This window comes from Pseudonaja textilis, chromosome 8, assembly GCF_049901715.1.
Source record: "Pseudonaja textilis isolate UNSWEBS1 chromosome 8, rPseTex1.2, whole genome shotgun sequence".
Classification (NCBI taxonomy): Eukaryota; Metazoa; Chordata; class Lepidosauria; order Squamata; family Elapidae; genus Pseudonaja; species Pseudonaja textilis.
In genome coordinates, this window is record NC_141997.1 from 27,629,959 (window position 1) to 27,914,504 (window position 284,546).

General features: G+C 36.7%; 1 long non-coding RNA gene across 4 annotated transcripts; it reads left to right on the plus strand.

Annotated features, from left to right (window-relative positions):
• The first annotated feature begins 54,212 nt into the window (after window positions 1-54,212).
• Window positions 54,213-238,803, plus strand: LOC148125158 (uncharacterized). 4 transcript variants are annotated; one of them, XR_015744504.1, is made up of 6 exons: window positions 54,213-54,381; window positions 55,710-55,738; window positions 62,074-62,207; window positions 100,844-100,926; window positions 136,684-136,779; window positions 152,499-153,023. It is a non-coding gene; the product is annotated as an uncharacterized LOC148125158 (long non-coding RNA). The 4 variants fall into 4 exon arrangements; XR_015744502.1 differs by lacking the exon at window positions 152,499-153,023 and adding an exon at window positions 149,699-149,844; XR_015744505.1 differs by lacking the exons at window positions 100,844-100,926; window positions 136,684-136,779; window positions 152,499-153,023 and adding exons at window positions 190,242-190,312; window positions 238,740-238,803.
• Window positions 238,804-284,546: the final 45,743 nt, after the last annotated feature.

Sequence of the window (284,546 nt, forward strand, 5' to 3'; positions counted from 1 at the left end):
TTGAAATGTAGATGTAATAGAAAAGTGAATGGCCGGTGTGGAAGAAGAAGTTGAGATGGCTTGGTTGTGAAGAAAGAATGAATGAGGATCACATTTCAGAGTACAAAGAATGAATGGTTTGAGAGAAATGGAAAGACCAAGAAAGTTGTGGTTGGAAGGAGTTGATAAGACCCACAAAAAGAGAGAGGTGAGAAGTTTAATGAAGATAATGCAATGCCTGAATTTGCAAGTGGGTGTGTTTAGAAGTGAAAATTGTTTGCAAAGAGGAAAAAAATAGAGAAGCATAGTGGATGCTGCTGCTATAAAGTACTTTTAGTTAGATTCTTGTTCTTTCCTCTAATCATCTTCCTTGACTTTTTTTTTCTCTCTTTACACTTTTCATAATACTGTCTCAACAGAGTTGATGATGGGCATGCATGTGCCTATGTGGCAAATCACTTGGTGAAATTAAAGGCGTATAAATATATAAATACTGATAACACGCCTTAACATAAAATGAGAGATAGAGTGAGAGACTTTCAAATTTCTAGGGATATTGAAAATTGGACGACTGACTTTCTACAAATATCCTGAGATATCTGGGTAAATATCACATACTGTATCTTCATGGGTTCATTGTTGAAAGTGTTTATTACTTGTTGCTCTCTTGATAGACAAAGGCAAATGATGTTCATGTGAATAGATTTAGCTATTGATGGAAAGACCTCCTGGGACGGGGTCATAGGGCAATGACCAACAAAAATTTCAAAAATTTCTTTTTCTCCCACTCAGGTGGTAACATGTCCAGGCAGAACAAGCAATCTGTCAAAACTTGCCAATGCTGATCATTGAGTGCAGTGGTGGGATTCAAATTTTTTTTACTACCGGTTCTGTGGGTGTGGCTTGGTGGGCGTAGCAGGGGAAGGATACCATAAAATCTCCAGTCAGTGGTGGTATTTGCCAGTTCTCCAAACTACTCAAAATTTCTACTACCAGTTCTCCAGAACTGGTCAGAACCTGCTGAATACCACCTCTGATTGAGTGGCAGAACCACCAAATGCCAATTGGTGGTGACTAAAGGGAACAGAGATTCCTGCTCATACTTTTGCGATCCAGAAGCTGGCAATGAAGGCCTGAAGCTACATCATACAACCAGAATTGCTATTGATTGTGTTTCCCATACCTTCCTCAACAGCCCATGGCTATACCCAGGAGTGGGCTTCAACATTTTTAGCAAAGGCTTCTCTGCCCAGTTGCTGGGTGGGCGTGGCCTAGTCAGCCTTCTGCACCACGGTGGGGTGACTTTTTGCCCGCCCCGGACTCCGGAGGTTTTCCTCCGGCCTCAGGGAGGGTGAAAACAGCCTCCTCAGGCTCTGGAGGCTCTCTGGAAGCCAGAAATGGGCCCATTTCCGGCCTTCCTGAACTTCCAGGAGGCCCATTTTTCACCCTCTGTGAGCCTCTGCCTGCACCCTGCACTTACCTACATCCAAAATAGGCTGTGTAGGGACTCCTGGGAAGGGTGGGGTTGGCGGGGTGGGGCCAGCCAGGAGTGGGATTTGGGGGTTCTTGGAACGGCACAGAATCTTAGCTAGGGGCTCTTCCAAACCCCTGCAAACCCCCAGCAGCCCACCCCTGCATATACCAGGTACAACTATCCAGATATTGCCATTCTCTTTGCAAGATGTTATCTGCAGAGGCCTTGTGAATCACATTAATGGTTTCCACTGGAGACTTCAAATAAATACGCCTAAGTGAACCAGCCCCACATCACATGCTTTTATTTAACTACTATATACAAAATATATTTGATTGAATTTGTGCAAGAAAGAAACAAATGTAACTCAAATACAGATGACAAAAGACAACACCAAAACTCACAAGAAACCCAGCAGGAAATTGCTGTGCAGCAGAAGGCTGGTACAGTAGCAACAATTCCCAATGAATCCTAGAACTCCAAAGCTGAAATTAATTAATTGAGAGGCCAGGCATCTCAGATAACACCCTCCCCTGCTCTGAGCGCTACTACTCAATGATCTCGGTTGATAATGCACTCAAATCCCAGCTGGGCATTTCTCAGAAAAGAGCTCGCTGCTCCTCGTGTAGAACACTCATTGCCTCCAACTAGCCAAGGATACCTCCTACATACATACGCTTCCATATATGATCACACAATGTCTTCAGCCACTCCTTTCTTACTGGACTGGTTAAGCACCCATACATTCACAATCTTAGTGAACTTCCCCCTTCAGTTCTCAACCATGGAAAGATAAGCAGAAACACCACCCACAATTCCCAGTCTTTTCTTACTTGATGACTAGTCCAATTACGAACACAAATTATCTTAGGTCACAATGACTTTCACCTGAGAGAAGCCCACATTAAAATGGCTGTTACAAGGTCCCTACAAGTTCACAGCCAGGAAGGAGTCATGATGGCTGCTCACTTGCATGGGGGCCTAGAAATGCAGGCACAGTGGCCAGGTAGGCACAACTGCTCTGATCAAGCTCTGGTTCTGCTACAACAACACCCCCACCTCCCGGCATCCATGATGAAAGAAAATGACAGCTCCCATGTGCTCTTTCACAGAGCCTTCATCCTACATCAGACCATACATCCCCTCTGTAAGTCAATAGAGGGTCCTCTCTTTTGTCAGCCACATAGTCTATCTACTTCTTACTGCAGTGTCAGTGTACACTGCAAAACACATTGTACCCAGCCACAGATAATCTGATCTGCACCCTTAATGATCCAACAATCTGGCTGTCATTACCAACTCCAATTCCAAAACTGGTTCGCCAAGCCACAAGCCAGGCAAGGGAGTAAGCACTGGGAACTACACACAATTCTGTCCCAAACTTCCTAAAAACTTTGCAAGGATACAAATTGTGTGAGTCAGAAAGAAGGCCAGTTAGGTCCATTTTGCTAGGGAAATAGCAATAGCACTGAGGCTTATTTATTTATTTATTTATTTTGTCAAGCATGTTTTAGATCAGGGGTCACCAACCTTTTGGACCTCAGGGACCACCAAACTCATAATTTTACATCCCAAGGACCACTAACTAGTTCTGTGGGCATGGCCTAATTTGTGGGTGTGGCTTGGTGGTCATGTGACTGGTTGGGCATGGCTTGTATGTAAATATTATAAATATTTATATAAATATTGATTTTTTTATAAAAAAGAGCAACTTTTACCCAAAATCAGGCAAAGCAGGCAGGCAGATTGAGTTGCTCACTGAATCACAGATTCATTCAGAGATCTATCTATCTGCCATTGGCTAGCTCAGTCTGTCACATAAAATTTGCTTCCAAGCAAACTCACAAAATTAACTCACAACACACCATGCATGTAAATATTGAATTTTTTATAAAAAAGAGCAACTTTTACCCAAAATCAGGCAAAGAAGGCTGACTGAGTTGCTCACAGAATCATTCAGTGATCTATCTATCTGCCATTGGCTAGCTCAGTCTCTCAAATTTGCTTGCTGTGAGTCTGCACTGAATTTGCTAGCAAGCAAACCTTCAATCCTAAGGGAGGTTCGGTTGTGCTGAGCCGAAGATGTAAAGACTAGCTAGCCAGCAAGAAATCCAACCATTTCCTGCTTCCTAGCTAATCTAAATCTCCCAGCATAGCAGAACAGATGATGGTTGGAAAAAGGAAAAATAGTAATTTAGCAGGCAAGATTACTGGGTAAGGAGTGAGTGGGCGGGGAGGGTTCCCGCAGGCCGTGTGGGTGGTGCAGCCTTGTGTTTCTGCGCAGCCTGGATTAATTGCTTTGAGGAGGTGCTCTGGGAGTGAGATTTTTCTGTGGCCCACCAAAATTTTCTAACAGCCCACCAGTGGGCCACGGCCCACTGGTTGGCGACCACTGTTTTAGATAACTGATATAATTGGAAACATGATTAGGAGCACGTGAAATGGGTACGAATAACAGGGAACATTAAAACAGGGGCGGTAGGCACATATACTGCTTCACAGTGCTTTACAGCCCTTTCTAAGCAGTTTACCCCCAACATCTGGGTCCTCATTTTATTGACTTTGGAAGGATGGAAGGATGAGTCAACCTTGAGCTGGTGAGAATCAAACTACTGGCAGTTGGCAGAATTAGCCTACAATACTGCATCTCTAACCACTCTGCCACTATGGCTCATAAAGACCCCAGTGAACTCCTCCATCATCCAATCCAAAAGATAGTACCTCTAATCACCCACAACATACTAACATCCTCCAAGGAGCAGCAACAGCAGCAGTAGTAATAGTTTCATACAAACATACAAACTCAGCACTATTCAATGTTCATCTATCCAATGTTTGTTGGTTTCCTTTCTGTTAATTCTCCATAAAACTAATACTGTATGCTTAAACTGGAACATATGGTTATGTCATTGTCATTCATTACTCATATGTACAAGTAACTCATATACAATTAACATGTATCAGAAAAAAATTAAACATTTTCCCTTACAAATATGCTAAGCCACCAATAGCCTTGTGAAGGAAGTAATCCAAGATTAACTATTTCCTGCAGTGTTAAATTTGTTTACAAAAATGTGCTTATGCCAGCATTAGTATTATTACTTATTTCATTATAATTTTTAAAGATTGGAAATGTCACATCGAAATTATAATAAAGCTCTTTCCTTCAGCAGATGACTTTCATCTGCTGCATGAAGATGGCACCTGGGGAAGAGAGATTATCTTTTATTTTTGTGAAAACTCCAGCTGTGGCATCACTTCACTGCAAACTGCAAGGCCTTGGTGAAACTCAGTCTTCTGAAAGAAGGTCCTTGGAATGGATCTCAAAGGCATCATAGGGGGATAAAGGGAAATCTGGGTTAGCATTGTTCTTTATCATGGCTTTAGCACATTTAATAGTATCCTCCAATGCACTGGTGTCAAACTCGATCACATCACGTGATGTATCATGATGTATTATGATGTTTTTTGCCTTTGTGGAGCCGGGGTGGGCGTGGCCTTCATGCGATGCATTCGGCCCATGGGCTGCCAGTTTGACAGGCCTGCTTTAATGTATTTAAAATATGCACCAGATAAATAGGTGAAGATAGATGGATAGATGAATGATGATAGATGATAGATAGATAGATGATACATAGATGATACACAGATGATAAATAGATGATAGGTAGGTAGGTAGATAGATAAGTAGATAGGTAGGTAGATAGAAAGGAAGGAAGGAAGGAAGGAAGGAAGGAAGGAAGGAAGAAAGAAAGAAAGAAAGAAAGAAAGAAAGAAAGAAAGAAAGAAAGAAAGAAAGAAAGAAAGAAAGAAAGAAAGAAAGAAAGAAAGAAAGAAAGAAAGAAATGGCACTCACCTCCCACTTGGAACATTGAGAGTTCAATCCTAGATAGCAGCAGATGTTTCTGTCTCCCAGGATGCAAAAAAAAAAAAAATCTGCTACAAACTCTGCATGGCAACAAAAAAGGCATCTGGTCAGTAAACCCTTAGCTTCATTCACCTAACTCTACCCTGAATTAAAGAATTGCAGGGTTATAAAAAGGGATGGTGATGATGGTGGTGGTGGATGGGTAGGCAGGCAGGCAGGCCTGCAGGCAAACTTTTGTTTAACAAATGTAGGATTACACTATTTGGCTTGGATGGATGATATTTATTAAACGATATTCCTGTAATTCTACCAGTTTTCCCTGTGTAAACAACACATACATATAAACATCTGGATTTATTATTCTTCTTAGAATCCAAATATGTAAGGAACTGATTTACAGTACCCGAGGGATGCATCTGTAGATGAGAATCGTTAGGCAGGTAAACACCAACAGCAACATTAAACAATTATAGAATTGAGAACCTCATCAGCACCCTGTAACAAATAATTCTATACAACGTGGCATTTAAATAAAGTAAGCAATATGTGTGAATAGGGTGTAAGAGTGATTTGTATTTACCATATTTAAATGTTAAGTGTCATGCTATGTATTTTATTACACATAAAATACTTTGAAAATAATAATATACATATACAATAATAAAATACTAAATACAATTATTGAGTTTGGCAAAGCCATCTTTGGTTCCCAGATGCCAAGGTGAATTAGAAACATTTTAGCAGGTCCCTGTATCGCAGTAGGTTGCATATGAATGAGTATTTGTGTGGGTGTGTATGTATGTAAAGATGAGAATGAGATATAGAATCCATTAATAAACAAAACATTGATTCACTAAAGCTTCTCAAATCATATTTTTCCCAGTGATATCTGAGTCTCTGTGACTAGTTCAGTATAATTTAATCAGAATTGTCTGTCAATAATTACTCTTCAAGTTCTTCTAAGTTCATGTTTATATTGTCAGTGAAATTATCTCAACAAAGTGGACTCTTTTTAATGTTTTTTTTATTTTTCTGAGCACCAAGACTTTCTCCAGCTTCACTATTAGTGCTTTCAGTGATAGTCTAGATTTATTTTATATAATACTGAATGTTTTGTTCATCATGCAGTCAAGAACATTCCCAATTTTTCTCTAACACTGCAATATAAATGTATCATTTTAACTTCTTTACCTTTTCTAATTATCCATTTCTCACAGCTGTATAGTACAATTGGAAAAACCACAACCACCACTGTTGTCAGTCTGATGTTTCTGCATTTTATTTCATCTAGATTTCACATTTTTGTTCTCCCCAAAGCCAGGCATGAATCCTCCCAGCTATCATCAGCATATTTAAGGCATTTCACCCAGTTGATATTTCACCCAGTTTTTTATTGCATTTTTTCCTCGTTAGCATTTCCCACACATTAAATAAGGTTATGGTAGACCCACTTTGGCACAGTGCAGGCTTTAGGCTACAAACTGTTAGACCTTAGCCACTCACTCTGTTTCAGAATTAAGAAGAGATGCAGAGATTCTGACATCTTGCCAAGATAACTGCAGAGATTATTCTAGGCAGCTGCAGGAGTCAAGATGGACTCAAAACACCGAATAAATAAATAAAAATGATGGGCATATGTACTATTATTGCTATTTTCTTAGAACTATATCAATTTACCCATTGCTCTTTTCTTCCTACACCAAAGTCAATTTTTCCCACTATTCCACATGTTATTGGATTGCCATCTGTAGCATATGAGAATACGTTTTGGGAGATTTTATGTCAACAAATTGTTGTAGGTTACTTGTTCAACTTTCACTTCTTCTGCATTTTTATGGGAGCATCAGTGGTGGTATTTAGCAGGTTCTGACTAGTTCTGGAGAACCAGTAGCAAAAATTTTGAATAGTCCAGAGAACCGGCAAATACCAGCTCTGACTGGAGATTTTACAATATCTATCCCCTGCCATGCCCACCAAGCCACACCCACAGAATCGGTAGTAAACAAAAACTTGAATCCTATCATTGGGGAGCATATATATGGATTGCTATAATATTTAGTAGCTTGTTTTGGATTCAAGTTATCTTATCATTTGGGGATTGAAAGATGAATTCTCCAATTTTTCTGTAATTTTTCTTATTCTCAGTAGAAACTGTGTGATTTTTGTTATTGATGACTGTCTGATTGATTGATTGGCTGGTTTGACTATTTGAAGGGGCTACCTGACTCCTGGCATCTTTCATTTCAAAGATAGGAAACAATAAAATGAAAGTTTAAAAAAAGTACTCAGTTCCAATTCATTTCATTTCACTGATTCCCAGAATGTCAACATTCAGTCTTTATATTTCTGTTCTGACAATATCAAGTCTGCTTTGGTTCATGATTCTGACATCATACATAAAAATAATACACATATCTTTGCAACATCTAAATTTTCTTTTTAACCTTGACACAGCTGGACATCCTTTTGGTTTTATTCCAGCCACATGACAGACACTAGCACTACTCACACTTGTCCTGATTCTCCAAGTAGTAGGATACTTTCTCACCTAGCAGGCTCATCTTTCAGCATCTTGTTCACATTTGACTTGTTTTGAATGGGCATTCATTTTCTTGCAGAATACTGGAATGGATTGCCATTTCATTTTCCAGTGCATTGCATTTATATGAATCCTTCATCTATGACCTATTTTCTTTTTTTAAAAAAAATAAATTTTATTAAGTTTTCACATTTTAAAAACATAAAATAAAACTTTATACATTGTTATCAACATCAAGACATCTTTTGCATCTCCTCACATTTTTCAGTGTATGTATTTACTTATTCCTATACTATTACATCTTACTCTTGCTATAAATCAATATATTTTATCCTTACAAATCAATCTTCTCTGTGTATATTTACATATTCCCTCATTCTTTTCCTAATTGTCATTTTATTTTATTTTTATTTCTAACATACCAGGCATCCCAGGCCCTATAGTAAATTGAATCTTCTCTGTCTTTTATTTTCATTGTTTGCATGAATCTGAATCTATACAATCTATTATTATTTTTATAACCATGCCTTCTGGTGGAACTCTTTTTTTCCTTCCAGAGTTGTGTGTACAAAGTCCTTGCAGCTGTTAATATGTGTAACATGATATATCTATCTGTTTTATTGAATTTTTGTGTTATTATACCTAATAAAAAAGTTTCCGAATTAAGTTCAATTTTGTGATTCGTGATTTCTTCTATCCATTGTCTAATTGTGTTCCAATATTTTTTTCACTTCTTGGCATGTCCACCAGGTATGAAAATAAGTGCCTTATCTATGACCTACCTTCATTTTTTGAAAAAAAAAATATTGGTTTTTAAGACAAACATAGACAAACAAAACATAAAAACATCAAGCCATCTTCCATACATATATACATACAGTGTGCCTGTTGGTTTACAAATTGTTTTGTGCTTCCATTTCATAGTCTTCAATTATAATTACATTGTATATATTCTCATATTGTCAATCAAATATTAAACACATTAATATCATTGTTAATCAGTCATTTGACTATACTTTTATTCATTCATGTTTTACAAAATAATCCATATTTTACTTAATTTGTTTTATGACAGTTCATATTATCATCTCAAATCTATTCTAGAATCATTTTGTAGATATAATAGGAAAAGAATGCATCTTTATATATTGATTATTTTCTAAGAATCTACATATTTCATTACCATGTTTTATTGTCTGATTGATAGAATAGATCCCAAATTTTATAAAATTGTTTATCATCTTGTTCTCTGATTTCAAATGTCAGTCTACTCATTTCAGCACATTCCAATATTTTCTTAATGATTTCCTCTTGTAATGGTATTTTCTCATTTTTCCAGTTTTTGGCAAATACTAGCCACTGTTAATACATTTACAATCAGGTATTTCAATTCTTTACTATATATTTCAGGTAAAATTCCCAATAAAAATATCTCTGGTTTCAAGTCTATATGCTTTTTTGTCATTTTTTTCCAACCACGTGTGGATTTTACTCCAATATTTTTTGGCATCTGCACAAGTCCACCACATATGAGCCAGGTGTCTGATGACATTTCCAACATCTTTTGATTTGTTCTTGAACATTGTTGCTATTCTTGTCGGGGGGAAATTCCACCTGTAAAACATCTTATACAAATTTTCTTTATATGCTGTTGACATTGTCATTTTATAATTTTGAGACCACAATTTTTGCCATTTCTCTAGATCAATCCCATATCCAAAATTCTTCCCCCAGGCAATCATAGTTTCTTTAACTTATTCTTCTTGTAATTTAATTTCTAATAAATATTCATACAATTTTTTAATCACCTTTTCATCAGTACCTGTCAAAATGTTATCTAAGTCAGTCAGTTTATCATAGAAACCTTCTATTTTAGAATCTTTATCATACCTTGAGTGTATTTGCACATATGAAAACCAATTCATCTTTATACCTTGTTCCTCTAGTTTTTGCATAGATTTAAGTTCACCCTTTTCATTCAATATTTCACCATATCTAACTGTTTGTTCCTTTTTATATATTATAGGATAAGAAAATGCTTCAATAGTCGATACCCAGACTGGAATTTTCAAATAACATTGCCTTTTAGTCTTCTCCCAGTTTAACCACAGAGAACGTCTTCTAAAATACCACTGTGTTTTAGTTCCTTTATACCACAGAAAAGCATGCCACCCCAACAACAGATCATGTCCTTCTAATGTCAACAATCTAGTTTTTCTTAATGTTATTCATTCTTTAACCCACATCATATTTGTAGCTTGATTGTTGATATTCTCCCTATTAATGACAGTTGTAAATTTTCCCATTTCGCCAAATCTAGCGCTATCTGCTGCTTAAGTCTGATATAATTATTCTCTTTTAGTGTATTACATCTTGCTGTCAAATGTATCCCCAAATACTTGATCTTATTTGTGACCTGAATTTTCAATATATCTGCCAGTTCTTCCTTTTGTCCTGATAGCATATTCTTTGTCAAGATCTTTGTTTTATCTTTATTTATTTTCAAACCAGCCACCTTTCCATATACCTCTTTCTATCAGTTTTGATGCTGTTTCTAGTGGGTCTTCTAAAATGAAAACCGGATCATCTGCGAATGCTTGCAACTTAAATTCTTCCTTTTATCTATGACCTACTTTCATGGGTCTATCATCCAGAGTGTCACTGGAATGTGTCACTCCAGGTCCCTTCCCTGAAATGTAGCCATCCTTTAGAATCTAGAAAGTGTGCCTTTTCGATGATTCCCCTACATTATAGAATACTTACCCTCACAAACAATTCAGCAGGCTGACAACTTCAGAAAGGCCATAAGCACTTGGCTCATCATCCGGACACTGGGTTATACAGAATAACAGAGTTGTTGTTATTGTTATTCCTCTAGGCATTTGAAAGAAGCACATTTTTATGGCTCTCATATCTTTCCACTGTTTGCTTTTTAGCTGGCAGTACTGTGATGCCACATGTTGCATTTTTATTGTTATTATTCTCGCCTATTCCCATTTTTATAGACAGAGTGGTCTTCTAGTCCAATCCTTAGCTTGAGCAGGAGATGGCTGTCCAATCTCTTCTTAAAAATCTCCAGTGATGCAGCACTCACAACTTCTGGGGGCAAGTCATTCCATTGATTAATTGTTCTTTACTGGCAGAAATTTCTCTTTAATTCTATATTGGATCTCTGCTTGATAATCTTCCATCCATTATTTCTTGTCCCATTCTCAGCTGCTTTGGAGAATAGATTGACCCACTTTGTCCAAGCCCCTCAGATATTGGAAGAATGCTATCATCACCTTTGTTAGACAGACATAACTAGATCCCACAACCATTCAGGTAGAATAGGGTGAGGAGAACCTGACAACGGTTTCTAAAGTATCCTAGGAGGATGATTGAAGTGCCAGTTTTTTAGTTTCTGTTTTTATAATATTTATGCTTAAAGTTATGGTATGTGTGGTTTTATTGTCACTCTGAGCCACCCAGAATTATTCTCAAAGATGGCAAATATTTTAAAATAATAAATAAAATCAAAATCCTATATCAGTTATCAAGAGCCTGGTAAGCTGCTTTTGATTTATTACAACACAATAAACTTTGAAAATGGTTCAGAGATTGCAATTAATCTAAGAGTCTGACTCTTGAAGTTTAGCTAGGACTGATTGATGGAATGCTAATTCTTTGCCATTTTCTTGTCTATAATTTGAACCTAATTTAAAATGCTTCTTTTTGATCTTTGGAGATAGATATTTGAAACAATATTTCTTCCCTTATTTGTATGCATGAATCTTAAGGTTATCATAAATTGACTTCTCTTGGTGCCCATAAAGTGATACAGAAGGAGGGAGTTGATTCAGTTCTAGACTCCAGTCTGAAAAACAGCCTCCCCTGAGACATAAAGGTTAAGACCCCTGATTTCCCCAAGGCATTTGAAAGAAGCACATTTTTATGGCTCTCATAGCTTTGCGCTGTTTGCTCTTTAACTGGTTGCACTGTGATTCTACATGTTGCATTTTTATTATTATTCTTGGCAACAATTCCCATTTTTATTTTATTATATCACTTTTCACTGGAGTTTTACTTTAAAGTATATTGATTTGCAAACCATCCAGATCATCTTGTTTATTGAAGAATTTAAAAGATATAATAAGACCTGTGGGGTGAAGTATTTCCTTTTAGGTGGCTTAAAAATGTGACCTGTCAATAGAAAATTTTAAGAGTCGGATTTTGTAAAGTGTTTGATGCTTGTGTATATGCCTCCTCCCCTTCTTGCACTGTCTTTCTATACATAATATTAGCATTTTTCAGTACACAAAACAAACAAACAAAACAAACATTTTTCAGTATACAAAACAAACCCCAAAGATTGAAAAGTAGAAAAATGGACTAAATAAAAAGGGAAATAATACACAGTTATGCCTTTTATTCTATTTGTTTGTCTGTCTGTCTGTCTGTCTGTCTGTCTGTCTGTCTGTCTGTCTGTCTATCTATCTATCTATCTATCTATCTAATCTATCCATCCATCCATCCATCCATCCATCCATCCATCCAATAGTGGGATTCAAATTATTTTTGCTACTGGTTCTGTGGGTGTGGCTTGGTTGGCATGGCTTAGTGGGTGTGGCAGGGGAAGAAACTGTAAAATTTCCATTCCTACCCCACTCCAGGGGAAGGATGTTGCAAAAATCTGCATTCCTTCCCCACTCCTGGGGAAAGGTTACTGCAAAATCCCATTTCCTCCCCACCCCACTAACCTGCTTCCCAGCTCTGTTCTTCTGTGCAGAGCAGCAAAAGAAGACCCAGCCAATCAGCTCTCAGGAGGCAGAGAATAGACGGGGTGAGGCCAGTCAGAGGCGGTATTTTCCAGTTTTCCAAACTACTCAAAATTTCCGCTACTGATTCTCCAGAACTGGTCAGAACTTGTTGAATACTACCTCTGATCTATCATCTATCTATCTATCTATCTATCTATCTATCTATCTATCTATCTATCCATCTATCTCATTCATAGTTAAGGACTGCCCATTCCCTCCCAAAGGGAATCTGGGAAGTGTGCAATAAAAAAAATTAAAGCATAAAAAGAATTACCAGTATGTAAAATTTAAAAGATACAAGGAATGTTAAACATAGGAGAGAGGACTTTCAGCCTGCTAATCAACCCCAAGGCTGTATGCTCATCTGGATGGCCCAAGCATGTTTTTGTGACTTTATGAAAGGCCAGGAGAGTGGATGACTGCCTCATCTCAGGGTTGGGGGGCTGGGCAGGAATACCAGACATAGTGGGGCAATGGCAGGGAAAGCTTTGTTCCTGGAGCCCAATAGGGGTTGCTACATCTTTGGAATATGACTTTGGATTTTTCCATCCATCACCCCTACTATCTATCTATCTATCTATCTATCTATCTATCTATCTATCTATCTATCTATCTATATCTATATCTATATCTATATCTATATCTATATCTATACACACACACACACACACACACACACACACACACACACATATATCATTCACCTTTGTTCGGGTATTTTCCCACGTCATTGTAGTTGATGATGAACACTATACAGAAGCCTGATGATGGCAGATGAGATTCTGCCAAATGTTGCTACAACTTTAAAAGCACAACTACAATGACGTGGGAAAATACCCGAACAAAGCTGAATGCCATACATGTAAGTACCCGCGTATATTGTTGTTGTTCTTCAGTTCTATTTTCTTACAATTCCTTGCTAAAATTGTGCCTGCTATGGAGGTCATTAATCAATTTCTGGATTGTTGATGTTTTTTCCGCACTTATTCTCTTGATGAGTTTTTCTGAACTACTAACATAAAAACCTTTACACCACATTATACTCTATTATGTTCTTCAACACATCTGAGGCCTTCAGTACTCATCAAAATAATATCTCTTTTAAAAAAAAGTGTATGTGGGGGTGAGGGGGAATGACCATCTCTATAACACATCTAGTTCCTGATATTTTAACTATCAAAGGAAGCAGGAATTATGAAAAGTTTGAATTAAGCGCTTTATTTTCAACTTCTTTCCCTTTCTGCCAAAGACACGGTCAATTTAAGCTGTATCTAATTTAACTACAATGAAATTCCCCAAATTTATATGCTGAGATGTCTTTTGAGATGCCTTCCAAGGCTGATATTAGAGGCACATCTAGGAATCTGACTTCATGGCTGCTGGACTTCAGCCAGCTTTATAATGCTTATGCTTCATGCTACCCATTAGTAACATCATCACTCATGTTCTTTTGCTGACCTTTACTTGAGAATAAGGAATTTGACAGAAATATGCTGATCCTGGGTATTTTTAGGAATTTTTATTCTCAATTTGTCACTGGATATCATTGCTAATTGTTATTTTTCTCAGTTGTTGTTTTTAATCTTAATTTATAAACCACCTAGAGAAGCTTTCAGATTTAAGGTGGGATGAAACTTGAATGTGAGATAAAACAATATTATTAAAAATAAGAATGACAAATAATTAAAAAATAAAACAAATTTTAAATACATGGTCTCTTTCAAAATGGATACCTTTTGCATCTAACTGTTGCAAATGATTTAAATATCCAGGGTATCTAACATTTGTTTTTATTTCACCTGATAGTTGTCATGAGAGTTTAAAACATACAATTATATGTCATTTTGTATATATATATGCAAACACCGGTTTATTACTTTTTATAAAGTAGGACTTGGTTAATGGGTTAAGTAATCAGCTGGATATAGGTCTCCAGTTTAACTTATTTACAGAGAAGTTAGTATTATTTAAATAAACTGCTAGTTCTTCAAAATAATCCCCAAAACCTCAACAATAAAATTGTAACAATAGCAAAAAAATCAGAACTTTAGCAGTCTTATTGATGACATCATAATTTAGCATAAAATAATCCAAGGAAGAATAAGGCCAGATTGCGAAGAATTTATCCAAAAGAGCTCTACCAGAAGATTTTTTTTTTTTACCTAACATCTTCAAATAGTTCATGTTGGAGCTAGGAAGGGCTCTAAAAAAAGCATTCACAAGACTATAGCTAGAAACAACCAAGAACTATGTGTTTCTGATGGATGGCCAACAACTTGGCTATTGTATAAATCTAAAGTAGAGCTTTAGGTGACATGCGCACCATTGAACGTACAGGAAAAGTATTTGTACTTACAGTAGGTTTGGGGCTTTACTAACTGAATCACAAGATTTATTGCATAGTTTTGACCTCTAAAATGGGAAGTAACATTTAGCAATCTGTTACCATCTGAGTTGCTCTAAAGATATATTGCCCAAGGTATCAATATCTTAAATATTGTATAATTATTATTCATTTGAAGTAGTTCTAAAATTTATTAGATTAAAAAAAGATGTTATCAATACTATTGGTTCTTGATCATCATAAAGTAACATTGTTCTGCTGTTATTCTGGTACTTATAGTATATACAGGGTATGTAATGGCTCGGTGGTTAAAGACACTGATTTTGATACCCGAATACTGCAACCCTTACTTGCCCCAGCTCCTGCTCACCTAGCAGTTTGAAAGCATGCAAATGTGAGTAGATAAATAAGCCCCACTTAGTGGGAAGGTAACAGTGTTCTGTGCACCTCAGTTTATATTCATGCTGGTCACATCTCCACAGAAATGTCTTTAGGCAATGCTGGCTCCCTCAGCTAAGAAAATGAAGATGAGCACCACCCCCTAGAGTTTGAGTTGAATGGACAGGGGAAACCTTCACCTTTACCAGTTATGATAGATACAAACCTGGATATAGAAAACCAACTTCTTTTTACTTTAGGAAATTTTGTTTTCTCATTCTTCCAACAAATGCTGGATAAAGCATTTGGGAGAGTTTGACAGAGAACACTTATGGATTTGTTACTCCTGATTTTAAAATTTTGCAATAGCATCAAGGGTGGGTTTCAAAAAATTTTAGCAAAGGGTTCTCTGCCCAGTTGCTGGGTGGGTGTGGCCATGGTAGGTGTGGTCTAGTCGGCCTCTTGCAGCACAGTGAGGGCTGTTTTTGTCCTCCCCAGGCTCCGGAGGCTTTCCTCGAGCCTCCGGGAGAGTGAAAAAGGCCTCCCCAGGCTCCGGAGGCTCTCTGGAAGCCAGAAACTGGCCCATTTCCAGCCTTCCCAAACTTCCGGGAAGCCCCTTTTTTGCCCCTCCTTGAGCCTCCACTTGTGCCCTCCACTTACCTGCATCCAAAACACACTGCATGGTGACTCCTGGGAGGGGAGGGGGGATGGGCAGGGCCAGCCAGGAGTGGGAATTGGGGGTTCTCTGAACTGCACAGAATCTTAACTAGGGACTCTCCCAAACCCCTGCAAGCCCCCAGCAGCCCACCCCTGAATAGCATCCAGAATATTACATTAGAAGGGTTCACTTTGCTGAAAAAGATATACTTGCATATGTGCTATGCAATTTCAGAAGTTAAAAGGTTCTCTCTACTTGATGTATATTTGATTGTTTGAGCTGTTTGACAAAGCAGCATAAAGGAATTGGATTGGGGCTCTTGATTCATTGCACATGGGCATTCTATTGAGACAAAATAGTGAAATTATTAGTTTATACTACTAATAGTTGAACATTTGAGTTACAATTGACCTTGGCCAAATCTGACATGGTGACCTCGAGCTGCAGAGCTCTCATATCCCATTACAAATGCCTTGAGCTATTAAGAACCCCATGACAATAATATCATTAAAGCCCTCTAAATTTGCTGATGCATGAGTTTCTTTTCCTGAATCTTTATTTATGCTCTCTAATCAAATTAGGCGTTCATGGTGATAATTCAAAACATTTTCACATCCCCTTTCTTCTTGTTTACTTACTAACCTGAAGTTGAACCAAAAGATTATTACTTGGAAGGGATTTTCTCTTCCCTAACTATACTCTTTTCTTCTTAATATTTGACTTTTTCTATCAATAATTCTCTCTTGCACACATAGACTCCATCTTGAAGCAATCTTATTAATGTCTTGGATGGATATCAGGATTTTTAAAATGCTTGTTTTATTATAAAATGATGAACTTATATTTATATAAAATATTTAATAAAATATGTATTTTATAAAATTTGTATCACATTGCTCTTTAAACTGTTATTCCTTTCAATGACTTAAAAATGTGCATGTATTGTAGATGCAGATGTAGCAAAAGAGAGAGAGATAAAATATTATATAAGAAACTTTTTTAAACGGTGTAGCTTTGGGCACCATATTTTTCAGTTTAAAGTAACTATTACACATGCATCATTTTTGGTTATTATAGAGACAGAAGAATCATTTGAAATGGAGTAGACACTTTTGAGATTATAGCAATAAGCAAATTTTGCTTAATAGCTTGGCCATTTTGTTATGTGCATAAAACTAGTTTCATATTGGGAAACAATGGTATCCCTTGCTAAGGTTTTTTTGTGCACTTACCCTACACATATACCTAAATACCTTTCTTTTGGGTCTACTCTGGGCCTTGGGGGATCATTAAAAGGTTTTTCTAACAGAGTTAGGAAATCTGATTATTTGCAAAGAGGAAGCAAGAGTAGGAACAATCAATTATTTCTTCTATAGAACTTGGAGGGTTCAGGATATCAGAGATAATAGGGCCCCTATTTTCATTATTTAATCTAGAGCTGTTATCTATGAAGCAAAACTCCAGACAATAGTATTTACAACAAAAAGAGTCAGAAAATGATCCAGTGGTCATCTGGAAAGTTGCAAGCTAGAATTAATAGATTCACTCTTATCAACTCAGCGGGCCATTACAACTTAATTCCTGGGTTGGGCCTGGCAATGAACCCATTATCATATTATCATATTTCTTTTAAACCATAGTCTTGGAGCTCTGCCTCCCACATAGATGCCTTATGCTTAAGAACAGCAAATTCTCTTCATTCCCGGTAATAAATTGTTATTGTTAAATTTGTACTTAGTTGGAACATTATAGTTGTGCTGAGATGGATAATAATTACTTTGGAGAACCAAGTAAGAAAGACAGAAAGGGGTAAACAATGGAGCTGTGTTTAAACAATAAATATCCTGGGCTATTAACATTAGCAAAATAGCGAAGGAAATTCTTTCTCTCTCTCTGAATATACTCCTTTATTTAAATATCTTGATATCTTTTAAAGAAAAATCACAGTTATTCGTTTCTTACATAATTCTCAGCAGAAGGAACTGGCTTGTCTATCTTTCTCCTGGAACTTCTTTTTATCTTCAGCAGGGAGTGCATACCAGAGAAAAACAGGTGTTTTCATTTGCTCATTGCCACTTGTATGCTTCTCAATTTCATTAAAGTTTTTTTAAAAAAATATTAAAAACCTTTTTTTTTTAAAAAAAAGTGAAATTTCACCTGTTTATATAAAAATACTAAAATACTTTTTCTACCAAACTTCTGGTGGAACTTTCTATTCTGTTCTTTTCTCTCTTTATTCTATCTCCAATGCTTCTCAGCAAATATTTTCTGAGATTGATGGGTATAATTTTAGTCTTCCTCATAAAACTCCTATGTCTACATTATTATGATCCTTTCCTGAAATAGGGGAATAACATAGAAAAGATTTAGGGTAGCAACTATACTGTCAGATTAGTACAGTTTTCTCCTGAACAATTTGGAAAAAAAAGTATATATACGAAAGGCTGGGGGAACTATGAGCTGTTTCTCAGTTGTTTATCACTCACTAAGGTTCTGTCTTTGGCGTTACCAAATAAACTGGGATGAAGAAGAGAATAGCCTGCATTTTTTTCTAAAAACTTGCTTTCAATCAAATTAGTTTATGCTAATTTGGGCTAGGTGAATCAGTGTCCCAATTTGATATTAATCAGCTTCACTTGAGACCCTTAGATTTTTCCTTTTCCTTTTGTGACTAAGCCAAACTGGTCTCAAATTTTGCGAGACCATGAAAAACCTAATATGATAAATGAATTTCTATTACTTCCTCTATTAATAGAATTATTACGGCTCTTGCTTTCAGATAGAATAGTTCATTCCCTTTACTTACTTCTGAAGCCAGAGCTTTCTTACTTTGTGTTCACAGGAATAGGTCTTGTAACAGCCCATAACAGTTCTTGAACATCAACCAAGGTGACCTAGTTGGGAATCAAAGGTGGCGTTCTTGTTAGGTTCAACTTTTCCCTCTTCCAAAGATGATACCAAGAAGTTGAGATGGAGAAAAGTTCATACTTCTTGTTTGTTCATAAATCCCCTATTTCTCTCATCTTCCATTTTGTTTCTCCTAATTTCTCCAATGAAATGTTGGCTTTTGTTCCTTTTATTATATTAAATCTGTATGTGTTTTCTGCTTCTCTTTCTTCTATTTTTCTTATAATTTGCAAGAAAAAAAACTTTAATATTGACACAAATAGAAGTTTAAATGAATATAGATTTTTTAAAAGAAGCTTGCACTATGAAATATGTACTTGCAAATTTAGATAGACACATCTTGTCCCTTTTTGTAATCTCAACCAGTCCAATTTATTTTATTGTTTGTTTGTTTGTTGGAAAAAAAGCGAACAGGAGACTCAGTTTCATGTAATGTTTAAGCCATCAGACTAGAAACCAGGAGACTGAGAGTTCTAGCCCTATTTTAGGCATAATGCTAGCTGAGTAACTTTGAGTCAGTCACTCTTCCTCAGCCCTAAGAAAGAGAAGGCAATGGCAAACCACTTCCAAAATCTTACTAAATAAACTGCATGGACAAATTCAGTCAGTCATCAAGATTATCTTGAAGGTGAAAACTCACAGACACACAGAGCAAACTAACAATACCTGACTCTGTGGTTTCTTCCCCAAACCCCAAAAACTTTAATCTTAGACTTTCTACTATTGACCTCACCCCTTTCCTAAGAGGTCTGTAAGGGCATGCATAAGCGCACCAATGTGCGTACCGTCCCTGTCCTATTGTTTCTTTTATTTTTCTTATATGTATCCATGTATTCATAACTATGTTTTTACTTATACCTATTATCTTGTAAGCAATTGACAAACCAAATAAATAAAAAACAATAACTCAAAGGCATAAAAAAATACTACTCCCAATTGTCAGGCTGATTCCAGTGGAGAAATGTAGTTTTGTAGGTAACCTGGAGCCAAACTATAAAGGGCTTTATTAGGTTAAGACTAGTACTTTATATTTAAAGCAGTACTGGTGTCACAATGTTCCCAATTGCAATTGCTGGAAAACACCCAAGTATCTATGTTCTTTATCAGATGAAGTTTTTAGGGTTTTTTTTGAGGCAACCCAATGTACAGCATGCTTCAGGGGTTTACTGTAGATTAGGAGTTAAGTGATTGTAAGCAAGGTCTTCCTGCCCTTGATAAGGATGTATTTGGGCAGGAACTACAATCCCAGAAAATCCTACTCTTTCAGAAACAGAGCTTCTCTATTTAGAATCCCCACTGGAACTGAACAAGAACTTGGTTATTTAAACAACAACTCCATCTTATGACAGTTCAATTCTCCATTCAATCTATGTCTTTACTTATAGAAACAAAACTATGAGAGCCTCTTACATTGTAATGCTGAATGTCATCAGCAGACTGACAATACCAACCCCAAACTGCCAAATGCTTCTTAAGAAAGCTACCAGCAGGTTGATATTTATCCCATACCACCAGTGGTGGGATTCATTTTTTTTTTTTTACTACTGGTTCTGTGGGCATGGCTTGGAGGGCGTTTGCAAAATCTCCAGTCAGAGATGGTATTTGTCAGTTCTCTGAACTACTCAAAATTTCTGCTACCGGTTCTCCAGAACTGGTCAGAACCTGCTGAATGCCACCTCTGCCTACCACCATTAAAAGAGGCCACCAGCAGAGGAAAAAACTGAACCAATGTGAAACAGAAGTTCCAACTCCCCACCCATGCAATACCTAACAATAACATGGTAAATGGTAAAAACAAACAAACAAACACTGAGGGGCCCAGCAAGACCAGGCCCATATCTTCAATAAACATCATCTACAAGAATGAGAAAGGTATTCTCTCTCCCATGCCTAGACCTGAATCTTAGATTATTTGGACCCATATCAGTATTTACTCTGGAAGTGAAGGGAAAACAAATCTCCCACAGAAGCTAACAGAGTTAAGGATGCAATTTATACATTGATGATATTTCATTATAAGTTCCAAACAGATCATTTCAGTGGGATTCTGCCCTCCACCACTTCTGCTGCATTCCACAGTAGAATAAGAAAGTAAAGCTCTCTAATTATTGCCTGTGTCGATAACAACAACAACATCAACAACAACAACAATAATAATAATAATTGTCATTATTGCCAGCAGCAGCAGCATCAATTGGCTGTTCAGTTACATTATTTAATTAGATTTCATATTGCCTAATTAGATGCAACATTGATGCAATTGACCATATTATTCTACCGTAGAAAATTTATGCTCGGCGATACTTAAACTATAGTACATATTAGTCCTGTTCGGGATTTGGGTGATATTTGAATGAGCAATTGACTCATCATGTTAGAGCAAAATGAAGGATATGCAAATGAGACATTGAATATACCTTGTGACTTAACAAGCTAATAAGAGTTAATCTCAAGCCATCTTTAAAGTGAAATATTCTACATGTAATTTTACATTTCAGGACTCAGAATAAGGATATTAATATAAATTGGACCTTAGTTATTCCTTAACAACATTTAGTCTTGACATTTATACCTTACTGTTATTATTCTATAATATTGTAGTCAATTATTAGATAGAATAATTTAAGTACTATTGCAATATTTTTATCAAACGTGGAATTTTTATTTGTCAAATTTAGAAATGAATGAAACATTTGCCTATTAATCAGATCAGAAGTATTTGACACCTCTTGGTTACTGAAAGTTTTAATTGGAAACATGCTTTTTGAAATAAATAAATAGTCTATGTAGTTTTTAAAAGCCGACACAATACAATTTACAGTTTTCTATTCCATCTGCTTCACTGTATGGAAAATAAATTGTAAGGCAAATTGCAGTAATCACATATTGCAATACTAAGTCTCATTTCAGAATTCCTCATTATTAATTCTTCTTCGAAATAGCTGAGAGGATTTTTATCATTCTTTAACCTGTTACATGCTATCCAGGTGTTGAGTAAACAAGGAAATGATTTTAAAAGATTTGTTATTATTTCTCCTAAATATCTTAATGTATGAATTTGTTGACCATATATGTTTTGTACAAAATCCCGAGAAGACCTTGATCCAGAAATAGAAACAATACTTTAATTTAAATATTGAAAATATTACCTTCCTTAACTTTGCTTAGACTTATATATATATATATATATATATATATATATATATATATATATATATATATATATATATATATATATATATATATGCTTACACCAGCATTTAGAGATATAACTAGCAAGCTGCTTTCAGGATTAGTGCTATGTAGGAAAAATAAATACCTTGTATGTTTTCCTGACTTTTTCATTCAGTTGGAGAAAAGAGAATGCCCACTTAAATTCATTTTAAAACAGAAAATGAGTTTGCAAAGTTCTTATGGGCACAGTATAGAAATTTCTTGCCAAGAATTACATGTATATGGCACACTTTCATTGTGCTAGCCCACAACAACAACAACAACAACAACAACAACAACAACAACAACAACAATAATAATAATAATAATAATAATAATAATAATAATAATAATAATAATAATAATAATAATCCAAAACTACTGTGGGACTTCTGAATACAGACTGACCCAGATATCACAATTGTGGAGAAGTAAAAAGTGTGGATCATCGACATTGCCATACTTGGTGACAGCAGAAACAACGAGAAACAACTTGAAAAATTCACGAGATATCAGGACTTGAGAATTGAACTGTAGAGACTCTGGCATAAACCAGTGCAGGTGGTTCCAGTGGTACTCAGCACACTGGGTGCTGTGCCTAAAGACCCAAGCACTTAAAAACAATTGGCGCTGACAAGATCACCATTGGTCAGCTGCAGAAGGTCACCTTACTGGGATCTGCTCGCATAATCCACCGATACATCACGCAGTCCTGAACGCTTGGGAAGTGTTTGACTAGTGATTTGTGGTACGAAACCTAGCATAGTTATCTCATTTGCTGTGTACTCTGTTGTTTTTGTGTATAATGATGATGCTGATGCTGATGATGCTGATGATGAATAATTATATAGTAATTATATTAATATTTAACCTTTAACACCATCAAACAACAACATCTGCCTATCCTGGGTCCTTGGGGAGAACTCTATATGTCCATGATGGCAAACTTATGGTATGAGTGCCAGATGTGGCATGCAGAGCTTTCTCTGTGGACTTGCACGCTGTCACCCCAGCCCAGCTCCAATCATATTTCTCCATCATGTTTCTCCATCACATTTCACTCAATCAATTCCAACTTCTTGCGAAAGAAAAAGCTCTTGTGAAGTTGGAATTGATTGAGTGAACTTTTTCACTCGCGTGCTTCCCAATGGGCGAGGTGGGGCCCCATCCTCTCACGAAGCCCATTAGGATGTGGAGCCACAATAGAACCAAAGTGCCTCATTCACTCCTCTGCTGTGGATCCCTGTGGTCCTGTCAGGGCAGAGGGATGAAAGAAATGTTGCCCTGTTACGGCGGAGACTTAGTATGGGAGCAAAGCATCTCTCTACTTGCTTTGCGCAGCAACAGGATTCCACCTTCATTGTGGAATTTGCAAAGAGGACTAGGAGAGAACAGCAGGGGCGGATCTTGTGGGGTGAGGGCCATTTCCCAAGCTTGGCCTTCCTCCTCCCTTATCGGAGGGGCCAAAGTCCAAAAACAGGGATGAGGTGTGTTTGTCAGAGGATCAGAGAGGAAATCAGTTAAAATCTGGGCAGGAGGCTATTCAGAGAGGGATCTGCCTGCATCTCTTCTTCCCTCGCCCTTAGATTCCTCCCTCCTGGCTTTCTTCCCTAGCCTCATTTTAAGGGAAGGGGGAAGCAAGGTGGGACAATAGTAGCTAAAAGGCTGCAATGCAGATTGGGGGTTATTAAAGACATGGATGGGGGAAAGATGTTATTCCTTTCCCAAGGACCCAGGGAAAGTGGAATAAAATAGGTGTGTGTGTGTGTGTGTGTGTGTGTGTGTGTGTGTGTGTGTGTAAATAACAGCCCAGGATAGCTTCAGCCACAAACAACAGCTGTTATTATTTTTGCTGAGAGCTTCTAAGCTATATAGCATTTTTTAATAAATGCTAACAATAACGAACCATAATATACAGTATTAAAGGAAGGAAGGTGAAATCAGAGGAGGGGAAAAGAAAGGAAGGAAGGAAGGAAAAATAAGGAAGAAAGGAAGGAAAAATAAGGAAGGAAGGAAGGAAAAATAAGGAAGGAAGGAAGGAAGGAAGGAAGGAAGGAAGGAAGGAAGGAAGGAAGGAAGGAAGGAAGGAAGGAAGGAAGGAAGGAAGGAATAAGGATATGATGGATGGCCATACACTCCCATCATTCCTGAGTTGTGCTGTTAAAGAAATCTAGTGCCACCAGGAAGAAGTCAAGTTGTGAAAGAGTGATTGAAATTCCTCACAAAACCTCATTATTCAGGTTAAATTGCCAGGTTGGCACTTTGTGATAAATAAGTGGGTTTTGGGTTGCAGTTTGAGCACTAAAAGGTTCGCCATCAATGTGGATAAAAATATGAAATGCATTCTAAACATCTGTCTGACTCTGAAGCCAATTTTATTAACATATTCAGTTTATATGCTGTCCAACTCCAATGACTCCCATTTCTCAAACGGACTGCAGCCTCTCTGGCTTCTCACATTTCAATAAAACCATGAAGGAATTCTTCTCATTATTATTATTTTCTGACTAAGAAGGGTAGGCAGCCAGGGTGGGTTCAGAGTGATGAAAAGATCACTCAACAACAGGATACTTTACCACTTCCCTCAAATAAAATAAGCTCCAAATTCATACCAACAGAAATATTAAAAGAAACAATTTTAAGCATAATGAGAATAAGAGAGTTTTTAAAATAAATCTCTTTCAACAAAAAGAAAAGAAAAAGAAACTGAATAGAATGATTTAGAATACAGGAAATATATTTGTTATAGAACTATAGCTACAGAGCTAGTGAGACACATTGCAATGGCCTTTCCAAAGCTAAGGAATTTTGAGTTTGGCCAGTGCTTGAATAAAAGACCATATGTCTAGAATTCTATAACGAAAAGAAGGCAGTCTATACATTTCTGAATAGATAATGAATATAGACTCAATCAACACTCCATGAATACTTTGTTAACATAAAGCATCGCTCAACACACTATGCCCCAGGACTTTACAAATTCATGCTTGATAGAGTTGTCTAGTGAAAATTAATATCATGCTATAATAGCAAGAACTATTGTGAGCATAACTTTTTTTTCATGCATATTTATAAGTCTTCCCACTTAATAAACTTGAAAATGAATACCTTGGATATGATCATTGCTGCATACAAAAGCATGCTTCAAATCCAATATCAAAATTGGCTGCAGTGTCAAGTTAACTGACGATTGGAAATAAAGGTACTGCATTGTAAGCAGAAAATGACTTCATTAACACATATCAAAGCTCTTTAAAAAGATTAGATCAACCAATGCTTCTTAAATAAATCTTTTGTGCCAGATTCAGCGAAATATAATAAGAACACAAACCATCCAGTAATGACTGGTTATGCAATATATATATATATATATATATATATATATATATATATATATATATCATATTCTTAAGTTTTTGCAGGTATTACATGTATGGCATTCAGCTTTGTTCGGGTATTTTCCCACGTCATTGTAGTTGTGCTTTTAAAGTTGTAGCAACGTTTCGGCAGAATCTCATCTGCCATCATCAGGCTTCTGTATTGTTTCTGGCATATCAGGATTGATTTTTTTGTAGTATTTTATCAGTATATGCAGTATATGTGATTTAATCAGGTTTGGCATGAAAATGAAACAAAAGTATCAGAACTTCAGCAACACTGCATACACACAATATTCTGTATAAAATCCAGAAAGCAAATACATACAAGTGGTTTTCAACATTATACAGTACTCTAACACATACAGAACCATCTGGAAACAATTTCAGAGGCACCTCTAATCAAGAAGAAGATTTGCATCAGATCAAAGATACCCCTGTGTAATTCTCTTGTACTCCCACAGTTAAATCCTAATTATCAAACTATTCAGATTCCAAATTTACATTAACATTTACATGGACATCCATGTACCACTATTTATAGAACTTCCATTGAGTAACTGCAAAGATGTAGTAACTAGTGGAATGTGGTAAAACCCCAGGGCATTCACAGTTCCATAATTCAGGAGCTCAATCAAACTAAGAATGTGGTTTTAATTGCAGAGTAACCTACAAACAAAACAAACATGAAATGTTCATCTGAAGTAATAAAGAAGTCAGCAATCTATTTGGCTCTTCTGGCATGATGTTTGGGTACGTTCTCCCATGTGAAAAACTACAGTTTATTTAAGATAAAAACACCTTTCATGATTTCAACATTAAAAAAATAAACTACTGGCTAACAACTTGACTGATGGCAAATCTTGTGACTGATACATTAATTTTGGGACCTACTCCTTAGTACATGATGAAACTATCACCATCCAGAAGAACAATGACTGATAGAAGAAGGGGGGAGAGAGACAGTATAGATTAAATGGACACACAAGCATAACCAAAATCTTTTAAAGTTAGCACATATTGCAAATTTTCAGGCACTCAGCAGTTCAGTGGTGGTATTCAACAGGTTCTGACCAGTTCTGGAGAACTGGTAGCGGAAATTTTGAGTAGTTCAGAGAACAGTCAAATACTACCTCTGACTAGAGATTTTATAATATCCTTCCCCTGCCACGCCCACCAAGCCATGCCCACAGAACCAGTAGTAAAAAAAAATGAATCCCACCACTGCAGCAGTTAATACACTGATAGAAAGGCCCCATATGGTTTATAAATTCATTTAAAGTGCTGAATAATCTACAGGTGGATTTTAAAAACTAATAGCAGCTTGCAAATAGAGAAATTATTAGGCCCTTTCCACTTTAGCTGAGAGTAAAAACCATTTAGGCATTCCCTTCCCATGAATGTCTCTCTCAGTAAAAAAAAGTGTATATCTAGTAATGATCATCATCTGATGAACACCAAAATAAGAGCCATAAAATGAACTGAAAAATGAACTTCAGCATTGTTCCATGATGGTAATGGGTATTATACCCTGAGTTGCTTGATAGTGGTATATAAATTAAATAAATAAAATTATAAATATTAATACAGTTTATATAGTTTGATATTTTTTTTAAAAAAACAATTTTTATTAATTTTTAAAAACAATACACAGACAAACAAAACGTAGAATATGAAAACATAAGACATCTTTTCTGAAAAACAAATAAAACATCTTATAAAACAGCATAATTCCAAATTATCACAGTTCCATGCAAGCACAATTCAATATGTATATTTATCTTATATATTCAACTTCATATCTTTTCCCAACTTCTCTCTATTTCTCCCTTCCCTTCTATTCAATTATATTTCTTTTACCTTGATTTGTACATATTCATTGTATCCATCTGTCTTATTTGCAATTTCATTATTCTCTTCCAACATTCTTCTAGAGTTTTATTAATTCAAACATGGACAAGTAAAACACAAAACATAAATACATAAAACTTCTTTTTGGAAAGTGGCTTAACCCCGGGTTACATCTTTTTGTACAGACATAAATCAAATTCATGCTCACTTCATATCTTATTTAACATTCAATATTTTCTATATATTTTCTATCTTCTATTCACTCTCTTAATTCTATTTTATTTATTTCATCTCAATTTAGATAATTATACTTGCATCTTTTATCCGTTCTCTTTCAATTATCTATTTATCTTTTCTTTCTAATACAATATTTCTCCTGTAATCACTGGTTGAAGTATGACAACTTTTTATCTTTCCCCTAAATTTAACACTTAAAATAATACATACTTTTCATACTGATTCTGCTTAATACATTCTAAGTACTACGTTTTAGAATAGTAAAACAAAAGAAGAAAAATAAGTTTATAATATAGTAAAAACAATGTTTCATAGGAAATTAAACTCTATTTTTAAATCTTAGACATTTTTATACATTCCCTTTAATGTATTTTATTAACTCATATAATATTTCAGTTTTCTAACTCAATTTCAAATACTAATATCTATGATACAATCTTATGTACTTTTGCAGAATCTTTTGTTAAATTATATTTTACCCTTTGTCTCTGAAAAAAACCTGTTTTTTAACATCTTGTTTTAAATCTTTATGACTTCTCTTTCCTTTTTCCCTTCCTTTCTTATCAGTTCTAGCCTTTTTACCCCCCCCCATCTCTCAGACTCCACTCTCTTAATCTCCCCTCTCTGTTGTATTTCTCTTTTCTGTTGCTTTCTGACATTATATCGATTTTTCACCTTATTTTTCCCTTTCTTGGTTGCTTTTTTAAGTTCTGAATTCTCCACTTTCTTTCCCCCTTTTCTCTTTTCTTCCTCAACTAAAATTATATGTCCATTAAAGATGGCTTCTTCTTCATCATCCCAGCTTTCTTGTTGTTGTATTTCCTGGTAGGTAGAAATCGCCATTTCTAAAAAGTGAAAAATAGATCTAGAAGAGCCCTTGCCTTCTTGTTCCACTTCTTTTAACTTTTGAAATTCTATTTACAATTCTTCAACAGATAATGCCATTTTTTAAAAAACAACCCAAATGTTTTTAATCTTTCAAAAAATAGTTCCCAAAAGAACTATAGCTTGATAATTGATGCTGGCATTTGTCTCCATGTGATGCATTGTAGCATATAAGGACATGACATAACCTGTTGAGGAAGATAGCAAAATTTTAAAAACATATTCAGATTCTCACAGGGCTTTATTGTTGTCAATGAACATTTCTTTAGAACAAGGGTCTCCAAACTTAGCAAGTTTAAGACTTGTGGACTTCAACTCCCAGAATTCCTGAGCTAAGGAGGAGGAATTCTGGGAACTGAAGTCCACAAGTCTTAAAGCTGTCAAGTTTGAAGATCCCTGCTTTAGAAGAAAAAAAATATTCTGAAAGGTCTTAAAAATTGCACTCAGTCCTTGGAAATTCAATGAAATTATGTTTTTTTTCAAAAAGTCCGATTTTGGCCAAGAGAAAAGATTGAACATCACATCATCAACCCGATCATTTTTCTCTGTTTTTTCTCTTTTGATTTTTCATGAAAAAGGAATTGTTAAAATGACTAGTTTGATTTCATAGTTTCTGATTTTCAGAAGCAATATATAGAATAATTAAATAATCTAGCCAATACTATACAGAACACCCCCCCCCAAAAAAAAAAAAATCTAAAGTTAAGTAAGACCAAAGATCTATTAATCAGACAAAGGTTGTATCTTCAGTACTAAAGTATACAACTTATACTTAGTAATATGGAGTGGGCTTTACCTTACTTCCCTAATCATAGTGCCTGGATACAAATACTACACTAAATTAAATTTTGATTTTTGGGGGGAGGGGGGTGGCATAATATCGGTGAACCAATTCAATGATGGTTTGCAAACTTGGTTTCTGGTTGTGAATGAATGTGGGTTAATTTCAGAAGAGGAAGAAAGTACCAAGCTATTACAGAAAAAAATATTTGCATCTTGGAAAATTAGACAGTCTAAGAAAGAAATTTAAAGCATTTTCACCTTGATTATGTTTAGGTATAAGTTGAGATAGAGATACTTTGACTTTGCTTTCCCAAATTCTGTTACAGCTCCTTAACCAGAATAAGGTAGATTCTAAAACTCCTAGCAATGTCTCTTCCCAGGTCATCCCTACCTTGACTTGGCTGACACTGGTTTACCAAATTGTATGAACTTGGTAGGAGTTATTCAAAAATATTATTATGAAACAAACTGTGTCTTTGCCTGATTTATGAACTAGGTCCCTACCAAGAATATTTAGTGTGGATTGAGTCCATATCTATGTTTGTATATATTTTAAGTACAGAGGAACCTCTGTTTATACAAGAACTCGATACAATAGCACTTAGATTTATATTCTGCTTCCCAATGTTTTACAGCCTTTTCTAAGTGGGTTACAGAATCAGCATATTTCCCCCATCAATCTGAGTCCTCATTTTACTGACCTTGTAAGGCTGTGTCAACTTAAGTCAGAGAGACTCGAACTACTGGCAATTGGCAGTCAGCAGAATAAGCCTGCAATATTGCATTCTAACCATTGCGCCATCACAGCTCCTGGACTTAACTTGCAGTAGACCAAACTTCCACTGTGATTTTCCACATTCCACATTTGTGTAATGAGATGCAATTACAAATGGTGTAATGAAGTACAATGGCAAATGGTGCAATTACATCGTTTACATGATGAGGTCATTGCACAAATGACAGAAATGTCCTGAACTTTGATTCAAAGAAAATTCCTGAATAACAGGTACCTCCTTCCATAATTAGCTCATTAAAACAAGGCTTCTCTGGACCTTTATAGGGGTGTATGTCCCTGAAAGCTCTACACGCAGTAGGGGAGTATTTATTTGAGTCAGTGGGGAAGGACTTTTCACTCTGTTTGCTACATTGAGAGTTCTTCTTGGGGAAGGCATAGCAAAAATTGCATGAACATAATCACTGGATAGAAAAAAAGAATACAAAGGCTTTTTAATAAGAATTCAGCAGGCTGTTTTGGGGGAACAGGATGTAAAATCTCATTCTATTCTATCCCTTATATAGTTAATCATTTGAGAGCCCACTTCAACAATGGAAATGCAACCCATTGTCTCTGCTCATGAAAATTACCAACCTTTAAACCAGGGATCTCAGCCTGAAGCAATATGACTATAAAGAAAAAATTCAAGTGTTGACTGGGTCTTCAGAGCCTCTCAAAATGTTATTCACAAACTAATATTCAATGGGATGGAAGTCAAGCATGTTAAATCCCTAAGAAATACAACCTACCTGTGAAATATAATTAATGCATATTCACTTGAATGTAAATATAATATGGTTCCACTCAATTTTTGGGAATAGGAAACTAGCCATCAAAGCCAACTGCAGCCTCCTCTAGCCCTGCAACAAACTCTGTGCCCCAGTATGAAATGATTGTGTTGACAATAAGGAAAGAAGACTGGCCGAAGCTTTTTCATAGAAGAAATGATGTATTTTAACCAACTCACCATTAGTCATCCATATGACTGAAGGGTTGTAAATAATTCCTATCAACTTTTAATAGCAAACTATTAATAAAAAAAGAAAGAAATAGAAACAGCCAGAGCTAGAGACAGAAAATGGTTATCGAGATAAAGCAAATCCAGCTTTTTTGAAAACTGATGAGAATTTTTTCAAGTGAAACATTTGCATCTGTGTTTATTTGTTTGTGTAAAATGGGCTTTACTATCTCTCCAATGGTGCGGATACGACTCACTGAAAGAGCTAAAGAAAAGGAATAATGCACTCATTTGATAAAATAAGACAAACTGTTATGTAAATCTCATTAAAAATAATGCAACCATTAAGGAGATAATCCTAATCTTTTCAATTGCTTGGTTGTTCTTGTTAATTAAGCTCATTATGAAATATATCTTTGAAGGAAAAAAAGAGTACTCCAGATTAAAGAATTCCAATTTACAGCAAAATGTTTTCAAGGAAAAAAGCAAATATAAGCAAAATTTGACATGGTCTTTTGCAACTGACCAATTTGATCTTAATTGGTAGTTTAATAAGTAATCGTTCTTTTTAATGTGGAGGAAAGAAACTTCTTAAATTCTAAAAAAACCCACATAAAACAATCCTTACATGGTTACTGGTAATAGTGTTGCAAGGACAGTATAGGTGGCAATTGAAGAGGAAAACTCTGTGTTGCACAAATAAAAGATAGATGAAATAGATGAGGTGGGGAAGGATGACAAATTTTGAAACTGTATTTTTTTTTCTCAATAGATGAACATAATAAGTTGTGTTTCGGTAGGTATGGTATGTGTTAGCACCTAGTCAATCTTGAATAATTTTGAAAACTAAGCTGGGTTGTCTCTGCTTTGAACTTAGATGAAAGACTACTAGAAAAGTGTCTAGTGGAGGCAATGATCTACCCCAATACTTTAGATTTAGGTAAAATGGTTAGGTATGATGAAATATTAGATAACCAAAGGAAATTAAAAACTAACCAGGAGCTGAAAGACCAAGGAATAATTATAGATTGGCGGCCATACCTTCAACTGCAAGCAAGACATAAAAAAGACACGGAAGAATATGGATTTGACAATGAGTTACAACCATTAGATAAAATTTAAGTAGGCCCTGAGAAGAAATTTATAACAAGAACATATAATTACTTGCTAAGATTTGATATGGAAGAGGAAATGGTAAAAGAGCCCATGATAGCATGGGCAAAAAGTTTTGGACACAACATAGAACTAGTAGTTTGGGAAAATCTATGGAGTAAGAATTATACATTAACAAGGTCCGCAGCATATAAGAAAAATCAGTATAAGGGTTTTGGGGGGGCATTTGGCACCAATGACATTGGCAAAGATGTATCCCAATATGAATCCAATATGTTGGAAATGTAAACAGAGTAAGGGCACCTTCTTTTGCATGTGGTGGCTATGGCCCGAAGCCAAAAAATACTGGGTCAAAATACAGATTTGGTTGCAAGAAATAATGAAATGTCAAATAGAGTTTAAATCTGAACTGTTCCTTCTAGGGATAATTAAGGGGAAATGTAGTAAAAAGATTAAATATTTAATATTACAGCAGCAAGGATTGCATTTGCACAATGTTGGAAGTGAGATAGTACACCGACGGAGGAATTAGTAATCCAAAAGGTATTTGAGTGTGCTGAAATGGACAAACTCACTCTAGAGTTAAAAGGAAAAGAAGAGTCAAAGTACTACGCAGTTTGGGATAATTTGTATGAATGGTTGAATAGTAGGAATAAGAATAGTAGAAATAAGAGTGATGATAGAGGGAGATTTTACAGATTCTATTAATATAAGAAAAGGCACAAGACAAGGTTGCCCATTATCACCTTTGTTATTTGTATTGACTTTGGAAGTGCTGAATAGAAACATTAGAGAGGATCCAAATATAAAAGGAATGAAAATTAAGAAGGAGGAATTTAAATTGCAAGCCTTTGCGGATGATTTGGTTTTTATTTTGGAAGATCCTCTAGGAACAGCTTTAAAGCTACTGGAAAAGATAGAGATTTATGGTGAGATGGCCGGCTTGAAAATAAACAAAGATAAAACAAAGATCTTGACAAAGAATATGTTATTAAAACAAAGAGATGAACTGGCAGATTTATTGAAAATTCAAGTTACGAATAAGGTTAAATATCTGGGGATATATTTGACGTCAAGATGTACTACATTGAAAGAGAATAACTATATTAAACTTAAACAACAGATAGCATCTGATTTGAAAAAAATGGGAAAATCTACAATTGTCATTGATAGGTAGAATCTCAACAATCAAGATGAATATTTTACCCAGAATTTTATATTTATTCCAAACCATACCAATCAGGCTTGGTAAAGATTACTTTGAAGAATTAAATAAAATTGTGTTGAAGTTTATATGGCAAGGTAAGAAAGCCAGAATAAAATTAAAACTTCTGCAAGATGCTAGAATTAGAGGAGGTTTTGGCCTTCCGAATTGGGAGTTGTATTACCAAGCTGCAAATTTAATGTGGGTTAAAGATTGGATAACATTAAGAAAGACTAGATTGTTGACACTAGAGGGCATGATTTATTACTGGGATGGCATGCTTTTCTGTGGTATAAGGGAACTAAATCGCAGGGCTATTTTAGAAGGCATTATATAAGGGAGTCTTTATGGTTGAATTGGGAGAAAATTAAGAGAAAATGTTATTTGAAAATCCCAGTCTGGTTATCAACTATTGAAGCTTTTTCTTATCCTATAATATATGAGAAGGAACAAACAGTTAGATATGGGGAAATATTGGATGAAAAGAGTGAACTTAAAACAATGCAAAAACTAGAAGAACAAGGCATAAAGATGAATTGGTTTTCATATGCGCAAATACACTCAAGGTATCTTATAGATTCTAAAGCGGAGGGATTTTATGATACATTGACTGATCTAGACAGGATCTTGACAGGTACTGATGAAAAAATGATTAAAAAATTATATACTTATTTGTTGGAAATTTTATTAGAGGAGGAACAAGTTAAAGAAACGATGATTGTTTGGGGGAAGAATTTTGGATATGGGATTGATTTGGAGAAATGGGAAAAATTGTGGTCTCAAAATTATAAAATGACAATGTCATCAGCTTACAAAGAAAACTTGTATAAGATGTTTTACAGGTGGCATTTTCCCCCGACAAGAATTGCAAGAATGTTTAAGAACAAATCTGAAAAATGTTGGAAATGTCATCAGATACCTGGCTCATACTACCATATGTGGTGGACTTGTGAGGACGCTAGAAAATATTGTACTAAAATTCGCATATGGTTGGAAAAAATGACAAAGACACATATAGACTTGAAACCAGAGATTTTTTTATTGGGAATCTTACCTGATATATATAATAAAAATTTGAAGTATTTGATTGTAAATGTATTAACAGCGGCTAGGATTGTATTTGCTAAGAACTGGAAGAGTGAGAAAACTCCATCAGAAGAAGAAATTATTAAGAAAATATTGGATTGTGCTGAAATGAGTAAATTGACATTTGAAATCAGAGAACAAGAGGATAAACAATTTTATGAAGTTTGGGACCTTTTTTCATCAATGGTTAGATAATAAAACATAATGATAGAATATTCAGATTTAGCATAAAAAAATTTTTTTTCTTGATATTATCTTTATAAAACATTATTAAGGTAGATTTGGTATGATCTTATGATTTATTGCAAAATAAATTAAGTAAACTATAGTTATCTCGTTAAAATATGAATTAACAAAATTATAGATAAATGATTTTTTTTAGTGATGATATTAGGTTATACAATTATTGGCTGATAATATGAGCTATTATGTAATATAATTATACTAGTGACTAGGAAATGGATGCACAAAAAAAAGTGGTAAACCAATCGATGCACTGTATGTAAATTCATGAAGAAGGATATTTTTATGTTTTTTGTGGTATGTTTATGTTTATCTTGTTATGTATGCTTATGTTTATCTTGTTATTAAAAAATAAAAAATATATAAAAAAAAGAATAGTAGAAATAAGAAAAATGCATAGACATGTATATAAATGAATATAAATATATGGAAAGCTGTATATGTAATAACGATGCCACAGTATTGTTAAAGATGAGAATGAGATATGTAAACATAAAAAAGCATAATTAAAAAATGAAAAAAAAATAAAGTTCTTTCCTAACAATTGGGAAAAAAAAGAAAAGAGACTAGACTGGAAAGTAGAAAAAATATTCTGTTAAAAGATAGTCGCAAACCAGTTTTGTACTGATGCCAAGAAAACTACATGGATCTATCCAGGTGGTCACAGGATTCACATTTTATGGTGAAGGTGTGATTCCAAGCCCGTTGTTTTCCCTTTTATGAGGAAAACAACCTACACATATACATCTCATTTATGAATATGGCTCAGTCCAGGTGTATCAACCAACCAAGAAAAAATATTAATAAAACATAATTGACTTGATTTAAGTGTAACAGATTTAACCGATAATCAGAGTTGGAAGGGACCTTAGTCCAGCCCCCTGCCCTAGTGGGAGACCCTACACCATTTCTGACAAATGGCAGTCCAATCTCTTCTTGAAGGTCTCAAGTGATGGCTCTCCTACAACTTCCTAGGGCAAGCTGTTCCATTGGTTGATTGTCCTCACTGTCAGAAAGTTTTTCCTTATTTCCAGGTTAAATCTCTCCTTGTTCAGTTTCCATCCATTTTTCCTTGTCTGGCCTACTGGCACTTTAGAAAATAGCTTGACCCCTTCCTCTCTGTGGCAGCCCCTCAAATATTGGAAGACTGCTATCTTGTACTATGGGTCTTTCTTTCAGCCTGTAACTAAACTGTAGATTGGAGAAATGTATTAATTTATGTAAGGCCATTTCCACGTTACCATTTCTAGGAATGGATACTACTTGAAAAGAGTCTCCCAACATAATGTGCTTTTCAAACATGTTAATGAAGGCCTGTATTGATAGAGAATTGAGTGGTGGCAGGTGAAACTGGTCAAAACCTTCACAGTTCCAGGAAAAAAAGTATATTTATCCTTCAGAATCTTTAGAAAAGGAACTATTTGGCCAAATTATGCCTAAGCAAATATTTAAAATAAAGATAAATACAATGAGATACTACGGGGAGTTATGCAGTGAAATGTATGATCTCTGAAGAACTGGCATTAATAAAATAAACTATATTATCAACAAACATTTAGATTGGGTTTCTCCTGGCTGCTTGTTCCCAGATGGTGGAAATCATTGATGAGTTTAAGAGTAAGGAAACATTTGATCTTGGCTGTTCTGTATCAATATCTCAAGTCTGCATTATTTGCTAAATGCTTCACACATGAGCCTTAATATTTCTGTAGCAAACCATGGGAACTCCTGCCAATATGTGGCATGAAATGGTTTCTGCATTCCATAGTCCTCCTACTCCTAATTGTGTTCAATATTTTGCAGCCTGCACAACATTGCAAAAATTACTCTGATAAATAAAGCTGCTGCTGCTGCTATTGCCACAACTTCTGAAGGTTTGTTATTTCTCTTGAGCTTTTTTCCTATTTCATGTCAATAGGATTATCTTATCCAAGAGCATCATCAAATAGAACCTCAAACCTTACCAGGGTAATTCATTTATCCAGTGCAGGTGCAAGGAATAGGATCGAAAGAGTCACTTTGTAGTATGATCAGCAGCAATAAATTTAATAATGAATAAATAATAAAATAGAAAGCAGTCTCATAATGTTTGCTAAATAAAGGAAAAACAGTTCTCTTGTGTATCAGAAGAACCTAAATGCTAAACAATAGTTAGGAAGAAAGGACAGATATCAAACATGCAGTCACCAAATTGCTTTTGAACCCAATTTCCTGGCTCATTTCAAAAAGAGTCACCTTTTTGAGGAAGCCTATGTTATGTTACATTACATTATGTTTTTAATTTTTATATACTGCTTTATTTTTTATTACCTTCTTTACTGTGACACTATACCTGACCTCCCTTTGCCTCAGAAGATCCTATGAAGACTGGCAACCCTAACTATAAAGTAGTCATCAAGAGCTCAAGGGTTTGAGGCAGGGGTGACAAACTCACATCATCACGTCATCATTGTGTGACGTATCAGGACTTTTTTCCCTTTCACTAAACTGGGTGTGGGTGTGGCCAGTGTATGACACATCCGGTCCATGGGCCGGGAGTTGGACAGCCTGGTTAGAAGTGTAATTGTTGTGGGGGCCATCTTCTCTCACCTATCAACCTGCCATACTATTTTGCATGGTCAGGAAACATCAAAAGTAAGCAAGGAATTGAGGATCAGTATGGTGGGTAAAGTAGAGTATTACTTAGGTATCCATGTCTTGATGACTTTAAGAGTATAAATGCAAATGCAAATAGAAGTTCTGCTTGAGCATGCACTACAAGATCGTGATTTAATAGGACTTCCTTTTGAGTAAACAGCATATAGTCACACTTCAGTACCCTTAATTCAAGCTTTAAACCTACAGTCTTTATAGTTTTATAGCTGGATTATATTTGTCTTGCTGTGGCAGCAAAATCTACAAGATTACCAGGCGAAAGTTCCATAAATCTCAATTGAATACTACCTTCTAGGGTTTTCTGAAGGAACTGGTAGATAGCTTACAATGGAAAACTTGATTGTGAACGGTTGTTTTCATTTACTTTACAATTCAGTGCTGTCTTTATTTTCACTAGCTTTCCTTGAGAGTCTTCAAATAGTAGGATTTGTAACACCAGAATAAAGAAATATGGAATATGTGGCATGTGTATAATTAGGGATGGATAGAAATGTAGTGTTAAAACAATTGAAGACCACTAGGTTTGGGGAATTAATGACCATGTTTGCTCCATCCTCAGGTAAGATCTACATCTGGAATATGCCTTTACACATACTTGGACCCTCTCCTTACCCACCCATGCAACTGCCACTTATCCAATTTATTGTATGCTAATGTTTGGAGAAGAAGAGAACTTGGTATGAATGTTTTTAGAATGAGGGCAGTCATTTTAACATTAATCTAGTCACCGCTAGACTAAAGATGGGCAGCAAATAAATAAAATTTACAAATATACAGATTGCACACAAGAGATTGGGAGATGGAGACAAGGATATATGGGTTGTATTGAAGTTCCATGAATCTAATGGTATTATCCATATTATTTATTTTTCCTATACACACAGAACAATATTAAGTAAATTTCACACTGAAGTATATATATGCTATCATAGAATTGTCAATTGGATAATATGAAGATCACATATTGCATTAGAGATCCACCCCACATGGTTAGGTTGTCATAGAGTATAGTGGGATGAAATAGTGTGTCTGTTGAAACTCTGTTGAATGATCCCTCAGTGTTATTGTCCATCAAAATGGATAATGAAGACCTTGGGAAGACTAACATGCTCCCCCCCTACACACACATACACCTACCAGCATTCCTGTGTTGTGTCTGACCTATAGAATTCTCCTTTACTACATAGTGCATATAATGACCATATTGGGAAATGATTAAGGCCCAATAAATAATTTTAGGTGATAGCTTGGATTGCTATAACCAATTGAAACTAAGTTAGTCAGCAGCCAATAGACAGTATTGCAGAAGTAGGTTTTGGAGATAAAAGAAGTACATTTGTTTAATGTAAGGTAAGAATTATGACTCTGGATAACTCTAACAAATTGAGTGTCAACTTTGGGTTCTTTTGAAGCTTGGCTCGAGGCTCATAATTTAATTAGGGTAATCGCGGAAACCCTGACATTGAGTGCAGGAGTAATAAATTTTACATAGCTAACACATTGAGCTTTGTCACTATTCCTCAGATCCATAGTGAGAGTCCATTGAAGGTAAGAATTTAAGGTCCTGGAAGGTAAAGATAAATATGGGAAACACTAATGCAAAAGGCTCAAGGGCTTTTCTGCCTGATTCATCAATGGCAGCTGAGCACATGATCAATGTATATTAACAACCATGAACCTGCAATTGCTGACAGTCTGTAATTTGTTGGCTGGGAGAGCTTTGTAACCAGCATCAAGACTGAAGTTGCATAGTGGAAACCAGTCCTAACTTTTACCAAAATGTCACGTTAACTGAACCCATAAAGAGTTTGGTGAATACTTTTTTTCCATATTCTGAAATAAAACAGTATTTTATTTGCTCCTTACTTGTGTTTAACAGTGCTGAGTCAAATGCATCTCTTTAAGCTGTGAGCAAGCAAGGCAAACTATAGCTATCACTGCAGAGAATGAAGAAGTCATAAATTGTTCCTTTTCCTCTGAGTGAAGAAGTTTAAATTGCTGTGTTCTGCTGCCCTTAGCAACAAGAATGTAGCAAATCTGAACCTCTTTCTAAAAGCAATAGACCTGAGCCATGAGACAAAGCTTCTCTCCCTCTTCCTGTTCTTGGCTGGATGCTGTTATTTGGTTCACTCATAAACTTATGCTCTGTTCTTGTGAGTCACTCACTTGACAGTTTACTTTCCCACTGTTTTTCATCTAACTGCAATATTGTATTTTACTTGGAAAAGATTTTTGTGTCCTTTTGCTGAAACTGTCATTAAAATTGATCCGTTATCTTTTTTCAGTTTTGGCTAGACATTGTAAAAACATCAATGATGTTCTTAAAAGATAATTTGTCAAAGGTCTAATAAATGTTTTAATTATCTATCTATGTGCTCATGCTTGTTTGCTGTGCAAACGCCATTTAGATTTCCCATCATTTTAAGCACACACACAAAATATGCATGTGCAAACCCACACCCATAGATATATGCACACCCATAGGTATAGGTGTGGGTGCATGCACACATATGCACATGTCCTACTACTGTCTTTGAATTAATGAGGATAGTGATAAAAGAGGGAAAAGTGAAAAGAACAATATTCCAAGCTTTTAGAAAGATAGGATTACTGAGTAAAACAGGCATTTTCTCCAAACCAAAGAGAATAGTAAATCTGGTGATCAGTGGTGTCAAACTGGTGGACCACAGATCTGATGTGTCATGTGAAGATCACACCCATCCCAGCTCCGTGAAGGAACAAATGTAGTGATACGTTCACCTGATGGTAATGTGACACCATGAGTTTGACACCCATGGACTAGATATTCAGAAAAAAAATACATGGTGAGGCATGAATATCCACAGACAGCATGGAGCAAACCACAAAATGTGTTATTTTGTCACAATGCAAATGCAATCAGTTTTTTTATTTTATTTTATTTATTCTATCATTGCATATAATTACAAAATGAGCAGAGTTTGCCTTGTGATGTCATGATGCATATTCCATTATTCTGACATCACCATGGTTAGTTGTGTGAATAGTTGGGGTGAAATGTGGGGTAAAACATTTTCCCTTAATCACATTTTCCTACACATTATTTTTTTCCATACTATGAAAGCATGCAACCTCATAATTGGGGATGATTTAGTTCATCAATTCATCCATTTAAGTTGTTTCTGATGCATTATATAGGTTTTTGCTGCTTTTTCTTTTAATTACACAGCTAGGTAATATGGTGTGGCACAAAGTTAATCACTACAATCTAAAGAGCATTACTGGTTCTCCTACTCTTGTCACATAAACTTTTAATACTGAGCCTTTAATTATCATCCTCATGGCAATTTTGTAAAGAATTACCTGTTATTCAACAACAGCAAATTCCTTAATGATTATCTACTGTGGAGGAAAACTTTTGCCATGATAAAATGAAGATGGAGAACTATGCTACATAGCATTGTAATCTTCCTGAAATTCATAGACAATGTTATCAAGGAAGGAGAAATGCTCTCCTGAAATTATTAGTTCCTACTCAGCTACTCTACAGAATTAGAGTTTAAAGGTTAGGCTGGGAATTTGAGAACAAAAACCCATCCCCAATGTAACAATTGATAAACACTTGTTGACACAGAAATAGCATGGTCCAGCTCATGGCATCAAATCACCAAAACAAAAATCTGAGAGGTGCATTTTTTTAGGAACAACATGAGATTGGTATTTCATGAACTATGGCTGTTGTCATTGTTGGAAAGGGCACAAATAGGATTCAGAGGCATATTCTTTGACCCTTAATGTGATTATAGTATAAGACTGATTTTCAATTAAGGAAACTGAACAGTTGAGAGGTTTACAGGTTATAGAATAAGACTGATTTTCAATTAAGGAAACTAAACAGTTGAGAGATTTACAGGTAGAGCATGGTGCAAGAGGTATTTATTTACTAAAATGAAAGTATTGTAAGGAATGATGAAAGAACCCATTAGGTTGAAAGTATAAGCAAAATGATCCTTAGATCTCAAATAATCCAAGCTAACTGACATAGTCTACAGAAACTTCAGGGCTTTTGAAACCCAAATTGTTTTCAGGAAAGGAGACAACCAGTGATGGAGAGAAAAGAATAACAAGCTAGCAAGATGAAAGGACACAGAAAGATTGCTGTGGGACAAGGAATGTGGTCAGATATTCCTCTTTATAATATTACTGAAATCTGAATTATTTCTGCAATTAAAAAAACAATATTTTTAATGTTTATGTTTGCACAAATTTATAAATGATCAGAAACTAGGTAGGGTAGTCAGGGGTGGGATTCAAATTTTTTAACAACTGGTTCTGTGAGCATGGCTAAGTTGGTGGACGTGGTTTGTTGGTCATGTGACTGGCTGGGCATGGCCAACTCAATATCACTCACATTGAGGCACACATCTCACCTTGCCTCTCATGGCTGTGGGGATGCTGCAACAGTTGTAAGTGTGAAAAATGTTCATAAGTCACTTTTTTCAGTGCCATTGTAACTTTAAATGGTCACTCCACACAAGCAAAGTACCAGCAAAGGAGGGGAAAAAACCCCCAGAGATGTTCCTGAGACAGGAAGTCTAGTCCTGCCAAGAATGTAATAAGGGAGAATGTAATAATGGAGAGGCAGTTTCTGTAAGCAACACCAGAATGTTTCCTTCCTGCCTTCCTTACAGGATTAGGCCAGTAATTTCTTCTAACAACCGCTTCTTCAAACTGCCCAGAATATTAACAACTGGTTCTAGCAAATAGGTGAGAACTGGTAGAATCCCACGCCTGAGGGTAGCTGAACATGTGTTTATTTAATTAATAGAATATATCCTTTCTATTTAGACAGCACACAAATTACATTTAAAATAAGGAAATAAACACAATATAAACTAGCTTACTTAATTTTTTTATAAAAAATAAATAAAATATTAAAAAAATATAAAAAAGAGATTCAAGGAATTACAGCTGGCTATTTCCTGCCTCCCTTTCTCTGTGGAGAGACCATGACCCAGACCTCCATCAAAGATTTTGACAGTATTTTTGTAGAAGATGGCAATTCTTCAGACACCTGAACCTGCTGACTTAATATACATGATTGTACTGTTAAATTTTCACAAACGAGTTTGAACCTGGAAATGGAATGAATGACAAACGCAAATGTTTAAGAAAGGATCCCTGGGCCAGCTGAAGACTCATTTGCTCCATTGGCTAGAAGAATACCCTGATTTCTTCTCCAGTGATATGTTCAGAACTTCAGGCGATATATCACTGGACTAGCCAGAAGTTGAACAGAGAGATGCTATGGTTTCTGCAGCAGGCAAAATCACTTCAAATGAGTTTTGTTTTCCTCTCAGGATACAAAGTAAATTGACATTCACAGCTTACCACTTAACTGAACTGGTTCCTACATTCATTCTCCTACCAATATATAGCCAGTGATCAAGACACTGGTCTAGAAAATAGATGTTGGTTCTGGGTCTCCCATGAAACTGTGGCTAAGTAACTTTGGGCCAGCTATTTTTTCTCAGCCCAATAGGAGGCAGAAGTATTCAGTAAGTTCACTAGCTTGCATTGGTTCTGAATAATATTCAGTACTTCAATATATAAAAATAAAATTGCTGGTTCTATGAATTATGCAAATCCATGATATTTAAGATTTTTCTATGTATCCCCTACTAATTTTCACTAAAGTTGTTTGCAACATCAGTTCTCTAACTGAAGCACTAAAGTATAGGACAGCCTGCCTTGGGCTGAATTACATGATGTGAGATTATAAAAAGATTATTCTCAATTTTTACCAAGAGTGGTCAGTTTTTATCTTCTCATTTTGAGAAAGAGTGGCTCTGTGTCAATATATTGGCCAATACAAATTGGAGTAGTAAAACTGCATTGGTACAAAGAGCAAGAGGCAATAAATCACTTCCCTAGAGAGGATCATATAAACTACTCACAATGTAAACTAGTTTCAAGTGTTGGAACACTTGAAAGAAATTAAGTTATCAGAACATTGGTGGCCAACACAATTTATGCCTAATCTTTTGTTTACTTATCAAACATCACTAAAAATCCAATACCGGTAGTTTCTAGAATAAGCATTTTTCTTCTCAAAAACAGGATTACTGAATTGCATGACATATGAACGTATAGTGTCCTGGAGCATTCTAGTGGAAGCAATTGATTTATTAATCTTATTCCAGCAATTTATTTACTTGGAAGTCCTTTATTTCTTAGCTTGTTTTTGCAATTTTTGCTAGCCAAATCCATCTTTTAACCATGTATTCTGCTTGACAAAATATTCGACAGATTCATGTTAATATACCCAGGGCGAGAATCATGGGCTGGGTAATCTTAAGCCAATTTGTCAACTTTGTCCCCAAAGGGCATACTAAGAATAGGTGCATAGCTTTATTGATTCCATACACAACAAAGAAAGCTGATCCCAATGTCCAGGGTTAAAAGCACATTTCTTGCAAATTTGTTTTTATTGTGCACAGGTCAGGTCCAAAACTCAAGAATTGGTATTCTCCAAAAGGAAATAAGAATGAAAAAAATTAATATAATCACAATCTTCATACACATCCATCTTTGTAAAAGTAATAATATTGCTAGACAAAAACTAGTAGCCATCAATTTAAAGATTGAACATATACTGGATGCTAAAGTTCTTGTGACAAAGTTGCTTGCTGCTTCAAGTACTTTTTCTTTGATCTCTAAAGGATGTTACTTCATTCTATCATCAACTAGTTGTAGTACAATATTCTCAACTGCCAATCATGGATGTAAGTGGGACATCTAAGGTTTTAAGAATAGGCTCAGACTTAATCATGATAACAGATGAACTGGGGACAAGAACTATAATTAGGAATACAAGAATGTAGATACCACCCATTCATTTATAAAGACAGATGAAAGGACTGAAGTGAGAATGAGATTTATGCTGTGATTTTCTTTTATCTAAATTCAATTCTTAATTGTTTTCTTAACAAATTAGGTATAGCTGGACAAATAAAGGTAATAAATCCAGGATGTTCTTAAGCCAAAGCAAACTGTACTTTATCATTGCCATGTGTTTTATTTTGCTTCTGAACCTGATGAGATTTTCCCTGCTGCCATTCTAATTTATCTTATTTAGAACAAATTAATTAGGAAAAAGGGGAACAAATAAACGTTTAGCCAGCCTAAATCTAAAAATAGGATTTGAATATTTGGGGTTATTTGAGAGAAAAGCCATATTTGTGTATAGACATATTTGTCTCAATTTTACCCAGTTTGTATCCCAAACTAAAATGTCAGGGAAAGTAGGATTACAAGTGGGTAAATGATCTTTTCCTCATTACTCCAATGAAAGTTGTGAGTAAATTGGCCTTTTCTTTCTTGCCTTCTTGTTTCACTATTATGTTCCACTAATACAGTACTTGTAGTGATATGTTGTCTTTGAAGCCTGGACAATGCACCTAAGGGAAAATGTATTGTGCCAATATTGCTACCAAATATTTTATGTGCCAATATTAGAACCAAAATGTAGATTTGCTATAGCAGTACTGCTTCTGAAGTAAAAGACAGTCCCATTACATCAAACTATCACACCTGGTGAGTCAGGGAAAGTAAGCATGGTGTAGACCCTGTCAGTTAAAGAATTCTGAGTGGTGGGATCCAGGAAGAGAACTTTCTCTGCCATTGACCCACAATTTCAAGCATTCTTACCTCAGATGCAAGGTGCCCACTCTCTCCTGTCATTTTGGAAATGTCTAAAGACCTGGCTCTGCCAACTCCCTTGGAACTCACTGAGTTGACTGACTGGTTAGTGCCTTAAAAGCCTTCCTTCTGCCTATACCACTTAGAATCCCTCTGTGAGGGAAATAGGTGGTTTCTAAATTTCTCAATAAAAAATAAACAGCACAGAGACAAAATACGATTAAAATTAAATATAAAGAACATCAAATTCATGATGACAATGGGCAAAGCAATCAGCCACAGGATTGACAGTTAAGATATTGAAGTGCTGGGTAGCTTCCACCTTTTTGATCAACCATCAATGGTAAAAGAACAAGAAGTCAAGAAATATGCCACAACTACTACTCAGTAAAGCAGCCATGAAGTCTTGAAAAAGATATTCAAATGCTGTGATATGTCTATAGTTAGAAAGAATAGAATCATCCAAGCTATGGTGTTCCTTGTGATATTCTATGGAAACAAAGTTGGCCTTTAAAGAAGTAGGATAAGAAATACACTGCTCAAAAAAATAAAGGGAACTTAAACAACACAATGTAACTCCAAGTCAATCACACTTCTGTGGAATCAAACTGTCCACTTAGGTAGCAACACTGATTGACAATCAATTTCACATGCTGTTGTGCAAATGGAATAGACAACATGTGGAAAGCACAGGCAGTTAGCAAGACATCCCCAATAAAGGAGTGGTTCTGCAGGTGGTGACCACAGACCACTTCTCAGTTCCTATGCTTTCTGGCTGATGGATTGGTCACTTTTGAATGCTGGCAGTGCTTTCACTCTAGTGGTAGCATGAGACAGAATCTACAACCCACACAAGTGGCTCAGGTAGTGCAGCTCATCAAGCATGGTACATCAATGCGAGCTGTGGAAAGGTTTGCTGTGTGTGTGTCAGCGTAGTTTCCAGAGCATGGAGGCACTACCAGGAGACAGGCCAGTACATCAGGAGACGTGAAGGAGGCTGTAGGAGGGCAACAACCCAGCATCAGGACTGCTACCTCTGCCTTTGTGCAAGGAGGAACAGGAGGAGCACTGCCAGAGACCTGCAAAATGACCTCCAGTGGGCCACAAATGTGCATGTGGCTGCTCAAATGGTCAGAAACAGACTCCATGAGGGTGGTATTAGAGCCTGATGGCCACAGGTGGGGGTTGTGCTTACAGCCCAACACTGTGCAGGACGTTTGGCATTTGCCAGAGAACACCAAGATTGGCAAATTCGCCACTGGCACCCTGTGCTCTTCACAGATGAAAGCAGGTTCACACTGAGCACATGTGACAGATGTGACAGGGTCTGGAGACGCCATGGAGAACGTTCTGCTGCCTGCAACATCCTCCAGCATGACTGGTTTGGCAGTGGCTCAGTAATGGTGTGGGGTGGCATTTCTTTAGGGGGCCGCACAGCCCTCCATGTGCTTGCCAGAGGTAGCCTGACTGCCATTAGGTACTGAAATGAGATCCTCAGACCCCTTGTGAGACCATATGCTGGTGCGGTTGGCCCTGGGCACCTCCTAATGCAAGACAATGCTAGACCTCATGTGGCTGGAGTGTGTCAACAGTTCCTGCAAGATGAAGGCATTGATGCTATGGACTGGCCCACCCATTCCCCAGACCTGAATCCAATTGAGCACATCTGGAACATCATGTCTTGCTCCATTCCACCAATGCCACGTTGCACCACAGACTGTCCAGGATGCTTTAGTCTAGGTGTGGAAGGAGATCTTTCAGGAGACCATTCGCCACCTCATCGGGAGCATGCCCAGGCATTGTAGGGAGGTCATACAGGCACGTGGAGACCACACACACACTACCGAGCCTCATTTTGACTTGTTTTAAGGACATTACATCAAAGTTGGATCAGCCTGTAGTGTTTTTTTCCACTTTAATTTTGAGTGTAACTCCAAATCCAGACCTCCATGGGTTGCTAAATTTGATTTCCATTGATAATTTTTGTGTGGTTTTGTTGTCAGCACATTCAACTATGTAATGGACAAAGTATTTAATAAGAATATTTCATTCATTCAGATCTAGGATGTCTTATTTTTGTGTTCCCTTTATTTTTTTTGAGCAGTGTATATTGGTTTCTCTAAACTTTGGTATTGGAGAAGACACCTGAGAATACTGTGGACAGCCAAGAAAGCAAACTGATGGTAGATTAAGCAGATCAACCCAGGGGTCTCACTTGAGGCACACACGATCAGGTTCAAATTAACTTACTTCAGACTCATTATGTGAAGTGCTCTAATGCTGGAAAAGATGGAAGGAGATGAATGATTACAAGATGGACAAACTCACTTGTGGTAGCAATTTGTCCATCATTGGGAGACTTGACAAAACAAGTTAGGGATAGATCAGCATGGAAGATCTATCTATATAGTTGCTGGGAGTCAAAAATGACTTGAAGGCACATAATCAATCAAACAACTACTTCTGAAATCCAAGTAAAATAAATGGATTCCATAATGACTATTCCCAGGAGTGGATAAATTTGGTCTAGGGTTGTTTTCTGTAACTCAAAGAGTTTATGCTTGACACAAACACTTATATGTTGGCTACTGAATTTATTAACATTTTCTGAATAATGGATAGATGTTTGGAGACAAATTACAAGCTCAGGAGGTTGTATAATATGAAGAGATGCATTTCAAATCCTTCCAGCTCAAAAAACCCTGCACCTGATTACCAGATTGCCTGACTTATATAATATGCATGCATTTAGGATGAGTAATTGGTTTTTGCACAGGAAAAATGCCATTTTGTTTATTTCCACCCCAACCCCCAACATATACACATTCCATCTGAACCTCAGCATGCATTACAGATGATAGTCACTCCATCAGCAAAATCTTTCTGTGACTCAGATGGTCTAATATTTCTTGCTCCTCCAAATAAAAGCATATTAAAATACACAAAACAGTGGGGTATTTGTATCTTCATAGAAAAGAACATGGGATAGCAGCTTACAGAAAACATTTGCTTTAATCCATGTCTGTGAGATAATAGATAGATAGATTAACAGAGTTGGAAGGGACCTTGTAGGTCATTTAGTCCAACCCCGCCCAAGCAGGTGACCCTGCACCATTTCTGACAGATGGCAAGCTAGTCTCTTCTTGAAAGTTTCCAGTGATGCAGGGTATGCAGGGTATATGTGTTCCATTTATAAAATGAGAAAAATATCTAAAACAGCTAAATATCTATTTAAATATATAAACTACACTAAACTACATTATCACAACCTGCATTACTCCATTTTATTTTTATCTGGGACTTCTTCAACACCAAGTAGCTTGCTTATAGTGCTGCTCTACCACAACACAATCATTTTTATAATTTAATCCTTTGAATTTGTCATTATCAGCTTAATGTGCTAGAAAATCCCAGATGGAAGCCACCTTTCTTAAAGATCTGAATCAAGAGCTTCTACAAAAAATGTCTTGTTAGTGACAAATGACTTTATTCTTCCCCAGTTTGAAAATGGAACTTTTCTAATATGGTTATTACAAAGATATGAAAAATTTCCTCTGAAATATAACATTGCTTATGGAATATGTTTTGAAGTGTAATGCTTGCCTTAAAGAAAGTGATGAATAAAATGACTCATTTTATAAGTTGTTGTCCTAAGCACATCTATTTTCAAAGAGTTCTTGAAGCAATCTCTTTCGGATCAATCTGTCAGTGGTTGTGCTAACCTTTAAACAAACCTGCACTTAGAAATAGTTCTTTTATGGAATCTGCCAATAGCAAAGTTGGGAGAAACATGCCTGAGATGAACTGGATTCATTTAAAATTCAATCTTACTCATGCAGCAGCAAATAAACTATACCACTTTTAATGAGAAGGATTCTTTTATTTTTATTTATTTTTTTCTGAAAACTACCCTATCAGACAGTATATACACTGGCCCTTGAAATGCATAATTATATTGCAGAAAAATATATGATCAATACTGAGTTGACAACATATAGGCAATAATGTATTGTATTGAATTGCATTGCATTGCATTGCATTGTATTGTTTTTAGAAGCAGAGGTATACATGTACTATATAGGTAACAATGAAGACATTTTAACTTTGTTAAAGAAAGTGTTTCCCTTTAATTAATTCTATCTCCAAATTGGAAGGACTTTCATTTGTATATTGAAAATCTCCATTGGTAGCATTAATTTATAAATTGCACATGATTCATTGATTGATTATATGCTGTTAAGTCATTTTTATCTCCTAGAAACTACATAAAGTAGATATATTTTCTCCATGAGGATCTGTCCCTAATAAGGTCTTCCAAGTTTTACAACTATAATTGACTCCACCTTGGTTATCCTTTTCTCTTTCCCAATATTAGAATATTTTCTGTATATTCTATCTGATGATATTCATGTATAAAGGTGTTATTTGGGGCATTTGAAGACATTAATATATTGCAGAAAATATATAGAATTTTCAGAAGAATTCATCGGAATGGCAGGAACTGATAAGTCAGTCTCTTGTTTCATTTTGGTTTCCTAAGCCATACAATCCAACTACATTTTCCTCTTTAACGTTGAATGTTTCCAACTTCTTACTTATATGTCATGTCAATTTCACATTGAACTTGATCATTGAAGTAATCAATCATCTCTTTTTCTGTATCAGGCCTTATAGCAAAACTTGAATGATTGTCATATTAAAGAATTGTCTACTCCGAGATTCCCAGAAAGAAAAAGAAACACTGTATTTAGAATATGCTATAGAAATTATATTGGTGAACTATAATATTTAACCTTTGCTTACCTCTCCAATTAAAGTATGGATTATATACACTCTCCACCAGACTTTGGACTCCTCCAATGAATATATAATGGACATTTAGAACATACAATGGGAATGTATAATTTAGATACACACACAATGGTAGAAAGACAGATAGAAAAACAGGCATTAGTAACAAGTCTGTTCACAGTAATGGAGAATGTGTGATGGAAAAAATACTGAGAAATCTCCAGTCTGATAGGTTGATACACCCACTAAATAGTGACATCTCCAATTTCTATATATTATACACAAAGAATGTGAAAACAGCAGAAATTAGAAATTCTAAAATAAAAAGGCAAATAGGTCCTGACAGGAAATTAATTAATTAATTAATTTGCCATCCATCTCAATTCAAGGTGACTCTAGGAATCACTAAAAGTGGTAGAATTGGAGTCATGACTATTTTAGTAGCCTTTAGATTTAATAAGGATGCATATCCCACCACTTCATATAAAGTAGACCAAATTAAAATGGGTCATGGAATAGCTTGGTATATAAAGATACTATATGCCTGTGAGGAAAAAGCAGTGACCATGATATGGAAGTAATATTGAAACATTGGATTAAATTTAAAAAGGTTAAGAAAACAAAGAGATATTATTGTGGGAGTTTTTAGCTGGCCCACTAGCCGGATGAAGAAAATGAACAGTATTTATTTAAATCACCTCAGCAAGTTCTCAAGAGGAAAGGCTATAGTGGTAATGAGGCACTTCAATTAAAGTGGTATCTGCTGGAAAACAGAAATACAAAAACATGTTACTGTCTTTACAGACAATTGCCTTTTTTAAAAGATGGAACAAGGTACAGGAGGGTCAGCTGTCTTGAATATAATTCCCCAAATAGGAAGGATTGCTTGAAGGGCTGAAGAAATCACAAACCTTGAGAAAAAGTTAGCACAATATGTTAAAGTTCAAGATAACTAAATCAGGAAAGGTTGAGAGCTTTCAGTCATGTACTTGGACTTCAGAATGTCACAATCTGAACTCTGAAGGATAATTAAATTAAATTCTAATGGATAAATAACCAGAAAAACTGGATATTTAAAACATGAACACAAACATTTCTTATGAGAGAAAAAAGGAAGAAAATAAAATAAAAGGTCTGTATGCATAAAAGGATATATCATTTTTGAAGGCATAAAAGCTAAAGGGAATATGCATTGGTTATGTCATGTGTTTTTGTAGGTCTCAGAAGCACTAGATAGTGCAAGAAATCTCCAAAATATTTCAAATGTCCCATCCTTAGATTAATAGAGGCACAAACTAATCCAAAAGAGCTATTTCAAGTCAGGATCTAGTTTAATTCAGTGACAGAAAAGTAAGATGTTTATATCTGAAGTCATTAGAGCTTTTCACACGGTGTAATTCTGTTAAGTTTAGACACACAAACCAAACTGCGTGAAACGAGGATAATCTGAGTTCCATGTATAGATAAGTACAAATTTACAGAATTGAGTATGAATGAAAAGCAGGGACAAACAAATGACATTAAAAATTAAATATAAAAAAAAAATGGGTAACTGCAGAATTTCAGATAAGTGAAATAGCTTTATTTCCTACTGTTTCCTAAGTATTAGGAAGATTTTCTAACATTCCTCTGAATCTATAAAGTGAATTAATGTATAAAATACCTTAACTCTTTTAAACATAAAGGCACATACTGAGTCTTATCAAAATAGGAAATGCTTAAGCCAAGACAGATGAGGCACATAAATCTGTTCGCCTTGCCATATAAAGTTTAAATTATTGCAAGCAAATTCTTTCATAGAACTTTCCTTGTACCTGAACATTCAACCTTTCTAGCGTTTAGTGGGTGTGAGTGCAGGATCAAAAAGCAAACCATCTCATGAATTTTCTCTGGATACATTCTTTAAAGCAGCATTCCCCAACCCTAACAAGTTTAAGATATATGAACTTCAACTTCCAGAATTCCCCACCCAGCCATGCTCCCTGGAATTCAGGGAGCTAAAGTCCATATATCTTAAAGTTCCCAAGGTTGGGAAATGCTGCTTTAAAGACAAAAAAGCAGCCTCCGACACTTGAAAGGTCAATGTTGCTTTCACCAGTGCTCTGGGTGTACCCAGAACATACAAGTTGGCAAAACAAAGCACACTGTCAAAGCAAGACCTTAATATGTACCAGTCTTTTTCAACTTCACACAATCCATAGGCAATGGGTGTGCAAAAATTCCTAGTCACCTGGTATGTGCTTAGACCATAACTATATTTTATTTTCAGGCAATCCAAGTTGTTGTTGTTGTTGTAGTTGTTATATTTTCTTCCCCAACGATTTAGGGAATCGTCCAAAGCTTCTTGGACCATTTATTCTCCTGCAATCCTCTCAAGAATAGCAGGGTCTTTGTGTTACATAAACTATGTGAGAAGTCACATCTCCAAGGAAAGGTGGACTGGGGAGTTTGAGAAGGCACTTGAATACACATGGCTCTGCTCCATGCTAATGAAAAGCATATTTAAAAAATAAAGATCAAATGCAAGAAAAACAATGAGAGTCAACAGGGGTAAATGTGAACAGCTTTAAATATGATATTAATAAAATTGATTTTTTTTTTAAAAAAAAGTGTGACTAAGTACCATGAATAGCTTTCTGGAAAAATATTTCACACACACTGAGAAATGTTCTTTGTGATATATATATATATATATATACACACACACACACACACACACCTCCCTCCCTTCTCTCTCTCTCTCTTCTTCTTCTTTCTCCTCTCTCTCTCTCTCTCTATATATATATATATATATATATATATATATATATATATATAGAGAGAGAGAGAGAGAGAGAGAGAGAGAGAAGGGAGGGGAGGTGTGTGTGTGTGTGTGTGTGTGTGTGTGTATAATCTCCTCCCTCCCTCTCTCTCTCTCACACCACACATACATACACACACACACACAGAGAGAGAGAGAGAACCAGATATACATACACAAATTGATAAAAGATTCCTATTCTTGACCAAGATAAATGAAAAAATATATCTTTTTTCCTAATAGAATTTGATGAAAGATTATAATTTTTTTTAAAAAAGACTTACATATGTCAAAGAATTTTCAAACCGTATTTACAGGGTTAACTACTGGTTTGGGATTTATGAGTTTCCCTGCCTGCTGTGAGCCTTGCGCCTGTAAATCATCATTAGCACGTCATTAGCACGCTGCTGCTGAGAAGCAGCCTTTGAAACAGCCTTCTTTTCTTGTTGTTTTAACTGCAGCTGTGCCTCATTCGGCAGCTGAAGTTGAAAAATCAGGAAATAAAGATCAGGTAAGAGCCCGGGTGGATGGGTGAGCAAAAACATCAGCAGACATAGAACCGGTTCTATGTCTGCAGCTCTTCAGAGCTACCGATTCTACAGAGGTGGACAGAACCGGTAGAAACCCACCCCTGCACCTCGCATATTTTATTCACCTTTTGCCCAAATATTTATGAAGCTGCTTAGATTTGTCTGAATGTCAAGGGAAGAACCTGCAAAAGTGAAATTTCTGCTTTGAGGAACAAATTAGAAGTGGGAACAAATAAGAGAAACACTTCTTTAGCCGCCTCATCCCAAAAGCCAAGGCCTGTCTCACTTTTGCTAGGGGCATTTGTGAGGTTGTAAACCTACATGTCTTGGTAGCTCCAGGAAGTGTGTGACAATAGTAAAAAGATACTGAGAGTTGTGGTTGAGTAGTATGAGGTCAACCACATTCTCCACATTTCTGAGAGATATTTTCATATCAATATGAGTGCTCATTTCCAGTGATTATGGAGAGAGAGAGAGAGAGAGAGAGAGAGAGAATGTAAACGCTTGTTATCTTATAAATGAGGCCCTTTATCTCTTAGATGTAGTCAGTGTTTCTTTTTCTTCTGATTTTTAGCTCTTTCTTTTCCATTTTGCTAGTTAATTGTGTTGGATGCTTGCTGATAGTTAATAAGAAACATCAATATGTTGAACTGAGCTGAATAGCTTGTATGTTTGCTCTGATCTGAATAGGGGTTGATTGGGAGTGTGCTGGGTGCAAACTATACTGAAATTACAGTATTTTTTAAAAAATATTTTTTTAAAAAAACTGTCAGGATCAGTGTGTATGATCAGGGAGACACTACACCTATATCATCTATAAAATGCATTTGTCTGCATGTATATCAGAGTAAACAAAAGCAAACAAAAAACAACCTGATGGTGCTGTGTCAACTCTGTTCTCATCCTTTTCTCAACTGGATATTTCATCTTGTTTTCTTTTCAAAGAGCTAGCCAGGAGTTAAGAAAGTATTTTAAGCCAGTTAAGCCGGCTTTGATTGACATTAGGCCTTAAAGTAAATAAAGTCATGTTTTGAAGAGGCAGGCAGACAGCTAAGGAAAAACTCAGCTATCTACTGAAATCTGTTTTCAGTCAAAAGCCAATTGGTGTGTTTGTTTATTAATTACCTCTGCAAATGCAACTTTATTTTAACAAAATGAAGGATAAGAATACAAAGGTTTTTTTTTAACCCACTCTAATGACTCAGAATAAGATTTTTTTATTCCTTATTTCCAGCAGTCCGAATTCAAAAGCAGGTTGGTAAGATTTGTTACATCCCATTTTCACAATTATGATTGACTTTACTTGATACTGCATTAATATTGGTGCTTAAGTATTGATTTAACTATGTCAAAAAGAGATATTTAAATCTTAAAAGTCTTCTTTTTAACGTATATTGTTACACCTTCATAAGGCATCATAAGATATGAATCAGTTTGAAACCAGAAATTTAATTGTGTTCTAAATTACGCTTTACTCTAGCAGTTTAGATTGAAAAAGCTCTAGACATTAGGGTTAGGGTTTCAGGTATCATGAAGTTTCTTCAGTGGTAATTACTTCTGTTCCATATGCAAAAAATACCTGCTATCTTACCCTTTAAAATGAAATCATGTTTGTTTACAACAAATCCTGCAAGTAGAGCAGTCTACAAAATGTTTTAATCTTGAACTGTGGTTCCCACTTCCGTAATCACCATCTCTATAAATACTTCAGTCCCTCTAATCAAAAAAGGCCTGTCAGGTTTTAGAAATAAGAAGACTGCCTAGCTGGGTCAGATTGTCATTCCACCTTGCTCAGAATTGCATAGCTCAATGCATTAAAGACTAAAAGTCACAAACCTCAACTAAAGAGTCCCCAGTATTTAAATCATGATGCTTATGAATTTTGATTGTATAAAACAGTATTATCTTCCATCAATCCTGAACTATTGCTAATCATAGTTCAGCATGTTGGATTTGGCCATAGTTTCTATTATCCAGAGGACCACAGATTCCCTATGTGTAGCCTACATTGTTCAATGTTATAAGTTATACATTTTATCTCCTATTTCAAGATATCTTTAGGCCTGTGGCCATGCGGTGTCCACAAGAAGAAGGAGAGCAAATTATGATGTAGGATGATTATTATGATTTTGATCATGTTATCCACAACATAGATATTATGATTCAGTATTCTGCTGATTGCCGGCTGCCAGCAGTACAGCAGTTTGATTCTCACCAGGCTCAAGGGTGATTCAGCCTTTCATCTTTCTGAAGTCAGCAAAATGAGGATCCCAATTGTTGGGGATAATATGCTGATTCTGTAAACCACTTAGAGAGACCTGTAAAGCACCGTAAGGTGGTATATAAGTCTAAATGCTATTGCTACTTTTACCATTTATGTAAAGGCTTTCCCAGATGTGTGATTATTTTGCTGCAGATTGATATACATATATCATTAGCAATAATGTGCTATGGAAATTTGCTAAAAATTACTTGCTTGATCATTCTTTACAGTCAGCAAAAATATCTAACAATTTACCTAAATCCTTGTGAGCCATTTTTCACTGATCTTTGTTTTCCTACCATTTCCTCTCTATCTGCAGTTTGTGGTGCATGTTTTATTCTGCCAAAGGTAAGGACTTTCTGCTCAAGAATAATTTTCCAGTTTGAAGTTGACATATTTTAGTTTCTTTATAATTTTCTTACTTCTGGTTTCTTTTATTCCTTTATACTCAAAACACTGAAAATACTTACTCAATTTATTAACAGTTATTTCTCCAGATGCTTTTTGGTCATCCTAAATTTTATCAAACCAAATGGTTTCAGCATATTGGCAAATTATTCTATTTCATTCCTGACTGACATTCATTTTCTGTAAAGGATTTTTTTAAAAAAAAAAACATTTTTGCTAAAGTCTGTGGCAAAGCATCCCCTATTATCAAAGACCTTGACTATCAAAACCACATTTCTGCCAGATGTCCATTCTTTTTAAACATAGTTCTCTAGTCATTTATGAAATCACAAGGGTTACTTGCAATATACAATATACGAACATGAGATTCTACAGTATTCCAAAAATATGAACTTTAAAAGATTTGAACCTCCCTGCAAAGGATGTATTGAATTCTAACTATAAATAATAACTAGTTAGCTAATTTACTCAGTTGGGTGTTTTCATTCTCTCTTTTATTTCATGCACTGTAATTCTTTGAATTCATTTCCATAAAACCTGTTGATGAGGTTCAGCTTCAGAAGAACATTTTCTGAATCATAATATTTAAAAAGCACATTTCTGGAAACATTGCCATCTTAAATCTTATTAATATAGAGATCTGGAACGGTCATTATAGTTGTCATCATGGTGTACAGGATATAAATCTCAACAAATGCCCCTGGTATAAATATATTTCTTTATTAAAACCATCTTCCCTGAAAGTCCTGTTACCTCAGAATGTGCTTTTTGTATATTAGAGGTGAGTTGCTTCTTCTGTCACTGTAGTCAGTCAACCGTAGACTTGCCCTGCTTCAAAACCAGATCTGTTGGAAGCTAAGGAAAGCAATTTGGCAAGAAACGGTGCTTTTTAAAGAAACATTTATCAAATTGGTGATCCATGGGAGACCTTATTTAAAGTCAATGGAGCTTTTGTCAGTTTTGTTAAGCAGCAAACATCTAAACCCTGGAATAGAATTAAGCTGAAAAGGCTGGATTGACAACCACTTGGGGAAGGAAGGTCATTTACTTCTCTAGGACAAAATTAATCCAAATCCCTCCGTTTCTGTAGACTTGGATTTTCGGTTAAGCAGACAGAGACTGCAAGGATTATTTGGAATGCATAGGATTTATGTTTTTCCCCCAACCTTGGAGGAAGCCAGCACAGAGGGGCAGTATCAGTGGGATCTAGCATGTAATGGGAAGGGATTGTGAGAGGTGGTGGCTCTCTTTATGTTTTAGTGCCTTCAAAATTGAGCACTAAAGTTGCACAAATGTTGGAGTCATCAAAATCTCCAGGCATGGGTTGTTCATTAATATTTCAAGAAAGAATGTTGAAATTTAACAATTTGCTGAGCATCTGAGTCACTGGTGCATGCTTAGACCCTCTTCCCAAGAAGCTGGGCAGATTGGGACAATTTTTGTTTAATTTAGGCCCCCAAAGCTAAAAAACAAACAAACCCAAGAATCTTCCATCCATCCCCTCCAGCATATTAATCACTAATGGAGGTGGTAAGAGAAAAAATATACAGTATTTTTACATTAATATATATATTATGGACTGAGGATGACTTCTTATTTTTACACTCTAACCATTTCCAAGTATAGAAGAGCTTTCTCCCTAGCTCGCTTTAATGTCTTGCCCTCAGCACTACTGGATGGGCGATTTAAGAGGCTCCCGATTAACGAGTGGCTATGTCCCTGTGACAGAGCTGAGGTTGAAACTGTGGAGCATGTCCTTTTACATTGCCCTATGTATAATGCAGGCAGATCTAAGTTACTGTGTCTCCTTGAAACAGACCCTTCTAGACGCAATGTTAGTAATTTGTTCTTATATTGTCTAGGGGATGGCTCCTCATACATCACTTCTCAGGTTTCCAATTTTTTTTTAAGATCTGTAACCATCAGAGGAGAACGCTGTAATTCCCCTTAGTCAAGTTTTTGGTGACCAATTATTCATGACTAATTTTCCCATGTTCTTCTTTTGTTGTACTTGTGTTTTGGTCTGTGACTGCAAATAAAGTATTATTATTATTACATTAATATATATTATGTCATTAGTTTCATAAAGAAACTTTTTTTCCCTTGCAATGGATAATTGGGCATTGTGTTAAATTATTTCCTGCAAATGAAGTCACTCTCTCTTTGGTGACATTTTAAATTTTAATCAATTATAATGATAAATTCTCTGAGAGCCAAGTGCTTAAATGATTTCTACACAAGAAGTGTGCCTTTTGCATAATATCAAGATGGATTGTCTAATAGCTGTAAGTCAGGTTTTGATGTAATCCTTGAATATTCTTATGAAATGAACCATGTACTGAATTATCTTTTATGTCAAACTAGGTTCTATAGTTCTTAAAAACTGAAAAACTCAAAGAACAATTGTTCACAAGGCATCAAGCTGTTGCCTTCTTGTTCAAAGCTTCTAATGTAGATAAATTGATGCCCATAAGAAATAAACATAATTCTACTTGGTACCTTCTTTGAATCAGTAGTGTTTAAAACCAATTATCCATTTTAAAAATTTAATCAATTAAAAAAGAGATTGTGTAAGTAGGTATTGCAATGATCACTATATCCTCTGCAGCTTAGTGTAGTAGTTAATGTGCTGGCCTAGAAATCAGAAGATCATAAATTCTAGTCTCTCCTTAGGCATGAAAGCCAGTAGGGTGACTTTAAACCAGTCATTCTCTCTCAACCTAACAATCTCACAGGGTTGTTGTTAGAAATAAAAGAAGAAGAGGAAGGAGCATTATGTTGCCTTGAATTATTTATAAAGTAATAAAAGCAGGATAAAAATAACAATGTTTGAATACATGCACACACCTTGTATTCAAATTAATGGATACTCTAGTAAATGGAAATTGTAAAAATGAAACATGGATACCAAACTCATTGCAAATTTGTAAGGAAGCCAGTTCTCCCTTGCAAATATATTATTCCCCCCTTTCCTCTGTATAACTTGCACAGAGAAAGATCAAAGATAGATCACACTAACCACTGCTCCAATGTGAAATTTCAAACTAGTTCTGTTCTGGGATGCTAACACAGAATGTTGTGTATATAGTGGCCTCATCCAATAAAACATCTCTTACGTTTATATGTAAAATTGTACAGGAAGAATAATTTAACATTGTAGGAAGAGAGCCATGCTGGGCAAAAATTAGGAGCAGTCAGGTAGCATCTTTTCCAGCTAACGAATTTTATTAAGAGGCCCAAGCAGCTCATGAGAGTTTGTGCTTTGTAATATAGCATTTGTTAGCTGAAAAAAGTGCTATTTTGAACTTCATGAGTTAATTATAAAAAGCTTGTCCTGTGGAAATTTAATGCACTGCAGTGAAGGCCATGGGCATGCCAGTGTGTTATCTGAAATATAGACAGTCTTTTTGACTGTTTTTTAGATCACAACTGTTATATTTAAAGAAAATTTACCTCAAATCTTTAAATCAGGGGTGTCCAACCTTGGCAACTTTAAGACTTGTGGACTTCAACTCCCAGAATTCCTCAGCCAGCTGAGGAATTCTGGGAGTTGAAGTCCACAAGTCTTAAAGTTGCCAAGGTTGGACACCCCTGATTTAAATCCTTAGGCTGATTAACAGTCTTAGCCTGAGAATGAAAAAGACATTCAGCACACTTTTGTTGGGAAAGCATTTCAGAAGAATGAGGAGGAAAGGGGGTTTGGAGGAGGTTTGCTTACTGACATGTTGGAAATGGAAAAGAACGAGAATACCTACCTTATAAATCTTCATATCTTGAACGCAGCTTAAAATATATCTTAAAAGCTTATGCTCTATAACAGTTAAACAAGACATCATAATATTTCAGTGAGACTATTACTATCTAAAGTGATACTATTTTGATGTAATAATAGTGGAAGTTTCTCATAAGGAACTCATTAAAGTTGATTAGAAGGCACTTACTGATTTGAACAATAGAAACGAAATATAATTATTGCCCATTTTATCATTTTTAATTAACAATCTAATTTCAGTAGCATTTTCTGCTGAAATGATAAGCTTGGGGGTAGATGCAGTTTTCTTTATACGTGGGGAAACAAAATAATAAGCAATAAAGAATTTTACGCAAAATGTTTACAGCTGATTACAACTTTGAAACTTGGAAGAAACCTTTCATTCTCATTTATCAACTAGTTACTCATGAAAAATATTGAACCAAAATTAACAACTAAGTGATATTTAGCAAATTCTCCATTTCTTGCATAGATTCCCCAAATAATTAATTCCCAGACAAATCCAATAAACCTATCAGATGTAAATTACCATTTTGTCTGGATAACAGTATGTAAGTTAATTAGTGGTGATTTTTTTTTTTTTTGTAAATTCCTGAAAGTGACTGAAAACATTAAAGGATACATGATGAAATCCTGAATAAAAAGTAGAAGCAGATTTTTTTATTTTACTATTTATAAATAAACAAGAACTGATGGTTAATCCAACAAACCATCGAAACACCATCTAGAGAGTTTTTTTCCCCCTGAAATGGACATTTATATAAATTTGATTAATAAACAAATAACTACACTCTGATATAATCTAAGCTTCCTAAACAAGGCCTGGGAGAACAGAATTTTAGGAGGAAGGCAGGTATTCGTAGATGGTATATTCTGGCTGTCCTGATAGATGACATTGTTTAACTGAAGGTTCTTCTGCTGGATCAAACTGTGTTGTCTCATACCATAGGAGATAGGCAGTCCCTCAAGTAACTGAAGCTCTTTGCTTTGTAGAGTTTCATAGGTCATAACCAGAACCTTGAATCACACAGAAGCAAACTGGTTATCAATTGACAAAGTGACAAAATTAGTGGATCAGCAAAATGCTGTGAACATAGTACATTTAGATTTCAGTGAAGCAACATCATGTAAGTATTAGTATCACTTTATGAAGTCTTAATAAGACCACATTTGGAATACTTCATCCATTTCACCACAAAGATGTTGACGCTCTGGAAAGAGTGCAGAGCAGAGCAACAAGAATGATTAGGGGTCTGGAAGCTAAAACATATGAAGAACAGTTACAGGAATTGGGTATGTCTAGTCTAATGAAAAGGATTAGGGGTGACATGATAGCAATGTTCCAATATTTGAGGGATATCTACAAAGACAAGGGGGTCAAATTATTTCCCAGAACACCAAAATGCAAGACAAAAAACAAAGGAGAAAACTAACCAAGGAGAAAAACTACCTAGAACTAAGGAAAAATTTCCTAATGATGAGAGCAGTCAACAATGGAATAGCTTGCCTTTAAAAGTTGTGGGTGCTCCATCACCAAAGGTTTTCAGAACACTGGACAACTATTTGTTTGAGATGGTATAGGGTCTCCTGCTCAAGCAGGGGGATAGACTAGAACAGTTATCCTCAATTTTTCTGGGACCAGGGACCAGTTTTGTGAAAGATCATTTTTCCATGAAGCAGAGTGGGATGTTTTCAAATGCAACCTGGATCCCATGCATGCACAGATAAAGCTTTACTTACTTGCCCACTGCTTAGGCCACCTAGTTCCCAATAGGCCATGGACCGGTACCAGTCCATAGCTCAGAGGTTGGGTACCCTGGAGTAGAAGACCTCCAAGGTCCTTTCCAACTCTATTATTCTATGTTCTATGAAACCATTATGTGGCGCCATCTGGTAAAGATTGGAGTTCATGCAGGGAATAGGGGTGGGGGGTGGGGGAAGGTGGAGCTGGGGAGGACTTATTCTTCTAATAGAGAGTGTCAACTAATAATGTATTTATTCATAAGTCAAATACACTCTACAATTAAATTATTTTGCTTCCATATACTCTGGTGTACAGACCATATTACAAATGGTAGTGCAAATGTATTCCTTATAGATCAGTCTGTAAAACAATTAATGCCCCATTCTTCTATTCCATGCTCCTTTCCCTTAGAAAGAGGTCTGTGGGTAGGGCCTCAATGGATTTGCTTCTCAAAAAGATCTCTAATTTACCTCGGGGAATAAGCAGTCCGGAACCTTTCTCCATTAGTACATCTAACTCCTTCTAATTCTAATCTCAATTGACACTGGAATTTGGCTTAAAATAAAACCTGAAGGGCCTCCTCGGTCTTTCTATTTCAATCTGATTTATTTCAAGAAAAGCTATTTGGGCTTTTGATAAGATGAGTGGCATATCTTAAGGAGGGTGTCCTGGGATTGTCACCATATAAAAAGAAGATAAAATATCTAAGGAATGCTGCAAATATTACAGTGTCACTAACTCTGTTTCTTTAACCTTCAGGATTGTCTGGCATGATCCACCTGAGCCCTTGCTTATGGGGAAATGTGGAGTAGAATATTTTACTAAGCCAGAAAAAGCAGCTGTAAAAATGAGTGGTTAATCTGTTACCCAAGACTCCCAAAGAAGCTAATGAGGTCAGTGCAGAAGTAAATTGTCATGGAGAATTAAGATTCATCATTTTCAAACTTGACTACAAACATAGGAAGGGGAAATAAAAATGAAAATGCATATTATGGGGAAAATCCATTCTGACATAATATAAGAGTATTTATTTGAGGCTCTATAACAACCCTCCTGAGCTCCTGAACTCTGATTTGAAATTCCCAGAATTTCTTATAGGCATTGTCTAAACCGAATGGCTAAATCAAGATATATCTATCTATCTACCGTATTTCCCCATGTATAAGCCACCCCTTTTTTCCAAAATTTTCAAGCCCAAAAAGTAGGGGGGTGGCATATACAAAGCAGGTACACTTTTTATACGTGAAAAATGCATAAAATAATAAAGTAGGAATAAACTGGTTTTCCAGCAGTATGCTATACTTTTTGTAAAAATTATACGTGATGATACGATTACGAGTGCGAGTACGTGATAGAAATGCATACGCTAGGCATCGGCCTGAATGCTTCGTTCCTACTCTCGTTCGATGCGTAGATTGCTAGCGTCGCCCGCACCGCTTTCGGCGTCATGACCGAAGTTGTAGATCTAGACGTCGAATTTTGTTTCTTTGTAAATTTTCTTTCTTCATAACTTGTTTCTCTAATAAAATATTTTTTTCAAAACTTCACAGCCCAAAAATTGGGGGGGTGGCTTATACAAAGGGGGTGCTTATACATGGGGAAATACGGTATCTATCTATCTATCTATCTATCTATCTATCTATCTATCTATCTATCTATCTATCTATCTATCTATATGATTTCCAGCACTGCTATAGCAATATACATCTGAACTCTGAAATTCAGAAGTTCTGTACTAAACATTCTGTGTGTGTGTGTGTGTGTGTGTGTGTGTGTGTGTGTGTGTGTGTGTGTGTATAGTCTTAAAATTCAGTGTAATCTTAACATTAGACTGATATAATATTTTTAGGCTACATATATTGATATGGTAAGTTTACTATAAAAAAATAAAACAGAACATCATAAGGTTCAATAGCTGAAAGTCATGACCACATAAACATGTCATTGATGTAGGCAATCAAAATCCCATCATAAAATATTTTACATTTTCTAGTTTGCCAAGGATAACTTGATATATATATAGACACAAAGATTACAGCACTTCTATTCTGAATTAATATAATTGTTTCCATATGGAAGCTATATGACTCATCTTCTGAAATTGACAAAGTTCATGGAAATTCTCCCCTGCCCCCAAGGTTGCCCATAGAATCCTGATTATACAAAAGCATGTACTCTCTTTATGGCTTTTTCTCCTTGATATGGTTCTGAAAATTAGAAGCAATGATTTCTTTGAAAATACTGTACTGCTTGATATGAAAATAACAACTAACTGTAAGAATTCCTCTGTTGGTGCTTTGTAGCTTTTATACTCTTTCAGAGTTATATTTGCCACGTTCTCTATGCCATGTTGGATAGAACATGGAAAAATAACCTGAGTCTGGCCTCTGAGGTAACGATGACTAAACCTAATTACTCTAACTTTGTTCTGAACTTTTCATGGTGTTCCATCATCTGCTGTGAGAAAACATCTACACAGTTCTTGTTCTCATTTCATAGCTTTCAACTATTTTCAGTCATCATCAGATGAGTAATAACTCAATGAAAGATATGGTGACAGGGAGAAAAATCTTTCACAGTGGCCTAAAGATTGGATAAAGTGAGAGGAATTCCAGAATGTAACCATGTAATGAAACAGATTTAGCACAAAATAGGGATGCTCATTCTATTACTGAATGTTTCCAAACAGTCTGTGCTGACTTTAGAAGAGATCAATGCGCATGCTTCTGAAGAGATCCAAACTTATAACATATATGATGAGATATATAATCATGCCACCCAGGATATCAGTCATGCTAGAAGTTTATATGTTCATCATTATTTTCATATTCTTTCACCATGGATTTTTTTATTGGCTATTTTGTTGCTCATAACAAAACACCTGAAGGTGGGGTAGTCCTAGCATTTATCCCCATAAAGGTGAATGAAGGAATTTTTTGTTTATTCAAGGTTCTATGATGAAGGTAATTCAGCTATTAATAGAAAAAAAGAAAATTGACTGGTTAACATTTCTCAACAATCTCTAGCATTATACAAATATAGACATGAACATGTTTATAGCATTTGAATATTAGCACAGACTGAAAACTGAAAACATCTCAGAAGAAGTCCGATTTGGTTTCGACTTGTTTCATGAAAATTTAGAAACATAAAAGGTAGATCTGTTGTCCATTGGTGTGGGTTTCAACAAAAGTCTTCATCTCACTTTGTTGGGAGGATTTAAAAAGTTACACTTTGAAAGTTTAAGGAAGAGTTGTTGCAAAGATTATTATGGTTCAAGTACAACCCATAAAGCATAACTGGGAGCTTGCAGACCTACAGAAGTTCCTGAGTCATAGACGCACAAACCAATGTGACTAGTACTGAAAGACTTTGGAAGTTGTAATTCAGTAATATCTAAAGGTTTATCACATGTGATGAATATTCATGTTGTGGTCCATCAGAATGGGGCAGGGGGTTACATAAAATGCCCCTTCCCCAAAAAAGTTTCCATTCCATTCTTCTGCTTTGAAAATAGCACACGTATAAACATGAGTATACTATTTTTCCCAGAGGCTGAGACTTTGCCATACCTCCTAGCCCATGGACTGCAATCTGCATTGGCTAACAGCAGCATGAAGGAAATGCAGACTGGGTTTATTATCAGTACCTCAAAACATTAAAAAAAAAAAGTTTTCTAAAACAACCAAAGAGTAAGAGCTGCCTGGATGTTTGCAGATCTGCCCTCTTGCATAGGCAGGCATCACAATGGAGAAGATATGTTTCCTGGGTCTTGTAGGTTACCTTGTTTGATTAGGGGACATGGAACATGCCCACTTTACCCAATCTTATTAGGTAAGCAAAAACTATTAGATGTAGATGGTCTCTCAAGTAACTAGACCCATGCACAAAAATGTACTTCATTTTTTTTTCTTCCCTGATTATTACCATGGATCACACCAAACTTAATTTCTCTCATATATAAAACTGTGATCATTCTTGTATCATTCACTGTTTTTTTGTCCTTCTGAACAATGTAATGAATCATGTTGGGTTTGTTTGTGTGTGTGTGTATGTGTGTGTGTTTGTGTGTTTTAAGATTTATGTTTTTTTCTTTGTCCATGACTTCATAAAAATAGACTTAGGTTTAACTATATGTTTGAAACATACAGTGTTCCATACATGTCTCTTGATTTGATTTGATTTATATAAGTGTCCATCTTAAGTACATGATTCTGGGAAGTTCATAGCATTAAAATAAATAAAAATATATAACCATATAAAATCAAATGAGATAGAACACAACAGCCTGAAAATCATAAAAGCCCTTAGTATAGCCAGCAGTCAGACTCAAGAAAATTTAATCTTTAAGGCCCTGCACAAGTCCGTGAAGTTTAGAGAATTAGGTTCCAGAGGTGGGTGCTGTAGCAGAAAAATCCTTCAGATTTCAAGAAGTTATTATGCATACAAAATAAATGCAATCAAGAAAGACAGAAAGAAAGAGAGAGAGAGAGAAAAAGAAATTTCCAAGTTTCTGAATGTATAAATTAAATTTGCAATTAATTTTCTTTGAGAAAGGTTTCCAGGTTATGCATGTACTGCATATATACATTTAATAATTCCTTAGTGTCAACTGGTTCCTTTCAAAATTATGTAATGCCCCTTTTAGAAGCCTGCATTAAACTGAACATCTGAAATCACTATTGAAGGCTTTCCTTTCTCTGCCCTGCCTTCTTCCATTGAACCTGAACGTTCATAACTGTGGAGTCATCCTCTAGTAAACACAATAAATTATACAGTCATGCTCTCTTGGGAAAATACAATATTTCTCATCTGAGGAATAAAGCACACATTTTACTTCCAAGCCTATGCAGAACTACCATTCTTTATGCATTACAGAATGTTTATACAAGTAAACCTGAGACAAACAGGCTCGATTGGTGTCAAAATGCACTCCCTGCAGCATTTAAGGTATTCTCTTTTAACATTAATCATGTGGTAAAATTGCAGCATTTTTTTGTACCTTGAGAGTAGTTGTGAGGTTAAACAAAATATAAATGAATGAACAAGAAACTTATAAATTAATTTTACAAGAAACTTAACTTGAAACAGAGGGACCTGAAATACTAGGATCTTTGATAATCAAGCGTTGAAAACAGTATTTCACACAGGAGTTCACTATTCGAACTTCACCCATTTCTTAAATAGCATATTCCTGTCTATTACCAACAAAATCCCTAAACCAAACCATTCAATAACTGGCAGCCCCAAATGTTTTTCACTCTTAAACATGAATTGCACTAAGTTTGATTGGGGAAATCTGATTTCAAAAAATTGTGAGGGATGTTTCATGTACCTTATCTATCAAGTGAATGGATTTGAGGAACATGTCCAGAGTTATATATGTGATTTGATAGTAAAATAAAATAATCTCCCTGGTGGACAATTTCCTGGCTACTCATCTTTCAAATCAATCCCATGAGAAGGTATCCTGAAAGAGCTCTTTCCTTTCTGGTCACACCACCCAGATCCATAGCAAGAAGCATCTGCAGATAGAGAAGTCCTAGAACAATAGAAAGAGAATCAGAACAAAGGACATTAAAAGTACAGAAATGCTAAAACATTTCTTAGAATACAAAGAGAGACAGAGACAGAGAGACACACACACACAGAGAGAAAGACACACACACAGAGAGACAGAGAGAGAGAGAAAGAGAGAGACAGAGACAAAGGGGGGGGGATGCCCCACAGATATTGACATAGATTAACTGTAGTAATTATTTTCATTAAGTTATTTTGCCATTCTAAATATATTTAACACAAGGAAATTAAGCTTTATCCATTATTCGTGATTTGCAATGAGATGAAGAAAAACTTGACCTGGGTTCTGCACTTTGCATTGGGAGGGAGAACTTCCTCACTTTAATCCACTAGGATGGATTCCCCAGTTATGAAAATGGCAATCACTTGAACTCAAGGCATTAGATAAGAGAGACAGCAGAGACAATTCCATGCATGCTAGGGTCATTCAAGATCATTAACGTGGGTTGTAATCATTACACTATAAGAATAGAAAAATACTTAAAATTCATAACTTTCTATAATGATAAGAGACAGACACTAACATATCCATCCTTAGTCTATCTCCCTAATGATAATGTCTTTGCTGTTTTATATGGTACAGTGATGATATTCGTCCATCGTTTTTGAAGAGGACCTTGACATCTAACGGGTTGTGGGCTGTCCACAGTGTATCCACAGGTGGCTAGTAAGGCCTATATGGGCATGGAATATTCTGCCACATGTCAGGCAGACATATGTGGGCACCATTATTGCAGCATTTGCAGCTCTGGCTTTGTGGAGTGCTCGCTTCTTTTTTTCTGTAATATTGTAGTTCTTTTGTCTTCAAATGGCAGCCTTGGTGGATCAATGTGCACCATGTCGATTGATCTTGTACCAGGGTTTCCCAGGAGGTGATGTCAATGTTCAGGGACTTGAAGGAAGCTTTCATTGTGTCTTTATATCACTTCGTTTGTCCCCCTTGTGATCGCTTTCCTTGAGATATAGAGGAGCTGTTTAGGGATGTGATGGGCAATAGCCCCCGTTCAAAGGTGTATGTACTGTATAGGTATATAAATATTTGAAATAAAATTTTAGGTAAGTACCTTATGCAGCAATTTGCTAACCAAGGATTACATTAATCTTTTCAAATTTATTCTTAATACATATCCTCCATTGCAATAGGCCATTCTCTTCTAAAGCAAGTGGCTGAATTACCCACTTCCTCCCCTTCCCAGGTCACGAATTGATGTTTCATTTCTTTCATTTGTAGCTCATGCCATCAGAGAGCAAACATACCTGACATTTTGCAAATACACTGTTCTAATCCACTAGTTCCCTAACTAATATCAGTTGTTGAACTGAGTTGATTAGCAGCTTGGCAGATAAACCTTTAGTTGTTTGCTTATCTCTTTGGCTGCTGCACCACTCTGATGAATCATACAATGAAGGAAAAGTCAACAAAACTGTCAGTTGGAAAACAGAGCACTATGTTTGGACCAGGGGCCAAGATTTAATTTGAAAATAGAGCAAACCAACAACTCAAAAATGACATGACTGCTTCCTGTTCTATTTGGAACAGGAAGGAAGGAAGGAAGGAAGGAAGGAAGGAAGGAAGGAAGGAAGGAAGGAAGGAAGGAAGTTAGTTCATGCTGGCGTATTAACACATGAAAGATCTTTGTTTGGTCATACTGAATAAAAGTTGAAATCATTTCTTGCAGACATGTACGTGAATTCAGTTACCCACATCACAGTGCTTGCTGATAACAGAATAATTGACAGCAGAAATAAAGACATTCTTTTCTTAACATGATACTTTCATGAAAAAATAAAGAACATTTGTTTGAAAACATGGCAACACTGATTTGCATTTTCAGCATTATTCTATTGATGTCTTATATCACTATATAAGCATGAAATGTACTACATAAATTGTTTTAAAGTGAGATAATACACCATAACATGCAAGGAGAGGCATATCAATTGGTGTTTTGTTGCTGTTTTTACATAATATTCTATTCCACAGATTGGAATATTTTAATGGGGTTGATAGGAAGGTGTAATGGAAAGCAAGTCCACGCTACTGGTCTGTCCATTTTTCAAGCCAATTTCTGAAATTCCACTTTGGCTTTAGTAGGCAGGGAAATGGATTGATCCTAGTGCTCTGTATGAACTATGGCCACTGCAAGACATGGTTGGTGACTCCTGGATAGACTGGTCTACCTTTGCTTGCTTTCTCCTTTTAAGGTTGTTCCTTCCCACAACCTCCATATATTTTGCTTTCTTTTCCTTTTTGTTCACCCGTGCTTCTCACATTATATCAATTGACACATATTTTACTTCTTCCCACCCCACACATATTATGGAAATGTTGCACTCGGATGCTGCACTAATCAAAGCAAAAGGCCATGGATCGTTCTTTCACTTCGATATTCCTTAATAGGTTCATGGAAATGTGAAACAAGAATGAATTTAGAATTTGGTTTTGCAGAAACAAACTAGCAGTGTTCCTACTTTAGGACATTGTAAGATGTTTAAGAAAGAGAATAAATGAAAAAGGGAAAGTTTGCCCAACTGTAGACTGAGGAAGAGCAAACAAGGGGAAACATGCTTCAACTAGTTAGGAAGCAACTAAAAGAGACAATAAGGATTGAGTGGAGCATAAGCTCCTAGAGTTGAGGATGGTTCTTTGACTTAATACCCATCGTTGCATCAATTACAGGAAAATGAAAATCCCAGTAAATGCTGAATAGCGGGGAACATAACAATTCAGCAACTCAAGATGAAACGGACATTCTTATTTAATTTTAAAGCTGTAATGACAGAATCTTGCAAGTATCAATGTGCCCTCGCAGTCCATTGTCTTCATGAAAAATACAGAGGGTGCTGTCTGAGGCTTTTGCTCATGCTACTTTCTTGGCTGCATTCAGGCCTCTTTAATCTCACAGTTGCCTTAATATTGGCTCTTCCTCCTATCCCTCAAGGTCATTCTCTCTTCCTATTATATCAGCTGATATGCTATGCATTTTAGTAATCAGAACTGGGGCTACTGCTGGAATGGAACCATGCTGGAGATCATCCGTTCAGAAGAACTTAAAATGATTCAGGTCAGGAAAAAAAGCAAGTTTGAATTTAAGTTGGAAAACCCAAGCTTCTGGAGCATTTGCTCCATTGGCTGGGAGTGACATCATCCATTTATGCCTCAAGAACTGCCAAGGGACCTGTATAGTGACAGGCCAAGAAGAAAGAGCAAATCTGCCCATATTTCACTCATTAACAAAGGACCTTTTTATGTCAGCAATTTATTCCAATGCAGATGCACTTTTACTGCCCGTTTTATCTTCTCCCTTTTATGCGGTACTTAGAACCTGATTAAATAAAATGAGAGTTAGCCCTCAATGGCCTTGCAAAGGTCTCCACCAAATTCGGTAGCAGAGTAAATGAGAAAGTAAAGAAAGTATTAGTCATTTCTCAATGGACATGCTTCTCCCTTACTAGTAACAGTAGCATTTCTATGGAAAAAGAGAACTGGGAGAAGTTACCTCATGGGTATGCTCCCTCGGGATTAAGTGTTGAAGAGAGGATTAACAGATGAAAGATGGAAAGTTCTTCATAACAAATCAGTATAGTATACCATACTTTGTCCAAGGCAACTGCATTGAGATCTTGTCCCCCTTTAATATGTATCCAAATATCTTTCATTAAATCTGACATGAAGGAAAAGAAATGCATGTTATCTGTCATTGTGTGAATCTAAGTGCAATCTGGTGCTGTGTGAAGCTATGTAGAGGTAGGAAAGCACTTAATCCAAGCAACAAATACACACTTTATTTGTACTTTATGTAAAAACTATAGGGAGTGGCAAAATTCCACCCACTTTCCATTGGGGGAAGAGTTTGCATGCTTCTGGACTGCAATTTATATTATTATTAATAAAATAGGCATGTTGATAACCATCTGGCTATTTGAGTCTTTTCTAAGCACTTAGGCATACAGAAATGAATGCTTATAACTGAAGAAACAATGAGCCATCTACTCTACTTATTCTAAAAATGAAAAAAAGACATATTTTTTGATATTGCTTATTGATGTAACATGGATTTTTGATTTACACAAAGTATAACTAAGGGTATTTTCTTCTCTCTTTGACATAGAGTTTCCAAGCAATTCCCACATTTAACCACTTAAGGTCTCTGATATGAGGTCCTAATTATATTAGCTCCCATTTTATGAACACATTATACCATCTGGCTGCCCAGTTTTAGAAACAGAATGCTGGATTAGGAGGGAAACCTCTTCTTATCTTTCTTAATGTTCATTAAATCCCAACTGATTTATTAGCTAACAATATTATGTATGTTACTATTCTGTAAATATTACATTTAGTCTCAAAGCAAGTTAGGCGATTGGAAATAATCTAATTATAGCAAAAACTGAAATCTCATAGGAGTCTGCATCTAAATGTGTTAATTTTCAGTAACCCTAGTAGAGTTCTTCTCAAACATCAATTTTGAGACAAGTGTCAAACACATTTTGTTAGTTCTACAGGGGGGGGGGGCATTTTGGGATATTTTTTTATATATTTATAGTTGCAAATATTAAAAATTGTGCTTGATATCCTCAGTTACATAACAACCACAGCTTAAAGATATTTAAGCAATAAGAATTTGCTTGCGAGCATATACTCTCAGCCAGTAATCTTAAACAAAAAGGACCAGATTCCTTAGTTTTCAGACTCTGTGAAAGAAACATGGCTATCAGAAGAACGTTCATAGAGTTTTGCTCTAGGCAATTCTGAGAAGGAAGGAAGGAAGGAAGGAAGGAAGGAAAGGAAGGAAGGAAGGAAGGAAAAGAAAGAAAGAAAGAAAGAAAGAAAGAAAGAAAGAAAGAAAGAAAGAAAGAAAGAAAGAAAGAAAAAGAAAAGGAAGAAAAAGAAAGATTTTTTTTCTTTTTTGCTGTTCAATTTCAAGGAATAAATGAGAATGGGCAATCTGCAACCTAGACTAAAGACATGTTCCATTTCCAAGAAAAACATGTAGTTTACATTTATTTTTGTCCTCTGAAGAATAATCATTATGTATAACATCCAGCTGAAATGGCCTCAAGGTTTTTTATTGCTACTATCATCTTGTTCCAAAAATATTAATTATTGAATAGAGCTACAGGATAATTATTGAATAGAGCTACAGGATATTTCACGACATTCAGATTTTATTTGAGTCCTGCCAAAACTAGATTCTTCTCAGCATCTTTTAAAGCAGTACCCTCCATGGGTAAAATAAACATTCTTAGCCATCTGAATACAGTTTCACCTCAGATCTTTAGTCTAGAAATAATATATGGCCCATGCATTCAGAATGGGTATTAGCTTTGAGATACTATATTTTTAATGTAATACAGATGATACTCTAATAAATTTACGATTCATTTCTATTACAATATCATTTCCTCTTGTTTGTAATAATGTTTATTACTTAATTTCTACCTTTACTCAGAAAAAATAGTATGTTTGGAAATGAAATATATTCAGATTTCTGAAATTTCACCTCACCTCTACAACACCCCATAGTATTGTTGGAAATTAATTGAAATTCCAGTAATTAGTAAATCATGAATTTTGAAAAAGATTGTAATTTCTTAACATCTCAAAAATATGTAGTCTCAAGTTCAAAAGATTCTAGTGATGTTAATCATTTTATTAATTTGACATTATATATTTGGATATTATTCTTTTTTATTATTTGCTTCCAGAACTCCTTACTGTTGATTGGGCAAGTTGCTATGCATAATTTGGGAATGTGTATATGTAAATACAAATGTGTGTGTGTGTATGTGTGTGAGAGAAAGAGAGTGAGTGAGTGAGTGAGAGAGAGAGAGAGAGAGAGAGAGAGCATATAATGTTAATTTTAAATTTGAATATAGAATAACAGAATTGGAAGGGACCTTGGAGGACTTCTAGTCCAACCCCCTGCTTAGGCAGGAAACGCTACACCACTTCAAACAAATGGTTATCCAATCTCTTATTTAAAACTTCCCGCGCACAGTTTCTCCTGAGCTTGTGTGTAATTTTGTATTAAGGAAATATCATTTTTTACCAATCATGGAGGCCTCCTTATTTCCAAGTATGGCCAGAGAGGAAAATCCCTGTATATTTTCAGGGGCTTGTCATTAGCATTTTCTCCTCTGTTTGTTTACATTTCTTGCAATAGCAGGTTATCATTTATGGAAAGGTAAACTGTCCTGACCCAGAGAAATGTTATATGTGACACTCAAGGTCAAAGGTTTTTTTCTCCGCTGTAATCTGATTGTCAGCTGCCCAGCTTAGGCATGTAGGCCCTTGCAGAGCCAAGAGAAATAAATTAATAAATAAAGGTTTAAAACATGTCAGCATCACCTGGAAACTGATACACAAAGGTTTCAAAAGAAAGAACTATATAAAAAAAGGACACAGTGGGGATACAGAAGATAAGGATAAGAGGAGACTGGACATGGTGTGGAACAGGAGTCACAGCATTTGGAAAGGCTAAAAATAAGAGGAAGCACAGCCAAGGAGAAAATCAAGCAAAATACCAAGGAAGTTAAAATAAACTGGGTGACCCCAAGATGAAAAGACAGCTCGGAACTCTCAAGGGGTGTGTGTGTGGCAACAAACTCTACGTAGCTCAGAGGCTGGATAACAGGCAAGAGACCATTAAGAGAAGAATTTGTGAACATTCCTAATCCTGAGTATAAGCAAGTGTGGGAAAAAGAAGAAAGAAGCAGTGAAGCATTTTTGCATTGTAAACAAAGCAGTAGAAATATAAGTAATTTAATTAAGTTCTCAGTATTAATTTATGTATTATATTTCCCCTTGGTCATCATGGCGAGATATACACTCCTGTATATATGTAGAAACGCATGCACAAAGTCTTATAAATAAACTTTGTATTACATTAAAAGGACTATTACATAAAGAGGACCACCTTCACTTGTTAGCTGCATGTCTATTTCTGGTTTCTGTCCTATCCATTTCCATCCTCGGACACCATGTACTGTCAATGTATATCAGGGATCATTTTAAATGGAAGGGGATGGTGAAAAATTATGGAGATAGATGATTAGCTTACCTTTTGCCAGAATTCACAGCCCACTATTAAAAATCATTGCTTCGATTTTGCTGCATTCCACCTTAAACAGGAAGGATGTCAGCCTTCAAGATTTTCTCCCTTTGCTTTGCATCTTTTGGCTGTCATAATAATGGGGGGTGGAGGGGGAATGGTTATGGGAAGTGAGCTGGAGGTGTTACAAACCAGAACTGTATAAACTACAGTACATCCTTGCTTAGGTTTCTATCCTATGCTAGGCGCAGCTGCAACCCTTTATCAAACTATGTCAAGGTCAACAGACAGAAGCCTCATCACCACCTGGAGATGCCCACATGATGATATACACAACTTTTAATTGGATGAGCCAATTGAACTATTGGGGTTGGGAATGTTGCCATTACTTTGTATATGTGATTTACGCGCCCATTTTCTCAGATTCAGAATTCTTTTGTTGCTACCACTTGATTTCCAGTAAAAGATATCTTTTCTCTGATTAAAGGAGTAAATTATTACTCCTTTGATGATTAAAGTATTTCTTTCTTGGATTTTGAATGGAGCACCAGCTGACAGGGTATCCAATATAAATAGACTTTGATGGTTCTATAATGCTGCTTTGAAGTTGAGATAAGTATGATTCCTTATTTGCTGGCAATCCAAATTGTTGTTGTTTTCATTGTTATTCATTGCCTTCGTGTGTGTGTGTTCCTTTGAATCTGCTTTTTATTCCTGGTGACTGCTATGCCTAGTCTCTGTAGTTTCCTTGGCAAGAATTTGAGATGTGGTTTGCCATTGCTTGCTTCCTAGGACTGAGAGCAGAGGTGGTATTCAGCAGGTTCTGATCAGTTCTGAAGAACCGGTAGTGGAAATTTTGAGTAGTTTGGAGAACTGGCAAATGCCACCTCTGACTGGAGATTTCACAACATCCTTCCACTGCCACACTCACCAAGCCACGCCCACAGAGCTGGTATTGAATCCCACCACTGACTGAGGGAGCAACTGGCGAAAGGTCATCCAGTTGACTGTATGCCAACATTAGACTAGAACTCACAGACTTCTGATTTTCAGCCTGTCACATTAATTGCTAGACCAAACTGCCTCTACTTTAACTATTATTTTATTCTGATGTAAAAAGAAACAGTGCAATGTAACCATTGTTCAGCATAGATCCCAGCATGGCTGTACTAATAGTGAATTTGAGAAACATTTGATATAACTCCCTATGGCAACTTTTGTGCTGAACCAAGAATTTCAGGAAAAATCAATAGGGAATTAAGTTCTACATTAGAAGTAAAATATTTAATGTGTAGATCCTTTGATTAATAGTGTCAGGCTGCTTAGAACTAAATCATATTGAGTTCATTTTAAATTGCCTGGTAATCTAATCGTTTCTTTTAAAATATCCTCTTTGCTAGAGATTTAAGCAGAAATAGCAAGATTATATAAAATATAGATCATTTTTCTTAGAATTATAAAAATACCCTTTTTATTTTGAAAATTTCAAGCAGCAGGGTATTTCTCATAACACAATATAAACAGAAATATAATAAGTTATTTCAGGTTTAGTATCCTTGTTGTTCACGAAGCTTAGTTGCAGATTTTCATTACCCAACTAGGTAACATCATCAGTGCTAGTGAGTGTAGGGTTTGTTCCAGTGGTGGGATTCAATTTTTTTTTACTACTGGTTCTGTGGGCGTGGCTTCGTGGGCATGGCAGGGGAAGGATACTGTAAAATCTCCATTCTTTCCTCACTCCTGGCAGAAGGTTACTGCAAAATTCCATTCCCTCCCCACCCCCACTAACCTGCTTTACAGCCCCGTTCTTCTGTGCAGGGCAACAAAAGAAGACCCAGTCATTCAGCTGGGACTCAGGAAGCAGAGAATAGATGGGGGCAGGGCCAGTGAGAGATGGTATTTACCAGTTCTCCAAACTACTCAAAATTTCCACTACCGGTTCTCCAGAACCTGTCAGAACTGGCTGAATATCACTTCTGGTTTGTTCCCAGTTTATATACAATAGCTTACCCTGTCATTGTTGTTGGAGGTGTAGTTTTCTCTTCGGTAGTCCTTGATATTTCAGATCCTTGACCTCACTGATTCCTTCCGAAAACCAAAAATAGAAAATGGCTCATAATATCACCTTTGCACTGAAAACAAGTTATAGTTTGGATATACTGTTCTCTGGTTAGATCTAGTCAACTAGTGACAAACTCTGAGAGTGAAGATTAGGGGACAACATTTATCTTACACTGGAGATGAAAATGTTCATAGTTTATGTTGAGTCTTCTTCGATATATATATACTCTATCATCTGGTCTTGAGGTTTCTGTTACATCTATTATTGAATCATTAAAGTAAATGAGGTGAATAACACAATTAAAGTTGTTTACTTGTCGTATAACATCCAGTTAACAATGAAATGTACCTTTTACTGTTTTGCTGTGCAGTGTAATAAACATACCCTAATGCAACAAAAAATAATGTCTTAAAATTAATGCCAGATAAATATATTTAATTTATAATATAATAATCAAAAAATACATTAGTTCTTCCAGTTACATTCTACCTATGATAATTGTACTAGCAGCCATATGAATAGAACCAAGTATAATTAAAACCATAAAACACAAATAAGTAGCATGGAAGGAAAAAAAGAAAAAAGGCTGCAAGCACAACTTAATGGTACTAATCAGACACACTTGGGTTTTACAAAGACCTTTGTGCAGAATTGCATAAACACAGACAGAGAGAGTGAAACACAGAGAGAGAAAGAGATCAAGGATCTGTCACTCTCCATATGTTGATAAAATATTAATCCCAGAATGCAAATACCTGGCCATGTTGGCTGAAATTTTCCACCAGTGATAACTTTGAGTTATCAAAACTGGCAGTCTGTTATTTTGGGGGCAGGGAGATGGAGAGAGGGAGTGGGGGAGAGAGACTGGGTATCAAAAAGAAATAGAAGTATTGATATTGCTTTGGCTAGGATGGCATTAACCAATAGTTTTGGCTATGCTGACCACTAATGTATAACCTCCAGTATGGTCAAATGAATTGAAGTGGTATAACAGTTGCATCAATAAATGACATTAAAAACCCCACAAATCACCTTTAATCTAAAATATGCCATTCATTGAAAAAACAAACAAACAATGAAGCTGGTTTTGTTCTGATCAATTTGCTTAAGCTGATTGCCAGAATCTGTTGTAACTTTAGAAGCAGTTGTTGCCAGTCTGCTCTTCCATTTCCTCCCTGTGCAAAGCTGTCTGAAGGACATAATGGACTGTAAGTCCACTATGACCAAGAATCAAGAAATCAAAGCATATTGGCTCAGCAAACAAATAAACATACAAAGAATTAGCTAATATGGACAAGATGTTGCTACTGTAGTTCAGGCATCCCTTGTCTATGATTCAAGGCCATCTATTTTTTATCCACATATTTGTTCAATAACAAGGGCAGAAGGAGAATATTAATATTAACAATAGTACTTAACTTATTTACCACTTCACAGTGCTTTTACAGCCATCTCTAAGCGGTTTTACAGAGTCAGCATATTGCCCCCAACAATCTGAGGCCTCACTTTACCAACCTTGGAAGGAAGGAAGGCTGAGTCAACATTGAAGTGGTAGGACTTGAACTGCCAAACTGCTGGCAATCAACAGTCAACAGAAGTAGCCTGCAGTACTGCTCTCTAACCACTGCTCTACTACGGCTATTAAATGGCTTTGACATCTTTCCTACTCTCTCTCCTTTCTCCTTCTCTATAGTATGTGATAAATTCACAATTCACACCATTTTCTTCTTGGAGTATTTCCATATTACTACTATTACTATTACTACTACTACCTGTTAGACTACTCTTCCCTTTTTATTTTTCCTTAGAATGGCATTAGTGCTCCAGAGGCTAGTTAATGGATACCACTTTAGTTTTATGGATAACACTTTAATAATTAACCAAACAAATTGCTGGGATAAAAAATTTAACGTCATGGCCACATTTTGTATCTCTTGATGGGGTGAAAAATTAGAAATAAATATGATCCTTCAATCCTAGCATTGAAACAGTTTTGAGCAACTAATGCTATGCATATCCTATAGCTTTTTTTATTATTATTACCCGGTCTGAGAAATGAACATTGGATATTTAGATATTGGTGTATATAATATATCATCAAGGAAACTTATAAGTAGATTTTTTTTCCTTTCAAAGATTATGGAAATATGCTGAAATTAATTATTTAAGTACAAGAAACCACACAATTTGGTATGCATGTACTTTTTTCTTTGAATATTCTGCCTGTCCAAAAGATTGAGATGATTCAGAAATTTTCAAATTTTGAATGGATGTTGACTTTGAAACTCTGCTCATTTTTTTAACAAGGTATAAAAAGAGTAGAGGGATTCCACCAGTTTGCACCTATTCGCTAGAACCAACATTCCAAGCAGTTCAGAGAACCAATTGTTAGAAGAAATTACTGGCCTAATCCTGTAAGAAAGGCAGGAAGGAAACACTCTGGTGTTGCTTACAGGAACTGCCTCTCCGTTAACCCTTATTACATTCTTGGCAGGACTAGACCTCCTGTCTCAGGAACTTCTCTGGAATATTTTTGCCCTCCTTTGCTGGTATTTTGCTTGTGTGGAGTGACCATTCAAAGTTACAATGGCACTGAAAAAAGGTGATTTATGACCATTTTTTAGATTTATGACTGTTGCAGCATCTCCACAGTCATGAGAGGCCAGGTGAGGAGATACGTGCCTCAATGTGAGTGATATTGAGTTGGCCACACCCAGCCAATAACATGACCACCAAGCCATGTCTACCCAGTCACATAACCACCAAGCCACTCCCATCAACTAAGCCATGCCCACAGAACCAGTTGTTAAAAAATTTGAATCCCACCACTGCTTGGAATGACCCTATTGTTTGGTTCCATCTAGTCAATACTTGGCCAGTAGCAGACTATTGAAGAGAAAGAACAAAAAAGGAGATTCTGTGGCAGTTTTTGATTTAATCTCTCTCTCTTTTTTCACACACACATGTGTGTAGAAAGATTACAATTTAGGAGTTCGGTTTCTGGTAGAAGGTTGCACATTTCATAATTTAATTCACAGTCCTAGAGATAGTCATACAATCCAACAGTTTTATCAACATTCCTTCCCTCTGTCTGTCTGTCTGTCTGTCGGTCTGTTGGTCTGTCTGTCTGTCTGTCTGTCTCTCTTTCCCTGTATGAGAGAGAGAGAGAGAGTGTGTGTGTGTGTGTTTCACAGAGAGAAAGAGAGTGAGACACATATAGAAAAAAGAGAGATAATCTAAATCTTAAGTGTATTTGGATATACATGATAAACTCTTATTTTCCCCAAAGTTTGTTTGAGGATCTTTTGCCCCAAACTTGGTTTCCCTCCTACCTTATGAGGTCAGGAAATTGATATGTTTTATAGGAATTATCACATCATCTCAGGGGCTATTGAAGTGTGTGATACTTTTTAAAGTTATGTGAGGGAGTTGAGTGATCTTAATTCAGATTAAACAGAAAAGTGTGCATATGGTATGTAATCCAAATTCAAAAAGAAAGCTCTAATGTAAACTGTCAAAATTCATGCTCCACTATTTTGTTCTTGCTTTCTAGTAAATCTTCATGAATCCCACTTCATCTATTTTTATCATCATTACTGACAAGTACTGTATTATTTTTGTCCCTGTTTTTTCCCTGTTTCTACTGGAATATGTTCCCATCAATTGCAAACAGTGTTTTCTGCCACAGCTCTTAAATTTAAGTTCAATTAAAATATTCTAATGCCATCCATATGGTTATTTTCTTTGTATTCAATTAATTTCCTATTTTGTAAAATTCTAAATTACAATTCAGTGGTGATTCTTGGAGCGACTCACTGAGCCATGCTCTCAAACTGGGGAAGCTGGATTGTGCTACTTCTTGCTAGGCCAAACTTAAAACCATTGAAATCCATTTGACTCTTCATCCAGTAAGTACAACAGAAGAGTTCAGATGATATCCAAAATGCAAGGAGCCAGGTGGTGCTTGGAAGAAATAGAACTAGGAATGAATGGTCTTGAAGTTGAAAATAGAAGTCTCACACCCAAGGATATGGCTTTTCAGATTCCAGCCGCATTCTTCTGCAGGAGGCTATATAGAGCAGGGGTCGCCAACCTTTTGGACCTCAGGGACCACCAAACTCATCATTTTAAATCCCAGGGATCACTAACTGGCTCTGTGGGTGTGGCCTAATTTGTGGGTGTGTCTTGGTGGTCATGTGACTGGCTGGGCATGGCTTGTATGTAAATATTATAAATATTTATATAAATATTGATTTTTTTATAAAAAAAGAGCAACTTTTACCCAAAATCAACATTCAGTCCTAAGAGAGGTTCGACTGTGCTTAAAAGCAGAGCCAAAGATCTAAAGACTAGTAGAAAACAAGAAATCCAACCATTTCCTGCTTCCTAGCTAATCTAAATCTCCTGGCACAGCAGAACACCCGATGGTTGGAAAAAGGAAAAGTATCAATTTAGCAGGCAAGTTTGCTGGGTAAGGAGTGAATGGGCGGGGAGGGTTCCCATGGACCATGTGGGCGGCGCAGCCTTGTGTTTCTCCACAGCCTGGATTAATTGCTTTGGGGAAGTGCTCTGGGGGTGAGATTTCTCTGAGGCCCACCGAAATTTTCTCACATCCCACCAGTGGGCCACGGGCCACCAGTAGGCAACCGCTGATATAGAGCATCAGATCTTTGAATATTTGCAGGCCAAGAAAGCTTTACTAAAGTAAGGCTAGGCAGCAGAAAATCCAGCAAACTCTTAAATGGCAAGTCTAGGTTTTTGCAGTCCAAATCTAGCAATCTTAGCCAAAAGGCTGACTGTGGGCTAAAATGACATTTGATACATTCCCAAATGCTTTATTGTTGAATTGATGTATTTAAGAACCTCCTTTAGACTGCTGAATAGGCTTACTTTTCATGAATTGAGACCACCCTATTTAGAGTTAGATGTATAAAAGTGTATGATATAGCACATGTTTTAGGACAGATGTGGTAGAAATTCACCAAAAAATGTCAAATAATTATCACTGTGGGTAATAGTGTACATGTTTCTCCCTCTCTTAACTAAGATCCCTTTTCCCAAATGCATATTGAGATCATTCTTTTCAGTCCACTTGGCACATTTTGATCCCTTCCACTTCTTTTTGTGATAGCTTTCCAGCATTTGACACTAGGAAAGTCCATATAGTATAACCATGATTGGGTGGTATGGTGGTTAAAGTACGGAACTTAAAAGTAGGAAGAGCCAGCTACAAATCAGGTAGGAATGTTTATTGGTAAGCTGAATTTACCTTATAAAATTGATCTTGTGGGGAAAAAACCCGACATATTCATAATAAATAATAGTTGGACTGATACTCCATGTGGCAATTTCACAAAGAATGTATTTCTGCTGCCTTGCTTGATGAAAATTAAAGTGACCAACCGTCCTCCTTTAGGGAGAACAGTCCTTCTTTTGTAAGTTCTATCCTTCCTTGAAAAGTGTCCTCCTACATGTCCTCTTTTTTGATATTTGAAGACTAATCTATAAATCTCTGTATTTGATTGATGCTGATCCGATCTGTTGTGTGTGATGTGACGTATTTGTATTTGACATGATGATTCGTCAAGGCTTGGTACAGTGCAGGGAGACACAATTATGAGATGTGTGCGCTCCACACAGGAGAATTGTTTTGAGAGAGTGCGCCATGCAGAAGAGTGCGCCACATGCAAGAGTGCGCCGTGCACAAGTGGCTTTTTTTTCTTCTTCAATTTATTTGTGTCCTCCTTCTCATTGTAAAAAGGTTGGTCACCTTATGAAAATAAAATACACCTACTAACTTTTATATATTTTCTTAGTGAGCATGTGCCCATTAAGTAACAAGAAAATGAACTTTATGTGATGGCATCTAACTAGCTATCATAATTAGGCACCAATATAAGAAGGGTAGAATTTAAAACAAAGTTGAACAAGGTTAAAGGCAGTCTTTCTATGCTTTCATAGTGATGCAATGGTAAAATATGGATGTTTTAATATTGTCCTATAACTTACCACAGATATTATCACAACACAGTAAAGTTATGTTCTCATCATCTGTAACTTGTATTTCTTTCATATTTACTTAATTGTGCTTCAGAGAAGTATTCAGGCTTGCTAGTGTAAATTATTCAGACTGACAACAATTGTTTAATTAATTGGCTAGCTTGCAAAGCAAATTTACCTTTTATAAAAAGATTCACTGCACTTAATTTGCAATATCTTGTTTTGAGGAGTGAGTTTAATTTTACAAAAAAAAAAAAAAGACCTGGATCTGTTCAGTTTGAGATAGTACTCTGTAATTCAAAAGAAAACACTAAACATCCTACATACACACACATAAACACTCACACTTCTCTTTGAATTTTTTGGGAAAAAGAGCATGCATTGACATTTAATATTTCTTGAGTAAGGTTATCAGTGTCTGAGCTTCAAATGACCTTTCCCAGCAATGGAATTGATCTTCAGAGAAGCCATTCAAGATTGAGGTGGTGATAGCCTGTCTATATAGATCTAAAGAAGAAAATATTAAGCGTTTTTTTTTTTTAGGAATTGAAGTGTAAAGAAGCATAGTCTATGAAATTGATTTCAACATTATACATAAGGTATAAGATTATGTTATCCAAATAAAAGGGCAAAAGAGAAAAATAACATTTGAAACGTTTATGCATTCCATGCTTGTCCCAAGATACTTTCTTAATCTAGTCCTGGGAAGTAGGTATGCTAGAGAAAAAGTTAATAAATGGGCAAAATACCATTTCTGTGTAGTGTAGAGGAATAACAATGAAGGAAGCAGTTGATACCATAATTTAGAATAGAATATTTTAAAGGAATGTTCAGACACATTATCTATCTTTTATTAACCTGTATACATTGAGAATAAGACCAGATTTTAATTTTGTGTTTATTGTGTGTAATTTAGTTTATTCATAAATCACAGAGCTGCCCAAAAGGAACCTCAAGCAAATATGTAACATTAAAATACAACAGCTTAAAGCCAGAGCAAGCCATCTTTGAAATAGTCAGACTGAAAAAAGAACATTTAAAACCTATCAAATTGAAGTTGAGTTCCTAAGCTTAAGATAGCAAAACCAAGTGATGCTTTTCATATGTGAATAAGCTGTCAGTAACCTAGTAATAGTAAATGTGAGTTTCATTGTATATACAATATTTTCAATAAAATGAAATCAATCAATGCACTCACATGTACAGTATCAGTCAGATTTCTACAGTTAGCTCAAAATATGTTTTATATTTTTTCTGTATTTCATTACCATTTAGCTCTTGAATAATATAGATGAGGAAATTCAGCATTATAGTACATTTAACAAGTAATGTTATTTATTTACAATATTTCCTGTAATTTTATTTTTACATATATAAATAACTCAAGGCAACAAACATACATAATCCTCCTTCTATTTTCCCCAGAACAATAACTCTATGAGGTATTGATTTGAAAGGAATGACTGACCAAACTCATACTCTCTTGGGCTCTAGCCAGGTTCCTTACCCATTAAACCAAAATGGCAAATTTATCTAGTAATTAAACACAAGATAAAGAAGTAGCTTCAAAAGGAGCCTTCAAAGGGGTATGAGCAAAGAACCCCATTGAAGTTCCTTTGGATCTTCTGAATCTCCTTACTTTTAAAAGCTAAGCAGCTCTGTTACTTTACTTGGCTTTTTTTCCAAAGACCCAACAGCATCAATAGTTTTAAAAAGCACAAGTCAGGTATAAGAAGTGCCAGGATATATGTTGAGCATTTGCTCAAAAGAATCTTTTTTGATTGTTGCAACTGCAAGGTAGTGTAAAACACCTATTGAGAAGAATCCTGTTGTCGACTCACCTCAATAATAATAATTTAAAAACCACATTGTTTCACTAAGTCAAAGCCAAGCCATCTTGCACAAACCTTCTGATAAATTATCAGCCCTTGAGGTAGGTTAGGTCAGGAAACAGAAACTATAAGGAGTCCAGAAAGTTACTTTATTGTTATAAATAATAACAGAATCTTGAAAGCCTGTCTTACATTGAACAAAATCAAGGCAAGACCATTTTTTAAAATAAATTTTTATTGGTTTCTAAAAACAAACATAAACAAACAAAACATAAAAACATCAAGCCATCTTCCATATGTGTATATACAGTGTGCTGGTTGGTTTACAAATTGTTTTGTGCTTCCATTTCGTAGTCTTCAATTACAATTACATTGCATATAATCTCATATTTTCAATCAAAAATTAAATACCTTAGTATCATTATTAACCAATCATTTGACTATACTTTTAATCATTCATGTTTTACAAGATAATCATAATTTACTTAGTTTGTTTTATAACAATTCATATTATCATCCCAAATCTATCCTAAAATCATTTTGTAGATATAATAAGAAAGAAGTACATCTTTATATATTTATTATTTTCTAAGAGTCTACATATTTCATTACTGTATTTTATTGTCTAACCATTGATAGAATAGATCCCAAATTTCATAAAATTGTTTATCCTCTTGTTCTCTAATTTCAAATGTCAATCTACTCATTTCAGCACATTCCAATATTTTCTTAATTCCTCCTGTGATGGTATTTTCTCATTTTTCCAGTTTTTAGCAAATACAATCCTAGCCTCTGTTAATACATTTACAATCAGGTATTTCAAGTCTTTACTATATATTTCAGGTAAAATTCCCAATAAAAATATCTCTGGTTTCAAGTCTATATGTTTTTTTGTCACTTTTTCCAACCACATGTGGATTTTAGTCCAGTATTTTTTAGCATCTGCACAAGTCCGTCACATATGGTAATATGAGCCGGGTGTCTGATGACATTTCCAACATTTTTTGGATTTATTCTTAAACATTCTTGCTATTCTTGTCGGGGGGAAATGCCACCTGTAAAACATCTTATACAAATTTTCTTTATATGCTGTTGACATTGCAATTTTATAATTTTGAGACCACAATTTTTGCCATTTCTCTAAATCGATCCCATATCCAAAATTCTTCCCCTAAGCAATAATAGTTTCTTTAACACGTTCTTCTTCTAATTTAATTTCTAATAAATATTCATACAAAATATTCATACAATTTTTTTAATCACCTTTTCATCAGTACCTGACAAAATCTTATCTAAATCAGTCAATTTATCATAGAAACCTTCCATTTTAGAATCTTTATCATACCTTCAATGTATTTGCACATATGAAAACCAATTCATCTTTATACCTTGTTCCTCTAGTTTTTGTATAGATTTGAGTTCACCCTTTTCATTCAATATTTCACCATATCTAACTGTTTGTTCCTTTTTGTATATTATAGGATAAGAAAACGCTTCAATAGTCGATAGCCAGACTGGAATTTTCAAATAACATTGTCTTTTAATCTTCTCCCAGTTTAACCACAGAGACTCCCGTATATAATGTCTTCTAAAATACCTTTGTAAAATCCTCCTCTAATTCTAGATCTTGCAAAAGTTTTAACTTTATTCTCGCTTTCTTACCTTGCCATATATATATTTCAACACAATTTCATTTAAATCTTCAAAGTAATCTTTCCCAGCCTAATTGGAATTGTTTGAAACAAATATAAAATTCTGGGTAATATATTCATCTTGATTGCTGAAATTCTCCCTATTAGTGACAGTTGTAAAGTTTCCCATTTCGCTAGATCTAGTGCTATCTGCTGTTTAAGTTTGATATAATTATTCTCTTTTAGTGTACTACATCTTGCTGTCAAATATATCCCCAAGTACTTGATCTTATTCGTGACCTGAATTTTCAATAGGTCTGCCAGTTCTTCCTTTTGTCTTAATAGCATATTCTTTGTAAAGATCTTTGTCTTATCTTTATTTATTTTCAAACCAGCCACCTTTCCATATGTCTCTATCTTTTCTATCAATTTTGGTGCTGTTTCTAAAGGGTCTTCTAAGATGAAAACCAGATCATCTGCAAATACTTGCAGCTTAAATTCTTCCTTTTTGATTTTCATTCCTTTTATATTCTTTTCACGTCTAATATTTCTGTTTAGCACTTCCAAAGTTAACACAAACAACAAAGGTGATAGTGGGCACCCTTGTCTTGTTCCTTTTCTTGTATTGATAGAGTCTGTCAGTTCTCCCTCTATCATTACCTTTGCCATTTGCTTATAATATATAGCTTCTATTGCTTGAATAAATTTTCTAGTAAAACCCATCCGTTCCAGCAGTAATAACATGAATCGCCAATTCACATTGTCAAATGCCTTCTATGCATCTAGAAATATCAAAGCCATTTGTTTTTCAGGATGTACCTCGTAGTATTCCAAGGTGTCCAAGATTACTCTCATATTATCTTTAATTGTCTCTTTGGCAGAAATCCATTTTGATCAGGATGAATAAAATTATTTAGATATTTTTTAAGTCTTTCTGCAAAGATATTGAAGCAAAGATTGGAGGGCGGAGCTGGCGTCACGACGATATGGCATGCGATCTTGGAGGCCTGAGATCACTGCCAATATCTTTGCTCCTGGACGGTCCTATCAGATCTAAACTGTCCCGAAGAGACAGTGAAAGTCCCAGGGATACTGCAAAGTCCCTGGTAGATCCAGGAGAAGCTCTTCTTGCCAGCAGCAAAGAGGCAGCCATTAAAGCTGATGAAGTTGGGACAGCTCTGAAACGGAAGAGAACAGAAAGAGAGAGTGTACCGGTTTGGTGAGAACTTTTTCTTTATTCTAAGATCTGAAAGGACACCCTAAGAAAAAGAAAGAATCTGTAAAAGTTTTGACAGAAGTGATTAAGCGGCGATTTTAAACAGGAAAGTCAAAATAATGGTTTTTTTTTTTCATTGCTGGATTTTCTATACACGATCTTATATTTTGAAACTGGACTGGTTTTTTCTTTTACATCTATTTTTTTTAATGCTTTTTGATTTTGTAATATTTTAGGCTAGAGGCTCCCTTTTAGTTATTTCTTTTTTAAAAAATATATTTTTCTTTTTTTTATTAATTCTTATTATATCTTGCTTGTAAAAGGAGGGGGAAAGTGAGAGCAAAGAAACTTTGTAACACTGCCAACTAGAGGCTTGAAAATATTCTATTTCCCTGTGACCAGACAAAGCTGAGAAAGAAAGAGCTGAGACTTTTTTTCAAGGACATTACTATTTGATAAGATAGCGGGAAGTGCATGGGAGAGTATTTTTGCAGGTGCTCTTCTGGGTTTCTATCAACAGCTAGGGTCTGGTGTTGAAACCTAGGGGGAAAAATGGTGATAATTTTTTGGAGAAGAGAGTTATAATAAGAGCCTTGGATAATTAAACCAAGTGCAGTGTGCTCTTTTTACTTTTTCTAAGTTGTGCTATCCCTCCTCACCAGCTTTATTGTATTTCATTTTATCTTTTTTTTTCTTGTAATAACTATTTGGGTTTTGGCTTTGTTGGAGCTTGTCTTTGTTTTTCTTTTTTTCTTTGGAAGTCCGATCTCTACACTTTTTATTTTAAAGGGAAAGCTTTAGTATTAATGTTTCCTTTTTTTAAGGGAATAATCTTTTTTTCTCCTTTCCTGGTATTTTTGTTTTTTCATCTACCTTTCTGGTTTATTTTTATGCTCTCTTTTTTATTTGAGACCTCTCAATTGGATTAAGGTGTTGAAGAACCTGAAGAATTTTTCTTTTTCCTTTTTTTCCCTTTTTTTTAGGCCTTTTTCTTCATCTAACTACTAATTGGATTAAGCTATACAAGAACTTGAAGAAATTTTGTCCTCCCTTTTTTTCTTTCCTTTTTTATCATTATTATTTGGCTTCTTTTTTCTACTATTTTTATTTCAAAGTATAATTGGTTATTTCACAATTGGATTAAGGTTTAGAAGAACCTGAAGATTTTGAATTGCTTAAAATGAGTAGGAAATTTACAGCTCCTGGTTCTTCAACTTCTACTTATTCCTCTCCACCATTTGGAGGACAACGTTCAATACAGACAATGTTAAAGCAAGAAAAAGTGACTCTGCAGATGATTAGGCAAGGAATTCAAAATATTCAAGCAAGATCAGATGAAGATCAGATGAAGCAAGATCTATTGAAAAGAGAATAGAGAACATTGAACATAAAACAAAGAACATTGAACAAAGAACAGGGAAAAGCAATGAAAAAGTGGAGAACATCCAACAAATGATGTTGAAGTGTGATGAGAGATTCCCAAAAATTGAAGAAGATAAACAAAGAGATAAGAAGATTGGAGATATTGATAATAGATTAATGGTGGTTGAACAAGATAAAAGTGGTATGTTGAGAGGGAAGATGGATAGATCAGAATTCTATCTTAGATTCCAAAACATAGAGGAAGAAAAAGGACAAAACTTAGCTGAGATAATTATAGAAATACTGGCTGAAGCTTTGGAAATAACCCAAGAGAAGATGATGGATGGAATAGATGAGGTTTATCGAGTTTTCACAAGATATGTGATGAGAAATAGCTTACCAAGAGAAGTTCACATTAGATTTACAAAGAAATCCATTAAAACGCAAATATTGAAAGTGGCAAAAGAGAAAACATTGAAATATAAAGACAAGGAAATTGTGCTCTTGAAACAAATACCCCGAAGAGTGAGAGAGATGAGAAGAGAATACCGATTCCTGACTAAAATGCTATTTTAAAAAGAGGTGAATTATAGATGGCTGATTCCAGAAGGTTTAATGTTCACATGGCAAGAACAGAGATGTAGGATTGACTCAATTGAGAAAGCGGAATTATTTTATACAGAATTTTTTGGAGGGAAAGAGGAAGAGGCAGAAAAAGAGATCTCACTAATTGAATTCCAAGAGGACTGCCAAATGGTGATTGAAAAAGAAGAAGGTGCAGTAGGTGGAAAGGTGGAAGCCAAAGAACAACGTGAACTAAGATCTACAAGAGCTGCTGAACCTAACTACAAAATATAACCATGGAAGAGAAAACACTGATTACAATTAATATGAATGGACTTAATTCAGCCATTAAAAGAAGGAAAACCTTTCATAAATTAGAGAAATTAAAATTTTATATAATTTGTCTACAAGAAGTACATATTAAAAAACAATATGAACAATTGTTGATACAGCCAAAACTAGGGAAAATATTTACTTCCTTGACACAATGTAAGAAAAGAGGAGTGGTTTTATATATTAAAGAGACCATCCCAGCAAAATTGATTTATACCGATGGTGACGGAAGAATATTAATGGTGGAAATAATGGACAATAATACGAAATCACTCCTGATTGCAATCTATGCCCCGAATGACAAACAAGAAGAATTCCATACAAAATTACATATGAAAATAATTGAACTGGGCTATGCTAATATAGTTATGAGGGGAGATTTTAATGGAATTGTAGACAATAAATTGGACTATACAGCACAGAAAACAATAAAGAAAAACAGAAAGACTCTCCCTAAATCTTTTTTTTAAAATGCTAGATGAAATAAACTTAAAAGATTCATGGAGAGAAAGAAATGTTAAAACTAAACAATACACCTTCTATTCAAATAGACACTTATCATGGTCCAGAATAGATATGATATGGATGTCAACAGAATTAATAACTAATATTCAAGAAATAAATATTGAAACAAGTACTTGGGCGGATCACAATCCAATGACAATTAAATGGAAAGGACAAAAAAGAAGATCTAGATGGACATTAAATAATACTATTTTAAAGGAAGAAGACTTCACACAGTGGATGGACAAAGAATTGCCTTTTTTCTTTAGAGAAAACAAAAAAGAAGATACATCAATTCAGAATGTATGGGATACAATGAAGGCATACGTTAGAGGCTTGATAATAGACTATACAAGGAAAAGAAATACTATGAAAAGATTAGCCTCTAAGGCTTTAGAGGATGAGTATAAGAGACTTGAAAAAGAGCTACAGAAAATGCCACAGAAAAAGGACATCAAGCTAAAAATGGATATAGTTAAACATAAAATGGGTCAAATAGAAAAAGAAGAATTAGCACAGAAAATTAGAGGTGCAAAACAGAACTACTTTGAAGATGCAAACAAACCAGGTGGATGGTTAGCATACAAATTGAGAAAGGAGAAAGAATCAAGGAAAATATTGCAATTAATAGATTAATAGAAGGCCAAGTTTGCTATGGTAGTAAAGAGAAGAAAGAAATCATTCGAGACTTCTATGGGAAATTATATATGCAAGAGAATATTAATGAGGAAAGAGTTAAACAGTACTTACAGAATGCTAATTTACCTCAGATACCTAAAGAGATTGAAACAATGTTAGAAAGCAATATAACGATGATGGAGTTAACTGAAGCACTCAAGAAGCAAAATAATGGAAAGGCACCAGGCCCAGATGGACTTCTGGCAGAATTTTATAAAACATTACAAGAATCATTGAATCTTCCATTGCTAGAAGTTATGAATGAAGTTACGTTAAAGAAGAAGATACCTAAATCATGGTCAGAAGCCTACATTACACTTATTCCAAAAGAGGAGGCCGATCCATTACAAATTAAGAACTATAGACCCATTTCTCTACTAAATGCAGATTATAAAAAGTCAAGACCATTTTGAGTTTATATTTTCCACTTGCCCTTTTCTCTCTCCTTAAAACTTCATCCATTCTTGAGTCTGCAGCTTTACACAAATATATCTATTTAGATAAAGCATATTCATCCTACAAGTAGTGAGTTTAACAAACAGTGCAAATCCTCTCTACTGAAATAAATTATCACATTTATACGTGCATTATTCATTAACACTATGTATAAACACATTGCCATGACTATGAACTTCTCCATGTATAATTTAGGTAAGTTAGTATTTAACACTAAAATAATTCACTTCTTCAAAACAACTGTGATTGACCTTGGCTTTTAAAGGAAAGGAATAAAATCCTACTAAAAATTTTAACAAGAAGCTATGCAAAGCTTTGAAGCTATTTAAGGAAATTCAACTGAATACTTTCAACTCAAATGTTTGCTATGCTTTGAGGAATTGAATCAAGTTAGATGTCTTTGAAATACTTCAGCAAAGATTTGATGGACTTTGTGTCTTCGCAGACTCTTTGACACAGTTGTAATGTTTCCTTCCATATATGAACAAAGCCGTAAGGAGAATTTAGCAATATAATGCACCCTCCAATGAGTTTAATTATTTTTGCAGTCTTGCCTATCAGAACACAGAAGAAGGTCCTGCCTTATTATTTTAGGCTTACATTTCCACTATAATTTATTAAGGCAGGTTCACTCAGATGTAGTTTGCTGCTGTTTTTGATCTGGTTTATTATTTTATGTGATTTAAAAAAAACATTTCTCTAAATCTATAGCTCTCATTTTTTCTGACCTGTAATTCCAGTAAATCCATTCTGCTTGGGACTGCTTTAGTTATTTCAGATCTCCTTTTCATTCCATCTCTTCACCCAGTTCATACAGTGAACTTTCTTCATTGTATGAGTAGAACTGAATATGTCTACTTGTATTAGACTATTTACTCAGGCTTAAATACTGCTTCATATGCAACCAAATCTAAGTGGAATACGAACCAATTAAGTTAATATAGCAGGTTAAAAATGCAGTAAAGAAATAAAAAAACCAACAAGGCCAGGGTAGCTTCTTAATAGAATTTTGCTGGGCATTTTAGAAACTTTTGTGTTGTTCCTTTCATACGCTAGTTTCTATACAACACAGATCTCTCAACACTGAAGTAGTTTATTGCTACTATGTTCCCACAAAGTGGGACTTTAATTAGGCCAATCACTGTTTCAGCCCAACTCACCTCACAGGGTTGGTGTTGTGTGGGAAGGAAGGAATGCGACATATCTCCGTGGCCTTTAATTATTTGTAGGAATAATAAAGGCAAGATAAATAGGAGTAAGTATGATTTTATTTTCAGTAAGATTGCGTTCAAATATACAGTATAAAAAATAAGTAGGCAATAATTTTGAGGTTAAACTCCACTTCTTATATTAGAAAAGTCCACTTCTTATATTGGGGAAAAAACAGCTCAGTAAAGTAATATTCAAAAGATACGAATATTACTTTAACAGATTATTCTTTTAACCTTTCCATATTTTAGTTTTTCAAAATGTAAAAAAGTAAAATGTATCAAGGAATATAAAAATGTAGATCCTGTATCTCCTATATGCTCACTGTTCTCTCATGTACCCAATTGAGGTTAATGAAGTCTTGTAATAGGTCAAAATTGGATGTTGTCTTGGAAGTAAAAGCCTTGTACATTACCTTATAATCTTATTCAAAATATTGACTCAGGGCCCATTATTATTCATCACTGGTAAGAGATAAACCAGCAAAGCGACCTTAATGGAGTATGATCAGAGAATACTGATGGATGTGTCCAGAGAGATTTTGAATATCAAATATCAATATCTTTGGATATGCAGCTGGGTATTCTCCTTAGACAAGAACCCTCAAAAGTCTCTCTACTGTTGCTTAATAGCTCATAGTAATTTACATTTTGCCAGCTAGCTAACACCCAAATAAACAAGTCACCTTTCAAAATGTTATTTACAGTTCTTGACATTTCAAATAAACATTTTATTTGTATATTTTACTAAGTGTTTTATTGAAAATGTGAGATTTTCAATTTCAGAATCAAAACATGAATTTACATACATTTTTTTGTTACGCTGCACAGTGCATGAATAAACTTAATGGGAGCTAAAATTTGGTATTAGACAAAAATATAGCAGTCCTAATTAACACTGAAATCCATTAAGCATTGTCAAAGTAATATTATCCAGATGTTACATTGGGAGAGAAGTCCAGGTCATTTTACCAATACTGGATAACAGAATTAGATAACCCAAGCTAATGCTGATGTTATTAGCATTGATACCTGTTAAGGCATATTTATGAGATCTTTTGGTATTTGAATACCTCACGGGTTTGTTTTTTAATGTAGTTTGTGTCATTTTGACACTTGAGTACGCAAATGGATAAAAGTTCTTTGTGAAAAAATTCTGTTGTGTAGAAGCAGCAGGAAATCAATTTTCAGCCCCAGCAGTTCTTAAAGTGACTTGAAAAGTATTCCAAATATATTCTTACCACCAGGTTCTTTTTTTCTTTTTTTTTGCAATATAGTCAACAACCTTATTTCTAAAATCTTACATGAATTGCAAGTTTTGAACTAATAAAGGAAAATATTTGTAGCTCAGGGTTGAAACGAAGGCTCATTAGTGCCCTGTGAGCTTGGTTATTTTCTTGCAGACATTTCATTACCCAAACTAGGTAACATCATCAGTGCTATTAAGGAGTGGGGTTTGTTCTCAGTTTATATTCTTGTAGCTTGCCCTGGGGTAGTCTTAAAGATTATTTGGTTGGTCTGTTTACTGTTGGCTTGTAGGAAAGTTTCTTGTCTGGGTTGTTGTTTACTTGATTGTTGATCTGATGTTAATCTTGAAGTTAATCTATGCTGATCCGAGTGCTAATTGCTGCGGGGAGGTGTTTTGGTCTTTTCATTCATTTTTTTGGCTTGTTGATTGTCTCTTTTGCATGGTACAGATATTATTTATATCTGTGTGTCTTTTGATTTGTCAGAGTGTCAAACTTCTAGAATAGGTGTGTCGAACTCATGTTGTCACAGCAGCTTCACATGATGTATTGGGACTTTTTTCCTCTTTGCAAAAACGAGTGTGGCTGTGGCCAGCACATGATGCATCCAGCCCACAGGCCATGAGTTTGACAGCCCTGTTCTAGAAAATTCCTAGTTCCCAACTGAAATTATGGCTAGGTCTAACTGTATATTGTGGAAGTAAAGAGTTTTCACCATGTCTTCTGACTGCTAATTTGTGTTTATGAATGCATTCTTGCAGTCTTCGGCCTGTTTGTCCTATGTGATGGCTATTGTAGGGATGAGAAGCAGAGGACCCTACCTCTCCATCCAATCACATCATTACCAGAGACCTCTACACACAACAGCACAACAGAATTAACAAAACAGTTCAGGCACATAGAAGCTGTGTAAACACTCCATCAACTGTCCACTACAATGTCTTCAAACTATCAGAGTTTGAGACATCACTGGGATTTCACATCATCCTAAACTAAAACCAATAGCCCATACTTTGACTTCATGCTGTAAGTTAAATCAGTGAAGCTGTTGAGGTACCTGCTGCTTCAGAAAGAAACACATACACAAACATACATCCGCATACCAGAGAATAATAAAATAACAGAATAACAGAGTTATAGAATGGATAGAATTCTTTATTGGCCAAATGTGATTGGACACACAAGGAATTTGTCTTGGTGCAAATGCTCTCAGTATACATAAAAGAAAAGATACATTCATCAAGAGTCAAAAATCATAAGGTACAACACTTAATAATAGTCATACAATAATCAATTAAATCATACTAAGAAACAGTCAGTATAAATAGTAAAGATACAAGTGACAAAGTTACAATCATACAGTCACAAGTAGGAGGGGATAGGTGATAAGGAGTGATGAGAAGATTAACAGTAATAGTACTGCAGGCTTTGTAAATAGTTGAACAGTGCTGAGGGAATTATTTGTTTAGCAGAGTGATGGCATTCAGGAAAAAATTGCCCTTGTGTCTAGTTGTTCTGATGTGCAGTGCTCCCTAGCGTCATTTTGAAGGGAGGAGTTGAAACAGTTTATGTCTGGGATGTGAGGGATCTGTAAATATTTTCATAGTCCTCTTTTTGACTCATGCAGTATACAAGTCCTCGATTGAAGGCAGGTTGGTAGTAATTATTTTTTCTGCAGTCCTAATTATCCTCTGAAGTCTGTGTCTGTACTGTTGGGTTTCAGAACCAAACCAGACAGTTATAGAGGTGCAGATGAGAGTCAATAATTCCTCTGTAGAACTGTATCAGTTGGAAGGAACTTTGGAAGTCTTCTAATCCTCAAGCAGGAAACCCTATACCATTACAAACAAATGGTTGTTCAATCTCTTTTTAAAAATCTCCAATGTTGGAGCTCCCACAACTTCTAGAATCAAGGCACTCCATTGATTAATTGCTCTGTTAGGAAATTTCTCCTTAATTCTAGTGTCAACTAAAAAAAAAAAACTTCTTTAGTCCTTTTAGTGACCAGCGGAAAGGGAGTGGGGGAAAGTAGTGCATTCCTGAAATACTTCAGATAATTGCAAGGCAGCCCAAAGCTGTCGTCAGGCAAGAATATTACTGGAGAGCATGATTGATGACTCTTGGTTACGGATGTGTCCCATTGGAGAATATACATCCAGTGGTGGAGGAAAGATGAGGATCAAGGGGGAAATGAATGATGTATTTTAGTATTGGTTGCACCCAGCTAATGCCAACATGGTCACTCCTAATATATATATATATATATTTAACTCTGAGAGCTGCATCTAGAGACTTATGATTTGAATGATTTGTTGGAGCCCTGACATCTAGCTTTGTTCTCTCCTTAATTAGTTTCCACGAATTGCTTCTTGTCCTGCTTTCTGGTGCTTTGGAGAATAGGTTGACTCCTCTCTTCTTTGTGACAGCCCCTTAGATATTGGAACACTGCTATCTGGTCATCCTGGTCCTTCTTTAAAAAAAAAAAAAACTAGACATATTCAATTCCTGCAATCTTTCTTCATATGTTTTAGCCTCCAGTCCCCTAATCATCTTTGTTGCACTCTTTCTAGAGTCTCAACATGCTTTTTTTTCCTATTGTGGCACCCAAAACTGGATGCAACATTCCAAGAATGGTTTTACAAAGGCATTATAAAGTGGTATTAATACTGCATGTGATCTTGATTCTACCCCTCTGCTAATGCAGCCTAGGACTGTGTTGGCTTTTTTGGCAGCTGCAGCACTTTGTTGACTCATATTTTAGTGATTGTCCACTAGGGCTAAGAAAGATAGCTATGTGGCTTTGTTTTGAGACTTCTGTTAATAAACAAAAAAGCTCTTCAGCAGTTAGAAGAGGTTGCAAGATCTAACTTTGTTGTTGAAATGACAAATTTGCAGCATTGCATCATCACACACCAAGCTCTGTCTTTTTCGTAAGCGTTTATGATGTCACAAGCTAGGAGCAATAGGGAGGAGGTTGAGCTGCAATGGTGCAATTTTGCTTTGATCAATTAATCTGTTTTGCTACTGTCTCCCCCCACCCCGCCAGACATGAAACGCTTCAATGAAGCAGATAAGCTCTGCCTATCAGATGGTGTGTATGTTCACAGATTGTGCAGGCAAATGTAAAGCAAAGTGTCATGCGACTTAAATCCAAAAAGTCTTCATAGTGAGTAGCTCCAAGAGCTTTGACCAAATTCCTCCATTCTGATATTTCTAAAGAATTTGTGACAACTAAGCCATTTTATATAGGTTAAGACCAGAGATGAGATTCTACCAGTTCGGACTGGTTCAGGTGAACCCCTTATTCCAAAGATCAGCTGGCAGCAAAGCACGCAATCACTGAATTGGTTGTTATACCAGTGGAATCCCACCAATGGGTAAGATGTTTGAATACTCAACATCAAAAATAAAATCTCAGAACTACCTGTAAAGTTTTCATTGAGTTAATCAGCAATGAATGAAATCTGCATTTGTGTCATGTGTGATCATAATTACAAAGCAATGATTAGTGACAAAAATTACCTTTTCTCAATTGTAAAATGTGAAAATTACACCAGGAAGATAATTCTGTCATTTCTCTCAAATAAGAAACAAATTTTGTGTTTAATCAACTAGTTTAAATGGAATATTGATTGATTCCTTCCACGGATTGGAAGACATTATTACATGCCTTATTCAACATAAGCTGTGTCTTTTTCCAGAAAAAAAGTGTCTTTTTCAGAAATAAATTCAGACTTCCCTGGAATTTATTACAATAGTTAGATGTCAAGTTGTTGCAGATGTGTTCTTGGATTTTAGCCCTGGGGGAATAGAATCATGAGACTTGGCCCATTCCAGTGGATCATGCCATAAATTTTGTGTGACAATAAATGAGAAGTGCCTAACTATGGGAATCTTTCTGCTCTAAGTGAGAAGGCTTTAATGGCCCCACAATTGATTTCAAGATTATTAGGCAGCTGAGTATGTCAGGGAAATTGATAAAAGAAGCCTAATTTCCCTGAAATTCAGTTAACTATCTCAGTTAACTGAATTTCAGTTATAATTTAGAAAACTGATAATCAATAGTTAGGAGTTATATCAGTTAGCTTTCCCTAATATGATAAAACTATTTTTAATTGTGTGCATGTGTGTGTGTGTGTATATTAGACACACAAGGAATTTGTCTCCAGTTCAGAAGCTCTCAATGTACATGCAAAGCAATAGAGGAATAATAACCATAATAATGATACCAATAAGAGGAGATAGTAAAGAAAATGGAAAACTAATAATAACTACATTCAAACAACATGGGTAAATATATTTAGGGAAGAAGGCGGAGCCTCCTCGCTGACAGACCATAGATCGTGACTCTCTGCGGCTATGGTCCGTGCTCTTTCGTTGGAGAGCTCTGATCATTATGATTAGGGGCTGAAGCTGCATTGGAGGGTGGCGGAGTAAGGGAAGCTGCAAGCCAGGTTGAGGGGAGCCGTATCTCCTCTCCTGGGCTTGGTCTTCCCCCCCCCCCGAAGACGAATGCAGCGGTGGTTTAAAATGGCCACCCCGAAGAGGAAGACTCAGCTGGATTAAGCTTTGTGCAGGAGGGAAGAAAGAGGTGGAACTGAAGTGGGATAACTGGGCAATACAACTGAACAAAAGTACCCCAGGATTAAGTTAACATGAAATTTTTAAGAAAAGAAAAGTGAGCAGCGAAATTACAAAGGGACAGGAAAAAAAAATAAGAAAATATTTTTGACAGCTAAGCAGGGCTTCAAACCGGGAAAGGAAGATTTAACTAAATTGGACTAAAATATTTTGGCAATAAACAGGCATAAAATAAAAGGTAGAAAGACCCAGCAGAAAAGGGGAAAGGAAGATATTAAGAAAGAAAGGGATATAACCTGGAATGAGAAAAGATATGGGGAAAAGAGAGGTAGGAGAAGCAGTAAGAAACAGGTTCATGAAATAAAGAAATATGGAAATAGTAGAATGTTGAAAAGAAATTGTTTTTTCAGAGATAATGGTTGATGAATTAAAAAGGGGATTCTGCAGGGTGACAAGAGGTAAGAAGAATATTTCTGCAATTAAAAATATTTAGAAAATAGGGTAATATAGATACTGATAACTTTTATTAAAAATTAAGGGGGAAAAATATGCTGCAGAATCCAAATGAAAAGATGTAATGATTATTATTGTAACTTCTTAAAAATAATGCTTTATTGGGAATCAAGATGAGGGAATAAAGTTATATTTTAATCTTGAGGTGTCACACTCAAAGCAGTAAAAGGGGGGAAACCTGTACTTGTTTTTTTTTCTTTAGTGTTAAAAGTTGTATTAATCTAGAATTTATAAAAAGAATGTGTAAAGGAAAGGAAATATGATAGACTAAAGAACCAACTAAATTAATAAGTTAATATAGACTATTAAAAGCAAGGAAAGACGACTTCCGGTTGTCGGCTTTGCTGACAGCAGGGATTCGCCTTCTCTGCGATTCCTGCTGTGCTAGCCGCCTTGGTGCCTCCGATCCTGACGGATTTGGAGGCTAAGGCTGCCCTGTTGGGGCAGCTGAAGATAGGGGGGATCCGGACGGGGATGAGGAGCATCGCAACCCCCCCCCCAGCCGGCAATAACCCCCTTTTCTCAAGACGGTTCCAGCGGTGGTCTTTTTATGGCCACCATAAAGAAGCCGGCAATTGGATAAAGAATGCGCAGGAGGGAGAAGGAGTTTTCTTTTTTTTTTAAAGAAAGTTTTTTCTTGGTCGAACTGGGACCTTAAGGATATATTTAACACCTGGGAAAGTAATGACTTGGAAGCTATTGTTCCCGATTGATGTTTTCAGCTGCAAAGAAAACTGACGAAAAGGGGAAGTTACTCTCCCTCCCCTATGGAATTAACAAATGGACAAGGGAAACCAGCCTTTTGGTAGAAGGTAAAACCTAAACTCCTTTGTTATAAGTGGGAAGGGAGAGGCTTGGGAAAACTAATTTTTACTCTAAGACTTTGCTGGGGGAGATGCCTTGAAGATAAAGAGAATTTTCTTTCCCTAATTTGACTTCACCCCTAGAAGAGAAACTGTAAAAAGAAGAAGCTTCTACTCTGCCTGGACTGTTTGATGACTGTGGGACTTTGGGACTTTTGGGAACTGTTTTAAGCTTGGAAATAACTGATTGGTTTAAGAAGAAGATACAGAAAGAGAAGAAGAAACTTTAAAATGGCTCTATCTCTTGATGAACTAAAAAAAACAATATCTAAAAACAAAGAAAGAAGGCAAAGATGTTATGGGAGAAGCCCTTTGTTTCCTAGATATGGCGCTTGCTATGTGTCAGCAAATTAAACAACAGCTGGAAGAAACCGAGGAAGAAGAAGCCATTTTTAATGAACTAAACGGTGTGACTAAGAAAGAAAGGAGAAAGAGAGGAGCGAAAAGGAAGGACTTAAGAAATAAAAAAATATTTATGAAAGAGAAAAAGAAGATGCAAAAACAACAGAATGCTAGAAAGCAAAAGGAAAGAGGAATGCAGAAAGGGGAAATTAAGAAGGCAGAGGTTTTGAGAGGGGGGTAAAAAGTTTAGGCGGGCTAAGAAGGAAAGGGAAAAGGGGGAAAAAGGTTACAAAGATATAAGACAAGATGGAGATAAGGAAATTTTTTTCAGGGATAACGGGTAATATATGGGTTTTTTAAAAAGGGGGGGGGGATTCTGCAAAGTACACATGAGTATTGTAATAGTGGTATTTGTATTATAAGTAGATAACCAGAACTTTTTAAGATCTAATAAAAGGCTAAAATATCAAGGTATAACTTTAAAAGGTTTAATAATGAATGATAATAAGTTTTAATAAAATACTAAAGGGAATGTTTAAAATATTAGTTTGAATATAGAGTTTAATGGATTAATGTGTTGATTGTTATGGATTTATTATTGTAGTATTGGTTTTTGAAATAGTAGAATGTACTAAGCAGAATCTGATTGGGATTTAGGTGTTATTTTAAATTTTAACTTAGGGGAATGATAGAAAGGCATCATACTCCGATTAGTGATTCCAGGGGAAACTATTCTTTCTTAAATTGGAAATGAGACAGATGTAAATGGAGAAATGGACAAAAGATATAAAAATATTTTTTTTAAAAAGCAAGATTAAATATATAAAACAGAATTAAGATGAGGCAAAAGTGGAGAGGAGTTATATAATAGATATAGAATGGTAAATAAGATGGGTAATGGTATATAAGAAAAGCGTGAATACAACTGAGTCCATACAAAAAGAGGTAATCTGGGGCCAAGTTACTTTCTAGAAGAAAGCTTTATGTTTTTATGTCTGTGTTTTATGTGTGTGTGTTTTAATTAAGAATTAAATAATAAAATCTCGGAAGAAGACTAGATGAGAATAATTATAAACAAGCCAGAGGGAAATATAAAGTTGATGACTGGATAGCAGATAAATCAGAAAGGAAATATGATTGAATAATGATTAAAGAGAAACAATGTGGAATTTGGTAAAGGGAATTTACGTGTTTATATAGAAATGGGATAAATTATAAGTATGTGATATAAAGCAATATGTTACCTGCCTTGTAAGGATCTACAATGGAAAGAGGTTTTATGTTTTTAATGTTTAATGATGTTTTGTCTTGTTTGTTTGTTTGTAAAATCAATAAAACTTGTTTAAAAAAAAAAGCAAGGAAAGACATTGGTAACCTTTATTATTATTATTATTACCGTGTTTCTCATATAATAAGGCTGGGTCTTATTTTTTTTGAGCCCCCCCAAAATGGCTAGGCCGTCTTTTGGGGGGTGACTTAATTCCCCCCCCTTGCATCTTCAGGTGGGCGGCGACGGCTTGGATGTTGACCTCGGCGTTGGTGGGGCATTTCGTATCGGGGTCAACGCAGGCAGCACCATATCCAGGTGTGCAACAAAAGTACTTCCTAATGGCAAGCCCCCCCACCATTTCCCCCCATTTCACATGTTTTGATATAGGCCTTAATTTGGGGGGAGGGGCTTAATTTCATTTCATGCCTATAAAACATGCTGGGACTTTCTATTGGGGGAGGCCGTATTGTTGGAGAAACAGGGTATTATTATTATTATTATTATTATTATTATTATTGTTGTTGTTGTTGTTGTTGTTGTTATGCAAACACATATTGTTTATCTTTATTTTTAAAATAAATATTAAAGGATTATATTTGAAATAATTGAAATGAAACAAAAAGATGTTTCGATTGAGATTAATGAAAGAGGCTAGAATTAATGTGTTTGTTTCTCTCCTTACTGAAAATTTGGAATGGAAAAGGTAATAATAGAATTAAGTATGCATATATGAATGTATAATTGCTGTCATATTTGTATGTAAAGGTGATGACCCAGAATTATGTTGTCCACTAAAAAGAGATTTTTGTTTTTAATGTGAAAAACTGAATAAAATTTGTTAAAAAAAAACTATGAGTAAATATATTTAGACATAAGGCAGTACTGTGAAGATTAGGTGTTCAGCAGAGTAATGATATGATGGAAAAATGGTCCCTCCCATCTAAATGAAGACTCATCATTGCATATTTCAGAATTTTAACAGAGGGATCCTTAGAGATGCAGTATATATAGAGAAGAACAATGGACCAATGGAGAGAGGACACAGCTCTGAGGGGCATCTGTGCTAATTGATGGGTGCTCAGTGCCCTAACTTGACTTGTGAGTTCCTATCTGCTGGCTGCAGAAGTAGCTTGGAGTACTGCACTCTAACCACTGCGCCACAGAGGCTTCTATAATCCTGCCTATACTGAGTTTTCTTCCAAAAATACCTAGCTATCTCCCTGTCCCATCCCCTTCCACTGCTTCTTTCAGTTGCCTTTTGTCAGCCTGATTTCATTCCTGTGGACCATGTCAACTCACTTAAAGTAAACTTCACTACACTTAACATTGATTTTAATTCCTGATGCTTTCCATACTGCCTTCTGGTCTTCCAGTTTTCTAGTTTGGCTTTCCCCAAACGCAAGGATCCTTGCCATATCACATTTTAGCCTATCTAGATGTGGCTGCCAATGAGAGTACTTCATTTAATAAGTATTATGTGGTCAGATTAACTCCTTATGTTTAGCTTAACTCCTTGTGCTGCTAATAACGATTCATTCAATTCTTGCTTTTCACAATATTTATCAGGTTTTACCGTCTGTATTTTGTTTTGTTTCTGGTAAGAGAACTGGAAGATTATTTGCATGCAAATAAGGAAGACTTAATTGATATTACTAAATAAAAGATTATGAAATCATCAATATTACCCATAGGGAGCTACACTTTCCTAAAATTATGGTAAATACACTGTAAACTTGTTATACTGTGGCATACAGCCAAATGGTAAAATATATCACCAGGTTTGATGGAAATATCCAATTAGGCAGTCATTTTGATTTGAAAGCTTTTGAAACTAGAAAATAATCCAATACACTTATGTAATGAACCCTGTTATGCATTAAAATATGATGCAATATAATAAATCAATTCATTTCCTGTAAATGTTCTTTGTCACAAACCACTGGAAAATAGAAAAAATGTGTCAGAATAAATTTTTACAAATCAGGTAGTCAGTTAGTAACTATATTAACAATATTTTCGAACTGTTATACCTTTGTTCTTATAAAATTTGAAATTTAAAATTGAATATGAACATTTAAAATGTTTTTATTTTAAAAAAAACACGTATGATTCCATTCCTCATCGCCTTTAACCCTCTGGTTTAATCTACAATTTTTATTATTATTATTTTACTTTTTGTTAGGCCACTTTGCTTCCAATAAAAAAGCAAAAAGAATGGGATTTGGTTCCCTTTTGTTATTTTAGATAATTTAGATATATAGGTATACTTGTGGTAAATGAATAGATTTTCAAGAAAAATGTAAAATGTTGGCAGCTAGTGAATTTGCTAGTAGTAAAACATAGATGCTGCTGTGTATAAGTCAAAAAACAATTCAGGAGAAATTGTCTCCTTTTTAGTGTAAAATAAACTAGGGCACAATTTAATATTTCCCTCTGAGTATACAGTTTTTAGAATAATTTGAATGTTTGGATGCATTTCAACTAGAATGAAAAATGGGTATAAAAGTAACGTTTTTACTTAATCAGTTTCTGGAATATGTAAGTTATATGTTTTTACTTGCACAGTCTGTATTCAGTTGCATTATTTCCTTGTTACAACTTTGCCACAATATAGTATGTGAGGAGTGACTTTATATTATATTTATTATTAGTAGTAGTGTGGTTAGTCATACAGTAAGGCAGGTATTTAGACTGGATTTGACATTTTTGTCCATCTATCTAGTCCTTCCTAAGGAGCTGGGATATCCAGATGTAGATATTTGATAGTGTTACGGATATACAGCTTATATACAGCAGGATGTAAGCTGTTCCAAGTAAAGCTGCTTTTTGGAAATGAGGATCCACAGGGTTGGTTTTAATTTTTAATCATTCACTGCATTCTTCTTTTAGATTCTCTTTTTATTGACAGGTAAATCAATGGTGGAAAATTCTATCTATTTAAATCAAAATCTGACATAACAAAATAATCGCTGCAATATATGATCATTTTTAGATCATAATAAGCACTGCCATTAAAATTAATCCCATTACCGACTTTCGCTTTTACAATCAGCAGGTGATAATCATACATTCTAAACCTGACATGATATAGCTATCACTGTAAGACACTTCTAATCATTATGTGAATGAATACTTGGAATGTTTAATCAGGTAGCTGCGTATAATTGCCATCTGACTAGACATACAATTAAACTCCACACTTGAAGGAGAAACTTTTTTAAAAGTTTCTTTTTATAAATGCAAATGGATGAAAGATAAACAGTGTTGTATTTGTTATGTCCTGAGGACTCTAGGAGTTCTCACTCAGGTCCACTCACTTTGCGTGGGCGTTCTTCCCCCTTTCCTCATTGGTTGACCCTCTCCAGCAGCCAGCTATAAAAGCAGGCTGCGGGGTCCAACCAGTTGCTGATTGCTGCGAGCCAGTTCCAGGCGTGGCAAGCACGGTCAGCCCTTTATTATTAAATAAAGTATTGTTGCACTCATGCTCTGGTTCAGCCTCTCATTGCTCAAACTTAACACTGGCGACGAGGATGGGATGGCGACCAGAAGCACCATGCAACCGCTGAGTCACTAGTCACCGATCCGCAGCCCAGAGAGAGCGATCGGTCGACTACAAGAGAAACGCTGTCCGCAGCCAGAGAGAGCGGTCAGCCAACAAAAGAGCGAACGTTGTTCCGCAGCCAGAGAAAGTGGTCTGGTTCGAAAGTTAGAAGCGTCCGTAGCCGCTTGTTAGCCCAGCTACGGGGAAAGTGAAGCGCTGCGAGCCGCAGCCGCTCAGTATTAGGCGCGAAATTCAAACGGGTGTCATTTGAATTTCAAACCAAGAGAGACACAGCACAGCGCTGTAGTAAGTCACTAACGCCCACACTGGCGCGAATCTAGACACCTCCAACGGCTAACAGCCAACGTGGTTAACCCAGAGAGAAAGAGAGGATAGCAAAAAAACCTCTCCAGAGCTGATTTCACTTGCAGCCCACGAGCGCCCGTTGTCCCCAGAGAGATTTTTCCGCAGGTAGCCCAGCCGTTTCCAGCACCATGAGTTCCAACCCAGTATTCCCGGCGTTCAAACCAGATGAAGAGAAGTGGGAATCGTATAAGAACCGCTTCAACCATTACATCGATGCGGTCGGCCTGGCGGATGCGGGAGAGCATCGGAAAAAATCCTATTTCCTAATCTACTGCGGAGCCACCGTTTACGATACTGCCGCAGCACTCGTAGCTCCTAGAGAGTTGAAAAACGTTCCGTGGTCCGAGTTGCTTGAGATCCTCACTAACCACTACGCTCCCAGGCCTTCACAGATCGCCAGGAGGTTCACTTTCTGTATGAGGAAGCAATCGAGTAAGGAGACCATCAATCAATATATGGCCGCCCTCAGAACAGCAGCTCTGCACTGCGGGTTTGGAACATACCTGGAGGACATGCTCCTCGATCAATTAGTTTGTGGGGTCAAGGACCTCAACCTACAGAGGCGCCTTCTAGCAAAAAAAGACCTCAACCTCGCACAAGCGGTCGAGGAGGCCCTGGCAGCCGAGCTGGCAACGAACTCAGCCACCGAAATACAGGGCCCAAGCGCCAAGCTGGCATCGTTCCCAGTCCATTCCGAGGAGGTGGTAGCAGAGGAAACCCTCAACGACGAAAACGACGTCAACCGCCTCGCCTACGACAAACGGCCGCAGGTAGGGGCCAAACAAGAAAACACCGGTCCACCCAAGCACATCACGCTGTGCCTAGCCTGTGGGGGATCGCATCATAGGGCCACATGCAAGTTTAAAGGAGCCACCTGTAACAACTGCCATAAAAGGGGGCACATCGCGAGGTCTGCCAAACCCCCCAAAGCGCTGCACACAGACTCCCTCCCTCGCACTCGGGACCTCAGAGGCAAGTATTAAACTGTCGCACGCACCGCCTTGCCAAGCGTACTTGCCACACTGTTAGTAAAATTTCTCTCTCCGTCTCCCTAGAAGGTAAACCGTGCCACATGGATGTTGACACAGGGTCAGCGCTCTCAATAATTTCGTGGAACACCCTCAAGAGACTCCACCCCGGCCTATCTACCACCCGACTTCAAAGATGCGAGTTCGGCCTGAAGGACTACCAGGGGAAGACCATTCCTGTGATTGGCAGAGGCAAGTTCTTTGTCAGTTTTAGAACTTTTAAAGGTCACCTACCTCTAGTGGTAGTTAACGGCAATTTACCCACCTTATTGGGGCTCGATTGGTTTCCCCACCTCGGCCTAGGGCTAACAGGAGTCCATGCTGTCTCAACCTTAGACACTGACTCCTTATTCGCTGATTTCGCAGATGTGTTCAGTGAAGAGCTGGGGTGTTATAACGGAACCCCCATCTCATTCACAGTCGACCCCCAGGCAGTCCCAATCAGACTAAAACCGCGTAGAGTTCCATTTGCTATTCGACCAAAACTAGACGCTGAATTGGATAAACTATTAAAACAAGGGGTCATTGAGCCAACAGATTTCGCCAAGTGGGAGACGCCCATTGTCACACCCCTCAAAAAAGATGGTAGCCTGAGAATTTGCTCGGACTACAAGACAACAATCAATAAATATTTACAAGTTAGCGCCTATCCTGTGCCAGTCATTCAGCACTTATTGCACACATTCGAGCCGGGCAGTATTTTCGCTAAATTGGACATGTCTCAAGCGTATCAGCAGTTCCCTGTTGATAACCAAACAGCGGAACTTCAGACCATCGTCACTCACAGGGGTGCCTTCCGATGCAAGCGTCTCCAATTTGGCGTAAGTGTTGCCCCAGGGATTTTTCAGTCCCTCATGGAGCGGATTTTACAGGGCCTCCCTGGTGTAGTACCCTACTTCGACGACATCTTGGTCTCGGCCAGGGACAGACCCCAACTCTTCCAGAGAGTGCGAGCAGTGCTAGAAAGGTTCAGACAGCATGGCCTCAAGTTAAAAAAAGAAAAATGCGCCATTGCCACTAGACAGGTGGACTTTCTGGGTTATAAAATTGACGCCTCTGGCATTCACCCCTGGAGTCCAAGGTCAGGGCAATCCACGAGGCTCCCACTCCAACCTCCAAAACGGAGCTGCAAGCTTTCTTGGGGCTGCTGAACTTTACGCATCCTTCTTGCCCCACAAAGCCTCAGTAGCCGAACCCCTTCACAGATTATTGGACAAACAGTCACCGTGGCACTGGGGGCACAAAGAAGACCAGGCGTTTAACGCCGTCAAATCACTACTCACGTCAGAGGCGGTGCTTATCCAATTCGACCCTAACCTTCCTTTAGTACTGGCAGCAGACGCATCCCCTTTTGGAATTGGGGCGGTCCTTAGTCACAGACTTCCCAATGGCGCCGAGGCTCCCATCGCCTTTTTCTCAAGGACGCTCTTGGCCACGGAACGCAATTACAGCCAGATCGACAAGGAAGCCCTAGCAGCTGTTGCGGCCGTGAAAAAGTTTCACGAATTCCTTTTTGGCCATTTTTTCGAACTGGTTACGGATCATAAGCCCCTCCTGGGCCTACTGGCCGGGGACAAACAGACCCCTCAGGTCCTTTCCCCTAGAATGACAAGGTGGACACTCTTCCTAGCAGCCTACTCCTACAAACTTATTCACCGCCCAGGCAAAACACTGTCCCACGCCGACGCTCTCAGTCGCTGCCCCTTACCCGCTCCGGCTGAAGACCCCGCTCCTGTCAACTCCATTTTCGAGATCACCCAGTTGGACCTGCCCATCACCGCCAAAACCAAGGCAGACCAAACGCTCGCCCAAGTGCTCGACTGGGTGAGGAGGGGGTGGCCGGGTGGCATCATTGATAACAAATTAACTCCATTTAAGACTCGCATGCAGGAGCTGTCTAGTTTGCAGGGTTGTCTACTATGGGGCACTCGAGTGGTCATTCCGACCTCGCTGCGCACCCGAGTCCTGGAGCGTTGCACGAAGGACACCCTGGCATCGTGAGAATGAAAGCATTAGCACGCAGCTATGTGTGGTGGCCGGGTCTAGACGAGGACATTGTCAATTGGGTAAGTTCCTGCAACATCTGTCAGGAATCCCGTCCTGCTCCCCCCATTGCCACCCCTACCAGATGGGAGAGCGCCAGCAGCCCTTGGTCTAGAATCCATATCGATCTGGCCAGCCCCTTGCATGGGAAGATGTTCCTAGTGGTCGTGGACGCTTATTCCAAATGGATTGATGTAGCACAGCTATCCACGACCACCACACTAGCAATCACCAATGTGTTAACGCGCCTGTTCGTACGCACGGGCTACCCGACTCCATCGTCTCCGATAATGGCCCACAGTTCGCATCAATAGAGTTCAGCCGTTTTGCTGCCAACCTGGGCATCCGCCACATTTTCACAGCCCCATTTCACCCTGCCAGTAATGGGTTGGCGGAAAGAGCCGTCAGGACCACCAAAGAAGCCCTCGCCAGGTTCAGCAGGGATGACTGGCACCACAAACTCTCACGGTTCCTGATGAGCCAGCACTCAACCCCCTGTTCAGTCACCAATAAGTCCCCAGCGGAGCTCCTGATGGGCCGGCGCCTGAGGACTGTATTGGACAGACTTCACCCCAATTACTGCCCCGACTCTCCCCTCGTTTCCACTTCGGGGGTTAGACATTTTATGTTACAGGAGCCTGTATTCACGAGGAATTTCGCGGGGGACCCACTATGGATGCCAGGCGAGATCATCGCCATCACTGGGCCGAGATCGTATAGGGTCAGGCTGGAGGATGGTCGCGTCTGGAGGAGGCACATAGATCAACTACGGAGGCGCCACAGCACCCTTGCCAGCAGAAATCCAGAATCACCAGACGAAGGGGAACCGCCTCATCCGCCTCTCAGCCTCATCGCACCCAACGTCCAGTCCGCACCAACAGCCGTCCCGGTCAGCCCGAACTCGGACAACAGCGCCCCGAGAGTTGACCAGCCTGATCCAGCCCACGGGAACTCGACCCCAGTATCCAACCCTATGAGTCCCGAGGATGCCCAATCCGGAGAACGCGTGGGCGACACGCTGCCGGCTCAACCGTCACAGACTGATTTTGAACGGACAGACAATGCTCCCGAGCTGCGCCGTTCCGGGCGCCAACACAAACCCCCTGTCTACCTCAAGGACTATGCATGTTCGCATCTGGGGGGAAGGGGTGTTATGTCCTGAGGACTCTAGGAGTTCTCACTCAGGTCCACTCACTTTGCGTGGGCGTTCTTCCCCCTTTCCTCATTGGTTGACCCTCTCCAGCAGCCAGCTATAAAAGCAGGCTGCGGGGTCCAACCAGTTGCTGATTGCTGTGAGCCAGTTCCAGGCGTGGCAAGCACGGTCAGCCCTTTATTATTAAATAAAGTATTGTTGCACTCATGCTCTGGTTCAGCCTCTCATTGCTCAAACTTAACAGTATTAGTAGGCCTTAAGTGTCACCCTGTTTTCATGCCACCCAGATAGTCCTTGACATACGATTACAATTGGGATCACAATTTCTATTGCTAAGGAACAGAGTTGTTATATGAGTTATGACTGATTTTACAACATTTTGCCCCAGTTAAATGAATCACTGCAGTTGTCATGTGAACCACATAGATGTTAAGTGAATCTGGTACTCCTTATTAACTTTGCTTGTGGAAAACTGTCCAGGAAAGTTGCAAATGACAATAAAATGACCTTGGGATGCTACAGTGGTCATAAAAACATACAGATTGCAAAGTGACTGGATTTTGAACATATGACTGTGGAGATACTGCAATGGTCATAAGGACTGGTCAAAAGTCATTTTTTTAGTGCCACTGTATCTTCAAACAGTTGCTAAATGAATAGATGTAAGTTGAGGACTATCTATACATCAAACTGATCTGATTATACCTCCAGTAATTTTTCTAGCGTCACTTCCTATTTATGGGAGATTTGAAGCTGTCCCATTATATCAAAGATATAATATTTCTGGTTAAAGACCTTTGACTGGACTGTTGGCAGCAGTACCTCAAAAAATAGATAAGGCAAAGATACAAAATAGATAGGGAAAGTCCTCAAAATTTTATGTTATTTTCATGTATGTGAAAACTATGTACTATAAACTAAGATTGTTCCACATTTTGCCTTCGTTAAAAGTTACAATTTATTGGTGGTGTTTGGAGAAATGAACGTAGGCCTCTATCCGGATAATCTTCTATTATCATTAGTATTTAATATTACCCAAATGTAATTTGAGGCTAAGTTTAAGTGCCTCCCTCCATCACAAAATTTCAGTCATGATTGCCAATAATTAACAAGAGACCTAAACTGCATGCCTGGAGGATAAACAGCAAGAACAAGTTATTTTTTAAAAAAAATATTTGGGCATGGTTTTAGCTCTATTAAACGCAATGTACACCAAAGTTATGTCATACACAGTGCTGAAAAAAAAATTGCATTTGTTTGGTTGGCTGCAATTCAGTCTTTTAATTTCATCATAGCATATCCCAGCAGCACTGAAGTTACGTTCAGCTAAGGCTCATGCTAAAGCTCATGTTTTGCTGCCCGGCTAGGACTTTACACTTTCTTTACTCCTCTTAAAAGGTTCTAATCTAAATTCCTAAGAGCTACATTCCAGATAGTATGAAAGAGGGAGGCAGGTCTATCTAATGTCAAAACAGATGCATGGATCTGCATCATAGCACATTGGCTGAAGTTGCTGTTTGGGTTCTTTCCTTATAGAGGACAATTACAAACAAATATAGTTTATTTTATTTTAATTTATTTTATTTGTTTTTGATTCCACCTTTATCATTTTTTTATAAAAAAAAATGCCTCAAGGCAGCAAAAATACCTAATACTCCTTCTTCCTCTCCACATCACTACCTTGTGAGGTGAATGGGGCTGAGACAGAATGACTGGCCCAAGGTTGAGGATAATCTTACAAAAATATAATATTTTTATAAGAGCTTTTTCTTGGTGGCTTTCCCAATGATGAGTTATGAGCATGCACTTAATACATGTAAACAACGTATCAGAGACCTGGTAGTCCAATGGGACCATTTTGCTCTGTCTGACAATTTTTTTTTAGCGGTCAAGCCCCTTTTTACAAACCAGTTAGATAATCAAACCACATAACTGTTTCCAAATTCTGAAGAGCACTAATGCTAACAGGCTTCAACACTCTCTCCATACAATTTTTGGAGACTTGATACAAAAATATCCCTTATGAGCTAAGACCATGCCTCTGTGGGAAACGGACTGTTGAAACTGCAGCTCATGTCTTGCTGTCTTGTACCTCTAAAAGGACTCAAGGATCCACCTTATAACTCCCTTCCCAGTAAACCTGATCAGAAACTCTGATGGGTTTTTTTGTGTACAGTTGTTATCAGATCAGTGTGATTCCATCTCTTTGAATAAAGCTAAATTTTGTTATACTACCTGTAAATTGGGATAGTTATTATCCACTGATAATACACCAACAATTGTAATATTTATCCTGTTTTTTTTTATTTAGTGTTTGTTTTTAAAGTGTTTGTTTGCAATTTTGGTCAATGACCATAATAAAAATATTCATTCATATGAGGACAATTGGAGTTGTGCAAACAAGTGCCTACATAACACCTGCTTGGAGGCATTTCAAAACAGCCATATTTTATGCAGGGCTCACATAGCAAGGAAAAGACATAACTGTTTTAAAGAGATACAGTGAGGTGTTAGGCTTCTGTGCAGCAGTGATTTTTCTAATTCCCCCCCCTCCCCCGAGCACTGGAAATACAGCAATGCCAATAATAAGTTTAAGTTATAAAAGATGTTGTAATATTTTTTGCTCAGATTTCCCTTTTCTCTGCATTTGTGTCTATCTCTGCCTTTATCCAATCAGTAGCAAATAGCTAATAAACTGGATCATATTTTCCATGAATTCATACAGGCTTTGGCATCGAGGCATATGATCATGTTTGAGTTGTTCCAAAATTTGGCTGTTGCAGGCAAAGCCTAACACATTTGGAAGTTTTTGAATACAGCAGATACTAATCAGAGCTGACTTCAAAAACTGAGCTAGTCAGGAGTAATAATATTCTCCTCAGTAGATTGCTTCAATGTCTCTTCCAAGAAATCTAGTAGCCCTTCATCTCTCTGCCCTTTTGCTTTTAAAGTGGTGGCATTAATGCATTTACCACATTTATGTATCTGGACAAAATCAAGAGTTAGAGAGATGAAACAAAAAAATATGGTTCCATCAAAAACTTCAGTATATGATTCTTACTATTAGATCCATGTTTTGTCGAATCATTCTCTTCAGAAAGAGTTTATCTGAAGGTCTGTTCTTCTCTCTTTTCACTCCCCTATGCTCCCTCCTTTTTTGAACACATCTTTTCTTTCTTCTCCTCCCTCCCCCCTCCCTTTTTAATTTTACATGCATGTTGTGGCATCTTGGAGGTCTACTTAACCTTTCATTGGAGAACAAAGACTAACAAGGTAGGGAATGATGCAAAGTAGACGAATTATCAACTCATATTAAGGGCACATTTGCTATCCCTCCTGCCCATCCTCACTGTGTAGTTTTGAGGGGAAAGTGGAAGTATTATTTTTCAATGTGTAGCTCATTTTTCATATGCTCAAAATTGGTTAAATAGCAATAGCATTTAGACTTATATACCACTTTACATAGTCAGCATATTTTCCCCAACAATCTGGATCCTCATTTTACCCACCTTGGAAGGATGGAAGGCTGAGTCAACCTTGAGCCTGGTGAGATTTGAACTGCCAAATTGCAGGCAGCCAGCTGTCAGCAGAAGTAGCCTGCAGTACTGTACTCTATCCAATGTGCCACTGTAGCTAAATAGAAAAAACATTGCCAATTTTTGGTTATTGTAGATAAGGCAAAGTCTTGGGATAGCAAAATATAGGCCCACCTGCCGCTCTAATCTTTATATTATCCTCTTGAATGCAGTGATCAGAATTAGAATTTGTATTCCTTTCCGTGGAAGAAAGAATTTGAGTCAAAGTATCATATCCTGAAAAAAGTGGAGAATTAAATGTAATAATATCTTATGGAGATTATTTCTTCAGCTTTTTCCTTATTAAAGTTCACCCAATGTGGACACCCCCATGTTTTCTTCACAGCAGCATTTCTGATTTGATAGACAATGGTACATAGTAAGCTTTCATAAGCAAATCTAGAAATATGAAAATAAAAAAAGATTGACCCATTGATCACTTAAGAACACCAAAATGTGAAAATGTTTTTGTTATTGGCAAATGTCTTAGAGAGGTTGCAGGGAAACCGAGGGGAGAAGTCTATGCCAAGTTATTATACATTGATGTTATTTATTTTGTTTTGGTTTGCACATATAATTCCCTTTGGTCCTAGAGTTTTCATGGTTCATTTACTTACCTTCTGAAGGCTTGAAATGAAAAAAAATATTCAGCAATGAGCACACAGAGTCAAGTGAATTTGTAAGTTGAGTGGATTTATGACAGAGGCTCAGGATATTGTCCCTAACAATTTGGGTCTTCATTTTACCGACCTTGGAAGGAGGGAAGGCTGATTCAGCCTTGAGCCTGGTGAGATTTGAACTGCCAAATTGCAGTCAGCTGGCAGTCAGCAGAAGAAGCCTGCAGTACCGCACACTAACCATTGCACCACCGTGGCTCATGCAGGCTAAATATGTAGACCTGGAATGTATTACTGAATCCACTTGAATTCCACAAATCCTATTTGATTCTCTCTCAATTTCCTCTTGGATCTATACTTTTCTTCCCTCTCAACCTTCCCACCCCTTAAAAATTACTGGCCCAAACTGCTTTTTCCTGTTCTTACCACACACTTTGATAAATGTTGAGATCATTTAAAAAATATGATCTATCTTATATCCTGTAAATGGGAATATTCTAACCAAAATCTCCAACAATTTTTATGTAATTGTTTACATATAAAACTTTTAATAAATTAATTTTAAAAAATTAAAAAAAATAATTATATTATCATTCTGCAATTGTATATAAACTTATTAGTTCAGAGGCGTGGTGGTGCAATGATTAGAATGCAGTATTGCAGGCTAATTCTGCTGACTGCCGGCTACCAGCAGTTCAGCAGTTTGATTCTAACTGGTTCAAAGTTGACTCAGCCATTCATCCTTCCAAGGTCAGCAAAATAAGGACCTAGATTGTTGGGAGCTGACTCTGTAAACCACTTAGAGAGGGCTGTAAGGCACTGTGAAGTGGAATATAAGTCTAAGTGCTATTGGTATTACTATTAAATAAATATAATTGTAGGAATACATAAACTTATTTTAATGTGTTTATTAGGATAAGTCCCTTCCCCTTCCAATCTTTCAAAAATGTGTTTTAGAAAGTAAGAAACAAACATGGTCATGAATATATTTACTAGTTAAATCATATGATCTGCGAATAGGCACACAGATTACATATAAGGTTTATATATAATATAGATTAGTGTCAGTGGTGGTATTCTACCAGTTTGGCCCAATGTAGGTGAACCGGTAGTAAAAAATGCTACCTGTTCAGCTGAACCATATTTCCAATGATCAACTGAGCGACAATCAGCTGTGCCACATGATTTAGATTAGCCAGAAAACAGGAAATCATTAGATTTCCTGCTTTCTAGCTAGTCTAAATTGCATGACACAGCTGATTCCTCCCCCTCACTGTTGTACTTACCTTGGAAGACTTCAAAATGCTTCTTTTTTCAGTGCCCAGGAGGCTTCCCTGAGGCCCTGTAGGCAAAAAACGGGGCAATGGGCTGCTGTGAAAGGAAAAAAAAAAAACCACATAGCCATGCCCACCCAGTCACATGATCACGTGGCCACGCCCATGTGGCCACAACCACAGAACCGGTAATAAAAAACAATTGAATCCCATCACTGGTTAGTGTTTAATTTTTTTCCCCAGTATTCCATTGTATATTTTAAGTCTGAAATGATTTGAAGCCAGAAAACTTTAAGGGCATTTTGACCTGTGCATCTCCAGCATCAGAGGTAGGAAGTATGATTTCAAAAGCCAGAGCTTTCTCTTTAGTGGCACCAATTTACTACATCTTCTTTCTTCTTAAATACGTTTTCTTAAAAGCCTTTCGGGAGAAAATAGGTAGTCACTTTTCTGTCTGCCATGTATTTTTAAATGACAAGTCATTGTTTGCTCATTTCCTTAAGATGTTGTGGCTTTTGCTTGTGGGCATTTTCTTATGACTTTTTTTTTCTTTCTGATCTTTTTTATCTGTGAGCTGCCATGTGGATCAGTTTTTGATAGAAAAGCTGAAAGTGTTTAAGCAATTTTAGATTAAATAAATTGAATTTATTTATTAAACAGAGTGGCATCAGATTTCATTGAAATCTAGTGTCACTGAAGATTTTCTCTATCTTTCATGTGCCCTAAAGCATTCTAATGATTTTACTAAACTTCTATTTACAGAAATGTATAAAACGCCTATGGCAACTGGTGAAACAAAAAGCTATGAAAATTATTCAGAGAGAGGCAGAAAAAGAAGCAATTTTGGTTTACTATTAGTCTGAAGTCCCATTAATTATTTTTGGTTTGTTCACAAACAGATAAAGGGCAATAGTTTAATGGTAGAATACATAGCATTACTAATAATAAGGAAATCAAATCTTGCAAAGTAATTATTTTTATATGTAGAAGGAAAGGCTTCTGAATTTCTTTTTAAAGTAATGCACTTTCTTACCCAAAGTTCATTTTTATTTCATGAAAGAGAGGTCAGTCAAGGACTGGGATTTTGATTTCCTGAATGGTAATAAAAATAACAGTATTGATTATCCCTAACAGTTCCTCACTTGTAAATGGCTGCTAGAAATTGTGATACCTTTGATATATTTATTTCAGCTTCCTGGAATTAAATGTTTAAAATATCTTTTTTGAGAATCAATGCACTTATGTAGAGATGATTGTACAAAATTATTTAATGACTATCATAAACGAACAGCAAAAAGTTGTCCTTTTCTCACTGAACAGGACTATAACCAAAGCTGTCCATAGAATTGTGCTGATCTGCCTCAGGCAGCATCTCAATGAGATGACAGCAAATAAAGCTCCAGTATGTATTGGTGTCTATGTAGAATAAAAAGAGGTTTTGAAAAGAAAACTCTAGTAGATTGGGCACTGTTTGATCATGTTCATTCCGTTTCATTTCTCTTTGGCATGAAAGGATATAAAATCAATCTTGAGCAATATGTATTGGCTTTCAACTAAAATTCCAGTTGTAATTCAGGGAGTGAAAAATGGAAAGGACATCTTCACTTACTGAAGTTCTGCCACTGTGTGTTTTGGAAGAAAAGTATCCAATAGGTAGAGTATTACATCTTAGCCAGCACTGTGATACTCCATCTCCTTCTGTATTTCCAATGTGTGATCAGGTAATGATACTTGATCATATGCTACCACACAGGGGTGGGCTTCAAAAATTTTAGCAACAGATTCTCTGCCCAGTTGCTGGGTGGACATGGCCATGGTGGGCATGGCCTAGTCAGCCTCCTGCACAATGGTGGCAGGGAATGGCGTTTTTGACTTCCCCGGGCCACGGACGCTTTCCTTGAGCCTCTGGGAGGACAAAAACAGCATCCAGGGTCTTTGGAGGCTCTCTGGAAGCCAGAAATGGACCAGTTTCTAGCCTTCCCAAACTTATGGGAGGGAGTCCTGTTTTTTACCTTCCTCGAGCCTCCATGTGTGCCCTGCAGTTACCTGCATCCAAAATGGGCTGTGTGGGGACTCCTGGTACCGGTCCGGGGACCAGTGGTTGGGGACCCCTGCTCTACAGGTCTAATACTAGCAAAAATAAAATAGATTCATGATCCAAATTAAGCAGCTCTCTGTCTGATGGCAGAACGGGAATATGTCAATTTTTATTATATTGATCATATCTTAAATGACTGAATCTAGGGAGAATTTTACATTAAGTTTCTGACTTAATTATAGTTTTGTTGATGGCTCAGCAACTGTCTTGGAAGATGAATATACACACTGGTCAGAGAGTAAAAATCAACTTAAACAATTACAGGATGGCATATTAGTCACCTCTATTGATTGTTTTAGAAGGAAAATGCTGTCAAGAAAAAGTTGCAAATTATTTGGTCTAGGAACCAGTTTTACACATGGAAAATAGGTTGTAGAAAGCAGCAAATATAAATTTGTTTCAAAGTAAACACCAAAAACCACAGAAGAAATGGGGGGCAGAGTGGGGAGTAACATTTGAACACTTTGCATACACATTTTTGTGGACATTACATTTTGGATCTTGGAAATATTTCAAAGTACCAAAATTAAAATGGATACAACAGGCAGAATTGGTTTCATTCACAGAATATTCATAACAAATGATTTAATAGAAACCTTTGTGGGAATGAATAGCATAGTTTTAATTTGTCTTTTTTTAAAAAAATGTTGCCAGTCCCACTGTATTATTGAACAGAGGCATTTTCCAAATAATACACCAGTTTCATATAAAAGCGGATTCTATTAATATATGGAGTCTTGATAACTCCAAGAATTGTGAGTTTCTGTTCCAAGGGTTCAGACAAAATGTTAGTGAGAATAATTTATTAATATATTTAATATATATGTCTTCTGGCCCCATCAGTTCAAGCCATCTGACTGTTATTCTTGTAGGGTAAGTATGAGAAACAAAGAATATCAGATATGATTGTCACCTTGAGATATTCATAAAAAATAATAAAAAGGTGGGATAGAAAACAAACAAACAAATGATATATATTGATTTTAAGAGTTAGTTGTATTTCCCAGTATCTTCTACATTACACAATTTTATCACATCCATCCAGTTTATCCTGGTTTCACTTTATTTGCTACCTCTTGTGGAAAGTCAGAAAAATGTTGTAAATAATAACTCCTAAAATTTCTCCTTCAATTAAATCAAAATTGGGAATATTACTGACTTAATATTACACATTCTGGCTGAGACTGATTAATTTGTAATTGAACAGCATCTGAAGAGATGAAGATTTCCCAACTCTAAATTAGAAAATGGAAACCAGTTGTAAAGATTGATGGCAGCTATGAATTTGTTTCTGTAATATCCAGTTTAGCCTTGATTTATTTTAGCACAAGGATACATGGATTTTTAACTGAATTGCCAATATTGTTCAGCTGTTCATTAAATGTTTGCTGTGATTATTAATTAGCTTGTTAATTGGGGGGAATGGGCACACTTTTGTACCCGCAGGCGGTGCTTTTTCCAATTAAAAATAAGCATTTAATCTCTCTACCACTAGTTTATGAGGCAGTTTATTGTTAAAATGCAAGTGATGCCAAGATGATAGAATTACAACATTCTCTGGAGGGCCAAAAGCTAGCCTGAAGCAATCCTTTGGACTTGCCTTTTTACTATACAAAGTCATTTCCCACAAAATGACCTAGAGTACCAAATGTGTCCAAATGGATCTGAACTGAGGGATAAAAAACATTTTTTCCCTTCAACAGTACTTCAAGCCCCTAAATAGATACACTTCCAGCATCAAATGGAAAGGATTCATTAGGCAGCTTTGCTTTACTAGCAACATGATTGACAGCCTCTGAAGCTCCACAAAAGCTTTATTGCTTGGAGTTCTTGAAAATGGGGAGGGGGTGGGAACCCCAAAGCAACTGTTAGAAAGGAAAGAAAAACCCTGCCAGATTTAACACACTGAAATAAAACTCTGAACAGACAGAAAAATGGAGGATTCTATCCCCCCCTCCATGACAGCAGATATTGTGTGGGAAAATAATCTGCTTAACTCAATGTGGAATTAAGGAGTTTCTGTTTATTCTGTGATAGTCAGCACATCTTTGAAAACTGTGCCTCTGAGAAGAGTAATGAAGGAGAGCAGATTTTCCCAGCAGGAACAGAAGGAGAAATGAGAAATTGGTTCCTATTTTGAAGGAAACTATTTAAATGAGTTTGCTTGTTGTATCTAAGTATTCAGCAGCTTTGATGTGGGTGATTTATAGGATTGCCCAATCCTATTTTACAGTATTTTCCTTCTTGCACCCAATTGCAGAAGTGAAGCAAAGGAATAAACTCAAATATGGGATAATTAAAAACACATTTTCTAGGACATTCTGTTAGTCCAGAGTTTCTTCATCCTCTTTTAGGCGCACCTTCCTTTCAATGAAGATATGTAGGGTGTTTTTGCACTTCACTGGACCATGAAGGCAACAGGCAGACTTTATCAGACTTCCTTGAGTCATCCTATAGCAAGAAGGCAATGATAAAAACAGTTTGGCTGAAAAGTTAATCTGTGGCTTAAGGCCAGGGTAAACTACTTCTGTGGGAGCCCAAAGAAGACTTGCTACTAGCTTCTTATCATTCATCCACTTATGCCTACAGCAGATCTTTTACAGTTAAATAAGGTTGAGAGTTTTTAGTTAACAAGGCTTTACTGTTTTTATTTTATGTTTTAGCTTGTGAAAGGCAGTGTGATATACAGTGACAGACAACAGGATAAGAAGATATTTAGTTAAATTAGTTGATAAAAAAGCATGAAGACACTTCCATGGAGGTGGTCAAAAAAAACAAGACAGTAGAAATGATTGGGCAATTGAAAGTGTGCCAACCTCTCTAATATATGTAAAAAAAATGGAGGGGAGGTCACAGCTGATACCTTGGTTGAATTTTCTTCTCTTTGAAAATAGCCTCCAATGTACTTGAAATATACAGTATATAATGGTACCTCGATACTCAACCGCCTCAAAACTCATCAAATTTGGTACTCAGTGCATTTTGAAATCAAAATATTGTCCTGGTATTTGTCATTTGTTTGGTACTCTATGGGCTGTTATAGGAAGAGGATAATAGCCACATAGAATGGACAGGAAGTCGGCCATACCGAGAAGGTTGATAAGATAGGAAAAGGTACAGGAAGTTTTTCCCAAATAAACCAAAGGGTCATGTAGTAAGTCACAGAGATTTATTTGATTGTTTACTGGTTTTAGAACTGGTCCTGGAACCAATTAATGATGAGTAACAAAGTACCATTGTATGCACTGTATCTAAAATTCTTGTTGCGACCTTTACCTGAGTGATATGATGCATCATAGAGCAACAATTTTTGAACCAAAATACCTCAAATGGGCTAACTTTCAGAACGTGTCAAAATACCTGATCCATGATTCCTAAGGGAATGAAATTTGAGAAAAAGTATGGCAGTTTTAGTACTACTGGCTGAAGCAAGGAATTGACTTATCATGTGCCTCTTAAAGAAACAACAACTTTAAAGTACATGAAGAAAGGCCTGGACATTTTTATTGCTTTATGAGTCCATTCTCTGGCACACAAAATGCGCATATATCTATATCCCATCATACATACATAGTGCTCCATTCTCCAGAATTTTTTCACAACAATGCTGTGAGGTAAGTTGATCTGAAAATCACCAAGTGAGATGCTGTACCTCCAGATGGAATAGAAACTGCATATTTTTGATGAACAGGAAGAACTATAAAAAAAATGTAAAATTTCATTTATCCAATATTTGACAATCCTGCAGAACTGTTCTTGAAGAACTCTATTTTGTTTTCCCTCAATGAAATAATGTGAAAAGTAAATTCCACATGCATTAGTTACTTCCCTGGAATGATGGAACAATATTGTTCTTTCAATGCTATCAGTGAAGAAGCTAACACTATTCATTTCCCAACAGAATTCCTTGATTCAATTGAACTTTCTGGATTGCCACCACATAGATTGGAATTGAAGATAGCATCTCCTATCAATTTAATGTGGAACTTGGTCTTTCAAAACTTTACAATGGAACATGAATGATTATGGAAAAATTCCACAAGAATCTCATTGTACCAAGATAAACATTGGTGCAAACATTGGTAAAAAAAATGACATGATTCCAAAAATTGTGCTCAATTTCTCAGAAGGTGAAGTTGTCCCAGACACAGTTTCCAATACAGTCATGCTTTGCTCTTACTATACATAAAGAACAAGAACAAACCATGGAGAATGTGTTGAAACCAGTATGTCAGCATAGTCAGTTGAATGTTGTTTTAAGACAAAGAAAAGAAAGTGAAAACAATAGACTCCTGTTAAAGAATGGAAGATCAGCCACAAATATTGTCACCAAAACATATTGCTGACAGTATCCTTGGTTAAATGAAAAGCATCTATATCTGTCTTGTTTTGCATCTTTTTCTTTAATAAAATTCTATGTTCTTCTTTAATTTTAAACCAAAACAATAGAAATCCATCTATGCTCATTCTTTTCTTTGTTTATGTAAGGAAATATCTCTGACAGAAGGATCCAATGGGACATGGGCTTCTAGTACAAATAGGCAGAAGATCCAGTTTGGCTCCAGGCTAATTTGCCTTGGGTATGAAACCACCTGGATGACCTTGGACTAATCACTCACTCTCAGCTCTAGGAAGAAGCAAGCCAAGGCAAACCACTTCTGAAAATTACCAAGAAAACTAGTTAAGGCAGACACCTGCAGTTAGGAATGATTGACACCTCCCCAAAAAATAGCAAAAACAAAATTATTACATACCCTAACAGGCAGAGATTGAGCATTAATATACAGTATAAATAAGAATGTTGTGCTATGTAGACCAGAGGTGATATTCAGCAGGTTCTGACCAGTTCTGGAGAACTGGTAGCAGAAATTTTGAGTAGTTCTGGAGAACCGGTAGCGGAAATTTTGAGTTGTTCAGAACCAGCAAATACTACCTCTGACTGGCCCCACCCCCATCTATTCTCTGCCTCCCAAGTCCCAGCTGATTGGCTGGGTCTTCTTTTGTTGCCTTGCTCAGGAGAACGGAGCTGGAGAGCAGGTTAGTGGGGTGGGGAGGGAATGGGGATTTTGCAGTAACCTTCCCCCAGGAGAGGGATGGGAATGGAGATTTTACAGTATCTTTCCCCTGCCACGCCTATCAAGCCACATCCATCAAGCCACACCCATAGAACTGGTAGTAAAAATGTTTGAATCCCACCACTGATGTAGACCATAGATACTAATAATAATATTTCTATACTACTAAGACAAGATCCTAGTTATATAAATGAAAGAGCATTTTGTATTTACCAATGGTTTCCAAGAAATTTTAAGAAAGAGGATGTTTGAAGTTTAAAGCATGTTATAAAAATTCTGTGCACTTTCTTAATAGTAGAAAAAGTTTTCTAGGTAAAGTCAATTTTATAAGTCAGGCAGTAATAAATGTTTAAAGTAATAATACTAATCTTGGTTACTCATCAAAGCATACAAAATAAAATAATTAGGAGACTATATTGATTTAGAATATTTGCATTCAATCTCCTGACAGAGAGAATATATTAACCAAAAACAACAACAACAGCAACAAAGCACAATCAGAAATCCTTGCAGTTAATGAACTGCTGGATGCGGGACCAAGAAAAACCCATTATAGTATGAACAGAATAATTACCAAACAAATTGATGAACAAAATAATTTACAGAATTTACACTTCGTTACAGCACATAGATCCCTTCTTCACCAGGATAATAATACTGGACCTATTCAAAAAGTGTAACTTTTGAACTCGATAAAAACTTATGCCTTAATAAAATCTATTATTTTTTATCTGAAATCTAGGTTTCACTTGATATAAGGAATTAAAATATTAGATCTTGCCTAATTTGGGATAAGGAGAGACTTTCTCATATGACATAAAACTCCTACTAATTGTTTATTCTGATTGATTATTCTTACCATACTGTTTGGCTTTTCTAATAATGGAATATTGATTTGATGTTAGTGATAATTTTAAAGTGCTAAGACCAAATTTAAATGTATTACTCATCTAATGTTACTTTAAAAAAATCTCTTATTCCTGCATTTTTTATTCTCTCTCTCTCTCTCTCTCTTTCTCTCTCTCTCTCTCTCTTTCTTCTTCTTCTTCTTCTTCTTCTTCTTCTTCTTCTTCTTCTTCTTCTTCTTCTTCTTCTTCTTCTTCTTCTTCTTCTTCTTCTTCTTCTTCTTCTTCTTCTTCTTCTTCTTCTTCTTCTTCTTCTTCTCTCTCTATGTGTCTCCTTCTCCCTCCCCCCCCCTCCCTTTCCTTGATCAAATAAGTTTCAACAAAACAAAACAAAATAGGAAAGGAAGACCTCTCTGGTAGAACAATGCAATCTTACCTGTGTATAATTCCTTGATTTTAATGGGATTTAGATCAGATGCAAAAACTAAAATCCACTGGGCATCTCCACCCACCCACCCACCCAACGCAATACTATTTCACACATAAAGTGATTACAGGACTGCAGTATAATCTTTTTACTTGTTACAGTTTTTCCATGGCTGGTACATTTGTCTCTTAGATTTTTTAAAAATTAAAATATTGTTTTATTTTATATAAACTGTATAGATTATCAATGAACCATGATATTTGAAAAGATGGTTGTATGAACAAATCAAATGGTTTTAACATTGAAACAAAATGCATTCATTTCATTTTAAAGATAGTTCTTTTTCCACTATCAGTTTTTGGTTCTGGTTTTTTTTTTAATTTGCAAGTGCTTTGAACTCAGAAATGATAATTTTCTTTGTTTTTCTCAGAACATCAATGCTTTGAAATGTTTGGCCAATCATTAATAATATATTTGACAGTCCACTGATTGATAGCCACTTTTCTTTGAATTTTTAATAATTGTTTTACTAAAATAGACATGCTTAAAAAGTGCCTTGATGTAACTGAGTGTACTCTAATGTCACTTTCCCTTTTTACCAGTATTCCATCAGTGTGAATGATTGAGTAAACAAATGGCAATAGACAAATAAATGAAAATAATTTGATCTGTGTAAGAGCCAAAGTTATCATTAATTTACAAATTGTAGTCAGAAATTTATCTACAGAGCTATAGATTGGAAAATTCTCTTCTTCCCATCTCAGTAGAAGTTGCTACAATACATTTTAAGACAAGTTACGTTGAGATTATATTGTATTATTTCAGAGGCAGGCTAATGGCTAAAGGTAACGCTGGGGGAAAGTTACAATAAATATTTTATTTATTTATAGTGCAACTACCAGAAAGGGGCTGCGGAAATCTAAGTGTATAGATTTTGAGTTACTTCCTGTAGTGGAATTGTCTTAATTTTGGCAGCCTGGTCTAGTAAATCTAATTCATAATGATATTTCATACCAGTCTTTTCTTCAAATGGGCATAGCAGTTTATAATTTTTAAACAAATGCTAAACATCCAAAACAGCATTTGTCATTAAGGCCTTTAGTTAAAAAGAATGACATAAAAAGTAGAAGATGTGAGAAAGAAAGAAAAATGAACTGCAGCCGTCAGTTTTTAAAGCTCTTATTTTAGTAGTAGCTCATTAGTAAGTAATAACTGAAGGGTTAGGGTTAGCTGAAGGATCTAAAACTGTTGGTCTTTCAGGGAAAGTCAGAGATATTTTTTTCTGATGCAACCTAATAAAAGATCCCCTTAATCTTTATAAGAAGATTATTTTAAAATATCATATATTAATAGACTACTTTGAAATCCCATATACATTGACAATGGACAACTGAATGTAGAAAGTCTTCTTTCTGGGCAAACATTGTTCCATTAGGAAACAAAAGCTATCTATAAAAGGCACAGTCTCTTATTGCAAAAAAATATATGAGAGTTTGGATAAAATCCAAACGTTGCTGCTTAGTAACCATGTTTCTATTTTCTCCACATATTGTAAAGATGAACCTCATGAAAATGACTGGGCAACTTGGCACATGGAAAGGCACAATATGCTACCATAGTAACAGATTAAGAAAATGAAGAGTTCTTTACATCAGAATTCTGGAAAATTTCAGCAGGATTCTTAATACTTTTGTGAACTCCAAGAGTTCTTAAGCTATGGATTATATACAAGCAACACTGAAGGGCACATTCAAGGATATATTCACCTGAGCATTTGGAGAAGAGAGAAACATTTATTACTATTAATGTTTTTATTTTTTGGAAAAACGTAAGTTCTAAAGTTTAACTGTAACTTTAAAACCCAGTTTTTGATACTAAAAAAATAGATCTTTCCCCTTGTTTCTATAATTATTAAATAGTACACTTTTAAATTTCTCAGGCTTGTCTAAGAGAGAAGGAGAGAAATACTTAATGAGAAATGAAAGAAAAGAAAGAGGAAGAGAGAGATAAGGACAATGACAAGTAGACACATGACAAACTAGGATCCTCTTTTTCTACCCCTTTTAAGTTGTTTTATTGTATTATAGGTTGCAAATAATACATCACAGAATAAACATGAGCTGGTTACAGCAGTATTTGTACAGTAAGTATCAAATGGAATTTGTTGACCCTATAATACAGTAACTTAAACCTTTAATGGTAAGGAGAAAAGTTTCAACCAATGTTAACTATAATTCTGTACAAGTGAATTGTACAACTAAAATTAAGTGTTCAATGGCAACTTGAAAGACTACTGCAAAATGCATTAATCTATTTTGCAATAGAATAAGAATTTCTATTCTTGATTCTTAATACAGACGTCTCCATTGCATTCTTGTTCATCGTGGTTTATGTACATTAAAGTAAGAAAAAAGAAAAACAAAACAGAATTGTTATTTATATTATTTTTTTATTTTATTAAATTTCTATGCCATCCATCACACTATCCAAAGCGATTCCGGGTGGCTTACAATACATTAAAGCACAACTACAGTATAAAAATATTAACAGGAATTAGATAACTTTCTTTGTATGTTCAACCCATGGAACAATGAACTTTGTTGTTTGTTGCAAAGTCGTGTCTGACCTTTCGCAACCCCATGGACAATGTTCTTCCGGGCCTAAGGTCAACTCATAAAACATTCCTATGCCTATTTTAGTAGTTTCCATAAAAAGGTGGGGGGGGGATCTGGAAGAGCAGTGCAGCAGATGAAAGCGAAAGTACATTGCAACTCTTATTTTTAAAAGATTGTAATTAAAATACCAGAGTTTTTGCCCACAAATATATTTAATGGAGAATGTGAATGATGACACCCAGCCTGTGAATGTGCTCAATTGGAGAATCTGGTTTATGAGACACCCAGGGTGGAGGGGGAAACAGGGTCACAGGTGACTGTAAATTACGTATGCCAGAATTGGCTTCATACAGGGCAGTGCCAGTATGTCACCTCTAATGAATCCTTTGGAGATTTTTGAAGTTTGGCTCAAGACTCATGATTTCATTAGAGCAATTTGCTGGAATCCTGACACCTGTCCTTTACCGTTGGTGTGAGTCCATTTAAACTCACACCAACTGCTTCCATGACTCCATCCAGCCACCTCATTCTCTGCTGTTCCCTTCTACTTTTGCCGTCAACCATTCCCAGCATTAGGCTCTTCTCCAGTGAGATCTTCCATCTCATTAGGTGGCCAAAGTATTTGAGTTTCATCTTCAGGATCTGGCCTTCTAAAGAGCAGTCAGGGTTGATCTCCTCAAGGACTGTCCAGTTTGATTGCCTTGTAGTCCAAGGGACTCACAGAAGTCTTCTTCAGCACCATAGTTCAAAGGCCTCCATTCTTTGGCACTCAGCCTTTCTTATGGTCCAACTTTCACAGCCATATATTGCAACTGGAAAAACCGTAGTCTTGAATATACACACTTTTGTTGGCAGGGTGATGTCTCTGCTTTTTAGTATGCTGTCTAGATTTGCCATAGCTTTCCTCCCCAGCAGAAAGCGTCTTTTAATTTCTTGGCTGGAGTCCCCATCTGCAGTGATCTTGGAGCCCAGGAAGATATCTCCATTTCTTCCCCATCTATTTGCCAGGAATTGAGAGGGCTGAATGCCATGATCTTAGTTTTCTTTATGTTGAGTTTCAAGCCAACTTTTGCACTCTCCTTCTTCACCTGCATCAAGAGGGTCTTTAGTTCCTCTTCACTTTCTGCCATTAGAGTGGTGTCATCTGCATAGCTGAGGTTGTTGATATTTCTCCCGGCAATCTTAATTCCAACTTTTGATATATCTAGCCCAGGGATGGGATTCAACCGGTGTTATACTGGTTCGGTGACTATGTTTTGCGCGTGTATGCATGTAAAAAAAAAAGCATCAGCTGCCTGGACAGCTGAAAAGGTGCTCAACATTTGAAAAACCTCTTTTTTCCTACTTTTTCAACCTCAGCTGTGCTGCGCAAAGCAGCTGAGGTTGAAAAAGCAGGAAATAAAGGACAGGTAAGAGCCCAGGCAGCCGGGTGGGCCAAACAGCAGCAATCACAGAACCAATTCAATGTCTGCTGCTCTTCTAGCCCTGCCTTTCTCATGATTTACTCTGCATATAAGCTAAATAGGCAGAGTAGCAGTATACAGCCTTGCTGGACTCCTTTCCCAATTTTGAACCAATCAGTGGTTCTGTGTCCAGTTCTCACTGTTGCTTCTTGACTGTTGCATATAGGTTTCTCAAGAGACAAATAAGATGGTCTGGTACTCCCATCTCTTTAAGAACTTGCCACAATTTGTTGTAATCCACACAATCAAAGGCTTTAGCTTTTCTTTAACAATGAACTAGGTTAGATGAACTCCAGTTCTTGAGGAGCTCTCCACAACATGCTTCTATATCCATATCAGAGCAACTTTAAATGATTGCAAGTTGTTTTTTTAAATAAAAGTCAGTAGGAAAATCTAAGAGGAGCAGAACTTATCATCCTGACACCAACTTCCTGATTTGAGTGCCCTTCATACACTGAACTGCACCTCCTCATGAGAAACAGACCCATTGGTGATATGTTATGGGGTTGAAGAAATTACAGTCCAGAAAATCTGGAAGATACTAGAACGAATAAAAATAAACAGAGTTACATTACATTCTACAAAGACAAGGTAGTGCACTCCTTTCACAACAGTTTCTTGTTTTTGCTATGAAGAAGTAGATTTTACTGGAGCTGCACAAAACTAAGTGAAATAATGATGGAAAATGATATTATCACTATAATGAGCAAAACAAAAGTTTGTATTAAAAATGACTGAAGAAGATGGTTTGTGTAAGACAGCTTGATAGAAACATTTTTTTTTCATTTTGTCCCAGACATCTATGATGATCAAAATCATTTTGATTAAATTAAACTCATAAAAATTTTCAGCATAATGTTGAGAGTAAACCAAAGTAGATTATAATTATTTTGAGAGCAGAGGTGTATAGAGTGAATAGGGAGATAACCAATTTAATTCACATTTTCTGGTTTATTAAATAAAGCAAGGCACAATTATCATTTGGCTTCTACACTTTGCCAAAACTCTTTGAAGCAGTTTTCCAATGGGGAAAAATGCATTTTTAGAAAATCATGTATAAAGTGAAAAATATTTGCCAAAAAGGGGGGGAAGATGCTTTAAAAAATAAAATATGAATTCACTGAATATAGTGGAGATTTATCTGAATTGAGAAAGTAAGCTTTTTACTGATGAAATCAATTTTCCTACCTCATGTTTAATATATTCTCAAATATAGGATTTTTATACAAAATTACTATATTCAGATTCCAAGAAGGCCTTGTATCAGAGGTGACATTCAGCAGGTTCTGATCAGTTCTGGAGAACTGGTAGCAGAACTTTTGAGTAGTTCAGAGAACCAGCAAATACCATCTCTGGCTGGAGATTTTACAGTATCCTTCCTCTGCCACGCCCATGGAACCGGTAGTAAAAAAAAAATTGAATCCCACCACTGCCCTGTATGGGTGTATTTCCCACTTCTTTTTGTAATATCTGTCTACCTCGTATATCTTTTAAGGGTTCTTACAACAATAATGAAACATTATTATAGATTAAGATTCCTAGAAAGAAAAAGTTCACTATAAATACATTTCAAGAACAAATCTGCTCCATCTCAAGCAGTAACATATGGGATTTGGCACAAAAGCAACAAGCATCTCTCCTCTTCTTTTTTGTTAGTTAAATAAAGGTTTTCTCATATTAAAATTAAATATTGCTGGATGAGGCATTGTAAACAAGTGAAATATACAATTTTCCTTAGTCATATGCCTCAGAGCTACAGGGCCAGGTGGTAGAACTTTATAATCTATTTCATTTATAATCTTTTTCTTTTTGTCAGAACACATAGAGTCTATAGGGCAGGGATATCAAACTTGATTTCATTGAGGGCCCCATTAGGGTTGTATTTGATCTCAGAGCACCAGTGTGGGCATGGCCAGAATGATGTCACTCATGTTGGGGGCTCCCAACCCCCATTTTCCACTGCAATGGCCTCCTGCATCCCTCTGCCAGCAAAAACAGAGCTCGGGGGAGCATATACAACCCTCACGAGCTTTGTCTTCAACTGGGATGGCATCCTGCAACTCTCTGACAGCAAACACGGACATTGCGAGGGACACACGTGGCCCTCCCAAGCTCTATTTTCGCTGTCAGAGGCACCATGTGTCGGTCCTTTACTGTTTCCAGTGTGGCCCTGCAGGCCAGATCCAAACACCCTCTGGATGGATCTGGCCCCTAGGCCTTGAGTTTGACATTCCTGCTATAAGGGATTCACTAACTATGACGGTCAGGGAAAGGGAAACTAGATACAAGAAAACTAGTTTGGTATAGTAGATAAACTGCTGGACTGCACTAGGAGCAGTGGTGCAATTCATTTTTTTTTTTAACTACAGGTTCTGTGGGTGTGGCTTGGTGGGCATGGCAGGGGAAGGATACTTTAAAGTCTCCAGTCAGAACTGGTATTTGTTGATTCTCCAAACCATTCAAAATTACCGCTACCAGTTCTCCAGAACTGGTCGGAACCTGCTGAATACCACCTCTGACCAGGAGACCTTGAGTTTGAATCCTCCCTCAAGCATGAAAAGTGGCTGGTTGGCTTTGGGCCGGTTACTGTCTCTCAGCACATGCCACTTCATTGGATCATTGTTGTGGGGAAAACAGTGGCCTGAGCATTACATACAAATTGTGAGTTGTATAAAACTTAAGTGATATAAAATAAAGACAGGGAGAGAAGGAGAAAGAAAAACTGATGTTGATCTTTTTCTAAATTATTAGTTTATCACTATTTGCACTGACAGGGCATCAAATAATCTTCCAAAAACAATACTTTTCATTATGTAATAGCATTATTTTGGAGATAATTCAGAGGTGATATTCAGCAGGTTCTGACCAGTTCTGGAGAACCAGTAGCGGAAATATTGAGTAGTTCGGAGAACTGGCAAATACGACCTCTGACTGGAGATTTTACAGTATCCTTCTCCTGCCACGTCCACCAAGCCACTCCCACAGAACCGGTAGTAAAAATAATTGAATCCCACCACTGAGATAATTGTATCTCTCTTTTGTATCTCTCTCTATCTCTCTTTTTGTATATAATTTACATGTTTGCTTTAATTTGGCTTGTTGATGCTGTTCCTTATGCAGTATGCTATGTGTGTTTATATGCACAGATGCAATATATCCATCAATAAAGACGACCTCTGCTCATCATTTTTTAATGCAGCTCCAGTGTCTCTGAAAGGAAAAAAACATCCCAATGCAGTTTGTTTTTCAAACACAATACCCAACTTTATGTTTGGAATTCTAATCATGGTGTTCTAGAGTTATACTATATACTTATCAGTTTATTTATTTTTTTCTTAAAAGCTACAACTTTAAGCGAGGATTGATAGTTATTGCTTTCCTTTCCTCCAACTCCATGAAAGCTTTCTCTGATCATTTTTATACTGTATTCTTCACAGTATAGGTAATGGTTATTTATATTTTATAATTTTAAACTACTAAAATATTAACAATATTAATATTAATCTGTATATTTCATTTTTTACTTTGTTGTATGCATGCCACCCAAAGCTACTTGATTGTGAGATAGGCAGCTGTATGATGAAATCAATCAACCAATAATTAAATAGGTTCACAAATTCTCTTTTGGTCTAGATATTTCTCACTTGTTCATTAACTTTTGTGATAGTATGATTCTGTTAATTGCTGTTCGGATATTCATTTCATTCCATTGCAAACCATTTTTCATTATTTTTAATCTATTGATAATGCACTTGTTCAAAACAACACATTTTCTGCAGTGATGGAATTCAAATTTTTTACTATTGGTTCTGTGGGCGTGGCTTATTTGGTGGGTGTGGCTTGGTGGTCATATGACTGTGGGCATGGCTTGGTGGTCATGTGATTGGGTGGATGTGGCTTGGTGGTCATGTGACAGGGTGGGCGTGGCTTGGTGGTAATGTGAATGAGTGGGTGTGGCCAACTTAATGTCACTCATGTCAAGGGCTGCCTTACCTGGCCCCTCCCTTCCCAGTCATTCCTTGTCCCACCCAGCCTCAACTTATCTATAGTTCTGTAAAAATGTTGTTCACCTTTTTTTGACTTTATTATCTACATACTATAGATGTATTTCCATGGACCACTGAAAGGAGGAAATGGCTCACATGCTTTGCACAAGAGTGTGATAGGCAACAGGCTTTTAAGGGGCTGCCAGAAAGAAAGGGGGACAATGTATTTTACAAAGAAGCAGAATGCAAACAAGAAACAATGGATGGAAACTGAACAGAGAGAAGCAACCTAAAACTAAGGAGAAACTTCCTGACAGTGAGAACAATTAACTAGTGGAACTGCCTGCCTCCAGAAGTTCTGGATGCTCAATCACTGGAAGTTTTCAAGAAAAGACTGGACAGCCATTTCTCTGAAACGGCATAGGGTTCCCCTAAAGTCCCTTCTAAGTGTTATTCTGTTATTCTGACCCCTTTCCCAGGACCTCTACTCAGAGTTTGGCATCCTCAGTTTTCCAGCCTGAGCAGGGGCTTGGACTAGAAGATCTCCAAGTCCCTTTAAATACACATGTATTTAGGCTCTGGAGTATAGACATTGAATGCATGTAAACCCTGAAAAATATGTGATAGTCCTGGGCAAAAGAAAGGCAGTAGAATCACTCTAGGTGCAGGGACAGTGTAAAATATTAACACATGATAAATAATGGAACAATTAAAAATAATAGCACTCTGTCTATTTCTCTCCCTTCCTTCCTATTTCTTTTTCTTTCTTTCTCATTCTTTGTCTCTTTCTGTCTTTCTCTCCTTTCTTTCTTTCCTTTCTCTCTCTCTCTCTCTCTCTCTCTCTCTCTCTCTCACACACACACACACACACACACACACACACACACACACACACACACACCACACACCACACTTCTTTCTCTCTTTCTTTCTTCTTTCTTTCTTTCTTTCTTTCTTTCTTTCTTCTCTCTCTCTCACACACACCCCCTTGTCAGCCTTCATTCCCTCTCACTCCAGCCACTTTACTCACAAGGGGAAACGAATCCAACATTGGGGAAGTTTTGCAAGTTAACGAACACGCATTTGCACAGCTCATTCAAATTTCTGTGTGGCTGGATTTCCTCCCCCGCACCCTCCATTCCCTCTCACTCCAGCCATCTATACATACATATAAATACAGCTCATCAGTCTGGAACCCATATCATGTATCTGATATTAACACAATTGAAAAAGTTCAGAAATATTTCACAAGAAGTATTCTCCGCTCCTCTACTCATTGCAGAATACCTTATGCCACCAGACTTGGAACTCTAGACCTAGAAAACCTAGAACTACGCCGCCTCTGGTCTGATCTAAATATAGTATATAAAATCATACATTGTAATGTCCTACCTGCAAATGAATACTTCAGCTTCAACCATAACGACACAAGAGCACACACTAGATACAAACTCAAGGTTAACCGCACCAAACTTGATTGCAGGAAATACGACTTCAGCAACAGAGTGGTCAATGTCTGGAATACTCTACCTGACTCTGTGGTTTCTTCCCCAAACCCCAAAAACTTTAACCTTAGACTGCCTGCTATTGACCTCACCTCCTTCCTAAGAGGCCTGTAGGGGGTGTGCATAAGTGCACCAATCGTGCCTACCGTCCCTATCCTATTGTTTTTTTTATTTTTCTTATAAGTATCTATCTTATGTATTCAAAACTATATTTATTCTTATACCTGTATCTTGTAAGCAATTGACAAATCATATAAATACTAAGTACTAAACACTTTACTCACAAGGGGAAATGAATCCAGCATTGGGAAAGTTTTGCAAGTTAATGAACACACATTTGCACAGCTCATTCAAGCTTCTCTGTGGCTGGATTTCCTCCCACCCCCCTCCAGCCTTCATTCCCATTCACTCCAGACACTTTACTCACAAAGGGAAGCGATACTTCTAGTGTCCATGAAGAATCCAGTCTTGGAGCAGTTTTGCAGGTTAACAGACCACTGTTCCACCCACAGTCATGTGTTTTCAAGTGGCTGCTTGAAAATGCATGGCTAGGGTGGAGGAGCAGTCCTCCTTTAAACTGGGGCAGCGAGCATCGGGCAGGCGCGGCAAGCAAGTTAGCGGAAACCAGGCAACAGGGTTGGGGGCGTGGCCAGCCAGATGCTACCGGTTCAGCAACCCACGCCAAATTCTTGCTACCGATTCATCCGAATAGGTGCAAACCTACTGAATACCACCTTTGATTTTGTGGTTTGTTTTTCAAGGAAATGTTTTTTTGTTCTCCACAGTCTGGGGTATTTTAATCAGAAGTTAGTCTGAAAAACAAAGAAACAAAATATTGTTGCTTGTTTATTTAGAAGTAAACCACACTGGCTTTAATCAGACTTATTTTTAAACACATATAGGATATTGATTGTGCCCTTAATAAAAGTAACTCTATCATTAAAATAAAACACATTATATAGAGTAATATGCAACAAATAAAACTTAATGGTTTCTATTGATTAAATGTAAAAGGCATTCATAAATTTCTATTCAGCAATTTTGACTCTGCTATAAGAGTCTGTGCAAAAATTGATCATGTGACAATGAGATAAACAAGACATGATTTCATCAAAATTACTACACAAGTGTTATGACATCATAAGGCAAGCTCTGCACCTAATATATTTGTCTACAAAAATGCAACATTCCATCATTCCAACTAAGATAATGAAATGTTCCAACTTGGATGATTAAAGGCTGGGAGATTAAAACATATGAAGAACTGTTGCAGGATTTGGGTTTGCGTAGTCTAGAGAAAAGAAGGACTTGGGGGGTTGAGGGGCTGCCACAAAGAGAAAGGGGTCAATTTATACTCCAAAGCACCAGAGAGCAGGACAAGAAACAATGGCTGGAAACTAATCAAGGAGAGAACCAACCTGAAATTAAGGAGAAACTTCCTAACAGTGAGGATAATTGACCAGTAGAATAGCTTGTCTTCAAAAGTTGTGGGTGCTTCACCACGGGAGGATTTTAAGAAGAGACTGGACAGTCCCTTGTCTGAAATGGTATGGTCTCCTGCTTGAGCAGGGGGCTAGACTAGAACACCTCAAAGGTTCCTTTCAGCTATATTCTGATTGTGATTTGCTCCCCTCTGTGGATACCTGTGTCACACTGAGATCAGGATTTGGCTGTTGATCAAAAGCTTGATCTACAGAACAAATCAAATTGGAGCAGCTTCATGTAATTAAGCAACTAAGCATCAAGGAAATCATAATAATTTTTAAAAGAGATTAAAAGGAATAGCAATGTGGTCTGGCATTCTGGGAAAGAAAATAATAGAAGAATTTGTTCCATTAATCTTATTACTAAAATGCATGAAACATCTCTATCTTGATTAAAAAAAAATACTGGTAATAGACAAAATAGTAGATGACCAGATACTATTGTTCGTTAAATTTACAAGTCTGTGTGTGCTTTTATGTATGTATATACACCTGTATTTCTCTGACAAAATAGAAGGAAAATAATAGCTGTTAGTATACTGCCAGCTTAACTACCCAATTTTTTATAGAACTCATCGTTTTTCTACTTAAATATGAAATGTGGAAGGAGGGGCATGCCAGCCTCCAGACTATGTATTCGGTTACAGCCCTGTAGAGAAAGTAACAGCAATCATACCAGGATTCCAAACTAGCAAAGCATTTTTGACAGCAAATTCTGTCAGGTCTCAGTGTCACTTTGATATATACATCAGAACACAGCCTGAAGGCTTTACTTCTCCCTCCTTTGTGCTAAGCTCAAAGGGTTACCTTGGTATTATCTCCATCCATTTAGAAGTTTTATATCATTCAAAACTGCCAACATAAAGGAACAAGGGCAAATGGTATCATGAATCACAGGGTGAGAGAATTCCTGCAGCCCAAGAATAAATATATACATGAGGTCTCAAATTTCCCTTATTTAGATTCCTAGTAACACCAGGTTGTCTTTAGCTGTCTTCTCAGAAACAAGTAAACCCTGTTTCAATAAGGTTTGTAAGCATTTTGTGGTGTATGTGTGAGAAAGGGAGGGAGGGAAAGAGAGGAAAGAGAGGGGGGACAGTCTAATATTGTGATTAGTTTTAACATAAATCTGAAGTATTTCCCCTTAATATGATAATAACCCTGCATAGATAGATAGATAGATAGATAGATAGATAGATAGATAGATAGATAGATAGTGAAAATATATATGTGTGTCTATATATAGACACACACACACACATACACACACACGTGTGTGTGTATGTATGTGTGTGTATGAATGAATGAAAATGTAGTAAAGTGTTAAAAAGTAATAGACATCTTCATGAAGGTGTATAAAAGAAAAACTGAAGTGAAATGAAGGTGTTATGCCAGAAATAAGTGCATTTGGGGCACCTTTGGAATGATGAGACAATATTGTGAATGGTCTCCTCAGGTTGCATTAACAGAGGGGTACAATCGAGATCAAGTGAGGTACTAATACCATTCTATAAAGCTTTAGTAAGACCACACCTAGAGTGCTGCATCCGGTTTTGGTCACTATATTATAAAAAAGATGTTGAGACTCTAGAAAAAGTACAGAGAAGAGCAACCAGGATGATTAGGGGACTAAAACATATGAAGAACAGTTACAGGAATTGGGCATGGCTAGTATGGTAAAGAGAAGGACCAGGGGAGACATGAGAGCAGTCTTCCAATATTTGAGGGGCTGTCACAGAGAGCAAGGGGTCAAGCTATTTTTTAAAGCACCTGTAGGCCAGACAAGGAATAATGGACGGAAACTGAACAAGGAGAGATTTAACCTGGAAATAAGGAGAAACTTTCTGACAGTGAGAACAATCAACCAATGGAACAGCTTGCCCTTGGAATTTATGGGAGTGCCATCACTTGAGACTTTCAAGAAGAGACTGGACTGCCCTTTGTCAGAAATGGTGTAGGGTCTTCCGCTTAGGCGGGGTTAGGCTAGATGACCTATAAGGTCCCTTCCAACTCTGATTATCTGTTAGATCTGTTAGATCTGTTAGGTGACTAATAGAAGCATTTTTCTGTTCACACAATGTCTGACATCCAAACTTGACCACATACAATATGGCTTCATGTTTTGTTTCCTGAGCATGCTCATATTTTATTTTCTGAGCATGCCTCCAGAATTACTGTCTTAAACAGAGCTACCACATCTACTGAATAACTGAATAGCAACTAGATGATATGAAAGACTTTTCTCTATTTCTTTGCTGGCATCAATTATCATCCAGATTTTTGCACCCTGGATCTGAAACTTGTAGTTATAAATTAAGAATAGACAATTTGAATATCTCAGGCTACGTGTAGACTAGAAACTTTGTAGAAATCATACCAATTTTGCTCTCTCCACATATCAAAATGAGAGCCAATTTCCTCCCAACATTTTGGGGAGCCAAAAGGGATAATGATTTTGTGGGAAAACATCCTTCCTCTAAATTTTTAAGCCTTAATTAATCTCATTTCTCTAATGGGAATACCTAATGGGATACCTAATGGGTTGGCACAATTTTGCTTTTCTTTGTTTTTTATTATATTTGATGCAAAGGAGGGATCTAGCGCTTACACTGTGGGCTATTTTGTTGGGATCTGATCCACTAAGGAAATGCTATCAAGCAGAAGTGCATAAACTACCTATAATTTTCAATATTAAAGACTCATATGGAGTGTAAAGATATTTTAACCTGCAACTTTATGTACACCAACTAAAACTATTTAAGTACCAGTAGGACTTGGTTCTGAGCACATGTGCTTCCACAAGAAGTATTTGTACTTCTTCCTTTCTCTTTCTAACATCTTATGAACACTGTTGGTAATGAATATCAAAATGCTTTTGCATTTTCTTGTTGGTGTTCCTTTATCAGTATATACAGAATATCAGAACAGAAAAAAAATCCAAATACTGTTCTTTAAGTCCCACCCTTGTCTATTACAGGAAATAAAGAAGATCAGGTTGAGAAAAATATGCAGAATCTGTTGCCTAGGAAAAGGGGGCTGAAACATCTTTGAAAACTAGAATGAGATAACATTGGTAAGCAGATCTCTAATTCATGAACTATATAAAAAAAAGAAACAGATACAACACAATCAGTCTTAAAAGATTCTCTTATTATAGGCAATCTCAATAAATGTAATTTCTGTCTTTATGGGAGTTGATTTCCTGATTTGGTCTACCTTGTTGATCTGACATCAATGGACATAAAAGGACAGAAGATTTATTAACTGATCCTGAACTAACAGATATAGTGTGGGAAGATTATCAGATATTCCTTTTTGTTCTATCAAATGATTAATGCTAAACTCATCTCACAATTTTGCTGCAGGTATAATTGCGAAGTCCTGCAGAGTTCATAAGCTTTTAAGAATTGCTGCAAATGATTCCACAAATTGAGAATGGATTCCAAAAATGTAAAAAGCTACTGGCAAAGATGACTAAATCAGACAATATTGCCATTTTTTTCCTGCTTAACAGGGCAAATTACTGATTAAACCCTTAAGATCAATTATATATAATTAATATATATTATATTTGCAAAATACAATAGATTTTCAAGTAAGTATTCTATTTTGCCAAAGAAAAATTAACCTGCTTGGTGAGAAACAAGGCTGAAATGAAACAGTAGATGAGGTCACCTTGGGAACAGAAAGCAAAAAGCTATAAATTATGGAGAACTGGGAATTAATCATAACAAAATTAGAAACACGGGTTAGAGCAACTTGCAAACTGAAATGAAAAGTCCCTGAGAAAAAAGAATAAATTGAGCCATTAGTAAGTTATGGAAGCACAGCTTTTATTTAAACTTCCCTGATCCTGTATCAGCAAAGAAGATACATCTCCTTTAATGTTCAACTTTGCATTCCTCTTGTACTTGCACTTATCCTAGAGAAATAAATAGAAGATATTTTCACTTGATTAGAGACTTTGAAATTAAGACTATAAGATTTGCCAAACAAGTAAACATCATATAGAAAGGAGTGGGGACTGCTATAAATTTATTGAAAGGTGAAAACATAATATGAATTGCCCTGAGAAGAAAGAAACATTAGGTAACACACACATCCATATGCATAGGCTGCAACAATTCACTTTATTGAAGAGGTCCAATGATACATAATCCTTCCCTAAAAAGTGGCTTATTAATGAATAAAGCATGATCCTTTTTTACTAACATAAAAAACTAGCTAATGTCCATCCTCTCTCAAATCTGAAAAACCAAGGAAGGCATACATTATACTTATTTTTTTTGTTTCAATTGATTGAATTGAAACAAAAAAGGTGTTAAAAAGGTCCACTTTTTGACAGTATCCACTACCTTCTTGGAAGGAATTTTTCACCTTCTTCCCAGAGCTTTCTGGGATGACAAAGTATCACAAAATATTGCATGTCACATAGTCAATCTAGGAAGTGCTGGAACAAACAACATTATTGTTTTTTATATTTGTACTATTGCTATTATGTTATTTACTTTTTAAAAATGTTAAGTCCCAATTTATTTTTAAAAAAATATTAATTCCATATCCATAGTGAAAGTAGTTTCTATTTAATTCAATCAAATTTATTTATATTCCATCTTTTTTGTTTTTTGTTTTATAAACAACTCAAGGCAGAAAACACATCCCATTTTCTTTCTTACTTACTCCCATTTTCCCCATAACAACCACCATGTCAGAGGTGTCACCTGAGAGAGAATACCTGGCCCACAGTTGCCCAGATGGCTTTTATAGCTAAGGGGAAACCTCTTGGTTTCTACCCTGGTGCCTTAACCACTGGCTCTGAATTATTGCTAAGTAGATAGTACTGCTAAGGTATGACATTTTTAGGTTGGAATGGGCAATATTTGGGGGCCAGGAACCTATTTAGAATATTTAGAGAATGCATTCACAAACTGGCTGCAATGGGAAATTTGCCTATTAAGGAACAAAATGGCTGCCACAATAGACCTGGGTGCTTCCAGAAACACCCATTTAGGTAAATGTATACTTCATATGGACTTTTTTTTTTCTGTCCAGGAGAGATAGTTGTAGATCCTAAGACCTCACTCTGAATAAATATGCTTTGCAGAATGCCAGTTCCTTTCTCTTGTCTATCAATCTTTGTAATTTAAATATCCTTCTTAAAAAGAGATTAGAGAGACTCATAAGCATCACATTGCCTATCATCGCTATAAAAGGGCAGATTAATACAGACAGAAGGAAATTATATTGATGAGAATATCACTTCAAGCCCAGCCTGGAACTCTCTTCTCCTAATTTATTTGTTGATATTAGTTGCCCTATCCTGAACTTCTTGTTCTCCACCTTCCATTAATGTTTTATTGTAATTCATATTCAGGAAATCATGTTCCCTTCCCCCTTGCAGCAGATACAAAAATCAAAATCCTTTCTAGCATAAACCTGATTTCCTGAAATTCAAATACTGTATAAGAGACCCAGCTGTCTCAAGAAGCTTTTTTGGATAAGTTTTGACCTTCAGTAAATGCCTCCCAAATGAGTTAGGAGTAGCATCTGTAATTAGAAAATTCCTTAACTGTCCTCATGGAGAGTATTCAAATTAATCTCCCTGTATATTAAATGAGATCCAAAGTCATCCTGTCTTTAAATGTTTCATTTCAGCTTGCTTTTTCAGGAAAGCAACATTGCTTGCTTGTGTTCTTTTAATAGTTTAGTTCCAAGGAAGGAGTGAAAAATGGAGAGAGAATATACTTCGTTATTTGAGTATAGCAATTATAGTTACTATGGAATGAGAAAAACAGAGCAATTTCCACTGAAAAGAATAAACTAAAAGTGAATCAGCCAGAAATCACATATAGTATTTTAAAGAGAAGAGCTGTAACGAATCATTTTGAAATGTCTATAACTATGCTATACTACACACTGTAACATGATTAAAATTAGTTTGTGAAGATCAAAATACAATGTATTTTGCATCTTTCTCTAATCCTTCTGAATTACATATGAACATTATAAAAAAGTAAGGGGAAATGTATTCTGTCACATTCAAAAACATTATAGTATGTCATTTTCTCTTACCAAGTGTTGACATGTTGGTTTCAAAAAAACCCATAATTTAATACATTGCATTGGGCACTATTATACATCCTGCAGGCTTTTGTCCATTTTATTATGAGAATGAGAATGAATGAGAAGCAAAAAGTTAAATAAGCAGTAAAAACAGTTGCTTATAGTATGGGTGCTTGGAGGATTACATTTGTTATAATTTCCAGAGAGAAGGCTTTCCAAAGAGAGAAATGAGTTCTAAATTCTACATTTCTATATGCTGGTAGACCTTAATTAATGACTTCCCTATTTAGCAACCCCATTCAAAGTTATGATGGGTCTGAAAAAATAACTTTATGACCAGTTTTCACTCTTACAACATGATTTTGATACTGTCTCTGAAGAAATAAATGTTTTCAGGTATTCTTGGGATAGGTTGTTGTATTTCAGTTGCTGCCATTTTATCACCTTCACAAAGTCCTTATCATGATTTCTATTGCTCCAATCTTCAGTGATAGAACTGAAATAAAAAGTTAAAAGCAGCAAGCATTAAATCACCAAATGTGAAGTGTCCATTCTTTCTTGATAGAAATCTAAGAACTCAAGTGGGATTTGTTTCTACGGCAAATATATATGGGTTGCTTATCACAAGAAATATGTCATTTTATGATTTGGACATATCTTTTTTAAATTGGCCCTATAAGGGATGCAAAATACTTTAGGCTCCTGGAAGTTGTTGAATTATGCCAATATTAAAGCCAATATGTAGAATTAAATGTAATATTGACAACAGATTATATCTGTGCAGCATTGGGCTAACAAAAAATACTGTTAGGAATATTTAAGATAAACTTTGAAGCAAGGATATAATATAGGTAAAACCCAAATATTTTAAAAATTCAAATAGCTATACTGAATGAAATTACAGAGAGGAAAATAAGGCAAAAGCAAAATTATTTTAATAATAATATTGTCAGGCATGAAAGACCATGTCCAGAGGTGAAGGTCTAATTAAATTGATTTATTGCTAAACAGCCTAAGCACTGGAACCTTCTCAAGTTTTCACCCACTTGGAGTTAGATAAGATTCCATAGAATTCAAAGGGGATTGGACATAATTCTCTTCTAGCTATGCAGAGATTCTAGGATGACCCCTTTTAACTCTGCCTCCAGTTCTGCATTCCTTCTTCTACAAATATTTAATGAATAAAATATTGCTATTGCAATTTAATATTGTCAATTTTCATAGTTCTACAGAAAGGCTGTGTTGATGCCTCATTAGGTTTTTAAGAAAATGAGCAATCAGAGAAAATGTTGCAGTCATCAACCACAAAATAGCCTTCTATAAGGGGAAAATTTCTGAACAAAGAATTGGGCTGCAATAGTTAATAAAACTTTGAGAGAAATGCAAGGCACAAAAACTTTTTGAAAATAAAGTATGCTTGAGAATAGTTTAGGTTGCTATCAAAAATTAAAATAATAAAGTAAAATATAGAATGAAATAAAATAATATTGAGGATGGTTATAAGATGCTTGAAATTTATAGAAATTCACATTAAAGGGAGGAGGCATTTGAAGGAGAAGTAATATAAACTCATACTTTTACCAAGATATCTTCTAAATCTTTTTTTCTTCTTTAACATATCTGCTGTAATTATAACTTCTCTTATAATCATAAAGGAGCTTTCCATGCATATTCACTTAAATGCAGGGAGAACTTGTCATAATCAAATAGTAGAGTGAGAAGTTATCTATAAACATATGCAGAAAGAAGCCACTTGAGGTTTTTCCTTATTTAGCACCATGAAGCTGAGAATTCAATAGATTCATTCATTCCTTTATACCCTACTGAAATCTGACAGTTCTCAAGTGACTTACCAAGTCCACAGTAGAACAAAAGTTAAAACATCCACAGCACAATATGATTAAAATGAATACTGCCAATCATCAATCCCCAATGAAGGTCAATAACAACACACACACACACACACACACACACTAGAACAAGAACTCATAAAGGGAAAGATGGCTCAGTCCTTAGCTTAAGAGATGCTCTCTGGAATGACTCCATCATCAGCATATTTCTGAAATCCACTAAGTATAAAACTAGTCAGATTTCTGTGAAGAGGCTGTTCAGGAATATCAAGACCACTACAAGAAAATAACCCTTTCTAATCTATTCCTATCTCACACAAGTGTTGGATGACAATCAGTGGCTGCCTAAATAATCAGTGCATATTTCTCAAACTTGGCTGGTTCCCCTGTCCTCTCATGAGGAGAATTCTTGGAGTTGAAATTTACATATCTTAAAGTTGCCAAGTTTGAGAAACATCAGGCCAATTGTAGTTTGGAGCCAGGGTAGTAGTTCAAGCCATATAGGGCCTTACAGGTCAACATCAGCCTTAAACTATTCCCAGAAACCGACTGTCAAACAATGCTGGGCATATACAATCAATATCAATCAAGCATTGTTGGAAACTAAAAAGTTCACAGTCTGCTGAATTCTGAGCCATCTTCACTTTTGGGGCAAGTTTTAAGGATACCTCTATATAAAATGAATTGTAGCAGTCCAACTGTGTGGGAATGATGGCATGAGTTACTGTAGCTACATTCTCTTGCACCAAGTAGGGTCACAATTGGAACATCAGCCATGGTGAGTAAAGCTCCCTCTAGCTTTGACCTCCAATGCTGGAGCTTTGTGAAAAAAAAGACCCACAAACAATAACAATTGAAGCAGATAGTTGCAGGCTAGAAGGAGTTAAGGCTGCTGCACATCAACATTGCATTGCTGTTGGAGTGAAACATGGTTTGTTTGTTTGTTTTCTTTTTGTTCAGTTGCATATATCAGATCTCATAATCTGTGTTAGTATAAATAAATATTTGTTTATGGTCTGCAGTTTCCTGTTATTTTCTGTACTGACTATTCAGTATAGTATATCTCCCTGGTAGCAACCTCGCCCACTCAACACTCAAGACACTGATATGCTGAAATGGATATCAAAAAAGAGTTCTGACATGACACACCTTTATTCTTTTTTTAAAAAAGGCTTTATGCCTCCTTTTTTTTTCTTGTACTCATAGGAATGGCTTGATAGCTCAACATTTGAGCAGTTCAGCATTTGAAGGCATTTATCTTAAGGCAGCTTTCTCTGTACATAAACTTTTGGACCAGAGAGGTCTTGATTAAAATAATTTCACACTGCCTGGTTGGAGTAAAAATGACATGGGCTTCATGGGCTTCAAATTTGGACATTTGTAGACCATTCATTCCATTGTAGCTGTTTGGCTATGACAAAGAATCAGGCATTTTGTTAAATGGTGGCCAGTCCAAGGAGGGACTGGGTTCCCATGTTGGTGAAGCCAGTTCAGAAGTGAAAAAGGTTCACTTATTATTTATTGTATTAATAACACCATTTTTAAGGCGAATCATTATGTTAGAGTCATACCCAACCATGTTGGGGCTCTGCCCTTCTCAGACTCCGAGGTTGCTATGGTGAGCTAAAGGGATAGAAAAAAGGAAAGAGTTCCTTTATAAAAAGCAGGAACCTTTGTCGGAACATGCCAAGAGAATAGAAATAACTTCCTTGGTATACATATGAGCCTAGAAATACAAACAAGTGCTATAATGAGTTAAAATATTTGCACAGCAAATCCAAGCAAGAAATTCCTCTTCCAATCCAGAACCTTATTAGCTTACCTGGCAATGTGAAAAACTAAGAAAACACGAAGACGTCAGGGAAAACTCAAGCATATAAAACATTAAAATATCCTAAGTAAGGTCCTCTTTCAAATGTGCATCCCAATATCTCTCTCTCTCACACACACACACATACCCACACACCCACACCAGGGGTGGGGGAGAAGGAAGGAAGGAAGGAAAGAAGATTGATAAAATTGTTGGATTGTACAAATATTTCTAGGACTGTGAATTAAATTGTGAAATATGCACCTTCTGCCAGAAACCAAACTCCTAGGTTTTAGTCTTTCTACACACACACACACACACACACACACACACACACACGTGAAAAACACATAAAGAGAGAAGTATATGTAAATGTACATACATTTACATATACAGTACATATACATACATGTACATATACATTTCTACATACATATATGAAAGTCATACAAAGTACAAGAGCAATTGTTATTCCTATCCATTTGATTTTATTTGCTGCCTAAGGAGATTTGTTTAGGAGTTGAATAGCCTTGGGAATTTCTCATTCCTATTTGTGGAAAAGAATTGTGAATGCTAGTTCACAAATTTGTTCAGGGGAAATCAACACTTTCACTTGGGTGGGGCTGTTCTTTAATAGTATTTTCTTTAATTCATTATTTATTAAATTGTTTGATTACTTCCAAGAGTGAATATGATTCCTTGATTCTAAAGTGTCAAGGGGAAGGGGAGAATTAGGAATATTGTCTAGAAAAAAAGGCCTTCCAAGCAATATTATATGATCTCTCATTTCTTCCCTGTTTGTCCAACACAACATCTGGCAAAGGAAGTAGTGAAAAAGACATGCCACTCACATCACAGCTAGACGAGGAACAAATATTCATTGTTTTCTTTGAGTATCTCCCAATTGGGACAAGCAGAGTCTTCCCTAAGAGCTGTTGTTTGACATGTTAGCAATCTTTTTCTACTTCCCTTGTCATTCTTCAGATGTTTTGTCCAAACACAAACCTCCAGATTTGCCCTGAAATTCTACTGTAGGCCAAAATTCACCGGCAACTCTCTGTGGCATAGAAACAGAGTGCTGCATGGAGAGACCTGCAATGTTTTTTAAACAGGAGCCGTATAAACAGCTGCTGGGCCACACACGTTCTGAGATTTGCATGTAGATTCAAGAACAGTAGACATTTCCCATGCTTGTAGTTTCATTTAATAAGAAAAGGAAATCTAAGAGTGACGCCAGCTGTGTATGTTTAAAGAAAGGTCCAACTTGCTGTGCAAGTGGACAATTCTCCATGACCTGAAGCAGCCCTTACACCGAAACTCAAAGTTACTTATCTATTTTAATTCTGGCAATGATCCATATATTTTTACTGTTCCAAAGATATATCTTCCCATAGGGCTTTTTTAAAAGAAATAAATGAAACGTTCCAGCAATGTCTATATATTCAGCATGTGTATTTGCTTGAATTTATCATTTAGGAAAATTTCCCTTGGAGTCAAGCTGAATGTCTGATTTTCAGAAGCAGAACTGAAACATTTCCTAAAGCTACTGGCTGTGCTTTTATTTGTCATAGAAATCAGACCTCTCCTGCTCTACTTAATACTTCATATGCTTCACCTATTGCATTTCTCCCAGGTTTTTATTCTATCTTCTTACTCGGGCCTGAGAAAATTCCATCAATATATTTTCTCTTGTTTGGTAAAGAGGGTTAGATTATCTTTGATGCACCTTTGTCATTATTGTGATCCTGGCCTCTAATAAAACTATTTAACATGTCTATATCCTCTATTTCTGTACATGCTGAAATTTCGCCTTTGAAATACAGTATCCCAGGTCTAGGTTTGTTTGTGCCAACAATGAGATGGTCTTCATTACTTGGCCTGTAATAACTTTTCTATGTAGTATCTAAACCAAATAGAAGAATGACTTCAATTTTCTTTTCCAAATGCAGGCCAAGTTATTAACCTAGATACTAGATTCTAGTGGAGGAAAGTCAGAACAATATCTCTTTTCCGCCTCTCTCTAGACTTAATCCTGTTAGAGAGGAAGAAAAGAAAAAGAAAAGGGTTTTTTTTAGGAGAAATGATTCACTTGTACCAGGTGAAATTTGCACTAAGAGTGACCTGAAGAGTTCATTGGTAGATATATATCATTGTAAAAACAAGTCCATATACAGAAAAGATACCATTGAATCCTGGCACACTATCCTGGTAATGATTCAATTTTTACTACCGTTTTTACTTTTAAGACAAAAAGCCAAGAGGAAATAGAAAGGCTCCTATTTCTTCACAACACTGTAGAGAAATAACTGAAAGGAAACGTTGGATTTAAAAAATAAAACCTTTAAAAAACCCTAAAATTCAAAAAAATGTTACTTTGTTTCAATTTAGGGGCTGTGCAACTCCAAAGAAGCTCTGGGAAGATCATATTAAAACACAATTCTAACCAAACAACTGAAAACTAAATATGATCCAGTCACTCAATATAAGAACACATCAAATGGGGGGGTGTATGTATGGAGGGGAGGTGGTTTTCATCCATCCTACTCCAAAGCCTGGAGGAACAACCAAGTCGTCAAGTGAGAGACATCCAAATTTTGCTCCAGGTCCAGATGCTCCAAACCGATTCCCAGTCTCTCACTCTCTCAAAAAAAATGATTGTGTATTGTGTGAAGAACACAGGTTTAGCTCCTTTAGCCTGGGTCTTTAATTTTTGACATATTTTTTTTTGCAGCCTTGGATAATTTAATTTATTGAAAATTATTTCCCTTTACTGAAATTAACCCAATCTAGCACCAGATACCATTTGCCTGCAGTTTGTGGTTTGAGATTCTGTTTGTTTCAAATCAATTTTGTGTTTAGAGACCACATTTGATAAATGTAGAGAGTAATGGAGAAGCATCACAATGAAAAAACTATTAAGATGCCAAAAGCAGTCCCACATTTTGATAGAATGGGGTGAAATGGAATGATTGGTCAACCATATAGAAGACCATAACCATATCTTTTCAAGAGTTACCATGTTTCCCTGAAAATAAGACCCTGTCTTATATTTTTGGCCACCAAAAAGGCACCAGGTTTTATTTTCAGGGGATGTTATTCATTGACTCACCTCACTTGCATGCGTTGCCCCCAACCTCCTTTTCGCTGTCAGAGATCTTCAGGAACTTCTTCTTCTGTGGCCGGAAAGCTCTGTTATCAGCTTCAGAGACCCTCAGGAAAGACTTGCTGACCTTGCTGGCTGCAGAAGAAATGGCCCAGCAAAGCAAGCGTCGGGATAAGTGAGGCTTGGCTGCAACTGTCCGAAGCTAAGTAGTAGGGCAACTCCACCACCACCCCATCCTCACCCTAGCTTAATTTTTAACTTTGCACCCTGGAGTTGGCGGGGGTCTTAATTAGGGCTTATTTTGGGGGTAGGACTTATATTGGGTGCACATGTAAAAATCAAGCTAGGATTTACTTTGGGGTAAGTTGCATTTTCAGGGAAACACAGTAGCCTCCATTACATTCTTGAAGCATTCTCCCTCTTTATTGTTAAGGCAGAAACAGCAAGGATGAGAAAACTATAGAAATATTGTGCTGAAAATGTCTGACTCTCACTTAACAACAATAATTTCAAAAATCATTTAAAAATAGGCTTGTGAAAAAATGAGAATTCATCATCCTCTGACCACTTGCTTTTTTAAGCTGAGAGGTTTCTTTGCATGATTTATCGGCAAGCCTGGGTTTTTTTTTTTTTTTTTGGTGGGGGTGTGGACAATTTATTATATACTGATTATGCAGCATTATCAAAGTCTGATGTGTTAATATAGACTAATATAAGGACTATTATTTACATGCATCAGAGCAAGCACTTTTTCAGGCCTATTTACCCAATGAATAAAGATGAGTCTCTTTTTCTCTTTCCATCTAAGTGAGTCAACCTAAACAAATTGTATCAGAAGAGAGAGATAGTAAAACATCCCCTAAAATATTGTGATAGTCACATTTTACAGAACTCTTATAAATTCATGAGCTGACTGCTCTTGTCAATATTAGAGAACTCATCACAACCTCCAATTTCCCCTGATCTTTATCCATACAAGGAAGGAAAGCTGTACAAATATCTGAAATTCTACAGAGTGAAAAAAGTCCAAATTACTTTCAAATTATTCCTGATTGGTTCAATCTGCTAACCATTTTGAAAGTTCAGTTTAAAAAACAAGTCAGTCAAATTTCTTGAATACCAACACCCCATTTGAAGTTTTTACATACTGGATGCCAACATTCTTCTTAGATACCAACTTTAAGGCAACAAATAGAACTGGTGAAGCTTTCCAACTTTTTCAGAGTTATTACCTTGACGTATAACCACAATTGAGTTCAAGACTTCTGTTGCTGAGTAAGACATTTGTTAAGTGACTTATGCCCCATTTTATGACCTTTCTTGCCAGTTGTTAAGTGAATAACTGCAATTGTTAAGTTAGTCACACAATTGTTAATTGAACCTGATTTGCTCATTGACTTTGCTTGCCAGAAGGTTACAAAAAGTGCTCAGATGACCCCAGGCTACTGCAAGCATCATAAATACGAATCAGTTACCAAGCCCCTGAGTTTTGGTCACATGACCATGGGGATGCTACACTGGTTGTAAGCATGAAAAACGGTCATAAGACACTTTTTTCAGTACCGTTATAACTTTAAATGGTCATTAAATGAACTGTGGAAAGTTGAGGACTAAATGTATTCTACATTTCTCAGTGTATATCATTCAAATATGGCAACCCACCTATCTTAAGAAGCAGTCAAACTGATACTGTGCCTTCTTTTTCCGCGCACCTGACTTAAATGTTCTGGTTAACCACAAATGTAGAACAACATTGTTGTGCTAGCTCAACCTTGAATACAGTTTAAGATGTTTCTGTTAAGCACCCCCCAAAACCATTATACCAGTATGTCTGGAGTGGGAAGATTAGTATATTCCTGGTTAACCATGAACTGCATTGTGCAGTATGCCTGTTTTCAAATGGCTGTGCTCAAATATTTTGTATAATAAAGTAGTGAAGTAAGCTTGCACAAAAGCAAAGGAAATTGAATAATACTATATCTGGTGTCTACACAAGTGCAATGGATGCTAAGTCTGAATGGTTCCAGTTAATGTGAGCTTCCACACAATATCTGAAAAATTTTCAGAGCCCACTTCCCCCCCCCCTCCATTTTATACACATACATTATTGTTGTGGCCTGTCGGCTGACAGCCCCTCCAGCAGCCAAATCAGAGAAGGAGGCAGCGGTGTGGGAGTCAGTGTCAGCATCAGGGCAACCTGGGAGCTGGCAGAGAGAGAGAGAGAGAGGCGGAGCCTGGGCCATCTATCATCCCTCAGATGGAGAATCAACAACCCCCAAATCTGGAAGTGGTTGATGAAGAAGAGGAGGAACAGTTGGGTCCAATGCCTGACGTGGACAGACTTGTTAGCCTGCGAGAGAAACCTTTTGCCAGGGCTGTCAGCATTCCTAATAAAGGCATCTTTTGAGTTAATGTCAGAGGGTTTGTCATGTTTTGGGAGCTGGGTCAGAACAATTATCTTTGATTCTATGTGTCAGTTTTATTGACATACAATGGTTGCTTTATCAGAAGCAATCAGTCTAGTCCTCCTCCTCCTTCTCATCTCTTCCTTTCATTGCTGTTTTCCAAATCTTTTATATATTTACTTTTAGAATATTTTTGAATATCATCCAATATAAAAACTCTTGGACAAAATAGAAGAAATATAAAAATTTAATCCAACAATTACATAAATTAAAGCTCAGTTAAAACTTGCATAATCAAAATTATACCTTAAACCTCATCTTTGGCATTTAATGCCTATTTAAAAAATCTTCATCTTGAGTGTCAGAACTTGAAGGGGCCAAAAGCATATTTGCAAGAAGTACGTATCACAAGGCCTGGGAAGCCACTTACTCTAGAATTTATCTTTGCTCATCACCATTATCAAAATGCTAGCAGAATGATAAGACTTATGATGACCAAGGTGAACTATACTGATCTGATGGGAAGATATACATTTACTACTATTATCTTTTCACAACAATATGAAGTCATGGCTGCCAGTTCTTTAATTAGTATTGGCCTTCATACACATGAGGTTCTTCCCAAGAATTTAGGAAATCACAATGTATCTATGTAGAATGTTTGGGTATGTCCTTCAGGGTGCTGATAAATATTAGGACAAGTCCGTACATTTTTCTTTGCAAATTTTTTCTGAAATAGTTTACTGTTGCTTTCTTCCTAGGGCTGAGAAAGAGTGATGGCCCAAAGTCACCAAGTTGCTGTTGTACTTAATGTGTAATTAGAAGTCACAGACTTCTGGTTTCTACTTTATATTACCTATTCTGACTCTCAGAAGATTGAAGCAGAGTTGTACTAAAAGAACAGCATCCATAGGTACATATTCTCTCTCTCTCTCTCTCTCTCTCAATCTCTCTCTCCCCTATCATTCTGTCTATCTATTTATCATCTATCTATATCTTAGTGTGCAGATGATGAAGTTGACATGGCTGCACCTAACCAAACATAATCAAGGCTGTCAGTTGGCTAGCACACTAATCTGTTCAGAAAAATATCTGGTAGTAATTGAATTGGTTATGTCATTGTTTCCAATCTCTTTCCCCTCCCCAAATTAAGTTTCTCGGTCAAAAGCAATCATTTATTATTAAAAATAGAGTTCTAAAGCAGACTATCTAAATCAAAGCATTCAGGAATGTGAGGCATATTTACACAGCTCTGAAGAAACATAATGGGAAAATAAATTACTAAAGCCATTGAAAAGAATTCTTAAAAGGTAAAGACACATTACCTCTGAAAATCATGAGTAAGTTTGTACCCGTATATTTAAAGTATTTGGAATCATTTGGCAAGAAGTTCACCCAGGTTCTGATCCATGATGATGAGGAATCGAAATAAAGAAATCTGGCATTTTACAAAATGTATTATAGTTCTGAAACTCTGAAAACTCTAAAGATCATTAAGCAATTTCATTATAACTTGAAGAAACTAGAAGTGAAAATGGAATAGATTTTATGGAAGCTCCTGAGCTCTGTGAAAAGACTGGCTGTAAAAGTGTTACAAAATTGTTCCTCTCATTCAAAACTATAATGTGAAAAGCAGCTTTTTGCACTCTAGTTTAAGTAGGCTTTTTTAAAATGAATCTAGAGAATACACAGATTCAACTCAGTTTACTATCTTCCTGTAAACTGTAAACTTTTTATATTAATAATCCTTTTGGGTTCACCTATTGCCAATAAGCTGAATTGGGATAATTATTTAAATTTCAACAATGCTCCCAAATACCCACCATACTATTGCAGAAGAGAACTGAGGCCCATTCCATAACCGTACATTTAATTGGATGGGTTTCTAATCCTACTTTGTTTCTTTAAAAGGACTACATAGGCTAGCAAAATAATTAAATTCAGAAATAAAACTACAGTTTACATAGGAAAAATCAGAACAAGTCTTTAGATGCTAGGACTTGTAAACTATCCACAATTGTTGTAAACTGTCCAATGTCACTTGGGTGAGATAAGCAGTGTAAAGGTTAAATTAATTAATTAAAATAACATTAAAAATAGATTTCAAAAATCATTCAGATGACATACTGTGGTCCCTGAATAAAAACACCTTTCTTTTATTCACTAAAACAGAAAAGCCTAAGCCTAAATATCATGATATGGCTGCTTTAATGAATTCAATAATTAAAACAACCCATCTTTAATATGACTTTTAAAGTAGCTCATTGTTGTTCAGATTCTCGTAGAAACCCAAGAATGGATTTTGCCACCTCAGTGAAGAACAGAGAGGTGCTAAACTTGCGAAAACTTGGATGTGCTTATTCAAAATTAGCATAAAGATTACCTTACATTATAGCTATTTATATTTTATTTTTTATATTTTTTTAAGATTTAGGATTGAGGTGCTAAGGCAGGAACTGAACACATTTTTATACAAATATTTATGCATAGGCTGTATGATGTATAAAGGAATTGCAATTGTATTTCTGATAGTATAGTAAAGACAGTAAAGCTGTATAGACTCTACAGTTGCGCAATGATCCTAGAAAAATTGGTGGCTGCTTTAAAGAATTGCACATAGATGCTACTTTCATACCCCTGGATGTATTGAAGCACATTTATGAAGCTAAATCCCAGTCATAAATAATGCAAATTATAAATGTATAAATAAAGTGTAAAGTATGCAGTCCTTTCCAACAGTTCCAAGAAGGCTCCACACCATTTTGCACCACTCAGGTGACCTTGATCCCACAGATAAACTTCCAGGTGACCTTAATGACCTGATAACAGAATGCAAATGACCAGCTGTCTGCAAGGAGTATAAATCCTTGCATTCCCCACCATCCAGTCAGAGCTGAAAAAGCTTATTGGATGAGAAGTGAAACATCTTCAAAGGAAAACCAGAAAGTCCAGTTGCCTCTTTTAAAAAAAAAGTATCCTGGGGCACCTGGATGACTGAGAATCTCCATAAACAGATGAAGACGTTATTTAACTAAATTAAAAACACAAAATGAAAAAAAAAGAGGCAATCCTGCAATAACCCTCCGCCCACAAAAAATGAAATGTGCTTGCTAATATGTCTGACTTTTTTGGGGGGTGGGGGGATTCGGTACAATGGGAAAAATTAAAACATATAAATCTTTTAGCATGATTAGAACCTGGCCAAGTTTACAGAAACAATGTTTTCACACACATTCTAGTAAAAAAAAATCTATAGTAAATCAAATCTGAACACTGCATTTTTAACTACACATATATTTTGATTTCAAAAAGTTGATGCTTGAGACTTGTTTCATTTAATGTGTGAAAATGGTCTTAGAAGCTTTCCCACTAACGTAGTCCCACATTACCCAAATGAGAGAACAGCTAAATAACACTTTTTGATTGTTCACAGAAGTTTAAAAGGGTGCACACAACGGGTGAGTACAAATCAACAGTTTTTAATGATTTATCAGGGTAATCTGGAGTAGGAACAAAGATATAGAAAAAAGGAAAAGACTTTTCAATTCACTGTTTTTTCAGTGCTGTTGATGAAGAGAAGAGAAGAGAAGAGAAGAGAAGAGAAGAGAAGAGAAGAGAAGAGAAGATCAGCCTCTTTAGATTTAATTTCAGACAGACAAGAAATACTAAGACTCTGAACTACAGATGCTGCAGACTACTGAAGACAACTTCTAAAATAATTTGTAGTTAAATTAAAGGTGGAGAACAAGAATGAATAAAAGTAAGAAAGACATAAAGAAGGAAACCCATCACTGAGCTTCTTATAGGTTTGAGTATGGCATGGTTTTGTTTCTAGTGATGAATACATTTTTTCCCTTATCATATCAACAAACAAACGCATCAATACAGTAAATACTGTCCCCACTTCCTCCCAAGTTACTATGAGGACATGGATGCATTGCTTTTTTTGTGTGTTCTTTCTTTAATGGAGGAACTGCTTATCCATCCGACACATCGTAGGAACTGTCAGTCAGACAAGTTCCTTTAAGGCTTGTATTTTAAAACAACCTTTTCCGATCTGATGGGGAAAAGATAGCAGAAATTCCAACAGATATAGATACTGCTCTGCACAATGTGAATCAAACATACATATGTAAGGCTGTGCGTGTCTGTATTCATAATAAGAGTAATAATAACAATAAAAATAAATCAATCCACTGCAGGATGAAAGTCTTTTTGTTATTGTTAACCAGATTCCTATATTTCAGATAGATAGTGTATAAATTGAATAAATAAATAGATAAATCATTATTTTAAAAAAATGGAAGAGAAAAAAAGTGGGAAAACCATAGTTTAAAACAAATTGCTTAGAAGTCCATTCCCCTGCTCCTTTTTAGAAAACAAAAAACAAAACCCTGAAAAATAACACACAATACAATGCTTTTCTGCAGATGGGGATGTTGATTTTTATTTTATTTTTACTACATTTTATATACTGCTCAATCCCATAAGACTTTATGAAATTTCAGATAATTGAAACATTGGAATAATGACAGAAATATTCAAAATTAATCATAACCTGGGCAAATACAATTCTTGATATCTCAACAAGCTGCAAAAACTAAATATATAATCAAGAAAATAACATGTCTTTAACACTTATCCATCTAAAGTAGGAGTGTCCAAGTTTGGCAAATTTAAGACCTGTTGATTTCACTGCCAGAATTCCCCAGTCAGCCAGCCATGACCCCTGCTCTAAAATTATGTAAACACTCATGTTGGTCCCAAGGCCCAAACATGACCATTACAAGTTCAAACCACGTAAGTTCACATTCCAGCTTCTGAAGTGCAATGCCAAATACTTTAAGGAAATTGTCATCAAGCTCTATTCATTATTCTGGGAAATACCCAATATATAGAAAACACTGTTTGGAATTTTATTATTCCCAATTCAAGGTCAAAAGAAACTAATTCCATAACTTTTAGACCAATTTTTCTATTGATTGGATCAGGACAGAACATTCATATTTGGTCTTCTAATGGCTGCATAAATAATTAATAGCATTTTTATCGACTTCCTTCCAATTTGTCTAAAAATAGGTTCTTGGCTTAGAACCCTGAACTGATTCCTCTGAAGCTTCTAACCAGATAGAAGGGATCTTGGGGTAAAAATGAGCCCTTGCAAATTGAGTGTAATTAACATTAAAAATGAGCCTTGTGCAAGTTGAGTATAATTAACACTGTAATTCTATTTACTGGTAAATAGAATTAAGATTCAGTCCTTCACCCCTTAAACTTATGCCATTTACACTTACAATGCTTATAGTTCCTCTTGTGGTCTGGACTTTCAATTATTTATACATTCAGTTACGATTACTGTAATAGTGTGAAAGCTATATATATGGAACTGTCACCAGCATTCATTATTCCCACCTAAGGTTGATTACACCCAATTGGTTGTTTTGCACAAAATTGTCCATGTTGTGTCACATTAACTAATATTATAGTAGGTTGAAACGTTAGCTTTTGGGGGTCTTAATATTTAGCCCCGTTTAAACAGAGCGATCAATTCCTATCAAGATGTGATCTCCAAACCTAGAACAAAGTTTTCCCTTCCAAAGTTATAGCAAGAACATCTGCAACTATCAATTTCAAGATAGTTCGCAGGAGACAGTTCAGAAACTAGAACTGATAATATAAGATATTTATGATTTGCAAAGGGCAGCATAGCAAATGACAACATACACAAATGATGTAGGTCAAGGGTGTCAAACTCACTGCATCATTTTGCCAGCACATGACATGTTGTGATATTTTTCCCATTCATGGAGCTTGGGTGGGCTTTTCCTGCGCGTGATGCATCCAGCCCATGGGCCACCAGTTTGACACCCCTGAACTAGGTAGCATCTTACGCAATTGCATCATTTGTGTAAGAAAATCATGATGCATGGCTCATAAATTTGACATCATCACAGTTTGCTAGAGATAGTCCTAATTTCCAACCTGGATTACACTTTATGGTTAACTGGAGATATGTTTCTTCTTCTGCTGGACTTCATCATGAAGAAGGTCATTCATTCATTCATTTAAATGTATATGCTGCCAACTTCAGTGTCAAACAACTCTTTTATTTAGGCCATCAAATACAGCTGTATAACAGCTAAAGGGCTTCAGGTAGAAAGCACTGATAAGACTATGGTGTCTTTCTGAATTATCTTGCTGGAATCAATATCTTGATATATATTTTTAAGTGGAATGTGGATAATTTTGTGTATAAACATTGGGTACAACTAGAAAACCATTATCTGGCTCCTTTAAAACCTGGCAAATAAATACTAATTTTAGCCAACACGTTTATTTTTCTTGTTCTAAAGGCTGTAAAAATATATTTGGAAGGTTTTTGCGTAAAGGCCAAAATCAACACTGGTTCTCATGAGAAATTTATCCTTTGGGATAACTCAAATTTAAAAGTGGTAGCTAAAAGTCTTTTTTGTTTGTTTGCAAAATTTGGCAGAGAATGGAATTACCTTAAACAAAGTCTTTTGTAAAGGTTTTAACCACTGCCAAAAGATTTTCTAAAATTCTAAAATGCTAAACAGCAAGACATCCAATTAAAACAATTTGTTGCTCTCTCATTTTTAACCTTGGCAGTTAACCTTGGCAGTCTCTGAAACCTATAAATTATTGGGGATATAGGCCTGAAGGTTTTGGCAGAGCCCAAGACCACAGTTCAGATATATAAACAACTGAAGAGTATCTCTAAGATAAAAATAGATAATGTACAATAACCTTAGCCTAAAGAACTGGAATATCCTATTTAACAAATCAGCAGTATCACATTTTAAATGCTGTAATATACTTGCCATGTGATCTTGAGATGAATGTAACTCATAAATATTTGTTTTCATTTTTATTGAACATCTCAAGCAATATTTAAGACAACCTTGCCTTCAAATGTTTCATGTTGGAGATGTGTAAATTTGAAGATTAAATTTGAAGATTTAAATATGATTTGGGCTTGTTCATTAGTTGCCATGTTTTAAAATGTTATATTAATACAAAATAATAAGGTATTAAGACAGAAAATGTTTAAAAATGTGAATTTAAAGATAAAAAAAGATAGAGATCATCTGGAGTTTGTTGATCCAGGAAGACCTTTATCCAGGAACATCCAAGATATAAGGGGAGAAAATTTGAATATGATTTAAAAAATTATATAATAATACACAACCCCAGAAATAAAATCCTGGACTGAAGCAGTGAGGTCCCTTTTATCCTTTAGACACAATGCAACAACTAGCCAATATGATCTACATTATGGTAAAGATTTAATTCATTTTTTTAAAATGACCTATTTTATGTGATGTCACTACTTTATGCCTACAGTACATTTTGCTTTGCTTTGTTTATTAGTTATATGCTGACAGCAAATAAAATAGAAAAGAAAAAAGAAAAAAAATGACAAATCTTCCATAGTGCCACTAAGTGATTAATTATTTGCTGAAATTTTATTTATCCGGACAGCTTCCCCCTCTTACAAATTATTAAAACAAACAAACAAACAAAAGGAGATGAAATTGCATACACATGGTTTGAGCCTTTAATGCCATCAATAGATGTGTTTCTTTGCCTTTCTGACAGCAGTGCTGCGGAGACAGTGGGGAGGAGTGTGAAAAATTGCCATGTTTCACAGCTTTAAAACATTGGCTCTGTTGTCTGGTATAATTGAGTCAACAGTCTGCTGGGCTTCTTCCAACCACTTTGACAACTGTTCACTCACAGCCACCAGTAAATTAACTGGACTGCACATTTACTAAAGGTCCCTGTATACAGAAGTTGCATTTCCTGTCCTTTTGGTCAAAAGTAGTAATAGGCAGTAAAATGCAATGGATAGTTCTTGATCCAAGTCACTTGCTCTATTGTAGCTCAGCCCTGGGGGTGTTTTTCTTGGCATATATTTCAGGGAACCTTTGTTCCAGGGTGTTTATACTGCAAACTGTTCGCATTCTTTGAGATTAAAAGAGAGCAGCTGGGGAAAAAAGAAGACTTGTTTCACAATGTGAAAAGAAAGGAATTATACTGATCATTTTTAAAGTCTCGAATGTCCAAGAAAACTTTTTGGGGATGTTATGAATTTTAAGATTCTAAAAAAGAAAGAGTTATCTTTTCCTCTAAAAGCTAGTTTACCAGTAATTACTGCAAAACAGCTAAGGTTACCCCACTGTTAAAGTATGAAACCACATGCAAGTTGAATCAAATTTAGAGACTGGTCATCTCACTCACAGAATAAATATGACCTTGAAAAGTGTTATTACAGCTCTTGTTACCAGCATTTACAGTGAATGAAACATTGAGAGATCTGAAAAACCAGGTTAGGGACAGATTATCATGGAGAAGATCTATGAATGTGGTCACCATGTTGTAACAGTGAGGTAGATATCATCAGCTTTCCCATTTTACACAGTTATGGTCAAAATATTACATCCTACACTTATACTATATACTTCAAGAATATTTTTTTCAGCCATGCTTGAAATGCTAAACTTTTCAAAGCTATTAAAAAGAATAACTAAGATGTGCTAGGTCCAAATATTTGCTGTCTGGACTGTCTTTAATCATTGATGAATAAATGTACAAATGACAAATCCAAGAACTGTTTTAAAATTGCTTTGAGGGATAAAAAGGACCCTGAGCTATAGGATAGAATTCTGTTCAGCCAAGACTTTATGTAATGCAGCACTAAGTAAATTATCTTTTGAACCATGTAGATCAAATGAAGTTTTAAGGATTATTCAGATAATCTAAAAGAAGGATTTTGAACCTTTGAAAAAGCAAATTATTCAATAAATAAGGCCATCAATGGCTATATAATATCAACATTTTTTTATTATTAATGAAAAATATTATTTTCATTAATAATAAAAAAATGTTGATATTATATAGCCATTGATGGCCTTATTCATTATTAATTAATTATTCATTATTAATACCAGTTATTAAAAGTTATTGAGAGGAGACTATAAGAGTGATGCATGAAAGGTTTAAGAATTCAATGATGCCATATGTTAATAAATATAACAATAATACCATAAAGATTAGTCTCAGCCTAGTTTCTTTCCAACCCAAGGATTTTGGTTCTATGTTTGCTTGTTCTGTTGTAAGAAATCTTGACAAGAGCTTCTTTTGAATATCCTACTAGAAGGTGTTTCAATACTTTACAAATTTGGAAATTAGAACAATTGGGAAGCTTCAAGGAAAATATAACAAAATAGCAGGGTTGGAAGGGATCTTGGGCAGAGATGGTATTCAGCAGATTCTGGTAGTGAACTGGTAGTGGAAATTTTGAGTAGTTTGGAGAACTGGCAAATAACTGGCTCTGAATGGCCCCGCCCCCATCTATTCTCTGCCTCCCAAGTCCCAGATGATCAGCAGGGACTTCTTTTGTTGCCCTGCACAGGAGAATGGAGCTGGAAAGCAGGTTAGTGGGGTGGGGAGGGAATGGGGATTTTGCAGTAACCTTCCCCTGTCATGGCCACCAAGCCACACCATGCCCACCAAGCCACCCCCACATAACCGGTAGTAAAACAATTTGATTCCCACCACTGATCTTGGGGATCTTCTAGTCCAACCCCTGCTCAAATAGTTGTCAAAGCCCTTTCTTAAAACATCCAGTATTGGAGTAACCACAACTTCTGTCGGCAAGTCATTCCACTGTTAATTGTTCTCACTATCAGGAAATTCTTCCTTGGTTCTAGGTTGCTTCTCTCTTTTATTGGTTTCTATCCATTTTTTCTTGTCTTGCTTTCTGGTGCTTGGAGAATAGATTGATCCCCTCTTCTTTGAGGCAGCCCTTCAGATATTAAAATATTGCTACCAAGTCACTCCAGTCCTTCTTTTCATTAAACTAGACATACCCAATTCCTTCAATTTTTCTTCATATGTTTTAGTCTCCAGTTCCAGACTATACTGCTTATGAAATACACTTTCACTAGGAATAGACAAAAGTAGGTTGGGGGGAATCTACCAAGGATTTTCCTGTAGTCTCAAGGTTCACCAGCCAGAGCCTACACCCCCAAAATGGAGGTTGAATTATTAAGGGAATGTGAGCTAAGACATTTCCTCAAAGTAAGAGGACTACAAATAGCTCACTGTTTTTCCACTCACAAATCCATTATTGGATACTCCATACTTCTTTGTTTCAGCAGTATAATTAGGGACTCATTATATTACTGCTGAACCTAAACAAGAGGGAATGAGAAAGCCTCATGGATCCACTGCAGTTCTCTTAACAATTCTGATTCTACTTTTGCTGCCTGTCCTGCTTGGTAAAGCATAGAAACATTGCAAAAGGTATTGTTCCTGTTTAGCATCATAAATAATCAGGAAGTTGTCACTAGGGTTCTCAAGCTTGTTTTAGCAATAAACATACCTTTCCTACCCTTGTCCCTACCTAGAAAAATAAAAATGAAAAGAATTATTTGAAAAGCAAATAAACAAACAAGTGGTTTCAAAGGAAAAGGCAAGGATCAGATAAGTCTGCAAGTGACTGTTAAAAGATATGCCTTCACTAGTTACCCAGACAACCAGCAAAAAGGGAGGAACAAAGAAGATATAATTAAGTACCATTGTAGAAAATGGCATAAAATGATTTTGATATATACAATTCTTTTCCCAGCCCTATTCCTATGTTATTGTGAACATTTCCAATTAAGCTAGACAGGAAGCATAATCAGATGAACTAATTCTACTTTGCTGTAAAGCTACATTAACAGAATCTTGTAAGTCTAAAAGTGCAGATCTTCCACTGTCTCCTTGACAGTCTGAGAAGTTGGAAGTGTCCCTTCTGAACCTCTTTCCTTGTCCATTATGCAGCTAAGGCTATGCTGTCTTTTATCTGACCTTTCCCGAGACAGTATCACTTCACCCCATTTCTCAAGATCTTTCTCACATACCATTACAATTACGTATACACTAGCAGGGCACCCTTGTTTCGCTATGAAACTATGTGATCGGGCAAGTTTTTCAGGAGGAAAATAATGGGGAAAAAATTGTGCCTCTGCCTACCAGTATCCATCGGTATTCATTTGGCTAGTATCCTGTCAATGTGTGAGACAGTTGAGGGCTGTTTGGAAAGTAAAATAGTATTTGCTGTGTGAGCAAGAAGAAGACAGTAAGGAGCCTAGGTGTGGCTTAGCTCAACTGTTCTGTGGTAAAGCTCTTTGTTGCTGTGAAAGTAAAACTGAAACTGAAACTCTGCTCCTCTGCTTGTGTTTTGCATTTGGAAGAGATTTCTTTTCAGGTATGGAGGGGAAGAAGAACTCCTTAGCATCAGAATGTGTTAATAATAATATAGGAAATACTAATGGTCTGCTGGGTTGGTCGCCAAGATACTCTTAATCTTACACGGGAAAAGACCCAAACACACCTAGACCTACATACCTGTACCCATCAAAATCTACGAATATATATATATATATATATATATATTTCTATATATGGGTATTTATATAGATCTTGGTTGTCCGTTTTTATATATATATATATACATATATATATGATCTTCTAGAAGATTCTATATATATATATATATATATATATATATATATATATACATACATACATATATACATACATACATATATATATATGCATACATATATACATACATACATACATACATATATATATAGAAGCCTTATGATGGCAGATGAGATTCTGCCAAATGTTGCTACAACTTTAAAAGTAACTACAGTGAATGCCATATATATATATATATATATATATATATATATATATATATATATATATATATATATATATATATATTCATATTCATATATATATATATATATATATATATATATATATATATATATATATATATATTCATATATATATATCATTTAAATAGCCATGTCTTCTTTTTGTTTTTTCAAAAATCAATTGTTTTGTTGCTCCTCACTGACAGACTGTAGATCACGACTGTCCGCAACTATGGTCTGTGTTCTTTTGTTGGAGAGCCCCAATCATTGCGATTAGGGGCTGAAGCTGCCTTGGAGGGGCGGTGGATTAAGGGGAAGCCACCAGCCAGGTTGAGGGGAGCCGCATCTCCCCTTCTGGGCTTGGTCTTTTTCCCCCTGAAGACGACTGAAGCGGTGTTCCAAAATGGCCACCCAAAGAGGAGGACTCAGCTGGAATAAGATTTGTGCAGGAATGAAGAAAGAGGTGGATAACATCTGAGCTGGGACAATTGGGTGAAACAACCAAACAAAAAGTACCCCAGGATTAAGGTAACTTTGAACTTTTAAGAAAAGAAAAGTGAGTGGCAAAAATACAAAGGGACAGGAAAAAAATAAGAAAATAATTTTGACAGCTAAGTGGGGCTTCGAACTGGGAAAGGAAGAAGCCGGAATTAAAGACTTAATTAAATTGGATTAAAATATTTTGGCAATAAATAGGCATAAAATAAAGCTGGACTTCAGATTGTCAAAAATAATAATAATAATAAAATTTACAAATTGGAGACTGGATTGCTCTGGAATATTGACATTCAAAAAACCCTAAATAATAAAATAGGGGGGAAAGGTGAAGACTTTGTATAACGGAGAGTGTCATCTTCTGGATAAAAACTTATATTCAAACAAAAGGGAAATCATCATGTTTCTGTATGAACTTGTGTCGATATAATGTTAAAGAAATATTGAAACAAAGTAAGAATCTTATAAAGTGAAAGCTGAACCAGAACAAAGAAAGAAGCAAGGAAAGACTGACTGCGGGATTGATTGATGTTTTTGGTATAGACCCTGGGTTTGAGAACTTTAGAAAACTTGAAGAAGAAAGAAGGAAAGTAAAAGTGTTTTTTGTGGACTTTAACTATTATAAAATATAAGAGTGTGTAATAATGATATCTCTTCGGGAATTAAAAATGGAACTTAAAAATATGAGAGAATTACTAGAGGAAAGAGGCGAATCACTTTGTTCTGTGTTAGAAAAAATGGAAATGGTGATTGAAGAACAAAAAGAAAGAGCTTCAGAGGAGGAGAAGTCGACTCAAGGAGAAGCCATCTTAAATAGACAATTAACACAAAGAACACTACAAAGAAGTGGGGAAAGAATGAAGGTTAAAAAGTTTAGATTTAAGAAGGGGGAATACCTGTGAAGTCGGGAAAGGCAGAAAGACCCAGCAGAAAAGGGAAGGAAGATATTAAGAAAGAGTGGGATATAAACTGGAATGAGAAAAGATATGGGAAAAAGAGGGGGAGGAAAGGCAGTAAGAAACAGGTGCAGGAAATAAAGAAACAGGGAAATAGTAAAATGATGAAAAGTAACTTTTTTTTTTTTTAGAAAAAATGGTTGATGAATTAAAAAGGGTATTCTGTAGGGAGACAAGGGGTAACAAGAATATATTTGCAATTAAAAAATACTTAGAAAATAGGGTAATATAGATTATTAAAGGAGGGATAGATACTGATAACTCTTATTAGATGAATATACATTTTTTATTTTTATCTTTTAAAAAAAGTTAAGGTTTATTGAAGAAATTGTAATAATTGAAATGAATGTGAAAATGTTTAAAAATGAGGTCAATATCAGTAACCAGAAATTAAATAATCAATTTTTCCCTATTACCTTTTTGAAATTAGAAATAAAATCAAGGGGGGGAAATATATTGCAGAATCCAAATGAAAAGATGTAATGATTATTATTGTAACTACTTAAAAATAAAGGTTTATTGAGAATTAAGATGAGGGAATAAAGGTATATTTTAATCACTGAGGTTCACACTCAAAGCAGTAAAAGGGGGGAAACCTAAGTTTGTTTCTTTTTCTCTTGTGTTAAAACTTGTATTAATCTAGAATTTATAGAAAGAATGTGTGATGAAAAGAAAATATGACAGATTAAAGAACTATTTAAATTAATAAACTAATACAGACTATTAATAGGAAGGAGAGACATTGGTAACCTTTTTTTTATTAGGCAAATATATATTGTTATATTTATTCTTAAAATAAATATTAAATGATTATATTTGAAATAATTGAAATGAAATGAAAGAATGTTTGGATTGAGATTAAGGTAAGAGATTGGGATTAATAGGCTGGTTTTTCTCTTTTCTGAAAATTTGGAATGGAAAAGGTAATAATAGAATTAAGTACGCATATATGAATGTATAATTATTGTCATATTTGTATGTAAAAGTGATGATCCAGAAATATGTTGTCCACTAAAAAGAGTCTTTTGTTTTTATGTGAAAAATTGAATAAAACTTGTTTTTTTTAAAAAGAAAGAAAGAAATTGTTTTGCTCAGAATTAAGTATCTCATGAACCATTTCTATTCATATTAGATATATTTATGCCAAAAATCTTACTGTAAAACTGTAGAAATAATGTCAACTCTGAAAACATATCTATCTGTATATCTGTAAGGGTTTTAAAGGTAATAACTACCACTTTAATTGTACCTGGAAGAATACCAGCAAACAATACCACTCATGAAGCTGTAATGTCATCTCCTGAAGCATGTTCATTACTGTCCATGCCACTATGGCTACATTCTGTACCTGGTGAATTTGAACAGTGTTCAAGGGCAGCCCCATGTATTGCAGTAGTTCAACCATGAGGAGACTATGGTATGAATGACTATCCACCAGTTTTAAATAGGAGGAAGAAAGCGATAAACTCTTGAATTCATCATATTCTTGCACAATTTTTTAAATTAAAAATCTTTAATAGTTTTCATCAGAATAGTATTGGACAGGAGTTGCATTTGTAGTCAGGCTGCTGTTTGGAGACCATTAATCTTCCAAAAAAATTTAAATGGAAGATAAGTTTGACCATGTGAAGAAAGTAAATGCAATTCCCACCCTATTGTATTGAGGATATATCCTGAAGGAGTATTTTGTTTTGTCTTGTACTCATCCTGTTATAGATGGACAAGCGAAACATCCACATTCATCTGCAAAATATCTTTACTGTAATCTTTACTTATGTGTCATCTTTTCCAACTAATTTTTTATCATATGCTAAATAAGTAATACACTTTCATACCTGTATGAAGCATTGAAACTATACAATACACACTTACACGCAAATATAGATAGAACCCTTCCTTCTTCCTAGATGTTCCTTTTAAAAAGACTAAATCTCCTTCTCAATGACCTCCTTGTCTAATTGCCCTGAATCAAAGATAAACACCTTCATTTCCTTTCAATCCAGAACTCATCTCTAAAGCTGGCAAATGTTCTTCAAATTTTGCTATGGATTGTTTTCTTGTATATCTTTAAAATTTTCAAAATCAGGTTCCCATGAGGATAATCTCTCTTCCATGTCTGTTGTAAAGAGCCATCATAAATCTACTCTATGTGGGTAGCTTTGCTTTATTGAAATCAGGCTCTCTTTCAGAGAAGAGCACTTTCCCAAAGACCTTCTCAACAACATATAAAAATTAAGTCTGTACCTGATTTCAGATTTTTTCCCAAAACTCTCCCCGATGTTCAAAAACAGTGGAAAGCTTCCTACTCAAAGTGTTACAGTGACAACTTACTTTTTAGCAGTTTCTTTGGTTTACATGTTTAACTTCAAGAAAGTTGAACATCAAGTCATCCTATTTATATATTATAATTCCCCAAAAAATGTCCATAGATATAAACTCATATATATTTCATAACATAATCAAAATCAGCAAATAGCAGATATCGTCCCAGTGGTGCCTCTAATTTATGTAGCCCTTATTAAGTGCACAGTTTGGACACAGTAATAAATACAAGGAATTGAGTTTCCTTTAGAACCAAAAAGAATATGTGAAGGAATAAAACAACACACAGCTAAACAAATTTCCCTGAATGAATCTGTCTTTAAAATCCAAGGATGTGTTATATGTATTGGGGCTCAATCAGTGGTGGGATTCAAAGTTTTTTTGCTTCCTGTTCTGTGGACGTGGCTTGGTGGGTGTGGCAGGGGAAAGATACTGTGTATCATCTCCAGTCAGAGATGATATTTGCTGGTTCTCCAAACTACTCAAAATTTCCACTACCGGTTCTCCAGAAGTGGCCAGAACCTGCTGAATACCACTTCTGGGCTCATTCCTGGTCACAACTGTGACTTGTAGAAGCCATTTGCTGAGTCCCTTCTCTGTTATCTTTAGGTTCTTTATGGCCTGCCATGCTTTTCCTTTTTTTATGTAATTCCCCACCCCGCCCCCAGGATTGACAGTAGGTCTTCAAGGATCGGGAAAGTTTGTTTCCTCATTAACTTCTTTTTTCTTTCCCAAAGGTGCTTTTTTAGGAGGCAAATGGAATTTCTTGTTTTTTTCTTGTCCAGTTGCCTCCTGAAAAAGCACCTTTGAGACAATCATGACCTGGTGACTGAGAATCTCCACAGACTGACTGACTGACTGACTGACTGACTCTCTTTCTTTCTCTCCCTCTCCCTCTCCCTCTCTCCCTCTCCCCTTTATCATCTTACTCCTTTTATCAAACCTGCAGCAGTTTCATTCTTACAAGATTCCTTCTCTCATGAAAACAGCATCCCTCCTCCTTTACTTTTATATTTATTTATTTGTTTGGCAAAATTTAGCTTTTCCTCAGATTTTTCTATGATTAATCTCTGAAGGAACATCTCAAATCAGTTGCCTGGAAACTTTAAATTGCGATTTTACCAAGTCATTCATCAAGCTTTCTCTATAAACTACAGTGTCACCCAGGCACTGGTATGAACATGGAGACGATGGATCAAATCTGTGTCTGTTCTTTGTCATTTTTATATTTTCTAAATCACTAAATCTGCATTTTTTGGATTAATCTTTTACATTTTTAAGATGGTGCAATAACTGAGTTACCTTAAGTGCAACTTTTCACAAAGTATTCATTTTCATATTTCCTAACCCTGATCAAAAACTGAAACATCCATGAGAGATTTTGTGCCCTCTGCAAACAATATTGAAAGAAATGTTGCCACAATCTGCCTAGTACTTACTGATAGCCCTAATATCCTGAAAAATAATGTTAAAATATTTAGATTCTGACAAAAGCATGTATTTTCCCAGTAATATCAACCCAACCCACCAGGACAGGGAGGTGCAGAATGCTATAGGTCCTCTCTCGTAAGGTGATTCATTTAGTGGGCCTTCTCTGTGATGCCTGCCTCCCTATGGAACATTATTCCTGCAGAGATAAGATTTTCACCCCCTCACTTTGACACTCTTTCACAAGGCCCTGAAGATCTGGTTCCTGATCCCAGAATGGTATGGAACCCATCAAGTAGTTCATCTAATTGTTGTCACCACAGGGATGGATGATTATTGCTTTCTGTATTGGGTTTTTTTTCCTTGTAAGAGCTAGTGAGAAAGTAAGTTGGGTGGCTATCTAAATGTTCTAATGAATAAATAAATACTATCATTCCATATAACAAGGCATCATCTTATGATGATGTGTTCTCTTCCTCCTCTTCCTCTGTAACCTGGCATTCAGAAATGTACTTCTGGAAAAAAAACCTCTTCCAGTTTTGCTACAGGTAAAATCTAATGCCAGTATAGGAGTATGCTGGATGGTATAAGGAAAGGTTTTTTTGTTTCCTCTTTAAAATTCCTCTGAAGCTTTTCTTTAAAAATAAACTTTGAGTTTAAAGATAGCAAAAATTTAACAATAATTTCATGTCTGAAGATGTGTTTCCATGTATTCCCTCATATGAATTTTGTTCCCAAAGCATATGAAACTTCTTGCTTTTATTTCTAATCAGAGGTCTAAATCCTATGATCTGTCCTAAGGGATACAATCCATATGTTGACTCAAGGAAATCAAAATACAAAAGAAATATCTGGAATCAATCCTTAATTGACCGAACTCTTATTGTAGAAAACTGAGATGAAATGGCAATCTTGGCTTTTACCATCTTATTTTTAAACTGCGAAGTGAATTGTGTAAGTGTGTACTATATAAAAATTCTGATGTTGTCCTACATTTATTGATTTGTTTAGAAGCTCTAGAAATTGCAACACCCCATGAGCAAACAAGCAATACCAGAGCAGCACTCAAAGAGTATGCAGCATTGCTTGCAGATACCATAATAACCTTCTGATCTAAGACAATTGATGGGGTCTTTGGTAGTGTACCATAATATGCATTATGTACCATTGCCTTTTCTTTGGCACTGGATAGAAGAGCAATAATTGAGATTCATTTTTTCCACACCAACACTCCCACCTCACAATTAGAACATCATTATATAGAACAGAGCTGGGTAAATGCCTTTGAAATATTGAAGCACAAGTACTGGTACCTCTGGTCATGGCAGTTGCTAGCAATTATAGTTTCATAAAATCAGTAGGAATATAGATTCTTCAGCACTCATGAAGATATATCTGATTGTCTGCCTCATGCTCATTTGACACACACACTCTGATTATCTAGGGACACACTGCATGGCAGTGGACTATTGAACTTGGTGATTCATGAGCTGAGTAGGTCTGACCTAGGAAAGGACAGTTCAATAAATGCTGCATTTAAATAGTGCCTACTCTTACAGAGATAATTTATCTGTTTGAAATGCCTCTAAACTTCTTGAACTAAGGATCCTCCGCGTAATGTTACTTTCTGCAATACTAAGTGCTTCAGTTCTGCAATAAAACTCTCCAGATTAGCACAGATGCCTTTATCTTGCATAGGAGCTGAAAGTCTTAACTGAGAAAAACTATGCTAATGCCTTCAGGTTTTTCCTGCATGGATTAAAAATATTTTTATGTTTCTTCAATAAGTGTTATTCCATCTGCATATATTATGCAGAACATTAGCAAATGATGATGGAACAATAACAAGCAAACAAAATAATAAAAGTGATTTCATTTTTCTTTTGTTAGGAAATTAATTTGAATTGCAGCACTGAGTCATTGTTATGGTCTTCACTTTAGGAGATAATGCCACCACTTTGCATAACTCATTTATATTCTACATCCAGAAAATACAACCCAGGCTACTTCACTGAATGTTATTTGTCCTACTTCCTCCCAAAAAGTTTAAAGTTTCAATTACATAAATTGTAGGGATAAAACGTCTGCCCCATTAGAAGTGGCTGCTAGTTGAATAACATGAAAATCTTGAATGAGATATCTTCATGTGTACAACTGATGAATATTTGCTTCCATAATTTTTGATAGTGAGTTTATATATTTAACCTTACATGAAAGCCAACAGAGTTGCATAAGGAAAATTCTTTAGTGCTGTTCACTACATAGATAGAGATGTCTGGTGCTGTTATACTACCTGACTCGAGCCATTATATAAAGTTCTATTTGTATGGATTAAACAACATTAGATTGCCTTAATCAGAATTAAGTTAAAATAACAGTGATATATTGGAGCTAAATTATGTTTGATGAACTTAGTTCCCATTAAAATCAATGGGACAATTTACTTATTACTGTAGGCCCCATTGATTGGAGTGGGAACTAATTTTCAGTTCACTCCAATGCATGTTAACATAAAAGTCAGCCTCACTATTTATTCATTTATTTTAACAGAGAAAAGAAGATTTTTAAGAGAAACCCTTCTCATGGAGCTTATTGCAAAGGACTGCCAGTTTTGATTAGTCATAGTTCTCCATACTTTAATGTAGAATGGTCAACATTGTAATTCATTTTGTGAATGTCAACAAAGGAGATAATTTCACCTGACCCTTAAAATAACATACAATAACATAGTTCTATAAATGATTTACCCATGTTAAGGGAGCTTATATCAGTTGATTTCAATACATCTGTTATGGGTTGGCTAATGGCTGCTACATTTTTAAATAAAGCACTATACATAGAATGGTGAATTTTGGGATAGGTTCTAGCTGAGATGGGACTATGCATACAGCCTTAGTGATTTTTAGTGGTCAGATTTATAAATCAGCATTACTTAACTTGGAACATGGCTCATAATATGGTTAATTTCTCCATATTTCATATCAGGTTGAATAACAGTAGTTAGATATATGAGAGAGAGAGAGAGAGAGAGAAATCACTAAGTAGACACAATGTATCAAAGAACATGGATTCTTGCAAATGGTAATTCTATTTCTGAAGGACACCCAAATATGTGTGGTTAGATTAGTTGTGTTAAACCACTATTATTGACAATCACTATTATTGACAAGTAGAATTTTAAAAAGGGTTGCTTTGATTCAAAAATATTCAGGAGTCAGTTTATTTCTAAAAATATTCAGGATAGAACTAGAAAATCTTAGCCAAGATTTGTCACACTGAAAGTAGATGCTAATTACATTCCCCTAATTGCATTTGAGTAGGCATCCAAGGATGATTCATGTTTTATAATTTGGTAAGCTTCCTTTGCCTGACAGAATTTCCCCTAGCTTTTTGAAAAGTATTTCAATTGCCACTAGTATTCACAGTTGTTTTGAACATGGTCTGTTATAATTAATCATTGAAGAATGGATTTCAGGCATCTGGGAAGACATTATTCAAATTTTTACACTGCATCCACGCTAGGGTTCTTTTCAGTCCCAACTCTCTTACTACAGGCTAACTTTTTATGCTTATCTCCCAAGAACAGAGCCAAAATGAGTGATAAATTGGAAAAAGGTGTTAGGCACAAACTGGAGAAGTTCACTGATCTAAAAATGTCATATGCAATCCATATTCAATTCATTTAACATGAATCAAAAGGTGTGCATTTAATCACATCTGTGTAGAAATTATGTTCTTTTAAACAAAAGACTTTCTTGAAGGCATTGTAACCCAACATAAATGGGAAGCAATATTGCAAGAGGATTTCTTTACTATCTTCTCTAAGCAAGAACTTCCTGAAATCTCCCAAGTTTCATAGCTTATGAAATCGCATTCAACTCATGTCAGAAGCACCCGGCTGCTTTCAGGTTGAAAGGATTAGCCTGTTCACCATTTCCTGTTAGAAGCTTCTTTCATGTCCCGTATAGAGCAAATGATGAGAGCTCACCCTACTTTACTTGGTCTCTAACACAAGCTTCTCATCTCCTATTCTGATCCTCAAAAAGGCTTCAAAAAATCATGAAGCAGATTCCTCATCCCAATCAAACCCCTTTTATTTAGGTTAATGTGAATTCCTTTCATTCACACCCAGCAGAATCATGGCAAACAGTCTTTCAAGAGTGATTTACAATCACAGACCCTTATCAGGCTTGGAGAGTTGCCATAACTTCCAAGCGTAACACTGCAGCAGAAAATACTTGGCAAGGAATCAGGAACAAATCTTCACCCTAACTAAATGAACTGATTCTCTCCTGCAAACACCACTCCCCTTTTGCTCCTCTTTATTCCCTATGGGAGATGCCATTCACCATCCACCTGTGGCTTTAATCCCAAGTTGTCCCTCGTTCCTTAACTGTTCCCTTCTCCTGGCAGCTCTGTGCATGCACACATTGAAAACAGGCTCCAGCTGTTCTTTTACCCCACTGATCTCCAATTCCAAAGGCAGCTGATAAGTGTCAGATGGTCTTGGCCCCATCTCTGCCTCCAATGCAAAGCACTCATCAGAGTCTTTCCCACACTCCAGTACTGGGCCAGGTCCTCCCAACCTCCTCACTGTCTGAGGCTGCTGCCAGGTCTGCTGGCTGCTGGTGGGCCATAACACCTACAGTCTAATGTTCTAACCACACAAACCAGCGTGCTTCTAACCCATAGGATGAAAACTAAAGATAGGAATCAGCTAGCGTATATTATAATGTGTTACTGCATATATTTCATATTTCCTACTTAATGCACCTAATGCTACTAATTATTTCATCATATACTTAGGCACTTACAAAATACTGACTAAGGTATATTAAAAATCCTCCACCAACAGTTGCAATATATACTTTTAAAATGGTGTAGTTTTTATTAAACCAAAAGCCATGAATTGCTTCACCATTCATACTGTATATTAAGATCAGATGCTATTTTAAAGTCTGCCCTGCTTCCACAAGTTTCTGATTCTCTGCTGTCTAACTAGAGAAGAAATGTCATTGATTCTAGCATGTACATGTAAAAATATATACAGTTTGATTATTGATGCTTTATTTATTAAAATATGAGGACATTTAGGCATTCTCTGTCCTATGCATAGAACAGAAGCTGAGCCACTTTATCTCCAGAAAGCGGATATATCATTTACCATTAAACTGTTTTTCTAGTCTGTAGCTTGAGTGAATTAAATAAATATATATTCTTGTTAGGTCCTGACCTTAACTTTTTGACTCTGTTGAGACTCACTTAAATTTAAAATATGTTATGTTCTACTGACTAGGCATCAAGGCAAGGTACAATTCTGCCCTAAAATCCCTATATAGTTATGGTTTATAAGTCCGATTATCAGTACAGTTTCCCCTTGGTTCATAGTTGAGTGGGAAAACATAGGACTGAATCTGAGAATTTTTTACCTTAATTCCTGCAGGTAATAAAAATTACTTTTAGACATAGTTTGGCAAGAAAAACAAAACAGATAAGATAACCAATAAGAACTGTTGAATAGTTTCATGTTTCATTCAGTGGGACTAGGAAGTATGTTAAAGCTATATTTTATTTCCAGAGATGGTATGTTTTGCATTCTTTCTGAGAAATTCAGGTGTTTGGGCAACTTTTTTTAAAAAAAAAACACCAATGGTTATAAATAATTTCTTGTTAAGCTATGTCTCCACATTATTATGAACTTCTAAAACATCATTTAATGTTAAAATCTTGATTAATACAGAATGGTAAGATTAGAGCTCAAAGAATAAGAGAAAAATGGGAAGTTCTTAGTAACATCTGTAAATACCAGCCCTTGATCCATCAATTTTAGCTAACTAACGCTCCCCATGATAACTTTCTAAATCAGAAGCTAATACCGTTGGTTTAATGATGTGGCAAACAGATCCACTTATCTTTTCACAGGGCCTCTCTTCTTGTTATTGGAGTGGGAACTGATATGATAGAGAAACTAAAACTAAGTTGCAGCTGTTCCCCCCCCCCCAAAAAAAGGATTACGAAACTGCAATAAATAAATCTTGAAATTTTGTATTTTCTATTTTTAGCATGTGTCCCTTATGCATACCTCAAAACACGATGGGATATCCTAAAAACTATTGCCATTCTTTTCTCAAAAATATGTTTCTCCACTATTTCAGTAGATTAATGGACATTCATATGAGTTAAAGATGCTTACGGATAAATAAGGTAATGAAATTAAGAAGAAGAAGGGAAAAGAAAGCTAGAGTTTCTTGAAATAAATGTATAATATATGGCTGAGAATCTTGGAAATAAGACATTATGATTCTATTCTGGTATGACTGATATTATTTCTTTTTGGTGGTGGGTGGGGAATGGAAATGTAGTGGAGGTATTCATTCAAAGATTCAGAATCTTCATGCTCTATCTGTCCATCCTACTATTCACAATGATATACCAACAGTATAGTTTTATTATTAGATTTCAGTTGTTAATTTTATATATATATATTGTTTTCTTGCTTTCCTCTGAGAAAGTATTAGCATCATCTCTATTTTAATAAAAAGTTCCAATTAGATAATACCACAGCTTTGAACAGCATCTCTACCATTTTCTCAGGGAATCTCAATTATTACTGAGATAAGCAACTATTGCTAAATATGCCAGACTTTTGACTTAACTATTGTCTGCCAGTAATGCCATTCATCCTTAGAATAAGCACAGGACAATATGTTTCTGCTTGGAAGAAGCTGCAATTATTATTATTATTATTATTATTATTATTATTATTATTATTATTATTATTATTATTATTATTATAAAGTCTTCAGGTACAATAGCTAACATCTAAAATTAAAAGTATGCCTGAGAAGTTAAAAGTTTCTGCTAGCAAGAATGAGAGTTATCCCCAAGGGTAGAATACAGGGATAAACTGATAGAAGCAGCATTAAGTCATTGCATTGCAAGTTCCATTCTGGATATAAGGATATAAAGACATGGAGGAAATTAGCACCCACACCTCTCCAAGAAAATTGAAGTATCCTAGGAAATATTAAAAAGGCAGAATATTTCCCCTAAAAAGAGTAGAAACTCAAGAGCAGAAACTCACCCACATCTTTGTTAATGGGTGGGCCATTAAGGCCTGGGCCAGAATACTTTATATAACAAAGATCTCCAGGTAAAGGTATAACAATTGCCCAAGAGCATCATCATCCAGCAAGGCTCAACCAAACCTGGAACTCAGGAAAGCCTACAAAGTTAGGTAAGACCCCCGCCCCTGGGAGTATGACAGCCAATGGGATACATTTCTTGCACAGGAACAGGAAACATTAAGGTAGGGCCCAATAGAGGGTATATAAGGGTCTCTCAGCATCTTGGCTGGCCCCTTTTTCTGTTTTCCTTCACCTTGGAGCATGTGATCATCCTTCTTTGGAGCTTCAAGCCTTGTTGTCCTGTACCATTAAACCATCTTTCCAAATAGCCTCCATGTTTCCAATGTCTTTTTCCCTACTTGGAACTGAACCCAGAGGATATATCTACCAACATACATCCATAGAAATTGTATAGTATAACTACTATAGTATGTACATTTAATAAATAGTAATAAATTACCAGCAGTCAATTGCAAAAAGCAGCTTTATTTGGAACAGCTTCCATCCTGTGACAGTACCTTTCAGGCCATAAAACATCACATCTGCCTATCCTAGCTCCTTGGGAAGAACCCAATAGGTAGATGGGAATGACAAATCCAGTCTGAACATCTGGCTAACTATGTGATGAAGCATAAAAATAGTTAATAAAATATGAATACAACTTCTGTTAGATCTGGGAGGATGGTTCAGAAACGGAGGCAAGACTCAGATAACAACAACAGCTCTTTATTAGTGACTTCAGATCTGAGCAAAGAATCCCAGCTGCAGCAGCCCCTTATATAGGGCTGGCTGTGGCTAGGCAGCCAATGAAAGCGATTTGAGTTTGCCGCTCTTGGCAGGGCCAATCGCGGCAGCCCATTTACTAGCCAATCGGATCAGTCTGCAGTGACCAATCACGATCTGCTATTCGCAGGCCAATCAGAGTTGCAGGCTTTCGAGCCTGCTAGTCCGGAACAACTTCATTAAGCATTAAAGCAAATGTTATCAGTAAAGAATAAATTAAATTCAGTTCCCAAATGTACTGTATCAAGTTCATATTTCAGCTCTTTGCTTCTGCAGGAAAAATGAAATTTGTGTTTTGGTGGTCACTCAAGTAAATGAGATCTAGAGCCTGATGTGAAACCATTCCAGCTGTGCCTTAATGATGAATCTGAAGAAAAGCTGTTTCTTCAAAATCAAAAAGGCAAGGCAGACCTCATATAATTTTCTTAGAAATGAACTTCAATTCAATCTTCACAGTTTACAGATGGCCATCATAACTAATTGCATTTGTTTATAGCACAGCATAATTCCAGGATACTGGCCTGTTACCACTTCTTCACCTGTAAACTTTCTCTTGGGCGTTTTTTAATCAGTTCTGGTAGTTGCTAGGCTCCCCACATAGTTGGGTACAGAGTTTTCCATGTGTAGAAAGTACAGAGGATGACCTCAACAGAGAGAAGAAAGATCTGTTACCAAGGCAATGAGCAGATAAACATTGCTTAAGTCCACACAAGAGGTTGACATTCTTCTGTTTATTTCTAAATGTCACAGTACCATTCCAGTGTTCATGCAAATGATAGACATCAGGATAGTCTATTAACTGGTTTAAACTGATATCAATAAGTGAAAATGGTTAATTTACCTATCCTTTTAAGTAATATCAATTCCATATTATTCATATTATAGCCAATAAATTATTGATATTATAGCCATAGCCATTAAATAGTTAGACATGTGAATACCGAAAGATATAGCTCAGTAACATGTCATACACATAAATATATATAGGGAGGTTTCTTCAGCTATGGATAGAAGAGAATCATTAAACCTCACTCAGATATCTGGGAAATATTTTCAGAAAATAAACTTAGTTTTAAAATGTTCACGGGATTCTTCAATTCTAGGAATATCTTTACAGAACATGAAAATATCAGTGAATAAGGGAGGATTTAATTTTCAAATCTGTAATTATATTATAAAGTTTACCAATTGTTAATTATTAATTATTAGAAGCCAAAAATGTATCAATTTTCCAATTTGGAGAACATTGTAATATATGTACCATACATAGCACTTTTGATTAGATGAACAGTATTAGAGTCTAAATACAATAGAACTCTTTGGAAACAATTATGTCTGCTAGAAAGATGTCTAATGAAAAAAAACAACAATCCTTTTTCCATGCTTAATTGACTAGGGGAAATCCAACATTAAAAATTGAGGAAATTATCATGATATGGAAAAATTGGATGGGGATATTGTGGGGATATTGACTTGGACTAATTGATAGATGATTAAAATGAGTTTTTAATCTATGCCTCATTAAGAGATACAATATTATGTATTTGATGTAAGCCAAGGGTGATATTATAGCTACAACATTTGTTTAAAAATGCTGTAAAAAGTGGCTATTGTCAAAAAGTGAAATAAAACAATCAATCAGATAAATAAATATCTATGCTATAGCAATGTTTGCCTATATCCAGGTTTGCCTATAGCAATGTACTAATGTAGAACTGCCTTGTCTACTCTGAATCTGGTAGAAAATGTAGTATCCAAGATAGTCTTAAGAAGAAGGAAAAATATAAAATTCTTTCAAACCCTGAATTGACTGCCCCCTCCCCCCAGGCAAAATACAAAAGTCATTAACTTTAAAATCAGCATGGCTTATTTAAGAGAGGTCCTACTTCTTTCTGAACCCCCTATTAAATAAGGAAGTTCTGTTTGCTTGTTGCCAGCTCCTTTGGCTGTAAATTAGGGCTGAGTTTTCTCTGTCACTAGGCTGCCTCTTGGAATGCACTCTCTCTGGAATTGAGGGGGCCTGACATCATTATTAGCTTGTTAAAAGGCCCTTAAAACACTTTCATACTGTTTAACTGCTGATTTGAACTGTTAACTTTAATTATTAATTCAACTTATACTACTTGTTTGTTCTAATTGCCTTTTAACTGCTGCTAACATTTGATTTTAGTTTGATTTTTCTTGTTTGTTTTTAATTGTAAATGACTGAGAGATTTTGGTCATTAATGATATAACAGTTTAAACCACTGAGTAGATAACTTGTGAAATTCATTAAAATTATGCAAGTTGATGATCACCTACTTGGAGAACTTTAAAAGGGTATTAGAAGAATTCAGGAAAGTCAGACCTATTAAGGACTGCTCACCTTGAAAAATCAGTACTAGTTACCTTAGGTTTAAGAGTGGCAAGCAATCTGTGTTGAAGAACAACTGCAGGGGAAGGAGTTACATCATTTGCTGCTATGAATACCCAAAATATATTTGTTTAGCCACTGTGAGAAGATATGTTGGAATAATCGGGGATTATTATAGCACCTCATCAAAGGTGGTAATCAGCAGGTTCTGACCAGTTCTGGAGAACTGGTAGTGGAAATTTTGAGTAGTTTGGAATACCACCTCTGACTGGTCCCGCCCCTATCTATTCTCTGCAGATCAGCTGGGTCTCTTTTTGTTGTCCTGCACAGGAAAACGGAGCTGGAAAGCAGGTTAGTGAAGTGAGGAAGGAATGGGACTCCCCCAGGAGTGGGGAGGGAATGGAAATTTTACAATATCCGTCCCCTGCCACACTCACCAAGCCATGCCCACCAAGCCACGCCCATAGAACCGGTAGCAATTTTTTTTGAATCCTACCACTGCAACTCATGCTGTAAGCAGTGAACAGAGAACACAATCTGAAAATTATGGATTTATCTTCTCATCTTCTTTTCTGAATGCAGGATTTACAATCCATGCCAAAAATATAGTAGTGAAGTTTGCAAAGTAGGAAGAAGTACTGTTCTAACCAGAAGGTTCATTTTATGAGACATTTAGTAGCATCGTTTTATTACCAAAGAGGTGATTTATGAAAGGGATGCTGATTCAACAGAAATGTCTTGTGAAGTATTATGTTGACTGTGTGCATTTTCCCCATTCCTTCCAATTCAGACAACATACAAGGTATGTCCTTGTCTTATTCCTTCTGTTTCAGTGCACTTGCTTTTCTGCATGTTATTTTTCTTCTGCTTAAAAATATCCAAAAGATGTTCTGCCATAAATACACGAGCACATGTAACATTAATAGGACAAAGTACTAGGAAAGGTCTGTTCTGTACTAATAGCTTTTCTAGTTCTCCCTTGTATGCCACATTTAAATATTTTAATACCTTTTTACTAGTCTCATATTTGAACACATGTCAAAAACAGCTTTTGCCATCTATTATCTCTAAGGAAGTAGGAATTTTCTATGCTTCTTTTCTTGTCTTCAAAAACCCAGTTCCTATTTGGATAAAGAAAAATACAGCTGGTTTCATTATGTACAGTTCCGCATATCTGCAGTTGATAAAAATCAGACCTTTTATCTGTGGTAAAGAATCTGACATAAGTGAGACTTTGGTACATAGTTTTGTTTGCAGGAAGATTTTTGAAAGGTTATTTATTTGAATGTATGTGTTTTATACATAGGCAAAATGATGGATATATGCAAACAGACACACACACACACACACACATTACCACCACTTAACCATATTTTTCAAAGGTCATGTGGCACTGGGGAACTACCAGAGGATTGGAAAAGAGCTGGTATGATTCCCATTGTCAAAAATGGGGAAAAATGGATCCAGGAAACTATAAACCAATCAACCTGACATCAATACATATGCAGATACTGGAAGAGATAATCAAGTAACAGATCTGTAAACATCTAGAAGCAAGCAAAGTTATCACCAGAAGCCAACATGGGTTTGGAAGAAACAGCTCATGCCAAACAAAATTTATTTCATTCTTTTACAGTGTGACTAAATTAGTGGACCAGTAAAATGCTGTGGTATATTACAGTTGGACTTCAGTTAGGCATTTGACAAAATAGAACACAACCAACTTCTTGGTAAGATAGAAAATGTGGGATAGATAGCATCACCACCAGATGGATTTGTAACTGGCTAACAAAATGCACTCAGTGTGTAGTATCCCAAGGTTCTGTCTTAGGTCCAATACTCTTCAACATCTTTATAAATGATTTACATCCCTTCACTAAATGATTTAAATGAGGGGATAGAAGAGGAACTCATCAAATTTGAAGATGACACTGTTAGGAATGTAAGTCACCTAACAGTTAGTTGGGTTGGAAAATATATAAACCAGGATAGACATTTTAATACTGTTTCTTTAAGAGAATGCTAAAACTGTAATTGGGTGTGGTTCCTCAAATGGCCATAAGATGGAGCCAGAAACCTGGGTTGTTTAGTCTTGTTCTGTTCTGTTGTTCTGGAGAGTGTTGCCATTCCTATTGATTGTTACTGGTCATAGTTCGACTTGGATTTGATGTAAGTCTGTTACTGAACTGTTTTTGATACTGGACTTTGTTATTTAGATTATCCCTGGACTGAAAACTGACTGTTTTAACTGTGAATGACTTGGACTGCTTGTTTGGACTTTGCTTAAACGTTTATTGGAAGTAAAAACCTACATTTTACTATACAGTGTAGCTGTGTGCTGTTTGTGTGTTATTCTTCACCCCTCTCACTATGTCTTCCTGTGTGTGCTCATTCTCCTAACGGGGAATTACCTCAACAGACACCAAGCTGGATGCAGAACCAATACCCAAGAAGATAGGTTTAAGATCCAGAAGGCTCTCAACAGACTTGAATACTTGATTCTATCTATAGTTAGGTTTTATGCTTAGAGCCGAAAAAAACAAATGCATAGTACAGAATAGGCAGTAGATTGGTGGTACCTGACTCAATAGCAGTAACTGTTAGAGGAATCTGTGAGTCCTAGTGGACAATCACTTAAATATCAGCTAGCATATTTGAGGGGCTGCCACAAGGAAGAAGTGTCAACTACCAGTACGCCATCACTGGAAAATTTTAAGAAGAAATTGGACAGGCATTCATCTGAAATTGTATAGGTTTTCCTGCTTGAGCAGGGTTGGGCTGAAGACCTCTAAGGTCCCTTCCAATTCTGTTATTCTCTCTCTGTGTGTGTGTGTGTTTGTATATATACACACACAAACACATATGCATATATGTACACATACACATACAAACACAACATTATTTTTCTCATGACCTGCAATTTTGTTCTCTATGATTGGCAAGCTGGAATGGAACTTCTACAACTAATCCATGTCACCCACATGGGTCTCAGTCATACCAAATCAGTTTCTCATATTGATTTGCTTGGTATAAATGCAAACACATTTTTTTTAAAGTCCAATGAAATCACTGGGATTCATGCAGACTAACCTTTCTGGAATGAGCCAATTTATGAAACAGACATTATGGAATCCATACTGCTGGTCTCTGTTGTGAATGTATTATGTAAGGATATTCTGAAAGATATGAAATGAATGGAAATAGAAGCAGCCCCATAGGAGGCACCTAATAGACACTACATTCCAAACAATGTCAGCTGGATGAGACAACATGTGCCCCCCTCTGGCCCTAGGCTCACTGTCCAGTGTGCAGTCATTACGAGTTCACCCATTCTTTCTAGAACTGCCCATGGGATGGCCTACACCTGGCTCCCACTAGACTGCACTCACTGGCCTGCCTGCAGACTCCATTGGTATACCCACACTCTGTAGTAGACCTACCCTTAGCATCCTGACCCTTCTAGAGCTCACTGTCTTGCCCAAACTGCCCAATGACTGCCTGTGTCCATTTCCCATTATTCCATGTTACCAGGCCCTGCCCGCTGTCCTCACTGGCCTGCCTGCACTCCCTAGCACCTGCTCATGCCATCACTCTGTGACACCTGTACAACCACCTACACACCATACTTGAGACTCTGCCACTTAATGACCCACATGACTGAGGTCCCATGGCAACCAGGACTGCTGGGATTGCCATCACCAAGCAATGCAGTGACATGATATAGCAGTTAATGGCTGCATTGCTTAATGGTAACAATTATTTATTTATGTATTTATTTATTTATTTTTGTCAATTGCTTACAAGATAATAGGTATAAGTAATAACATAGTTATGAATACATGGATACATATAAGAAAAAGAAAAAAAGAAAAAACGAAACAATAGGAAAGGGATAGTAGGCATGTTGGTGCGCTTATGCACGCCCCCTACAGACCTCTTAGGAAAGGGGTGAGGTCAATAGTAGACAGTTTAAAGTTGAAGTTTTTGGGGTTTGGGGAAGAAACCACAGAGTCAGGTAGAGTATTCCAGACATTGATCACTCTGTTGCTGAAGTCGTATTTCCTGCAATCAAGTTTGGTGTGATTAACCTTGAGTTTGTATCTATTGTTTGCTCTTGTGTTGTTATAGTTGAAGCTGAAGTATTCATTGACAGGTAGGACATTGCATTGTATGATTTTATATCCTATACTTAGATCAGACTGAAGGCAGCATAGTTCTAGGTTTTCTAGGTCTAGAATTTCGAGTCTGGTGGCATAAGGTATTCTACGAGTAGAGGAGTGGAGAACTCTTCTAGTGAAACATTTCTGGACTTTCTCAACTGTGTTAATATCAGATACGTAATGTGGGTTCCAGATTGATGAGCTGTATTCGAGTATTGGTCTAGCAAATGTTTTGTATGTTCTAGTTAGTAGTGTAATATTACCAGAGAAAAAGCTACGTAAGATTAGGTTAACAACTCTTAATGCCTTTTTGGCTATGTAGTTACAGTGGGCTCTAGCACTTAGATCATTAGAGATGAGTACTCCAAGGTCCTTGACAGAGTTTGGATCATCAACAAGGTCTTGACTATTCAGCCTGTATTTTATTTTCTGATGGGTTTTTTTGCCAATATGTAAGACAGAGCATTTATTTGTTGAGATTTGAAGTTGCCATTTGTTTGACCATTCTGATACATAGTCAAGATCTTTTTGAAGGATAGCAGTATTGTCTGTGGTATTGAACACCTTTACATCATCAGCGAAAAGAACACAGTTGCTCTTAATATGATCACAGAGGTCATTTATGTAGCGTATGAAGAGAGTTGGTCTTAGAACACTGCCTTGGGGGACACCACTATTGACAGGTACAGAATTTGATAGGACGCTCCCAATTTTGACCATTTGTTGCATGTTTGACAGGAATACTTCTATCCAGTTATGCAGGTGTCCAGAGATACCATAAGATTTTAGTTTTAGGAGTAGTTTGTCGTGTACCACTGAATCAAAGGCTTTACAGAAGTCTATGTAGATTGCGTCTATTGCTTTGCCCTGATCGAGTTGTGTAGTCCATATATTTTTGCAGTGTAAGAGTTGCAGATTACAGGATAGTTTTTTTTCTGAAACCAAATTTTTTGTTAGAGAGTAGGTTGTTTGTCTCTAAGTGGAGGATAATGGATTGGTTAATAATTGATTCCATGACTTTATAGGTGACACAGCATAAAGAGATTGGTGTGTAATTTTCAATTAGGCTGGGGTCTCCTTTTTTGAAGATGGGCATAACCATGGCTTTTGGCAAGTTTTGGCAAGGAGCTGGTCCTGAACGATTTTTCAAAGATTATTTTTTATTTTTCTTATATGTATCCATGTATTTATAACTATATTTTTACTTATACCTATATCTTGTAAGCAATTGACAAATAAAAATAAATAAAAACAAATAAATAAAAAAATAAAATATATATGATATTAATTGCAACTTAAAAATAGGATGGGACGACTGTTGATATTGTGCACAAGAGATATGTACCAACCAAAACACTGTACAATGGAAAGAAGATTTTACTCAATGTTGTACGTTTAGTGTTTGTTTATGTTTGCTGTTTAAAATTTAAAAAAATGTTCAAAAGAAAGCCATTTTCCCTCTTTGGGAAGGAGTGTGATTGTCAAGGTGCTGCAGCTCTAAAGGCTTACTCTTATTTTGACCATTTTTGGTAATGGATCTATGGGTCCCAATAAGCCATTAGGTCATATTAACTGGACCTCCAAAGATAATCATAAATCAGCCAGAGCAGCTACTCAAAATCACAATATGGAAAGGAAACAACATCTCTGGAGTGATCCAACTTTGCAGCACTGTCTCAACCACCCATTCCTCATTGTCCAATCTAAATTTGAATGTTTATTTTTTAACGATGATAGCATTCAGCATTAATGAATGCAGATGAACTGGACATACATATGTTTCTAATCAAACATTTGTTCTCTTCATGAAGTCTCTCCATGAGAAATAACAATGAAAAAAGTTTTCTAAAAAAAAATGGTTCCAATACAGGCTTGTGAAGGAAAATGAAACTCATAGTGATGACTGCAAATGCTGTCTTCCATTTCCCTTTGACACAAGTTAAATTTAAATGAAGAGCTCCCACTTTTTTCTGGTCGTTGTCAAGTAGCATAGGGTGGTTGAACTTTTAAAAGTTTTGAGTAGGACCAAAACAAAAGCTAGTTTTGATTTCATGCTAATTTTAATGGAAGTACAATTCTCCAGTTACATTTTGTGTATCTTTTCTTTCCTGTCACATTAAAAATTACAATTTTTTACGAATACTGACATTTTGAATTGTACATTTCAGTTTTCAGCTATAAAATTACACAAAACTGACTCAAGATTTCTTCAGAAAATGTGATGGGCTACCATGAAAATGCAGTGTTAGTCCTAATCCCCACTTAATCCAATCAAACTGTTCCTCAAATTCACCTTTTCAGATTCATCAAGGGGATATGTTTGGGACACTCTTATAAAAGTAATATTATACTTTTTAAACCTGCAATAGAGGACTCAGCACTTGAATGAGTAAATTAAAAACATGTGTTTGCTAAATTCTAAATTTAAGATTTAGAATGGGAAAGGCTTCTATTCCTATGATACATACTGAGAACAGCCGAAGTTTTGATGTCCTCAGACATCAACTCCAGCATGAGCAGCAAGGTGGCTAGTATTGAAGATGCTCAGCTCCCATTTGGAAGGTTGAGAGTTCAATCCTGGGTAGTGGCAGATGTTTCTCGCTTGGAGCACAAAGAGAAAATATCTGCTGCAATCTCCACAATGGTGGCAAGAAGGGCATCTGATCAGTAAATGCTCAGCTCCATTCAATCACCCTAACTTTACCCCAAATTAAGCAATTACAGGGTTATAAAAAAGGGAGAAAGGCAGCAATGCAGATAAAATACCTGCCCTATGTAATGTGCCTCCTGAGCTTCATTTGTTTTGTTTTTTATATATAGATGACACCATTCCTACTGACTATTATAATTATGGTGGGAATAATCTATCTCTCTGGACACTAGTTAGAACCACAGGCATTTTATCCTGGGTGCTGGAATGTTTACTCCTCCTGGTTCGTATTCCATGGTGGATCACTGAATCACTAAAGCTTAAATTCATTTGGTTTATTTCTACGGATTCACTGTAAAAATAGTGACAAGTTGGATTTGTTTTTTGTTTTTGTTTTTAAGATTCGTCAGTCCCTAAAGTCAACAGCATCAGTAGGCATTTGGATTACCATCTCAGATTCATACAAATGGAAATAACACATCTCTTTCAGGAACTGAATGGAAAACTTTTTTGTATCATGAAAAGAAGGAAGGAAGGAAGGAAGGAAGGAAGGAAGGAAGGAAGGAAGAAAGAAAGAAAGAAAGAAAGAAAGAAAGAAAGAAAGAAAGAAAGAAAGAAAGAAAGAAAGAAAGAAAGAAAGAAAGAGGGAGGGAAGGAGGAAGGAAAAACTTACAAGTTGCCCTAGATGCTAAGTAACCCAACTAATCACCTCCTATCAAGTCCTGAAATGAAGAGCCAAAGGTCTAATAATGAAGTAATGTGTGCATTACTTGTAAAAAGAATGATGAGTTTAAAAGCCTTTTCTTCACTATAGGATTTTTCATTATAACTTCCTGGCATGTTGGGGAAATGTTAAAGCTGGGAGCTAGTAGAGCTGTGTAAAATAAAATAATTAAGAAAGCTGATGTCAATAGGTTGAATGGGTGTGAAAAGAGGTCAACCCATGATCCTGTATTTCTAAATTTCTAGACATAAAAGTAATTGGTACCCTGGATCTTTAATGATATTTTCCATTCTGATATTCAAACAAAATACTTAGACCTTGTGAAGGCTTCTCATTAACACACAAGGAATAACTTGTTTGCTTTTGCAATATCTGAAATTAACTTAATTAATGATATCACAGGATTGAAAGAATCTTACCATCAGCAGGTGCCTGAAAGTGGAATATTTTAAAAACTGTACCATAAGAACTTAAGAAGAGTGTCAACTTTAATTCTCACTTCAGCCACCTACTGTGTCACTTCAAAGCTTCTTATAGTTTACTTATGAATATTTCAGGTTACTTCTCTACCTAGTGGGTAAAATTAGAGTATAGCATTTTGTTTTTACAAAATATAGTAATCAGAAATGCTGGAGACTAAGAGAACCTAGGGTATGAGTGTCACATTTCTTGATCACTTAAATACTTTAAACTGAATGAAAAACATACAGAGCAGTTATTTTTGAATAGATATTTGATTGAAAAGTTTTATCAATCTTATAATACTTTTAAATTAGCAATAGAGCTATATTGCTGTTTTGAGTTTGTGATTGATTTGTCAAGTGGAACAGTGTTACTTTTATTCCTTGGGGGCTTTTTTTTTCTTTTAATTCTAAATAAACTGAAAATTTATTCAAAAACATGTGGTAATCTAGAGATGGAGGGTCATTCTATTTTTAGTGTGTCTTAATGTCACTTATGTTCTTCAATAAACCTTACATTGAAGAATGCTGATTTGCAGTGGTATTTATCTTGTGTGAAACTTAAAAATTCAGTACTTGATCAATGTCCTTGATCAAAACTAGGGCCAACTTGTTACATTTAAGAGAATAAAGGGAAAATACACATGAGGAAGATATCCACTTTGGTCTAGTGGTTAAAAGAACCGGACTAGAAAGTGGAAAACTGAGTTTAGTCCTGCCTTAGGCATGAAGCTGCTTGGGTAACCTTAGACCATAACTCACTTTCAAGCCTTAGAAATAAGCTGGCAGTGGCAAATCACTTCTGAAATCCTACCAAGAAAACTGCAGAGATTAGTTCAAGCAGTCACCAAGGAGTCCAGAATGTCTTGAAGGCACAAAACAGAAAAATATACAAAGAAGGAAAATATGAAACCCAAATGCAACAGAGTGGAAAAAATTATGTCACAGAGTGCCATGTAACATAAGCATATGGAATTGCACTACTGGGAAGTATAAAAATGAATGTTTGGTGGAATGGAAGTCCTCAAGTTGCACCCACAATTGAGCCCAAAATGTATGTTGCTCAGTGAAATGTTTGTTAATTAAGCTTTGCTCTATTTTATAACTTTTCTTGGCACAGCTATTAAATGAATCATTCCATTTGTTCAATTACTAATGCAGTTGTTAAGTGAATCTGGATTTCCCATTGATTTTGCTAGTTGCTAAACATCTGAATTTTGATCATGTGACCATGGGATGCTGCAATGGTTGTAAGTGTGAAAATGGTCATAAGTCACTTTTTTCAGTGCTATTGTAACTTTAAACGGTTTCTAAATGTGCTTTGTAAGTCAAGGACTACCTGTATAAAAGGCTTTGGATGATGGGAAATTGCATATAAACATATGAGGAAGAGAGAGAGAGAGAAACTTACTGTACATAGTATAAAATATAGTCAAAGAGCTCTTTCTCCTGATCAAGCTACCTGTTGTCACCAATCGTTAAGTTAACAGAAAACATATACTGCTTAATTGTGCTACCCAATGGCTAAATACTTTTGTGCCTCCATAGTGAGGCCACTGAATGGTGCTACTCTGATAGATTTAATATAGGACAAGTTAAAGAAAGTGACTGGTGCAGTAAATATTTATAATATTTGGATAAACCACTTGGAGTCAGCAGCTATGATAAATTTAATAAAATAGTAATTTCTTTAGCTTATTATTTCTTACCTAATTTTTTCACATTGCAAAATGTTGCTTACCACTAATGGTAAGCACTAACCACTAACACCACTAACATAATATTTGTTAGTTGCAGTGGTGGTATGCTACCAGTTTGGACTGGTTCAGCCCAACCGGTAGTAAAAAAAAAAAAAAGGCCTCCCACGATCAGCTGAGAGGAGGGAAAAGGCCTTCAGCTAAGAGGATAAAGAAGAAAAAAGCACAGGATCAGCCCTCTCACCTGCCCCTGCACTTTTCTCTTCTTTATCCTCTCAGCTGATTGGTGCTACAGGCCTCAGCTGGTGTGGGTGAAGCAGCATGCGCGCATTAGGTGTGTGTGCTTTAGGTGCGCATGCAGGGATGGGATACGACAGGGTTAACTACCGGTTTGGGATTTATGAGCTTCCCTGCATGCTGCGAGCCACGCACCTGTAAATCGTCATCAGCAGCTGCGTGCAGAGAAGCAGCCTTTGAAACAGCCCTCTTTTCCTGCTTTTTAAACTGCAGCTGTGCCATGTCCAGCAGCTGAAGTTGAAAAATCAGGACATCAACATCAGTTAAGAGCACGGGTGGGCAAGTGGGCAAAAACATCAGCAGACATGGAACTGGTTCTATGTCTGCTGCTCTCCAGAGCTACCAGTTCTGCAGAGGTGGACAGAACCGGTAGAAACCCACCCCTGTGTGCATGCACACACATGCAATCACTGAACTGGTAGTGGAACAACTAGGGTGCCACTGCTGATTAGTTGCCTTAAATTTCACCAAATTGGAAAAGTAGATATAAATAAAATCAAATGATTAAATAAAACCTATGATATAAGCCTATTTAAGTAATTTACAAGAGTTATTTTTGTTTCTGTGGTAAAATGTGATATAGATTCCCAGAAAGGAAGGGCTACATTTCAGAGGACTATGAGACAGTGAAGTTTAAGTACTTTGGTTGGAAGAAAAAGGGTTAAGGAAGCCTTTTCCTAGAACTGGCCAGAGTATATCTTTAATAATATAGTTGCTTTAGTTTGGCAAGATTCTGTCTATAGGTGAGGAACAGCAAAGGAAACTTGGATTTCTTAGTTTGGGGGGACTGACATTTCTCATATATCCTCCCCCACTGTTATCCTAACCTTGGAAATGTTGACAAAGGGTTTCTGAAATCTTGTTATTTGATATAATCTATATTTCCCCATTTATAATTGCTCCATTAATTGCTTGCATGTGTTGATGACCTCAAGCATTCAAAAGGGCAGGCAATAGCTCCATTTGCAGTAGTTTGACTCAGAAAGATTTTCCATTGACAGAGGTTGAATCACATCAAAATTTTCAAGACACTATTGCTAAAATGATGGTGCATGACACAACACAAAAATGATTTAAGGTTGTAAATCTGGAGAAAGTAACTTTTTTGTAGGTGGAAAAGCTGGTCCATTCAACAAGATCTCATTTATGCATACATACATACATACATACATACATACATACATACGTACATATATACATATGTAGGTCTAGGTGTGTTCGGGTCTTTTCCTGTGTAAGATTAAGAGTATCTTGGCAATGTTTTGGTGAGGTCCCACTCGCCATCCTCAGGCTGGTGCTTTCAGCTTCATGCCAGTGCAAGCAGTGTGTGATCGGAGCTGCTGTCTCTCTATAAATACTGGTGGTGGGGGCTGATGTGCTGGGCTGGTTGGCTGCGCTGCTGCCTCTTGATTGTTTGATGGAGTTGATGTTGGTATAATGGGCTGTGTGATTGTCTTGTGAGTTTTGTTGTGGAGATATCCTGGATCTTGTGCTGTAATCTCCTGGGTCATTTGTTTTGTAGTGATTTTTTTTCCATTAGCCTCTCGTGTTTTAACGGCTTGGGTAATGGGTTGTGTGATAGGCTTGCGAGTTCTTTTGTTGTGATATCCTGGGTGTATATATATATATATATATATATATATATATATATATATATATACAGTCTTCTGTATATATATATATATACAGAAGACTGATGATGGCAGATGAGATTCTGCTGAAACGTTGCTACAACTTTAAAAGCACAACTATTATGATGTGGGAAAACACCCGAACAAAGCTGAATACCATACATGTAAGTACCCGCAAAAACTTAAGAAAACACACACATACAACACACACACACACACACACACACACACACACACATATATATATATATATATATATATATATATATATATATATATATATATATATATATATATATAATCTATCTTTGGTTGTTGGGTTTTCTCCCGCGTAAGATTCAAAGTATCTAGGCAACGTTTCGATGAAGTCTCATTCATCATCATCAGGCCTCTGATCACTCCAAGAAGCAAGAGCCGAAGACAGAGGCCTGATGATGATGAATGAGACTTCATCGAAACGTTGCCTAGATACTTTGAATCTTACGCGGGAGAAAACCCGAACAACCAAAGATCCACATACAAATACCCGCGAGAACCTCAGAAAACATATATATATATATATATATATTCATTCATTCATTCATTCATTCATTCATTCATTCATTCATTTATGGGAGATCTTGTTGAATGGACCACCTTCTCTCTCTATCTCTCTATCTCTCTATTTTCATTATGCTATCATATTAGGAAATACAGCATTTTGTATCACATCATGGACAGCAAGAGTCTGTTTACTTTTTCTCCATTGTGTTCCCCCTCATAGATAGAACCTGTTCTAGTCCTGGTTGTATTCCTTAGCATTGAAAACAATGAACCAAGCAGATTTGGGTTTGTACTTTTGTTAGTAAATGACTGTATATATAATATGAGGGAACTTAGTTTTATAACCAGGCAAGTTTGAAAAGCATAGCCTGCACATCTAACTTAAATCTCTGACTGGTATTTATTAAGTTTTTCCATGTTCTTTTTATTCTTACTCAGAGAGCACAAATCTATTTCAGTAATCTCTTATTCCTGCAAAGATGAATCTGAAAGATCCTTTGCTCAACAGGAAGCCACTTACCTAATATTATCACCATTTTTCATCTGCTGAAGTTACTGTGATTTGCTGGTACTTTTCCCAGCTGAGAACATACTGCCCATCATCTTACACAATTTCAAAGCTTAAAGTTACAATGGATCATTTTAATGCTCTTGCTTGGTCTTAGGTTGTAAATTGTTACAATGCACCCTGCTCTGTTTATGGCACACTGATGAGCAGATGCAATTATATGAAGACAGTCCATTCCCTACAGAATATTTAAACTACCTTGCACTGATTTTCTGTCTTGGAAAGTTTCATCACTTCTATTCATGAACTTAAATGCCTCCTAATCTAAAAGTCTGAACAGACATAAAGAAATTTGTCCAAGTCGCTTTTTATAAAAGACTAGTGAGTAGTTTTCATTTTACTTTTTGAAATATACATTAGAGGCAATATACCTAGATAGATAGATAGATAGATAGATAGATAGATAGATAGATAGATAGATAGATAGATAGATAGATATGCACACATAAACTGAGGGTGACTAGCAACAAGTTAAATGTATATACTATATGGATTATGTTTTACAAAGGACACTAAATATAACTGTATCCAAAAAATGGATATGAGGGAGATTACAGAAATTGCAGTTAAATGAAAATGCCCCAACCTTGTATTTAGACAGAGCAAGGAAGTCCTTTTGAACAGCAGACTTTGTGTTTTCTAAACTAGAAGGAAATGATTACTTATTTAATGTATCTTTGCCAGCTGATTTTTAAATAGTTTCTGTAGAAAAATGAGATCAGTAGTCTAATAAGTCTGAACAGACATAAAGAAATTTGCCCAAGTCGCTTTTTATAAGACTAGTGAGTAGTTTTCATTTTACTTTTTGAAATATACATTAGAGGCAATATACCTAGATAGATAGATAGATAGATAGATAGATAGATAGATAGATAGATAGATAGATAGATAGATAGATAGATAGATATGCACACATAAACTTAGGGTGACTAGCAACAAGTTAAATGTATATACTATATGGATTATGTTTTACAAAGGACACTAAATATAACTGTATCCAAAAAATGGATATGAGGGAGATTACAGAAATTGCAGCTAAATGAAAATGCCCCAACCTCGTATTTAGACAGAAAAAGGAAGTCCTTTTGAACAGCAGACTTTGTGTTTCTAAACTAGAAGGAAATGATTACTTATTTAATGTATCTTTGCCAGCTGATTTTTAAATAGTTTCTGTAGAAAAATGAGATCAGTAGTCTAATAATCTTATTTGTTTTAATATTCTATTTTGTAAAATTGCCTACAACGTATTGGATAAGGGAAAGATAATCTTTATGTTTTGACATGTGCAATTATGCATTTTTCCCTAAGTATCTGTCAGTTCCTTTGTTTTCTCCAGATTAATAAATATTTTTAAATTATGGATTTCAGTCAAGAAGAGTGGATGTTAGCGGATCCCATATAGACTGCCATCTTTGTTGCAAGACAGTTGACATTGACAGGTCCACAATTTTGTTCTTTAAAAAAAATGTCTTTTGTACCCCTGCTTACAGTATGCTGTATAAAGTAATCCTGTTTTGTATTGATTTGTTTGTCTGAAATAGTATATTCACCCAGTGAACACCATGAAAATCTACTTCACATAGAGTAAACGGATGTCACCCTCAAACAGTCAGGGTTACAAGTTCAATATTTTGCTACTTCCCTCTTTGGCTTCCTTATATCACATATAAGAGCATCCACAGAGTGTCATGCTAAGCTTCATCAAAAGAGTTGATATAAAGAAACCTCTTCACCCAGTTGGTTTATAAGAAGCCTGAAGTATCACATTCAGTACAAAATATGCATTGTAACAAAGTGCAAAACATAAAGCCTAGCTCTGGGGCAATCATATTGATGATAGATTCCGCTTAATAAAAGAAAAAGAACCCATCCAATATAGGAAGCATCTCCTTGTAACTATATAAACACAGTCATTCCCTGTTGTCTTGGCAACAGGACAAAGTGGTTTGCCACTCTTTTCTTCCAAGATGTTTTTTCTCAACCTCAGATCTGATCTGTATCATTTCTGATGGTCTTTCTTGAAAGTCTAGGTGATTTGTTTGTTTGGTTTTTTGTTTGTTTTGTTTTGCTTCTCTCAGCACACTGAAATTCACATATGTCAGAGTATATTCATGAACTGGAATATAGCATGGTAACAAAGTCAGCCAATGAATAGGCATAGCAACTAAATCAGCCAATGAGGATAGTTTTGTAACTGAAACCAGAAGTAGCCTAGGCTGGAAACTGAAACTAAAAGTAGCCTAGGCGTAGTTCTATGTTAAGCTCTGCAACTCCGCAGCTATATGAAATTCTGCAACTCTGCGACTATGTTGAGCTCTGAGTCTGTCTATTGAAGATGAAACTAACTTGCTTGCTGAAGGCTGGAGCTCTGCTCTGAACTTGCAATATATTTCTATCTGAGTTTGCTCCATGTTGGAGAAATCTACAACTGGTTTGTAAAATCTACTTATGTTTATAAGGATGTTAAATGAAGCATCAGCCATCTGTGTTTATTTTTCTGGTGCTGAATTATCACTGCAAAACTCTCAATAACATACAGGTACCCAAAAACAGGATAGCATTCATGCATCACACATATATTCTATCAATCATTGACTACTTATTCTTTAATGTTATCTTTCATAATGCATAATGCATTTGATTAGCACTGAATCATCTCTCATTGTCATCACTAATCTGTTTTCTATGTAATGATTTATCTTAATAGATGAATACAGATAATCCTTGACTTACAATCACAACTGAGCCCAAAAATGTCCATTGCTGGGCGAGACACTTAAGTGAATTTTGCCCTGTTTTACACCCTTGCCACAGTTGTTAAGTAAATCACTGCAGTTGTTAAGTGAATAATACAGTTGCTAAATGAATCTGGCTTCCCCAATGACTTTGCTTGTCAGAAGGTCGCTAAGGTTGATCAGGTGACCAGGGACACTGAAACTGTCATAACTATGAGTCAGTTGCCAAGCAGCTGAATTTTGAATATATGTCCATGGGACACTGTAATGGTCATCCCAAGGAAGAACCATTGGAATCATTCTCAACCAATAAACCTAACATCCACAAGTGGAGCCACCCTCAGGATCCTATCATACCACATTCTATTATTATGATTCTGATATTCCTGCTCACCTTTTTCCCCACATTCCTCAGTTTTCTCACATATCTCACTTCTTCCTCCCAGGCCAAGACATTCTCTCATAAGTCACACACTCTATCAACCACTATGCTATTCACCTAAACATCCATAACCATACTCACCCCTTACACCAACTGATCCCCACATACATATACACACTTGGGCCACCCATTTATCTGACACTCTACAACCTATGTGTCAGGATTCCAGTGCTTAACCCCATTTAAATCATGAGTCTCAAACCAAACTTCTAAAATAATTCTATGGTCTTTTAGAGTGCCACTATGGAGAGAATTATGACAATCCTACCAACACAAACCATAAAATCAAGGTTCTCCCCCTCATAGAGCTATGCAGGGAAGGGGAGCAAGATTGACCATGTGGGAGCTCAGAGGGAAGCCCCAAAGGCTGGCAGGCCCCAGTTGGGCCAACCAGGTGAGCATCTTGTGGCTGTCCAGCCAGAGGGAGCTTCTCTGAGCATCTCCAGTCAAGTAGGATAGCAGAATGTTAAAAAGGCAAACAAGAAATGAACAAGCAGATGAATATTGATTCCTAAGTCTAGAGAAAAAGAGTCAATGGATGTTCAACAAGTCACCCCAAATCCCTTCATCCTGAAAATCACCACAGGAATTCTGGGCAGGTAGTGTAGTTCCCAATTGCTCAAAAGCACCATCCCAACCAGGTACCACCTGCACTACATCCAGTCTAAATACCAACCAGTGTTCCAGTTTTACAACTCTGTGACATCTCAAACAGCATAAATCACATTGCCAGCAGTCTGGCCAAAGCTGTGATGCTGACTTCAGACCACAGTCAGATCCCCATAGTCCTCCCAACCAGAGCTCACCATTACCACCTCCAAAACACCCATCAACTTCCAGCCTCACCTCCCCATAATATATATTTGCCCCCTTCAGCTGTGGTTTGGGCCTCTACAGTTCTGGTTCTGACCTAGAGCATCAAATGCCTCCATCAAATGTCCTGCTCCAACCTTCCAGCTGCCATGGTGTCTGCTAATCACAGTACTACCACCGCTACTTTTCTGGACTCTGCACTGCCATCAACCACACTGTAAATGACTCTGAGCCATCAATGTCCTCCAATGTCTAGCTAAGTGGTGTCCAAGTATCCAATAACACCTGAGGTCTCAAGAGTGCCACTGGAACCAGTGAATACCAATATCCCCAGTCCCTGCACTCCAAATGATCATCCCAAACAGTCCTGAATAGCTTCAATCATTCCAAGTGCTCCAACAAAGCACGCAATGCAACAAACATACAGTGAGTCCTTCAAACTGTGAGCCCCTCGAACTACTTCTAGATGCCATCCGTTACTGCTGGCTTTATTTAGTTTATTTTTCATATATATATAAAAAGAATGTGACCTTGATGGAAATAGGGAGGAACTGTTGTTTAGGCAAAAGGGATTGAAGCAGTATGGAATTACAAGATAATATTTATAAGTACTGTAGCTCCCCAGTTCGTTAAAGAAGAGTATATCACAATCAAACTTGAACAATTCTATTATTACAACCAATCTCAATAAAAGCAATTCTTCTATCCTGTGGAGTCAGTTTCATGGTCTGGTTTATTCAGCACAGGAACACTCAGCAACTGTTGTGCTGTGCCATTATTGCTTTTGCCATTATTAGGGTTTGGATGCCTTTTTGTTTTCTTTTTCTTTTTGCATAGTTTTTAATAAGTTACTAGCCACTCAGAATCGCATTTGTGAGATCAGCAGCCATATGTTTATTTGTAAGTCAATAAATGTTATTCGGCCTTATTTTATAATTCCCTTCAGGCTCTAGAGACCATGTAAGCCAAACATCTAGAAGGCATTAGGTTGCAGGAAGTCTAATGTAGAATGTATGTGTGTGCATCCAATCTTATGTATTAGATTTATTTCTTGCCTTTCTTCCAAGCAGTTTTCATTTTGTCTCCATAATATTAAAGGATGCATCGATAATAACATAATGATTGACTTTCTTGTGTAAATCTACTTTAATTTCCATGATGTTGATGTTAGCAATAAACACATTTTGTTTGACTACAGAAATAGACCATTACCCAATAGGGCAAAAGTTAATTAATATAGTTTGCACCAGTGGTGGGATTCAAAAAAATTTTTCCTACCAGTTCTTTGGGCATGGTTTGGTAGGCATGGCAGGGGATGGACACCATAAAATCTCCAGTCATAGATAGCATTTTCTGGTTCTCTGAACTACTCAAAATTTCTGCTACCGATTCTCCAGAACTGGTCAGAACATGCTGAATACCACGTCTGGTTTGCACACTAGAATAATCAGACTTTTTTTTTCCACTGCTTTAGATGGACACATAAAAATACTGTTCTTTGATGTAAGCAGTGTTTTCCCTAAACACACTTCTGGTATTGTTACTAAACATGCAAGGGAACGCCTTGCTTGTATCTTAGGAAAAGCACATTGTTCAATTCAGGAACAATGATAAGCTACTCAGGAAAACCTTCTTGACTCTTGACAAACCCTTATGAGGACTAACACAGCCAAGGAAAGTCTTGGGAGGTTACAGGATGTGGAGGTTTTCCCTTTGTCTGAAGTCTACTAATTGAGCAAGTATTTTATCTCATTGGTCACAGTGGCCTGTGTTTTATCACTCTTTGAAAGCAATACCATACCTTTGCTTTTGTTTTGTTTTGTTCTGTTCTGCCAGTCCCTCTGTGGTCTATTCCCATTAAATCATGTTTGTGATTAGTCTGCAGCAGCACTAGAAATTTGTTTCCTTCTAGTTAAATGTCATTTCTCCTTTTCTTTCTTCTTTTGAGAAGGTCTGTTCTTTGTCTCTTGGACCTTACTTCACCACATATGTTGTTACGTTCTGTTGAAACTGATGGGACTTGAGTGTATATAATCACGTGCTGGATTTCAGCGTAATTAGCTGTTGAATAATACCCATGATTGGAAAACTAGGGTTATATTACTGATGGGTCTCCCAGCTTGTAATGAATTTGGATTTTCTGAGCTTTTGTCTCTATATTTTTTCCCCATGAAGATATTGAAAAAAAAAAACTGAAGCATTTGCTCTGGCCTTGCCTGCTAATCCTTCTTTCATAAGCAAAGTTACCTTTCTGAGAAGGAGAAAAAGCAGAAGGGAGGCTTATTTGAAATCAGGGCAATTCTGTAGGTGCTAAATCTATTGCTTTCAAAATTTCATTAAAGGCTATCTTCAGGCTGTAGTTTTAAGGAAAAAAAGTCAAGATGGCAACCACATTAAAGTTTTGATTTTATGAGTGTTGCATAACAAAAATGAAAACAGGTGGAACTTCTATTGCTTAATTGTGGCCCTCATGACTTTTTTTTTTAAAAAAACTTTACCTTATGGATATCCTTGTCATTTGATATTTGGATTCATGGCATTTATTTTTTAATCGCTCCCTAATTCAATGAATTGAATCAGGAAATGAGGAAACCATAAGCCCTGGTATTGACTGCATGGGTTTAAAGTCATTTCCCAATCTTTCCCTTGATGCTAACAATAACAATGTTATAAAATGCTTTTGAGAACACCTATACAGATCAAAAAACAGGAATATAGTACCTGGAAGGAACTGCAGCATACCTGACCCAGCCTGGAAAGCATTGTAGCACACCTGACTTTCCAGATAGAGACAGTGGGACTCCAAAACTCATTAAAATATGAGGCAACCAGAAGTTCATGTTGTTTGCTTAAATAAAGCCACAAATCATTATTTATTTATTTATTTATTTATTTAGCATGTTTATCTCTTAACTGTGACTCTGGATAGTGCACAACAAGATAGACAACTAATATAATAACTAATCAACTAACATCAATAATATTTTTTTTCCAAAAATTTTATTAATTTTTAAAAAACAAACATTTACAAACAAAACACGAAACATGAAAACATAAAACATCTTTTTTGAAAGTCGCTTGATCCTGGATTACATCTGTTTGTACAGACATAAATTCAAGTTCATGCTCACTTTTATATACCATTCCATATCTTATTACCATTCTACATTTTTTATATAGCTTCTCCCCTCTTTTCGCTCTCTTAATTCTATTTTATTTATTTCATCTTAATTTAAATCATTATACTTATATCCTTTGTCTGTCCTGTTTCAGCTGTCTATTATCTTTTCTCATTAACACAAAATTTCCCCTGTTATCACTGATTGGAGTATCTTATATCTTGGAGTATCTTATATCTTTCCCCTAAATTTAACACTTAATATAATACATAACTTTCATTCGGATTCTGCTTAGTACATTCTAAAGCTACGCACTATATTTTAAGAAAAGAAAAAATTATAAATATATAATATAATTAAAAGAACAATCCACACCAATTAAACTCTATCGTTAAATTAATATTCATTTAAATCTTAAACATTTTACACATTCCTTTTCAAATAGGTATCATGCTTCTATGGGAACACTTATAAATTTTGCGTAGTTACTTCCCCCCCATTTCACTTATATTTTAAAACATTATATAATTAGAATGTTCCCATTCCTTCTTAATTCAATTCTCTCATATTTAATTTCATTTATTTTGTTCAAAAAAAAAGTTTCACTAAATTACATTGAATATTTTATCCCATTTTATAATCATGTGTTATTCCAATTTTCTATTATTTCTAATACAAATACAACAATACAGTCTTATGTACCTTTGCAGAATCTCTTTTTCAGTTATATTTTTACCCATTATCTCTAAATAAATCCTGTTTTTTACACCTTATCTGAAACCTTTGTAGCTTCTCTTCCCTTCCTTCCTCCCTTGCTTCTTCACTCTGCCCTTTTTACCCCCTTGTCTCTCCATCTCCATTTCCCTCTTCTGTATTCCTCTTTTCTGTTGCTTTCTGACATTATATCCACTTTTCACCTTATTTTTCCCTTTTTTGGTTATTTTTTTAGGTCTTAAATTCTCCATTCAATTTCCCCCCTTTCCCCTTTCTTCCACAGATAAAGTTACTTGTTCATTAAAGATGGCTTCTTCTTTGTCCCAATCTTCTTGTTCTTGTAGTTTCTCATAAGTAGAGATCTCCATTTCTAAAAAATGAAAAACGGAGCCAAAAGAGCCCTTCCCTTCCTGTTCCTCTTCTTTATATTTTTTAAATTCCATTTTCAGTTCATCCACAAGTGATGCCATTGTAAAAAAAAATTTAAACAGCCACCCAAGTGTTTTTAATCATTGAAATATAATTTCCAAAAGTCCCAAAGTCACCAAGCAGTCCAAATACACACAAGCTGTTTCATTTAACACTTTCTTCTTTTTTCACTTTCTCTTCCTGGGGTTACAATTCAGTTACAGAGTTCTGTTTAAAATGTATCTTTTAGAAGTCTTGTTACAATCTAACTTTAGATTCTTTTAAATTCCAAGCAGTCTCCTCCAGTCAAATCTTACTCTTATTCTTTTCCTCTCTCTTCCCACTTACAGCAAAAAAAAAAAGTTTTTTTCAATGATCAGAAATCTTTATTGTCCCCTTGGCATTTTCCAGTTTAATTACCTGCTGATGCCAAAGCGGGTTTTTCCAATTTCTCATTCATCTGCTGTCACCATAACGAAGGAGAGTGAGAAAAAACAAACTTTCCCTTTTCACTTTCATTTGCTGCTTCCGGACCTTCTTTGGGAGTGATGTATCTTTTTTTAAAATTTAAATTCCAGGATATCTTGAATGTTGCTTCTTATCCTGGTCAGCCAAAACTTTCACTTCTTAGCTTCCTCTTGCACATTCTTTTCTGGACGAGTGCTTCTTTGTGGCGGCCATTTCTGATCGCCGCTCTACTGCCTTTGGAAAAGGGAGTTAAGCCAGCAGAGGAGGGGAGGTGTGGCTCCCCTCGGACCCTGCCGGGTCTCCCCTGTCTTCAGTCACCTCTACAGGGTGACTTAACCCCGAAGCCGGGTGGCTCCAGGGGCGAGCACAAGCAGAAACCGCGCATGATCGCGGATTCCTGCTGCCGCTGAAGCCCTGCAAACTGGAAGTCCCATCAATAATTTTTTTAAAAATGCATGTTGAATGGCTCATTGTTGAATTGTTCCACATTCTTGAATGTTGAGCAATGAATGTTGAGCAATGGGGAAAAAACTTAGACTAATAGGTCACTATAGTACATACCTTTAGAGAGAAGAATTTTGAGCCATTCTCAAAACATCTTGGAATCTCTGTCTTGTGATAATATTGGATGTTCTGACAGTATTGAAAACTGAGCTGACTTATTTTCAATTCCATTGGGCTAGAACTGAAATTAGGATTTGGGGGTTTAAACATTATGTCTTTATTTTCCTTTGCAGAGGACTCTTGCCTTACCTGATTCATGTCTCATGAATTTCAGGTCATGCTTGAAAAATAGTGGTTGGGTGGCTCACATTTTTGTCTAGTCATTGATAAATAGGAGCTCGATTAAAGCTGAAAACAGCTTTGGCAGTTTTTGTCTTCTCTGTAACTGCTTGTTTTGTCTTGTTTATTTTTTTAATGTGAAGTCTGAGAGAGGAAATTATTCCTGCTACATAGGAACAATGACCTACATAACAATAGCTCAGGGCAAGCTAAAGATTTTTCTGGTTGTTCTCAGTATTTCAGGCTGGCAGAAGGAAACATATTACTTTATGGAGCTGAGGAGTGACTATAGTGACAATGCAAGGCAAAATAGTAATAATAATAGTAGTAGTAGTAGTAGTAAAAAGTACTGGGGCCATCAAGTTGAGAAGGTTTTGAAAAATGAATGGGTTAAGGTCTTATGGAATTTTAAGATCCAAACCAGGCATCTTGTTCATAACATTGCCTGGTATAACTGTTATTGAAAAGAATAAAATCTGGTTCTGATGTTGCTATTACAATTGATAGAAAACAATTGGGGAAAAATACAAAAAATTGGGACTTGCAAACCAAAGTTGAACACTTATGGGAAAATAAATCATTGTGACTGGAGCCTCAAGCAATTTCCCTCGATATTTGGAACTTTTAAATTTATCAGACCTGAACACCCTAATTTTAAAAAACAACAACAATGTCATCTATATTCATAGATGTTATCTTAATAATTGTTACTTCCTTGATTAGAACTTGCATTAGATTTCCACCAGACTTAAATTGTGAATCTAACTGTAAATTTAACACTAGAGGAAATTAGAAGAAACTGAAGATTATAATGAAAGGAGAGCACTTAAGTTTGACTTACTTATACAGAATGAAGCAAAGTATTTTAACGTTTGACACATTGAAGGATATTTTTCAACAATGGACTCAAACGTTAATTTTAAGAGTCTCTATATATGCCTCTATGTATAGTGTTTAAAAGATGTTACTAGTTTTCCTGGATAAGACAAGTTAATCTGAAATAGATTTTAAATGGCAAGCTAAAGAAATTATATGGAAAAAGATGCTGCACTGGACATGCACAGTAAATCAGTTGATTTCTCAATAATTAAAGGGGCTATACAAATAGCAAGCCAAGAGAGAGACCTTGATAATCTTCCTATATTGGTTTTGCAAAATAGACCTGTTAAAACTTTGAGGAACTTTGTGAGAGTGGACAATGAAATATGGAAAAAAAAGAAAATAAATCAAGTTCAGGGACATCATTTGAAGGGTCTAAAGACAAAGATTGTTAAAGGAAAAGGAAAGAATATAAAGTTGGTTTACTTGATCAAGCTTAAAATGCATGTGTTACTATCTCTGAAAACTTTTAATGGGTTTTTGCTTATTTGAGTGAATTATAGGGCTTTAAGAAATTGTTTATCAATAAGATATGGAATGTGGAAAAAAGTAATCATTTATTGTATTTTAAGAGAAGGCGATAAGTAATGTGAAGGAAAAAGTCATTTGTTTTCACTTTTTTAGTATATTCTTATTTTTTCTATTTTTTCTGCACTTCCTATTTCTTCTTTAATTTGTACTAGTTTTATCTTTTTAATTGTAATTTTAATAAAACTATTATGAAAAAATATTGACGCCAGCATGATATCTGAATTATCCAGGTAGGAAATAGGAATGGGCTACTGAACAGTATGTTACTGCAAGATATTGAAGAATAAGTTACAGAAGGAAGGAAAAAAACAGCTTGTAAAACAGCTTGTGCATATTCTGAGAAAATAAGTGGTGATATTGGCAATAGGAACATCTTCCAATTACTAGCTTCTTGTCCCTAGATCAATGATCTTAAGGGGATGTGTGGTTAATTAAGCTTTAATTCACTCAAGATAAATTGACAGTTCTTTGTATAGTTGTAATTACTTGAACATAAAAATTACCGGTAGGTACAGGCAGATAATCATTTTACTTTCCATATCATTTACTAAACATTTATTTGCACGTTAATGTACATAGCTTCATGTTCAGTAGAATGGCAGATTCTCCTCTAAGTCCAAAAAAAGAAGGAAAAACACAATCTTTTTGACATTTAACAAATGGCCTAATGTTAATTTTCATTGTTTCATGACAGTAAGACAGTTTTGAAGTTTGTCTTCATAGGAATGGCAATCTTTTGTTTTACCAATAATGATAATTTCAAAGAGGTCTAGAGTGTAGAAATTGAAACTGGGAGAACTTGAAAGCATTTGTATGTGCTCAACAAAGATGAGATTAATTCATGAATGGTGGATTTCAGGCACATTCCTAGACTTAAACATTTCCATTCAAATATCTGTAGAGCTGGAAAGGACAAGAAATTGATTTGGCTTATATCACAATTTCCAAATTGCAGTTCCTGAATTAGAATGAACCAATTCACAAACTTTTTATTTTATTTTATTTTATTTTATTTTATTTTATTTTATTTTATTTTATTTTATTATTTTATTTTATTTTATTGCTTATTTATTTATGTCAATTGCTTACAAAATAATAGGTATTAGTAAAAACATAGTTATGAATACATGGATACATATAAGAAAAATAAAAAATAAAAATAAAAGAAACAATAGGGACGGTAGGCACGTTGGTGCGCTATGCACGCCCCCTACAGACCTCTTAGGAAAGGGGCGAGGTCAATAGTAGACAGTCTAAGGTTAAATTTATATGCTTGCTTGCTTGCCTACATACCTTAGTCTAAATCTATCACTTCCAGATCTGCAATTCAAAAGAGTCACAAAATAAGCATATTAGTCAAGTGCAAACAGGCATATGCAAAATTTTGAAAGTATACATATAGTAAAAGCATATATTCTCTCCAAAGAGAGGGAGAGTATGTTTGGTATAGTTGTTAAAACACCAAGCTAGAAACCTGGAGACTGTGAGGTCTAGTCCCACTTTAGGCATGAAAGCTGGCTGGGTGACTTTAGGCCAGTTACTCACTGTAATTCAAGCTCACCTCACAAGGTGGTGGATGTGATTGTTGTGGGGGAAAGAGGAGGAGGATGGAATATCATGCTACGTATGTTCTTCACTTTGAGTTACTTTAAAAAATGTAAAGGTGTGAAATATCTAATTTAAAAAAATCCCTCATGGGTGGTAAGTATTTTCATCAGTCTTGAGCTCTTTATTAGTGGCCTGAAAGTTTAACAGTTACACTCTAGTATCTTGGCTGCTCCTATCACTGCACACTTCTGGATAGAAAGCTCTGATGTTGTTCCTGGAAACTGTTGGGGCCACTGTTGGATGCTGAGAAATTCGAAAGGGTATGCAGAAAAGTAACAAAGATGGTAAAGGGCTTCAAGGCTAAGTCCTATTAAGAATGATTAAGGAAATTTTGTAAGTTGAGTTAAAGAAAAGAATGCTAAGGGGAGATGGGATATCCATCTTTTAATATATGAAATAATGTCTTGGGGCAAAGGATATGGATTTACTCTCTATAGCATCCAAGGATAAGGCAAGAACCAATGGGTAACAGCTTTACAAAGAAAGAGCTTGTCAGAGTATATTCATGATCTGGAATAGAGCATGGTAACAAGGTCAGCCAATGAGGACTGTTTGAAAACTGAAACTAGAAGTAGCTTAGGTGGCTCTATATTAAGCTCTGCAGCTCTGAAGCTGTCTATTGAAAATGAAACTGCTTCTCCCCTCTGCTGTGTGTCTTTGCCTGCTGCTCTAAAGCGAAATAAAAGCTAACTTGCTTGCTTGTCTGCTAAAGCTGAGTTGCTTGTAACAATGTCTGCTTCTGTTTGAGTTTGCTCCATGTTGGAGAAATCTACAACCAGTATTGTAAAATTTACTTAATACGTTTATAAAGACATTAAATGAAGCATCAGCCATCTGCGTTTATTTTTCTGATGCTGAATTTACGTTGCAAAACTTGAACGGAGCTAAACTTGAAATAAGGAGAAATATATTATATACAGACCTCAAACGTGAGGAACAATTACCTTACAACTATAAAGATGCAAGATAACAAGGATGCCACAGGTATCATTCAAAGTCAGAAGTCATAAGAGTAACATTTTTTAAAAACAAATTTTATTGATTTTAACAACAAACAAAACAAAACATCATTAAACATTAAAAACATAAAACCTCTTTCCATTATAAATCTTTACAAAGCAGGTAACACATTATTTTATATCACATTTTTCTAATTTATCCCATTTCCATATAGACACATAAATTCCCTTTAACAAATTTTACATTATTTCTCTTTACTCTTATTCAATAACATTTCTTTTCTAGTTTATCTGCTATTCAATCATCACATTTATATTTTCCTATGACTTATTTTTTTTTAAAAAAAAACAAATTTTATTGACTTTACAAAACATACAAACAATCAAGGCATATTAACATAAAGAATCTTTCTGGAAGAATCAGTAAAACGTGCCAAATGTAATATGTATATTTACATTATCTGCTCATCTTCATATTTCTCCTTTTCATTCTATTGTCCAGATTATATTTCTTACTAGTCAAAATTTTTGCCTTTTAAAAAACAATACACAAACATACATAACATAGAACATAAAAAACATCATTTCTGAAAGCTGCTTAATCCCGGGTTAAAACTCTCCGCACAGACACAAATTCAAAAATCATATTTACTTTATATGTCATTCCATATCTTATTACCATTTTCAATTTTTTGTATAGCTTCTTCCCTCTTTTATCTTTCTTAGTTTTATTTTGTTTATCTTATCTCAATACAATTCATAATACTTATCATTCTTTGTCTGTTCTTTTCCAGTTAACCATTCATCTTTTTTCTTTAGATATACTTCTCCTGTACGCTAAATGGAGTAACGCCTTTGATTCTTTTCCCTAACTTAATAATGCTTAATATAACACTTAATTTATATTGAGATTCTGGTTAGTACATTCTAAAATTACACAATAAACTTTATAAAAAAAGCAAGTACACTACAATTACAAAATGAAAGCCTATAACCCACCATAAATACCATAAAAGAGCTAATCATATATGCTAATACACATTTTACTCTGAATACGCATATAAAAACACACTTTTATGTACCTTCCAGGATCCCTTTTTCAATTAAATTTACCCATTGTCTCTAAATAGATTTTGTTTCTTTAAATCTTGCTTCCCACCATTAAGGTTTTCCATCCCCTCCTTTCTCTCTTGTTTATTTTTCTCCTTGCCTTTTTTACCCCATTGTCTCTCCTCCTCCCTTTTCTTCTTCTGCTTACCCCGTTTCTGTTGTTTTCTAACCTTATATCCACCTTTCATCTCATTTTTCTCTTTTTGGATTGTTTACTCTGCCCTTAAAATCCCCTTTTTCTTTTCCTCTTCCTCCTCCTCCCCAAAGAAAACCCATTGCTCATCCAAGATGGCTTCTTCTTCTTCTTTGTTCCAGTCGTCCTGCTGCGTAGTCAATTTTTCATAAGTGCATACCGCCATTTCTAAAAATTGAAAAAGGGTGCCCAAAGTATCTTTTCCATCTTGCTCTTCTTTCTTATATTTTTGGTATTGAGTTTTTAATTCATCCATAAGCAATGCCATCAGGAAGAGAAAGACTTCTTCAAAAACAACCACCCAAGTATTTTTAATCAAGAGTAATTCCAAAAAAATTCCAAAGTCACTAAAAGATCCAGATAAACTATTTCTTTCAATACTTCTTTTTTATCTTCTTCAATTTCTCTTTCTGGGGTTACTGATTAATCAAAAGGTTCCCATTAAAATGTATCTTTCTTTAAAGTTCTAGGCAATCTCCTCCTTTTTCAAGCTAGGCTCCAAAAAGTTTTTTTTCCTCTCCCCCCACTTACAACAGCAATTTCCCTTTAAACGCTCAGAAATCCATACCTCCAATGCGGTCTTTCCAATTTCTGAGGGTGTTAAGTCCAAAGTCCAAAGTCCTTTCTCTCACAGTTTTCAAATTAAAATACCTTCGGTGCCCAATATATTTTCCAGTTCTGCATTTAGTGTTTCTGTGGGTGGGAGAGTAAATAGAAAAAAAGTTTTCCCTTGGCAGCTTTCTCCGCCGCTTTTCTCTTCTTAGGGATACAATGTATCTTTCAGGCAATAAACAATTCCACTCCAGATTTTAGGAGTTGCTATTTTCCCGGCACAGCCAGCATTTTCACTTCTGAATCTTCGTTCTCCTTCTTCCTCCAGCACAATCTTTTCCAGCTGCCAGCTTCTTTGTGGCGGCCATCACTGACCGCCGCTCCACTGCCTGGAGAAAAGGAGGTTAAGCTGGGTGAGGAAGGGGTCTGCGCCCCCCCAAACCCCTTCCCAGATCCTCCCTATCTTCGGCTGCCTCTACAGGGCAGCCTTATCCTCCAGATCCATCTGGATCGGAGGCACCAAGATGGCGAGCACAGCAGGGATCGTGGAGAGACGCGAATCCCTGCTGTCGCCGAAGCCTGGCAAACCGGAAGTCATAACAGTAACATTTTTGTGCAGCTTCGACATAGTCAATTTGACTATGTAGTTACATGGAGGAAAGATAAGAAAACACATTCTGGAATCTGCTTCATTTTGTTAAAGATACTAACTGTGTCAGTTTGGAGCATTATTTGCACAGCTATCTATAATTAAATGCACAACAAAGAATAGATGGCCCTTTAGTTCTGTGCTATAAATGTTATGAAAGAGTTGGTAGAACTTTTTACTCTTGCTCCATTTCTCCACACCTATAAGTCTGACAATAGCCCTTCAATTTCCCAATGTTCTTGTATCCTAGTACTAACTAGGTCTGATTTTATCCAAGATCTGCCAAGGTTCATTAAATGCTGTTCCTTGTTGTGATTCTTTACAGTAATACAATGATAGAAGCTATAGCTATGAAAGCTATTAAGCAATTGTAGAAGTTGTGGATGTTCCATTACTTAAGGTTTCATGAAAAGACTCAAAAGAGAAGCCCAGGGTGGTAAAAGGTTTCTTGCCTAGGAATTTAGATTGGCTTAAAGACTTTCAAAGTCCACTGATTTTATGATTCTAGTACAAATCTCCACAGAAATCAAATAAAGTCTAACAAGAAGTCTAATCTAATCAAAGAAATCAAACATTTCGAACATGGTTAAGGCTTTTCTGGCTTAACCTCAAATACCATACATTGTTGTTGCAGATAGGTTACAAATATAAGGTAACCTCTTCTTCAAAGATAGCTTTAGTCCTTGTGATTTAATATAAGTCCTTATATGTACATGAAGACTATCTACAGCAAACAAAACACATTGGCCCTGAGTGAAAATTGGGTTTTTAGGGATGTCAATAGTGTTAGTTTATGGTTGGGAACAATTATTCAACAGAAGCTATGATATCAAGAACCACCTTAATCTGAAAGCCAGCTGGATGACTTTGGGCCAATCACTCTCTCTCAACCCAACTCATCTCATAGGGTTGTTTTGGAAAACAGGAGGAAGGCATGCTATATATCTTCAACATCCTGAGTTATTTGTAAAAATAATAAAGGTGAGTTCCTACTAAATAAATAAATTGCTCCTCTACTTAGTTTTATATTCAGAAGCATTATCTGATCAAAATGCTAGTTCCAGTATGAATATATACTAGTATGATTCAATAAGGAGATCATAGAGATAAGAAATTATCCAAGTAGCAATTCTACTGTTGAGGTTTAGACAAGAACTTTGTTCAAGAATGAACAACTCACCAAAGTTGCAGCAGTAATTTCAAAGGAATAAGGCCAACTCCAAGTGGTGGGGAGGGGACATACTCTTGGATTGCTTCCAAATTGTTGCCCAAATCTCCAAGACAACCTCTTATGAGGCCCAAACATGGCATGGGCCTTTCATTCTGTATCCAGTTTACAGCATTTATGATAGGATGCTTTGTCTTTAGCTTTGAAGATGGACAAATGGTTTCTTAATTTAACTGCTGTGAAATCTGTTTCATAAATTGTGTGGCAGGTGGTGCTGCAAAGTTTCGTCACTCAGTCTGTTTCTACAGTTTCAGGATACCTTTTCAAGCCTTTGATTCTTACAAACACGGGAATGCAGTCTCTGCAGTGCAATTGCCATTATGATGTTTCAACATTTGAACCAAATTAAGAAGGGAAATTAAACATTCCACACTAGTATTCAATAATGTTTTCTTAATTACTCAACTTCCTTAAAGTTTCCATTTAAAGTTCCAGTAGAGAAAAGACATTTGACTTCATTATTTGTAAAGACTCTATGCCCCATAGATATTAATTTTGAAGCATACCTAATAAGCGTTCTCATTGTCCCCCCACTCCCACCATTTGCAATATGAATATTTCCAGGTACAGTGCAGCTTTATGATTTCAAAAGACATAGAAACAATGGTGATTCTTATCAAGTACAATGGATCCTTAAGCTGTAAATATCTGGATGGTCATTCAGAAATACATAGCAGCAGAAATACACAGATACTCCAATTCTGCCTTTCAGTGGTCATGTGAAACTTAGTAGCACCATGGCTCTATAATGCATCATGGATCCATTGTCCTCCTTCATGTGCTAGAAAAAAAGTATTTACATGCTGGAAAGTTGGGTTGAAAGTATTTTAAGGAGCTTTATATTAAAATACTTTAAATACTGTAACAAATTGCAAATTAAAGGATGTGTCTTTTGATAAATAATTTAAAGCTTACAACAGAGTCAAATTCTGCTCTAGGAAAAAAGCACATAAGAAAATCAACTTGAATTTTCCTAATCTACACATCCCACAAGCATTGGAGATTTATCTGATAAAAGCACATTAGCAATGCGTTGAAGTGACTTCAAGTACCAGTTTCTCACATTTTAAAAAAATAATGCTACATTATAAATATCCTGGGATATTATACTAAATGGGGGAAAAAACTCCATTGCACATCACAGTTCTGGAACCAGCACAAGCAGCAACAATGGTTTCTGTATTATCAAGGATGAGATGGCTAACTTCATCACTAGTCTGATATAATCCCTGTCTTCAGGCTCATGTTTTCAGAATTGGCATCTTCTGATCTTAAATTAGAACTCATAAGACTTGAGACTGGAACTATATGAACTCAAACATCTTAGATCTCCTCAGATATATGTATATTCAATTCTTACATTTATGAAGATTCTCAGTCGTTCAAGTCATGGTTGTCCCAAAGGTGCTTTTTCAAGAAGCAACTGGACTTTCTTGTTTTTCTTTGAAGACAAGCTGAAGAAGTTTCTTGAATGAGAAGCGAAATGTCCTCAAAGAAAAACAAGAAAGCTGAGTTGCCTCTTGAAAAAGCACCTTTGGTACATTCAATTCTCATATTTGTCCAGGCCTAGTGCTATTGTGAAGTTGTTCTTTTGGTTTTAAATGGGTAGTTGCTTGCTTCTTGCTGTGAATTTTAGCACTAACTCAATGTTTTAGCTTCTACCAGCTGTGCTGGCTGCAAACTCATTTCTTTAAACATTTAAGAACACTAATAATGCAGGTTCCCAAATCACACAAATGTATTTCAAATGAATATAACAACTTTCCCCTCAAGACTCAGCCTAATGCAAGAATTCTGTGAGAGGACAAACTGCATACATTGCCTATTCTTTATTCAGTTCAGTCTTCTACATGTTCAGATGATGCTTGAATGGAGCTATAATCCTAAAACATCTCAAGAGTAAAAAGTAATACCATACATAGGCAGCAGTTTCAAAATATAATTGCACAGTTGGCGAGACTGTAGAATTGTTTGAATTAAGAAACAGATCTGAAAAATGGACAATACTTTGTTTTCTCAAATTGTCTAGAGTTCCAATATTCCAAAATAGAATTCCAATATGCCAGAGTATTATAATTAGTGTACTTTGTGTATTTGGAAATGCTACTGTAATGTTCCTTGAGGCAACATCTCAAGATTAATGAATTACACTAATTACAACTTGTTGGTATATTGGGATTTTATTTCCAATCACAGTTTCACTCTCATGTAAAGTGAGATGAGAAGCCTTCTGTAGATCACATAGGGAGTGATATGTGCAGGCAGCATTGCTTGTCTCTCATTTTAAGGAAAATACAGATTTATTCAATTTTATTTATTTATTTATAGAAACTCAGGCTTCTGGTTTCATAACAACTGGCTACCATCACAGACTTTTTCTAGTCTTATTTTTGATCGATATGTTGCCATGTTTTAGCAGATTATTTCCCAATTCGGTAGTCTGAAAAGCTCTGTCTATAACCCTACCATGAATTTATATATTCTATTTCAATTTTAAATTTGTAATTGGGATAGACCCAAATCTCTTATGTATAATGTCTCAAGATTAAATAGAACCTCATACACCATGGAACTAGATGGTTGAGAGGAAAGTTTTCTTGAAATCACTAGAGACAGTTGGAGCAAGATAAGAATCACCAGGCTGCAATGAAAAACTAATTTTATATATACATACATGAACACATACGCACTTGATAGAATAGAATGACTTGATAAGTGCAAGTTCACTTTTACCTTCTCCATTTTTTATCAATGACTTTAAAAGAAGAGGATCTAAATATAACATTTTTTCCTTGCTTATAGGTTAAGTTGTTGTCTGGAAGTGGGATATATAAAAGCAAACATATTTTAAGGCATTAAGTCATCTTGGTTTGCTCTTATTTATGTTCACCAAGAATGATCATTCATGATGTAAAGATGTCCTATCTTCATCACCATTATGAAAAATAAAGATAAAATAGAATGACCTATTTGCTCCATCTACTAGCATGCCAGCATTCAAAAGTTTCACCTAATGGACTAGAGTCACTGGATGTCCTTTAAGCTTGAAATTATACTATTGAACAAATCCAACAGCAATTCGCATACCTTTCCTCCTGGGAATACATAAGAAGACGAATCACTCAATCTCACATCTTGAACTTCTGTGTTCAAAACAAACTTTAATTCCAATTATTGATTTCAGCTCAATATATGGCAATGACCAAAACTTGCCTATCAAGAAATATTTAAGATATTTTTACTTTCTGAAAAAGAAAAGTATTCTCATTCATTAGGGATTACCTTTTTGTGATATATCTCAGCAATTTTGTGGAATTGGATTGAAAAATATCACAGACAACAGCCTAACTCTAATCTTCTCTTATCCATTACACCTTGCATTGTAAACACTTATTTTCTGATCCAAAGTTGGATTACTTTTGTACTACACTCACACACACTTTATACAGATGCCTTCAAAATTAACTCCGTGCCCCATTAATAACCTGGCAGGTTGGGTTCTATCCTGAGGAGCCTCAACATACAGGGAAATTTCATGTTAATTCAGAGAGGGGGAAACTAAGCTTTTTCAAGGTATGCAGCTGTCTAAATAGCTCTTGCTAATTCATCCGATGGCATATAACATGCATGTTTTTAAATTTAAAATTTAACATGGAAACCACTGTAATAAATCTGTAATTTGTGTGTGTTTTAATGGATTTATATACTTTTGGGAAATTGCTTGCTTTTTCAGGTCTTCTTTCCATTCATGCACATATAAGTTATTTTTTACTTACCTTAAGTAAATTAATTTAAACTTTAGCATATTTGCAATATTTACCACAGTCCCTTTTGCTCTAATATAGAGTTTTTATTTTAAATATTGTCATTGTTTGAATCAGTGCCCAACTTTTAGTTCAAGTACATTAGCATTTTATATAAAAATATTTGATGGCCCAATAATGCTCTTTGACACCATTTCAATCCTTTTTTGCTTCTTCCTTAGTTATTTTTGTTAAGCATTTCAAACAAATAATCTTGCACAATATGTTTACTGTACCATACATATGTCCTATTCTAGCATGTTTTCCAAATTATGTTACAGACTTTTTTTTTCAGAAAACTCCTAATAGATATCTATTTAGACATATTAATTAAATTATCTTCCCCATTTTACCAACCAGCCACAAACATAAATCCTTAATTTTCATTTTTTTTTCTTAATAATGATTTATTTGTATGAAATAAATTACAAATGGAAAAACATTTCCTGTACTTTTCTTTCCTACTCTAGTGATGATTTTTATGTATTACACTATGGCCAATCTTGACCTGTTAATTTTGTGGCAACTGGTTCTTAGAAAAGATATGCAGTACTCTAGTCTAGATTGGCAGTTTGCAGAAGTGGCTCTCTAGATATTATTGGTCTTAACTTTTAAGAAATCTAACCAGCATGAATTATGGAAAGTGTGATCCAATAATTTCTTTACAACTGTGTATTTTGCATCACTCTGATCTGGGTTATGCTACTTTCATCTAGACAAACACAACTCAGTCAGTTATGAATGTTATGACCCATTGATCTTAAGAAACTGAACCAAAGAGGAATTAAAATTACTTATATTTATCTAGATTGAGTCCAGGCTTTTAGCATGTCAAAACAAGATATTATTTGCAATTTAATCTGAAGATAGTTACTAATGGCACTATCCAAACAAAGTTAAACATTTTTTGAGTTCCCTGAACTTCAATTTAAATTCCTCAAAAGTAGATAGGACCAGAAAGTGTTTAATTTTGTCTGGAATGTTTTCCATATCTGAACCAGGATTTGAAAATAAACAGTAGTTACTATTTGTACAAGATGATTTCATGTAGGACTAGGGCTACCATTCTGTATATATTCTATCAGATGCTCATGGGACCTAAATCTAGTAAACTCTTACAGAAATTTACTGATATGCTCAAATGTATTGTAATGTCAGAGTAAATATGTTTGATATCCAACAACATAGCTACAGTCAAGAGTGCAGGCTCTGTATATGTATCCCAACTAAATATGGCTAAGATTTAGATGCATTCAGTTTTTAAAAAAAGATCATAATGACTGGCAGTTACTAGCTAGCAACATTGCCTTTTAAGTGTTTAAGTCTTGTATATATTCACCTGCAACTGTGCAGAACTCATCCAAACAAATTGTATATATTCTGGTCTAATTTTATTTACTTAAGTAAATAAAAGGTTGTGGCTTAAAGAAGTGTATCTCTGTGGTCACAAGGACTTGAAAATAACTTGATGTGACCTAATCAATTAATCAAGTGTAGGGTGGTTCTATCTTGATAAGGATCACTGTACATGAGCTTGTCCTGGCCCTGGATTTATAAAAATAAGTGTCCAATTAATTGTGAGTTTTTCCTTTTTAAAAAAAGACTGATTGTAGATTTTAAAAAACATTCTTATTAGAAGATTTATTTAAAAAGCATGAGAGAGGCTTACACTTTCTTTTTCCTGTTCATAAAACTCCCAATCTGGTCACTGGATGCTAAATTAAACCAGGGGTGTCAAATTTGTGCTGTCACATTGTCATCATGTGACTTATGACTTTTTTCCCTTTGCTAAACTGGGGTTGGGCGTGGCCAGTGCATGATGCATCCGGCCCATGGGCCATGAGTTTGACACCCCTGCTATAAGCCAATACATTGATGAACTGAAACCTTCCAATATATACTACTGTGAAAAGGATTGGTATTGTGCTATAGGACTGCAGTTTGATGAATCTTTACCTGAGGGAAAATCTCACTCCACTAAATGCAGCTACAAATCAAGTAGACATGAACCTGTATAGGATAATAATGTAAAAGAAATGTATGAAGGATTCTCTGTAACGCTGAGAAGACCTGAAAGTAATTTCCAGCTTGACAAGAACATGGCATGGAGAGGATTTCCCACCACACTTGGTATGTTCTTACAGAAAGAGTTGACACAGTGTCAATACAGAGTACTTAAGTATTCCCCTCTGCCCTTCACCAGCTAATCTGAACTTCTCTGTTCAATAAATTCTCTATACTTAACCTGCTGAGAAATAAGCTTGCATTCTTCATCTCAGCACTATTTAACACCTCACATAGTACCACATTATGGAAGCAGACTGCTGTAGCAACAAGGTCTGAGGGGAATATCATTTCTTCAGGAATCAAACAACTACCTAGTTCCATGTCATTTTAAATTAGTGTGTGGCTGGGTATAAGAATGCACTTGTGAGACTTGAGGAGAAACATCACTTGTTTTAGCTGATTATAATGGGTTTTTGTTATGATTATTTTTGATCCATTTCTTTCAGGCAACTCATATAATTTAAAAGATGCACCTTTGAGCGATCCTTCCTCCTTCCTTCCTTCCTTCCTTCCTTCCTAAGCTGAGACATAAACACGAAGTGTGCAACTGATTAGTTTTCCTTGAATTCTAAGCAGAATTCTTTGATGTCTGATAACTTCAAACAGCCAAAGTATCCCAACTGGACTACCCTGTGGACAGATAGAGAAAACACAGTAATAACTGTAATCCCATTATTGCATAGAATATCTCTTTCAGAAAGTATAATTGGGAGAGGCTCTGCTCAGCCTTTATAATACTTCTGAGATATTAAGATTTTTACTACATCATTTAATAGCTGTAGTTTTCTGAAAAGCATTTGCCTCAATTTTTATTTTTGGAATGTTTGCATATATTAGCCAATGAACGTCATCGGAGTTTCATGTGTATCCAACTGATTTATAACAAGAGTAGATAACACTGCTGTTTGTTTCTTGCTTCATTTATTACATAAACAAATAATCCAATATGCAATGTGAAAAAATAACAGCCTTCTTAAATGCAGCAGCCATCTTTTACTTCAATAACTGAAGTCAGATGCTTTTGGTTAGCTGATGATCAATATTCTACATAGAAAGTTGGGGCCAATTCGTTCACAGTCAACAACTTCAGTTTAGTATATTTGAAATTTTCTAGCATGAATGGTTTGGTTTAAACCTGCCAGATTTCTATGTAGTTTAGACCTGGCTTTGACAATTCCAGAACCATGACTCAAAAGAGACATCAGGAGGAACATCATAGCTTGTCAGCCAGTAGAAAAGTTGTTCTCTAGAAAAGCAAACAGTTGTTGGATGGTGAACCATCTGGAATGCTTAAGGGAATACCAGTCTGAGTAGAAGATTGACTTAGATGACTACTAAAGACCCTTCCAACACAATGACTTGATGATTCTATAGGAACATTACATTTCACCCATTCTCCTATAAATTTGTTTTATATTTGGGAGCAAATTTTGCTGCATGAGCCATTTAAACTTCAGTTGACAGATGGCTTGATATTATCCAGTAGAATGATAGGATATGAATCAAAATTCATACTTTCTTCCATGTTAGCAAGTCCTAAAGTAGCAAACATTGCGAACTATGATACTACCAAGTTCTTATCACTGAATACAATGCTTGGTTTCTGCCAGAGATAACAAAATTCACATAGTAGAAAAGTTTCCTGATTGATTTATTTGTCCATTGAACAAGTTTGAAATATTATCCTGATGTTTTTTTGCAAACATGGAGCATCAATGTACTTTACCCTTATTTCTTTTCTATAGATTCTTTTATATCCAGTCTTTTTTTAATCATGAACTCATGAAGTCTGAGGAAGATTTGCAAATCCCTGGATATTTTTAAGAAGTTGTTTGAGACTCCCTGGCTGATTTATGCTGCATTTTTAGATAGATTTTGATGAAATGCTTGTACTATAGAAATGGTTCACTATTGTCCCAAACATCTCCACTTCAGGACTATGTCTCAGTGAACTGGTGCAGCCCCACAGCTATAAAAATGATTTAGAACTTCTTCAAGTGAGATTTTAAGAAGGCCTTCAGATTATGTTTTAGTTGGGCATGATATAAATTTAAATTTGTGTATGATAAGAGTATCATTAAAGAACTAAAGTTTGTAACATTAATATAGAACAGAACTAAACAACCTCATTGTTTAATAAAACATTTGCACAACAGTACCTAGTTAACTCATTAATTATGTTAACTGAACTGATTGTATTTGGGGTAGGATGGGTAGGCATTTTTGTATAACACTGTACACCTTATGTTGGATAATCAGTTTATGAAATTAATTAAACACCTAAAGTTGATACAGTTTATTCATTCAGCTTGTTTTTAAAGTTTGTGTAATAGGGTTCTCCTAAAGCTCTAACAACAATCAGCCACAAAGATATGGAAAATTCAGATAATCAAAAAGTGATTTTTTGTTGAACTGGAAAAAAATTTACTATATAAAGTAATTATCCTAAAATTACAAGGGTTTGACTGAGATGATTTTTCTTCATTAATGTAGTAATAGAATGCAATGATTTTTCTTCATTAATGTAGTAATAGTATGCAATATGGGTTAATTTCTACTGTGAATGTAAATAGGTTGGAAGACAAACAACTACCAAAACTGAAATGTATAAAAAGTTTGAAAACAGAATTATTCAATCCTATTACACCCCCAAAAGAGAGCAGTTGCAGCTTTGAGGAGCCCCCATGACATAATAGAGACATTCAAAGGTCTCTATTTTTGACCAACAACATGTATTTATGGAAAAAATTAGTTCAAGCGCCTTTTACTTCTCCCAGTAAAATACTACAGTAAATATTTCACTGTTCTTAAAGAAGTTTCACCTTATGCATATCTGGATTTTCAGAATTTAGATCTCTTAATTGAAGTTGGGACTTTATTACTCCACTAGAACTACATTGGCTACCTATTGACTTCCAACTTCAGCTAAAAAAATTAATTATGGTCATAAGACCGACTGAATCAAAATCTGTGTTATGCTGTTCATACTTCCTTTAGTTTTCTGTACTGAGCTACTGCATATGTGATGTCTGGCAGCTAAGCATATGAATTAACTTACTAAAAACATTATGATGTGGGGCTATTCAAAAGGTCTATCCATTCTGTTAACTCATTTGCACTTATAAATCATGTCCTGATGTTGCAGTCATGAAATGATGAAAATGCATATGTGAACTTGCTCCCGGGCTACTGCTTAGCCATCTGTCATATAGACATGTTCATGACAAAGGCCAGGCTAGTCTACCGCTTTTCATTCCTCATTCGAAAGAACCAAGTTTATTACAGAATCATTTTGAGAGAGTAACCCTGTGATCAATAGTAGGTGAAATTATTATTTAACTTTTTTTAAAAAAAAGAAGAAAGGATGGAATCATATTTCAAGGGGAAAGTTTCAGGCTAACATCCATATCTTACTAAAATCCTACATGTTCATGCTTCTTAATCAATATGACAGATATTTGGTATTGCTGGCATTTGACAGTCTGCTAGTTTTGTAGGACATGAAGGCCAAATAATTCTAACTGCTTAAAAATAATGATTACAATTAGGCCTGAAGCATACAGCTTGGTAGGGCTGTGTGATTAGACCATTATTCATAATCAAACTTCTTATTCTGAAGTCCAAACAGAGCCTGTGCCCTTTCAGATTTGTCATTTGCTTATGTTTTTGAGAACTGTGGTTTTTGCATGAATCCTTCTTCTCAAGATAAGAAATCCTTGTTCATAAAATTGTTCTTTTTTTTTTCTCCAGCACAAGCAATCATGGAATTACAATGGTAGCTTGATTCCTTTTTCCAACCTGGGATAAAATGATATAAATAAATAAATAAAAGTGGGGAAAATCCTTGCTTTAAAAAAAGGGAAAATATGAAATAACATTATTCAGACAGTAGCAAGAACTAGATAACTTTGAATAAGTACCTTGAAGTAAATTCTAGCTGACCTGATGAAATTGGCATGGCCACTTCAGATTCCAATTGGTAAAGAAAATACAAACTGGAGATGTAAGGAATCTTCCTGAACAGAGTTGTATATGTTTATGATGTAAGTTTTCCTAGCTATTCTTTATTAATCACAAAATAATACATACATTCACACACACATAAATAGATGAGAGATAGTTAGATGGGAGGGAGGGAGGAAGAGAACTCTTATTATTGGGCAAGCTCCATTTTTTTTCCTGGCCAATATTCATTGCTGTTTTAATGTAATGTAATGGAGGATATCGTTGCTATCTCTCTCCAACTTGTTGGCTGCTGCAGTTGGGATATTTTCACAATACATGCAACAGTAAATGCAAGATACAGAAATCTAAATACTAAATGTTATCTTCTACTTTATCAACGTGCCATTTTGGCAGTTTACCTGTGGGTGCTTCTATAGCCCAATTAATTGTCTGGAAGTTACATTACAAATATGAAAGGAAAAACATTTTTAAGTTTTCATTTTTTTTAAATTTAAAAACATTTAGTTAATTATAGAATGGATGTCTATGGAGATTCTTAGTCATCCAGGTCATGGTTTGGTCCCAAAAGTGCTTTTTCAGGAGGCAACTGGACTTTCTGATTTTTCTTTGAAGACGTTTCGCTTCTCATCCAAGAAGTTTCTTCAGCTCTGACTGGATGGTGGGAAATAGAAGGATTTATATTGCTTGCAGACAGGTGGTCATTTGCATTCTTACAGAATGTATGTATTTTTTGAATCATGGCAGTTTACAAAACTGGTTTTAAATCCATTTAAATCGTTAAAATACATTGCTTCAGCCTCCAGCTTTTAGACAACACAACTCTTGGAAGCTACTTCAAACTAAGCCAGACCATTGGCTAACTAATCCAGGATGTGCCTGGATTAGTACATTGCTCTCAGTATGAGAGGCTTCTGGGTGGTTTTATTTTTTTGAGCCCACAATGCAGAAGAATGGAAAAAAATAAATTAAAACTATTACTACAAGACTGGAATATTAAAAAAGGAAAAGAAAACTGCAGATTTTTTTCCCTACTTTACCTGAAGATGCCAAGGATTAATTAGCCTTATCACTTTTAGAGACTATCCGGCATCATTATTCCACCGTGCAGAGAAGCGCAACCTCCCCACTGTTTATTTCTTAATCGTATTGTTGTATTTTCAATTTAAACAATAAACATTTCAAGGGCATTTTAAAAACACATTCCTCTACTGTGTATTGCCTTAAGCGCTTCTTTTAATGAAAACATAGATAATAAATGTAACAATTAAATAAATAATTGTGTTCTAATATTGAAGTAAAGAATGGACCTTCAGGTGGTGGGGAGGTGCCATAAAAAGGCAAGGCACATTTTCCAAAGTTGATTAGAGGGAAAACTCAAGGAATTTGAATTTTGTGAGCTGCTACACAAATAGCCAACAGAGAAGAATATTTGTAGCTCAGGGTTGAAGTGTGAAGTCCTTGGTGCTCTTTGAGCTTGGCTGCTTTCTTGCAGACATTTCATTACCCAACTAGATGACATCTAGAAAGGTGTAGGGCAGTTGTAGGATTCAATTATTTTTACTACTGGCTCTGTGGGCGGGGCTTGGTGGCGTGGAAGAGGAAGGATACTGTAAAATCTTCAGTCAGAGGTGGTGTTTGCTGGTTCTTTGAACTACTCAAAATTTCTGCTACTGGTTCTCCAGAACCTGTCAGAACCTGCTGAATACCACCTCTGGAGTAGGGTTTGTTGTATATTTATATACAGTGGCTTATGTGCCACTTTTGGTAGCAGTGTTATTTTCTTCTTAAAGAAAATATTTTCCAATAGGAGTCAACTCAATAGCAGTATCATTACAGATACTATAAGCCAAACAACATTTGTTTCCCATGAAGTGATAGCCTCTTGGCCTGGGGCAAAAGATTTTATTGCCTTCATGAAAACATAATTGGTAGGTGGCTTGAACTGTTGGTCAGGGTATTAGTATTTTCTTCCCTCCTCCATTGTGTTTTCATCACCAGACATCAGCTAGCTATCATTCCTAGCTTACAGGGAGATTAAGCTTCTTGTGTAGCTATAAGTGTTGAATTCAGTAGAGACAAGTTGCTAAATTACATCCAAGACAAGGAATTGACTAAGAAGAAGCTGGCAATCTGTACTATGATATGGACTGACTGCAAATGAGAACATAATAAACAATAAGGAGGAAAGGAGAAGCAGTTGGAGCTGGTTGAAGAGGCCCATGAACTTAATGTAGCATCGCTTATTTAGTTTATTTATTAGACTAGTATGCCACCCATCTTACCTAGAAGTGACGTGTTTGCCTAACAATCATTATTAAGGCTTTATTTGGGTGTTTGTTTTAAAATTCTAACTGGCCGTAGAAAGGGAATTAAAGCTAATATGAAGAATTCTGTCTAGGCAGATTTGCATATTCTTACCCAAGAATGAAAAATGGGAAGACTTTTTTTGGGGGGGGTGAATATCCTAGGGAAACTATTTCTGGCTACACAGACTGCATCCTTTATTTATTTGTTTGTTTGTTTGTTTATGTATGTATGTATGTATGTATGTATGTATGTATGTATGTGTGTATGTATGTATGTATGTATGTATGTATACCATACTATGATATTAATATTCATCAGTAACAGAACAACATAAAAATATATTAAAACTATTAAAACCATAAACATTTTAAATTAAAACTTGGCACAAGTTAGGCATCACATTCAGTCACTTCATTTTTTCCCAGACCTGAGGGAAAAGTCAGGTCTTCAATGCTTTTTGAAAGGCTAGGAGGATAGCGCCTGCCAAACGCTATCCAAAGCGGGGAAAGTGTTCCACAGGACAGGGGTTGCCATGAAACAGGCAAGCTTCCTACTCCCTAAAAGTGGCAATATTTAAAGAAAGGGAGCATGTCCCCTGGTAGGACAGGCAGAGGTCCAAAAGGAAAGTTAGTCCAGTAGATAACCTGACCCTGTGCCATGTAGGGCTTTAATGATCAAGCTTTAATTAAATTGCACCAGGCAGGAAAGTGGAAATGAATGTAACTCACACAACTGAGATTTTGCATGGATAAACCTAGGGCATCCATAACTGCATAGGCTGCCTCATTCTGGATCAGTTATGGCTTCAGGCAGTCTTCAAGGAAAGCCCCATGTAGAGCCATTGAAGTAATCCAAACTATAAGAAAACCTTGTCCTTAAAAACAAAAAAACTCTCACCAAGATGAAATCCAATGTTATTCTTTTAGAAATACATATACAGCCTAGGAAATAAGCATTATGTCCCAGAAAAAAGTAGAGATTGCATCAAAGGAGTAAGGCAGGGATCCATATTGTTTCATTTTGTTTAGTCTTTTTATAACCACTGCTGCAATCTGCCACTAGCCAAAGTTATACTCAATATTACCTTCAATCAAGCACCAGAATAAGCCAGTTCCTATGACTGTCCAGTAAATGATGATTTTTCTTTATATGAAGAATCCTAGTGTTATATTACCCGATACCCAACCTCTACCACACCAGAGACCATGTAGAATTAGAATTGATATCTAATTTTAGCTATATTAAGATTAAACCACAAAAGAAAGAAGTACCAAAAAAAAAAAAAGCATGTTGGAGGAGGGGAAAGCAGGCAAAAGTTCAAATGTTGGTTTTTTTTTAATTTTTATTGGTTTTTAAAAACAAACATAAACAAACAAAACATAAAAACATCAAGCCATCTTCCATATGTATACATACAGTGTGCCGGTTGGTTTACAAATTGTTTTGTGCTTCCATTTCGTAGTCTTCAATTACAATTACATTGCTTATAATCTCATATTTTCAATCAAAAACTAAATACCTTAGTATCATTATTAATCAATCATTTGACTATACTTTTATTCATTCATGTTTACAAGATAATCATAATTTACTTAGTTTATTTTATAACAGTTCATATTATCATCCCAAATCTATCCTAAAATCATTTTGTAGATATAATAAGAAAGAAGTACATCTTTATATATTTATTATTTTCTAAGAAACTACATATTTCATTACCATGTGTTATTGTCTAACCATTGATAGAATAAATCCCAAATTTTATAAAATTGTTTATCCTCTTGTTCTCTAATTTCAAATGTCAATCTACTCATTTCAGCATATTCCAATATTTTCTTAATGATTTCTTCCTGTAATGCTATTTTCTCATTTTTCCAGTTTTTAGCAAATACAATCCTAGCCTCTGTTAATACATTTACAATCAGGTATTTCAAGTCTTTACTATATATTTCAGGTAAAATTCCCAATAAAAATATCTCTGATTTCAAGTCTATATGGTTTTGGTTTTTTTTGTCATTTTTTCCAACCACATGTGGATTTTAGTCCAATATTTTTTAACATCCGCACAAGTCCACCACATATAGCAATATGAGCCAGGTGTCTGATAACATTTCCAACATTTTTCGGATTTATTCTTGAACATTCTTGCTATTCTTGTCGGGGGGAAATGCCACCTGTAAAACATCTTATACAAATTTTCTTTATATGCTGTTGACATTGTCATTTTATAATTTTGAGACCACAATTTTTGCCATTTCTCTAAATCGATCCCATATCCAAAATTCTTCCCCCAAGTAATCATAGTTTCTTTAACTTGTTCTTCTTCTAATTTAATTTCTAATAAATATCCATGCAGTTTTTTAATCACCTTTTCATCAGTACCTGTCAAAATCTTATCTAAATCAATCAATTTATCATAGAAACCTTCCATTTTAGAATCTTTATCATACCTTGAATGTATTTGCGCATATGAAAACCAATTCATCTTTATATTTTGTTCCTCTAGCTTTTGTATAGATTTGAGTTCACCCTTTTCATTCAATATTTCACCATATCTGTTTGTTCCTTTTTGTATATTATAGGATAAGAAAATGCTTCGATAGTCGATAACCAGACTGGAATTTTCAAATAACATTGTCTTTTAATCTTCTCCCAGTTTAACCACAGAGACTCCTGTATATAATGTCTTCTAAAATATCCCTGTGTTTAATTCCTTTATACCATAAAAAAGCATGCCACCCCAACAACAGATCATGTCCTTCTAATGTCAACAATCTAGTATTTCTTAGTGTTATCCATTCCTTAACCCACATCAGATTTGTAGCTTGATAATACAACTTCCAATTAGGCAAACCAAATCCTCCTCTAATTCTAGCATCTTGCAAAAATTTTAACTTTATTCTCGCTTTCTTACCTTGCCATATATATTTCAACACAATTTTATTTAAATCTTCAAAGTAATCTGTTCCAAGCCTAATTGGAATTGTTTGAAACAAATATAAAATTCTGGGTAATATATTCATCTTGACTGTTGAAATTCTCCTTATTAGTGACAGTTGTAAATTTTCCCATTTTGCCAGATCTAGCGCTATCTGCTGTTTAAGTTTGATATAATTATTCTCTTTCAGTGTACTACATCTTGCTGTCAAATATATCCCCAAGTACTTGATCTTATTCGTGACCTGAATTTTCAATAGGTCTGCCAGTTCTTCCTTTTGTCTTAATAGCATATTCTTTGTCAAAATCTTTGTCTTATCTTTATTTATTTTCAAACCAGCCACCTTTCCATATGTCTCTATGTTTTCTACCAATTTTGGTGCTGTTTCTAGAGGGTCTTCTAACATGAAAACCAGATCATCTGCAAATGCTTGCAGCTTAAATTCTTCCTTTTTGATTTTCATTCCTTTTATATTCTTTTCATCTCTAATATTTCTGTTTAGCACTTCCAAAGTTAGCACAAACAACAAAGGTGACAGTGGGCACCCTTGTCTTGTTCCTTTTGTTATATTGATAGAGTCTGTCAATTGTCCCTCTATCATTCCCTTTGCCGTTTGCTTATAGTATATAGCTTCTATTGCTTGAATAAATTTTTTAGCAAAACCCATCTGCTCCAACAGTAATAACATGAATCGCCAATTCACATTATCAAATGCCTTCTGTGCATCTAGAAATATCAGAGCCATTTGTTTTTCAGGATGTGCCTCATAGTATTCCAAGGTGTCCAAGATTACTCTCATATTGTCTTTAATTTGTCTCTTTGGCAGAAATCCATTTTGATCAGGATGAATAAATTTATTTAAATATTTTTAAGTCTTTCTGCCAATATTGAAGCAAAAATTTTATAATCTGCATTTAGTAGAGAAATGGGTCTATAGTTCTTAATTTGTAACAGATCAGCCTCCTCTTTTGGAATAAGTGTAATATAGGCTTCTGACCATGATTTAGGTATCTTCTTCTTTAACATAACTTCATTTATAACTTCTAGCAATGGAAGATTCAGCGATTCTTGTAATGTTTTGTAAAATTCTGATGGAAGTCCATCTGGGCCTGGTCCCTTTCCATTGCTTTGCTTCTTGAGTGCTTCAGTTAACTCCATCATCATTATATTGCTTTCTAACATTGTTTCAATGTCTTTAGGTATCTGAGGTAAATTAGTATTCTGTAAGTACTGTTTAACTCTTTCCTCATCAATATTCTCTTGCATATATAATTTCCCATAGAAGTCTCAAATGATTTCCTTCTTCTCTTTACCACCATAGCAAACTTGGCCTTGGTCATCTATTAATTGCAATATTTTCCTTGATTCTTTCTCCTTTCTCAGTTTGTATGCTAACCATGTACTTGGTTTGTTTGAGTCTTCAAAGTAGTTCTGTTTAGCACCTCTAATTTTCTGTGCTAATTCTTCTTTTTCTATTTGACCCATTTTATGTTTAATTATATCCGTTTTTAGCTTGATGTCCTTTTCCTGTGGCATTTTCTGTAGCTCTTTTTCAAGTCTTTTATACTCATCCTCTAAGGCCTTAGAGGCTAGCCTTTTCATAGTATTTCTTTTCCTTGTATAGTCTATTATCAAGCTTCTAACATATGCCTTCATTGTATCCCATACATTCTGAATTAACGTATCTTCTTTTTCGTTTTCTCTAAAGAAAAAAGGCAATTCTTTCTCCATCCACTGTGTGAAGTCTTTTTCCTTTAAAATAGTATTATTTAACGTCCATCTAGATCTTCTTTTTTGTCTTTTCCATTTAATTGTCATTGGATTGTGATCTGCCCAAGTACTTGTTTCAATATTTATTTCTTGAATATTAGTTATTAATTCTGTTGACATCCATATCATATCTATTCTGGACCATGATAAGTGTCTATTTGAATAGAAGGTGTATTGTTTAGTTTTAACATTTCTTTCTCTCCATGTATCTTTTAAGTTTATTTCATCTAGCATTTTGTATTTTTTTGCAGAGTTTTTCATTTGGAGCATAGATTGCAATCAGGAGTGTTTTCATATTATTGTCCATTATTTCCACCATTAGTATTCTTCCATCATCATCGGTATAAATCAATTTTGCTGGGATGGTCTCTTTAATATATAAAACCACTCCTCTTTTCTTACATTGTGTCAAGGAAGTAAATATTTTCCCTAATTTTGACTGTATCAACAATTGTTCATATTGTTTTTTAATATGTACTCTTGTAGACAAATTATATCAAATTTTAATTTCTCTAATTTATGAAAGGTTTTCCTTCTTTTAACAGCTGAGTTAACTCCATTTATATTAATTGTAATCAATTTTTTCTCTTCCATGGTTATATTTTGTAGTTAAGTTTAGCAGCTCTCATAGATCTTAGTTCACATTGTTCTTTGGCTTCCACCTTTCCACCTACTGCACCTTCTTTTTCAGTCGCCATTTGGCAGTCCTCTTGGAATTCAATTAGTGAGATCTCTTTTTCTGCCTCTTCCTCTTTCCCTCCAAAAAATTCTGTATAAAATAATTCCGCTTTCTCAATTGAGTCAATTCTATGTCTTTGTTCTTGCCATGTGAACATTAAACCTTCTGGAGTCTCACCTCTTTTTAAAGTAGCATTTTAGTCAGGAATCGGTATTCTCTTCTCATCTCTCTCATTCTTCGGGGTATTTGTTTCAAGAGCACAATCTCCTTGTCTTTATATTTCAATGTTTTCTCTTTTGCCACTTGCAATAATTGCGTTTTAATGGCTTTCTTTGTAAATTTAATGTGAACTTCTCTTGGTAAGCTATTTCTCATCGCATATCTTGTGAAAACTCAAAAAACCTCATCTATTCCATCCATCATCTTCTCTTGAGTTATTTCCAAAGCTTCAGCCAGTATTTCTATCATTATCTTAGCTAAGTTTTGTCCTTTTTCTTTCTCTACATTTTGGAATCTAAGATAGAATTCTGATCTATCCATCTTCCATCTCAACATACCACTTTTATCTTGTTCAACCACCATTAATCTATTATCAATATCTCCAATCTTCTTGTCTCTTTGTTTATCTTCTTCAATTTTTTGGAATCTCTCATCATACTTCAATATCATTTGTTGGATGTTCTCCACTTTTTCATCGGTTTTCCCTGTTCTTTGTTCAATGTTCTCTGTTCTTTGTTCAATGTTCTCTGTTCTTTGTTCAATGTTCTCTATTCTCTTTTCAATATTCTCTGATCTTGCTTGAATATTTTGAATTCCTTGCATAATCATCTGCAAAGTCACTTTTTCTTGTTCTTTTTCTTGCATTAACATTGTCTGTATTGAATGTTGTCCTCCACATGGTGGAGAAGAAGAAGTAAAAGTTGAAGAACCAGAAGCTGTAAATTTCCTACTCATTTTAAGCAATTCAAAATCTTCAGGTTCTTCTAAACCTTAATCCAATTGTGAAGTAACCAATTATAGTTCAAAATAAAAATAGTAGAAAAAAGAAGCCCAATAATAATGATTAAAAAAAAGAAAAAAAGGGAGGACAAAATTTCTTCAGGTTCTTGTATACCTTAATCCAATCAGTAGTTAGATTAAGAAAAAGGCTTGAAAAAAAAAAGGAAAAAAAGGAAAAGGAAAAATTCTTCAGATTCTTCAACACCTTAATCCAATTGAAAGGTCTCAAATAGAAAAGAGTGCATAAGAATAAACCAGAAAGGTAGATGAAAAAACAAAAATACCAGGAAAGGGAAAAAAAGGCTATTCCCTTAAAAAGAACATTAATACTAAAGCTTTCCCTTTAAAATAAAAAGCAAACGTAGAGATAGGACTTCCAAAGAAAAAAAGAAAAACAAAGACAAGCTCCAACAAAGCCAAAACCCAAATAGTTATTACAAGAAAAAAAAAGATAAAATGAAATACAATAAAGCTGGTGAGGAGGGATAGCACAACTTAGAAAAAGTAAAAAGAGCACACTGCACTTGGTTTAATTATCCAAGGCTCTTATTATAACTCTCTTCTCCAAAAACTTATCACCATTTTTCCCCCTAGGTTTCAACACCAGACCCTAGCTGTTGATAGAAACCCAGAAGAGCACCTGCAAAAATACTCTCCCATGCACTTCCCGCTATCTTATCAAATAGCAATGTCCTTGAAAAAGAGTCTCAGTTCTTTCTTTCTCAGCTTTGTCTGGTCACAGGGAAATAGAATATTTTCAAGCCTCTAGTTGGCAGTGTTACAAAGTTTCTTTGCTCTCACTTTCCCCCTCCTTTTACAAGCAAGATATAATAAGAATTAATTTAAAAAAAGAAGAAAAAGATATTTTAAAAAAATAAAATAAAAGGGAGCCTCTAGCCTGAAATATTACAAAATCAAAAAGGAGAAAAAAAAATAGATGTAAAAGAAAAAACCAGTCCAGTTTCAAAATATAAGATCGTGTATAGAAAATCCAGCAATGAGAAAAAAAAAACATTACTTTGACATTCCTGTTTAAAATATCCACTTAATCACGTCTGTCAAAACTTTTACAGATTCTTTCTTTTCTTTAGGGTGTCCTTTCAGATCTTAGAATAAAAAAAAAGTTCTCACCAAACCGGCACACTCTCTCTTTCTGTTCTCTTCCGTTTCGGAGCTGTCCCAACTTCAGCAGCTTTAATGGCTGTCTCTTTGCCGCTGGCAAGAAGAGCTTCTCCTGGATCTACCAGGGACTTTGCGATATCCCTGGGATCGACAGGATGCTCTCTTCACTTTCACCGTCTCTTCAGGATGGTTTAGATCCAATAGGACCGTCCAGGAGCAAAGATATCAGCAGCTATCTCAGACCTACAAGATCACATGCCGTATCGTCGAGATGCCAGCTCCGCCCTCGCAAAAATTCAAATGTTTTAACTGTGATTGAAACATTAAAATGTGAACTGCCTCTCTAGTATTTGCTTCAGTAATCTTTGGAAAAATAAGAGCTGCTTTTCAATGTAAAGGTTATCAGCTACTTCCCCCAAAATGGCTTCTTATCTGCTCCCAAACCACATTAGCAAAAACGATGTGAGAGAGGAGTGCAGAATGGCTTTCAACCTATATTTTCCCTTGTTTTGTCCTTTTCTCTCAGAACTGATGTGGAATACAAGAATGAGGTGGTTTAATTTGTAAGTTTGCATCCCCTAATGAAGAGTGCATGAATGTAGCTGGGATCAGCATTTCCATCAACTGAAATCCAGCCTAAAGCCTACCTATGTATCAGTAATCAATCTCTGATGCAGTTGTGTTGAAATTGGTTGCTTCTGTGACCTGATGTTCCACCTTTTTATCTAATGTCCCAATAACCTGTTCTGAGCCATTATATATATATTGTTAACATGCCTTGGGCTATACAGTTGCAAAAATTCATTTTTCTAAGTGGAGGGTTTTTTTAAAAAAAAAACTATCTAAGAAAAGGCAAATCCTTCCTACATAGGCCAAAGAGAGAATTAAAATGCTCATATATATTAACCTGAATTTCATGCATCAAATTATGGCAGGGAAAAAATCTTCTCTGCCTCTTCTAGATGTATGTGCCCAGGAATCTTATTCACATATATTCATTTGTGAAAATAAATCTGTGCAGTTAAACCATGTATGCATCCAAATCCATTATATATAGCTTGTAGCCTACTTATCTCCTTCATACATTAAAGAGAGGAAGGAAAGTGTTAACAAGATTCCAGTATATTCTGCTTTTTTAGAAGAAACATAGAAATTCATTCTTAATTTAGAACTATGAAATACACAAATTTCAGTTGGCATGGGAAAACCCTACTAATTTTAGGATAGAAACTGGATTTCCCCATGAGAGAATATTAGACTATATATTCAGATTTTTCTCATCCCTGAACTGACTATGTTAACTCTTTTTATAGCTCTGTTTTGTGGAGAAATAACATCTACACTGCTATTCATCAAGTATATTCCTATATATAATATTTATAAAACAAACCTCTGAGAAGACAGACTGAGAAGTCATGGATCAGTTAAGACTTTTATTTCAGGTTACTTTAAGCCAAGTCCTATACTCTAACACTAGGCAAACTTTTTGAATTAATTGTGAAAGGAAACATGACTGAGAAAATGCTGCTATCTCTTCTATACTGATTGATTTCAACTGTAACACACACTTTTACCACTATAAAGTTGCTAGAAGTAGACTATGTGACCAAACTAACAGAGGATTCTTCATACATGCAACTTATATGAAAAAATACCTTCTTTTAACTTTGGTTAACTGCTTTCACTGAAAGGAGAAATAGGAAGTGGAGAAGAAAATGGTACACTAATGCTTTGGCAAATGAATCTTATTTGAAAATAAACTTGCTACCTATGCATAGTAAAAAATAATACATGTATGCTTTTCTTCAAATTTTATTTATAGAGGCACTATTCTAACTCCAGGTTGTGATTATTTATTTTCCATTTTGAAAGGAAATAAAATGAAGAATTTGAATGGATCACCTCTCTTTCCACCAAGAAAGATGAATTATATACATCTCTGAATAGATCTCCTGATGTTTTAATTTTTCACAAGAAAACCCTAGCATGAGTGCTCTGTTTTTAGTTAGAATACCAGAAGGCTGTCAATGATTAATTCTTATCATCTCAAATATCACTTCATAACATGTCTGCTAGGATATGATTTGCTCATACAATCAAGGATAATAGATCTTGAGTTTGGGTTAGCAACACATAGCTTTTGATCTAGCTATCTTTCAAATAAATAAATAATATTTAATGAAGCTCTATAGGATGGGAGAAGTGCTATCCTTGAAGGAATATGATTTCATTGAATTCTCTATGTACATAGAGCTCTAATAGAAGAGAATATATGTAACTCATGGTTGAACTGTAGAGTCCTTGATGATATTTCAGCTTGGTTATTTGCTTGGAGTTATTTTATTCCAAACTAGGTAACATCATCAGGGCTCTGATATTGATAGAGCTCATGATGTTACCTAGTCAGGTAATGAAATGTCTACAAGCAAACAAACAAGCTCAGAGCATTAAGGACTCCACACTTATAACTCTTCTGCATAAAGTTTTATCACTGCTTCTGGATAGGCATCCATCTCTTATCTGTCATACAAATGAATTATTGAATTTGTCATTTACATCTCTGTAACTGTCTGGTTTTGCATAGCAACCAAACAAGACAGACACTGACTTCAATGGACAGTTGGGACTGCAGAAAAAATAATGGCAATCAGCCTGCCTTCCATCGCAGACTTGTATAATGCATGAGTCTGGAAGACGGCTGTGAAAATGTCTACAGGTCCCTCACGTCCTGGACATAAACTGTTTCAACTTCTTCCCTCAAGATAATACTATAGGGCATTACACTCCAAAACAACCAGACACAAAGACAAATGGGACAAACTGAATTTATGCATGGAAAAACATTAGACCTTGAAATTGATCAGTTTATCCATCTTCATTTGTGCTATTCACAAAGATCCATGAAAGTGCTTCATAGGAATTCTACTTTCAAAACCCTAAACTCTTGCACTTCATTCCTTCCTTGAAAGCGTACATCTGAATTACATATATTATATTAGCTTTACATGACTCATTCTCAAAATGGATATATAGCTGCCACACACCCCAACCCCCAAGCTAAGCAAACTGACACACGCCATGAACACATAGCCAGATGTCAAACTCGGAGCCAAATCAAGACCCGGAACATTGCATCACAGCCATCTGCTCAGGATATCACATCACGGAACTCAGGATGTTACACCACAAAACCTCAGGATGTTGCAACACAGCCAACAACCCAGGAGATTACAGCACAAGACCCAGGATGTCAAAACAATAGAACTCAGAAGGTCACCACACAGCCCATTATCCAGGTCATTACAACACAGGTGGCTGATAGACACACAGCCAGTACCTCAGCCAGACAGTTCTTACAAAAAGCCAACCAATCTGCAAACATCAATTCCATCAACCAATCAAGAAATAACAACACAGCCAACCAGTCTGCTTACAACAGAGCCAGCACACCACACCTCCCCACCAGTATTTATAGAGAGATGGTAGCTCCGATCACACTTTGCTCGCACGAAGCTGAAAGCACCAGCCTGAAGATGGCGAGTGGGACTCGTCAACGTCACCAAGATACTGTCAAAATGGGAAAGACCAAACGCAAAACCTGCACATATATATATTGATCGACAAAAACACACTGAGACATAATGAGACCTAGAAGATGAACATACCTATGGAACATTGCCACATAAGAGACAAAATCAGTAAGAACCATCACATCAAGACTGCCTTCAAAACAGACAGAAAATAGCAGCCATCCCTGCTTTGCACAGACAAAGACACAGTCTGAAGATGAGAATGAGACTCATCAAAACGTGCAGATACTTCCAATTTATGTGAGAAACCCAAATAACCAAAGATAATACAATCCAGAACTCAGAAAACACACACACACACACACACACACACACACACACACACACACACAATATATATATATATATATATATATATATATATATATATATATATATATATATATATATATGAATTACTTGAGCAAATTGTTACCGCAGTTATATTGCAATACTGCTGGCATACAGAGGAAACTAATTGAATTCCAAGATTCAGATAGCAAGTGGTAGTGCAGAAATTACCCTAAAGAACAAAGAAAGAGAGAAAAATGGAGAAATGAACATTATAGTCATGAGATAAGGAAATGTCTAGATTTAGTAACAAAGTAGCTAAGTTCTCTATGTATAACAATGAAAGTCATAGAGAATGCTATTACTTTTTTACCTTTTTGTCTGACCTTGTAGTGCTCAGTCCACTTTTACAGAGACAAACAATATTAATACACAAGAGCATCTGTGAATATGGGTGGCTATTGTATATAACCTTGGACTATATTCCGATTAGCAGAATCGAAATGACATAACTCACTGCAGGCCTGTCTTTAAAAAAAAAAATAGATCGAAGCTCTTATTAAGAAAACATGAACATGTATGGGACATAAGGAAGACAGAGGTGGTCTGGAATTGGAATAGGCACTCTCTCATTCTTGGAGTCTTTTAGATTTAGTGACTAAAATAATAGATAGCACTACAACATACACATTGGCAAGTTTTTTTTCCTAGTTCTTCCTTGAGTAGTTCAGATTTTTATAGTTTTTGGTTTTTTTGTTTTTTTTAAAAAGGGTTAGGGCTTTAAAACATCTGGGAATGTTTCTGTCTTCAAAAGACAGGAAACCATGTTGCCAATTTTCAGAAGAAAATCCATTGTGAAGTTGAAGGAGACTCTGGTGAATGCCATAAAATGCTCTAGAAATAGATAATAGTCATCCAAAGTGCCTGCCTGCTGAATGTTCTCTCCCAATTTAATTAAATTACTTCAGAGAATAGGTTCCTGTAGTCCCTGATTCAGAGATGGCCATTCAAACACCTGCTCTGATTGGGCAGCACCAGGAAGACTTGCAGCTCAAATGCTACCATCTTCTAATGTTCACAGTTATGTTCGCAGCAGTAAACTTATGAAATGAAGCAGGCTGAGGATTTCCATTGTTAAATATCAGTTAGCTACATTCATCATCAAAGTGCTCAATAAATAGTGAGAAAATTAGTTCCTGTAGCAGTAGCTATCTAAAGAAGTCTGCTGCATGCTAACATCTTTTAAGGGCTGCTTTGTAGAAAATTGATTTGTCCTTGTACTGCTAATGTTTGTAGATTAAAAACACTGCCACCCCTGCAAAGCAGCATTTTATTCACCCATACAACTATCAGTCAGTTTAGTGACTAATCCAACAAAATATAAATCTATATGCTAGTTTTAAATTGATGCCAGAAGTTACTACTGCTGTTCATCTCTTAAATTTTGCCAAAATAAGCTGTAAATTAGTTCTGTTACGAATGATGTTAAAATCAATATGGAATTTCTGAGGATTTAATTTCAGTGTATATTTTCTGGTGTTATTCAACACAATTTCATCTTTGCACTCGCAGATAGATATGGGTTTATAAAAAGCAATGCAACAAAATTATAGGTTCTTTTGCCTCCAATTACCCTTGTATTAATTTTTTATGGTGGTAGTACATTCCATATATTTCAGCATTATGTTGTAACAGAATGCAGAGAAAGAGAACCTGTGTGTACTAATTATTAAAGTGCTGAAAAAGTAATTAAAAAAACACAGCATCAAAACTACTTTAATCATGGAAGTTCATTGGACTAAGGACTACCTTCAGGGCCACCTATCATTCAGGGATCCTGTGAGGAGAAAAAAAGAAAAGAAAGCTCTACACTGCATATATCATACTATAGTACTGTATATAAAGTACTATAAGGTCAGGATATAACTCTAAAAGGGGCCAAATAAGATATAATACTTATAGCTAGTGCAAGGTCCGCTTTTTCAGATCAATGAATGCCACTTTGCACAGTCAATTGCATCTCCAGGGCACATGCCCATGACTTGCATATCTTATATTTGATCAATGATGAAAAACAATCTCTCTCATCACTGATCACCCCAAAATAGGTAAATAAGATAGTGGTTACAGTTTTAAATTTTGTATGCAGTTTGGAGATAATTTACATTAAAAGATTACTTCACTGAAACTATTGATTGGAATAATAATAACAAAGAGACAAGCACCTGTCACATAACACCCTAGTTATAATAAATGTTGATAAGAAGTGGGGGACAGAATCTGGATAGTGATGGCGTCATGTGTTGTTTTGGGTCCGGTGTTGGTTTTCGTGGCTGGGACTCGTTTGTTGATAAGGGCTAGTTTCCAGATGTCTGGTAGGTGGGAGGTATCATCCCATTTATTCATGTTATGCGGGTTCTCCCCTTTCCAGAACCTTAAAGCCACAGGACATGAAATTAATTTTGAGGGAACCAAATTGATCTCCAATATTGAACACTTCAACAAGAGAATAATCAGGGAAGCCATCGAAATAGAGAAACACCCCCATAAAATGAATACATGGGATGATGCCTCCTCCCTACCGGACATATGGAAACTAGCCCTTATCAACAAATGGGTCCCAGCCATGAAAAGCAACACCGTACCCAAAACAACACATGATGCCATAATCAATCTCCCTCACCAGACTCAAACCCAAACCCACCCCATAGATGAAAGGCAACCACTGTCCAGAAACCAGACCATGGCTGCATCACCAGCTGCCACACACCCCAACCCCCAAACCAAGCAAACTGACACATGCCATGAACACATAGCCAGACCTCAAACTCAGAGCCAAACCAAAACCCAGAACTTCACATCACAGCCACCCTCTCAGGATATCACATCACGGAACTCAGGAGGTTACACCACAAAACCTCAGGATATTACAACAACCCAGGAGATTACAGCATAAGACCCAGGATGTCACAACAATAGAACTCAGGAGGTCATCACACACAGCCCATGACCCAGGTCATTACAACCCAGGAGATTACAGCACAAGACCCAGGATGTCAAAACAATAGAACTCAGAAGGTCAGCACACAGCCCATTACCCAGGTAGTTACAACACAGGAGGCTGATAGACACATAGCCAATACCTCAGCCATACATGTTCTTACAAAAAAAGCCAACCAATCTGCAAACATCAACTCCATCAACCAATCAAGAAATGACAACACAGCCAACCTCCCCACCAGTATTTAAAGAGAGACGGCAGCTCCAATCACACTTTGCTCGCACAAGCATGAAGCCGAAAGCACCAGCCTGAAAATGGTGAGTGGGACCTCATTGAAACATCGCCAAGATACTCTCAATCTTACGCGGGAAAAGACCCGAACACTCCAAGACCTGCATGTATCTGTCTGTCTGTCTGTCTCTCTCTGTCTCTCTCTCTCTGTGTATGTATATATATATCCACTTTAAAAAATAAAGCAGAAACAAAATGTTTTCATATATTATCAGATATCAAATAATAATAATAATAATAATAATAATAATAATAATAATAATAATAATAATGTTAAGACTTAGATTTTAGAACTCAAATACAAATCAAATCATTTTTCTTCTGTTTTAATGTATCTTTAAAATATCTTAAATTATCTATAGTTCATATAAGTCACATAAATAATAGATATATTGTAAATATATATTTAAAGTAATAATACAAGTGACTAGAAGGAAACTTTTATTTTCCTAAATGTTGTCAGATTTGTCACTAAATAAACAGAAAGTGGAAGATCCATAACAGACATGTCAAGAAAATCTTGTAAAAGGCTTAAGAAGGTGCAGAACCTTAGCTCAAAAGGTAGAGCAAAGCAGATGTTGTTGTATATAAATATCCAAATTAGTTAGGTCTGCATGGCATCGTCTCCTTATTTTTATTTGTATATCATGTTTAAAAACTGACCATCTCTCTCATAGAGTGATTCTGGGTGATATACAAATAGACATAAAAACAAAAAAGCTGTATATTATTCCTTATCCATCAGGAACCCTTCCAGAAGATCACAGCATACTTAGAAAGTTTCCAGCATATCTAGAAAGCAGGATAAGGAATGTCTATGTAAGAGTGTCTGTGTATCTGTCTCTCTGTGTGCATGTGTGTATGTGTCTTGACAGAAGCAGAAAACTGTAAAATACATGATGAATAATCACAATATATTTCATAAAATCCAGTTTGGGGGTTGATCTGGTAGAACCTGCTTCTGTTTCTTAACACTGCCTGCTTGTTGAAATACAAACCAGCATATCATGCAGTTTTTTAAGTACATTATTTATCACAACACAAATATTTCACCCCCTTTTTCTACATATTTACCTCTAAATTAAAATTCAGTACAGTATCTATAATAGCTGGCAGACCATGACACTATTAAGAAAGGCCCCAATGACTAAATTTACAATCTATGGTCCTTATCCTTGATATATGTAATATAAAAGAAATTGTAGCCTTGGACAATAAATGTCTTAAAGTGGAACATGTGAATAATAAGGCAACTTGCACTAGAAATGAAGAGGATTTCTTTAGTGTCTTCACTTCCTCATGTATTCTATGTTCGGCTGCAATATTTAAAACTGCCGTTAAACTCTAAAAGAGAGTTGTGTTGGCCACTGCAGAAGTCATTTTATCCATCTTCCAATTCCCCTAGTACTGGGATCTCCAACCTTGGCAACTTTAAGACTTGTAGACTTCAACTCCCAGAGTTCTGGGACTGGAAATCCACAAGTCTTAAAGTTGCCAAGGTTGGAGACCCCTGCCCTAGCAGAAGTATTTCTCCCTTATATGCAAGTTGTGTGGAACCAATAACTATCTCAGCTAATCCTTGCTGATTTACTTCAGGACTTGTTGCTGCTTTCTCACAAATAGAATAATTTTATACTAGAATGACTTGATGCAAATTAAACTCATTCTTCAACAAAAAGGATTGAGAGGGACAGAAAGGTAGAAGATTTATTTACAGAAAAGAAATGCAAATGAAAAAAAGTGAAGGGTGTCCACTTTACATTAGTTTTAGCAGAAACTAAAAACTAGAAAGCTTTTGTGAGAATGTCAAAGCATGCATATGAACAAAAAAGAGACAAATTATAATGTCAGATTTCCAGTAATAGCAGATCCCATCTGTCAAACAGGCTGTATGGAAAAAAAATCACATAACTTTTTGAGTCAGTAAGTCAGTTTCTGGTGCTGTTTCTATGCAGCCAAAGTCCTGCTCTTTTTTTAAAAAAAAAACATAAACATTTTTTCTTGGTCCCACATCCATTTGGTAAAATCTTTTCAACATGAATCTAAATTTACTTTCAAAGAAAAAATTCAAAGTTATCCCTAACATATTTATCTTGTGTCACTTATTTCATAGCATTTAGGATAAATGTGTATTTGTTCCCTCTTTTTATGTCTGTGGACAAGTCCATTATTGTACAACCCATATTTCTTTCTTTATCTTAGGAGAACTTTAATTGGACCCTTTTTAAAAAATATATATATAGTGAACTGTGTTGAAAGCAGCTCACACAAGCAGCTGTGCACAGAGTATTTCAACCAAAAGTGATAGTATGAAAATGCCTACAACAAACTGCCATGTTTAGTATTATATAAGGTCTCATGAAGACAAATTGCTACATTATCAGTATGTGTGCATGTGTGCGTGTGTGTGTACATTAACACTTACACATATATACTAATATATACATATATAGAGAGAGATACATATACATACATACATACATACATACATAGATACACACAAACATATACATATACATATGAAAGTAAGACATATAATTGCATGTGAAATCAGGATTTAGGGACAATTATTTATTCATATGCAAATATGTAACAACATTTCTAGATGGGAAAAATTAAATTTGTCTTCGTTAGGAAGAAATGCATCAGTTAAAATGAATATTTTATGGGCACTAAATTTTCAATTTCAAATAGCTCCAGTTTCTATTAAGAATAAGGTATTAAGCAACTAGCATAGACAGCTAATGAATTATCTATGGTCTAACAAAAGACCAAGGATTAAAATAAAAAACTTGCTAGATTCAAAAGAACCAAATGCCCGGAATTTCAGATTCATGCTACTTGCCTAACATAATTTTTTGAATGGATGATATAATCTTGGAAGGATCAGACCTTACACAGACCATAGATGTATAGGGGGTGATATATACATAAATGAACTGTTTTTAAAATACTATATAATGTGTTCTTGGGGGGTGAGCTGTTTCATTACCCAGCCAGGTAAATCACCAGTGCAACAGAGTGTGGGGTAGAGGAGAGGAGCACCTGGTTAATGTGGATACTTATGAATTTATGTAATACTAGCTCTATACCTGTGCTTCGCTACAAAACTATGTGATTCGGCTTGAATATTTGGGGAGCAAAATAAGGGGAAAAATTGTCTCTGCCTACTAGCATCCATCAATATTCATCTGACTAGCTTCCTGTCAGTATGGAGAGTTGAGGGCTGTTTGGAAACTGAAGCAGTATTTGCTGAGACAGCAAGGAGCCTGGACATGACTTAGTTCAACTGTTCTGTACTAAAGCTGTTTGCTGCTGTGAAACTAAAACTGAAACTGAAACTCTTCTTCTCTGCTTGTGTTTTGCATTTGGAACAGATTTATTTTCAGGTGGGGAGAGGGAGGAGAACTCCTTAGCATCAGAGCATGTGTAATAATAATATATGAAATACTAATGCTCTGATGGTCATCTCGAAAAATCCTTTCTTAGTGAACACCTAGAAGCCAAGAGGAATATACGTGCCAAAGTTCAAATTTGAAGGCTTTATGGTTCTGGAGTTTTGGTGGATGATGCGTGAGTGGTATTTCACACACACACACACACACACACACATATGGAACACTTAAACAACACAATGTAACTCCAAGTCAATCATACTTCTGTGAAATCAAACTATCCACTTAGGTAGCAACACTGATTGACAATCAATTTCACATGCTGTTGTGCAAATGGAATTGACAACAGGTGGAAAGCATAGGCAGTTAGCAAGATATCCCCAATAAAGGAGTGGTTCTGCAGGTGGTGACCACAGACCACTTCTCAGTTCCTATGCTTTCTGGCTGATGGTTTGGTCACTTTTGAATGCTGGCAGTGCTTTCGCTCTAGTGGTAGCATGAGATGGAGTCTACAACCCACACAAGTGGCTCAGGTAGTGCAGCTCATCCAGGATGGCACATCAATGCGAACTGTGACAAGAAGGTTTGCTGTATCTGTCAGCGTAGTGTCCAGAGCATGGAGGCGCTACCAGGAGACAGGCCAGTACATCAGGAGACGTGGAGGAGGCCGTAGGAAAGCAACAACCCAGCATCAGAACCACTACCTCTGCCTTTGTGCAAGGAGGGGCAGGAGGAGCACTGCCAGAGCCCTGCAAAATGACCTCCAGTGGGCCACAAATGTGCATGTGGCTGTTCAAATGGACAGGAACAGACTCCATGAGGGTGGTATGAGGGCCCGATGTCCCCAGGTGGTGGTTGTGCTTACAGTCCAACACTGTGCAGGACGTTTGGCATTTGCCAGAGAACACCAAGATTGGCAAAATTCACCACTGGCACCCTGTGCTCTTCACAGATGAAAGCAGGTTCACACTGAGCACATGTGACAGACATGACAGGGTCTGGAGATACCGTGGAGAACGTTCTGCTGCCTGCAACATCCTCCAGCATGACTGGTTTGGCAGTGGGTCAGTAATGGTGTGGGGTGGCGTTTCTTTAGGGGACTGCACAGCCCTCCATGTGTTCGCCAGAGGTAGCCTGACTGCCATTAGGTACTGAAATGAGATCCTCAGACCCCTTGTGAGACCATATGCTGGTGCGGTTGGCCCTGGGTTCCTCCTAATGCATGACAATGCTAGACCTCATGTGGCTGGAGTGTGTCAGCAGTTCCTGCAAGATGAAGGCATTGATGCTATGAACTGGCCCGGCCGTTCCCCAGACCTGAATCCAATTGGGCACATCTGGGACATGCTGTCTCGCTCCATCCACCAATGCCACATTGCACCACAGACTGTCCAGGAGTTGGGGCATGCTTTAGTCCAGGGGGAGGAGATCCCTCAGGAGACCATCCACCACATCATCAGGAGCATGCCCAGGGATTGTATGGAGGTCATACAGGCACACGGAGGCCATACACACTACTGAGCCTCATTTTGACTTGTTTTAAGGACATTACATCAAAGTTGGATCAGCCTGTAGTGTTTTTTTCCACTTTAATTTTGAGTGTAACTCCAAATCCAGACCCCCATGGGTTGCTAAATTTGATTTCCATTAATAATTTTTGTGTGAGTTTGTTATCAGCACATTCAACTATGTAATGAACAAAGTATTTAATAAGAATATTTCATTCATTCAGATCTAGGATGTCTTATTTCTTTATGTTCCCTTTATTTTTTTGAGCAGTGTATATAAAGCAGCCTATTGAAAGTTTAAAATAAATATAGGAAAAAAGCTCAGACATTTCCTTTCTTGCTTCCTTACTGAATATCTCTCTTTATGATGAAGAAATCACCAATTATTTTTCTCTGTTAACAATTTGTTTAGGTTACAAGATTTCGTTACTAACAAGACAAGATTAAGATCTTTAAGTCTTTTGTCACAGTCAGTTGAATTCAATAGTCTCAAATAATTAGCACAGCATTAATAGAATACTGATAGCACAGTGGTTAAAATGTACTATTGCAGGCTAATTCTGCCCACAGTCTGAAGTTCAATCTTGACACAGGTCAAGGTTGACTCAGATTTCCATCCTTCTGAGGTTGGTAAAATCAGGACTCAGATTATTGGGGGCAATATGCTGATGTTGTAAACTGCTCAGAGAATGCTGTAAAGCAATATGTAGCAGAATATAAGTCTAGGTACTATTGCTGGAAACAAGAAACAATGTTCAGAAATTTGAATGAAATTGAAAATCTTGTAACTCATAATGACTGAACATGGATGGTCTGGCTGCAGCATTTATCACCCCATTGATCACAAGGGTTGATTGGGTATCTCAGAACTCCATGTTCTTCCCTCCTGAAGCTGTATGTTCAGTAGAAGAGAACAACTATCCCAGATAGAAAGAGGCTACTAATTATTTCTTTTGCTTTTTCTTGAAGGAGGAGGAAGAGGAGGAGGAACCACTCATAATCTGAACTGTCAAGAAAGTTCTGGAAGAAGAGAATACTAATTAGTACAGAGTTCTACAAAACTTACATAAAATATTTTATAAAATATTTATTTGAATCCACCGTGCAGTCATTGTGCAGAAGAATGGAAAAAATTAAGTTCAAGCTATTAATGCAAGAACAGACTATAAAAAGGAAAACAAAAATGCGGACTTAAATCCAAAGGTGATCATTATTACTAAGAGCAAATAAAAGGTTGTGCATTAAACTAAGCAGATGCAGAAGAAAAATGATGCACATATATTTTAATTGTAAATGGGATTTTAGTCGAGGCATTTTTAGGGAATATTGCCTTCTAAGTGGCATCAAAACATGGATTCACTCAGATAGTCCTTCTTTATGCTAATTAGAAATCACAGCAAGAACATTTTAAAGGTTTTAAGAAAGGTATTTGGTTATTTTTTCCTTTAAAAAAACTGCTCCAAATATTTCTGTTCTCAGTTTGATTTGGGGGAAGTTTCCCTTGCTCGTTCTTTCAGCAAATGCTAATGAATGTAAATAAATACAAAAGGAAATATTGGATCTGGATACTTTTTCACAGGAAGTGCCTGAAGATCACAGGAACATGAAGTATGTTTCACCACAGAGAAAACATGATCACAAAGAATTATAGTTTGATCACAACTGTGACTCAGATACCAGGTGTGGCTTCCATCTATGAAGAATTGGCATGGTTCTTTTCTCGATGCAGGCTAGGCTCTGCCTCAGTTTGAATCAGAATAATTGAATCAGGAACACTAAACAGCATGGGTTTATTGTAAATATTGATTTTTCATAAGAAAGGGGGAAAGATTGCTTTCTTGACTAGACTAACAAAATAAGTAGTTGAACCAAATGTAATGCAAGCAGATACATCCACACTTTAGTGAAGCATTAGGTATGGTGCCTCTCAGATTAATTCTGTAAAATCAAATTGATCTGGATACAAACACCATTTTACGGTCTGAAACTGGCTGAGTGAGCATAAACAATAGTTAATCACAAGTGATAACTGAGCCTCAAGAGATACGTTTTGTGCTTACCACTGAGATAAATTCCATTTCTTATCTTACTAAAACATTTTACCAACAAGTTATTTGAACTGGATAAAATTCACTGATGTCATTATGTTGAATTTTGTATTAAACTGCATATAGTTGGGGAAAAAAATCAAAGAACATGTATTAGATTCTGTCTGCGTAGCAATTCCTGTAACAGTGATTTTCAAGACTATAGGTTTCCTTAGAAGATTTCTTTTTCTTGCATTCAATTGGATCTGATTCTCAGAGGATGCATGGACAAATACATGCAATTTTCTTGGCAAGGTTTTCCAGAAGTGATTTGCCATTACCTCCTTTCAAGGGCTGAGAAAAAAAAAAAAGACTGGTCCAAAATCACTCAGCTAGATCAGAACTCACAGTTTCTACAGGTATTTTTAACCACTACACCAAACGAGTTTAAAAGGTATTCCTAAATTGGAAGATCAATTTAGGGAGAGAGGGAAGCATTCCTTGAAAGTCTATGGAGATTCACAGTCATCCAGGTCATGGTTGTCCCAAAGGTACTTTTTCAAGAAGCAACTGGACTTTCTGGTTTTTCTTTGAAGATGTTTCACTTCTCATTCAAGAAGCTTCTTTAGCACTGACTGGATCGTGTGAAATGGAAGGATTTATATTCCTCACAGACAGCTGGTCATTTGCATTCTTTTAGCAGTTTGTTAAGGTCACCTGGACGTTTATCTGTGTCATCGGGGTCACTTGAGTGGTGCAAATTGGTGTGGAGGCTTCTTGGAATGTTAAAAGGACTGTGTTATAGACTGGACGTAGATGATGTCATATCCCTCCCCTTCTGTTGAGAGAGGGCTGTTAGGAATGTAAGTCACCTAACAGTTGGGTTGGAAAATATATAAACCAGGATAGACATTTTTATACTGTCTCTTTAAGGGAATGCTAAAATTGTAATTGGGTGTGGTTCCTCTAACGGCCATAAGATGGAGCCAGAAACATGGGTTGTTTTGTCCTGTTCTGTTGTTGCTGAGAGTGTTGCTGTTCCTGTATTGACTGTTACTGATCATCGTTATTCTTGGATTTGATGTAAGTCTGTTACTGAACTGTTTATGATATTGAACTTTGTTATTGGATTACCCCTGGACTGAAAACTGACTGCTTTAACCGTGCATGACTTGGACTGTTTGTTGAACTTTGCTTAACCGTTTTACTGGTAGTAAAAACCTACATTTTTACTATACAGTGTATCTGTGTGCTGGTTGTGTGTTATTCTTCATCACTCTCACTACGTCTCCCTGTGTGCACTCATTCTCCTAACAGGGAATTACCTCAACAAGGGCTGTTCAGTTTTGTACATAGATGGCTTCTTTGACCTTTCTTTCAAACCAGTAGTCTTCTCTGTCCAAAATGTGAACTTTCTGTCCTCAAAAGAGTGGCCTGTGTCTTTTAATGTAGATGGACTGCTGAATCTAGTCCTGACATGTTTGTTTTCCTATGTTGTGCCATGTGCTTGTTTTGTTTCCCCAATGTACAGAACTGCACTTGGCTTGCTGCATTGTACTGCATATATCACATTACTCAGTTTCTGTCTGAGTGTTTTATTTTTGGAGTGGACAAGCTTCCGCCTTAATGTATTCTTGGGTTTGAATATATCATCTATTTCCAATCTACAACACAGTCCTTTCAACAGTTCCAAGAAAGCTCCACACCACTTTGCACCACTCAGGTGACCCTTATAAATGCAGACAAACCTCCAGGTGGCCTCAACAACTTGCTAAAATTACCAGCTGTCTGCAAGGAGTATAAATCCTTCCATTCCCCACCATCCAGTCTGAGCTGAAGAAGCTTATTGGATGAGAAGTGAAACATTTTCAAAGAAAAAACCTGAAAGTCAGTTGCCTCTTGAAAAAGCACCTTTGAGACAGTCCTTGAAAGATAATTGATTAGATATATTTCAGCCTCCTGTCTAGAGTGGAGGCAAAGTGACTTAGTTAAAGTCAGCTTCCCTTCCTAACTTGGATCTCATTGCTCCTTGTCCAGAACTTTATCCATTATAATACACTGGGTCCCATGGCCCATCTATATTGTCATTGCAATTTGACAGAGAGATCAGTGCAAATTCTCTGGTTTTGTTTGAAAGGCAGTCCTAGTAATCATCACATTTCTCTCTTATCTAGAATACATCTCTTAATAAAGCATGATTTGATTTCAAGATTTTAACAAAATGGCATAAATTGCTGTTTAACTGGAAGCAGATGGGTGAGCTATACTGAATGAATGAATCTTCAGCTCTTATCAGGACTGATTACTCATCTGGAAATATAACCAAAATAGAGAGAAAGTTGGTTCAGCCTGCAGCTCTGAACTTTGACCTTAGCAGAAGGTTGATGAATTGGAGCTAATGCTGGCTGGGATATGTAAAGCCAGACAGCTTACTGACTACCCCTCACCCCCGCAGACATTTTGAGGTGGGTTAAAAAGAAGAAGCCAAGAAAAGGGATCTTGTGACTTGTGTCTGCCTCTCATAGATCTCAACTTGTCTTCTAATACTTTGTAAAGGTCAAGACTCAATGCCCTTGTGCCATTCAGAAATGGAATATGATCTATTAGAGCAATTTTGGTGGTCCCTACCCCAGGGTCTCTCCATTCCTGTTCAACAGTTGATCATTCTGATAATTTGCAGTTTGTGTTCAAATCTAAAATATTAGGTAGTCCATGTAGTGCATTTTTATGAGGTTAGTGATATATTTAGAAATGCATTGCCATGAAGGACTATTCAAAGCATCAGTGTAGGACTTTAAAAAAAAAAACACCCCTATGTAGGTGCATTGATTTAATCAATCAATTTATTTTCACCTTGCCTTTAGCCAAGCCAAAAAAAATAATAATAATCAAGGAAAGTAATACCTTTTCATTGCAATTATTACAGTCCATTGAAATGATAGATCCTAGCAAACCTATAAGCCCATTCCACTTTCATTTGGAAAAATTCAAGCAATTCATAGTTACTAATTCCCAGGATTGGAAATTACTTGGCACTTTACAATAGAAAAATTTGGACGTGCAATTTTAAAACACTTAGAAGTTATGTCTGTAGCAAGCAAAAAAGAGTCAGATAGTTTGCCTTTTCCAACTGCAATGCTACCAAGATAGCAATAAGTGCAAGTATGCTTTCACTCTCATTACACTTTCACAAATATGGATAAGCTAGATATGAAATGAAGGGTGCATGTGCATATGCCTGCATGGAGACATTCTTTTCTGAATGAAATAAAGTGTTTTGGGGATAATAAGTCCAATAATTATGGTCACTGTTTCTGGAAGATTAGAATAGTCAAAGCTGGCAAACAAATTTGCCACTTCTGTTTAATGCAACAGTCTTTTCCCTGAGACCATCTTAGCACCTAACTTGACATCTTGGTTAAAAGTTGGCACTTAACTTGAAAGTTGGTCAAAATAATTCTTCCAGAGAATGAATGTAGCGATCAGTTGGGACAGTTATAAAGTACAGCTGTATTTTTATTAATTTTATGTTTGTTGTTTAATATTGATTATGTTAATTGCAAGGATTGTTTGATTGTATTGTTTGATTGAATTGTTTGATTGAAACAAAACAAATAAATGAACAAAACACCTTGAAAATTAATGTTTCTATGCATGAAAATAGGAGATAGCTAACTTTTAGGATAATAAAATGTGATAACATTGAAACAATACCCCGCTTTATTCTGTTTGCCTCACTTGTACGGGTAGATTGACTTAAATCTTGCTAGCCTTTTTTCTTATTACAGTATGTTTTTCCAGAGATAGACCCTGATGAAGGCTATTCACTATTAATCATTTGTCTTAAATTAAATTTCAAAATAATTGATGAAACTGTAGGATATAATCTTCTTACATTGTTTTCAATCAAAATAGGCAAAATGCATTTATAACTGTTTGATTGACTACTTTGTACAGCTTTATATATTATGAAAGCAAATGGAGAGCAATCAAAAGTATGAACAATTCATAAACTAGAGCATAGCTTGAACTCAAGTTCCATAAGATTATTAATTCAGTTAAATAAAATTAACACTGATTCTGAAATTTTAAATAAGTCCTTATCTAATATGAACAAGTACTTGACAGCTCTCCTTACTCAGTTGAGAAACTTTTATATTTAAGTCCTATTTCTTTTAGCACTTCCTAACTGCATTCATTTTTACTCTGTTGCAATAATATCATTTATTATCACACAGACAAGCTGAGGTTGACAAGCTGCATTGTAATGGAGTCCCTTCACTGAATTTTCTTTCCAATAGTACCTTTTCACTTTGCTAAAGTGCTATTTTGCAGAAAAGGAAAATGCAGAACATATTGGGTTGGGGGGGGAAACCTGACAGTGATGCTAAGACAAACTCAGCTCATCATTAAGGCAATAAAATCAAACAACGCATGAGTCTTATGGGTGTGAAAGTTGCTGCAAAGCGTGACAGCTTGAGCTCATCTCATATTCAGTGAAGTCTGCACAAATGTTACTAATATCCCCAAAGGATTCAGCTGTTACCTTCTCTAGGAGATGTATCTTTACAATTTTTACAATTCTAAATGGAAAAAAGTGAAAAAAATAATTAGTCAAATAAAAGTAAGCACAGGTGAATACATTCCTTACAGAATGTAAAGCCAGTTGGAAATTGTGAATAGTATCCCAAACTGCCAAGGCTTTCAGGGCTGGTGAAATGTAGCTGATTTTGATTGCTTCAAAAAGACTTTTAGAATGTGTTTATTAAAAGAATTGGCAACAATCCACCCAATTCTAAATCAAATCATTTTGGGATGCAAATATTTGTTTGTGACTTGCTGTGTTCACTGCCTTTGGCAACTGGCAAAAAAGTTCTCATTGGATTTTTCCACCTTATATAAAAAAGAGAAAGAATATACTTTTTTTTTAAAAAAAGCATAGTCTTTTGTGGGTACCTATTCTATTTCTAGGATACGCAACAAGTGCCCAGTGTGTCAGTAATTACTGTATAAGGAATTATTTAGCTGTCAACTAAAAGCTGAGTACAAGGTACAAAATCAGCTGTTGATCTCACTTTTGATAGATGATAACCCAGAGTTGGCGCTGCATGAGATTTGGAGATCATTTTAGCAGCAAGATGCTGATGTGAATTATTGGATTTAGAGATCGTGCATTTTATTGTGAGAAAGATATTGAATTTCTCTCTGCAAGCATTACCTTAAAAATTCCAAGAGCAAATGGCACAAATTGCTCACACATTTGCTTTTATTGCCTTTGTTTTAGCAATATCCAGCAAAGTTGGAAGAAAGAGCCAATTCTACAATTAGACAGAGTGAAATTCGGGTTGGACAGAATGATGGTGGAAGGAAGATAAAAGTTTCATACTGAGATGAAAAATCACTCTAGTTCCATTGCTGAAAAAAAAGGGAGAGTGAATTCAAATAGCATGATTTGAAGTAGATTGAGGGGGTGGAATCCAAACCATATTCAGAAAGGAAATCTTTTCTTGGTTAAACAGTCTCCCAAGTGTTGTGAGGATTCTTTAGCTCATTAAATAGTAATCATGGTTAGCTAAACACAATTTACAAAGAAAAAAAAAGAACAGAAGAATGTTCAATGCTGGTCACAATTACACACTCTTCAAATAAAGAAAGACAGGGTAAACAGGGATATTCCCAGGAGAGTTAAGATGGCAGCTGCAATTATATGATCAGAATTCTGTCCCTTTTTAATATGTATTAAAGAGCTGCTATGAACATTTCTTTATCTCTCTTTAGATGCCTGGGGATAAAGTAACCTCTTCTTTTTTATAGGCACAAAAGGGAATTTATTTACTTTTGCTCTTTTCTTCTTTATATAGAGCCTACTTATATGTTCACAAGCAGCATATGAAATACTTCCTACTTAGTCCATGGTAATTACTTAGCCGTGCAATATAGCAGGGGTGTCAAACTCACATTGTCACAGTGGCATCATGTGACATATTGGGATGTTTTTCTCCTTCACTAAACCTGGCATGGCCAGCATGTGATGCAGCCAGCCCACAGGCTGAGAGTTTGACAGCCCTGTTCTATAGTCTTATGGCTATAGTGAAGATCATAGTTGATCCCAATGTATTAAGGGACACATTATCAAGGGTGCTCCTGCCACTTATGACCATACAAGTGAACTTAAAAATAATAATAATTGATTTCACCTGAATCAATATGTTTTTAATTCTCTTTCTGTCTGTCTCTCTCTGACACACACGCAAGCACACATCTTGTAATTTTCATAGGGATCAAATTGTACTAGTTGGGAATCTTTGTAGGATGTAAATGTCACTTTTAGACAAACCTTTGGACTGAATATGAAAATACCCTTTCATTCCTGTAACACATACTGTTGATGTCCTGAAAAATATGAGAATAGATTGACTCTTGCAGTAAATAACCAAATGAACTTTTCCACCAAGACTAGAACTAGATTCTTTAATGTCCTAAGTATTTTGCTATTTTCATAAGATTAGTGGAAACATTTGCATATACAGAAGAGCATGGGCAGTAAACTGCCTTAGTATAATATAAAATGTTATTTATTTATTACATTTATATGTTGCCCATCTCACCAATAAGATGACTCTGGAAAGCTAACAAAGGGTTAAAAAAGATAAATATAAAAACAATTAAGAGTTACAGTACATAGAAACTCTTATTACAAACAGAAATGCTGTCTCTGACAATATGTAAGATTTGTTTTTATTGGGCCTTGTTTTTTTCCCCAAGACTTATTTAATTTGATTGGACAAGCCCATTCTAATTCAAGCTTAGCACTGTCAGAGTTGCTATTTTACTATGCTATTTATACCATTTTGATACTCTCAGAAGACAGGATCATATGGCAGTACCTAGTAATACATTATTGTTTCTAATTATAGGAAGGGTAGGGTCTGTGATAAGGTTTGTGTTGATTAGATAATATGAGAAGAATAAAGCAAATGAGCATTTTGCATAAGACTGTACAGGAAAATGTGCTGAAAGATTTAATCGTTTTGGATGACAATTAATAGCATAGTTTGTATGCACTATTTATGAAGCTCATATATATGTGCATGCTTACATATACAGTATAAAACTGCCTTAATTTTAATAAGAAAGCCATATTGGATAATTTTCAGAAGAAATTATTGTATAATTTTGAACTTTTTTTGATTTAGTGAATATATGTCATATATACTGTAAGCTAAATCTCCTTCAATATTCAGTAACATTTGTTCACAATGCCATTCACTATTGGCCCATAAATACTGGCCAATATATTTTGTAATCCTGTTTTAATATCTTATGATTATTTCTCACGAGGTTAAATATTGTTGAGACACTTTGTTGGCTTTTACTGGTTAAAGAATTAACCAATACTGAGCAATTGTACGAGATTAGTCAAAACCCTAGCTAAATGTTTAAAAATAAGCAGTTATGAAATTTACTAGTCAGCAGAGAAATCTTTTAAAAATATAACCTTGGAAGAGGTATAAGATTACAGCAGAGAGTACTAATGCAAGAAACTATAAAAGCCATTCAGGAGAAAACTACATAAGTCATTCTCCAGGACAATTTTTGGTCAGAGCAACAGAAAAATGTAATTGGTTTCAGAAAGGCAAAAAGAAACTCCAGGAGAAGCTGAAGGAAACCTATTGGAGAAACAACCAGTTTCAATACGCTACTATAAATCCTGTTTGAGTTACATTCAGTAACTCTTCTACCATGACTTGAAGAAGAACATCAGGTCTGTCTGCTATGTGATTCTAGCAGAAATAACAATTTATGGAAAGAAACATAGATATTTGAGTTTAATTTAAGGAACTGGTGTTAGTTAAAGGCATAAAAGATTTCTTAAAATGACAGTATGCAAGCTATTGAATCAATTATCTAGGACCACAAGATACAAGTAAAATAACCACTAATAAAAACAGTCAACTTCCATTGATAAAGCTGCTGCTAGACCACACATCTTCCTATCAAGCATTTGCCACAACACTAACCATTACCAGCTATAAGCTAAAGGAGGCGCCCAGAGTGCTTTTAAAAATGAAGTGATGCTAAGCATGTTACAGTGTAGCATGGGAAGCATAAGTAACTTTTGATGTCCACCTTGCCTTAAATATATATATATTTATATATATATGTGGATCTTTGGTTATTTGGGTTTTCTCCCGCGTAAGATTGGAAGTATCTAGGCAACGTTTCGATGAAGTCTCATTCATCATCTTCATCATACAGAAGCCTGATGATGGCAGATGAGATTCTGCTGAAACGTCGCTACAACTTTAAAAGCACAACTACAATGACGTGGGAAAATACCCGAACAAAGCTGAATGCCATATATATATATATATATATACATACATACAGAGAGAGAGAGAGAGAGAGAGAGAGAGAGAGAGAGGATTTCAACTCTCCTCTATTTTGTCATCCTTTGTCTCAGTTCAACATTTCATAATGTCTTGTTCCTGTCATATGGGCAGTATATCCTTTTTTGACAGTATTATCATACACCTGCATTTACAGGTAAGAAGCTAGAAGAATAGGGGCTGGGGAAATATTAATAATCAAATACTCTAATAGTTTGGAAAGGCAGGTGGCATTTTTCCAAAACTTAGGAAATCCATTTACCACTTTTCTCCAAGTGGTAGCAGCAATGGTGTATATATGAGTAAGGTTTTTTTTTTCTTGTTATTTCAATGCCTTGAATTCATTTCCATATTCTATGTGTCTATTTTCGGAGGCTGCAGCTGGGGGAAAAAGGCTAAGTCTTTTATCCATTTTAACTGCGGTCACCAGCTTTTAATGGATCGCAACACCAGGCAAAAAAATATTAATACAATTTGCTCACATTTTATTACAGCTTATATATGTGCATATTTTATCCTGTGTGGAAGAACTGGGCAATGCCAGAGTGACTGGAATGCATAGGATGTGAAATAGCTTTGCTTAAATTGTATTGCAATTTAGAATGATAGGAAACTGCAAAAAGATTCCCCAAAAGTACTTTTAAAAAGGGCATCTGTGGGGAAGAGACATCAAAATGGCCACATGATCATTCCTATTTTAGATGCATCTTTTTTGATGCACACAGACACATAAACCAGTGAGTGGCCCAGTAATGAAATCTGTTTCCTTCTTTGCATCACACCTAAAAGTGCACTTTTGCTGGCATACCTGTTAGAATGAACCTCTCACAACAATCCAATCCTTCCAAGAAACAATAAAATGCAGTGGGTATACATTCCTTATGAGAAGCTCCTCTTAATTAGCATTTTTGTCTGTCAAAGATGGGATTTTTTTTCCCCTTCTGCTTCAGACTGCATTTGATTTTTAATTTTTAAAGATTTTTGCCCCTCTCTCTGCCCCCCCACCCCCCCGGCCACAAGGAGGACAACATCAAAGAGAGCAGACACTTTTTGCTCCTGTAAAAAAAAATATTTAGGGATGGCAGTTTATACGAATAGATTCCTAGATATATGCCACTAAAGACCACGATGTCCCTAAATTTCAAAGTGAAAATCTTTCTGGATCCTGAAAGCTGCAAATGGCAGGCTGAGTGCCAGGCAGGTCCCAAGATGCCTTACCTCTAACAGGAATGGGTATCACCAAAAATGAAAGTGTAGCAGTTCAGCAGTTTTCCTTTAAAAAGCAAAGTTTTTCCTGTGCAGACATATTCAAAATAGAAAACATTCAAATCTCCCACAGAAAATTCAAAATGCAGAAAACATACAGATTATAGTTCCAGATATCATCTATACGCAGTTAACATACAGATTATAGTCCCAGGTATCATCTGAATTAAATTTCTTTAAGATTTTCAAACCTCATTAGTAGGTCAGTGATGAGAGATGTTAAGAACAAGCATCCTTTGGAAACATGGATGTCTCTTAACTTTCTTACACTTATTGTAATATTAGAAAAGCAATATACAATTTTGGACCAATAATGAGTTTACAGTAATATTCTATATGAAAGTCCAGTTAGTCAACAGGAACAGAAACCTAAATAGTTCCAATGTTGGATTTAAGTTTAATGGCCTCTGCTTTGCGAGATCATCAAGTTTACTAAATGTTCTTTATGGTATTGCAGTTTTGAGCATTTCTACAAAAAAAAAAAAGTAATGATACATAGTATTATTTTTTTTCTTCCAGAAGATGCTCTATTCCTAGCATCAGAAACTTGTGCCAGATAACAACTGCAGTGTGCTACGTTTTTCCGCTTTCTCTGCAAGTTATGACTATTAATCTTAACTTTGCTCAGGAAACAAATATTTGGGAATGCTTTCTCCTTGATGCCTAATAAAGCAACAAAAATGCAAACTTGCTTTTCTCACTTGTTCAAACTATGCAAAATGTTGAGACAATGAATTAATAAATAACTAAATTGCTGGTTTCCTTGGTTACAGTTAACAAGAAAGTAATTATCATTATAATGTGGGATATGCTGAGAAGACATGTTGAAATCTGCATGAGTCTTTGGCTATAGCTGGGCTGCGTCAGCTTCTCAAATGGCAAGAGCTAATCTCTCCAGCCATCCCATTAAAAGAAGTGGGAAATTCCTCAAAACCAACAATACAAGCATTAATGGAAATATAGCCAGAAGGCAATTTTTAATTGACAATCAACAGAAGCAGCTGTGGAACTAGGTAATTTGATTCCATTCTGGGGTGAGTATGCTCCCTCCTGCAGATGAAGTTACAAAATTTAAATAGCTGAGGCGACTCATCAGTTTCTAGATTGTATACTTTGCTCCCCCATCACTGGAGACATCTTCATTGATGTCACTTTGTTTGCCAAACCAATTCATGACATTAATCAGACGTGCTTCTTATCCAAAATATAGAGTTTTCTCAACTATGCTCTTTTTTGGTTGTGACTCCCCCGCTTCTCCTCCCAAAAAATTGTGGCATTCTTTTTTGGAACACTTAAACATATGGGAGAATTGTTCACCTTGGATTAATCATCACATTCCAACATAAGGCGGTTTCTTCCTCTTAGATACACAGGGTTGTTAGAATACATTGCATATGTTGTGGAAGGTTGAATGTGGAAATGATTATTTCAAACAATCATAGCTGGATTTACAGCTGAATAATGTTACAGTAGGAAGTATTTACAGCAAGAAAATGAGATGCATATCCTGTGGTGACAACCCAGGCCTTTTTATCTATACTTCAATACAATTGTCCTTGGGTTGAATTGGGCTTGGTCCTTTAAAAAGTGTGCATAAGTGGCAACACATTTCTTCCAAGAAATGGCTGAATCCTGGGAGATCTGTATCAAATATAATAAATGAAGTAAGTACAAAAGTTAGGTGGGTACGAAAGGAAGCATGCAGGGGAAGAGGTGAGAAACCAATTTCTACAGCCCAAAATTAGAACTAACAAAAGGACAAAGAATCCTCTTAGAACAATTTAGATCAGTTCATTCATAGGTAGATAATAGGCAAGTAACAGTGGTGTAATTCAACCGGTATAACAACCGGTTTGATGAGCATGCACTTTGTGTGCGTGCTCTACATTTTAAAAAGCCCATTTTCAACTCAGTTATTTACTTACCTTCTGCTGCATCCCCATGCATAAAACAGCTGATGCACGGTAAACCACTCTGCCGTGCAAATCAGCTGTGCTAAAAAAAAAAGGCAGGAAATAAAGCACAGGAAATAGCAGGGGCCGGTGGGCAGGCCAAATGCTCACTGGAACTACCAGTTTTCCCGAACCGTTCAAAACCGGTAGAATCCCACCCCTGGCAAGTAAATATATGGAAGCAGAAGCAGCAGGAACCAAGCAGGATATACATTAAAGACATTTTCCATCATTGACTTATTATCTCACCTTTTTTTTTTTTACAAGGAGTTGTTCTTATGACCACAATTTGGGCATATCATAGTGGGCTTTGGGTGGTATCTACAAACATTATGCAAGGGCACTTTCCCAGAAATACTCCCAGAGGCTCAAGCTAGACAGCGTTTCTTCTTGTCTGCAGCTTTTAGAGCACCTTGAATATTTTTAGTTATGACATTAGTAGATTGGACATTTAATCCATACAATCTTAACTCTAGGGGTGATTTGGGATAGATAAGATGCCATGGTAAATTTTCTATGAGTTGATTATAATAACAGTTTGCTAACAGAGGGTTTTGAAGCTTTAACCTTGCCTTTATTATTACTGTTCTTCCTGTTAACTATTTTGTCACTAATATAGTGTATAGATGATAGATCAATAATTTGCAATTAGATTTAGTAGTTTAAAAATTGGGGAGGGTGCTGTTTTGCAAGGGGTGGAAATAGTAATAATGTATTAATCAGTATCAACTAGGAGGGATAATATGGATAATATGGGGTTTTTTAATGCAGTTTTTTTCCAAATGTCTTGTTTGCTTTGTTTTCTTTGTTTTTTAAATGTTTTTAGAGTTGTATTTTAACTTTTTTGAATAAAATAAAAATAGAAAACAAAAAATATATATTAACTTTCTTTTCTGTTTCTGCTTCCACGGGACTGTAAAAAATATTAGGGGCCACTGTCTTCAAACTTTGATATGTATTTAAGAAAAAAAAAGAGTAATACATTGTATGCCTGCTTACAAACACACTTTTGTTTATTGCAAAAGCAATTTTCCCAAATGTAGTTTGTGTTTTGAGCACTTATCAGTAAATTCCTCATGCAGAATCAGACATTACAGAAATACATTAAAAATGAGACGTTAAACTCCCATTCCATAAATTCTTCTAGAACATAAATTTGTATCTTGGTTGATACAGGAGTAGATAGTGATTTTCTGATAAACACATATATTTAAGAAATGGGGAAGATCTATTCTACACAAGGAAGGTAACTAATTTTTTACTTTTATGTTCTTGAGGGGTTCTTGGTGCTGTCTGGGCTTGCTTGTTTTCTTCATTATCCTAACTAGGTAATATCATCCATGCTAGCATAGTGCCAGGGCTTGTGACTAGCACTGCAAGAAAACAAGAGAGCACCAAAGACCTCTCATTTCAACATTGAGCTACAAATATTCTCCTTTTATGTTCTTCCAATGTTTATATTTATCATGGATCTTTATTGGGAGTTAATAATCTCTCTTGCTCTCCCCTACCCCCACCAAAAAAAAAAAAAAAGCCAGCATAAAGATTGTCTCTCTTAAGCCATGTTACAAAGAGTAGCTGAAGCTCCACAGCTATGCTTGACATCACTAGTCTTCTTACTCTCCATTTCTTTTAAGCAGAAGACTGGACCAAACGTTTTGAACATTAAGTAGACAATCCTTCTCCATCTATTCCTGCAGAATAATTTTCTGTCTTGTGACTTAAAGCATAGAGTATACCAATACAATTATGTTTTGAGCAATTATTTAACAGGATCCTAAAACTGTGACACTATTATGTTGAAATAAATGGTTCACCAAGACCTGTAACCAAAATTCTGAAATCACTCTCACGTGAGTTCCAGCAAGTGCCAGCACCTGCAAAGTTTGTCACCACAGATTTTCCAATATGGGACAAAAATCATCAGGATTGTGTAATGCAACTTTAAGGATGTTTAGCACTATCTGCTTAAGTCACTTATTTTGGCTTAACTAAATTGTTTCCAAGGTGAAATATGCTACATTCCAAAGGACTCTAGATTATGCTAGCCACAGGCAACAGAGTCATAATTAGATAAGCCTAAATCATTTTCCCCATTTTATCTTTAAGGTCTATGTTTTATTATTATTTTGTAGGATGTGGATTAATCTATAGAATTTGAAACATAGATACCTAGACATCTGCCAGAACTTATTGGTACCTGAAATAGTCCAGGTGTTGATAGTTTTTGAGTTGTTTCAAAACACCTAAGACAAAAAAAATTCTCAATTGCCCTACATGTATTCTCTGATCACTCAATCAATTAGTATCTGATGATCCTAAAATTCTGATTTTTAAAAAATTTCTTCAGTTCATATTCAGATCTCCCAGCAACCACTGATCTCTGGGCAATGTACAAATCAGTAATGGTATACATAATCTAAAATAAAAGCAAGAACATAGTAGGGATGAAAGCCAGCAACAACATCAAAAAGAATAATGCAGACAGCACAATAAAAATCACTGTCAAACTAGCAAAAGAACCATATCCAGTCATTTTAAGAGTTTTCCTTAAAATGCAAGCCAGAAACATGATGCTAAAACATAAATAGCACTTTGTTTGTGGTTATTTGCTTTGCCTTGTTTGGTGAGACATGGGGAGAAGGATTTCAAAGAAGCTGGTGGAAAGCAAATATAAATAGCAGTTTTTTCACCCTGCAGGCCAGCAACAACCAGGGATAGTCATTTTAAAATTCCATGGCTTGAAAAACCTCTGAGATTTATGATAAAAGCTTGCACTTTACAAGAAAGAGAAAGAGAGAGAGAAAGGGAAAGAGAAGATCGAACTTGATACAAGTCCTTCTACTCATATTCATTGCATTTGAGAAGAATTCTCTAGTGGACTGTGACCTTCTGAATTCTATCAGATGTTTAATAAATGAACTAGAAGGGGGGGTGTAAAACTCACGTCATGACAGCAGCCATGGGCAGCATGTGACGTATCCGGCCCGCAAGTTTGACAGTCCTGAGCTAGAAGATAACGGATTAATTAGACTGCAGATGGTGTTAGACTTCCAGAAGAAGAGAGAGGAACCTGCCCCATTTTACATTGATGGGGGCTGTGTGGAGAGAGTTTCCTCCTTTTAATTCCTGGGAGTCTACCTCAGCAAAGATCTTAGCTGGAAAATCAACACAACCCAGGTGGCCAGAAAGGCCCAACAGAGACACCTTTTCCTTAGGGACTTGCGAAGGAATAAAGTGGAACAATGACTGATGACTTTCTTTTACCAGTCCACAATCGAAAGCGTCCTCACATATTGCATTATGGTGTGGTATGCTGGCTTGACAGCCGTGGATAGAAAGACATTTCAGAGGGTGGTGAGCACAGCACAAAACATTGTGGGCTGTTCCCTGATACCACTAGATGACCTCGCTAGGGCTCACTGCCTTAGAAGGGTGAGGAAAATTCTCAGGGACGACTCACATCCCGGTCAGCACTTCTTCCCTCTCCTACCATTGAGTAGGAGATATAGAAGCTGCACCAACAGGCTGAAGAACAGTTTCTACCTGTGGGCTGTCAGATTTCTGAACAGAAAATAACTTCATGTCAACATAGTATGATAATGTGGGGCCGGTGTGTTGTGCAACAAGGTCACATAATGTAATAAGATTGGGACTGGGTTAGGCACTTCTGTCCTCACTCTGAGTTGTGTTGGGGGGGTTGCACGATTGGCTTAGCCAATCTCGTTGTACACATGTTGTAGTCTGACAATAAAGGTAATATCATAATACAATAACACAATTAGCAGTTTCTATTATCACTTAGCAGTTTCTATTATCACTTGCTGCTTTTAAAACCCCGTTAATTCTTTTGGGTCTGGACTTTGTTCAATCTGGCAATGCATTGTTCTTCCTGATTGCAGAGAAGGCCACCAGAGGTTTCTAGAGATCCAAGGCAAAAAATGATACAGGTGCAATTTAATGGTTTACATACAGGAACCTCACACTGGACATCTACATTTTGTCCTTTGACATAAAGGGCATGAGGAAGAGACCAGGCTGTTTGCTCCATTACAGGGTCAGAGCTTCAGGCATGACCCCACAGTTCTGTATTCATTTCCTGAGTGGTACAATTATTTTTGCCTGCTGAGAGTTTGTTGACTCCCTTAGGTCTTGGAGCTAAGAGGCCTTATGGCTAAATTGATCGTATGCCATTAACTCTTAGACTAGACTTTTAGATGCAACCCAGAACATGTTTGTTAGCCCAGAGATAGCATGGAACACCTATACTTTCAAACAAGACAAATTTGTTCCTGTTTCTGTTTATTCCAAATACCAAAAGCTAGCTTTCTATATTTATAACTGGCCTATTTTATAGCATTATTTGTAAACTATTTATTTATAAGGCAGTTCATGCTAACGCTCCAGAAAACTGGCTTTATGTAAGTAGCTTTGTATCAGCAGTTGAGCATTGACTAACATCGCCAACTGATAATTAACCAATGTTTGTATTAAACCGGGTTTGCATACCTTTGTAGTAAATGAATGTGAGAATGATGACATACTCTTATGAAAACATATAAAGTAGTTTTTTTCCCTAGCCTTTAAGTAGAATTTCTGAATGCTTTTAGCTGCCTACTGAGAGATACAGACTACTAGATTTCATAGGTTTCATCCAGCAGGGATGTTCTTATTTTATTAAATATTTTTACACATTATGTACTTGTAATCTTATTACAGGAATGCTAATCCACATGGCGCATAGCATAGAGCCTGACACTCAACCAGCTCTCTAAATATTGGACGTCTTACTGATGGAATAAAATAATTTTCAGAATCTATTGATATTTTTATCCAATTTAATTCAAACAGTAACAAGAAAATTATCACCAGGAGTTTCAGATTTAATAACGCTGCCCACACTATTTGAATTTGTATTACTCAGATAAGCAACATTTCCTCTTTTTTCTGGTTTGCACCAGATGGATTCTGAAAAAAAGTAGATAGCATTTATTTTATGCATGATAAACACAATTTATCTTTGAGACTTTTTAAAGTATTATCTGTTGATGATTATTAAAACACTTATCAGGCTAAACCATTTGGTCTCTCTCTTATGTTTTCTAGAACATTGTATATAAGGTTAATGCTTGAAAGCTTAATTCATACCTGCAAAAAAAATCATTTCAGCTTAGCTCTCAGGTTTTAAAGTCAGAAATTACTAACATTTGCAATATTAGTAGGGATGGGCACATTTTGGGGGAAATGAAATAAAAGGCATTAGCAAGCCAGGTTGATCTACTTGCACATTTTTCAAAATTAGTATCACTTTAATGTAAATGTAATTGAATATAATTTACACAGGTAACATAATTTTAAGAACAGATAATTGAAGGATTAGATTAGATGGCTGCCCATTCCACCAGAGAAACTCTGTAGATGGCTGTAGAAATTAAAGCTTGATTTAGACTTGTACTTCGTATATCTACACTGTGAAGGACTTGATGAATAAGCATAGGTTGCAGATGGTTGCAATTGGTTGCAGTCAGGCCAACACGCCCATCTCCCATATCTCAAGTACACGTTGTGTAAACATCAGTGGTGGGTTTCAAAGTAGTTTACCACCAGTTCAATGGGCATAGTTTGGTGGGCACACTTTGCGCATGCACACACACTTTGCACACGTGCACCAAATGCACATTTTGCGCATGCGCAGAGGCTTTCCAACTCACCTCCTGAAATCATGCACTCTCCCTGTAGCTTCAATCTGCTGTGCCGCACAAAGCAGCTACACTTCTAAAGTAGGGAATAAAGGTCAGTATGGGAGCCCAACAGCAACTCATCAGAGAGAACCTGTTAAGTTTGAGCAATGAGAGGCTGAACCAGAGCATGAGTGCAACAGTACTTTATTTACAAATAAAGGGCTGACCGTGCTTGCCAAGCCTGGAACTGGCTCGCAGCAATCAGCAGCCAGTTGGACCCCGCAGCCTGCTTTTATAGCTGGCTGCTGGGAAGAACTGACCAATGGGAATGGGGGAAATAACGCCCACACAAGTGAGTGGACCTGAGTGAGAACTCCTTGAGTCCTCAGGACATAACACCCTTCCTCCCAGATGCGAACACGCATAGTCCTTGAGGTAGATGGGGGTTTGTGTTGGCGCCCGGAGCGGCGCAACTCGGGAACATTGTCTGACTGTTCGGCATCAGTCTGTGACGGTTGAGCTGGCATAGTGTCACCAACACTCTCTCTGGACTGGGCATCCTCGGAAACCACCGGGTTGGTTTCTGGAGTCAAACTCTCGTGGGTTGGATCCGGTTGATCAACTCTCTGGGCACTGTTGTCCGGGTTTGGGCTGACCGGAACGACCGCTGGCGCCCGACTGGTCACTGGGTGCGATGTGGCTGGGTGGTGGATGGGACGGTTCCCTTCGACTGGAGACTCTGGATCCTTGTTTGCGAGGTTGCTGAGGCGCCTTCTGAGTTGGTCTATGTGTCTCCTCCAGACGCGACCGTCCTCCAGCCTGACTCTATATGATCTCGGCCCGGTGACGGGCGATGACTTCGCCCGGAATCCAAAGTGGGTCCCCAGCGAAATTCCTGGCGAATATCGGCTCCTGTAACATAAAATGTCTAACCCCGAAGTGGAAGCGAGGGGAGAGTCAGGGCAGTATTGTGGGTGCAGTCTATCCAATACAGTCCTCAGGCGTCGGCCCATCAGAAGTTCCGCTGGGGACTTATTGGTGACTGCACAGGGGTTGAGTGCTGGCTCATCAGGAACCGTGAGAGTTTGTGGTGCCAGTCATCTCTGCCAAACCTAGCGAGGGCCTCTTTGGTGGTCCTGACGGCCCTTTCAGCCAACCCATTACTCGCAGGGTGGAATGGGGCTGTTAAAATGTGGCGAATGCCTAGGTTGGCTGCAAAACGGCTGAATTCTACTGATGCGAACTGTGGGCCATTATCGGAGACCAAGGAGTCGGGTAGTCCATGGGTAACGAACAGGCGCGTTAACACGTTGGTGATTGCTAGTGTGGTTGTCGTGGATAGCTGCGCCACGTCTATCCACTTGGAATAAGCGTCCACGACCACTAGGAACATCTTTCCATGCACGGGCCGGCCAGATCGATATGGATTCTAGACCAAGGCGCTGGCTCTCCCATCTGGTAGGGGTGGCGATGGGGGAGCAGGACGGGATTCCTGGCAAATGCTGCAGGAACTTACCCAATTGACAATGTCCTCGCCTAGACCCGGCCACCATACGTAGCTGCGTGCCAACGCCTTCATTCTCACAATGCCGGGGTGTCCCTGTGCAACGCCTCCAGGACTCGGGTACGCAGCGAGGTCGGAATGATCACTCGAGTGCCCCACAGTAGACAACCCTGCAAACTGGACAGCTCCTGCATGCGAGTCTTAAAGGGTGTGAATTTGTTATCAACATTGCCTCCCGGCCACCCCTCCTCACCCAGTCGAGCACCTGGGCGAGCGTTTGGTCTGCCTTGGTTTTGGCGGCGATGTCAAGGGCGGTGATGGGCAGGTCCAACTGGGTGATTTCAAAAATGGCATTGACAGGAGCTGGGTCTTCAGCCGGAGCGGGTAAGGGCAGCGACTGAGTGCGTCAGCGTGGGATAGAGTTTTGCCCGGGCGGTGGATAAGTTTTATGAGTAGGCCGCTAGAAAAAGCGTCCACCATGTCATCCGAGGGGAGAGGACTTGAGGTGTCTGTTTGTCGCCGGCCAGTAGGCCCAGGAGGGGTTTATGGTCGGTGACCAGTTCAAGAAGTGGCCAAAAAGGAATTTGTGAAACTTTTTCACGGCTGCAACAGCTGCTAGGGCTTCCTTGTCTATTTGGCTGTAATTTCGCTCCGTGGCCGAGAGCGTCCTGGAGAAAAAGGCGATGGGGCCTCGGCGCCATTGGCGAGTCGGTGACTAAGGACCGCCCCAATTCCAAAAGGGGATGCGTCTGCTGCCAGTACTAAAGGAAGGTTGGGGTCGAATTGGATGAGCACTGCCTCTGACGTAAGTAGTGATTTGACGGCGTTAACGCCTGGTCTTCTTTGTGCCCCAAGTGCCACGGTGACTTTTTGTCTAGTAATCTGTGTAGGGGTTCGGCTACTGAGGCTTTATGGGGCAAGAAGGATGCATAAAAGTTTAGGAGTCCCAAGAAAGCTTGTAGCTCCGTTTTGGAGGTTGGTGTGGGAGCTTCGTGGATCGCCCTGACCTTGGACTCCAGGGGTGAATGCCAGAGGTGTCAATTTTATAACCCAGAAAGTCCACCTGTCTAGTGGCAATGGCGCATTTTTCTTTTTTTTAACTTGAGGCCATGCTGTCTGAACCTCTCTAACACTGCTCGCACTCTCTGGAAGAGTTGGGGTCTGTCCCTGGCCGAGACCAAAATGTCGTCAAGTAGGGTACTACACCAGGGAGGCCCTGTAAAATCCGCTCCATGAGGGATTGAAAAATGCCGGGGCAACACTTACGCCAAATTGGAGACGCTTGCATCGGAAGGCACCCCTGTGAGTGACAATGGTCTGAAGTTCGCTGTTTGGTTATCAACAGGGAACTGTTGATATGCTTGAGACATGTCCAATTTAGCAAAAATACTGCCCGGTTCGAATGTATGCAATAAATGCTGAATGACGGGCACGGGATAGGCGCTAACTTGTAAATATTTATTGATTGTTGTCTTGTAGTCCGAGCAAATTCTCAGGCTACCATCTTTTTAGGGTGTGACAATGGGCGTCTCCCACTTGGCGAAATCTGTTGGCTCAATGACCCCTTGTTTTAGTAGTTTATCCAATTCAGCGTCTAGTTTTGGTCGAATAGCAAATGGAACTCTACGTGGTTTTAATCTGATTGGGGCTGCCTGGGGGTCAACGGTGAACGAGATGGGGGTTCCATTATAACACCCCAGCTCCTCGCTGAACACATCTGCGTAGTCAGCGAATAAGGAGTCAGTGTCTGAGGTTGAGACAGCATGGACTCCTGTTAACCCTAGGCCGAGGTGGGGAAACCAATCGAGCCCCAATAAGGTGGGTAGGTTGCCGTTAACTACCACTAGAGGTAGGTGGCCTTTAAAAGCTCTAAAACTGACAAAGAACTTGCCTCTGCCGATCACGGGAATGGCCTTCCCTGGTAGTCCTTCAGACCGAACTGGCATCTCTGAAGCCGGGTAGTAGATAGGCTGGGGTGGAGTCTCTTGAGGGTGTTCCACGAGATTATTGAGAGCGCGGACCCTGTGTCAACCTCCATGTGGCACAGTTTACCTTCTAGGGAAACGGAGAGAGAAATTTTACTAACAGAGTGGCAAGTACGCCTGGCAAGGCGGTGCGTGCGGCAGTTTAATACTTGCCTCTGTGGTCCCGAGTGCGAGGACGGGGTCTTTGTGCAGCGCTTTGGGGGCTTGGCAGACTCTCGCAATGTGCCCCTCTTATGGCAGTTGTTGCAAACGGATCCTTTAAACTTGCAGGTGGCCCTTTGATGTGATCCCCCACAGGCTAGGCACAGGGTGATGTGCTTGGGTGGACCGGTGTATTCTTGTTTGGCCCCTACCTGCGACCGTCTGTCATTGGTGAGGCGATGGACATCGTTCTCATCGTTGTGGCCTTCCTCCGCTTCCACCTCTTCGGAATGGACTGGGAACGCTGCTAGCTTGGCGCTTGGGCCCTGAATTTCGGTGGCTGAGTTCGTAGCTAGCTCGGCTGCTAGGGCCTCCTCTACCGCTTGCGCGAGGTTGAGGTCTTTCTTAGCTAGCAGTCGCCTCTGTAGGTTGAGATCCTTGACCCCACAAACCAATTGATCGAGGAGCATGTCCTCTAGGTATGTTCCAAACCCGCAGTGCAGGGCTGCTGTTCTGAGGGCGGCCATATATTGGTTGATGGTCTCCTTACTTGATTGCTTCCTCATTCGGAACGTGAACCTCCTGGCGATTTGTGAAGGTCTGGGAGCGTAGTGGTTTGTGAGGATCTCAAGCTCCGGACCACGGAACGTTTTTAATTCTCTCGGCGCCACGAGTGCTGCAGCGGTATCGTAAACGGTGGCTCCGCAGTAGATTAGGAAATAGGATTTTTCCGATGCTCTCCCGCATCCGACAGGCCGACCGCATCGATGTAATGATTGAAACGGTTCTTATACGATTCCCACTTCTCTTCGTCTGGTTTAAACGCCGGGAATACTGGATTGGAACTCATGGTGCTGGAACGGCTGGGCTACCTGCGGGAGAAATCTCTCTGGGACTACGAACGCTCGTGAGTTACAAGTGATATCAGCTCTGGAGAGGTTTTTTGCTACCCTCTCTTTCTCTCTCTCTGGGTTACCACGTTGGCTGCTAGCCGTTGGAGGTGTCTTGATTCGCGCCAAAAAGTGGGCGTTAGTGACTCTCTAGAGCGCTGTGCTGTGATTCCTACTGGCCCGAAATTCAAATGACACCCGTTTGAATTTCGCGCCAAATGCAGAGCGGCTGCGGCTCGCAGCGCTTCACTTTCCCCGTAGCGAGGCTAACAAGCGGCTACAGACGCTTCTAACTATTTGACTCAGACCGCTTTCTCTGGCTGCGGATCTGCGTTTGCTCTTTTTGATCGCTCGTTTGCTAGCTGACCACTCTCTCTGGCTGCGGATCAGCGTTTCCTTGTTGCCAACCGATCGCTCTCTGGGCTGTAGATCGGTGGCTAGTGACTCAGCGGTTGCAAGGTGCTTCTGGTAGCCATCCCACCTTCGCCGCCAGTGTTAAGTTTGAGCAATGAGAGGCTGAACCAGAGCATGAGTGCAACAGTACTTTATTTACAAATAAAGGGCTGACCGTGCTTGCCAAGCCTGGAACTGGCTCGCAGCAATCAGCAGCCAGTTGGACCCCGCAGCCTGCTTTTATAGCTGGCTGCTGGGGAGAACTGACCAATGGGAATGGGGGAAATAACGCCCACACAAGTGAGTGGACCTGAGTGAGAACTCCTTGAGTCCTCAGGACATAACAGAACCGGTTCAGTCTCTGCTGATCTTCAGCACTACTGGTACACCAGAACCAGGCCGAACCGGTAGAATAGCACCACTGGTGAACATGTACATCCTACATGCTGATTGGTTGGTCTAACTTCCTGTTCCGTGCTTTGTTGTTTGAGTGCCCCCTGGCAGAATGTTAACATCCACAAAAGTAAAAATGCAACAACTGTGCAACTGTCTCTAAACAACAGGCACATATGTTGCCTAATGGGCAGTGATGCAGAAGTCTAATCAAGTCTTTAAGTTCATGACTTTGACAGAAATGTGCAAGAAATATGTTACCTAGGCATAAGGGGATGAAGCATTTTTAAGAGATAACATCTGGAAAAGACTCAGGCAGATGCCTCCCTAATCCATTAAATTATAAGGAAGAGGAGCCCCCGCACAATCCAATTTGCAAGATTGGATTCCAATAGCTAGCCTCAATAAAATTAGTTTTAGTCTTCCCGGGGAGCTGATTTTCTAGTCTGGTTTATCTAGTAAGATAACTGACAGTGGTTTTGCATCATACAGAGAACACAATATATAATCAACATTTATCTTTCTGTCATTCTTCAGCTTCCATGATTTTGTCCCTTTACTGATCCCAAAGCAGAGACAGCAAATGCAGGAATTCCTTCAATATATTATATTATGTATGAAAATACATTATTATGAAAAGTATCTGGCAGCTTTAATTGGTTCAAACTGAAGCAACCCACATAGTTTTGTGGAGGTCTAGATTTGCACACATGTCACTTCTCCTGCAGGACCTGCATTGGTTACCAATTCACTCAGTCAAATTCAAGATGTTATCACCGTTGATGCCCTACATGGCTTGTGACCAGGTTATCTGAAGGAGTGTCTTTTCCCAGTTGCATCTGCCAGTCCCATTTCAAGTGGGCAGACAAGGTATGTAACAGGACAGACTGTTTTTCTGCATTTAAAAAGTTAGTATCTGTAAAAGATAAGGATTAATTTTCATTGTGTTTAGAATCTTGAATCTGTTGTCAGTCCTAAAACTCCATAGTTTTTGAGTCAAGTCATCAACAATTTCAGTTTGTAAATATGCTCAGTGCATATATTTGACATTCAGATAACCCTGCTTGATTGAAGACTTATACATATCTTATACAGAATTTTTCAACGTGTGAGTTATTTCTTAAAAAAAAACAACAACCTTCAAGTCTCACATGTTTGGAAGCTTCAGAATTCTTGATATGCTGTTGGCCTTTTGCTATTTTCCTTTCCTACAGAATCAACGCTTGTCATTTCAGGCCAATTTTATTATAATTCAGTGGCACATTTCAAAGAGATATTTTAAAGTAAAATGTCTGGGAGTTCACACGTTTTCCTCTAAAACTGAATAATTTCACGTCCTACTGATTAGACACATTTCATTCTTGGATTATTACCTCTCTTTTATTCAGTTTATCCATCCATCCATCCTTCTATCCATCCATGGAATTTATATCTCATCTTTCTTCTATGTTTTCAAGAAGATGTACTCAGGGGACATTTCCCTACATTTACTCCCAACAATACTGTAGTGTGAAGAATCTTCAGTTGAGTAAAGCTGGTTGATTCAAAGTTATCCACTGCATTCTGAAATCAGAGACTTAAATTTGACCTTCCCTGGTCTAAGTATAATACCATACTTATGAAGTAGACTATTCTCAAATGTGATCATATGTGGAAATTTAAACATTTCTAAGAAATAGTCATTAGAGTTAGTTTTTTTAACGACCTACATCAAGTTTATACAACTCAACTACATTGAGTAAAGAATAGTTTGTACACCAGGATGCCTAACACATGATGACCATGGATGCACAGTATTATTTTGGAGTTAACTTGCACCATTCGTATGAATAAATATTTGTGCCCATGTACAGCCACATCTTCTGAGATAGAAGCTGCTCCATAAAATGCTATATTATGCAAGCCAACCACTAGCCTATAAAATTTCACCATATATTTTACATGGAAAACAGTAACTATAACTGAAAGTTGGGGACTCATCCTGCATTATATTGGTAGAACTACAGCGGCTGCTTCTTATGCTAGTCCAGAGTTCTATTGGAAAATCTGGATGACACTGGAAATAAACACAATAGGTTTTGTTTGCATATCATCCTTCTTCACTTATGTGGTCTGACACCACTGAGAAATCAATCATAAAAGCCATATTAAAAGACAGATCGAATACTTTGTATATTATTAAATACTGAGTCCAGTCCTTCAGATAGGGAGAGAGCTGTATGAATAATCCTCTAGCACAGGGGTGTTGAATGCAATTTCATTAAAAGCCACATCAGAGTTGTGTTTGACTTTGGGGGTCTGGGGTGGGCATGATGTCACTTGTGTTGGGGGGTCACCTGTGGTGGCCTGGGTGCTCTGCCAGTGAAAACAGGCTCCCAAGCTCCATTTTGCAATGGCCTTCTGCAACTCTTTGCCTGTGAAAATAGAAAATGGACAAAGATGGCACTCGCAAACTCCATTTTCAGCTGGCAGTGGGCTGGTCCCCTGCTGTTTCCAGGGCAGCCCCACAGGCCAGATCTAAGCACCCTGTGGGCCAGATCCGGCCCCCTAGCCTTGAGTTTGACACCCCTGTTCTAACATAAGTAATACAGAAGGATACAACTAATGATCTTTCACAAGAATGGACATGGCTGCTGTGACCTTTGCTACTTATTTTCTTTTACTTCTCCTTTCTCTGGGTTCCTTGATGGAATGATAGTGATGCAGATATGATGAAAGAGAGCAGAATAAATGTTCACTTTTTCATTGTTTTTAGAGACCTGCTCCCCAAGAAATTGATTTTTTTTTTTACCATATTATCATGAAAGTGCCATTTAGGCCATAAAATTCAATGTCAATGCCTTGCAGGAATTAAGAGCAAAGCTCCCAATTGACATTTCTCCAGTCAGTGCTTCAGTATCTATATTAAAGGGGAGCTCACTATAACTCAGGTTTTTTTTTTCACTGTCAAACTGCTCTTAGTGTTAGGAATTTTCCCCCCTAATATTCAACAAAATCTGTCTCCTTCGATCTTAAATCAACTTGTCTGTGCTTTCTTTTCTGAAATTGTAAATAACAGTTTAATTTTCTATGTGACATTTTCAGGTATTGTATCACTTCTAGCCTCAAAAAAATAAAAGGATTCACCTCCCACCTTAGGCAGTTTTGCACAGAATTTCCACAATGTAATCATGGGGCCTTTAAGTTCCATAAAAATAAGATGTGGCAAAAATATGGTCTACTTGAAGGGAATTATGGCCCACGAGCTACCTATCCCTAGCCTAGCCAAATATAAAACAGTTATTTTTATCCACAGATTCATTCTATGTAGTTTAAGGTTTCCTAGGCTACTTGGCCACCGTTGGCAGATATATGCTATAGCATTTGATCTGACCTGACTGGAAAGTGCTTAAAAGAAGGATCCTGAAGGATAGGAATTAATACATGAATACGGCTATCCAAGGGCAATAAATTAATCACATTTACAAAGCTGAAATAGTGTATTCATCAGCAGTAGTACAATCAGGGGTAATTCCCTTCAAGTAGACCGTATCTTTGCCACATCTCCCTGTTCTCTCCCCTACTCTCTTTTATTTTCTTTCATATGACTTCAACACAGTAGTATCAGCTGGACTTCCTTGCTCTCCCGCAGGGAAAGGTGTTCATTCACGATTTTAAAGAACAAGAGCTTTTTCATAACCTCAATTACCACAAGGTCACCCTGCAACTGAGTGTTTGAGAATGCTGAAGTTTGCGCAGTTGGCAGCTGTGGCCCAGAAGCTGAGCCCAAGCTAGACTGTCACTCCTGTCTGTTGACTAATGACTGTCACTGGAGGGAATCTTGGCTGATAATTGACTTTTTAAGGGCCAGGGAAGGGATTTGTTGTGAACAAATAAAACTTGTGGTAAGGATTATACCCTAACCGGTAATGCATAAGGAATTTTTTTTTCCTCTCTCTCTTGCCTTTTCCCTCCCCCCCACCCCGAAAAGAAAAAGCTGGAATAAAAAATAATCACAAAAAATCAAATCAAAGAATTTGCTGAGCAATCCTGCTTGCTGCACTTTTAGCAAGACTTAAAGCATTAAATCACCTGTTTGGCTAGCAATAAATACGTATTACCTTATTTTGCAATAAATATATTTATGCTCCATATTTGAGATCCATGCATAAGAATTGAAAATTACCGTAAAGCGGCTGGTAATTGATTGAGAGGCCTCTTCATTCTTCCCAGTTTTATTTATTCAAGAAGGGCTCCCAAAAGGTCAAAAACATGTACACATTATACATATTCACAGTCAGGACGCAAGATGGCCCATGTTAAAAAATTTTCTCCTGCCTGTGAGTGGCAGAAGAGTTTTCTGGCACACCTTCACACTGCCCTTACTGTTGTTTCAGTAACAAGGCTTGTGAATGGGGTAATATCCCAATTTGTGGCGGAAGCAAGATGCCCACCGTAGCCTAAAGTAGCCAATAGAAGCATCATACGGGGTCACATTCTTTGCATTGGTACATTATGATCCAATTGAGAGACTTCCTGGTGCTCTTTTACAGGAAATATGGGAAGCTACCCTATGTTAGCACACATTTGTAGTTGTTTTTTAATCTGGCTAATATCCACAGTTACTGACATCAACCTCTCTCTAGTTACAAATGTTTAAGTACGTGAATGATGGGGATGGATGGATGAGCAAAGCTCATGTGCAGGGAGCTGGAACTATAACCCTGAAAAGGAGATAGGTAACTAAAATCAAATTATTGTCTTTTCTTTGGTGTGAAAGAAGGCAATAAATAGATGGGTATATTGTTTACGGCATATATGGTATAGTATCTCCAGAAGGAATCAAGTCCCACATTCCCATGACACAGTAAAGTCATCCTCTAAATTTTATTTAAGAAAATAAAATTATTTATTTAAGAAATTCTTATGATAGAGGCAATTATATGATTTACAATATTTTATTTAACATTCTGATGTAATCTATCAAAATATAATATTATAATATAATTATAATAAATATAATTTTAACCTTACCTGGTTCAGGATTCTTCTGCATTCCTTCAATGAGATCAGTGATCACTGTCGTTGTGCATGCCAATAAACTATCTCTTATTCAGGGGTCCTTAGTGCTCTCTTAGTTGTTCTTTTGCAGACATTCCATTACCAAACTAGGTAATATCATCAGTGCACTGTATATTGTGCAATAATGATGTTACCTCATTTGAATATTAAAACATCTGCAAGAAAATGAGTCCAGGAAGCACCAAGGATCCTTCATTTCAATACCAGGCTACAACTATTCTATCAGTATCTACAATTGCTTTGGTTCACTAGTAAAACCGGTCCTTCGAAGCAGTGCTTTTTCCCATCTCCTGTTACTGATTTTTTTCTACAGGTAGAAATGATGCTAGTCATTCCATTCCTGCGCTTTGATGTCTCAATATGTGAGACATCAAAAGCTCAACTTGCTCTGAAGAATCTCCCTGTTTAGTGAAAAATGTTGCTTTCCAAAGCAGGAAGATGAAGTGACAACTTCAGATCAAGAAGTATCCACCCCTAACAGCAAGTTATTGGACCAGGATGATTGTTTACAAAAGTGTCTTCAAATAAAAGTAGCAGACACTTCACAATGAGTTACATCTTGGAATTTTTGCAATGGTTGACTTTTGTTTTTACTGTGGAATTACAGAATATACTATAGGCTCCTTAAGTGAAGCCTTCGTTCTACTTTTAAATTCATTGTTCCAAGACCCTGCAAGGAGCTGAGTTCTACATAAGATATGCATTACAGTCCTGTAATTTTTTGCTATTGGCCATTCTGATTGAGGTTGATGGGTTTGTCTCAGAGGAAGTGATCCAGTTAAACTGAAAAAAAAAATCCTTTTCCTCCTGTCAAGAACCATACTCAACTGTTCTAAATCAGATTTCTAAACTATACCCAGTGATTTAATTTAGGAGTTCCTACATTTCGTGGCTTAAAGCAAAATGTGTTGTAGTCACAACCATTTGGATTGTTTGTGATGTCTTATAAACATGCCTGCTTTATGCATTATGCAGGCTCACTTTGATCTTCCCCTTGGAATCAGAAGCCTTGCTGACAATTACTTAAGTCTGACAGTATTTTGGAAGAAAGCCATTAAATGCAAGCTAGGGGAAAAATATAGGAGATTGGGAAAGGAAGCTATCATTGTTCAATAATTTATTCAAAAAGAAAAGAACCTTCAACCCAAGTAGTAGCTCAATTTTCTCAAATGCAGCTGTAAATCCTTTCTACTAGTGACAAATCCCCATACATGGCAAGATGATGAGTTGCTAAAGAGAACTTTTCAAACCACTTGGATCTCATCTAGTGGTGCCCTTTACTTTGTCCAGATATACGACATCAAAAGAATTCTTGTTACTTAATTACTCTATGATACGCCCTGTAAGCCTGTAATTTCAGAATAATCAACTTTGATTCCCATGCTTTATTGACAAGGCCAGTTGTATACCCGCTTAATCTTAGTGATAGAGTCAGATCTGTTAAGTCAATCACCTTTCTTATTGGTAAAGATAGACACCCATCATTACTTTCGTTGAATTGGGATTCATTATCAGACATTGTGGAACCAGCTCTGAACTTGCTTCCAATTCAAGGGATTTTATATGGGATCTCCTGATGTGATCATTGGACAGCCCCAAGAACAGAGGTGTTATTCAGCAGGTTCTAACCAGTTCTGGAGAACCAGTAGCAGAAATTTTTAGTAGTTCAGAGAACTGGCAAATACCACTGGCCCCACCCCCATCTATTCTCTGCCTCTCAAGTCCCAGCTGATTAGCTGGGTCTTTTGTTGCCCTGCACAGGAGAACGGAGCTGGAAAGCAGGTTAGTGGGGAGGGAATGAGATTTTGCAATAACCTTCCCCCAGGAGATTTTACAGTATTCTTCCCCTGCCACACCCACCAAGCTACATCCACCAAACCAAGGCACGCCCACCAAACCATGCCCACCAAGCCACACCCACAGAACCAGCAGTAAAAAAATTTGAATCCCACCACTACCCCAGAAGTGACTACTTCACCAGAGCTGGATCAAATTGGTTTTGTATTAGGGAATTTAATTCTAAAGCCATTCAACTGAGCTTTAACAAGGTTTATCCCAAAGCGCAGTGCAAAACTGTTTCCTGTCTTTGACAAGATAAAAATCATAATCATTTGCAGCTTGATCCTGCATCTGGTGTTCTCCTTAAAGCTTATAAATAGGGGGGAAACAAATACTCAAAAAAATGCTTCCATGGAGAAAAAAAAATCAATTTCTTTGTAGCAACTTGATTGAATAGTGAGTTAGATTTCAAGGTGTCAAGCCTATGATACCAATCTCTGATCTGAACTGTAGCTAGAAATTTGGCCAAACTTTAGCTTAGTTAGGGCTATAGACATAAATTATGCTAATGAGATTCTGCAAATTTTTAAACCTCATTCAAATCAGTGGGGAAATGCTACTTTTTTTCCCCCAAAAGAGAAGTTTGCTAAAGTACTTATATTGGTTTCTTGAATATATTTGAGGCCAAGGAGAGTCCATGTGTCTAGCCTACATTCTACAACTTCTCCCCAGCAGTCAAAAGCCTCCCTGGTGTCTCCATTTCAATTACATATCAAGGGAAAACTTCTGTAGGGACTTTTCCTCTAAGGCTTTCAGATCAGGAAACTAAAGAGACTGGAATGATGGAGAGAGATCTAACAGAAAACAGCACTGAAATTCCATGTTACTTCACAATGATAAAATAACCTCCAAAGAAATTATTCTGAAAATAAAATAGAAAAACAGATGTTTATTTCTAGAGGAAGAGAACTCAGGATATGGGGAGACAGAGTCAGAGCTGGACCCTATACTCTTCAACAAATTTATCTTTAATAATGACATCTAAGTTCCAGATATTTATTTATTTATTTATTTATTTATTTATTTATTTATTTATTTATTTATTTATTTATTTATTTGATTTGTCAATTGTTTACAAGATAATAAGTATAAGTGTATACATAGTTATGAATACATGAAATGGGTACATATAAGAAAAATAAAAGAAAAATAAAAGAAACAATAGGACAGGGACAGTAGGAACATTGGTGCGCTTATGCACACACCCTAGAGACCTCTTAGGAAAGGGGTGAGGACAATAGTAGACAGTCTAAGGTTAAAGTTTTTGGGATTTGGGGAAGAAACTACAGAGTCAGGTAGAGTATTCCAGACATTGACCACTCTGTTGCTGAAGTCATATTTCCTGCAATCAAGTCTGGTGTGGTTAACCTTGAGTTTGTATCTATTGTGTGCTCTTGTGTTGTTATGGTTGAAGCTGAAGTATTCATTGACAGGTAGGACATTGCAATGTATGATTTTATATACCATACTTAAATCAGACCAAAGATGGCGTAATTCAAGGTTTTCTAGTTCTAGAATTTCAAGTCTGGTGGCATAAGGTATTCTACGAGTAGAGGAGTGAAGAACTCTTCTTGTGAAATATTTCTGGACTTTCTCAATTGTGCTAATATCAGATACGTAATGTGGGTTCCAGACTGATGAGCTGTATTCGAGTATTGGTCTAGCAAATGTTTTGTATGCTCTAGTTAGTAGTGTGATATTACCAGAGAAAAAGCTACATAGGATTAGGTTAACAACTCTTAATGCCTTTTTGGCTATGTAGTTGCAGTGGGCTCTAGCACTTAGATCATTAGAGGTGAGTATTCCAAGGTCCATTACAGAGCTTGGATCATCAGCAAGGTCTTGACTATTCAGCTTGTATTTTATTTTCTGATTTTTTTTGCCAATATGTAAGACAGAGCATTTATTTGTTGAGATTTGAGTGGGATACAAAATACTTTAGAAGACAGAAATAAAAGGCAAATAGATATAGGCTGACAATACCAGAATTAAATTTTATAGCTTTCTATATGCAAAAAATCTTCACGTAGAAAACAGTATAGAATGTGAAATGCTTGGCTTGGTAACAGTAATGTTTCTCCATGAGCATTTCTGTTCAAAAGAGCTTCAGACTGAATATGTCAAAAAAGGCTGCAAAAAAAGGCAAATACAGTTTTAAGGTTATTCAAAAAAGGGGGGGTACTAATAAACACAGGTATATTGATCTACTTTTTAATATGTTGATCCAGCCCCAATGTAAATATCATGATAAATTCAGGGGAGGACACATTAAGAAGGATTAAGATAAACTAGGACAGATTAGGAAAAGTTTCTTGGCAACACTAGAACACTTTCTATCTTACATCAGATTCCAGGCTAATAATGCATATTTCACCAAGGTTCTTGCAGTGACTAAAATCACACCCAATATTTTCACTGTGTGGCTGTTTGAATGATTTTAGTTGCTGCTTTTTAAATGTCCTACCAAAGCCTTTTGCAATTTCCTCCTGCAGAACAAGGCAAGAGAGTTCATTATCTACTTTCACTGGAACAATAAAAAGATGGTTTCAATAGATAAAATTCCTGATGGAATATATTTATATGGAAGAAGAGAGAGCAACCCACCCCACTTTACATTGAGAGGGGCTGTGTGGAGAGAGTTTCCTCCTTTAAATTCCTGGGAGTCTACCTCGGTGAAGATCTCACTTGGAAAATCAAAACAAGCGAGGTGGCCAGAAAGAGACTCCATTTCCTTAGAGTCTTGCAAAAGAATAAAGTGGAACAACAACTGATGACCTCATTTTACTGGTCCACAATAGAAAGCGTCCACATATTGCATTACAGTGTGGTATGCTGGCTTGACTGCCGCAGATAAAAAGACATTACAGAGGGTGATGAGCACAGCACAAAACATTGTGGGCTGTTCCCTGATACCACTAGATGACCTTGCTAGGGCTTGCTACCTTAGAAGGGTGAGGAAAATTCTCAGGGACGACTCACATCCTGGTCAGCACTTCTTCACTCTCCTACCATTAGGTAGGAGATATAGAAGTGTAGCCAGCCACACCAACAGGCTGAAGAACAGTTTCTATCTGTGGGCTGTCAGACTTCTGAACAGAAAATAATTCATGTCAACATAGTATGACAGACTTGCGGGGCCGGCGCATTGTGCAACAAAGCCAGGCAAATAGAGTAATAAGATTGGGTCTGGATTAGGGACTTTTGTCCTCACTGTGCGTTGTGTGTGTGGGGGAGGGTGTATGAAGGGAGGCTCAGCCAATCTCATTGTACACATGTTGTACTCTGACAATAAAGGTAATAATAATAATAGCCATCTCCGCATGCCCCAAGAATGCAGGGGAGAAGAAATACTAGACATAGATAGGGTGTACTTAATTCAAAGTCAAAACAGTGATTCAGAGAAGATGTGACTATGGCTTGCCAAACCTGTCAGAAAATGAATGACTATCTGAGTCAAGGAGGCATCTGGAATATCATGCTCTCCAGGGAGAGATCCATACCCACTCTTTTGGCTTTCCAAAGAGGCCTGAAGACCTGACTCTGCCAACTAGCTGGGGATCCCAATAGGGGCATGTCATTTGGAGGTGGCAGACTAAGATAAAACCCCAATTTCCTCCCAATGTGTATCTTGCTGCCTTCCCTCCCATCTTTGTTAATTTTACTCAGTTTTAGTGTTAATATTTATCGTTTTAATATTTTCAAACTTTTATCTTGTTTTTAATTTTTTCTAAGCCATTCAGAGTCACTTCTATGTGAGATGGATGGCATATAATTTTAATTAATGAATAAATAAATCAATATGTCCAGGCCTGTTCCAAAGCAACTGTTTGGACCTTTTATAGACTCAAACAGATTTTTCCCTTAGGGTTGGTGCAGCTTCCATAAAGAAATAGTTGTTGAGTAGTTGCTCAATCAGAAAATATATGCCTGATTGGAATGGAAAAGAATAACTAGTGCTATTGATGATGACAGGCAGACAGATAGATTGATAAGTCACTTTAGGTACGCTCTCTCCCCATTTCTCAGCACTGTTCCCCACAGCCATTTTGCCTTCAGCAGTAGAGACCAGGTTTCTGTAGAGGCATTTGCTAATGGATTGCCTTGCTTGCATTTTGGAAAAGTTAATTAAGTGTTACAGAAGCTCCTGGGATGATGATGATGATGATGATGATGATGAGGAGGAGGAGGAGGAGGAGGAGGAGGAGGAGGAGGAGGAGGAGGAGGAGAAAAAGGTCACCTTTATTGTGTAGACTAGAGACAGCAGAAGATCATAGAGAACATTCACTTTCAATAACTTGAGACAAATGTATGAAGGAACATTTTATACTAAAGTTCACATGTTAAGTTTCATCATGTTAAGATGAAACTTCTAAAGTTCCATTATTCAGAAGAGATGCATTATAATGTCCTACATCTGAAATATATGGAAGAATTCCTGGCTCTGAACTGTATTCAATCCACCACTTAAATCCACCAGTGACTTAAAGTGACTCAGACATTTTAAACAGATGACATTTTAGGTGGCTGAATACTTTTGTTTGCTGCTTTCAATTTAACTGTGCTTAACAGTATCCATGTGATTTTCAGCTAAGGATTTCATATTGCAATGATATTTAATTGTGTAGAGCAGTCTGGAATCTTTTAGACTGCAGGTGTAGGAGTTACAATTTTTAAACACAAAAAGAGAAGGAATGTATACTAATTTGTAATTTTGCAGTGTGTTCTACAAAGATTTTAGAAAACTTTATTTCCTATACTAATAAAACCTAGGCTTCTTATTAGATTATTTGGGGGTTTGGTAAAATCAACAGGTCCAAAAGACTATCAGAATAAAACTACAATAATAATCAGTATGATTATGAGATACAGAGAATGTTAGGTTTTTATAATCAAGGTTATGTTTAGATTTTAGTGATGCAGTAATATGGCAGCAAGTAGCAGTAAATTCAGGGAGAAGAGAGAGGGAGAGAGAGAGAGAGAGAGAGAGAGAGAGAGAGAGAGAGAGAGAGGGAATATATTCCATGATTTTTGTTATTTTCTGAGAACCCTAGGAGTTCTCACTCAGGTCCATTCACTTTGCGGGGCGTTCTTCCCTTCACTCATTGGTTGGTTCTTCCCAGCAGCCAGCTATAAAAGCAGGCTGCGGGGTCCAACCAGTTGCTGATCGATGCAGCCAGTTCCCGGCTTGGCAAGCACGGTCAGCCCTTTATTGTTATAATAAAGTATTGTTGCACTCATGCTCTGGTTCAGCCTCTCTTTTCCCAAACTTAACACTGGCGACGAGGATGGGATGGCTACCAGAAGCACCATGCAACCGCTGAGTCACTAGCCGCCGATCCGCAGCCAGAGAGAGAGCGATCGGCCGGCGACAAGAGCAAACGCTGATCCGCAGCCAGATAGAGCGGTCAGCAAGCAAAAGAGCGAACGCTGATCCGCTGACAGAGAAAGCGATCAGCAAGCACTAAGAAGCGAACGCTGATCCGCAGCCAGAGAGAGCGGTCAGAATCGAAAGTTAGAAGCGCCTGTAGCCGCTTGTTAGCCCAGCTACAGGGAAAGTGAAGCGCTGCGAGCCGCAGCCAATTGTTTGTTTAGGCGCGAAATTCAAACGGCTGTCATTTGAATTTCAAACCTAAAAGGTACAGCGCGGCGCTGTAGTCAAGTCACTGACGCCCACACAGGCGCGAATTCAAACGCTGCCAACGGCTGATAACCAAACCTTGTGCTAGCCCAGAGAGAGAGAGAGGATCGCGAAAAGCCTCTCCAGAGCTGAAATCACTTGCCTACCACAGGCACTAGAACCTTTTGCCGCTGCCCCAGAGAGATTTGTCCACAGGTTGTTCCACCGGTCCCATCACCATGAATTCCAATCCAGTCTTCCCAGCGTTCAAACCGGAGGAGGAGAAGTGGGAATCATACAAGAACCGCTTCAACCATTATATCGATGCAATCGGGCTGGCTGATGCTGGGGAGCATCGGAAAAAATCGTATTTCCTGATCTACTGTGGAGCCATCGTTTTTGATACTGCCACAGCCCTCATGGCTCCACGTGAGTTGAAAAACGTCCCTTGGTCTGAACTACTTGAAATCCTCACTAACCACTATTCTCCCAGGCCCTCACAGATTGCCAGGAGATTCACCTTCCGTATGAGGAAGCAATCGGACAAGGAGACCATCAATCAGTACATGGCCGCCCTCAGAACAGCAGCACTGCATTGTGGGTTTGGAACCTACCTGGAGGACATGCTCCTCAATCAACTAGCCTGCGGGGTCAAGGACCTCCACCTTCAGAGGCGCCTTCTCGCTAAAAAGGACCTCAACCTAGCGCAAGCCGTCGAGGAGGCCTTGGCAGCAGAGGCAGCGCGCTCAGCCACCGAAATCCATGGCCCGACTTGCAAAGCCAACGACAGTTCCAGTCCACTCTGAGGAGGTGGTAGCAGAGGAAGCCCCTAGTGATGAAAACGACGTCCACCGCCTCTCCAACGCCAGACGGCCGCAGGTAGGAGCCAAACAAGAAAACATTGGTCCGCCCAAGCACATCACCCTGTGCCTAGCCTGTGGTGGATCTCATCAGAGGCCACCTGCAAGTTCAAAGGAGCCACCTGCAATAACTGCCATAAAAGGGGGCACATCGCAAGAGTCTGCCAAGCCCCTCAAAACTCAGCACAAAGGCACCCCCCTTTCACACTCGGGACTGCAGAGGCAAGTATTGAACTGTCGCACTCACCACCATGCCAAGCACACTTGCCACACTGTTAGTAAAATCTCTCTCTCCGTTTATTTAGAAGGTAAACCGTGCCGCATGGAGGTTGACACAGGGTCAGCGCTCTCAATTATCTCGTGGAACACCCTCAAGAGACTCCAGCCCAGCCTATCAACTAGCCGGCTCCAGATGTGCCAGTTTAGCCTGAAGGACTACCAGGGGAGGACCATTCCTGTAATCGGCAGAGGCAAGTTCCTTGTCAATTTTAGAGCTTTTAAAGGTCACCTACTTCTAGTGGTAGTTAACGGCAATCTCCCTACCTTATTGGGGCTCGATTGTTTTCCCCATCTCGGCCTAGGGCTAACAGGAGTCCATGCTGTCTCAACCTCTGACACTGACTCCTTATTCGCTGATTACTCAGATGTATTCAGCGATGAGCTGGGGTGTTATAACGGTACTCCCTATCTCATTCTCAGTCGACCCCCAGGCAGTCCCAATCAGACTAAAACCGCGGAGGGTCCCATTCGCTATTCGCCAAAACTAGATGCGGAATTGGATAAACTGTTAAAACAAGGGGTCATTGAGCCAACAGATTTCGCCAAATGGGAGACGCCCATTGTCACCCCTCAAAAAAGACGGTAGCCTGAGAATTTGCTCGGACTACAAGACCACAATCAATAAGTTTCTACAAGTCAGCACTTACCCAGTGCCCGTCATTCAGCATTTATTACACACTTTTGAACCCGGCAGCATTTTTGCCAAATTGGACATGTCTCAAGCATATCAACAGTTCCCTGTTGACAACCAAACAGCGGAACTCCAGACCATTGTCACTCACAGGGTGCTTTCCGATGCAAGCGTCTCCAATTTGGCGTAAGTGTTGCCCCAGGTATTTTTCAATCCCTCATGGAGCGGATTTTGCAGGGCCTCCTGGTGTAGTACCCTACTTGACGACATCTTAGTCTCGGCCAGGGACAGACCCCAACTCTTCCAGAGAGTCAGAGCAGTGTTAGAGAGGTGCAGACAGCATGGCCTCAAATTGAAAAAGAAAAATGCGCCATTACCACTAGACAGGTGGACTTTCTGGGTTATAAAATTGACGCCTCAGGCATTCACCCCTGGAGTCCAAGGTTAAGGCAATTCACGAGGCACCCACTCCAACCTCCAAAACTGAACTACAGGCCTTCTTGGGGCTATTGAACTTTACGCCTCCTTCTTGCCCCATAAAGCATCAGTAGCTGAACCCCTACACAGATTACTGGATAAAAAGTCACCTTGGCACTGGGGGCACAAAGAAGACGCTGCTTTTCACGCCGTCAAATCACTACTCACGTCTGAGGCGGTACTTATTCAATTCGACCCCAACCTTCCATTAGTGCTGGCAGCAGACGCATCTCCCTTTGGAATCGGGCAGTATTAAGTCATAGGCTTCCCAATGGCGCCGAGGCTCCCATTGCTTTTTTCTCCAGGACGCTCTCTACAACAGAGCGCAATTACAGCCAGATCGATAAGGAAGCTCTAGCAGCTGTTGCAGCAGTGAAAAATTTCACGAGTTTCTCTTTGGCCATTTTTTCGAGCTGGTCACAGACCACAAGCCCCTCCTGGGTCTACTAGCTGGGGACAAACAGACCCCTCAGGTCCTTTCTCCTAGAATGACGAGATGGACCCTCTTCCTTGCAGCCTACTCCTACAGACTCATACACCGCCCAGGTAAAACATTGTCCCACGCTGACGCTCTCAGCCGCTGTCCCTTGCCGGCTCCAGCTGAAGACCCTGCTCCTGTCCACGCTATTTTTGAGGTCACCCAACTGGACCTCCCCATCACTGCCCTTGACATTGCTGCTAAAACCAAGGCAGACAAAACGCTCGCCCAGGTGCTCGACTGGGTGAGGAGGGGGTGGCCGGGTTGTAATGTTGAAAACAAATTCACACCTTTCAAGACCCGCATGCAGGAATTGTCCAGTTTGCAGGGCTGTCTACTGTGGGGCACTCGAGTGGTCATCCCGACCTCCCTGCATACCCGAGTTCTGGAGGCATTGCACGAGGGACACCCTGGCATCGTTAGAATGAAGGCATTAGCACGCAGCTACGTATGGTGGCTGGGCCTCGACGAGGACATCGCTAGATGGGTAAGCTCCTGCAACCCCTGCCAGGAATCCCATCCAGCTCCTCCTATTGACACCCCTACTAAATGGGAGAGCGCCAGCGCTCCGTGGTCCAGAATTCACATCGACCTGGCCGGCCCCTTGCATGGAAAAATGTTCCTAGTAGTCGTGGACTCCTATTCTAAATGGATTGACGTAGCACAGCTATCCACAACCACCACACAAGCAATTACCAAAGTATTAACTCGCCTGTTTGTAACGCACGGGCTACCCGACTCCATTGTCTCCGATAATGGCCCACAGTTCGCATCAACCGAGTTCAGCCGTTTTGCTGCCAACCTGGGTATCCGCCACATTTTCACAGCCCCATTTCATCCTGCCAGTAATGGATTGGCTGAAAGGGCCGTCAGGACCACTAAAGAAGCCCTGGCGAGGTTCAGTAAGGATGATTGGCACCACAAACTCGCGCGTTTCCTGATGAGCCAGCACTCAACTCCATGTTCAGTCACCAATAAGTCCCCAGCTGAGCTCCTGATGGGCAGGCGCCTGAGGACTGTATTGGACAGACTGCACCCACAATACTGCCCTGACTCTCCCCTCGCTTCCACATCGTGGGTTAGACATTTTATCTTACAGGAGCCAGTATTCGCGAGGAACTTCGCTGGAGACCCCTTGTGGATCCCGGGCGAGATCGTGGCCATCACCGGACCCAGATCGTATCGAGTCAGACTGGAGGACGGTCGTGTCTGGAGAAGGCACCTGGACCAGCTGCGTAGGCGTCTCAGCACCTTCGCTAGCAGGGACCCAGAACTACAAAACGAAGGGAGGCCTCAACATCAACCCCACATCCACATCCTTCCCGGCGACCAGTTGACACCGGCAGCCATTCCGGAAAGCCCGAACACGGACAGCGGCGCCCAGACGGCTGACCACTCCGATCCAGTCTACGGGAGCACATCCCCAGCGACCAACCCTACGAGTCTGGGACCTGCCCGAACCGAGGAGCACGTTGGTGACACTTTACCAGCTCTGCCTTCCCAGGCAGACTCTGAACGGACAGACAGCGTTCCAGAGCTGCGCCGTTCCGGGCGCCAGCATAAACCTCCTGCCTACCTCAAAGACTATGCGTGTTCGCATCTGGGGGAAGGGGTGTTATGTTCTGAGAACCCTAGGAGTTCTCACTCAGGTCCATTCACTTTGCGGGGCGTTCTTCCCCTTCACTCATTGGTTGGTTCTCCCAGCAGCCAGCTATAAAAGCAGGCTGCGGGGTCCAACCAGTTGCTGATCGTTGCGAGCCAGTTCCCGGCTTGGCAAGCACGGTCAGCCCTTTATTGTTATAATAAAGTATTGTTGCACTCAAAGTATTGTTAAGTTTGCACTTAACAATTTTCTTGAAAGATAGAGGGGTATTCTTTTATATTTATATTTACTTATATTTTGTGTTTGGGGACTGCTCATCTCCCTCAAGGACATAATACAATATATTGACAAAATATAGTATAATATCCTTATCATATAATCATCTTATATAATCACACTTTAACATCATAACTGTTTATTTCTCAGGACTAACTTTTATTTTATTTTCCACCTCATTTGAGTTGTATTTTGTATTTTAAAAATTTCTCTGCTATAGCACTTGATTTCCATCACCATCATCTTTGAAACTGCCCCATGAATTTTGAAATAAAACCTATACTTTAAAAAAAAGATAATTTCATTGTCCTATTGAGAGAGAGAGAGAGAGAGAGAGAGAGAGAGAAGAAATAAGTTTGCAAACTGCATGATCCTCAAATCCATTCTGAAAGCAATTTTGCAGTTAAGCCTGTGCTAATAACCACAAAATAGTCAAGCTTGATTTCTGTAATATGAAGACATTGGCTGAACCCGCTAAGTGAAATTCTGGCAATTATTTGAAAACCTCAATCATTTATCATCAACTGTCTCAAATTCAATTTTATAACTGATCTGTTGTTACTTAGCATTTCTTTTCCCTCACATATGAAATCAGAAAGATTAGCAAAAATCCCTACTGTTTTTTTTCTTGTCTGCTTTACCTTTTAAAATACTCAGATCAACAGAATACTAAAGTAGCTGCAAATGAAGGCATTCGAAATTCAGGCTTACCTACTTACTTTTGTTTTTAGATGTGCTTGATTTGACTAATATGAATGAATATGAGCAAGGTGTTTGCCAGATTATATCAATGATAATTATTACCTTGGTATCTTAACTACAGATTTAACAAATTACTTAGCATATGTTATGTACCAAACATAGTACAAAAGGAACAAACCTGTTGGATACTTATTAAAGAGTGATTATTAATTAACTGGTCCACCAGTGATTTGCTGAGCTCCACCAGGTGGTCTCAACCACTTTTCCCATGTTCACAAGCTACAACCAACTTCCTATGTCAACTCCCCCTTGCTCCCTCCCATTGTCATAGGCTGGTGAAGAACATTAGCCATTTGTAATGGTATATGGCAGTGACCTTGGGAGACAAGAGGAAGAAGAGCTGTAGACCAGACAAGTGGCATCAAACAGTCCACAGAAGACACTGGAAGCATTTCCCTAATTTTATGGAGACAAAAAGGAGAAGAAATGAGAAATTCTATTTCTGTTAATGTAGCCTTGCAATAAAGATAACAAAAGTACTAGCATTTAGACTTGTACACCACTCTATAATGCTTTACAGCACTCTCTGAGCAGTTTACAATGTCAGCATATTTCCCCCAATAATCCGAGTCCTCATTTTACCAATCTCAGAAGGCTGGAAGGCTGAGTGAAGGATTGAACTCCAGATAATGAGCAGAGTAAGCCTGCAACACTGCATTTTAACCACTGAGTCACTAGGGCATAAAGATATATTTGGATTTGTTGTACTTCTTCTGTGAGCTATTTCCAAGGATTAACACCATCCTAGCTTCTGTCTCCCTTGCCCTGACCATTAGTGAAAGCTCACTTGTGTACCACCTTAATTCTTGCGCCCTTTCCCTTTTGCAGACATTACATTTATCTGGTCAGAATTTGCTTCCTGCCTTAAACTTTGCCACCCCACACTTGACACTCAATGGACAAGAACCCAATTATGTTCAATGAATATGCTGATAGTCATGTGTTTCACACAAATGGATCAATAGTGGAAAAACAAGCAACTCAAACATACAATAGTAGCACCAGTAATATCATGCAGACTAAAATTCAGGGAAGAATGTAGGTTTTTAATGGAGTTATGGTTAATGGGTTTGCTGTGCTAAGTGGAACTGTGATCTCATATGAATAAACCCAAATAAAAGGTGAGAATAAAAATGGAAGTTGATTGCTTTGGATATTCAGTTAAAAACTGAAGTGATTCACTTAACAACCAAAGTGATTTATGTAACAATCATTGCCAAAAAAACAATGAGTGTGACGTATTTAACAACAGACTAGATTAGCAACACAACATCTGGTCCCAATTTTGTCATAAGTCAAGGACTATCTGTATACAGTATTCTTTTTTCTAATCCAGTGAGATTCCCTTCAAAGGCAATCCAAGGCAACTGATCCAAAGCTACCAAAAGATTTGACTGAGATTAGGATAAGAACCTGGGTCTTTCCCATGTGAATCTAATTCTTTAACTGTTACAATTTTAGTTCATAAAATCTTGTGAGACCTTTGAGTTGGGGGCTGAGTACAGCAACTCTGCAAGCATAACAAAGACTTCATTCATTTTAATTTTAGAGTGGTTTTAAGATAAGATTTCATCCTAGGTCTCCTTAAGTCATGATAGAGTTTTCACTTTAGTATTTTATGTTAACCTTGGCTGTCTAAATAATATTACCTGATGTAATGAAATGCATATATCCTTCTCTGACAGTTCACTCTTCTTAAAATTATAAGCCTAAATAATTTATAAAAATTATATCAGAACAGAATTGTTTCTTTTAGGCCTCTCAGAATCAATTTTATTTTTCTTTTATTAATGCTAATGAAACATTCTACTTTGTCAAGAAAGAAGATAGAGCAGATTTTGCTTGTTGGGGGCTGTTTTTTACTGTCTTACTGTTTTTACACTGAATTAAAAACATATTTGACATTTCCAGCTGGTTCTCTTCTTGAATTTCAGTCTTAACTTACTTATTTTTTCTTTTTTTTTTCTTTTACCATGTTTCTGCTACTATCAATAGCAATCAGAATTAGTTCAGTGTTTGGCCATGCCAAAAAACAACAACCCTTAAACACATAGAGAAGAAAAAGACAAGAAAGATCAATCGGTTTTTCAGCTAAAAGTCCACTCCATTATTTTGTAAAATAAAAGTGCTTGTGTTTAAATTGATTCAATTCCATTGACCTCAGTGAAGGAAACTGATTCAAGTTCACGCATGATTGCAAAGCTAACTAACACTTATCCCTTGATGATCTATAGATAGAATAATATGACAAAAACTAAGCCATATTTTTATCCATCACTGCATCTCCATTTCTCCTTCTCAGTTAAAGGCAAAGTCTTGAATGACCTGTTTGTATTCAGATTGAAAGCTGGAAAAGTTCCATGCAATAGCAATCAGTAGTTAATAGACAGTGGTAAATCTGTCACTGCCTGGCCTGTTTGATGGTCATACCTTTCCAGTTATAAACATATTTTGTTCCATTTATTTGATGGCCTATTTGATGGTCATACCTTTCCAGTTATAAACATATTTTGTTCCATTTATTTCCTGCTACGTGTTTTTTTTTAATCTGCAATTTGTTTTCAGTCCACTCAAATAGGACTTTAGTAGGCATTTTCTCTGAAAATACTGTATACTTTAATAGATCGATACTGGAGAGAAAAGTGTCATAACATTTAAAAAAAGATGCAGTTTAGATCATTTAGTAAAGGAGCTATCATCGATAAAGCTTGCAAGTCTACAGCTTCCTTCCCACCCAGGGAATTGACCCCTGTTCCGAGGTCTAGCAACACCCAATTCACCTTTGGTTTTCTGCAGCTTCTGAGATAAGTGCCCAACCCAATATAAGATCAGTTTTCTTACAGAGCTAGCCTTTGCCAAAGGAGATGTTATTCTTGGGAACCTGTAAAGTATTCCCTTTTTAAAGAGAATCCTCAAACAAAATGGAACCTCCTTTAAACAAAAAGGAGCCTGTGATAGGATCATGGGAATAGCACCTGTTGCAGAACAACAGCAGTTTGCATACTCCAGATGGCCTGATCTCCCTTTGGTCACTGGGTGGGAAGGAAGCTGGAGGCTTGCAAACTGTAGCGAATTCTTGCACAATACAGCTGCCCTGATTTCCTTAGGTAGATGTTCTGGCTGCAGGGATCTGGTTCTTTCCCCATAAGGGTAAATGACAATGGGTGCTGCAGGAGACATAAACTTGAAACCCAGTCATAAATAGCATTTTTTTTTTGGGGGGGGGGGTCTGTTGTAACTTCAAAATGTCATAAGTTGAGGACTACCTGTATAATTACCCTAATAGAGACAGTAGCTATCAGCTACTTTGCCCATTAGGAGATTTTCAGATTTGGTCTCAGTACATTTCCTAGATAATTGTATATATTTGGCAGGTCTGAATTGGTATATTCATCTAAAATGTCTGACTTTCATCCAACAGTGCCCTGCCAATAAAATTGAACTTATTGGTACCTAAAACAACTTATAGCAATTTAATGTACACTTTCTCACTCACACTCTTTTCTTTTGATCTTGCCAGGTGGCTGGGAAGTACCAGCATCATCTGCATAATATAATAATCCCTTTGGCCCAAATTCTATGAATGTTCTTCGGGATATTACACACAATTACTGCTGAAGATGGGGGAGTTCAGTTCAGAACACAGCCCAAGGAGATAAACAGCATGGATTCTGTGTTAACACTTTGTAGCATAACAAAGATCAAAGCTAGACATTTACCATTTGCAGTGTGTGTGTGTGTGTGTGTGTGTGTGTGTGTGTGTGTGTGTATCTGTGTATTTATAAGTATATATAAAATCCTTTTTTTTTAATATCCAAGACCAGCCCTTGGATAAACACTTTTACAGCTTCTGTTTTGGAGGGGGAAAAACTGTGGGAAATGCACAAGAATTATTACAAGCATATAAGAAAAGGGAGTCTTAACTATGACATATTGCTCAATGAGGCCCTAATGTACAATATGCAAACTGCTTGGAAATCATGCAAAGATGAAAAGCATGATAAAAATGTAATAAGCTAACCACTCTATGTAATTAATAAAATCAGCTATGCATCAAGAGCTGCACATTCCCTACATGGACTATTAAATGCCAAATCCAAAGCAGAATTACTTGATGCATTTAAAGCCTATGAAACAGTTACTGTAATCATTTTTGATGCATACACTATGTGAAAGCATCTGTTTTAATCTCTTGACATTCTCTTGTTCAGATTTGTTGTCATAGACATCCAGGTGTTCTCCCTGAGATATAAGACCTCTGATATAAAAGT